General features: G+C 39.6%; 7 protein-coding genes across 31 annotated transcripts in view; 3 read left to right on the top strand and 4 right to left on the bottom strand.

Moving 5' to 3' along the window:
- Positions 1 to 52,820, bottom strand: part of LOC128885783 (ecdysone-induced protein 78C) — a 157,229-nt gene extending 104,409 nt beyond the window's left edge. For 2 of the 6 annotated variants that reach the window (XM_054140068.1, XM_054140071.1), the window contains exons 1-3: positions 52,455 to 52,497; positions 44,449 to 44,531; positions 23,460 to 26,372 (exon numbers count right to left, since the gene is read on the bottom strand). In XM_054140068.1, coding sequence (XP_053996043.1) covers positions 23,460 to 23,742 — 283 coding nt within the window. In that variant the 5' untranslated portion in view covers positions 23,743 to 26,372; positions 44,449 to 44,531; positions 52,455 to 52,497. Of the gene's footprint in view, positions 1 to 23,459; positions 26,373 to 35,596; positions 35,634 to 36,661; positions 36,807 to 44,448; positions 44,532 to 52,454; positions 52,781 to 52,801 lie in introns of those variants that run through there. The other 4 variants (XM_054140073.1, XM_054140072.1, XM_054140069.1 and 1 more) reach the window with 4 other exon arrangements.
- A 531-nt stretch (positions 52,821 to 53,351) lies between these two features.
- Positions 53,352 to 55,165, bottom strand: LOC128885786 (probable deoxyhypusine synthase). Its single transcript, XM_054140083.1, has 7 exons — positions 54,908 to 55,165; positions 54,521 to 54,795; positions 54,237 to 54,455; positions 53,973 to 54,165; positions 53,777 to 53,880; positions 53,591 to 53,716; positions 53,352 to 53,515 (listed from the first exon to the last, which is right to left on the bottom strand). Exons 1-7 carry the CDS (start codon positions 55,011 to 55,013, stop codon positions 53,417 to 53,419), a joined length of 1,122 nt encoding a protein of 373 aa, XP_053996058.1. The 5' UTR covers positions 55,014 to 55,165; the 3' UTR covers positions 53,352 to 53,416.
- Positions 55,166 to 55,287: 122 nt separating this feature from the next.
- On the top strand, positions 55,288 to 66,133 carry LOC128885780 (JNK-interacting protein 3). Of its 8 annotated transcripts, none has more exons than XM_054140063.1 (19): positions 55,288 to 55,599; positions 56,299 to 56,616; positions 56,689 to 56,809; positions 57,177 to 57,584; positions 57,663 to 57,860; positions 57,935 to 57,970; positions 58,868 to 58,885; positions 59,038 to 59,095; positions 59,171 to 59,227; positions 59,304 to 59,639; positions 59,715 to 59,894; positions 61,259 to 61,460; positions 61,536 to 62,416; positions 62,501 to 62,720; positions 62,812 to 63,097; positions 63,180 to 63,377; positions 63,460 to 63,549; positions 63,820 to 63,877; positions 64,444 to 64,583. In XM_054140063.1, exons 2-19 carry the CDS (start codon positions 56,308 to 56,310, stop codon positions 64,445 to 64,447), a joined length of 3,660 nt encoding a protein of 1,219 aa, XP_053996038.1. In that variant the 5' UTR covers positions 55,288 to 55,599; positions 56,299 to 56,307; the 3' UTR covers positions 64,448 to 64,583. The 8 variants fall into 8 exon arrangements, with proteins under 8 accessions (XP_053996038.1, XP_053996037.1, XP_053996031.1 ...); XM_054140062.1 differs by having other exon boundaries at positions 55,289 to 55,599; positions 63,817 to 63,877; XM_054140056.1 differs by lacking the exon at positions 63,820 to 63,877 and having other exon boundaries at positions 55,289 to 55,599; positions 64,444 to 66,133.
- A 1,909-nt stretch (positions 66,134 to 68,042) lies between these two features.
- Positions 68,043 to 72,442, top strand: LOC128885792 (tropomyosin-2-like). Of its 2 annotated transcripts, none has more exons than XM_054140092.1 (7): positions 68,043 to 68,243; positions 69,614 to 69,911; positions 69,988 to 70,121; positions 70,640 to 70,828; positions 70,907 to 70,982; positions 71,633 to 71,765; positions 71,822 to 72,442. In XM_054140092.1, the coding sequence occupies exons 2-7, from the start codon at positions 69,672 to 69,674 to the stop codon at positions 71,902 to 71,904; spliced, it is 855 nt and encodes a 284-aa protein (XP_053996067.1). In that variant the 5' UTR covers positions 68,043 to 68,243; positions 69,614 to 69,671; the 3' UTR covers positions 71,905 to 72,442. The 2 variants fall into 2 exon arrangements, with proteins under 2 accessions (XP_053996067.1, XP_053996068.1); XM_054140093.1 differs by lacking the exon at positions 68,043 to 68,243 and adding an exon at positions 68,283 to 68,403.
- A 1,455-nt stretch (positions 72,443 to 73,897) lies between these two features.
- Positions 73,898 to 78,479, top strand: LOC128885791 (tropomyosin-2-like). Of its 2 annotated transcripts, XM_054140091.1 has the most exons (6): positions 73,898 to 74,137; positions 74,609 to 74,742; positions 74,847 to 75,035; positions 75,118 to 75,193; positions 75,268 to 75,400; positions 75,472 to 78,479. In XM_054140091.1, the coding sequence occupies exons 1-6, from the start codon at positions 73,898 to 73,900 to the stop codon at positions 75,552 to 75,554; spliced, it is 855 nt and encodes a 284-aa protein (XP_053996066.1). In that variant the 3' UTR covers positions 75,555 to 78,479. The 2 variants fall into 2 exon arrangements, with proteins under 2 accessions (XP_053996066.1, XP_053996065.1); XM_054140090.1 differs by having other exon boundaries at positions 75,268 to 78,479.
- A 6,169-nt stretch (positions 78,480 to 84,648) lies between these two features.
- On the bottom strand, positions 84,649 to 231,585 carry LOC128885774 (cell adhesion molecule Dscam2-like). Of its 11 annotated transcripts, XM_054140036.1 has the most exons (31): positions 231,137 to 231,585; positions 134,405 to 134,755; positions 129,607 to 129,771; positions 120,424 to 120,570; positions 119,991 to 120,108; positions 114,811 to 114,972; positions 113,594 to 113,877; positions 106,846 to 106,990; positions 103,381 to 103,532; positions 102,029 to 102,301; positions 101,469 to 101,753; positions 100,133 to 100,432; positions 96,116 to 96,235; positions 94,725 to 94,898; positions 94,204 to 94,354; positions 93,770 to 93,918; positions 93,545 to 93,676; positions 92,903 to 93,203; positions 91,993 to 92,171; positions 91,238 to 91,407; positions 91,012 to 91,150; positions 90,674 to 90,791; positions 90,149 to 90,600; positions 89,446 to 89,627; positions 88,845 to 89,238; positions 88,560 to 88,703; positions 87,804 to 87,956; positions 85,930 to 86,159; positions 85,498 to 85,651; positions 85,291 to 85,393; positions 84,649 to 84,989 (listed from the first exon to the last, which is right to left on the bottom strand). In XM_054140036.1, exons 1-31 carry the CDS (start codon positions 231,162 to 231,164, stop codon positions 84,737 to 84,739), a joined length of 6,108 nt encoding a protein of 2,035 aa, XP_053996011.1. In that variant the 5' UTR covers positions 231,165 to 231,585; the 3' UTR covers positions 84,649 to 84,736. The 11 variants fall into 11 exon arrangements, 8 of the variants coding, with proteins under 8 accessions (XP_053996011.1, XP_053996005.1, XP_053996010.1 ...); XM_054140030.1 differs by lacking the exon at positions 100,133 to 100,432 and having other exon boundaries at positions 87,771 to 87,956; XM_054140035.1 differs by lacking the exon at positions 100,133 to 100,432 and having other exon boundaries at positions 85,948 to 86,159; positions 88,560 to 88,688.
- Positions 231,586 to 269,935: 38,350 nt separating this feature from the next.
- Positions 269,936 to 271,934, bottom strand: LOC128885580 (protein FAM98B-like). The gene is made up of 4 exons (XM_054139677.1): positions 271,908 to 271,934; positions 271,755 to 271,800; positions 270,036 to 270,377; positions 269,936 to 269,952 (listed from the first exon to the last, which is right to left on the bottom strand). The coding sequence occupies exons 1-4, from the start codon at positions 271,932 to 271,934 to the stop codon at positions 269,936 to 269,938; spliced, it is 432 nt and encodes a 143-aa protein (XP_053995652.1).
- Between the last annotated feature and the right edge of the window lie 16,424 nt (positions 271,935 to 288,358).

Below are 288,358 nucleotides of genomic sequence, written 5' to 3'. Positions count from 1 at the left end.
ACGACTATAATTCATCCAACATAAATTTTATAAATCAAAATATCAACTCCAACTCCTGGCCTTTCCATTTCGAAAAACAAACGATTCCTCGAGTCGAAAGTGCAAGAAGGAACGATACACGACATAGGAAATACGTATCGCGACGTCTATCGTTCGCAAAGACACCGGCCGATGATACCCAATAGCCAAGACACGAATTCCTCGTCGAAACCGGAAACGGATCCACAATAGAAAGGAAACGGTCTCACGTTCCATGCAGAAAGAGAATCTCCAACGAGGAGAATTCGCGTTTCCCGTCCGTCCGTTGAACCCTTTAATACATCAACGTCCATCAAACGCAAAGCGGAAGAGCCGTCCGCGTGGTTGCCATCCTGCGAAACGGAGGTCCTCGACCGTCAAAGTAAGACGGTGAACGCGGCGCGAAAACCAGTGATTCGCACGTCCCTCGAATGAACGAATCGCAAGAGTCGTCGGCTTCTTATTCCACCGGTGGTCCTCGCACGGAATCTCAGAGTTCAATGCCTCTTTGATGAGCGTTCCCTTCTCCTTCGACGCAACAGAACCAACTTCTCGCGGCCATCGTCGCGGACAGTCCACCTTTCCCCGTCCCGATCCCTCGATCCACCGACGAATCGAACGATCAAAACAGAGATCGGTAAAATAATCTACGCTAGAGTCTCCGGATGACGAATCTATCGAGTTGTTAGCTCTGTAGTCGGTGGATTTCAATTAAAACGGGAATTGTGAATAGTAAGAGCGTTGGTAGCATTGACGCATGGAACAATCTACGCCAAATTGATCGCGAACAATTAAAACAGAGATAGAGTTAACGATCTTTGTGATGATCTCTGCGAAGATCTCCGATAAGGAATAGAAGATGAATCTATCAGGTAATAGATTTTGTAGTCACGTGTTGGCGCATGCCAAATCGATCACGAACTATTAATAGACAGATGGGAAAAATTATCTATACAAAAGTCTGTATGGTAATCATTTCTTTTTCTTTTATACAATCTTTATATGTATCTGAGAAAGTAAGAGATATTTGTATTTATTTATATTCGCATCAGCAACTCTAGTAATAAAAACAGTGACGAAGAATTTATATCATACAAAAATAGACAGGAAGAAGAACGAGAAGAGAACTGGAGACCAAATGAACCTGAAGAAATTTCTTTTTACTTCATTTCATAATTCCTAAGAATGACTTTATCCATTATAAAAAGTCCTGTTACTTTTGCGATAACCCGATTTTTAAAAATAGAAATATCCAAATTTCCTTACAGATGGTTGTTCGAGAAACCTTAAATTTTGTGCTGAATCCGTGAAAAGAGAAATTGAAACAAAATTATTAAAACGGCGACTGAAGTTTTGTTTTTCATTCATTTCATCGAAGAAGGAGTGATTGTTTTATACTTTCTCTTAGGAACTGCAGTTTCCAAAAAATTGTTTACGGATTCGGTTAAAAATCACAGGATTTCTCTGCGACGAAGAATCGCGACTGCTCGTAGGTGAAACTGCGTCGAATAACTTCCCGTTGATAATCATCGTGAGACAGGGTGGGGCAAATTTATGTGCGCCGGCTCGAACCGAGTGCGTGCAGGTGGAAAATCAGCCGGGGTCGACGATAGCATGAATTATATAACGCCCGGCTATTTCGAAGTGTTTGCAATTTCTACGCTGGCTGCTTTTGTCGTTTCGCGTCGGACATTAATTGTGGACAGTTCTGGTGTGATTAGACGTCCTATGGAAGCCAACGGACATCAGATCGTTGAAAAGAGGAGGAAGCTTTCCACCTAATCGATATACTCGATGGCCACATGCACTTTGTTTCGCGGAATTTTTATATCATCGTGTATTTCAAGATAATTGCCTAATTTTTCAACTTTTGTTTGTTAGGCATTTACTTTTATCACAAGTCAATATTCTTGGTCTTTATTTACATTCTAGTTCTAATTATGAAAAGTGCATGGTAGAAAAGTTAGTATAAAGTAAAGATGTTTTGGGAATTTTGATGTAGACGTGAGAAAGTTTGTTTGTAACAATGAGTAATTATGATAAGTACCTGTGCTGAGGTCTGGAAATTATTAGCCGTAGATTCGTCTATGTTAAGTTTTCGGGACTCACCTGAAACAGAAAGGGAAAATCGAGTTAGAGAAAAGGCCTACCTAGAAAGCTTCGTGTCTTACAATTTTTAATTATAGATCTGTGAATCACGGTACAGTACAAAAAATAAAAAATAAATCAAAGACTGAGCTACACATGATTTCAAGGTATGGGATTGTAGTGTAGTCTTTCTTTCTACTTAATATCATCAAAGTGCCTTTAAATTCAGCAAAAATGACCGAAATCAGTTAAGACCAAACCAATTAAAGAGAGGAGTATTTATAACCACAGGAATTTAATTTTGATGAAAAATGTCGAGAGGCTCCGTTAATGGCTACCAATCGAACGAATCGATCGTCAAGGCACCTAATGAAAGCAGCTGGTTACCGTTAAAAGGCCAGGCGGCAAATTAATATTAATCGAGCGTTAAGTGAAAAATAATTGCTTGTACATCTTTCTTAACAGGGACGTCTTAATTCCAGGCGACTTTCTCTTTCGCTCGGGGTACTACACGTTCGGCCTGCACAACTTCGGCCTGTAACATCCTGTAGATAACAATCAGGGAGAGAGTGAATTTATGCGGGGGCAGGTCCAAGGTGCGTTCAGGTGGGTGGAAAATCAGGGCCGGTGGGTGGTACCACCGATAACTCACGACGACTGGCAGAAAACGAGGGACGACTCTTCCCCGACATTTCTTTCGAGAAACCGACCGTGAGACTCGGCTGACAGATATTCATAGACAGGCTTGTATACTAATTAATGAGTGATGAGTTTCCTGTCTCAAACAAACTATTATTTATTTACGTTTCGACACGTTGTTACAGAATGTCTGTTACAGTTGACTAAATTAACATTCAGACGAATTACTGTTCCAAAATTGAATTATTAAATGTCCCTTCGTGTATTAATTTTAGGTAACTTTTGAATAAATTTTTGTAATAATTAGTTTCGTATTGTTATGTTAATTTTACATATTTTTAGTCTGTAAACTTATAAAAGAATCGTAAATGAAATACATAGTATTTATATCATAAAAATGTGTCAGCATTCTCTGTATCTACTTAAAATTTACTTTAATAAAAATGAATAGTCCATAAATGATTTATGTCAAATGTAAAGACTAAAAAGGATTTAGATAAGCTGAATCCTAAATGAAATATAAATAGAAGAAATCCAGGTGAAAGATGCGACATTAAAAAGAAATAACAATATATATTATTAAACTGATTTAACACTCTCTTCCACTCTCTCCCACTTTTACTTTTGAATTCAAAAAATCCCAGATGATTTCTCGCGCAGTACAAGTGCTCAACAAGTACTCGGTAGGTGCAGCGGAATATCGATAGAATATCGACAAGTATTTATTAAGCAACATCGCAGCGAGAAAGCAGCTCTCAGTTCGCATACTCGACAAGTCTTTAACAAGGGAGTGACGTATGACATCTCCGACGCGCTGATGAAGAGCGCCATTCATTTCGAATACCTCCAGCTGAATGCGACCTTCTACCTTTTCACGTTACTCTAAGTACTTTCAACTCCTTCCGTCGTCGTCCTTCTCTGCACTTATTTTCTCATTTTCGCGAATACCTGTAAGCCCAGCGCGAATTGGCGCGCCTCCGCCACGGATCATTAGATTCCATCGAGTAACTCTCCATCCATCATCGTGACAGATGACGAGACACTTTCAGACGTTACAGAATCGCAATAATTATCTCGATATTTCTACGTGTCATCGGCGCCGTAATTTATGCAACAGTTCTGAGATGCTTCGCGTGCTCGGATGTGTCTCGGTAATTGAAACTAATATTTTTTAGAAGATCGAAGATAATTCTTGTGGAATTGCACAACACATTAACGAAGATAAATTGAACAAGAATATCGATGTATATCGTTTATGAATACGTTTCGAGCTTACTTTTAGACTTCGTCGGTTATAAATAAACTACATACGAGAACATGGACAGCGATTACTCGAGAAATTTAAATATTAAAAGTTAATACAGGTAGAGTTCAATACGGAATTTATATTCGGAAGTACCTCAACGAAGTTGAAGTTATTTCTGAAACTGAGTATTCTACAATTTAAATTATTTCTGAAAATGGGTCCATAGAAATTAAAGTTATTTCTGAAAATAGATTCATCACAGTTGGAGTTATTTCTAAAAATAGAAATGTTAGGAGGGTGAAGTAACGATTAATTCCAAATTAAATACAGAAAGAAATATTTAATACAGAAAGTAAAAGATTTTAATTTGTCTATAATATAATTGGTCAGGCTTACGCGAGTAATATAAATAATTAATTACTTTAAAACTGCGTCCCTGAAGAGCTCCCAAACAAGGAACGTCAAGAAATATTATAATTGAACAAATATTTTCTTCGAATGTGATCAATATAATTTTCCATTGCTCTAAGAAGTTAAACTCTGTGGCAAGTTTCTTCCAAACCTGTAAATCTTTCAATCTTTCAATCTTTAATAAATCTTTCAAAGAAGTTTGTTAAATTATTTCCAACGTGGAAGGGGTTAATCCTCGTCTGGATCCACAATCGCGAAAAATCAATGTCTCGACACGTCCGAAGTGGTCCGCGTAAATTTACCATGAAATTGTGACTGGCTTCCTCCAAACGTCCTCCTGCGAACGCGAACCGGAAGGCCACGGAATACGTCCTCCTCAGCGTGTACCCCTCACCCTCTTAAGCGTTTCCATCGTGTTCCATTTCACGAAGGCTCAAAACACCGCCTCGAACAGCTGTTTGAAGCTTAAAGGCAAGGTCGCAGTCTTACGTCTGCGTATACGCAACACCGCGTGTACGCGTACAGAGGGAACGAAGTGCGTCTGCTCGCGCGCACCATACTTGCGCACTCACGTGCGACGAGTGCACTGCACCTCGACACCGTATCCGCCACACTCGCGCGCACGCCTCTCGTTTTCTGTTGCGTGCAACAGAACACGCATCGTTTCGTGTGCACGCAGACCTCGTCTACACACTGTGGCCATAATGTCCTCGAGGAGATCGAGGCGAGCTAATCCCATTCGCAATGGAACTTAGATTAGACGGGATGTAGATTTTTGGTACCGTGCACTGTCCTATAACAGGGGCATCCATCTTCTTTCCTTGATAGTACTGGTAATAGAGTAATGACTCGTTACATTCAGTTGGTTCACTCTATAAATGACACTGTTGGCTATATGCATGGGGACAGGTACGTGGTGCGAATTGGTTGTAATTAAAGTCATTTTATTTAGAAACTTATCGTACATGATTAAAATGAAATTTGAGTGAAGTAATAAAAGAATCATGTAAAAGTTATTCAAGAATTGTCAGCATTGTTAGGAAAGTAAGAGGAGTATTAGATATTAAATTCTGTTTTGAATTCATACAATTAAGTTGTCCCAGAAGTTTCTTCCATTTCGTTAATAAGTAATACATACACAATATTTTATTCATTTTGCTCAATTACTGTTGCAACATTGACATCTAAGAGTCAAGGAAGAAACTTTTTATTGAAACCTAATGTTTCTATCAAATTTCAGATTATACACCGAACAATAATATTGGTAAAATAAGCTACATAAATTGAATAAAAATTTGTACTCTTTCTTCGTCGATAGAAATCGAAATGTTCCGCAAGCGATCTAAAACTTTTGCTCGGTACTGATCGACAGCGCACGTCGATTTGCCTGATAATTTTGCAAAGGCGAGCGAAGTGGTTACGATTTCGTTTGAACAAAATATCGTATCGATCGAGCGCAGTTTCTTAAATTTGTTCGGGGAACTATACGGTCACACTGTGCATGTGCGAAAGAACTCGCCAGCCGATCGACCCACGTGTGCGCGCGAACGCACACGCGAGTGGAATAGGTGTGTGCATGGCACGGCACGTTTTACAAGCGAAGGGGAGTAGGTGTGTGCGTGGCACGGCACGTTTTACAGTCGCAGGGGAGAGCCACCGCCGAGCCACTGCACATAACTATAGTTATGCAATCCACCAACTCGTATTCATGGTCAAGGCCTGCGTCCTTACCGCTAGCTACGTGTACCGTGTACATACGTGCGCACACAGCCACGGCCAGCCGTGGCAAGGAGTTCGCGTACGCGAAAAGGAGGGCGAGGCTGCCGGCGAAAGAATTAGTGCCAGACCCAGAGCTGGGCAAATTCTTATCCAGATGCAAATTTCAAACAACGAGTGAAGGATTCGCTGCTTTTTACTGGAACGAGTTAATTAGATGGACTGGAAACTAATTGTAGATTTTTGAGAAACATGACCACGATCTGTTTTGGGGTGGAAAAGGTAGGGGTAGTTTTGGGGTAGGAATTTAAACAATTATTCGATTTGTTATTAAAATCTTGTTGCTATGGTTTGAATCCCTCTTCAGGTTAAAGAATATATAAATTCATGATGTAGAAATACATATATAAATAATGGTAATGGGGTGGAAAAGGTAGGGGTAGTTTTGGGGTAGGAATTTAAACAATTATTCGATTTGTTATTAAAATCTTGTTGCTATGGTTTGAATCCCTCTTCAGGTTAAAGAAAATATAAATTCATGATGTAGAAATATATAAATGATGATAAAACATTGATGTACACAGAAACAGAAGGTAACGGAGAAAATCGCTAAAAGGAGAAGTCGCTAAATTCGCTACTGATCGTCCCAAATTTAATTCCTGTATGCGCACAAATGAAATTGCATCTCCCGTCGAACAAATGGAAGTTCATACGAATCGATCGAGTAAACGTAGACGAATAAATCACGGTATGGTATATCTGTTCTTCGTCGACTACTCGAATAAAATTCTGCCCACCTCTGGCAGGACGTTATCGAATTCGCACGGGACGAGAAATGAAGTTGAGCGTCGATGGTGGACCGGTATGCGAAACCAGATCGCCCGGAAATGCTAATGGGAATCGAGATGAAAAAGTCTGATTCGGTTTGCTCGTTTTGGGATAGTGGCTAGTATCTCGAAAGCGGCTAACCGACGATCGTGATAGTCGCTTCTGGTTAACTTTACTTGAAAAATTCTGATAAGTGTGCGATGCGTTTGGTGTTGCTTGCGAATGGTAATTGTATAGATACTGAGCGCGAGATAAGTAAAATGTAAACGGGTATCCACTTCGAGTGAAGCTGCAATGTACAGTAAATCTTCCGCTCGGTTAGCTCTTCGCGCTGCGCGAATTTGAATAGTTTTCAATCCATGTGCAAGAATGATAAATTCTAATGGAAGAAGCGAGATGTATTTACTTACGTAGATTCCCGAGCGCAAAATACACGTTGTACTGGGTTAAGTTACGATTCCAGAGGGTTTACATTTTTGGAATTTTTAAGTATCGAGGAGGAAGTATAACCGCTCATAATAAATAAGTTAAGTATGTCTAATTTTTGATTAGATATTTTCATTTCATATTCAACTACAGAAAAGTACCCATTATGTTTCGAAATAGCTTTTCGCCAAGCTTTTAATTTTAGACAATTTTTCATTTAATGTACACACGAACACATACACGAGTAGAAAATACTTATAAGGACACAAGAGCTACACGTATCAACGAATCCACGTGGCTCGTGGACTCGCTGCAACGCGAAACAAGAATTACCGCCCTATTTGGCGCAGGTATTTCCCTATTTTTTTTTTTTTTTTTTATCATGCTTTCACCGAACACGAAAACACGAGCCATTATTTTCACAAATTGCTTCATTATCTGCCGCATTCCCAGCAGTAACTATGTCGAGCGAAACGGCGTGGTAATAAAATTCGTAAAACCCAATCGGCGATAGCTAGTGCAACGAAAAGCAACGGGTAGCGTAGCGAGGAGGAAAAGGACGCGTATAGGAAACGTGGTTTCTTTTACCTTTTCACTCGGCGGCCGGCTGAACGCGAACCTGTGTTGGAACAGCGCGTGCGCTGCCAGCAGAAGGTAAATGGCAATGCGTGGAGGAAAACGGTAATAACGCAGAAAAGCGGGAGAGGTTGCTGTGATTTAATATAACCGAGTTACAGGAAGTGAATATTATTAGCATTTGCTCACAGTGGACACATACACGCGCATTTATCTCTCTCTCGTTTCTCGCATGCTCCCAGTGAGCGTGGTCATGTCCAATGCGAACGTAGGGACGCTGGGAACTGCCTAAAGGTACCCAAACACGATCATTATTGTTGTAACAATAATAGTCAATGAAACATGCATTTAGTTAGAATTGCAGTTACCGTGTTTGCTCGACTGCTCTATCGTTAGAAATTATTGTTAATTTTTTGGGAGAGAAAATTTGTTTAGAAGGTAGTTTATCAACTTGACATATCAGATTTTGCCAATTCGAGAGAGGACCACTCAATCGTTTCGCCCAATCATATCTTTGGCAATGGGACCTTAGTGAAAATCAATGTTGAGAGCAGTTTGATTACTTGAAATGGAGATAAGAAAGGGAATGAACCTTTGGTATAATGTTTTGGCCTTATTTCGAACAAAGATGCACTACCATCAAATCATATTAAAGAAACACGATCGACCTTTCAATCTCCAGTAAAGTAAAATCCACCGTCACCGATTCCAACCTTATTATTTATTTATAACTTTGTAATAAAGCGTTTCTGAGCAAACTTCAAATAACATGGGACACCCTGTATATAACACAAGTATACAACACATTTCCTCCAATAAGAGATTCTTAAATATTTTCTTCATTTGTTAAAAAGTTATCAGAAACAGAACAAACAATTACAAATACAATGTTTACTTTGTCCAAGTGTATTAACCGTGTGTGGATACCTTAACGTGTACGTGCACGCACGTACGAACAAAAACAATTGTACAACAGCCAGGACTACAGCAGGTCAGCAAGAAAGGAAATAATCACTCTTCGTGTGCGTTTAACGCGTCGATGAACGCGTATGCATACGCGTTTGACGGTGGACGACACGTAATATGCATGATGTAACGCACACATGCTGGAATTGCACGCGCAATTACGATGTGCTTATTTCTGAGCCGAACGAGTTTCGTTGATGCAACGAATTTGCTTCGCGGTAATCGCGGTGGAGCCTTCTATCTCGCGAATAACGATCCCATTGCGGGAAGAATGCCCGCGCTCGAGAGGGTACCTTAGATTCTACATAAACAGACGAACCCCTGTTTAAATATTACTGTTTCAACGCCCTGGAATTCGGTGCGAATTTCCTTTATGCGTAGATACCGCATGAATAATATAATTTGTATTTGCGATTAACCCTGTGAACTTATATCTTCGCGTTAAATAATTAAACGAAACGTAATAAGGGAGTGTGTACGATACTTTAATTTCATTGTAAAGTAACGTGATATTACGGAAAGAGGCTATTGTGGTCAGATATTTGGCTTGTTTATGAGACTGTTGAGTTGATTAGATTTAACCCTTAAATGCCCCAAATTTCAATTTTTAGTCCGGACTTTCAAATCGAATTGTACACTCGCAATTTGCTTTAATATTTGGCTGTATGTATGTTATCATTGCATAATGTACTTTTCAACAAAAGTTACATCGATATATTTTTAAATTTAATTTTAGAAAATCAGGTATGAATTTTATAAACATAGTATCCCCAAGATAATTGAACTTCGTTTATTCAATAAATAGAAATACTGACGAGTCCTCCAGTGAGTCTAGCGTGCCATCACTTTCGATGCTCGATGAACCAACAAAACTCGCTTTTACGATACAACCACAGCAGAGCAAATAATTTAGATTAATTTTGCACGAATTAACATAGTATACATTGCGCTTATGTTACGCTATAATTCGACGTGGACGCGGCAGAATTCGCGTTAAACGTATGCTGCTCCTGCATCAGGAAGTTAGAGTGCACAAGTTCGATCAGATACACTTGAAACGACCGATCTTAATCAATTTCCCTTAATTTTACCGTTGCACGACCACTTCGTGCCACATAGTAGGCAGTTCAATGGCGTTACACTACCCGACACCGATCTGATTCTCCCTCCTCCTTTGAGAAATTCTCTGCTGCAATTTAAGCCGCCATTAGTCGTTACTTAAGTCTTAAGGGTGGACGCCATCATGGACACCAGAAAATCATATTCAACAATTTGATTCCGAAAACAAAAGAAACATATGGGACAACCAAATACTACAGTCCCATTCAATAATTTTCTGTCAAGTATCACAGACACAAATTAGCTTTCCAACTATTAAAAAATGTCCTTGCACATCTCTAATAATTGTCGAGACTACATTAAGAGGCAAAAATTTCCGAAATAGTCTCAGAATAAAAACTTGCGTTACTAAAACTAAGAAAAGAGACATATTCTCAATGTTCTCACCACTCTAGACTGCACCTGCAAGACTTCCTCGAATTGAAGAGAGGGTGAAACTTTGAAGGTAATTCTTGCGAGTTCAAGGTATCACTGAACAAAGCAACGAGCGAATCCTGGTTTCCTGGCAAGCGACTTGCGAGCGAAGCCGCTCGCGAGGAAATTGCCACGCGGTGTAATATCGAGGCAACGAATAAAATTCCCTTTTCAATTACGAGCCGCGAAAGCCTCTGCTGCAGCTATTATTACCGCGCGGGGTATCTCGTTAAAATGTACCCGGAAGGTCAATCGTTTCATGACAACAGAACCGAGATGCATCGCGGCGAGCCTCGGGTCGACGTATGCACTCTACACGTGCCTGATTCAACTGCGCGAGCACTGATCTTAGGACCCGTCCCATATCTCGCGATCTCGTTCCATTCGACGTGCACGCAGCCACAGCCAGGCAAAATTTTAAACGAGTACAGGAGATCCACCAGACCCACATTACCCGAATTCTCTATCATTCGAACCCTCTGTTATTCGTGATCTCCATTTCGTAGTCTCCAAACACTGATCATTCTGTTCCTATAAGTCTCAATTCGTAAACCACAATTCAATTGTATAATTCATATTGTAATCTGGTATTAGATGAATAATGGATCAAGAGTTATTTATCTTTTAACAAAATGGATACATAGACCTGGGTTAGGTCCTCTTCAAGAAACACATTAATTACATAAAGAATTATACATTTAAAATAGTGGCAGATTTCTTTATGGTTAACACAATAACAAGCATGAGCTACCACATCTACTATTTGCAGATTATCAATAATTGCGCTTTCGAAAGGTACCCTCATCCGGAATCCTAACATCAAGCATTAAACATTCCCGAAACATATCTTCTACACACGTGGCTCTATATCTTCGTATCAATCACGGATCTAATCCCCAAATTCGTTTATACATATATTTTTACATATTTCGTTTGATTTGGGTACTTACATACATTGATTATCGCACCTGATGGCCCAGTCGTACATAATTCGTACATCTTCCCATTCGTTGCTCGAAATTTAGTTACCCGGATGAGAATTTTGCCCATCCCCGTGCGCAGCGATAAAGAAAGGAAGAGGAAAGGTGCGATGGAATCGAACGGCGTGTGTTGGTACCCAACATGAGCACACGCGCTGGCACGCACGCGCGCGCACTGGTAGCATCACTTCACTGATGATATACCCTACCGAGAGTTCATTGCTCTTGAGGTGCAACGAGGAACGACGAGAATCTGCGTGGACGTTGAAACGAGAAAGTGCAATGGAGAAAGACAAGAGCCAACAGTGCCGCGATGGAGAGAGACACGAATGCGCAAACGAAGATGCAAGCCACGGAAGACGAATGGGAAAGAACGAGGTGGAAGAAACGAAAATGTGGAGGGAAGAAGACACAGCTCGATGGAGGTCTGCGAAGTTAAAGGTGGAGCGAGAAGGACGGATCGAGGAGTATTTACCACACGCCTCGGCGACTCTTAATAATTCGCACGCGATTTCCAACGCGCCAACGCTCCGAGTCGAGTCAACCGCTCTCTCGGTGGCTTCGTTTTCTCTGTTCGCGCGGATGGACGAAATGACAAGGCCGATAGGACCGCGACCAGGGCTAAATCAACGCATGTCCGCAGACGGAGATGGAAACTATTTCATTCGAATGATAGATGACGAATAAAACCTGCGCACAGTGGCTGATTAGTGGACTATTACATTTTTAAGTGATCTTCTTTTATCGTGAGTCATTGTTTACTTTTGTCGTTGGCTTGGATTTTGTTAAACATTGTATTATTATTGTGCAGTTTATGTACCTTTATTACAGCACGCTATGGTGCCCTTCGTACTAATATTTAATGCTTGGAACCGCAAGGTAACTACCATCACGTCAACTACTACACCAGAATCATATTTCTGGTACAGTGATAAATAAAACAATTGTTTATGAGTATCTAACGATGATAATAACTATCTATTATATAGTAAAAATTCCACCCTTTGATTTGCATTTTGTTAGAATAAAATCGGACGATTCTACGCCGAGTTATGACACTTAAGTGTTATATTCATTTTGATAAAAAAAACAATTCTTTATGAGTATCTAACGATGATAATAACTATCTATTATATAGTAAAAATTCCACCCTTTAATTTGCATTTTGTTAGAATCAAATCGGACAATTCTACACCGAGTTATGCGAAATTTGAACTCAAAATCTAGAAATTCAACATGGCGGATCCGATCTAGCGGATCAAAATGCGAATTGTGATTCGATTTGGATGAAACTTGGTATACATAGGTTTCTAGGGTCGCTGATTATGAATCTGATCGTAGAATTTAGAACTTCAAAATGGCGTATTCAATATGGGAGATCGAACAGCGAAAAGTGACTGAATTTGGATGAAACTTGGTATGCAAAAAAGCTTCACTTTAAAAACCTTCGAATATCCCAGCGTCTAGGACAAGGCCTTGCAAGGTAGCCTTATTACGAATGAGTCCACTAGCAGGTCCAGGACGGAAATGCACACCTTTTCCTTTTCTCTCGCTTCCCCCATTGACCTTCTCCACTTTGCCGCGGCGCCAGTCCTGTTACCGTACTGCAGCGTTCATTCCATTCGAAAAATAAACAAAAATAAGTAATTTTAAGATTCCATCGACACCACCGTCAGCAGTGATTGGACCCCGGAGGTGAGAGACGCGATAAATTCTCGGCTAACGCGATTCGTCTGGGGCGAGAACATCGTCAACGCGGAAACGACCATTGGAAACCACAATGCCGCGATGAAAAGTCGGGAAATATTGGACGCGGTTGCTCGTCGAGCGCACCGACTCGTGCTTGTACCGGACACGTACCGGGTGCAATGTACCTGGATGAGTCACACGGTAACAGCGCACACATTCGCGTACGCACATGCGTCTCCACGCGCGATTCGCGCTCGTGTGAGCGTATCGCGCGTCTCCCTCCAGTGCCGTGCGACTCCTCGTCGGTCGCGCCGCGACAGAAAGAAACGACGGATCGTCGGTGCTCCTCGGCGTTGCAGGGACAGAGACAGAGAACGCGGTAGCGAGCGAGATGAGAGATAAAAATCCAATCATTTCGACCGGTTTTGCATCGTGCCGACGAGTATAATGGAATACCACGTCACTTTTTGCCGGTGCACAGAATATTTCCTCGTGTTAATATCCGCGCTCTACCCTGACTCCTCTCTTCGTACCTGCGCCAGGTACGTACCGCGGGTTAGATACCTGCGAAGGGGGCGCCAACGGAACGAATTCTTGTTTACTTAGAGCCGAAGCACTAGTTTCTTTCACGATTTGCACTCACCTGTTTCCTTTGGGAGTGTTTACGTAAATAAAGAATCGTATCCCTTAGAAATTAATATTATCCTTTCTGTTATAATATAATAAACAAATGACCGGCCATGTTACTGGCGTTTCTATCGAATCAGGCTCGCCAAGATGAAACGAGACTGACCCAGTAAGTTCAGTTGCACGGTTCTCGTCGCATCGCTATCTGAATTTAACTTCATTCTGTTAATTAAAGTAATTGCTCGTCTACGGGTGATGCATTATTAAATCTTTTATTTTCGCGAGCTAGTGACTGTTGAAACAAGATTAAACGTTGGCTGCGACATTCGAGTGTTGATGGATTAAATTCTGGTGTCGCGTGATCATCAACTTTTTCATTACATATAGAAACTTTCTTTTTGATTAAAACGTTGATCGCCGTGTGTATCCATTTGAATACACATCTATCTAGAGCCAGAATATCGCGAGTGTCAATTTCAATACACACATTTTCCATTTACTGGCAATTGTAGATGAACCGCGAACACCGAAATGATTTCATATGATATTGCGAACTTTAAAGAGTTCTAGCACCATGGCCAAGCTTTATTTTATTTAAAATACTAAACGACATTTAGAAACATATTTTATGAAATAATGCTGCGAATTGCTGCTGGGTATCGAATAATTAGTTAAAAACAATATTAATCTCTTGTAGTTCCTCTCAGCATTGAAAAATTGTTGATTTAAAGTCCAGTGTGTACAATTCTAGGGAATGTAGGTAATATAAAAATAAAATATGATGTAAATTAGTGTACAAAAATATTGAGCTATGTGAAAGTATCTGCGAAGAAAGAACAGAGAAGATGTAATCGAAATAATTTTGGAAAGAATTAAACTACAATCAATAATCCGTTACCTGATATGCACGAGAATATAAAAAACGATTCGCGTTGTAATTTTTGAGTAATTTCGGAATGAAAGGATTAAGCTACAATCGATCATTTTATATACTCAACAATAGAAACAATTTGTATTCTTCTAAATTGTAAATAATTTGGCAATGAAAGGGTAGAATTCTGCCGCACGAAACTCGGACTGCTCCAAATACATACCGTTTCCACGATGATCTTTAATTATGTCGATAGCGCAACCATTCACGGGCTGTTTCTCTCCTTATACGAAGCAAACACTGTAATTCGTATGATCCTCGCCATTGATCACACGATGGTTAAATAATTACACAACGGCTACCAATTATACAACCAAATGGAAATAACACTCTGCCACCGTTTATGGCACGAATACAAACAGAAGTACACGCCGTGTCAGTGCACGCGGCCAATTTATAGCAGCGCCGTAATTTCGTTAGTTAACCCGCGTGCCGGAATGGGATTATCGAATAATCGCGAATAAATGAAATTCGAGACTTCCAATTGTATTTGACACTCGAATGACAAACAATAAGCGTGCGCCAACTGTATCAGAAATTCAAACAAAGCTTCGGAAGCCCGTAAAATTAGACAATGTGCAACGTGTAACGGAAAGTACAATTCTTTTGCGATAACAGACGATAAATGAAAATTATATTCAATTACAGTGGTAGAACTGAAATAACGTATTAAATTAATTGTTTCTGCTCGCGTTAAATAATTGCGATTACGTTAATTTACCATAGACTGTCTGCGTATATAAATTTGTTCAACGTATCGTTTTCACTCTTGAAACAATCCAATTAAGAAAATAATGTGAAAGGATAGCGAGTTCTTACGATGAATGCATTTCGCTAATTATTATCAATGTTAGTACTTTTGTACTATAAGTGGTGCACACGTAATATTCTTGTAATTCCAAGAATCACCTTTCACTTTCGTTGCATAAGTTGGTAGGTAAAATTATATCATTTGGGTTCACCTGGCAGGGTGTAGAAATGAATTAACTGTTTATTGCAGAGTCTAATGCTAGTATTTTTTGTGGAAAGAAAGAATGGAAATAATCATTTCTGGGGATTATTTTGGCTTAAAATTGATAGTTTATTTCGATCACGAACATCTTCGAATAAAATACAGAAAAATAAAGGAAAATACTTTAAATTAATAACTAAATAAATCTGAAATAGACTACTCCTAAAATTCTTCTTTTATTTCTCTTATTAGTTTGTTCTTAATATTGTACACTTTATAATCAATCCTCCACGAATTATTTCTGTTCGAAAGTAATAAAAGTAAAGCAAAATAATTCTGAAAAAATAAGTATTCCACAGATAGTTTAAGAATCTAAGAACCAACAACCGTCATACTTCTCACATTTAATTGTCCAACGCTCTCGAGATCGACGTTTCCTTTTATTTAAAAAACTACCAAAGGAAATGTTTTTAATAGAACGAGCATGCGTGTTCAGACTTATTTTTAGACACGTCGTTGTGCGTTAACATCGCTTCGATATTTATCGCTGTTTATCTTCTATAATTCAAGCAAAACCAGCTTTTTTAACCGAGATAATTAGCACTAAACCGAAACATTATATCAGGTTCGAACTGTTACGTCGGTGATAAATTTGAAAGCGGTCGTATCGCTTTTTACTTGAGAAACTGGAATATCAAAACAGACGGCGGCTACGCGAGCGCGACACCGGTCGACGCTAAAAATCCGGAAACGATATCGAAAAGGTGAACGCCATACGAAGACAAGAAACGCGTATCTGGTTACATGAATATTAATAAAGCGCGTTAACTCGATACACGACTCCGCGGTGCTTATATTACTCTCGGAAGTACTCGGCGATTATTCAAAACCCACGACACCGCGCTAAACGTCTCCGATCCTTTAAAATAACCAGGCGCTTATCCAAAACTCTCCTATTCCTTTAAACGGACGAGCATTTGTAAGGAATTCTTTGAATATCTTACGCACCGTAATAATCTGTAATTGTAGATTGAAAATTTGCAGTTTTGTAGCATTAATTTATTTTGAGAAGGTATGAGACTAACATGCACCATGATTTAGCTCATACAAAATATCGCTAATCGATCGATTAAGGATTTATGTTAGCGAAGTTCTCTTAAGTAACAGTGGATGTAATAATTTACACGGTCGTTAAAGGAAAAAGATACGATAAGGGCTCGATGTTGCTTGAAAACGAAACGTAAGTAAACAAATTTTAATGTTATTTTTTTAAGTAGATTTTTATAAATGTGGTCTAGAAATAATTTTCCCAGCAAACCATAAAATTTATTGCTGCTTCCAGAAAGATGGAGGAAGGTAATAGGGCAAGATGGAGATCGTGTACAACTCGGTAACGTGACTCAACCCTTTCTTTACTAAATTTCTCAAAAGTTTTTTAAATCTAGGTGTCCATTTTGGTCTTGTATCATCTTATAGAGTTGCATCTAACAAGTTTCCAAAAGGAAAAATCTTGTGCTGGTATTCAATAATTAAAAACGAACTTCATAGTGAACTTCAAAGTCACTTGTAAGTCCAGCCAGTAAAAAAAGGAATAAAACACAAAATGATGTGTTTGTATCACTTACTAATAAAACGAAAGAACCTAATATATGAAGATCGACACCAAGAAAATATAGAAATACTCCATCATCCGAAAATTCTTCTCCAAACGACCATGTCCATCGATTAATTCGGGTAATCTGCTGTATTTCGAAGTAAACGATGTCGAGGTGGGACAAGTCTGAGAAAGAAGAAGGTCAGCGAACGTACATTAAGTGACTTTTAAAACGGGGTTGCGTAATCTCTTGGATTTAGTTTACTTTCGTCGGTGTCGATGCCACGCACGTAGCGTGACCGTGGCACTGAACCAGCGGCACGAACTTTCTCGTGGCCTTCGTTCCAGGAAGACGATTTACGTGACACGAGCTGGACGCCAATGACTGCGAACGGTCATCGCCGGTTCCACGTTCGAGCGACGCCTCTCCTTTCGACAAATTGCTGCGAATACGCACCTATCCTACCGCGGTGTCACTGTCCGAGCCAGACCGAACCGTACACCACCAAACGCGCTTTTCGAACTGAATTGTTTGAAACGTATTGGTGAAAGGATTACGTAACGTCGCAAAAATAGCAGAACTGGTTCCTTGTATAGGCGTGGCTCTTAGTACGAATTACATTACATCCTTATTATTTTTTTTTTTCTTGGAGCCATTCTCCTTGACTGTGGCTCGATCTTCTGTTATGATGTTTATCTTCATTTTTGGTCGAATAATTTGTATTGGAGAACATTTTGGTGGGGGCTACGTGGTTTCCAATACGTGTTACATTATTTTGTACTTTTAACCTTTCCATTTTCGTCGACCATAGTCTTCTTTTGCTAGGATTTATACCTTCATTTTTATGGAAATAATAGGCATTGAAATTTCAATAACGTAAACGTGAATTAAAATTCAAGTACCTGTAGATACATCTGGAAACACAGATGAAACTTTCCTTTAAGAGAAAACGTCGAAAGGAACCGAATGAACGTTAAAGAAAAATTCTTGTTAACAAAATTGACGTATAATCGACAAAACAATATCGCCGGAGTACTCCCAACTCGTAATTGACTTTCTTCGGCCGATCCCGATTACACGGTCTGATTCGACCAATTAAAGCGGATCCTTTCATTAGCCGAGAGGCAAAACGCTCGAGAAAATATCCGACGAAAGAGACGTTCGTTAATATCTTCGTTCCGGTTCCCCGTGGTCGTCGAAAGCACCAATAAAAGCCAGTTTCGCAACAACGTTTGACTTCCAAGGAAATTCGAAATATTCCCGTTGCTCTGGGTATCGCGCCAGGACGGGGGAATTAAAAAGGTTGGTTTCGACCCGCGATTCGCGGGATGATTAAGTGAATTCTCGACTTTCATAGAAGAACGAAAGTTCATCGTTCATGGGGGGCGGAGTTTCTTTCAAAGTTTTGAGGAAGGGCGATTGCGAGGCGTGCTTCAAAAGCCTGACGCAGTGGCTCCTAACTTTCTTTATATTAAGACACGATCAGGAAAGACTAACGTTGAGTTAACATTGTGAAGGAACGTTAGAAGTGATTTGTATTATATTGAAATTATTAGACGCAGAAATTGATTTTTGTGCCTTGATTAAGTGCAGAACTTGATTTCTGTGTCTTGAATTGACTCGCCATTACTCGGCATTTTATTATGTTAAATTATTCATCGACCTTCTAACCATAATTTTTATTCTTCATATTATTTAAACGTCTGTTCATATTCAGGAAACTGTGCAATACATCATTTTACATGTGTAAATGTGTAATAAATTGATTTTCCAAATAAAATCTTCTCGTTAACTTACTTTTTCAACAATTTTGTTTCACGACACGCTGGCAGTGCGTTACTGCACACCTGTTTGAAAGGACTGGTCCAGCGAACGAACGAATTTCACAGGACGAAAGTCCGCGTAAATAAACTGCAGCCTGCAGCCAAGCTTTTTCCGCGAATCCCTTCGGACTACCGACAGCTCGTGGCTTTTAGGGAAAATTCCCAGGCACCAGAAAGTTATTGACAGCTCGTGACACCGGCGAAGTTCTCGAGGAAAGATATTTCTCCTGCTGTCATCCGGGCTGGTGACAGAGGACTGTGCACACAGGGTGTCTCAACAATCGCGGGCAGCCAGGAATGAACTGATTTTCCATATAAAATAAGCTTAGAAATATATAAAATAAAAGTTTATTGTGTCTTCGGGACGAAAATTCTTCTTTTCGGGAGGACACTTTCAAAATATTTAGATGATATGTGAATTAACTGTATTTTATTAGGGTGGTTTGTATTATAAATGAGGATAAGACGATTACAATAACAAAATTATTTTTTTAAAAGGATAGTATAGTATATATAGGATATATTGAACTATCCATAGCACTGTCTAACCTAAAACAATTATGTAAACATATTTACAAATAACGTTCTGAATGAATTTTTCTTTTGAGGAATCAATCTTTCTCCAGAAAGATGGCAAAAGGTAGCAGAAAGCGAGGTAAAATATTTAAATTGAATGTAATGTACAGATCCAGCACAAAAAATACTTATGGATACCCGTAATTTATTTTAGATTCGTTTATGGATGATGAATCTTCTCTTTCTGATTAATCTACGATCGCTGGGACACTTTGTATTAACGCGTTTCCCAAGGAGACATCATAGCCCTTAATAGAATCACGCGCGTCAGACCTTGACCGCTTCGAGATTGAAATTCAAAGTTGGATTTTCGGGAACTGGCATCAGATCGACGTCGTGGAGCTTTTAGACTTAGACGAATGTATAATTTAAACGGCGACCTCCAGAGTGGACCTGGATGCTATTCGACGCTAACCGATGAAAAAGTGATTCTTTACGTGCCAGGGTCACGTACTGTTCCAGAAAGTATGAAACACTTGCCCTGCGACAAGTTCTATGGTATAATTTATAAAAGAACGCCGTAGACTTTCGTAACAGATAGTAATTACACGAGTGAAAAAAAAGTCTCTAACTAACGAAGATCCACCCTTTAATTTTGTCTGAGTGGAAAAGGATTCTCTGTTCAGGTAACATAAGAAGAGACTTTGTTTGTAGTGCTTTCATTTTGTAGTTCCAGTCACGCTGAAAATTATATGTACTTTGAAATAGTGACAGTAACGTGTTCTTTTTATTTTTACTCAATGTTATTCCATCGTTCTCATCAATCCATTTGGAATTACTCGTGGCAACATTTTAAATAATTTATACTATGGAAGGAGATTCGGATATCGCTCGTTTTCTTCAATTCGCCTGTAAATGTACATGATACTATTACTAAATCGGATAGCTAAAATACGTTTCACAAAAGAAAAATAATTTTTATACGAAACTGAGAGAAACAAATATGTTGAAACACATCCAGAAACCAGTAGTAAGCAAAAATTCTATCTCTACTTATAATCAACTTTTACCAGAGCCCCGTACAATCAACTTTCTAAACTACTTTAATCACCTATAATTACCAGAATATTTTCCAAATACACATGGCTAAAATAGTTGAAAAAATCCTGATACTCCGCGAAGAGAAACATTCTCCATTCTCCACGTTACCAATCGGCGTCCTAATCGCGCAATTATCGCATTTTCTCTACATAAATGATGGGCAGATCTGCATTACAGCGATCCGAAGACGAAACATACGTGTCGTACTCGTGCGAGCTCTTCGTTCGAGTAAAATGTCAGCAAACTCTTTGCAAATAGAGAGGTAGAGGCGAGGGGGGGATTTGGAACGAGGCTGGATTCACAATGTGGATGTAAGAAACCAGTTCTCGATCCGATATTTCCTACCAGACAATGGGGCCGGGGAAAGAAAACTCAATCGAAAGAGAAATCGGTGGCCAGCGCTATAGATTTATACCGCGGCGTACCGCCAATAGCATTGTACGTATCGCAGGCCCAATTGCGAACGTTGCGAAACGCTCGACGACCTTTTCCAATTCGTATCGCAACCTTTAGGAAGAGGCTCGACGATGCGATGGTAACGGATAAACACGCTGCGAATTGGAATTGCAAAACCGGGAAACGATATCATTAGAACAACTGAAAAGTTTCAGCGCTGGCGGAACTTTCGCGAGCCGCTGAAATATGACCGAAGAACCGTGCTTAGGAACTTAAGAAGAGCTTTTAGACCAACTTCCAGCGATGTATCCAAAATGGTTATGCATTATACCCTTTCCTCGCTGAATTGAAAGTTCAACTCGCGAGGAGACCGCGTGCAACACTGATTTTAACGAGACTTTGCAGATGCACGGAGGATTGAGGAACGTTTCGGTAATTCCTAATTTTCTGGCTAGATTAATAGCAGCACATAACCACGCTTCTGTACATTAACACGTTCGCGATGTTTGCGACGTGTATTATGTTAAAATTTTCTCTACAGCAGATAAGGTGAGTTATGCAATGGTGTTGAATGCATTTTTCGTGGTTGGAGTCACCGGTGACCACCACGGCGCTGTAGCCAAATCGAGTGCCGGTCACCAGTGACCCCCATAGCAGTCAACGTGTTAATTTATTATAATAATTCTTCGAGATATAGTGGGTATATAATGTAAGAAGTTATGGGTTCGTGTGAAACAATGTAAATGTGATATGGAAAAAAACATGTATGTGCAAGACTGGACCGACAGCTACAACAATCTCAAATTATAAAACTTTGTGACCAATGAACTACATATCAAACCTGAATATTATTATAATTATTTGAGGGATATTGACACATATGTGTACGTTTGATTTTATATCAAAATGACCATTGCTTCCAATTACAATACTTTTAAGTAGTAAAAAATAAATATTTCCGTTAAAAAAACACTCTCAACAATACAAACCCTCCTGAACACATACGAAGTGAGATATCCTACAATTACTATTACCCAACTAAATGTCTCAGAAACTATTAAACTTGTGATAGATATCTCATCTAAAAGTATTTTATCTACATCTTCATACTTCCATATTCAAAATGTATTACTCCATGAAAAGCTAGCGTAACAAATATGTAATTTGTCGAAAACAACGAATTCACGAAAAATGTACATGCCATCAGTTCGTAGATTCTATCGAACCAATACACTCTCAAAAAATAATCTCAATTGGCCCAGTAGCACCGGAAACAATTAAGCTAATCGAGTTATTACATTGTTCAGCCTGTATGGCACAGATTGTTCTTTCGACACCCACGAATCCAGCAATATCTAAACCCGTTTCCAACAATAACACGCAGTGGTCGAGTTTTTTGTGTTCGTAATGGACAAGCATAAAATTGAATGAATCAATTACACCATTCCGTAAGGAAATCCTGAGCACGCGCAGCTTTTTGCCCCGTTCACTTTCATAACGCCCGTCCACACGGTAAATCGAGCATGTTACCAAACCGCGCGAGACGTAACAATGACGCGGAAACGTTGCGACATTCCGCGACAATATTTCTCGCGTAGACACAAGAAACGGTTGTTATAGTAAAATCAAATGTAACAGAAACGAGAACGATAAAAGGAAAATCAGAAAGTGTAGTGCGGTGACTCACAGTCGAAATCGACGCGCAGAGTATCCTAACGTGGGGTAACACGAAAGCAATTAAAAGTTTATTTAGATATTTCATTTGATACTCAATTGCAGAAAAGTAGACTGCGTGGCTTGAAATAGGTCGACAAGGTGCTATCTTCCCCGTAACGAAACAAAAAGAAAACAAATATAGTCAGAAAAACTTTGTCGAAATTAAATGATAGGTTCGATATTTTTAAATAAATGCTTCATTATACCTCATATATAAATACGCTTTGCACGTTTATACTCGTGAAAATTTCTATAGAATTAAAATGTTGTCTCGAGGCTATTGAGGATTAAATAATTCAACGCTTGTCCTAGTATTTAATTTTTGTAACGCCTAATTCACGAATCTTATACAGATTTTATTTTCATTACTGCCTCAGCGTCGAAATTAATTTTTTCAGTGGTATTTTCTTCAGACATGATTTTTTGTTGTTATTATCAAATTCGTATTGGCAGTAATTATAATAATCAAAAACTAAACGTCCACATATGACAATGAACAGTCCTGTCACCCATTTCTGAATGACGTGACTGTACATGTGTTCACCAAAAACAACTGCTTTACAATTCAACTCTAAGGGTTGTAGCGAAAACTTAGAAAAGAATAAGATACAATTTGGACTATGAGTCACCGTGAATGAGTCGACGATAGTCGCGGAAAAGCGAAAGCAAAACAAAATGAAACAAACCTTGCTTAATGACGATACCAGAGGGCACTTGGACTATCGGTAAGGCGGCGTTGGAGGGGTTAACGTTGACGCTGCCAGGTGTTCCTGGGGGCGGCGATGCGCTGGCGCTACCCACCGAACCGGGATCGCTGAAGCCTTGGGTGCTGTTCTCCTCTGGTCCGTCGAAGAAGCTCAGATTGAACTCACTACCTGCGTCGAAGGACACTTCTGGCGTAAGGGTGTCTGGCGCTGGGGCGCTACCCAGACCCGCGCTCAGGGACTGGTCGATTTTGAAAACGTCCATTGTACGAAGAGAAGATGATGTCGGCGATGGTGCACCACGATAACAACGGTCACCATTCGCGAACACGCCGCACTACTGGGATCGATTCACTTCTCGACTTTCGTTCGACCAGCTTCTCATAACCACTGATACCTATACCTAACTCTTCGCGTTAGCGGATCCCTGATCCTTCTAAGAATCTCGATACACACCGTTCCAAGTAGCAAAGATTCTCCCTGTAGGGCGAAATGTTACGTTGACTCACGAGTCCTCCATTAATCCTGGAAAAACCCGAACGTTTCGTCGCACTACCGATGGTCAACGTCTCATAACTCCCGATATCGAGGAAATCGTCAGCTCCTCGCTCGATCCCTCTGACGAGGAACAATTCGGTGCGCACTGCTTATCCCGAACGTTCCTCTACGCACGAGTACTCCGATAATATTACGACAAAGAGTACTTTCGAAGATTCGTCGCACTACTACGTCGCACACTTCCAGTCCTCTTACAGAGACTTCTGATACGGAAACAGAAATCTCCTTCGTACGTTCCCCGACGATTCCGGAATCCCTCTAATGTAGAAGAATTCGTCACACATACTGTCACGAACCGTCGACCCTGTTCCAACGGGAAACGATGCGTAGATTCACGAGCTCTCCATTAATCCCGCGACAGCAGGAGCTCGAGGATCGTCGCGCAACGGGGAAGCGATCGAGACCATAGATCCGCGCGAGCGGCGTGGCGACAGAGTCCGCGGGGGCGTTTCTTCATGAGGAAACGATCCACGAATCGCGTGTCACCTTGGTATTCACCTGGTTACTCGCTTATTTACAGTGGCACATGCAGTCCACGGAAACGATGCACGTCCACGTTCCTATTTGTTACCTTTTACCACGCTCGTGCCAAAGCGTAACACGGTAACAGAGTAGCTACAGGACACTGTCGACGCTTTTCCTAGGATCTCGAAATTGAACCAAAGGCGGACTCGATTAGCTCTTCAGGTTGGTTGCTCGCGATATAACGTTATCAGGAGAGTAACAAAGCAACTACACTGTCGACGCTTTTCCTAGGTTCTCGAAATTGAACAAAAGGCGGACTCGATTTTCTCTTCAAGTTGTTTGCTCGCGATGTAAGTCCTCAAGACAGTCACAGAATACTGTCGGCACTTTTCCTAGGTTCTCCAAACCGAACCGAAACCCAGACTCGATTTCCAAGTTAGTTGTTTGCGATCTGACGTCTCCAGGAGAGTTTCGGCGTCGTCCTAACCGATTCATTAGCCGAACGACGATTTTCGTAGATCCCAGGGCCCCGCGGTGCCACGGTTTCGAGAAGGCATGCCTTTCGAACGGCGCGAGTTTAACCGAGGTCACTGGCCGTTTACTCGTCGAGATTCTCAATGAAACTGTCCGCGGGCAACCGAGAAACGATTTTGGCACGTCTCGCCGGGGCCAGCGCCGTTCTATCTGCGAATCTCTCAACCTTCCGGAGCCTTCGAACCCGTCGCGTTGGCTCGTTGCTCCCGTTGATGCGATTCTCGTTATTCCCAGACACGAGACACCGGAGGCAACGGTTTTCGGCGGCCTTGGGGCGGCGTGTTATTCAATCTGATACGATTACGGTCGCTTTATTACGGCTGGGCGGCGAGACTTCTATCTGGGCTTCTATCACCCTCGATTCCTATCGCGGCAGGAATTAATTTTCGAACGAAGAAGCGTCTCGTCGGAGACTTTCGACACCGTGGAACATCCACCGAACGATATCGCCGTGTTCGCGAGGCGTTCTTCTCTGCAATCGCCGGTACACGATAGGCTATCTCTGCGGGGTTGTACGGTCGATGATCGCGATTGTCCGAACCGAAGGGGAACGAGAAACAGAAAGTAAACGTATGGAGGATAAACGGACCTGTCGCACGACACCGAATTGTCGTCCGCGTGTGTATCGGCTACGTAAGTACGTACGTTTGTTGAATGGAATTAGACGTATCGTTAATGCGTCGCGTCTCTGTCCGAGGTACTACCTCCGACCGATGCACGTCGGTCCTCTTCGGTCGAGTTGGGTAACAGTCGATATCTTCCGTGTTGGAAAAACCGTGGAACAACTTTTAGCACGCGTTGCGCTCACGAACGAGAAAAAATGTTACACTTCACTGGTCACCACGTCACTACTTCGTGCGAAACGAGACCCTCCTCGTTAGCTCTCTATCTTGCGGCTGCGAAAATCCGTGGGATCGCGACAGGTCTCCGAAAGGGTTCGGCATTGTTCGAGAAGACGCTCGCGATATCGTCTTCGTGCACGGGCATGTTCTCGTCGGTGTCTCGTTATCTTCCCTTCCGTGTTTTCCTTGGGTTCGCCGGCTCGGGGGGTTTCAGCTTGGAAAATAGAAAACCACGCGAAGGGATTCAACCCATTATATTTTTCATTCGTGATCGCGATCAGTCGTCGTCTCTCTCTCTCTCTTCTTCGGTTTTCTTTTTCCTCGCTTTCTTTCTCTCTCTCTCTCTCTCCTTCTGAGCTCGCGTTACGTATGGATTTGTCTGTTGTCCGCGGATCGAGGCTCTACGGGGTGAGCTTTTTTCGTGTAACGCAAGCGCGGTCTTTTCCGCCGATTTTCAGTGGATCCGAGGTCCCATGGCTTTTCACGTGATCCATCGCTGAAAGAGAAATCAAAACGAAAGGAAAATCAGAAACAAAAGAGGCAAACGCGCGGATTCGGAAGAGAGAGAAAAAAAAGGAAAACTCGAGCATGCGTGGAGGGTACGCCGATCGTTCTATTGGATTTGATCGTTGATTGGTATTTTTTGGGAACGAATGGCGCGAATAACGCCAAGTTCGATCGATCAGAGACAAATTCCGGGTGTTAGTATTGTTATTCAATGGATAGATCGCGGATGGTTCGCTATTTATATTAATAACGCACCGTTGGAACCTATTTTTTACTTCTTGTTCACAGGAAAATTATACAGTCCATGTTTTTTAATTGAAAAACGCAGATAGTACGCGAATTATTATTTATGATTAAATTGGTAATCTAGTACATCGTGTAAAAATAGAGTGGAAATTATACAATATAGTTGAACTTACATATACAGTCAGTCCTGTAAGTATTCGTACTCTCTATGTCTATCGAAGAAATTTGTCTAATTTAAAAGACAGGCTGCATATTTTCAAATCTAATTTTCCATTCAAATAAACATCACACACAAACATATATATATATATATATTTACAGTTACAAATTTATTTGGAAACATGGAACATTCATTTTAATTAAACAAATTCCTTCAATAAATATAGGAGGTACGAATACGTATGGGACTGACTCGTGTAGAAATCAATTCAGATTACCGATATAACAATTGAATTTCGCGGATTAAATATTAAAATAATTTTTGGTGGTCGTGATGGTCCAGTTTGGTGGTCCAGCTTCAATAAGCTCCATAAAAATGAATTCGATAAAATGAAGTCAGTTTACTTTAGAAAGACACAGAATTAATTCGTTATTCGAAGTAGCTATTATTCCAAATAAATTGGTATTATTTGAATATTCAAATAACTTTATCGGAAATAACGAACCCAAATAAACGAATTCAACTGGTTACTTTCTACTTTCATTTCAATTAAAATTTTCCCAGGTCTGCATCATGTAAAACGAGCACTGACCGATATAAAAGTTTGCCAGGAATCAGATTGACAAGGCAGGAACGAGTTATCCGTCAACTATTCGACGACCGATCGCCGAATATCAACAGGTTTTGTTTCTACCGCGTTTTTCCACGTAGCGAGTGAAACGGGAACGACATGGCCGAACGGCGAACTCGAAAAGAGAGGAAAAGATCGCCGAAGGAAAAAGACACGGCGAGCCTTCGAGAGGAACACGAGGAGGAGAGTGAGAAAAAGCGAATGTCATTGCCGTAATCTTCGGACGTTGACTTCCTCCTGGCTCGTCCCTCCTTCCTCTTGGTCGCAAGCACCCCCCTCCGACAACACATACCCGCTCCCCGACCGCCCCCTCTCTCGCGAGTCGTTCACTTTGTCCTCTCCTTCTTACCTGTGCGTTATCCCTCGCGATTCTCTACCTGCGTCTCACTTCCACGTTTCCTCTCTTCGCCTGTTCTACCCCTTGCCACCACTGTCTCTCTTTGCAATGGCTCGTTACATGGAGACGTAAGTCTCCGAGACCGACAAAATTGTTGTCTAAATATCAATCTTGAACAAACAGTGGCGAGATAGACAAATTTCGATACCATATTTGCTAAAGTACAATCTGAATTATAAAATGCAATCATGGAGATAAATACGGAGAGTTGGTAATTACTGACGGGCGTTCCTTTGAGAAGGGTTTGTAGAGAAATGGAGTGACACGGGGGACACCCTGTATATTACGAAATAGTATAATGCATTGCGTCTGACCGAGGAACCTGACACAATCGTCGCGGAAGTACGCTATGAATTCGAAATGAGCATCCACCGTCTTCCTCGGCTATAGAACTCATTAAAAATTGGAGGACAGGTGGTTAAGAATTATCTTCAAGGTCTGCAATAAAACTAGCCATGTTTTGGAAACTATTCGCACCATTGACGAATAAAGCACTCGATGTCACGATAAAACGTCTAAGTATACCACTTTCGTACCGGACGTCTCGTATTTTAGTCCCTTTCTTCGACAACTATAGTTCACTTTCTTAAGACGCGGTGAAATTGACCCGTGCCACTGTCGTTTTCAGGTGGTCAATAGAACAGCTCGAAGAAGACCGTTTGCAGCAGACGTGTAGTGTAAGAGCTCCTGAGGCTCCATAATACCTACACCCTCCTAAGTCCCGGGACCGCTGAACGAATCATCTACCTACCATTGAAAGCCAGGAGACTAGGAGAACTAGCCTTTATTGTCCGATTCATCGAGATCGTATACTTGTGATCCTATTCAACTTCAGCTTTAACCGTTGATAAAAACGTTCTCTCTTGGGCTTTTCGTACTAATGAAGTTTGAAACAATAACAACAACGTATTTAATCCGTTCTGTTCTGCTACATGCACTAACAAGATGGAGCAGCTATCGTGTTACAGACTGATTATGCTCGAATTATTTACCTGGCATCTCCGGTCTGAGCTTTGTTAGAAACGAAGTTCTGAGGGTTTCACTCACTGGTTAATTCTTTCAAACCTGGTGTCCATGCCGAGAATATCGTTTAGGGCGAATGTCTTTATTTCTGCACACGAAGACAGATCAGTTATCCTCGAAGACTATACTACTAGAATTTTTGTTCATACTAATTTTAGCTCAAGTTAATCCTAAAAAGTAGCCTTGACGTCGTTTGCGATGGCTTCATTAGTAAAAAAAAGAAAATAGGAAAGAAAACACAGGCTTCCAACGGAAGAGATTAGAATTGAACTTGGTGCTTTCAGTACCTGCCTCGATAAATCAAATAAGGAAGAGCTACCAATCACGATCATCGCCCCACTGGTTTGGCTAGCCAAGTAGTATGAGGACAAAGTTCAGCGGTCTTCGGACCTCGAGTGGTATGAGGCGCAGTGCGAGCAACAACACTAATTGATGATGATAGGTTTAAGGATAGCGGACCAAGAAAAATAGGAAGACTGAAACACGAGACTTGTCGAGTAAAATCTCAAGTACAAAAACAAAGTTCCTAATTAAAAGAAGCAAATCTAGATGTAAACGATAAAACTGAATTAGTTTACAATAAAGCGTATATAGGAATTTATGTATTCTATATTTTATATATTATATATTCTTCACTAAAAAGAATTCTATTCCTAGCTGAAATCATATGTAAAACTTAGATATAAGACATGTATGTACAAAATATTAGTGAGACGAGATTGTGAAAGATTGTAATGAGTGCAAAATGAATATTAACCTTTGACCTACAACGACAAGTGGGACTTGTGGTAATGAATTTTGGCCATAAAGAATTTTGCAGTATTATGCACTATTTAGGAGGAATGCACAATGACATTGTATCTTGCTGCATTATGTTACTATACCTTGTATTATGATCTGTTATGATCGAATGTACTGTATTTTACTATTATTTTAGTATTATGACTTATTTGAATGGTATATCACGTATTCTACTATATTTTGCTGTGTCATACTGTGTAGCGATATCAAGAATAATGTTGTATCCTGCTGTATTATGCTATCATACGTTGTACATTGATCTGTGATGCTCGAATCTACTGTATTTTGCAGTATCGTGCTCTATTTAGATGGTTTACTATCCAACCAGTCCCTAGCAGACACCATAACGCGCCATTACGACTAGTTTGCGCCTCGCCGACGTCGTGTTTGAACAATCGGGGTTTCCAACCGAGGGAGGATCAAGGCGCCGGTTGGCAAAGGGACGAAATCACGCGAACACGCGGCGCACACCATCGGCTATGATTCAAAGTCTCGCTCGGCCTCGCTAAGAGAGGCGTAGCGCGCTGCGGGATATATATTACCCCGTGGTATAATCCGCGGCGAATGATTTATAAATCGAGCGAATCGCGATTTGGCACGAGGCAAAAACGGTAATCGCGAATTAACATTTGCATGGGAGGAACGAAGGAAGGGCAACCGCGGAGCCCTTGTCCGACAAATGGCTCGCGCGAACCGCGAGGCTGCGAGGAGAGGCTGGCCCGAACGGCGGTTTCGCGGCCTCGCAGACGGTCATTTGTCTCGTGAAACGCCTGCTCGGTTCCGCGTTCCATCTGCGTCACAAGTCAGTGCGTTCACCTTGCCTCGAGTTATCAAAATCGGATACAATGGCGATACACCGTGTTCTTGGATATTCGCCGCGCCACGTGCTCGAGACGGTGGAAAACTGGGGGATGAACGGTCCGGGTGTGCCTAAGAGGAATATGACGATCGATTGGGGTTCGCACCCTGGTGTTGTCGTCTTATGCAGGATCAGTATTTAGAATTCAAGAGCAACACTTGCAATTGCTAGTTTTACGAAGGCTCCAAGTACTTGCCTCGACGAAATGTAATAAAGGAGAGGGCTCCTTTCTTCGTAATCATTTTTCGTAAGAATAAGAACCCGTATAACTGGTACAAATAATCAGTTATTTTACGCCCATTCATCGTTTTACGAACCCATCACCTTCATGTGGGGTCTGGTGCGACCCTTCAGGCAGAGGTACTGGCCCTTGGAACTACTATCACTGATAATACTAATCGCTGAGGAACTCCGCTATGAATTTGGAATGAGCATCCACGATTTTCCTTAGTTATAGAACTCATTAAAAAAGAGGATGTTGAAAACTAGTTAATTTTGAGGTAGCTCCGGTTCCTAAATTTTCGTCGAGGAATCATTTGTTAGATTTCGAGGAATTGTTAACTTACGATTATTTAGCCCTTGAATCCCCTATGTTTCAAATTTCGAATTGTTTAAAAGTTTCGAATTGTACACTTGCAATTGGTTTGTATTTAATGTTTGGCTGTATTGTTCAAACAATAAATACATTAATTTGGAAAATCAAGCTTCTAAAGGTTAACGTCAATATGATGGGAAAGTTATTGAGAAACTAAGTAAAGTACTAGAAAGTTCATACTGCGAAAAATTGTTGATTTCAAATGATCGTAATTTCCAAACAAATACACAGTAAGCTACTTTACCAGAAACGTCCCAATGGACCCAAGCCACCCCTATACACAAACCCCTCCAAAAAACGATTAAAATTCACTTGCTTTCACGTCATAAAGAAATAGAAATAGCTCCCAGAGTACAATGACAGCAACAAATAAGATGGAATTTCACACTTGGAGTACAAGTTGGATTAGAATCACTCAAACCACGCGAAATCCAATAAAATATACCGTTACAATATTTCCATTTCGCAAACTACACGAAACCGATCTTATCGGAATTGTAAATGCACATTAGTAAATTGCTTTTCTTCGGGAAAATCACGCTCTGCAATTTTAATAGTGAAATCGACTACTTAACATCTCGTGTTGTTTTCTCCAGGAAAACACAGATTTCGAAAGTCCAAATGTTTATTCCTAGCATTGTTCGTAAACAAATTTGGAAACTGTGAGCAGTGTGTCCCTGATCTATCCTATTTCAATCTTCTACACGATCCACATTGATGTAAATTTTATTTACACATTTGGAATAAGAAATTAATGAATTATTCCTGACAAAGACTTCCAACGTGAGCCAGAAGGCCAAACTTAATTGTAAGATAGTAATTCAATTTATTGTTTGGACGAGGAGTTATTAGTAATGATGCGTTTCCAGGCATTTTTTTTATCTTTACTCGCTTCGACTATGAGGTTTTACGATCTTTTTTTAATTTTCCAGAGACTCGCAATAATTAATTTTCTTGCCATAAATCTCTTATTCATAAAAGCACGTGTTCCTGTTTTGTAAGTCAAGAGAATCTGCACATGGCATTAAATGAAGCAACTCTGGCCTACCTAGTCATAACTATGTTTATGTACGATATATATTAAATTTTAACAACTTTTTAAGTATCTGACACATACCTAAAAAGATAATCAGTAATAATTACGTGGACAATGTTCCCTTTCATTTCATGCAAGTATTTCTACATGTTTCTTTTTAAAAATTATACGCTTAATTAATTCTGCTAAAGATTTCATAATATCGTCATAAAATTCCTGACAATATTTCTACCAAAAAGTTCAATCTACCACAAAATTGTTCTTAACAATTCTTATTCAGATTCTTATTAACAAAGTAGACTGTAAAACGTTATGTTCAAACATAAATATGAAAATAATTAAAATGTTTGGAAATCTGCTAATAAATCTATAATGTTTTGCTTGTTTTTCGGCAGAAATCAAGCGGGTTTTTTATGGGTAAATCTACTGATACATCTGATAGTAACTTAATAAGATGACACAAGTCCATAGAACTTCCTCGCTAATAATCTACTGTGCACGGCATACAGTTATTAGAAAAATAGAGAAAAAGAGACGCGAGTCATTATCAACGGTGACTTTACATGCACGAATGAATAAAACAAGTATGATTCAACTATATTAATCGTTCATTGTCCTGTGTTGGATAATCTTCAATAACAATACGTAACATCGTCTGACCTCAAGAATTTCAAAGAAAAAATAGAATAGTTACAATTTTACATACTTTGACGATTTAACGACACTTCATTTGATACTTCATTAAGGAAAATAATTTATACGCAAAGATTCGGATTACTGAATCAGTTACAATTCCGCGATTTTATAATACTCCGATCATCGAACGTTCAAATGCAAAAAGATTCATAAAACAGAAATAATCGGCAAAGTGTGTAAAATTAATGAGAGTAATTGACTAAATTACACGCGTTTCGTTTTACTTTCGATTTACACGGTTTTTCCTACAAAAAGCCAAGGATCCAGCGAATAGATGTACTCCCGATCGTTTCACTTTCCTGATTACGGGTCCGACACTCAAACGTGATCGCTATTTACCTGCACGGGTCGCTGGTGAAAATACGCCGGCATCCGATCACGCTTCCCGATCGCACTTTCCTGACGGGTCAAGCGAGGTTAAGCCTCGTCCTTCCAGGATAACAGGACGATGCCACCGGCCGACTCCGCGGCGACGACGCCAGAAATCGCGAACCGTGACTGGTTCCGGTTTAAAGCCTCGTTCACACCTCGATTTTCACCACGTAGACAGCTCCGTTTATCCGTCGTGTAGTCGCGAAAAAAACTTTTGCCGGCCAGCAACTACGAGACCGGGGGGTACATCCCGTCGACAGGACGCGGGATTCGACGCGATCGTTCGAACCGATCGAACGATCCCCGTCCCGCTTGGATCAACTCAGCGCACTGAACGTCACTCGAGCCCCGTAACGATCGCGTCCACTGGGATCATTGTCCGTGCACGAGGAAACCGCGGAACGTCGACGGCCACGAGAACGCCGCTAGATCCCTGCTTGATCGGCGTCGACGCCGACGCGCTAGATCCCTGTTGTTCGGATCGTGCACCTCTCCGCGTGGCTCGGTTCCCGCATGCGTGCGCGCGTCGATGATCGGCAAGTGTCCTCCAGGATTGTCCCGTACGACGACGGGTCGCGAAACGTTTCGGTTCGAGTGGTTCGCGGAGCGACCGCGATCACGCTGCTGCGCGAATATCTCGAAAACAAACGCGGAGCGAACAACGAACGGGTGGGCGCGCGGGGGGTCGAGGCGGGGGGAGGGAAGAACGGGCGCGAGATCGAAAAAGGGGATGGAACCGGGCAAATAGCCGCGAGCTGCCCTATTACGATCACGTGCGTTTGTCACGAGTCGCGGTGGTGTATACGGAGCCGACTCGCTCGCTCTCGCGCGAGTGCCGAGAGCGAGTTCTCTCTGTGTGTTTCTCGGTGCTCCGTCTTCGTCTCCGCGAACCCGGTCCTCTCTCTCTCTCTCTTTCTCCTCTATTTTCCTTCCACTCTGCCCGCTTTCTCCCTCTCGCTCTCTCCCGTTCTCGCGATCCCCGCGGTGGCGGTGTCCCTCTCCCCCGCGGTTCGCGGATTTCTCTCTCCCTCGAGCGACAGAAGCGCGAGAGAGAAGGAGTGTCTTACCTGCGAGTAGCGATGGGACTGACGAGCAACGTCAACCAATCGACGATCGACGATTTGGATGAAACTAGGCACGCGGGTGTACCACCCGGTGAATGATAATGCGGGGTTCTTTTTTAGGATCTCCATTACATAGTTTATATTTTTCATGTGTAACAAAGAAGGAGAAGCCTCAAGAATTGCATCTTTACGTAATTTGACCATCCGCTGTAGGTACATTACACTCGTCATTACTCAGATCAACCAAGACAGAATTATCTTCTTGTGACTTGCATATTTCGTCTGTATATAAACATAATTTCCTGATTATTGTATTTGTATACTTTATCGAACCGAATGTTTTCCACCCGTATCATTGGGTCCACTCCATAAACGTATATGTTGCTTAAAAAGCACGCAGTAATTTATTAATGAGATTAATTATTGAATTAAAATTAATTGATATCGATTATCTTCGGTAAATTGTAATAACAACAAAGTTATAAAGATTCTTCTATCAGTATGTGTTACGAAGAAACAAATATTTGATTATTTTTTTATCGAAATGAGGTGGCACAGGTTTTCGCGTTTGTTGTGCGATAATGTATCAAACGATTGCGCTGTATACTATAAAAACTATTTATATCTTAAAATTAATATGTGCACAAACGAGTTATTGCGTACAGGTCGTATATATGTACGTATGATTAATTAGAAATGCCATACTAATTATTCAAGCATCTCTATATAGAATATTGCTAACTAATCATCTGAAACCTTGTTTCCACGTTAATTACAACCCATTAAATTATAGAAAATTACTGTGCGTTTCATAGATAATCATACATTCATGAACAGGACTCGATTATACGGATAGAAAATGTTTCTTCGATAATATTAGTATAGAGCAAATTAAATTTTCTAATTAAACGAGTTTGTCAATCTTTTAATTTTTGTTTACTCAGCTACATAATTTTCATCCCCTTACATAAAACTATGTGGTTCTCAGAATTACTCAATACAATAACATTAAATACCGTTCTCCGAAGGCCCAACTTTACGATACATAAATAAGCTCAATGATACTTTCTAAGAAGCATCAAATGTGTATAATTTCGTAGAAGTATCCAGTGGATATCAATTCAGTTTGACATTTTTACAGCGGTCAATCTAGAAGAATTCAAAGAGACGTAGAGTTAAGAAAAATTTGTTGAGAAATGCTAAGTTTCAAAGATTCTAGAATCCTACAAATGATAAAGTAATTAATAATTACAGATTTACTCTCACGACTCTATTAATTTTGTTTAATGGATGAACCAAGCTCCTGTGAACCCTCCCCCTTGCATCCGTTTACCTGCGGATTAGTGAAGGGGAACTATCGATAATTCTCCACCATTACTGCGGATGTGTTGCCGCTCGATACAAGTTTATAATTTACGGGCTGATATCGACGGTATTGATTCGGTATTATTCCCATCACTACCTGTGAGGTAAGTAAAACCGGCGTTCCGTCGTACGTGTTACGGCATTGCGCGACTCGCCCGACTCCGTAGCCCCACGCTCTGCCATTACGCGGGGTCTGCGATGCCAGATTGAGAACGCGAATCACCGAGAATTTCCCTCTCTACATGCACACACTAATGCAACAACCCTTTATACGTGAGTACAGCACTTCGGACAGCTTCGGGGAGCCGAGAAAGAAGACTTCGAGCCTTTCCTTCTCCCTCCCCTGGACAGATGAGTTTTACATCCAATCTGATATATTAGATGCAGAAATTAATTCCGTGCCTTTAAATTCATTCGTTTATACATGTACTTTAAATAAAAGTATTTACTCGTCATTTTGTTTCGTTGAATTACTGGCCTTCTATGTTCTCCATCTGATCTCATATTGAGTGCAATATAATGTAAATTATAGTGAATCTATATGGACCCAGAGTCTCAGTCTGATGGTCATTACGATTTATCTATATATTTTCGGTAGAAAAAGACGCCAAATCGTATCAACTCTGCCATAAAATCATCCCTAGCCTCATATTTTTCTAATCGATGTTTTTAATACTATTACAAGGCCTCAAACTACCCTTAACACGTTGATCGCCACGTCACCCACATACGGTGGCTTTTCACTGAAGCACGAAAAAAATAAGTTGTTGAGCAACAAAGGAAACGAATTTAAATGAAATTCATGAATTTTGATGAAGTTACAAAAATAAATACCAAAATGTTTGATAAATGTTCGATTATGTAGAATATTAGAAGAATATTTGTCTTCCGGTCGACGTGTTAAACATAAACAAGAACATCCACTTCATCCTCGAACGTAAATGTTCTGTTACATAGGTAACAGAATCCCCGTACCAGCGCCTCCCAAAGGTAGATGAGCGTAACGCGCCGAAAGCAAAAGAATTACGAATACCTGGGCGGCTGCATGCCGACACGCGTCCAGAACGTCTGAAACGCTCAGGCGGCTAATCGTCGGGGTATTCCGTCCATAACAAGATCGTATTCCGTTTGCCGGCAATTCGTATTTCAGCTGTGTCGAAGAGGGAGAGAGAAAAAAAGGACTTCCCCGTTCGTCCTCTTTCTTCAATCCCCGAAGCTGACCGAAGCGGCGAAGATCGCGTACGCGCGACTCGTGCATTAGTATGCGTGCGTAGAGGGGGGAATTCCCTGTGACTCCGTCCTCGAACTGGCACCTCTGCGCGGGGTTCCGCGGACTGCCTGCGACGGAACGTGGAACAGGAGGGGAATGGAGGGGAGGTTAGCGCGGTTTAAAATGGGTGGGGGGGGGGCAAGTAAAAGGGTGGAGGAGGTGGTGGAGGTGGTGGCACGAAGAGAAGGAAGAGGTGGTAACGATGGTAATGCAGCAACAGGGGTGAGGAGAGCCGCAGAGCGTTACACGGGAGAGGAGAGCCCGGGGGGGGGGTCGAGGAAGGGGGAGGGAGAGAGAATTAAGCGACTGGGTCGGAGGTGAGTCCTGGAGATGGTAGGGGATGTAGTATCAAGGGGGACCGGGGGATGGGGAGGGGAGGTTAAGCCTCGTCGCGGAAGGGGGAGAGGAGCTTGAAGTTGGAGGTGAGCCGTGTCGTTTGTATCATCCCGGTGGGGGTAGAGCGTGGACCGTGGCACGCTGGCAGCGGGGCGCTGCGATGTGGAGAGGGGTCGGAGGGGAGGACACACCGTGGACTCCACGGAGTGGGGGATACGAGTGGACCAACTGGGTTCGCCAGCAACCCGCGGTTCATTGACCGAGAAGTGCCGGGAGAGCCGAACGGTCGGCCGTGTTCGACCCGCTGCTAAAACAGAATTTGTACCGGCACTTTATGCGTCTCATCTACACGGCCGGCTCGAGAAATGAACGGAGACGGACGAACGTACGGCACAGGGAGGGACGAGAGGGGAAGTACAGGGAGAGCGAAGAAGATGAGATAAAGAGAGGGAAACAGGAAAGATTTCGCGATGCACAGGAAGAGTTGACGCGACCGAACAGAGCCGCGGAGGGGGTTCGGAGAGGGGGGTGGAGCGCTTGATTGGCCCGCGCGACGCTCAAAAGTGCATCTCGCCGGACGGGAAACGGGGTTGCAAGAATTTCGGTGGCGGAGGATGGGCGAACGGTGATGAACAGCGACGAGCGGCGGTTGCGTTTCGTACGCAAAGCATGCTCTCAAATTCTGACGATTCAATTAGGCGCAAACGCGACGACAAGAACCGCTGACTGCCGTTTCCTGGTGCCTCGATTCGATTTTAATCGTCGCGCAACGAAGACGCACTGGGGAAGGTCTCCGTACTCGTTAGAGGACGAACCGCGTCGTCGAATGTAATTACGTATACCCGGCGCAACGATTGAGCGACTCGACGCCGAAGTTCGCCGAGTTACGTTCGTTTAGTCGTTAACGCTTACGCTACGTCTACGGTACATGACATAACGCGTTATGTAGCCACGGTGGTCGTGCGGCTCTTCGTGACACTTGTCGTGGCTATAGCATGCTTGTACAATCACATTTTACAAACTTGATACATACCAGGGTGTTTCGTTTAAAGCGGAACGGTTATGTGTCTCGCAAGGGGATGAAGCTACCAAACAAATGTTTTTTACAAAAATTATTTGGTTCAAAGGAGAACATTATGCAGATTATGTAAATCATGTTTTTGTGAGTGAAGTAGTGAGGATATTTAAAAATTAATTACAAAAATTCGCAACGTGCAGTACAAAGTCGAGAAATTCCACGGAACCGGCAACCAGAATAAATGGAAGTATGAAAGGGACGAAAGATACCACGGGAGACGCGCCCTCGACGCTGCGAACTCTATTATCATCGGTGAAATCATAAAACTATCGGGGATACGTTCGCTCGCGGTAAGCTACACGTTCTTGTCGCCGGTTGTACCTTCGCGGAACAGATTGCTGGAAGAAACCGATCGATCGTCGATAGACCATTAGATCGATGTTATCGGTACCAGCAAACATGGAAAGCCCTGGCGTATCGACGCGAACGATCGAGTTAGGCTGATCGGTTCGATGACTTATCGCATTCGTGCAATGCAACACGACTGTGTGTTTCCTGATCGAAGCAACGAGCTGGATCGAGGAAGATGGCCGGCAGAGGAACGACGAACGAACGACCGTTTACGAGAAAGGGATGAAGTCCACCGTGTAAGTAAGTCTGTCGACTGCCCGGTGACCACACGGCCACACACTTGTCGGGAAAGGAGATGCGCAACTCGGTGTAATGAACCTGGGAAACCGGTTACATCCGCGCGTGTATATATACAGTTCGGTTCGGCCTGTACTTACGTTACATTACGCGGACTGCTACTAGCCGCGATCGAGCTATCGAGCGCGGCAGAGGATCGTCAACGAGGAGCCGAAGAGGTTTGTCGTTGATTCGCGACAGAGGAATTTCGATTGGTGCCATTGGCTTGGGTGGCGCACGGGACGCTACCTGTGCGACCATCTGTGATTGTCGAGCAATTAAAGGGGTGTTTTTGTTCAACTAAATCAAATTTGTTAAAATTTGTCTTTTTAGAATCTTTGGAATAGTTGAAAATATCCTGCGAAAGGAGTTGAGACCGTTTTTGTTAAACAGTATGCATATTTCGAGTTGTATGTCGTCAATTATAGAGGATAAACATTACCCCTTTGATACTCGAAAGGTGATTCCTGGTCATCGCTAGGTTTGGTGCAGCAAATCATCTAGTAATAATGTCTGTTTAGGTTTATTTTCTTTGGGACTCGAATTGTCAATAAAATGATTGTCAGTGAGAGGTGACCTGATTCTCAAATCTCAAATTAGAGATTCCATTTTCAAAGTCAATTTAAGCTTAGGATTCGTGGCAATAGATTGCTAAGAAAGCATCTCGAGTTGCTATTAGGTACTAGACAAAAATTTCACGAATGCAAAGGCTTAAAAGTTCTTCACGATTTGGATCGACGTAGATTTTGTCCAGAAATCAATGAAAGAGTATCGACACGTTTCGAGTACTCGAATAGTTTTAATAGCAGGAGGATGCTACGAGATAGCGACGTTCCAAATTTCCGTTCGGGAAATGACCATTTCCTTCGCTTCGGAGAATTTTCACATTTGGAGGACGAAAGTGAACCGTCGCTCCCGGAATGCTACACAATTTCAAACATCAACATTTATATTCTCCCGCGAGCACATGCGCGTGGCTTTTATCCGCGGTATACGGTTCCTGCATATCCGACGTAACCATTGAAAAAGTAATAATGCAATGGCACATCTGGCACGGTCACTAAATTTACTTTATTCATATTCAATTACCCGAGTTTCTCACGTACGTGTAGGCACTAAAAATAAATCCGCCACGAGTTTCTCGCAACTCGGAAGGGGAAGTACCTGTCACGGAATTGTGGCAACATGCGAAGAAATAAAGTCAAAGATACGGTAAGCATGATATAAAAAAAGAAACGAGTATTACCAATTGCTTCGTAACAGGATCGTTGATGGGACGTTAAATACGTAAGGAAAAAACAAATAAATTCTAAATGATCGATCAAACTTTCCTATAATAAGCGTCCATCGCATCCCCATCCCTCTAATCCAGCTACTTAAAGATGCACATATTTGGACCAGCATTCAACAAGAAGGATAACCACATAAAAGACAGTCGCTAATAACCAAAGGCAATTATGTGAGGTAACGTAAGGGAAAAAAAGAATAAATTCGATCAACCTTTCCCGTAAAGAGCGTCCATCGCATCCCCATCTCTCTTCTCTGTCCCAGAAGAACGAACTTCTCCGTCGGATGAAAACTCGCGTAATAGTAATCGTGAATTTTCCGAACGCCCGTCCCCCTCGCCCCGCATACCAAGTGAAATTTCCGTGAATGAACGTTGTTTCATTGTCGAGCAGAAAGGGTTGGATACTCGTCGTCGGCGGCGGCGGCGTTAAAGGCCGTCTTAGGGGAGGAAAAAATGCTGGGGATTCAATTACCGCGGGGTGAAACGGCGAGAGCGGAACTTCCGGTCGCCGGGATCTTCCGGCTCGGCGTAAACCGTTCCGGTATAAAAGGAAGAGTAAAGAAAAGGTGGTGGTGTGGGGGATGGCATGGGGGGGGGGAAGAAAGCTCAAGGGGAATGGTACGTGTCGTGGTGAAGGGAGTAGCGGAGGAAAGGAGGTGGAAATGGAAACTGGAAGGCGGCAGCAGGGTGGTTTAGCGCGAGAAGTAGCAGGGCTAGGATAGCAGGAGGGGAAAAGGTGAGAGGGGGGATGGGGAGGTTGAAGAAAACACATAATAGGGTGGGGCGCTTTGCTGCCGCTTTTGAATCGATCCAACGCCGGCTACAGCTGGAGTCTCATCCCACTAGGGGTTGGTCAGCGGTTCTCATTCGGCTCTGCTAGGTTTACAAACCACCCCCTACCCCTTATCGTGGAGTTAATTCGTATCGATACAGATAACGAATGCTCTAACTACGAAATGATATTTACAGTCAACCCCATATATATTTGTACCCTCTATCTCCATTAAAGAAGTTTAACTAAATTAAATAACAGGTTTGATATTACTAAATGAATTTTTCGTTATAAATATGCACATGAATAAGCTTACACATGAATATATTTATATATACATGAATGTATTTACACAAACATACACTTGGAAGCATCAAACTTACTTTTTAATTTGAACAAATTATTTACAAATTTTATTTCTTCAACAGACATAGAGAGTACGAATATTTATGAGACTGACTATATATTATATGTTGCAGAATTTATGTATTTATGACGAAAAACGAAATAACGATATTATTATACTACTTGTAGAATACTTCAACATGCATTATGTATGTTTTGTATGTACTGTACGTCATAAGTGCAAAAACAACATGAACAAAAACTGTATAAAATACTATATATACAATACATCTTGTTTATGTTACCTATTCAATAAAAATTTAGGAATCAATGTATCCAATTTGTTGTCCCTGAAGAACAAGGTGAAATCTTTTGGCCCTCCACTTTTCTATACAGTCGTCATACAAAGGACAGGTAACATCGATAATTGACTATACTATGCCATGCAAACGCATATTACCCCCGTGAAAATAATATACGTAATTCGTATATACCCCCTACCCCTTATCGTTGCGCGAAAGATTATCGCGGAGGGACAGGGTCTGCGATTGGATTTAGATTAACGCCAGCTTTAACACTGTCGAGAGACCAAACTCCCCGTGGGTAAACTGGGTCGTGGGTAGGCATGCACGTGTCAAGTACGGATGAACGAGCTTTGAGGACACTTGTTAGCCCCGAACGGCTCAAACGCCCGCGGTTGATTATTAATTCGTCAACGGCCTATCGCACGCCGATTCGACGCAACCCTGTACGATATAAATCAAAATTGCGCTTTATAATCCGCCTGTTATTAGCCCCTCGCCCAGAGGGGGAATCGGGTTTCGTCGTGCGGTCGACGATTAACTCGAAAGTGATCGATCGATTCCTAGAGGCAGATCCTCCCGGGGATCGAGAGAGGCTTGGACACTTGATTTTTAGAGCGGTCGACAAATATTCTTCGGAGAGTACGGAATGGTAAATATTTTAACCTTCGAAGGTTGAAATAATGTCGAGGAAATTATCTACGTATTTTTGTAGACTTCAGCAATCTTATATTGAAGTATACAGCGAGTAAGCAAAGTATTTGCGCACTCCTTTAAATATTTGTATGTATTAAAGTATTGTAGCATCGTTAATTTTTTGTATGTTTTTTTTTTAATCATAGATATATGAAATAAACTTAATCAACAAAATAAAAGATAGTAAGTATGCGACATTCGACGTTTTTCCATCCATCCATTCAATTATCAATATGCGAAGCACGGGTAGGGAATTTCTGGGAACAGTGGAACTCGGACGAGGAAGAAAGGTATAATGAATAGAATATATGTATACAATAGATTGAAGATCAGCCAGCCAAGGTTTGTTTTCACTATTATCGGTTGCTCGAGTTGACAGTTTTCGAGCTGAAGGAACATAAACTTATTATCAGGACTAGACCGTGGTATTTTAACACCCAGTTATCGGACCCTTGTCAATGAATACGTACGGTGTATCAATTAAGCTATCACCCGATGTAAATGTTTTTGAAATAACAATTCAATACAACAAAAATACAACTGCAGAAGTGGAAGATATCAAACACTTGATTTATAATGCGATAACTTGAAAAGTGTTAAGGGTGAGGGGTACTTGCAAGGTCGATGAAAAACACAAGAATTTTTATCTAGGAATATAAACAAATTTGACTTCAAGGATGATCAAGATTTTTTTGGCGATAGTCCATATAAGTATTTTGAACTGTGATCGTAACAGAACTTCGATTTCGAATTTTTGGAGAAGAAACAGATTGAATAAAGCCATTTATCCATGATGTATGGCCCGGCCATCGATCTCAGCGAGTTGGATTCAGCCATTCCCGTTTGTGACTGTTCGTGAGATCTCCTAACGTGAAAATAGTCGATTCCGAGAGATCAGGAAACCGTGAAACAAGCACGGAACCTTTCTTCGGGAATAATAATAGAACTTGTCGGTTGAGAATCGTGTCAACGTCGCGAGGAAGCCCGACGATGGAATCAAAAGTTTCTTACAAAGAAAAGTCGATAAATGTTCGTCCCTGAGGTTCTGGTACCTCTCGACGGAAATACAATTGCCAATTTTATATATGTCTTCGACATTCTACAGAGACAAAGTGTATTCGATCGAAGCAAAGTCGAAGAGAGAAATACTTTTGATCTGAATATCGGCGTACGTGTTATAGATTGCTATAAAGGGATTGAGGATTTATTGCAGTGATTCTTAACTGTTATATCGCAACACACCCCCGTTAAAAATGTTTGACGATTGAATTTGGATGATAATTATTATATTAAACACCTTTTCAATTTAAACATTTTTTAAATATGTCGCATCAAAAATGCATATTGCTTTTATTACTAACACAGTTTATTTTTAGGGTGCTCGACAAATACATCACATTGGCAATATGATAGAGTCATTATAGGCGTAGATCAGTAATGCTTGTAATGCTTCAATATCTAATTTTATAAATAAAATGTAACGTGTCAAGGTCTAATTCTATAGCAAAATTCAACATTGAATAATATAAATACATGGACCTTGTAAAGGTACGTTTTATCCTTGTTAATATCATCGTGAACAATTATTTCCAGAAAAATGTACACGAGAAAGATTTTTTATTTTACAACGTTCCCAAAATTCAAGTAAGCTAATACAATTCGGGCAATAATTACATAAGTATATTTTAATAATCAGTATGATTGCTTTTGGACGACCCAATGTCAAGTTATTGTGTGAAAACGAGCAGAGATTTAAAATAAATCAAAGTTATCTATTAGCCTAATGTGTCTATCACTACGTACATGTATAAACATTGACATTCCACAGCTTGTTACGTGAAATGAAAATTCTTAAAAGAAATATTTCTTTATCTCCTGCGTACTATGATAGCCCCTGAACTTGTTATATTTAGTTTATAGCGACGAGCAGCAAATTAATTAATTTAATGTTAGGGAAGACTAATCCTCCCCTTTTGAAGGAATATCGTAGAAGGGGGTAACAATAAGTCCGCCAGAAGTCCACCCGTTCATTTCGCAAGGCCAGCCGGCTCGGGGGGCTTAAATTGGACCGGAGAGCCGACGAGATCATTTATAATAAAGACTCACCGTTGTTGTTGCGCAGGATGGAACCAGGACTCGTTGCCTCGAGAGGGCTGCTGGGTTCTTCCGTGCTCGGCTTCCTCTTCACGCTGAAATGGAAACATCTATTATGTATTCAATCGAAGGGGGGTGGGTGGGAAGTGGAAATCAGCCGAAAGTAGTCCAAGATCGGCGCGAGAGAGTCCTCGAGCCAGGGTCGTTTGGTCCTCCGAATCATTTTGTTCGCGGATCCCTGCTTATCGTGTGGAAGCTCTGTTTGCGCGCGGAAGAGGTCCTTTGACTACGGCCCTGACTCGATCCGAGCAATCAGGGTTGACCCAGTTTTGAGTTCAATTTGCACCGCGAAGGCGCATTTGGCTTAAGCCATTCGAAACGGGAAATGAATGGATGGGAAAAAATCGAAGATTAATTGTTTGAGGTCTAAATTGTACGCTTGCCGCGACGACCTCGACGAGAAGATGCGTCCTTGCTCCCCGTGGCGCCTGCGTGAATTCTAACTTCAACCCTTTGTTTTTTACCCAGGCCGACGGTTCGCGCGAAATAAAAATTTGCAAAACAGAAAAATCTTCGATATCGTTCCAATTGTATAGATAGAAAGGGCAGGATTTCTTCAAAGCGGTTTTAAGATTTTGATTTTTAATTAAACACGAATGGTATGGGATATATCCAATTATTCTTTTTTTTTTTTAACGTAGGTCCATTAATTGCAACACGTCACAATATTTGTGATAAATTCATATTTATCGAAATGCAGTGAAATGCAGTTTTCTTAAAATTCTTAAAACTTAAAAAGGAATACTTTCGAATTAAACCTATATTCAAATTAATGATACGAAAATTCAAACACGAACAATACAGTACAGGAACTTTTATTCCTTATTTATAAAAACATTACACGTTCATATTATATCAGATGCAACAATATATGTACCATATTGTACATTATCTAATACAAATACGAATTCGAGTGTAAATGACTCTATTTTGATCTGTTCTTTTCTTAACCATTATTTTCATCTTTCAACAACAATTATACAAAGATATGGCATTCGAGTAACCAAGGTCTGTAATCTTTCTGAAGATAAATTGCTCCATAATCCAGAAGCAGCTGTTACAAATGATCCTTTGAATTTGGAGCTTGTTTTCGTATATCAGCGTTGAACTCGTCCAACAAGAGCTTAATCGGGTTAAGGTCGAGTGCTTGCGGTGGCCAAGCCATATTTCGTAACAGTCTTTTTCGTTTTTTTTTTCTTCTGCTAACCAATATTTTGAAAGTTTGGCAGTATGTTTTGAGTCACTGTCTTGTAAATTAAATAATGTGCAAGTATATACAGTGAAAATAGTATATAAGAAGATGTAACCCTAAACTTTTGGACGACAATGTGCATTATGTACGACCTTTGTCAGTATTTACTCTAGGTAGCAAAGTGAATTATTTAAATAAACAGAGTAAATCTATTTGATGTTGCCTTGTTTTGAACAGTATTTTTTATGTTATTAACATTTTAGTGATCATTTAAGAAGATTTTTCTACTGACATAAAATGGTACATGGTGCTTTGCAAGCACCGAGTATTTGATATCAACTGATATCAAGACTAAGTATTGAGTATTTATCTCTTCGTAATAAATACCATCGAATCATCGAACTCTGATACAACTAAGTACGAAGTAACGAATGCTTGTAGAAGTATCGTCACTTTTCCCTCCGCTACATTAAAATATTTCCGAAACTATCAAAAATGCAGAGAACTCGTTACGTAAAGACTTTAGTTTCAAGGAAACAAGTTTGAAGTGAACGAAAATCCACATATAAGGGATTTCGAGAAAAGGTTCCAGTTTCTTTGACTGAAAAATCTTCCAGAAGCTTAAGATCTTGGAATTACGTCCTTAAAGCTTTATGGCTATATTCGGAGATTTAAAAAAGTTATAACCTTTTTAACAAGAGAACTCTATCTGGGTCAAAAAATACAATTTAAAACTTTAAAGCAGTTCTGCTCGAAACGACTTTTCTGAACCGAATGTTGACAAAATGTCGAGAGTAGTTTAACGATTGGCTTGAAATTTGACATGGATGGTCGAATAACATTATTCAACCGTACATTTCAGAATTATTGCTCGCGATATTACTGATTTATGATAAAAAATATTATACATAGTATTAACATGTATTTAGCGAAATATATTAAATTGAACATGCAAGATTTAGAACACGTAAGCTACAAAAGGATAATTTTGAATACAGCGACAATTCCTACTCTTGCCTCAAAATACGAAAGAAAAATACACGGAATAGCCTGGAACGCAGTTATTTGCACATGTCGCAGGCGTATACTTCTTCGTCTTCTCCTTCGTCTTCTACTCTGGCGCAACATGCACGGTAAACCCAACCTTGACATGCAAAGCACCTAACCCACCCTCCTGTTGATTCAAAGAACAAGTGGCCACAAAATATACACTTCCCTTCGTTGTCTGGTTGTAAATAATTTTTATTTCATTTTTGAAGCGTGGTAGCTTCTTCTCGAGATTCAGATTATGAACAAAGGCGTACATCTTCGTTTCAGTTATCACATTCAATTGACCTTATCTCGAACCAAATATTGATTAATGATACCTTTGTTTCTTTACAAATGTAGCTTTTAAGTATATAAGTAAAGGTCCTAAAAAATTGCACAACGACAACGTTTAAAATTTATACTGTATTCGTGATAATCCTCATAAATTTGCAATTGAAAAAAAATATATATGCATGTAGAATTGAGTAACCTTCTCCTTTTCGAAGTCGGTTAAAAATATCCCCTACTGACTTTTTCAACCATCGTGATATGGACTATTAATGTCGTGTCATGCAGTATTGTGCTGTACTATGCTGGAATATTCTGTATTATGGTAGAAGATTCTGTATTAGACTGTATTGTGCTGTATCATGTAGCATTATATCTGTGGTCCTATACCACCCCCGGCTCCATCCATAATATCTCTATGGTTCAAAACGTTTCTCTAACGATTCCCAGCGTTAACGATCGAGTTCGTGCTAATAAAACCTAACCGCGTATCGCGATACAGTGACCCATCGAGTTTCGAAAGCCATCCACGTTGGCGACCTACGATCCCCGAGTCGACAGATCGGAAAATTCTTGGCGCAAATATTTCCCTAGGCGTCTTTGAGGCTCCTTCAAAGAAGATCGAGGCTCCATCAATAACCGATAGATCCAAGAGGAGCGAAGGGGGTGGGAGAGACTGATCGACACCCTCGGCATCTGGAGGGGAACCCCTGAGTCTCTCTATGAATAGATATCCTATTTCGGATGCCGAAGTACGTATTATCGAGCGGCAAACCGATGCCTTTCCACAAGTTTGACCCGCGACGACGACAGAAACCATCGGTACGAGCCATCCGAGTCTCACTATTCCGAGTGTCGTCGATAATTATTACCCTCGATTAAGTGGAACGAAGCGGGGTCGGGCCGAAAATATCCCGTACCTAAAGGTGGTCAATCACGCGTGCCGCGTTACCCGGGGTTTGTAAATGTAATCGATGAATTCACGTTCTCGGAATTGTGGAGAGAGAGACGGCGAATTGAGATGAATTGGAACGCGAGAGTGAACGTGAGCTGCATCTCTGCGATCGAATGTAATTAATTCCACTGTGACGTAATATTGAAATATACGATTCGGTTTAGCCGCTTAAGGGATTACATACGGTGGAGTTGGGCACGGAAAATAAAGGCGCGATTTTATCAATTTCCTTTTTTTTTTTTTCAATTGGACGATTCATTTTCTTTTCAATCTTTCCACATTTGTGGGAGGAACAGCTCGCGCGGAAGTTGGAGGATTGGTATCGAAAGGATGTAGAAAAATGTTTGAGCTACAGCCATCGACGAGTGCAAGTAGTTTTCGATGTTGAATTGAATTTATGGAAGCGTAGAAATTCAATTTTATCATTGTCAGTTATCGTTTTGTTATTACGTTACGATATGTTAAGGAAGAAAGTGGAAGGGAGAGAAAGGGTTGCGTTTCGTCCTGTACCTGTTAGTGGCCTCTATGGTAATTAAAACAGTGTTTACTTATTCGTACCAAGTGCAACATAGGTTCATTTATAATTTAAATAAATATTTAAAAAAGAAATAATGCATGAGTATCGTTGTTTTCATCTCTTAGGTAATATAGAAACTTGTTGACCACCTAAATGTTTGACTTATAAATTACTTTATATATTAGGTGCTGAAATTAATTCCGTGCTTTCCTAAAGTAAACTTACTATTCAAATATAAAAAAAAAAACCGTACTTTTCATTTTCCCTCAGTCCTACATTCTAAAAGAGCAGATATACAATCAGTCCGTAAATATTCGTACCCTCTATGTTTACTAAAGAAATTTATCGAAATGAACGAATGATTAATGGTTCTAAATAAATTTTTAATTTTTAATTTCGTTTCCAAATAACGTCTGATATTATCGAACAAAAATAGTTACGAATTCCTTTACTGTACAATATGCATGTCATTCACAATTATCGAACACGTTCCAAATATAAGAAACGATAACATGGTCGTCGTATTTTAGTATCGTATAATTGCTGTGCGGAGTTCAATACAATTTACCGTCTTGCTCGGTTACATCAATTTGAGTTACAACAGAAATAACTAATATTCTTCAAGCGAACCAGGTCAACTGTATTTTTATAACACTCGAGTGCCTTCAATCGAAGTGAAAAGCAAACAGTATTATTGACTGAAGATGGCACAGAAATATCACAAGTGGTTCGAATCAAATTGAGATTTGTTAAGTGTCTAATCGACTTTCTAGTCGACTTTCACGACGAGTGCATACTGGCATCTTGGAACTGATACAAAATTAATACAATCCTATACCTAAAAAAAAAAATGTAGCACTCCTATTTAAAAATAACTCCAAATAAATGTTACTTCATACTAAAATATTAGTCTTTTTATACCTTGCAATTGAAGGGAAAATAAAATTTCTGAGAAAATAACTTGTAAAACTTTATACTGGACAACGTGACTACGTTAGAAAAATGAAAATTTAATTCTATGACACTACCCACTAAAAATTTTCTTTCCACTAAAAGATTAGCTACCTCGTACTATTTAAGAGGGGAGGCACCTTGAACGCAATACCATTATTTTTTGGATCTTCTGAAGCAAGATTCTTCTTCAATTGTACTTATTAGAGAGGCCCGCCGAAAAGCTTCCTTCGTCGACAGGATCCGTGGGAAGGCAAAGTTTGAGAAACGCTGGTCTAGATTAATAAATCAGAATAGAAGATCACAATGAACGGTTGCTACACACTTAGCAGAAGGAAGTACGGGAATAAAGAATCTCGCGCGTATTCCCCGCCTAGATACATAGTTAACAGTAATTACGCGGGCCGAAAGTACGCGCGTAAAAGGGAAAAGACGTTAGCAACATAGTAAACATACATCGCGCTGCCGCGAGAGAATACTTTCATTTTGAAATAAGGATTGTATGATGAGCGGGTGGAGATGGCACGGAAAGATATGGAAATGGATTTTCGTGTAGCGAAAAAAACGAGGAAGGGGAGACCAGAAATAGGTTGATAAATCACGGAAGATCCCGCGAAAAAGAACACCGCTGCAGAGAGAAATCTACGTTCTTGTAATAGGCTGCTATACAGAGTGTCCATATTGTTACGACCCAGAGATTTTTAAATAAAAGATACACGAAATAAAGAAGAAATAATGTATATATTTGCCTTCAATTAGGAATGACGATTAGATTCTCTCTGCATATTGAATTTCTTTTTAAAATCACCCAATTGTTAATAATACTTTCTGTGGGATTTGGAAGTAAGGAAAAATTGATCTTTATGATGTCGAGTTTGCTAAATTCTCAACGTGGAATTTGAGAATGATGACGATGCAGTTAAAGCTATTACGGACTTCGAGGAATAAGTGGAGTTCCCTTGGAAAATGATTGCGACGTTTTGTCAGCATTGCAGTTCTCATCGGTGACCCAAAGACGAAGAAGTACAGAATAATTTTAATTCGTATCGATACAGATACTAAATACTCTAACTACAAAATAATATTTATATTGTAAGTTATATATTGCAGACTCATATCGCAGAATATATGTATTTATGATACAAGCTAATAATACATGCTGAACATAACCAAAAGGTATGTGCATGTATGCAAAACGAAATAACAATATTATTATATTAATTGTAGAATCCCTCAATGTGTATCATGTATGTTTTGTATGTACGCCATAAATACACAAACAACATGAACGAAAACAGTATAAAATACTACAAATACATAAATTTTATTTATGTTACCTATTAAATAAAAATTTAAACATTAGTAAAGCTTCCTATTTCTTGGGTCCTGACTGTTAGACATAGTGAAATCGTTTGGTCCTCCACTTTTCTATACAGTTGTCATACAAAGCACAGCTGATATCGATAATTGACTATACTATGCCCTACAAATGCATATCACGTAAAAATAATATACGTAATTTGCGAGTCTTTGATTCATAGAACTTTAATGGATTCGTAACGATGTCCCAACTTTCGTTTTGATAGCTACTGTATCAAACGATGTAGGAAACGAGCTTGTAATTTTTATGATGAAACCCACTTACTCAATCTCGCTTTCATTCTACGTACAATGTATTGAATTAAGTTTCGTTATTCACGCACTGTAAACCGTGAATGAAGTTTATAACTTGCGCAAAATTCGCCCGCGACATTCGCGTTCAGAAACAATTACCGAACTCCCGAAATCAGCTTACCAGCTTCACAAAAATTCTATTTGAACTTAAAGTGTGCGTCAATTTTCGCGGTGCTCTTTTTTTTTGCTTTAACTGACGTGTTCGTCGACGTTATCCATTTACCACGGGTAATTATTCACTTTGCGATAAAACGAAACAGTAATTCGTTTTCCAAGCGAAGAAAAGCTCACGAAGAAAGGAAAATATGTTGCAAAAAATGTGTAACGTAATTCAAGAAATGTGATTTTTATGCGTAACGAAACGGTAGTAAAATATTAGTAGAGTATTATTAGTAAAATATTAATACGATTGATATTAATACACGTGTTAATACACATTTGTTCCTCTTTAAAGAGGATCTCTAAAAGAGTCAGGTCTGAAGGGGTTAATATGATATAAGAGGATAACAGAAAATTTCATTTGACTTTTCTTAAGTATTATCGTAATGTATGGGACGAGATGTGATACTCTTAGAATATTTTATTAAATTATCCATTCACTAGGAGTGCTTTGAAAAGTCATTCGGAACTTCAAAAAATTTCAAGTTCCCTGACGACTCAAATGTCCGTATATCATGAAAAAATACAACTTCATTTCGAAAGTAAAATTTTTCTGCAGCGTGGAAATTCCTTCACTTAACCCTTTCCGTACTTGACGACGATATATAGTTGTTCGATACTCTTGCCAAAAGTAACAACGATGTATCGTCGAGTATACTATATGGTGACTTGTATTCAAGTGGAAATTGCGTGTAATTTTATACACAGAATAACATTCAAGGAGGAATTACCTAGAATTGCATTAAATGAAATGTGTAAAGTTTCTTCGTGTAGATTTATATATTTGGAAACATCAAACCTATTATTTACATTAGACAAATTTCTTCACTAGACAAAGAGGGTGCAAATACTAAGATAGACTGTATATCCTCCTTAAGAATATATAACTAAGGGAACATCAAAAGTTACATGGTTTTTCTTCATAAATACATATCAAGTCCTTTATAAAAGGTACAGAATGAATGTCTACACCTAATACAATAAATATGTTTTCATCCTTCGAAACCCCACAAATGTTAGAAAACAAACTCTTTATATAACGCGTGCAAACAACACATTCCCCATCGAGAAGAATACTTTAACGAATACTTGAAGCAACAACTGTTGAGCAAGTTGGTAATCGTTCCTGGTCTCGTTTACCCTTGTTCGATTTGCGCGCAACCCTCTAGTGAGACGAAATTTCTGATCCTTACCTGATGAAAGTCGAATCTGCCGCAGGACTGGAGGGTCTTGGTGAGGAACTCGCGGTGGAGGCGGTATTGGTCTCCTCCACGTCCATCATTATTCATACCGACGATGACAAGTCAGTGTGAACGTTGGAAATAACGGAGAATTATTTGAACGACAGCAACGAGAATGAGAATGGGAGGGATGGCGAACGGAGGATGGCTGATTTGTGAGGCCCGCCGGCCCTCTCGACGTCCGATCCCGTGGGGACAGAAACCATAAAGTCGGGGAGCTAGACAAGGGGTTGGGGGTTAGTTTCGAGCGCCCGTCCACGAGCGCGGACTTACGGAAAACAACTGACAATCCACCTTACCCCTACCGTCAGCAACCATCGTGCGACGCCTGCAAACCTGCGCCGCCGCCACCTGCCTCGCAGCAATGTAAACAAAGCGCAGGCGTAGCATCGCTAATGCGCTTTCAATGCGCCCCTAAAGGGGGTGTTCTAGTTTGAACTAGTGAAAATTAACAGATTTTCTAGTATTTCTTTTGTCGAAATGTTAAAGAATATTGAAACAAAACTTACCCATAACATTAAGTATTGCTAGAACTACTTGTACGTATTTTTTTTCATTGACAATTGTTTTACGATACATATGAAACATGGGCTCAACGATGCGTAGCTCTCGTAACAGGTTCGCGCTGCGTGCGCGTTTTCGTTCCAGATTAGGCATTTGAAACAAATCAGACTTATAAATCTTAAATATGTGCTATATGATAAAATTGGCATATTTGACGACATACAACTTGAAACATGCTTCGCGTATCAACGAATATACTCAATTTTTACGGGATACATTGTAATGGCCATCAGGTAGAGACGTAGATTGTGTACATTTATTGTAATGGATCATTAGACAGGGTATCGTTAATTAAGGTCTTAATATATTGCGTTTATTATAAATTAAATATTTTTATTTATTTTTTTTTTTTAAACATCCGATACAGTTTTTTCTTTTGAGGAATGATAATGTCGAGCAAATGTTTCGCCTACAAGTAGTGGAAACACCAGAGTTGCTTCTGCATAAATCTAGAATATTAATAAATAATACTAAAATGTATTATTCAATTTAAATACTTGATTCAAATTTAAAGGAGTATTTACTTTCACTGGTTTCGCATCTACGCGAATTTTGCCCCACGAAACGGCTTCATCCGGACGTGCACCGCTATCGCTTCCATCAAATTCCGAAGACGTATTTATAAATACGGCATAGTCAGCACCATTCCTCTGAAACAAAATTTATTTTTGATCAATCAATTATCAATTTTCTTTTAATTTTCTTGTTACCATTAAATTTGCATTACAAATATGATGTTTTATAACACCACCTCCTACAATAATCATTCCACTTTTTACTGCTTTCATTGCCATTGTATTCAAACGTCTGAGATCTGCAATGTAATAATAGAAAAGTAACCTTATTATAACTGTTCAGCATACCAGATGCTAAAAAAGAAAATTTTAATATGTAATAGATTGAGACCTGATAGTATGTCTATGACAAGTCCTGGGTTTTTAAATGAATGGAAATACATCATGTCACCAAGACTGCCATCAGTTAGAGCTGGACTAAAAACTGGAATTTTATTTTTTGCAGCCCAGTAATAAATTGAATTCTCATTATTAATTTCTTCACCTAACCTAGCTATTACTTTTGATGGTGTCCATAGGGTACCCTAAAAACCATACTCTACCATAATCCTTTATGAAAATGTGAGTAGCTAATTCTACTCTTTTATATACATACCTTTTCTTTTTGCTCTGCCAACATTGCATCTAATTTAGGTATTACCCAATCTTCAAACAAGCAGTAATTATTGTTAGGTACTAATAAGTTTCCTATTCTATTCATTCCAAGCCCTCGTAGACGTTTTCCATCTAAATGAAAATCTCCAATGTATGTTGGTGCTAAACATTTTATCAAATCTTCCTCTACACCACCTGCTGTAGTAACAATACAATCCACCTAAAATGTAAATATTACTCTAGGTTAAATCAAAACTAAAAATATTTTTAAATGTTTACACTAACCATTTTATGTTGTACAAGAAACCTTATAGTCTCTCGAACTCCACAAGAGGCCATATTAGATGTGTATCCCAAAAATATTGTACATGAAGACTTTCTTCTAATGAATTCATCATTTTCTAGTATGTCAATTTGATCATCATCGAGAGGAATATTTCGAGCATTTATCATTTTTTGAATTTCATCTACTGCTAAACCAAAATTCCTTGCTTGGAATCCAGAATATTTATATGTTTGCAAGAGAGCATGATAATCTATTCCCTTGTTCCAGTCATATCCTAAAATATATTTTCATTTTGCTGATTGGTTGTGTATACTTTTTGTTTTTGCATTGAAGAATTAGAATTCATAATTTTTTTAGTTTCTCTGTATTATAAAATAGTTGAAAACCTTTCACTGTAGGTGTTCCAGCTGGCAGTTGAGAACTATGTACCAATACAGCATCCTTGACATGTTTTAGGACATCATTATCAGAATCTTCTTTAAGATCATTCATTTTTTAATTAATTGTATACTTTCTTTTATAACCATAAAATCTTTCCCATTAACATCTGATATGTCAACTGTTGTTGCGTGACACGTGACAGCATTACCATAAAATATCACAGTGCGTTTTCAACTTTGTAGATGGACGATAAACACTGCGAACACTGACGCAACGAAGACACGGCCATCTAACGGGAATATTGCAGTCACAAAAATAAGTTTCGCATCTCGTAATTTCTGTAGACTTATTTGCGAACACGTCAGAATTTAACGATACGTCTGCATACGTCCGTAACATTGGTCAGTGGAGGAACGTGAATAAAAATGGCGAATTTCTGCGTGTGAAAACGATCGTCAACAGAGTTGACAGAAAGTGATGAAATTGGCTAATGTCAAACGTGACAACGTAATGCACGAGAAATGTTCTCTCTAGTCCGCGCCGTTTCGGTGCGTTTTGTGTGATCGGTCAGAGCGCTTCGTAACAAGTATTTAATAAAGTGAAAAATCAACGGGAAGGAAAAAAAAGAGGGGAACTAGGAGGCCCAGGTGGTTGCGAAACGTCACACAGATCACAACACGGAACGGACCACTTCAAGGCAAGACGTTCCACTTCGTTCTCAGTGCGAGCTTCGATACGTAAAAATAGTGATAATGCAAACGACCCGTGTATCACAGAGTTCAGCAGTTCTACGCCGCGGAGTCGTGATGACCTGATTCACTTTTGTCGCTCTAAAAGTGTATTTTGATCTTGAAATCGTGTCTTGTGCAAGGTTATGTGCAGTTATGAGTCTGACATTTGGATCCCTTACGAACGTTCATCAAGTCGGATCATTTAACCGTATTCGGGAATCAGTGCGACGTGCAGTCACTATTAATTTTGAACCGCGTAAAAAAAGTGCGGTTTGCGTATTTTAATGATGCCAATTCGTTCGAATAATTTATTGAAGCGTTCCCCCTCCCTTGAATACTGCTCGAAGTAAAATCGGAATAGAAACTGTTGAGAGTTGAGTTTCATGATTTCGTTTCTGTACAATATTTACGCAATTGTAGGAATACGGGCCGTATGAGTCCGCAATAATTAATATTTCCTTTCATTCTATTGTTGTGCAACAACATTTTCCGACGTGTCATTCTTACTTGGTAATATTAGCTCTTTACTTGGCAAAATGCCTAAAAATAGTCGAGATATGTGTTGTATTGTGAAAAATGTAGAATACAATTTCAAGAAAACGCTTGAACTATAACGATAGAGTTTAACAAGTAAATGATAATTATTTTGAACTTTTGCATTGTAGGTATACAAAATGAGTCAAATAGAAATGGATCAAGAAACAGTATACGGGACTCATGAAGACAGCCATGTGGTTATGTCTGAGAAAGTTCAGAGCTTGGCTGGTAGTATTTATCAGGAATTTGAGAAGATGATAGCTCGTTATGATCATGATGTGGTCAAGGACCTAATGCCTCTTCTAGTCAATGTTCTAGAATGTCTAGACATATCTTATACAGAAAATCAAGAACGCGAAGTTGAATTAGAATTATTAAGGGAAGACAACGAACAATTGGTTACACAATATGAAAGGGAAAAACAATTACGAAAAACATCTGATCAGGTATTATGATTTTGATGGATACAATATGTAATCATCCTTAAAGAAAAATGATGCTCATGTTTTTCCAACTAGAAACTGCTTGAGCTAGAAGATGCTGCAGAAGATGAAAGAAAAGAACTTTTAGCAAAAATTGATAGTTTGGAATCAATAGCAAGGATGTTGGAATTGAAGACAAAGAATTCACATGATCACGGTACAAATGTCAATGGCACTACCAGTCCATTCCTTCACAGAACATCCCTCTACAGTAGAGTAGATTGATTTTTTTTTATTGTTTTCTCGTCATTTAATTGTTCAGTGGGTTAAGTTTGATTGGACATACTGGGATATAGAGAGTTTGCATGCATCTTTATACAATTTTGGTTTATTATTAAGTGCTTTATTTATTTGTATATTTAACACGGTGGATGATTTACTTTTATATGTGTATTCTATTAAAATTTAAGTATATTTATATAGTTGTACATGTAGGTTTAGAGTGTGTTCTGTCATAATTAATCCAATTAACGCAATTAAATGGATATAATGTGTATAGTATATCATTTCTTGTATTTGTTTAGTCGTTCGTCTTGAAGAAAAAGAGGCGGAACTAAAACGAGAATATACCCGGCTGCATGAGAGATACACGGAATTATTTAAAACGCATGTAGATTATATGGAAAGAACAAAAATGTTAGTTGGAAGCACGGAAAGATTAGAAAATGCAACCAGTGGTCGTGGTCCATCTCGTTTACCATCTCTTGGGCTGGCTCATATGTCTAGAAGTTCAGGGCCATTAAGTTATGGTTTTCAGAGTTTGGAAGCTAGTATTAATGCAGAAGAGATTCAAGAAGATAGTCCACCAAATGCTGCCAATTTAAGAACTGAAATGTTGGATAGCAGTAGTGAAGCTGCTATAGAAACTTCTGATAAGAGTCAGTTAACGGATAAACCAGCACAAGCAAACAAAACAACAGCCATTTCTAGACGTATGTTATTAATTATATAATGTTTATTTAATAATCATAACTCAATATTCATATAGCATTTTACTGTTTAACTTACAGATGAGAGTCCAGAAACTGAAATACATCCGCTATTGGTTACACCTACGTCACCAACGATAGTAGAAAAATTAGCTACCACTCCAAGTGGAAGATCTAGAACAGAACGAGAGCAACGAAGTGCCAATACATTGTACCAGGAACTCAGTTTTCAGGATGCTGATGCGTTAGGTGAAATGGACGAAGGAGCAGACATCACTGGTAATTATTTATAACAATTTACGAATTGCGTTAAAATGTCTTTTTAAATTAATACCGCGTCCTTAAAATCTTAGGTAGTTGGGTTCATCCCGGAGAGTACGCATCGTCGGGTATGTCTCATAAAATAACCAAAAATTCACGAAAATACATCATTACTTCATTAATTCTTCGAGTTCTAAAATTTGTACTATTATGTGTGTAATCATTGACGAATCGAATAGTACAATTCTCGTTTTGTGTTAAAACAAGCATGATCCACGTCCCTGCACTAACAGTGATGAGATTAATTTTCAAAACAGCACGTAATCGCTTAAACATTGGAACTCTGAGGGTTAATATCATAATTACAATTGTGCAGTATTAACTCTTTGGATGACAGCGAGCCGATTTGTCGGCCCTCGGTTCGTAAGCGAAGAATACCACGGGTCGATGCAGAGGCTCCAGGTATCAGCTAATCGTATCGGCCTGTGGAACTCTTCGAAGATACCACACAGATCGACCTGGCATCTAAAGGGTTGACAAAGTACAATGATAATCTACAAGATGTCCTGCAATGAATAATGCAACCAAGAAGAAACTGACTTTACATGACAGAATAAGTTAAAAATGCAGAATAAAATATTTATGCGTACAAATTTCAGAATTAAAACGAATGCTTGTATTTTAAAGAAATTAGTGTCATCCGAAATGATCGCAACTGCGCTAACCATGTTAGGGTCAGTGCTGATAAATTTGAGGTTATGAACCGATTTCGCCATTATTTTTATTGTACAGTTACAACTTATTTCAGCATCTAGGATTATTTGCTTTTCGTTAGTATCACTCCTTACAGGACACTGTATAGATAAGTGTAAAAATATATTCGTGCTTAAGTTACTGTTAAGTTGTATCACACAGGAAATAATATTAATATATTTTTGTTTTTTCATTGTTTGCCTTCTCACATCTGCTGGGTATTGACATACTTTGACTAAATAATTGCATGATATAAATAATTCTTCATGCAGTCAATGACAACTTTTTTGGTAAGATATCGCTGATATTGTATTATATATTATAACTTACTATGTTAATGAAACCATGTTACTGATAAAGTTACTTCAATTTATCATAAATAACGAATAAAATAAAATAATCATGCTTTCCTAAATAAACTTAAAGAAGTATGTTTAATTAGGAATGGGCAAAGAAGTGGAGAACCTTATTATGGAAAATAATGAACTTTTGGCCACAAAGTTAGTATTGCATTACATTAATATGTAATGAATACTATTTTCATATACTTACCTTTACATTGTCTCGTATTTCAGAAATGCGCTCAACATTGTTAAAGATGACTTAATCATCAAAGTGGATGAGTTAACAAGGTAGAATAAAAAATTAATTTTGACATATTTTTGTCAATAATTAGTGTCGTCATGTGTAGGATAATATATCTTTCAGCGAGCAAGAAATATTACGGGAAGAAGTTCGGGGTTTGCAACAAGCTAGGGAACGTTCACGGCAAAAAATCGCTACCCTTGAAGAAGAATTAAAAAAAGTTAAAGAAGAAGCAGAAGCAGCAGCAAAAGCAGCCAAGAGCGATGACGAGGAGGATGTGCCATTGGCACAAAGAAAAAGGTTTACAAGAGTAGAAATGGCCAGAGTACTCATGGAAAGAAACCAGTATAAGGAACGATTCATGGAACTTCAAGAAGCCGTTAGATGGACAGAAATGATAAGAGCCAGCAAGACTGATCCTGCCAGTATATCAGAGGGAAAAGGTTCGGTGTGGAAGTTGTTAGTATCACTTATACAAAAAGAAAATCCAACATTAGGTTAGATCATAATTTCAATGTTTTCTTTCGCTTGCAGTTTTAGTAGTCTCTTCACAAGCCCTGGAGATCGGGGAGCCTTGGTTCGAGGACCACACACATTACCACACATTAGATACAGCGCGCCAACAAATCAAGTCGTTCCCGCATCACCTTTGGATACCATGCGTAGACGTATGGTGAAAGGTCGCCATGAGTTTTTCGACCAGGGAGACACCATGTGAGAAATCAATCAAATTCTATACACGCACGTAGATATTATGTCAATGCGACACTAAAGCCTGCCAAATTTTGATCAATTTTCTAAATAGGGACTCGTTTCCTTTTTATCACTATGATCTTTTTTTTTTAAACTGCAGTCTCACAATAATGTGATCGATTTACTACGAAAGATTTTATAAAGATTTTACGTATACGTTAATTTTAATATTTTCTCAAAACTATTGCAACAACAAAATGTGCTTTACGTTTCCTTTATGGGTCCGAATTTTAAATACTTGACATTTTATAATCTTTGAATCGACCTGATATTTGCAGATTTGAGTCCTCTTTGGTCAGTTGGGATCCATAATCTTTTGTCGTGACTCTCAATTACTCTTGATCGTTCTTAAGAGATGTGAGTCATTTCTAAATAATTTGTTGCCTGAGCGATTTCCGAATGTGATGGTCTTTAACAAATTGTCGGTCCTATTCCTCTGTTACTTGCCAATTCTTAAAAGAGATTATGGGTGTATATTTTACGCGCAATATTGTAATGAGAGATTAAAATAGAATTACGGTTCATTGCACACGGACAAAAACTTTCTCCTTTTGACAATCATGCTTTTATTAGTACATCTATTTTTAGTCTTATTTTCCATACATAGAGAAAATTGTACATTATTATCTGTATATTGGAACGGAACGTTGTTTTATATATTATAATATACAATGAGTCTACTAATGGTAGACTACCACTTACAGTAGTGGTTATACATTTGATTACAGTAATTACTTACTAGTTTAATGAAGTAAATTATCTGTTATCTTTGCAAAGTCATGCTTGAGAAGCAATAGTTTTGTATATAAAAGTTTGTACATTTTTGGAAGAAGAATAATATATGATCATTATTGATCAACCAATAAACGAAATTTTGACTATGTTATAAACTTGGCTTTTATTTCACTCTTGCTCTGCGCTTTGATTTTTCGTTCGGGTTTCATCTTTGCCTCTCCTTCGTGGCGTTGTCAAGAGATACCTGGTTTTTCTGGTTTTCGGTGGGGTGCTTATTGGCCAACAGGTAAATCTGTTCTGCACTATGTCTAACATTCTGCTTCTAAACCTGGATAAAAATTTCGTTGCGCAAGTAATAATGAAGCTGAACATTAAATATGGTGGAATTAACAGTCAGATTAAGACTTCATTAAATCGAAGAGTGTGTCCAGTGATCAAGAAAGAAAAAAAGTCTTCGTAGGAACAAATGGTTGAACAAACAACAGAGTGTCCCAGTAAATTTACTAACTTCTACAATTAAAAATTTTATTTCGATCGCGCATATATTCGAAATATTCGATAGCTAATTTACGTTTTATACATCTTTACAGATCGTCCGAAAAACTTGTAGCTAGACGTGCAAACGAACGAAAAGAGCAATATCGGAAAGTTCGCGCTCATGTTAGAAAGGAAGATGGACGATTGCAAGCTTATGGCTGGAGTTTACCAGGCAAACCAAGTGCTCCAGTTAGGCAACCCGTACCTGTGCCGGTTTATTGCAGACCTTTGCAGGAATCAGAACCTGGGATGAAGGTACATCTGATATGTTGCTAAATATAAACAGAAACTTGTTATATATTACAATCGCCTTCACATTTTACTGTTTAGATATGGTGCGGCGCTGGCGTGAATCTAAGCGGTGGTAAAACACGCGACGGTGGTTGCATGGTTGGAGGGAGCGTGTTTTATGCCGCAGAAGCTCGAGAAGTAAGTACTAATTCAAAAACTGATGCTGAAGATGCTATTGAACATTTGGATAAGGAGCTGCAAGAAAGTGAAAATCAGAGAGTAGAGGCAGAACATTTACAACAACAACTAAGTTCGTTGGTTTGGATCTGCACATCGACACAAAAGATGTCGAAAGTTACTGTGATAGATGCTAACAATCCAGCCGAAATTTTGGATGTTTTTAATGTATGCCAAGGACATTTACTTTGCATTGCGAGTGTACTTGGAGCCGAGGAGAGTGATTATGCTCAAACCGTTAGCGAAGACGTAGTTCGAACTGCGAATGGGGTAACCGATAACGATGGTCACGAAGTAAATGCGAGTTCAAGTGCTGGACAAAATAACCAGAAAAGTAAACAGGAAACTCAAACCTCGTCTGAGAAGAAAACAGAACCGGATAGTGTCTCTGAAGACCAGAACAACGAAAATCTTGAGAAGTCGGATGACACTAATCAGAATACAACTACCGAGCCACAAAGTTTAGAAAGTGTAGACAGTGAAACGTCAAATCTCGGCAAAGTGCATTTTGTTAAAGTTAACCCAGAAACACCCTCCTCCCGGATGAAGGAAGACGAGAGTACAAATGAAGAAAGGCAAAGTGACGAAGTTGAAGAAGGTACTCCTATAGAAAAAATGTCTTCGATACAGCCGACAATGTGGCTTGGCGCTCAAAATGGTGCAGTGTTCGTTCATTCGGGTGTGGCTAACTGGTCGGTCTGTTTGCATTCTGTTGTATTGAAGGATGCCGCGCTGGCTATTGTGTACGTAGTTTTGTTACGTATTAGTGTAATTGCTATTTCAGATTAACATTTAACACCAAATTTTGTTTCACATTGTTCCTGTAGACATATACAAGGTCGAGTTCTTGTCGCTCTTGCCGATGGAACTGTTGCATTATTTAAAAGAGGTGCGGACGGACAATGGGATCTATCTCAATATCATGTGATTACCTTGGGTAGCCCACAACATTCAATCAGGTGCATGACTGCTGTTAGTGGCAAAACTGTATGGTGCGGTTATAGAAATAAGATTCACGTAATAGATCCAGTTTCCATGACTGTCGAGGTATTCATACTTCTGTGCATATATGTATCTCTCTTAATATTTTCTTCAAAATTAAACGCTATTGTAAATCACGTATAAAATAAATTTTCAGTGCACTGTAGATGCTCACCCCCGTCGAGAATCGCAAGTGAGACAGTTAGCTTGGTTGGGTGAAGGAGTCTGGGTCAGCATTAGATTAGACTCGACGCTAAGACTCTATCACGCTCATACTTATCAACATCTTCAAGATGTCGATATCGAGCCTTACGTTAGCAAAATGCTTGGGACTGGGAAGCTTGGCTTTTCTTTTGTAAGAATTACCGCGTTACTCATTTCGTCGAATAGGCTGTGGATTGGCACTGGAAACGGTGTGATAATTTCTGTTCCTTTATCTGAAAGTAAGTAAAGAGTCAGCGCAACGAATACATAACCTCAAAAAAAAAACAAAATTACTATACATAAAATACGTTCGTAAAATAGGTGCTGGTGGTTCAATGGCGGTGTCCCGAATTCAAGCAGGAAGTGGTAAAAGTGATGCACCAGGGATGGGTGTCAGAATTTTTGCGTCAGACCGTGGTGTTACGCCTGGAAGTTTTATACCTTATTGCAGTATGGCTCATGCACAACTTAGTTTTCATGGACATAGAGATGCAGTTAAAATGTTCGTTGCTGTACCTGGTACGTCTACTAATAAATTTGGATATCTTGTGAAAGAATATAACGGTAAAAATAACCAATCAACTGTTTTTAATGATTACAGGTCACGGTGGACAGAGTGCCGTGTCTGATGGTTCTCAACCAGCCATGCTTGTCCTTTCAGGAGGTGAAGGATACATCGACTTCAGAGTTGGTAAGTGAATGTATTAATAAATAATTTATCAATGTAGATATATTTCATTAATCATCTGTTTGAAATCTTTAACAGCAGGAAAAATCAAACTCAATATTTATTTTTAGTTTCGTAATAATTGTACTAAATGATAAACTATGTATTACACACATTATTATTGCTGCTATGAATAGAATACCGTCAACTTGAATGCTTTGCATATCATTTTGTTAACGTTACAAAAAGAGTCTATTCAAATATTGTTTTATACGATTATGGTACTTCCAGTAGATGAGGAGGAAGACGAGAGTGACGTGGCGACTCATCTGATTGTATGGCAGTTGGTCAGGTATGCCCCCAGAGAGAAGTGAAAAGCGGTTAATGGGTCTTTACTTCGGTTTATATCAGTGTTTGTGCGATTGAATGGATAATTCTTTACGTTACTGTTCAATGAATCGTATATACTAACTACTGAATGTTTTGTGCACGGTGTAATGAAATTCAACTAACATGTCTACAAGTAGTTAGATACATCTCTAACCTGACATTAAAAATAATTTATATGTTGCTCTCGTCTATCTATAAATCAATCGGTATACAAAATGTACACGCGCATATGTACAGAATTTCTAATTACATTCGTTATCCCAGGTTGGAAGATCAAAAATCAATCTAAAATTGTTCGCTTTTGTACAGCATAAACCTTCATAATCTTCATTAATACAAAGAACTATGTCTGCACTTTCGTTTCTCGAAGCAGCTACACACGGTACCATTATCTGCTTTCTTCATTCTCTGGGGGTTGGGAATTTCCAGCTGACATGCATCGTACTGTACAAAGGGCAACTTCTTTCCTTATTGTGAATCAATCGTGATCATTATGTTTATCGTATCGATAAACATTTGTTTCGCTAGGTGATGGTGAAGAAACGGAAGACAGCATGGAGCGATCCAACAGCGCTGTTGCTGTGAACGCTGAGGAACACGGAGAACAGAGCCATTTGATAGTGTGGCAAGTTCAGTGTCCTGTACAAGTGTCTATGAATGGCTAGCCTACGTACTTTGAAAGTATGCCGATCCCGCTGTTTGGTTCAGCTTGAAGTTCTACACGCGGATCAAGAATTCGAGTGATTCCCGTTGTGGTCCGACAAGGCATTAATAAATCGGACTTATCTTCTGGCCGGGTGAGTTTCGCCCCGCTGAACTAATGTTCTATTTAATTATATCTATGTAATGATTGTAGCGAATTACGCGAAAGACTCCACGAATAATTGGAATATTCTGTAACGGCGAAATCAGTACGATTTCTCGGACGTACTAGGGATCATTTTCAACATTTGCGCGATATTAAGCTTTCTCGGAGTTTCTTGCTAAGTAACATCAATGAGAAACTAATTTCTTAGATACTCGGTATATATCGAAGAAATATTTTTTTTTCCTATTTAAATTAAAAAGATATAATTAGAATCTCTGATCTCAACGCTTATAACCTTTAGCTTCTACTTAAAATGCGCCCTGTAAAGTAATTATCGGTATACTAATTCGCTCTTGCGCAACGGTAACGTAATTTATAAAGAAATGATTTTAATGATCCTGCATGATTTCATGCATTGCCAGATGTATAGTTCTGGCGTTTTAATCGGAAAACAGCGTTCATCCTGATGTACGTACTGCACACCGTACGCAGACATTTTTGAATCGTTTCGGAGTGAGTCCTGATAAAAGAGTGCTGGGAAAATAGCGTTACATTTCCGCCAATCAATGTGATAACCGATAAAGATACGGAAGAATGAGTTCTACAGCTCCCGTGACGTTTGCTACCTAGCTGCATTAATATCTCGATTACCATCAAAGGTAGAGTAACCTTTACACATGTGCAGGTATGAAAGGTGCAACCGACTCGGGCAGTATTTAAGCATAATATATATTGTACATTGTTTCGGTTAGAGAGTATTTTATTTTCCAGACCTAAGTGGTTTAATTTGCGTCCAATATATACATATACGGAGTGTAATATATTTTTTATGTTCTGCTATCGATGATCTATCGTTTACTAATCATGTTCGATCGCGTGCGTCCGCTTTCTTCAGGCTCATCGACAGTCCCAAAGAGCCCCGGAATGAATTTCTGTACATATTAATAGTGAGATGTTTATAGCGCATCATGTAGATTTGTAATTTATGTTTTCGTCGACGAACGAAATAGAAGCGATTCTTACGTCTATTTCTTTGTCGTCGTTCGCTGCAACTTTGTTTTTCCGTCAGCACACTCCCCTAACTACCAAAGACGAGGAACGACTTTTAATTGTATTCTTTGTACGATTTATAGCGAGATGGTTTTAAGTTGCGCGTCTAGACCGATGTAACGATTTTGACTAGAAACAAACTTCTTGCATTCGAGATTTCGAGAGAGTTGCCGACACTCGGGCTTGCGAAACTTTTGTAAATTCTTATGTTAAGCGACAAAACTGGTGAAATTCAAGATGTGCATGTTGTGTCAGGGCTGCGCATTATTATGCGAGCTCGCTTTCGGTGTCGAGCTCGGAATTGTACCTGGCTCATGATGAAGCTGTAATGGCGTTAATAAAGAAAGTTGCGAAACAGAATGACCCGAATTCTATTTTTCTACCGCAAGCAATTCTTATCACAAGGGGATCGTATTTATAGTTTAATATTATATTATTTGAGCATTCGTTCCATTTCATGGACCAAGAAATGGTATCAGGTGGCGGACAGTGGAGCAGTGCCTAGTGTAGACGACTATCACGCGGGAATTTTTCAAGGTATGGCTAAGAAAAAATGTATCGAAAGCTTGTGGCTTATATAATGTAAAAAAACATATCTAACGGAAAAGAGGAGTGCAATATGTGCATACCTGCACATGCACTTGAAAAATAAACAACGAACGACGGAATGATATTGCTCCTATGCCAAATAATAAAGAGTTCCTATTTATTACATAAATTATAAGTATGGGATCGTATTTTCAGTTTGATATTATATTCTTAGGGGATGCATTCCATTTCATGGACCACAAATTGGTATCGCCATCTCGCGGTAGGAACAGAACTAATTTTAGGTAAGATAGCTTGGAACAGAACCCTCGGAAGTTTTGCTCTAGTGACGCCATCAGTGGGAAAACGCCCAAGTTTGTAGTGAAAATAGTTCCCGCCGTTTTTATAAGATGGCGCCACCGACACCTTTCAATTAATTATCCTTTTTTTCTGTTTTAAATACATAATTAATACGAATCTTTGCTTTATAACACTTTAATATATTATTTCAATATATGGATTAAACATATATCTACTTTTACGTAAATATCTAGGTCTGTAAATTTAGACTGCGAACATATAATAACTATTTGTAATAAATGTAACGTAAACACATTTTCCCTAAAAATAGCTTCAATTTAAATAAAATAATGAATGTATAAAGTAAAGACATGATAAGAGCTAGTGTTAATATGCAAAATTTATCATTTTTATGAACGGTTATCTAATACAGCAACCCTTAAATCGCGGGGCGCCATCTAGCAGCAATACCGAGAACTATTTTCACTACAAACTTGGGCGTTTTCCCACCGATGGCGCCACTAGAGCAAAACTTCCGAGGGTTCTGTTCCAAGCTATCTTACCTAAAATTAGTTCTGTTCCTACCGCGAGATGGCGATACCAATTTGTGGTCCATGAAATGGAATGCATCCCCTAAGAATATAATATCAAACTAAACGTACGATCCCATAATTATAATTTATGTAATAAATAGGAACCCCTCTAACTATAAATTATACGATAAATACGACACCCTAATTATAAGACTCAAAAGATATTATTAGGATAAGAAGACATTGTATATAACTGAACATGCAACGAATATAAACAACTTCACATGTACAATCTATAATATTAAATGTACCAATGTATCCGCAAGGATCTAAGGCATATCAATAAAAAAAAGAAAGCCTCTCCACAAGAAAGCCGTGCAGAACGTGGCTGCTGAAAATACAGCATTCGGTGGGCACTTGATGCGCAACTCATCCTTCGCTAAAAGTAAACCGCATGCGCGATAGATCCATGTACTGTCATAATCAAAAGTTACTTTACTGTCGTACTATTTGCACTGTGCTTGGAAGGGCGGTATTTCGACATTTTCGTGGCTTAATTTTTAGAAAGAACTGAACCACAAGAACAGGACTGGCTAGAAATTTATCCTCTTCCTCAGGCTCAGAGGCCGTTTCAGTATTAATATAGTTCAGTGGCGTAACCATCGTCCATTCGATACATCGATATATCGAAGGCGGGAAAAATTCAAACGCTCGAAGGAGCGCGCGCAACGAGGACGGATAATAAAAAATTGTCGAGATAGAACGAAACAAGGGGACGATAGTGTTCCCATTGTAGTATGGTGTTTACCAGCGGAGTGTCGGTTACGTGGTCGACAGGAAACAGGAACGGAATTCTTTCGAGCCGAGAATAGCATTAAGGGAGGCGGAGATCGCGTTTCGTTAGTAGTCAGTACGGTGAGGAGCGATCGACCAGTGAAGAGCCGGGATAAAATCGGGACGACAGCCAACAAGGCGACAAGCAATTATAGAATTGGATTGGATCGAGGAGTTCGAGGAGGCCCGCGACGCCGGTTTCGTTTTATTTTAGCTTAGCTTTCGAAGGCATCCGGTTGTGCATTCTCATAGCGGATCATCGCTACGATCACTAAGTGAGTGTTGTCCCCCTTTTTAAAACTACGATTGGTTATTTCCCTTGCCCGTTGCTCGCTATTAAATAAAACGTTGTTCGTCGACGAGCAACGAATGCGTCGCGAGGCGCTCGTTACGCGCGTCGGATTCATTTAATATCGCCGAACGACAGAGGGTGAAGTAAGTACTCACTATAACACAGTGATACCTCGATTCGGTGGATTCCTCGTTTATTGGATTCGAGATCTAACGGATCTAGCAGGATTCCGTGGTGTCGTCTCTCAGTTCCATTTTCTCTACGATGTTACTTTAGAGGTGGAGAATTTTTTGAAAACTGTGTCACACGAAACTGTACCGAGAGTTGGAGGTAATGTCCCTCGATGGAATTCAGATTTAGTGACCAAAATTTCTGGAAATGATTATTTTAAATAGTTGATTAATCAGTAGTGTTACTATCGTGAAAATGCGATTAATGGACGAACGAACAAATTTCTCTTGTATCGGCTCAGATACGTTCTTCTCAAGTGGTGTCATTTTGCTGATTTTAATGCTTCAACTGTTGCGAGTTGCTTCCAGACGCGCCGTGAATGATCCTTTTGCGCCGTGTGTTGCAACATGACATACAACCTATGTTTACAGCTCTGTGTGTGCGTGAACCATGTACAATTCTCGTATATTTCTTCGTGGCCCCTAATCACCTCGATTCTGCAATAGGACATTAGAAAATATCACGAAGGAAATTTTCTTTTTGTTCAAAAGTGTCTTGATTTTTCATTATGTAATGAGGGAATTGAACACTACGCCGATTAGCAAATCTAATTTTGCTGCGACTTAAATTCTGCATCTTTAAACGTGTTCTTCGAACGTGTCTCGACAGATTTTTCGAAAATTTTGGAAATTACTAGCTACTTGAAAAATAACTCAATCTTTTTCTCATGAAACAAAACCAAATGAAAATGATTGTATTCTTTGCAATTGTTTTGAATAAACGTAGGTTCTTAATGGCAGGGTCGAATTGGAAAATTTAAAGAAATGGGAGTATGAGCTTGTCTGAGATTGCCTGTCCTCTTTACGAGCTATTTTAAAAAATTGGTGACGTTTTAAAATTAGACGTATTAGACCTAATGCATTAGGCTGTTCCAAGTTTCTTTCTCGACTTAGACTCAGCTGTTTTGTTTGGTAGTGTTTATATAAACAATCTCATCTTTTAGATGTTGCTGTTATCCTTTCTAGTCATTGTTTAACTTTCGTTAAGGACATTTAATTCGCATTGAAAAATTGCTCGCGCCATTTCGTGCGCTTTTCAATAAAACATACGTTTACGTTGCTTTCTTTGTGCACCTAAACTCTATTCTAATATCGTTGTTAATGAATCATCGAAATCCGACAGATTCAAAAAGCCGACGAGGATCAACCGATAAAAGGGGAGAGAAACACCGATCGTCATCATGGAGGCGATTAAGAAGAAAATTGCGGCGCTGAAGATGGAGATGGACGCCGCGAACGAGAAGGTGGAGGCGAACGAGACCAAGGCGAGATCGGAGGACTTTCGAGCGGATAAGTTATTCGACGAGGTGAGGGATCTACAGAAGAAACTGGCCCAACTCGAGCGGGACTACGTGGTTGCCAAGGCCAATTTGGAGCAGTCCACCGCCGATCTGGAGCAATGCGAGAAATCTTACTCCAGGGTGCGCAGAGATTCTTAACAAACCTATCGAACGTTTCCCCTTAAACGTTTGTGCGATTAATTAATTGCGTTCGTAGGCAGAGCAAGACCGGACCACGTTGACGAAGAGAGTGCAAGAAATCGAAGCGTCGCTCACGAAGAAGGAAGAGCTGCGTCTTTCTGCTCAGCTGAAGCTTGGACGTGCGTCAGAACTCAACGATGATGCGCGGAGGTTCGTATCGAGATTGAAATTTTTTAATTAGGATTATGTTTTTATATATACTTTTTATTATGTGTCGTGGACTGTATCCGCATATGAAAATCACGTTTCTTTCGCTTCTTTCTCTATACTTTTTAATAATTGTAATCGTTAACAAAATCAGTTATTGTTTATTAGGCATAGACTCGAGTTTACAAAGTAAATATGTCTTCACCGAGCTTTCTGTCGTAAGAGAAAGAATGGTTTCATGAAACTAAAGTAATTGCAAATATAAAATATTCGAGAACATCGCAATTTGAGAAAATTCATAGATTATAGAAAATGTATGTAAGAGAAACATTCGAACTAAACAATTCTGACTTAAATGAAACTTTGTGCGAATGGAAAACATATTGAAGTATACGAAGAACAACTTCTTCTTCTTCTTCTTCTTATAATCTTATAATATGTACTTGCTTCGTTACTGGACTTGTGTTCTGCACGTAAAACTGCGACTGTAAATGCAAACGAAAAATTGTCCTCGTTCGCAGAATGTGCAAAGTGTTGGAGGACAGAAGTCGGCTGGACGAGGAGCGCATGGAGAAGCTGATGCAGGAGCTGAAGGACGCCAGACTGATCGCTGAAGACGCGGACGCCAAGTCCGACGAAATATCCAAGAAACTGCAATTCGTTGAAGAGGAATTGGAAGGGGCCGAGGAAAGAGTGAAAACCAGCGAGGCGTTTGTATAATTTCGTTACACTAATCTTTCCAGTAGCACCCGGTGATACTTTGCTTATGCGTATGAACGTTTCCACAGGAAAATCATCGAACGAGAGGACGAGCTGTTCATCGTGCAGAATATTGTCAAGTCCTTAGAAGTGTCCGAGGAAAAGGTAATTGACAAGGATAAGAATGCTTTCGGTCTCTATATGAAATGCAACGTTCTCCAATTTATCCTCTAGAACACAAATAAACAGGACTCTGTTGTTATTCAAACTCGTGGAGCATGAAAGACAAGAACGCGTCGATATTTCGTAAAACATCGAGTCTACAGAAAATTTGTGTAGAACATAAAAGTTTCTAAATTAAATTTCCGATAACTTTTCTTCTAAACATTTTTGCTATAAATGCCGTGGTTCTAACTCATGGAGCATGAAAGACAGGAACGCGTCGATATTTCGTAAAACATCGAGTCTACAGAAAATTTGTGTAGAACATAAAAGTTTCTAAATTAAATTTCCTATAACTTTTCTTCTAAACATTTTTGCTATAAACTCTGCGGTAAGCGAGATATTATTTCCTATATTCCTATATTCATTTTCTATAAAATCGATGTTATCCGAAGTATCGACGCGTTTCTGTCTTTCATGCTCCACGAGTTTGAATTCTTTTTATGCTGAATATAAACCTCTAAGCGAGAATTTTCCAATGTTTACATTTTCTCGGGTTTAGATAACAAACAGAGCTACACATCACTTGTATAGAAGGTTATTATTTAACAAACTCTGTTTTATATTACTACACATAAAATTTCTCGATGCAGGCTAACCGACGAGTAGAGGACTTCAAGCTGCAACTGAAGGAACTGAAGAAGCAACTAAAGGCGGCCGACAAGCGTGCCATTTTGGCCGAGAGAACGGTGAAGAAGATGCTGAAGGAAGTGGACATGAAGGAAGGTAAGTTCGCGAGTCGAACGTGACGTTTCGGTCTACATAGTTGCGATGTGTTTCAGACGAGCTCAGAGAAGAAAAGGAGAAATACAAGGCGGTCTGCGACGACATGGACGCCACGTTCGCCGAAATGACCGGATATTAAAGTCGCGGAAACGGACGGAGTTTCATTTATTTTATTATTCTGTGCTTCTTTCGCTTGTTCGCTACACTTAACACGGACGCCATACGTCAGACTTTGTCCATCTGCGTCCAGCCAAGCTGACTTTTGATTCGATATAGCGTATCGTGACACGTTTCGTAGCGCTTCCTACGAATATGCTTCCTAAAAATAATTTGCTAAATAATTGCTAATCGCACGTAACGAGCGAACAAACGACGTACACCTGCTTATTTCTTAATACAGAGAACGAAATGTAAGCTTTGCTAAACCGCTTCGCTTCGCATAACACCTCGCCAAGGCTTCAAGATCGACGCTGTAGATCGAAAGTGGTCTCGAGAAGCGACAGTCCTTGTTTTCGATAGAATTGACGATAGATCACCTATTTTTCTTTCAGAGGTTCCGAAGAGGAGATCGTGATACATGAAAGCAAGCACGATACTGCGCCCCCTTTTTATCGTTGTATATCAAATCTTAATTTTCAATAAATTGGTACTTAACAAACAAACAAAAAAATATACAATCGTCTTCATTTCTTCTAAGTCCCTTAAACGAAAGAGTCTCGAGTAAAGGATCAAACATTCTGGGTATTTTTTTCGTAGCGAGCTTAAATGGAATCATTAAATTTTGTGAAAAAATTATATTTATAACCATCGAAATGAAATTAATTCTTTTATATTACGAATGCGTTATTTTTAATCTTAGTAACTTTATATAGATTTGTTTTATTTACTTTTATCGTTTGTGGTGATATAGTTCGATACAAAAATTTGCCAAGAATGTAAAATATTTGCGATTTAACGCGACGAAATTGGAATGAATGTTTTCAGCAGCGCCTCGTCGAAATTCGCGCATCCGTTGGTCATTTAGTAGCAGCTTCGCGCGGATCGAGCGATCGCGAGAGCAGAAACGTCCGGAGAAGTCGTGGAATCCGTTTGTGTCTAACTAAAGAAACGGACGGTTCGTTTCTTTTGCATTTTTACGAGTCTATAAAGCATTGTCCTCGCCGGTCACCGAGTGCAGTAACCCGCGAGCTTCGCTTTGAAAGACCGTAGGGCTCAGTAGCCCGCACGAATTTGATTTCTCAAACGCCAGTACGTAGAATTCCATAATTCTCACGAACAGGACGAAGCGTCACGTAGAAGTGTTGGAAGTGCCTTGAAATCATTGATATATCCGAAAGTGCATATCACTGAGGCAGTGACGAGGTGTCCACGAAACTGAAACGAGAAAACAAATTCGGACCCTCCTAATTTTTAACTAATTTTTCATTAAGCATCTCTTTATTCCGTCACGTACGTCTATACTAATCGATTTTTCAACGTTTCTTTCATTGATGATTTAACTTTGCTTTCGTTACACCATTGATGTATTATTTACACGATTAATACATTATATGATATATTGTTGAACGTGCTATCGAATACATTGTTAAATCTATTATAAAACTATATAGTTTATATATTGGAAAATATACTATGAAATATATTATTTATATATTAATTGTGTAATGAATTAAAATGTTGACAGTAATATATTTTCTCACGAAAAGCATTGTGCGATATTAATTATCCCGGAGTTCCAATAAGAAAACGCGATTCATTAAATTGATAATATTCATTAAATTGTATTAAATAATAAAAACTGGACAAATGTTGCAGTTGTTCCGTAGCATCACAGATAATGTGTCAAGGAAAATATTTGAAAATTTCAGAACCTCCGAGAAAACAGTTCTATAACAACTCTTTAATCTTTTTATCTTTGATTATCGTCGAGCAACTAAAAAAATAATTCAATTATACAAAAATATATTGTTTGTTAACAAAGTAGAGTTTCTGTAATGCAACCGACGAACAAAGAAACCTATTAGTAATTTCAGTTTACGTTTTGTTTACTCTGGTAATTTCGTTAATACGATTGAATTTTCTCTGTCTCGATTTAGCATCGCGTCGAGACTCGGTGATCGATCGTTGCAGTTATGAACGCCATCAAGAAACGCCTGCAGACGCTGAAGATCGAGAAAGATCTGGCGATGGACAAGGCCGATATGTGCGATCAACAGGCAAAGGAGGCGAATCGACGAGAGGAAAAGCTGAGGGACGAGGTCCGAGAGTTGGCAAAGAAACTGGCACAGATGGAGCGCGACTTGCAGCTGAGCAAGGCCCAGTTGGAGAAGTCGATCAGAGACCTCGAGCAAAAAGAGAGCGTCTATATCGTGGTCGGTAATTTGTAACATGGTTCAAAATTAAAACCCGAATACTATACATTCATTTTTTAGTAAGCTTGAAAATTGTAAGCTTGTAAAGTTATGAGCTTGTAAAGTTGTTAGTATTCGGATAGGTATTTTTATTGGGATAATTAATCAATTATCAGTTGCTGTTTTTGATCATTATATAGTCAAATTCGATTTTATTTAATTCTGAATATTCATGTCTCCAATATCATTGATGTGCAATAGATTTAATTGTAAAGAATGTTGGGTTTCAAACTTCATCAATAAAATTCAATGAAGTAGAAGCAATAATAATTAAAATTAAAATAGGAATAATTGTACAAATAATTTCAATATTACGATTTTTTAAAAGCTCCACCCTTTTCTTTCAACCATGTTTCACATTATTTCACGTTAGATGATGTTTGAAGAACTCACGAATGATTAATAAAGATTGTTATTGATTTTTAACGATAGACTCAGTCGGAGCTGGCGATTTTGAACAGAAAGATGCAGCAGTGCGTTCAGAACCTGGAAAAATCCGAAGAACGTCGTTTGACGGCGCAGACGAAGTTGGCGCAGGCGATGGAAACCGCGGAGGATGCGAAACGGTTTGTATGCGCATGTTTGCATGTGTTTCGATAGAAAATGTCAGAACAATAAACGATTATTTTACATATCGAACGTATTACGTACTAGTAATAATGCGTTTCAGTATTTGTAAAGTGTTGGAGAACAGAAGCAAGCAAGATGAAGAGAGGATGGACCAATTGATGGCACAATTGAAAGAGGCGAGGCTCATCGCTGAAGACGCCGATTCAAAATCGGACGAGATCTCTCGAAAATTGGCCTTCGTTGAAGACGAATTGGAAGCCGCCGAGGAAAGAGTAAAATCGAGCGAGGCGTAAGTTCGCCGAGTCAACAATCAAAGAATTATTTTCAGATAAAAGATGACAGTTCTACATATAACAGTACTGAATTTTCAGAAAGATTATGGAACGAGAGGACGAGTTGTTCATCGTTGGTAACATATTGAAGTCGTTAGAAGTATCAGAAGAAAAGGTAATCTGTTTTTCGCAAATATATTTAATATAATTAGTTGATTAACACTTTGCGATATTTTGGGACTTTCGTAGGCCAATCAAAGGGTGGAGGAATTCAAATCGCAGTTAAAAGAGTTGAAAGCAAGACTGAAAACCGCCGAGAAGAGAGCCATCATCGCAGAAAAGATGGTCAAAGTATTCTCAAAAGAGCTGGATGCAAGAGAAGGTATATTTAAAGATTTTCCATTTTCTTTATACCTTTTATGGATGCATACACTTCATTTTCTCGCTCTTCAGACTTCCTCTTCAGAGAAAAAGAGAAGTACAAGTACATCTGCGACGACATGGACTCCACGTTTGCGGAACTTACCGGATATTAGTCGAATTTTTCTGATACCGATGTGTACATGAATTTTTTTTTTTTATTAAAACTTATATTTAAACTATCGTTTGGTCTTACGTCTCTGTTAATTTGATCTTTGTAGCCATTTTTATACGGTTTTTAAAAAGGTACCTTTTTTAAAATTTTAAAAAAAGGTAACAGAGGATTTGTTATTAGAGTACACAGATTTCTCTAAAATGAACAGAAAATTCTTATAACTAAGCTTTTAACTCTTTACGAAGTTTACACTTGAAGAAGATGCTTCCAAAAGATAATTTCGTCGCAAGTTCTAGAATACTCCTTAAATTAAACCAGGGGAGGGTTTGAAATAAATAGTGGTCGAAGTCGGAGTTGTTTTATAGTACTTTACAGGATATCAATTTATTTGATCGATTCTACGATCGACACAATGCTTCGAAACGCCACACCACCGACTTAATACAGTTTTCAGCTGTGGCAAGATGGCCGTGTCGCCTCGTTTGCTACGCGATCGCGCGAAACACGGAGGAAATTTACGATTCTCGACGTTTAATAGCGGACACGGCCACGCCACAGTGTAGAATCTCGATACGCAGGCACACCCTCGACATTCGCGCCATGATTTCTCTTTCTTCATTTTTTACAACGATGCTAGTAGCAGTTACAATAATAATTGTTCGTTTGATTTGCTCACTCCCCACGCCTTCGTCCCCTCGCGAACGCGAACAAACCGGTGACGTAACTTCGAGTCCGTCGATTAGAAACGTGCACCATTTTTACGTTGTTTCAGTTTGTGCAATTTGTTAAAGTCATTAAAATTACTTTATATGCAAATGTTATATATTATTTTTTAGCTTTTGAAAAGCTCCTATCATATTTAATTAGTAGCTACATTAATTTATTTATCGTTTAATTTTTTTCCGTTTTAGTAAAATCATGGAAAGTTTTGAAATTCGAGTACTTGTACGTCATTACTGGAACCAAGAGCTTAAAGCTACTCAGTATAATATTTCTTTTTTCCTGCTTCAGTAGCTTTAATCTCTTGCTTCCAGTAGTGACACAAACGCACTCGAATCTCAAAATCTTCCATAATTTTACTAACACGAAAAAAAAAATTAAACGATACGTAAAGTAATGTATCTAATATTTAAAGATGAAAGAGCTTTTCAAATGCTGCAAAATGATACGTAACACTTGCATATAAAGTAATTTTGTCTTAAAAAAATTGCACGAACTTTTGGTTCACCCTAATAATTCACCAAAGATTTTCTTGCAAGCAGATATTAATTAAATTGTATAAATATTCATAAAGGATCCAAGTGACAAGTAACACAGAGCACGACGATCGACTTTCAGACCTCGTTTGTTCGTTTATTTAGTATGCATGCACCCTCATTTCGCATCACTATGTATTACACCAGTGTACTTTGAGACTTTTAAACCTTTCTCTATTTTTTTCTGGATTTCGAATGGTTCGAATCGTTAATTCACCTCTAACTCGTATCATTTGGCTTCTGATATCTTTCCGTTGCGCATGATTACGTGCACGCGGGTGTAGTACAACGCTTTAAGTGTATTTCGAGGTGGTCCAAGTTACGTCACTGCTTTAATTAAAACGTAACGCTGTTCGCAGCATCGCGAGGAGATCGTTTGATCCAACGATGAACGCAGAGAAAATTATTGGCAGTAGGGTCACATGTGTCCGAGGAATCCCTGGCTCCTGTTCGGCACCGAGCAACGTATGTCGATGACATAACTGTAAACGAAAATTAACGACAAACTCGACGAACGCTTAACGTCGCAGTTAGAACTCTCCCATTGTTCTGCTTACTTAAAATTATTCAATTTACAAATATCCTTCATGTCTTCCATATACAAAACAATCTTCCCCTCATATAACGTCTTTCTTCAAGTGGAACACAGTGTCTTCAAGCTTGAACTGTTTCATGTCTTCACAATTACACGTGTGTAATTATACACGATGAAATGTAGTCACGACAACACTTTACAAGTATCGCCATGTATATTTATAAAAGATTTACCACGATCTTCAGAGGTGAATCCACACTTCCAGATCAGTGATCCCTAGACTGCGAATTTATATGCATTTATAAAAAATTTGAATGCGCAAGAAATTGCAAATTGCACACAGTATACAATAATATAAAGAAATAGTGAAAGAAAATTCATATTGTCATACGTGCGGAGTAAAATAAATTCCTATTTAGGTTCAATTTTTGTAAGTACGTTTGCAATGATTTTATTTCTGCACAACAAATTCGGCATAAAATTCATTTTAACCTTGATTTTTTCAAAGACACACATTCTTCATTAAATTTTATTGCTGTTATGTTGCTCGTCAAAAGGATGAAAAGTAGCCTTAACGAGAAAAGAAAAGGAAGAAAATGAGAGAATAGAGTAAACGATGTACAGTAAAAACTCTAAGCTTCTATAATGCCAACTTAGATCCACTTCAAGTTACCAAACAATTTTGCAAACTAGTTACAAACTGATGATAAATATATGGAGCTGAACGCGCACGCCCTGCACAAGCTTGTAAATACGCAAAATTTGCAAATAAATCGACGCAAGCGTTCGTCGTCTGGGTGAAATTTCTTTCTAACGATACAACTATCCGCGCGGATATCTCGTCAGGGAACCAGGGATTCCCAGAATCGGAAAACAATCGGATATCGAAAGAACCTGGTTAAATGTACGCAGTCCTTGTTCAGCGGACGTCAGTCGGTCGGTGACCTAAGAAAAAATGTACAAAAATGTTGTCGTCCGATAAACGATACCCGCTTCCCGCACAGGATCTAACGAATCATAATCGAACTCTACGAGTTTGATTGACGTGCTTTCTCGTATATACACTCATGTATGTATCGTATGTATGCGCTTACACGCGCTTTAAGTACATATATATATATATATATATATATTTATATAATATATATTTATATTATATATATTTATATAATATATATATTTATATAATATATATATATTTATATTATATATATATATATTTATATAAATTTATATATACGTATATCTATGCCATAGTCTTCGCAGTGTCGCGCACACTTCCGGGAACTTAGCTGTTCGAATCACTGAAAACAACGCGAAAATAAAGTCGTCGAAAATCGTTCTCGAATTGCCTCGATTCGTCGTCGAGCACGGATTTCGTAAAATACATCGAAAAAACGCTTCTAAGCCTACGGTCGATAGGAAATTTCGTAAAATTATTGTTACCGGAAACAGGAAGTTGGCCGCGGATATTTTTTGGCACTTTCGAGTAATCTGCGGAATGGCAGTGTCGTGGAAGTCTTGGGTACCAGAGATGGGCAAAATTTTGTTCGTTTTATTTTTCTCAAACGGAATCTTTGCACTTTCACGTAAAATTATTCAAACGTACATCTAACCATGTGTGTTTTATTAAAAAAAAAAAAAGAAACAAAAATTCTTTATTCTCTTTCGGGAAACCCTTCAGTTCGTAATTTTTGCACGTTGTTTTTATCTAGTTAAGGAATTTGCCCATCTTTGGCGGGAACGTGATACAGATACGCGCTTAGAGGCTAACCGATGTTTATTTTTACTTTCATCTCAGTCTGAGGGAACGTTCGAATTCGTTGCGGGTCGCTCGGACTGTTCGTTTGTTCTTTTCGATTTCTCGAGTCCAACGAGATCGATTACGTGCTTCGATTGCGAGCTGGAATCCCATGGATTCGAAATCGCGCGAGATGGGCCACCAGAAACCAAAGGTTTGGGTTCGAAGACAGTGTAGTTATATCGAAACACGATTTACATAGTTATTATTAACATCATTTTTCTCAAGAGTAAGTTGTTTCGTAGTTATTACGGTTCTTTTAGTACACGCTTCTTTCTCATAGATATTCTTAAAAAAATGTACGATCGTGTACCGTGATCTTGAACTTCAAAGAGTTAGAATTAAGTGTAATTGAATGTACGCTTTATTTTCTTCTTTCATTAAGGATTTCATGATCTTAAACTTCAGTTAGAATCAAGGGACGAAGTCTTAAAAGTGTACATTTCATTTCCCTCAGTCATTCTATATTGTTTTTAATACTAAAGTTGAAATTTTTAATAAAATCGGAGTATATGGAAGAATATCCGTAGGAACATATTATTTTGTTATCAGTTTTAGTAGCAAGCGCAGTCATAGCACATCGATATTTTTCAATATACTAAACACTACAAATCTACCAATATTACACGAAAAATCCATCGAGTAACCTTATTGTATATCCTAAAAAATTCAGCCCCAAAAGGTAACGAACTTTTGTTCAGTAATTTTCTAACACTCTCAATGCTACACGATACAAACTTTTCAAACTTTTATTTCGCTCTGACACGATACGAAGCTAAGTACATGTAAAGTCCTCTAAAAAGCTTCAGGAATACGTTAATCAAAAATTCATCTCAAAAAGTTGAACTAATTACATCGGAAAATATGTATAAAGCTAAGCACAGCTGTCATAATTATAATATAACGTCACGGATAGAAAAATGAAAAAATGTCCCAAAAGGAGCGCAGAGATGGGAACCGTTCATCCAGCTTCTGTCACTCACTATTTTCGTAGCATCTTCGAATCCAAGAGGTATCTGGAGTGGTCCGTTTGGCTCCTGGTGACTCATTCCGCACGTGAGAATAAACTTTCAATGATTGCAGTCTTAATCTGCGAGATACGATTTCAACGATTTAATTGGAAACAACTATCACGGCGATTAACGCGCGCCTCGTGAAGCGTTCGGCGCGATCGTCTTCACAGCGCTGAACGACGCCGAAGCGGAGGTACGTGCGCTCAGATTTAGAAATAGTTGGCGAGCCTTAAGTTAAAAGTGCGCGACATTCGAAGAGGGACGCGGTTTAAACGGTAAACCTGTCGTCGAAAGAGACGCCTTCGACGTTAGACTAGCGTTTCGTCGGCACGGAAGAAATGTACAGAGTGGGAATTAGTCCAGCCGCTCCAGACTAAAATACACAGGACCCGGGAAACATTTTTATCGAGCCGACTCTCGCATATACTTTCGTTAAGTCGTTGTAAGTCGCGTGTCAAAAATTCCACGATTATAGTTGTGCAGATATTCCTTACAGGCTCGACAGGTGTAACGAGTCCGTGTTACGTGGATATTTTTCAAAATTAATGGGCTTCTCGTAAAAATTGTTATAACTAAATGTAAAGTTTCCTTTCATACGCCTTTTTTTTTTATAAAAAATCTCTTTATTTTTATTTGCGTAAGAACTATTCTTGCAGCGAATGCAATAATTTTTTCGACAAAATAATAATTCTTAGACCTCTCGAGAATTATAAAAAATTCAGTGGAATTGTTTCTTTATCATTCGTAACGTTTAAATTGAAGTAGGTACAAAGATTCGGCTCGATAAAAATATTTTCGTAATCAAACCTAAAGAGACTGGACTAAGAGGAGCGCGCGACGGCCGATCGTACTTCGCGTCGCTCCGCACAGAAATAATCTCTTGTTGGTAAGAAAAGAACTGACCCTGACATCCTCCCTCTCCCCTCTGGATTTTTATCCACTTCTTCAAGATGACAGTTTACTCTTACGTCCGAGTTATCAACAGTTCAAATTTCAACAATAATGGAGGACGTGTTCAACAATTATTTCAGTGCGATTCAAAAACAATGGAAAATACAAAGAATTAGTTCTATTATAAAATTTTCAACGATTTTTACATGACTTTCCAATTCACTTATACTTCAAAAATATGTGCTTCAAGAATATGTACTTAAATTCGCAAAATGTCTAAAGTTGAAGTTTAAGTAGTATCGCCACATAAAAATGAAAAGAAATTACTCTCAACATTTTACGCGTAACAAGGACCCCAATTTACCATCCTGAATGAAAAGTTTAAGGAAGAAGAGGAGCAGGTTCGGGACTTCCCTTGCCAGAGACGCCTTAGGATTAATAACGGACTTAAAATAATCAACGGTGTTAGACGTACGTATAAACTTTACAATGCAACAGAGCCCAACCCTCGCGACGATTCGTCTCTGTGACGAACGTCGCGTTCTGATAATCGTGTTCTAATATTCCACGAATACTCCAAACAGCTGTGTATACTGCCAAATCAGCTCACGGTCTCGCACACTCATCCCGATTCTAATACCATGCACGCACTGGACACAGGTGAGCACGGTTATGCGAGTAGCAGAACGACGTCGTCGATTCGCTTGGCGAAATCATTGGCTCTTGAAGACGTGATCAAACGGAGAGCAAGAAAAATCAGTCTTTGAGAATCGAAAGGACGATTCTCTCGTTCGCTAAAAGCGTCTTCTGAGTCTGCTGTGATTCTTCGACGTGAGAAAAAATATATACGTTCATTCGATAGTTGCAGGTTTTATATTAGGGGGAGCGAAAAGTAATAAAGATGTCTTCGGCTTGGAAATGTTTTTCAATGAAAAATCGAAGGACTTTTTTAAAAAGGGAATCGAACTAAATATGTAAATATTATTTAAGATTTCTTTAAATGTTTCTCGCCAGTAGAAGACAAATTTTCGTAACTTTTCGGTTCTCCTAATATTGAGTGAATATTTCGGTCACAAACTTCGTCAAAAATGATATAAGCTCTAGAATTTTAAAGTTACTGAATAGAAAAGTGTTGAATTCAATTATTCTTGCATTTAAATAGAAAAATAGATGAATCTCCAATATTTTAAAAATTCGATGGCAGAGATTCAAGTTCTTATACATAATTGAATTATTTTAAATAGAAAAGAAGAAATGAATATTCGGTACAGGTATTTGGCGCGTACTCTAAATAATTCGTGAGACGTATAAACGTCGCGATACTATCTATACATGTAAATAAATTTTATTTCTCGAATCGTGTACCGTGTTCTTCAACCGTGACTCTTGCAAAATGAAATATTGCTTAAGAACAGTAGCTCCGAAGTTACATCATGTCGCAACGAGAGATTAGTCGATAACGCGAACTGATTGAAAGCGAGCAACGGAACGCTGTTGCAAAAAATAACGATTGACTTGTCTAGAATCGATGAACGAATCGTGTAGGCCAGCGTGACCAAAATAAACGGCTGCCAGTCAGTACGCGCCTAGCAGTGTTAAATTGCTCGACCCGCGGCAATTAATTACGCAATGATAAACCTCATCAACTTCGAACGAACGATTTCCCGATCGAGTTTTATATTCTCCTATTGTTTCGCTGTTAGCATAGATTTCTCTATAATTAACGATTACAATACCTCCATTCATCAAAGTTTCAACCCTTTTGAGGGTTGAAGCCATCTTGAACGCGCGAAGAGCTATATTCAATCATTTTTTGTTCGAAAACAATTGACTCGATAGAAGATCCGTTTACTAGGGTTCGTTACACATATATCGAATAATGAAAATAATGAAAATAGAATTTAAAATTTAAAATAAAGTTTAGAAGCGTTCAAGCGGTGGCTTGTCCCCTCAAGAGATTTGTCCCTTGTGTGAAAGGTATATTTACATATTTTCATGTACCAAATTCGAATGAAATCTTTTAACGAGTTGATTTAAAAATTTAATTGTAACTTTTATAAGTCAGGAAGATGATTTCAAAACAAAAAGTCAAATTTATAAGCAGCTTGAGATTATTAAGTAGCAAAGGTGTCATCCTATAATTTGCCACATACTACACGGTTTGTTCCCAAGTTTTTTGAAGTATAAAAAGCGTTCATTAGACGACGCTCGAAGGGAATTCCGAACATTCCTTTCAATTTGAACGTGATATACCACGAAATTCGAGACGGCGTCGTTCTCCACGATCTCCTGGTGCTCGAAGGACTTTCCCGTGCTCTGTACGTACGATTAAGTCTTTGGTCTCGAATGGGTCGCCCGCCGGCAAACGAGTCGCAGCGGTCTGAGCAAATTGTCGTTTGGCACGCACTCCTACACGCGATCAAACTCATTCAACCTCGGACTCATTCACTCGTCATGTCCACGCACGCACGGTTGTAATATCTCGTTACGTCAAGGATAAAGAAGAGGAGTCGGGACCATCGCTTGTGTAAAAGGGAGAACGAAAGATCAGCCTTGGGAGAAAGTTTGTAATCCTCTTGGATCGGATGCCTTTGCAGTTATAGGCTTACCGGGTGTCGTGAGTTTTTATAAAATACATGGTACAATTATTGTTCATACAGGGTGTTTCGTACCTCTTCGGCAAGATTAAAGAAGCATGATCTACAAGTGAAAATAAGAATAAAATGTTATACGAAGTTTGTTTATAAACGATTTGTTACGATATTATAAGCAAATACTTAGTGTAATTTCTCGTTATGGGGAACGCTAGAACAGAAGGTGTACAGCAGTAAATACACGTGAGGTATTAATTCAACGAATTATTAATTCAGTTGCTGAGATGCAGCAAAATCCTCAAGAAATTCAGAAAGTAATTCCATATTACATCGGTGTCAAGTTTGTATCAATGCAACAGGTGGTCAGTTTGAAAAATTCTTGACGATCCTCGTACGTTAAGAAATATCTCGTACGGGCAAAGTAAACACAATATACAGGCTACATTCAATATTTGCCCATAATATCGTAACAAAGTGTTTATAAATAAACTTCATTTTTTTCATGTCTCAACACCCTGTATAATAGTTTAATCAAGACCAGGGTCAGTTTTGTTCCACATTGTCTTCTATCAGAATCGAAATAAATAGTTTTACGTCATCGATGCAACAGTGATTTATGTTTGTCCAACAATTTCTTCTTTTACTGCAACTCAATATTATTCAAATTCTATTTAACCCAGGACTGATTCTTCCTTCTCCGTGCTACACAAACGATACGATACTCTCGACGACTCCCCCTCGTTATCCGCGAACGATTCACCGATTTCCCAGCAACGAATATAATTTAATTTTCACCTATAATCGACAGAGAAAAAAAGGGTGAACGGACGAGCGCGTGCTCGTTGCCCGTCCCGTTCTTCTTTCATCGTTATTATTATTTATTATTATTTCCTTTTCTTCCAATTTAACCTAACCACGTCGAAAACCGTCGACGGGACACCAGATAGAAGGATTTATTTACCTAATTGTTTTGGACCACGGGGCGGGAAGGAGGGGAGGGGGTCGTTTTCATTTTCTTTTCTTTTCTTTTTTGGCCCACCATGGAGACGCGCGGGAAGTGCAAGGTGAGGCACAGGGGAAAGAGGAAGGCGAATTAAACGGCGATTGAGTAGTCGGAGGAAGGATTATTTTGGGTGCTCGGCCTTGACCAGAGAGAGCTCCTCAGACCGAGTTTCAGCTTCTTCAAGGAGTCGATGTCGCACTCGGCCTCGCTGAGCTCCGGCCGATCGGAACGGTCGCCGTTCCCCGCCACGACGTTCCCCTGATTGCCACCTATGAACGTGGTCTCCGCGACCGATATCGGTGGTAACAGTGTGCGTAGCGAGCTTCTGCTGGGAACATGCCATCTTACGGGACGGCCAAACGTACGGACTTTACTACAGAGAGAATATACCACCTACGGGATCTTAAACTTTAGAATTTTAATTATGAATAGAGGTGCTTCTTCTTGAATTTTTGTTTCCCTTGAACTCTGGCGATAATAGCCTTTGCAAGCTTTGCATGCTTGTTTATGGATACCTCGAGAAGGCAGGTATTTTTTATTCGCGAAGGAATATTCGTTGAGGAAATTTATGAACCCGAAGAGCTTTGATGATATGAAATAGGTGACGAGTTTAAGCATAATTATTTTTTTTTTAATATTGTTACCTAGATCGTCCTCTTCGAGGAAGCGACTTCTGTTCCGACATGGGTGAGATGTCCGATGAAGTGCTCGACGTACCGTGATAAATGAAGTCGGAAACGGCTCGAACTGAAAGAAATTTTTCAAATATCAAGGTAGATGTTTTTGTTCTAAGATATGGGCTGCAGTTTACTTTGGCGGGCCATAAATTGTTCAGTTTCAGAGAAACGCACTGTGTTTGAGTTTGCCAGGATCCAGTTGATTGGAAGACTCCGTGCGAGAGCTCGTTAGTTGATCCGGGTCAGACTCGCTCTCGTCGCTCTCGACGTCGCCCGGAGTTTGTTGCTTTCTCTGCTGCCGTCTCCTCGACGAAACGCTCTTCATGCTCTATCGACACACACATGTTCAATGTTTTTATCATTTGACAATTCTTACACAATTCCTACGAATGTATGAATCGTAGAACTCGATCGAGAAGTCTTGGATGTCTAACAGGGGTGCATTTACGACTGAACCATCGCCTTTATCCCTTTCTACAGGCAAATCGGATTGAATTATTATTGCAAAATGTGAACGCGACGTTCAATTCTCTGATACTGTTCATTCAGGATGGAGATATCGGATAGAGTTAGAAGTTAATTGGCAGTCTTCACAGCGTGTTCAACCTTTGCATGGTGACGTACCGCCGCGGCAGGTGGAGGGCTCGCACACCCTTCGGTCATGGCGTGCTCGTGATACATGAAGCTGTGCAGAAGCGTGTTGTTCGGATGGAGACCTGCCGCTGAAGCTTCCGCCGCGCCTCCCAGTCCTCCCAGCCCTCCCAACCCTGCCAGGCTTCCCCCGCCACCCTCCGAAAGCTGGAACGTAGCGTACGGCGAGATGTCCTCCGCTGTCTCTGTAACCCATCAGCGGCATTGCCTACCTTTCAAATCGCGTCGGTATTACTTGGTTAGGTGTGAATGGATTTCGAGCTCTGGATCGGAATTTAACATTTCTCTTTTCTCTTTCATTGGTTTTGAGGCGATCCGGGTAATGTTAGGTGTACAAATTAATTCTCAGCCCCCAGCTTCCATTGATCAGTAGAATCAGTTAGTAAATGAATTCTTCTACATTGTTTATTTATTTTAAAGTGCGATCTATTACCTTTTCAACCCCTTTCCACCGAGATAATATTTAATATTCGCCTGAATATTAATAAGAATCAGGATTCAGAAGAAATATTCATTGAAGACGTTAATCGTGAAGGTATTTGTTCGAGTGGTTGGTTCACCAAGAACTTATAAAAGATAGTTAAATAACTCGTGTATCATTTGTGAATTTGAAAAAAAATTTTTTAAGTCATTACTCACGAGTTTTTCGTCGCGAGTAATAGCGAGCTAATGGCGATGAGTAAATTTCTACACCTAATACTTTTATTCCTCAACGTTTCAGTTCTGGATCTCTTCTTGAGACAAGAGTTTACAAAAGAATAGTAAATGAGAACCGAATTTTTGTTGTAAGCCCTCGTCTTTTGAAGAGGGCTGGTATTACCGTGTCGAAACGTTGAATTGCTCCAAAACTAAGAAATGTTACGTCTAGTTTGTTATTCAAGACCTTGAGCAAAGAAAGAGAGCATTGTAAGTCCTGTTTTCTTGAGAATAATGCAAACAAATTACTGACGATACGAGGAGTCCTTTTGCTCGAAGAAGTTATCACGAGGGCCAGTGGCGCAACTACAAATCCAAACTTCGTAATAAATAAAACACAAACTAAATATTGGTTAATTTCTGATTATATTTTTAAACTAGACACATATAAGATAAATTATATAGAGAATGTCCATTGCTTTACTAGAATTATTTAACAGGGACATTTTGTTTAGTTTGTTAAATATTTGTCTACATGGTTACATAGGCTCATGGTTACTTTTACTCGAAAAAATATTGTGTTAATCCTATTGAATTTAACACAAGGCCTTAAAATTACTGGTTAAAATAATCATATCTGAAGGGATTAAATTACGAGAGTTTGATACACCTTAATAAAAAGAGAAGTATTTCATACATCCATAATCACAAAATCTCTGACACTCGTGATACTTTCTCCGAGCGAAACGATTCATCCGCGTACACCGTACCGCATGCTTTGAAACTTGCATCTGGTCTCTAATGCTTCGTCTCTAATCGTTCGTTCGAACATTGACACGCTGCTGTAAGGGATCGCTATGTCTAAAAAAATGAGAGAAGACAGCCAATGGAGATAGAAGCGATGCATAAAAAAACGTTCAACAAAACACATCCGTGATAACGTGTGACTGTATGATCGGCGCATTCAACGATGATACGATGTGACCGCGTAAAAGGCGCAAAGAAAACGTACGATATCCCGAGAGTATCTAGGGTCGCTCGATGGAATGAAGACGTGATAAAATAAACCATCCTCGCTGGTGAACTGCAATCGATCGCTAGCGGTGAACCCGCCGGAACTGCGCTACGCGTGCGACTGAACAACAATTATAGTACCAAACCTGGCTGCCGTCCGTATCGTAACAAAGGTTCACCTGGAATCTTGTCGGGCCCTCCGCCCGTATTCGCAGCCTGCTGTAAAGCCACCTTATGAATGGTGGCGTAGTAACGCTCCCTTTGGGTCTCCGCGTTTTGTTGATTCTCCTGGGTCTCCTTCATGGGGCGCTGGACTCTGTCCCCGAGGTACCCTAATATGTTGCAGAGGAAACGAATTGTCACGCACTGTGTTCAATGTAATCATGGTTGATTTTAGGGGACGGAGCGCTGTAACATTTGTTACAAATCGATTTTTGTTGAATTTCTCAAATGATGTATGTTTCAAGAATGTGGTGTCGAAATTTAAAAAAGATGTATCTGGTTAAAGTTACAGCTTTGGGTTTGGGACAGTGTTAACTCGATCGAAGGCTATTGAAACTTCAAAGAGGCACAACATTGTCAAATTCAAGATAAAATTGGTTTGGTTTCCATCTCTCAAAAGATATATGTTTCAAGAATTTTGTGTCCAAATTTGATAAAGAAATCTCTAGAATTGCTAGAGTTCTAACTCTGGATGTACAGCAGTGTTAAGCATACGACCGAAGGCTATTGAATCTTTAAATGCATTTACATCAAAGCGAGACTTTATTTTTATATACGTATTAATGTCTTCCTTCATTACAAGCAGTTATCTTAAAAAAAAAAAACCAACCATGCAAACACTATTTTGACGTATTGCATTTAAAAATACGTTCTCCGAGTTTTTATTCGAAAATTGAACAAAGGCAGCCCATTTTAATAACAATTCAACTTACTGTTTCGCCAGCGGAAGGCAACGATGGACACAGCGACGAGCAACGCGAATGTGGCCACGATCAGAGGCAGAATCACCTTCACGTCCGCGTAAAACGGAGTGGCCGACGCAATTCCACGTTTCGATAGTTCTGCGGGTGGCGGTTCTGCAAAGTTTCAGGAACACAGTGCTTTTGGATATAATTGTTTCAACGTAAAAACGAATCACCAGCGGAAACGTTCTCGTCTACTTTCTTCCTATCGGCGCACGCTCTCTGTAGAAGCTGTAATTACACATCCAAGCTTACCGCCTTCCTTCGTCAACGTGACGAACGTGAACTCCGCTTGATTGGTTCCAGCGACGTTATGCGCCTCCACCTTCAGCTGGTAAACGGAACTCGGCTGCAGATTCGTCACGACGAAACGTCGCTGCATTTTAACGCTGTTGGACACCAGTGTCCAGTGGAACTCGTTTATGGGCCTGTATTGGATCACGAAGTAGCGGATGGGGCAGCCATTGTCTGGCCACACGTGAAGCCGAAGAACCAACGTCGTCGAGTTGGGACTGAGGAATGCTGCTGCGGGTGGTATGCCTGGCGCCTGGCCTTGAGTTCTAACCGAAAGGACCGGCGAGGATGGGCTGCTTCCAATTTTGTTGTGGGATGTCAGGTAGAGTTGGTAGGTATTTCCGCAGAGGAGTCCCTGAAAGTCGAGCAAGTGCTGAGTTATATTTCTCTGTGGTACAAGGTGAAGAGTTTGGTTGGCGATTTGGAAGCTCTCCTGCTTTTTAAAATCAACGTCATTATGTATTGAAGGGAGTGACTAAAGTGGGATGAAATCGATCTCTGGAATGTTGTCTTCATGAAATTGTTGATTCGAACAGTGAATTTAAAGCGAAGTGTCTCTTACCTTCAGTTCATGGCTAGTGGCGTGTCGAGACAGTTGCAGTTCCTCCAGGTTACCATGAGTCGTTCGATAATGTAACGTGTACCCCGTGAGCGGGGCACCACCGCTATGCCCAGGCTTCCAATGCAACAAAATGCTGCTCGACGTGGAACTTGTTACGTAAAGAACGGGCGCACTTGGCGGTACTACGAGCAGACGAAACAAAGTTATGATATCAAGATTGAAAATCTTTTTATTTTCGAACGGCCGAAATTCATGTCCTGCTATATGGTGAAAAATGCTGTGAGGCGATGAAATGGGTGGGTAGTAACAGAATAAATATGACCTGTTACACAGCTTGAAAAGTGCGAAATGCTATGAAGATAGAGAAGGACAGCGAATAAAGAAGAGAACGCACAGTGTGATATTTCAGCGATCTATCGAGACAAAACTTATATCGAGTCACACTCCATATAGGAATGCAAAGGGTTAAGGAAGGGAATCAGGAAACTTAAAGTCAAAAGAACGAAAAGCCTACTTTATTGAAATGTTTAAAAATGAATCCCTTTGGACAGAATTGTCTTAAATGTATAGAATGAAAGTATTAATATTTGATTAGTGATACAAGTAGAAGCTAAATCCAATTATTGAATTTTATATTCAACCGTATTTAAAATGTTTTACTCTTCTAAGTAATGAATATTTCAGAAAGATCTTCTCAACTCACCCTGTACGGTTAACGTGTAATGCAGTTTGTCGCTGCCCTGAGCGTTCTCCACTTGGCAAGTGTAATTTCCGCCATCTTGGGACTGTAGATTCGACAGGACGAGCTCTCCCGATGGCAGTATCTGTATGTTTCTGGTTGTATCCGTACGAATTTGTTCTGTGGATCCCTTGTACCACTCTCTGGTGGGATCACCAACCGCGTTGCAGGACAGGGTGGCGGATCCCCGCCAAGGTCTCACTACGTGGCCCCCGAAAGAAGTGATTCTCGCTGGCACGCGATTCGTCGGGACTTGCGCAGCCACTCTGGAACTTTGACCTTCGCCTACGCGGGTGCTACCGGTCACCCAAAATTGATACTCTACGTGTTGCTGTAAATCAGTCGCCTCGAAATAGGTGCTCGTGGCTGGCAGTGTTCTTTTACCGTGATTCAGTTCCTCCCTACCGTCTACGACCCTGAGGAATAATACATTCTCGTAGACATCGAACTATGGACATACGATCCGAATCTCGTACTGGTTATCGGTACCTGGTGTATAGATTGTATTTCGTGATGACTCCGTTGGGTTCAAGAGGAGGGAGCCAAGAGATGAAGAGCGCCTGTGGCGAACTAACCACTACTTTTATGTCTGCTGGACTGCCTGGCACTGTGGATAAGAATACGAATATTGTTATATCCTCTGTACAATATTATCAATAATATATTTATCTTGATATACAGTGGGTTCGTTTGATGGATGTCTTAGGATCTTCATCTTTTGTCTGAAAGGTTTTTTCGTATCGATGATAGTTTAGGTGTTAACTGCTCTACCCTGTATAGTAGATTCTCAATGTTAGATTCGAAATTGGCATAATGAGAAACTTTACCATCTTCTTCGGTTTGGCAGTAAGTTACTGTTGTGGGAACTCCGTCCCCAACTCTCGTGAAAGCCAGCACCTGAATGGTGTAGTTCGTGAACTTTCTCAGGCCCGTGAGAACGGTGGTCAGAGCGCTGGTCTTGCGAACCTACCAAAATATTCAGGTTAAAGAGGTCAATATACCGCGTTGTATGTTGACGATCTTGTTTCTCTATTTATATGCTTGTCACGGTACCTCCATTTCATCGACGCTGCGCCAAACGTCTACCAAAATCGGCTCGTAATGTAGTTTGTATCCTTGTATGATACCGTTGCTGTGCGTGTTAGGAGGTGGCTGCCACGATACTTGAAGAGATTGCGAGGTGAGCGCAGCGCATCTCACGTCTTCCGGCGGCGCGCTGGGAACTGCCAAATAAATTCTAGTTGCATGAATAGATTCGTAAAATACAGAGTTGTCGAAAGGGGTCTTCAGCATTTTGTTTTTCAATCAAATGTATTCTCTATATTATTTTAAATGTAAGTAACAAGTGAAGGAAAATGTTGTTGACTTTAACTGCATCGGAGTGTTCAATATTTTTTTAACTCTGTCTAAAATATTTTTCATTAAGCGTGATAATATTGACGTAAATCGAAATGATAGCATCTATTGAACCACCCTGTATTCATATCACACACTAATATCTAGATTGTGGATTTTCATGCATTTATAGGAAATTTGAATATGCAAGAAACTATAAAATACACACAGTATGCAATAATATAAAAAAAAAACATCGAAGGTAAAGTTTATAATATTTGCAGAATAAAATAAATTCCTTTTTAGATTCAATTACCGTAGGTGGGTCAACATCACCAAGCTGACAAGCTTGACAAAACAAAATCTCAAAGTCCCCTTTGGAGAACTCTCTGTACTTTTTTTGTCTTCGTGCTTTTGATGTTTCTCTGTCAGTTTGTTTTTTTTTTTTTGTTGAGTAGGAGAACGTTTCTCACCGTCTTCCAGCGTCTGCGTGAGCAAAGGTTCCGAAAGTGGCCCAGACCCAACCTGGTTGTACGCTTGAACTACCAAAGTGTACTTTGTGTAGGGTCGAAGGCCTACCAGACGAAGTTCCGCACCCCCTTCGTCCCCGTCGCCAGATACGGAGCTGAAGTTGTACGAGGGATTCGCAGAGCTGAAAGAGGATTCCTAGCGTAATGAAGTGCCGAACCGTTTGGTGTATTTCGAACTATCTACGTAATTAAATTCCGTGGCATTATAAAATATTCACAACAGAAGCACGCCTTAGCCTACTTTAAGCTACTTTGGACATTTTTAATAAACGAATACGCTTAGGCAGACAATTTCGGGACGGAGGATGTCTGAAACTTGGCACAGGAAAGGGGTCGCGACTCTGATTTAACTCGTTTTCTTAGCTGGAACTTCCGAAAGTGTGTTCGAATTATTTCTGCCCATGAAACTCAACTATGTTACTTGTGTACGTTTTATTATAACTCCGGGGAAATTATCTCTGAAGAGTTTCTGGCCGACGAAGTAATCCTCATTGTCTGTAAGGACTTTCAAATATTTAAAATTGTCTAAGTGAGACTGTATAAGAGAGTATATTATCTTGGTAACTAAATTCAATACGGTTGTTGAAGTTGGATGAAAAAATGTTTACTCTTGTCCTCCTTAAGGATAACAAATTTCTACGCGAAGTAAATTGAAAAAATTACCAAGTATACTTTAAAGCACACGTAAAATATTTTCCAGGTTGGAAGAAAATTAAGTAAATTTTTCTGTTTAAACAAAAATCATTGAGAACATTTTTTACAAGAACGGGGTACAATTATTCAGTGAATTTGTAGGGTTCACTCGAAGTAGGATCAGCGTGGGAGATTTACTAGCCGGGTTCAATGCGATTACCTAGTTTCTCTGTATCCAACGTTGAATCCCTGGATGTCTCCGTGTCTCAGTTCAAGCGCGGGTGGCGACCAAGTGATTAAGATTTCAGACGAAGACAGAGCCCTCGCTGTAAGATTAATCGGTGGCCCGGCGGGTCTTTGTGGCTCGGTTCTGACGACTAGCTCTGCAGAGGGCACCGATCTGCCAGCTGGACCTTCAGCAATTACACGAATAGTGTATCTAGTAGCTGGTTTCAGCTCGTCTATGAGGGCAGCGTACGGGAGAGGCGGTCCGGTGAATTCTTGCTGTTGCCACATTCCACCTTTCACGATTCAATTAATTTTAAATTAATTTTCAGTGGTTGAAAACTTATACTATAAATATTGCATGATCTGGGTTATACTTGAGTTAGATCTAAGCTATGTTTGGAGCTATAACAACAAGTAACTGAATTTGTAATGCTCCTAGAACTAAATGACTTTAATAACTTATAAATGACACGAAGCAGACTTTTCTCATTTAAATTCGTAAATGTTGTTTTCTCTATGTTCCCAAATTGGATACGGTATTTAATAAAGGCTTAATCCTACAAGTCTTCAGCAGCTTTTAATTTCAAGAACACAGGATCATCAAAGCCTCAACGAACTATAAAATAATGCTCACCATCGCCTTCTTTGTATTGCAGAATATATTTGGTTACTTCGCTGGTGTCCTGGGATTTATGCTGCCATTTCACGTTGATGCTTCGACTGGCAACCATTGCGGTTTCCAAATTATTTGGCGGCAGTGGTGGCTCTGCAATGGAACAAAATTTCTTCGTTCTTAGCGAACGATTCTTGTAGATATCATTTTCTCCTCGCTACGATACGGTTTTGTTAGTTATCGTACCTTGCACGAGGAGTTGCACCAGCTGCTGATCACGACCATAAAGATTGCTCGCCTGGCAAAAGTATGCACCGCTGTCGGACGCTTCAGCGGAGGAAATTTGTAACTGCGCTATCACGCCGTCTGGTGTTACCTCCCGTTTCACTGTAACCCTTCATTAAGATATTCATGAGAAATTCAATTACGCAATAAGTATTTACCAAGGTGAATTTAATTTTGAATTCTGAGAGTTAAGGTATGAGAATGTTTCACTTTAAGTACGCGTTTAAAAGAATATTGACTGAAAATTTGGAACGAAAGTCATCTAAGTTTCCTTGTTTGGAGAATGTATGAAACGAGTATTATGTATTTTCATTGTATATTTTAGGTATATTATCCTCTAGCTTCTCAATAATGTCACAGTCTCGTTCAAGAAGATTTACGCTTATTAGCTTTACCGATAGTTCGTTGAGGGGTTTAACTCGATTTTTCCGCCCTTCAGCCACGTGACAGTGACAGGCGTGTCACCGTGTACCTCGCAGTGCAACGTCGCAGTGTCGCCCTTTTTCACAGTGACGAGTCTCGAAGGAGCCGCAAAATATGGCGATGCTGTCGAAGTAATAAAATATTATAATTCACAAAATCCTCCACCGCATCTGCTTCTATTATTTTATTGCATTAACTCTTTAAACTATAATAACATGTGAGCCTCGTGGTATAGAATTTGCGTCTAACACGAAAAGCACGAGTCAAACACGTCTTATGAAAGGTTAAATCGCAAAGGGTTAGATAACCAATTTACACGAATTTCTGAAGAACGTACGTACCCGTATGAAAAAAAAAGGGTAATTAAATAATTTGATAATTTTTCGGTAAAAGGATACCGGTCACCTTCGAAAAATGCACCAAAATCGCTTGAATTTTAATTATTCTAGGTGTACGTGATGCCTAAAGGCTTGATCAGAATTTGCATACTCACAATTAACCTTCAACTGGACCACCTTTCCAATGCCGCTCCCAATGCCGTTGCTGGCTTGACAAAGGTAAAATCCTTCTCTGTCTTCTTTCACGTGTTGCAACAGCAGCGTACCGTTACTCAGAATTTTCGTGTACGCTCTTTCCCGCAACTCCTCGTATTCACCGGATTTGCTTCCTGCGTGGCAATGATGACAAATCGTTAAGAACCGCGCTAACACGGTGCAAATAGGGGTATCACCGTGGCTTAAGTAATAGGATTCTGAGTAAGAACTTAATAGAATTGACTATTAATGGTCTCGAGATCTAATCTAGAGCAGACTTGATGGGGTGGTTTGTCCCCAATGCATGGTCAAACTGTCATTACATCGTGGGGATAGAGCTTGGGGCTTGGGGCAATCAATTCACTTCCTCGTTATTTTGGGGTGGTGCTTCAGACCTTCGCAGACAAACCACATCGTGCCCTATTCAAGATTGCAATGATCAGCAATCTGCTCTAAACTTCGAACAGTTTATTTTACTTCAATTAGAAAAGCGTTAAAATAGTCGTTAAAGACTGCGTCATGGACTTTTTTCAAATTTTATTCACTTTTAATATTATATTAACACGTCGACTGCCATGGAGGTCACCGGTGGCCGACGACAACGTGGCGGCAATTCTTGTTAGCGCCATGGGCAAACCACGTAAAATGCGCGCGGCAGTCAACGTGTTAATTATTCTTTCACTTCACTTTTTAATTTTTAGTTTACCTAGGATTTTTATCAATATATCCTTCGCACTTCATATCATATTAATTACATTTTTACTTAATTTTTCTCCCTGTATCTCGCACCTGGCTAAATATTTTGTTTGCTCTGCATATTACATTAATGATGTCCGAACGAATTAAACATTTGTTGATTATACATGTAAATTAATCCTCCTTCTCAGAATCAACGTATAATTGTTTATTCATGTACAAATCCGATATCACGGCGTATGAAACCCTATGTTAAATAAATACAGGGTGCAACGTGTACACCTTTATAACTTCCAAAATATGCGTTGCACGGAAAAATGTTATATACAAAAGTTACATGGTTTAAAAGGATACGCTACATAGTGCATTCATTTTTGTCACAGGTGGAGGCGTTTCGGAGATTTAAAGAACAACTTCGTTTTTTTTAAATAGAATACTATATTTTTCATACAAAAATATGGTAGAGTATCGAATTCTGAATAAAAAGGTATCGGTCATTGTTAGCCCTAAATGTAATAGGTAACAAGTTGATTACTTGACTACATGAAAATTTTCATCGCGTAATATGAAGTGGGAGATTCAACCTTATCACAGATTCCCATGGCTTAAACGCTCTGTCTCGTTATCCACCCTGAATATTAAATATTTTTCTCACCCGTAGCTTTCTTCCAAACGATGGTGGGTGTGGGCACACCCTGGGCTTGGCAATGCATAGCCACGTGCTTGTTCCTTTCCACGCTAACATCCACGGGTTCCACGATCCATCGCGGCGGCACTGGAAACCACCACGCTAAGCTTTAAACGAATCCGTCGTTGGTCTCCAGTCTAATATTTTTTTTTTTTTCACTGGTCGTTAGCGATTCAAAGACAGGTACGTCGTGAATAGAGTCGTGAAAAGCGCGGTCACAGAAGGACAAGCTCGTCGACGATGCGCCGCGATCGGTATAAACAGACACCGGAATCGCTATGTACAACGAGAAATACACTGTACAAAAGTAAGGAAAAATAAATAAAAAAAAAAGGAGAGAGAGAGAGAGAGAGAGAATAGAAACGGTCGCCATACGTCGACGAGTGTCTTATCGTTCCTTCGAATGCAATCGTGGCTCGAGACGAATGTCTACAAACGCGATCAAAAACATCGACATAACCGCGCTGTACAAATTTTGACGATCTCAAGTTTCCGTTGCTTATAGGGTGGATGGCAATTCACGTTCATGAGAATAGTGACAGAGACATTAAGACAAAGTGAATGAAGGTACGTGGGTTTCGGGGTACAGTATGGAGGTGGGTTCACGTGGTCGATGCGAGGCGTCCTTTTCGTCTAGATTCAATGAAGGCGTTCCTGCGACGCTGCATTCTCGATTGATCTTTCATCGCGGATCAAACGACCGGACTTTTGCTTCTACGGTGGGATCGCCAGTAAGCGGTTCGATTCGGTAACACCATGAACGTACAATGATAACCCATTCGATCAAAAAACGAACGACCAAAAAAGAAAAAAAAAAATAGAAGAAAAAGGAAACAACCAGAGAACGAAACAGTCAAGTGGTGCACAATAACGAAGCTGTATCTATCGAGACTCTGTAACGTGACTAGCCTATGCTTGTAAAGAAAAGAGAAAGAAAACGAAATCGCCACTAATTGTGCAATCGTCTAATGCGTAACTGCCCGGACGTGTCGATTCTCGCTGTGATCTTTGTACGTCGGTACGCCGCGCATCGACCTGTCGAGAGTTATTTTTTTTTTTTTTTTTCAAGGCATTTTGTCTTTTATTCGGGTGTACTGTTTGGCGGGTTCTACTTTTTACGGTGGTGAAAAACGCTGCACAAGCGAGATACTGTGAGTGGGAGATCCAACGTTTTACAAGACGGCAAATACCGGCCACGCATTTAACGCGTGCGACAATATAATATATATATAGATATATATATGTACGTGTAATATATCTGTATGTAGTGTGTGTGTTCGGCAGAGAGTACGTGTGTGCTATACTCGTGAAACAAGTAGAACTCTCGGAAGAAAAGACGCATAATATCGGATCGGGACGTGTAGGGGTTACGGAATGAGAGCATGTCGGCGGAAGTCCGAAAGATATATCGTGGAGAGGCGAATAATAATATATATATGTATATATAGATATATATAAGTACCCGCTTCTAACGACTAGTTCGACGAATACGAATTTAATTAATAATAAATACGTACTACTAGCCTACATTACCGTGTCGCGTGGAAACATCGGGGCACGCGTTTATTCGTTTGAAAAATCGTAATTCTAATGTCGCTACGATTTGTGGACACTCTCAGAAGATCGTTGAATTTTCTTCGCGATTGGTTTCAAAGAACGAAACGCAATGGAGGGTACACGGTTCGGTAGACGAACGTCTCGTCGCGTTCTCGGTGCCCCGCGGTTCCCTTCGCGGCAAAGGAAGATAAAAAAGAGCGTGACAGATAGTAAAGACAGTGAGAGATCATGCAGAAGTGTAATTAAAAAAGGTTGCCTTCCAACGAGCCCAAAGGAGAGCCAGCGCATAGGTTGGTGAAGATTATTTTTTTTTTTTTGTTGTTGTTGGTCGTGAGCAGAGTGGCGCGTGCTCGTTCTCGGGTGATCAAATAACACTTAAGTATAATAGGTAAGTTTAAATATGTACAGAGAGAGAGAGAGAGAGAGAGAGAGAGAGAGTGAGACAGACAGATAGAGCGAAACACGTAAGGTTTATGCAGACAGAAAACTTCATCGCTACATACTTAATAGAAGAAAAACATGCAGATAATGTGTGTAATGCTCACATACACGCACGCACGCAGGCCAGAGTTTTCATATCTTTTTTTTTTTGTTTTGTAATACAGATCGTTTCATTCTTTGTTAATTTTTGCTGGTTGGTTGGTTGGTTGCTCCGGTTAAAAAATGAGTAAAATAAGGATAGGTGCAAACTGTTACCTTTATTATTCGGTCAAGTCAAGCAAACCTCGGGGGGTCCACGAGATACCGACGCATTCCCAGAGAGCCAAAGCAACGTAAATGTAATACACACTGTGTCTGAGGGAGGGAACCACGGGATAAGGGGATCGTGGAGAATTCTGATGGCTAAGGGAGTATTCGCGATGAACCGCGTGATCTCGCTGGGAAAAACAGACTTAATCTTTTCCTTCTTTTTTTTCTGCAACGGACGATTAAGTGAATTGTTCCAGGTTTTATTGAGATTTTGTTCATTTGATCGTCTTTAATCCGGGCGAGAACGCTTCGATGAATAACGATTGGTGACGCAGGATTCGAGTTAGTAAGCGTTATGGCATGACGATGGTTAACGGACGATGATAACGATAATAATGAGGGAGGATTCGATGGATTCTTCGGGATGTAGCGTTTAATCGGGTTCTTTGGGACGGGCTTCGACCTCGACGACATATTGTTAAGTGAAGTGATTTTTGGATTTTTTATTTGTATTTAATCGTCAGAATTACTTGTTATTCGTCGTGCCAATTTTAATGCACAAAAGGTATTCTTTTCCAAAAAGGCAGTTTGTAGAATATACAGACGTGTGTAGATTCGAAATGATAGATCGAGGGCTTTTAAAATAGGTCAATCGAATAATTGATTGGTAGAGAGAGAAACAAAAAGGGTTTGGTTTCGAAAGGGACATTGTGTGAAGTATAATACTGTACGTCATGATGCGATCACAAGAGAATTTTTTTCCTATAACAAAATATTGAACTTTGAATTTCTCTTTCTCCAAACATTTCTATACTTTCAACAGTACTCAGAAATAATACTGAAAGTATTAAAACTGGCAATTAAAACAAATTATTAATTACATTGAAAAAATGTTAGTTAATGTTAGTGTACTCGTCGTTTTCACTATGAAACAACAAAATTAAACCACGCGATGTCCTCCTCGAGGCCAAACAACTTCCGCACGAAACATACTTTTGAAATAAAATTACAATTATTGCTTGCGAGTTGAAAAACCTAATTAAAAACTCTGGTAAACGGTACAAGCATTATAATTTAGAATGAAATTCGACCTCTGGCTTGAATCCGCGTCGTATACTGAAGAAACACCAGTCTATTGAAGAAATTTGTTTGAATAAAATAATAGGTTCGATGTTTCCCAAACAAATTACACATTACAAATACATACAAGTATAAGGCATATTCATGTACACATTTCTAACAAAACATTTATTTGTAAACATTAAATCTGTCGCTTAATTTCGAATTTTCTTCAACAGACCTACAGGGTACAAATATTTATAGAACTGACCGTCTGCAGTATTCCCAATAATAGTCCCTGTATCGATTACCTGTACTTCAAACTAAATTCAAAATAAACCCTCATTTAACCTCCGAGAACAGACAACGTACTCTCGGTGTCTCGCTTCTAAATAATTCGATAATGGCCAAATAAAAATCAGACCGAACCCGCGCCCCGAGGAAACGCGAGAATCGGGTAACGCGAAATTTAGCTTAGTAAAAAGAAACACCCTAACGCGAACGTGCCCGATGAACATAAATACGGTTCAAAGGGAAAGTAATGGTTGGGACGATTTCGCGGTTGACGAGACACGGGATGGATCGAGAACACGTCTTCGTCGAGATCGATGAGCACAGCGGTCAGGGTTAAAGGGCGCCGGGACCATGATGGATAAGGGTCGCCGATCATCTAGTTACCTTTTACCTGTAGCTTGGCCGTGTACCTGACCTCGGCGGCGGGGTTCGCGGCGACGCAGGTATAGTCGCCGGAGTGCTCGGCCGCGAGGTTCGTTATACTGAGGAGGCTTGAGTAAGGATCCAGTTGGGAGATGTTTGCGACGGATGCCAGTGTCGGTGGCAACGGGAAAGGGGTTTGGCCGTCTTTTAGCCAGGATATGGTCAGGGGTGGATCACCCGCCGCGACCCCGCACACCGTCCGCGTCCGCATCCCCTCGGATAGTCCCTCTTGGAACGTAAATGGCTCAATAATAGGGGGTACTGGAAAAGGTCAAGAGAGAAGAGAGAACCATACGTGAGAGCGAGAAAAAGATGGCACCAAAAAAAACGCAAGAACCATTTTTTTGTACCAGGTACATGTGTTCTTATATATATATGTAAATATATATATATATATACGGTTCATAATAGCGGTATGTATATATATATTATATAGACAGTAGTACGTCCATGTATATGTATAGATATATATAGAATATAATATGTATATATATATACGTAGAATATGTACAATAGAGGCAGTATAGTAACGTAGCAATGTAGAGGAGAGAGAGGGTGGCCCCGCCGCGGACCTGCCCCTGCCGCCCTTAAAACACCTTGTACACATAATTATGGCATCGCACACTCACGCAGCATACGATCGTTCTCAACGCAAGAGCTAGCAAGTCCGTCCACCCTTCGAAAATCACCGTCAATTTCGTAGAAAAAACTCTAATTTCTTTTATCTCGATGGAATTATCGATTTGTCGAAACAGACAACAGCTTTCAGCCAAGCAGAACATCGTTTCGAAAGGTGGACGCAAGGACGAAGGACGTTGTATAGGACGTGGCAGGTCTCGTGCAGGAGGATGGAGCCACGCTAAGCGTGAGCTGTCATCGAGAACGCGTCACCAGGTCTCTACGTTCCTGTGTGACGTCTTTAGGCGTCGTAGTAAAATCCTTCTCGAATGAACGCGTAAGAACCGAACGGGCTGTGCGATCCACAGTTTCTCATCGATTTCTCAACGTCGAAAGCTATTTACAGCGGCAAACAGCGCAAACGTCAGACACCGGTGGTCTAGGAGGTCGAGTAAGCAAACTTGTGAACGTGTGGACACGTCGCTCTGGATGCGCCACGAATATGTATATATATATACATATGTAGTCATGTGTGAGATCAACGATTCGAGATCCTCACGCGATTCATTCTCGAGTGTGGGCAAACCGTGTACGCACGCATACCGATCGTCACTCGTACAGATTTCGGGCGGTCAGGCGGTCGTCGGGCAAAAGTGAAGGGGGCCTAGAGGAGGATTACCATGAACCACAAGCCGCTGCGTGTGCGATACCTCTGCGGCCAGATTACGGGCCACGCACGAGTAGTTGCCGTTGTGATCTGGAGATAAACTTTCAATCATCAGTATGCTATTGTACTGGTCCATATTGGTCACACTGACACGCTCCGAGGGGCCCATCGATCGTCCGTCCTTGAGCCAGGAGATCGAGAGTGGCAGATCGCCCCTTGTCACCGAGCAAGTCAACGTGGTTCGTTCGCCGAGGTGAAGATCACGATCTGCCGTGAATGGGCTAATTTTGGGAGGAACTGGAATAATAACAACAACGACAGCTCGTGAACACGAGAAGCATAGACGAGGATAAACGCGACATCCACGGGAAGCCGTCGTCCGCTCGTCATGGAAGCCTAAAAATTCATCCCCCTTTTTCTTATCGGTTGCTTTTCCAGCAAATGGACCTTACGACGCGCGACGGAGTTCGAGTCCTCTTGGTCCAGTTCGCTTCCCGTCGCTTCGTATCGCTCGCAACTCTCGGGTCACCTGTAACAGCTCGTAGAATAGGGAATCGAACGTGAGGCCTTACCGATCACTGCCACGTCGCCTGATCTTCTCGCGCTGTGGCCCTGCTTGTTCCTCGCCGAGCACGTGTACACCCCCGCGTCGCCCTTCTTCTGCACGCTCGAGATCACCAGAGTACCGTCCGAGAGGACCTTTTGACGAAGATCGTCCGGCAGCTCGCGATTAGCTCGTTCCCACTTGATCTCCTCGATGGGGTAACCTGCGACTGGACACTTCAGGCGAAGAGTCTCGCCAGCCACCGCGGTCACCTTTGGGATTAGTCGGATGTATGGAAGTCCTAAAATGGGAGAATACTGTGACATTGGTGGCTAAAATTAGAAGACACTCTATTTAACCATTGCCAACATGTATGCTTGATTTTTTGGTCGACATACCAGCAAAATGAATATTTCTTAACAAAGAAAACGAATGACTGTGAGGAGGTCGTTTTTGGAATTCCACATATACGGTCAGTGTTATAAGCAGTCTTCGGATTTTTATGCATTTATAGGAAATTTGAATTTGTAAGAAACTTCAAATACACACGATATGCGATAATATAAAAAAAAAATATTGAAAGTAAAGTTCATATTATAATATATATTCAGAGTGAAATAAATTCCTATTTAGGTTCAATTTTTGTAAGTATGTTTGCAAAGATTTTATTTTGCATAAAGATCCGCCGTCTAGTAATAAGTATTCGTAGAGAAACTAATTTATATCAAGTTACATTCCCGTGAAATTATCATAGACAGCTTTAAAAATCTCTTTCTATTATTCATTACTTTTCAAGTATGTGATAGTTTTCTTATTTTCTCTACTGTATAAATTTTGAACGCAGAAAAACTAGTATTGAATATCCTCGACCGAACGAAGGCAAGGAATCAACCTCGGTGACGTTGTCTGACCACATACGGGGTAATACTACTTCTTTCTTCGCTTTCCTTTAGAATTTCGCGTTACGCAATGCTTAGTATAGAGTAGACGTTCACTTGTTCAGCTTTTGATGTTTAAATCAGCATTTTGTTCTTAAATAACTTAAACTAAAAAAGCAGAAAATAATATACAAACGGATATTTATGCATGAATAGCGAATGCAAACATGCCGAAAATTTACGAAGATATGTAAAAATGCAAAAATATATAACACATCAGCAATAAACTGGATATTATACTACACAAACGATAAAACATACTTTCATTTAAATCTGAATTCTACATCTGAAACCGCAACAATATAAATCTGCGTAAATGTCTACGGTTTAATAATAAAGTGACGTAGAAACGTCAAAGAGAAATTGTTCAGGAGGAAGTGTTCTATATCTAAGCAAGTATTTCATTATCGAGCTTCAATAATCAATTGAATGTTAATTTTACCATAAACGTTGAGGCGAGCAGCGTGAGTGACTTTTCCGGCACGATTTTCGGCCGTACAAGAGTATTCCCCTCCATCCTCCACCATCACGTGGCTGATATTGACGTGCGATATAACGTCACCGTGGACTGTGACGTATTGACCTATGACGAACCTTTGAACACGAAACGGGAATTTTTTTCAATGAAACGTGTCGCACAATGTTCACTCTAAACAGCAAGAAGTACGCGTGTACTCAGCGTACCGCTGTATGTGTGACCTTTGTGTGAAATTAATCAGAATTATAATTGCAACGAAAATGACTTCTGCGCATTGAAAAAGAAAATAATATTCGCTACGTCGTGGTTCGAATACGGAGGGTTTGGGAAATATTTGTTAACATCCAATTTAGTTTGCTATTACGTTCAACAAAAATAGAATGAAAAATAGTGGATGTGTCATGAATATTAAATAGCGTTGATGGAACCAGGAACAAAATTCTAGCTGTTTCAAACTTTTAACGGTCTATTTTCCAGTTTATAATGGTTTTATTCGTATTGAAACACGAGGAACAGTTACTTTTATTTCGGCATTTAATATTCTTCTTTATAATTTCAATTTTCATTCGACTTAATTCGTAATTTGAATTAATTAACAAATGGCGATAAGTTTAAAGTCCACTAATGCATATTTTGACATTTTAGGGGTGCCATTTGTGGGTTCATTTCCTGTAAAATGACATCGACAAAGAGGCAGTTATGGAATGGGTTAATATGCAAATGGGGTTACGTTTGTTTTTCAAGTGAGCCGCGGTCAGTAATGTTTGAGAAACACTGCTCTAAATCCTCCCATACTCCGCAACTCTCCAGAGTCCTCCGTAACCACGAAGCTCCCCCTGGATTCTCCTGGACACCTAAAATCCCACCAAGTTCCCGTATAGGACGCCACGAATCTGACCTGGGTGGGTTCGAGTTTCATGCCTTGGGATCATTAGTGTTTAGTTTCACGAACTCGTAACAGACTAAATCCTGTCTTATGGCTCTGGGTGTTGGGTATAGCTTTCACTGTGTGGTCGGGATCAGGTCTGGCAGTATTCGAGTTATCGACAGTGACGAAACCAATCCAATTACCTTTTAATACAGATACATATCAACGTTCAAATATTACGTTGATGCATTAAACAATCGTTGAAATTAAATTCTACGAGGTTCCGATTCCCAGACTTGAATTTAAAGACTCTTGCATTACAAGCCTTCTTAATTACTCTTAAAAAAATTCTTCTCAAAGCACAATATATCCCAAAATTTCATCATTCTTCTAAATATTATTAAAGACTCTGGTGTAACAGCTGCGGAGTCCCCTTGTTAGCATTGACACAGACGTTCCATCGGAAAAGTAGGCCAACGGAAGCCATATTTAACAGTTATCAATTGACACGGGTACTGCGAACTAAATTTCAATCAAAGTTAATAATTAACCAAAGTTTGCAAATTAACGGTTAACTCTGCTTCCACCGGACAGGTAATTTTCGACGTCCAATTCGCTGCACGTTGCAGTAAGTAGTTTTTAATTACAGCGTTGCGATGCGTGAATGGAACGAGGCATTTCAATAAAACCATTAATTCCGTTTACAGAGAGCTCTCGAGTCAACGCGAATTCGAAGATACGCAATTTTTTACTACGTACCGTTTACATGCTTATCTATTATCTATTAGTTTAATAAAATGGACTATTTTTTGTTCTGTAGTCTCTGTTCATTACTTTCTATTTTCCGTTTTTTAGTCACCACATCAGACTGCGAATGTTTATGCAAATTCATATTTTTACAGATACGAAAAATGGATTGAAACTTGAATGAAAGTATGCTTCATTGTTTTGAATGGTACACATGTACATTGTCGTTGATACTTTATGTACGGTCAGTCCGATAAGTATTCGTACCCTCTACGTTTATTAAAGAACTCTGTCTAATTTGAATAATAGGTTAACAAATTTCGTTAAAGGACATGTTACAAACATTTATGGGGCCGACTGTTTTCATTGTGTTCCATTTTTGCATTTCTCAAAGATGTCCCTAAATGTTCACTTTCCATACACGCATAAACATTCGGAGTTAACTCATTACTCCCCAATGTCCACTTTTCAGCTTCTATTCCCTACTGTTAACCCTCAATTCAACAATTCTTTCCCTTCTACCCTCCACCTTCTCTACCTCCCCGACTCTGAAACATCTCTGCCTCTCAAAACCGAGAGAACAGCTTGAAAATTAATGTATCGAGAAGCAAGAAGCCTATTTCCGCAAACAATTGTCAACGAACTCGTACCATTTCGGGATTCATCGCGGCGATCATCCTCGGGCCTCGAGATTAGTCCGTATCCGCCTCCGACTGTACGCGAATAAAATGGCAAACATTTTCCACGAGCGAATCGGTCGCGTTTCGCCCGGGGCTGCGGATAGATGCACGAGAGGAGAGGGGCCGTTTCCCGTAGTTGGGGAAGGAAATGGTTGAGAGCGATAAAACGGCACCAGCCGAAGAATCACAGGACGTCTTTTATGTCTATCAGTCGTTAAACCGCGCGAGAACCTCGCGTCGTCGTATCATCCTGTCCGTCCCCCGCGCCTCGCAGTTTCCATTCTCCAGGCCTTTGGCAATAAATATCCCCGGCTCCTTGGCTGGATATTGCACTCGAAATTGAAATTGGCCCCGCTGCAGATGCGGCCGCGGCCATCGACGACGGGAGATTGCGTTTTAATTACGAGGCATCGAGGACGCGTTAGAACGATCCTTTGTGAATTATGACACCGTGCGTTCGCGCGCGACGTTCCGAACAAGGGACGGAGCTTTCGGCTTCTGCCTCAGCGTTCCATCGACGCGTCGGATATAAAGATGTTCGTCGACGGACTTTCATTACGGGGATTAGGTTTTACGGCGGCAATTTGTGCTGAATATAGCGCGTTACGTTATTGCGCGCTGTTCTATTTTTATAGACGTGTAAGTATCTCTTGTATTGGCAGTTTCGGCGTAATAAAGTCGATATTGTTATTACCGCGACCGGCATCGTAAATCGATGATATTATTACCGTGGCTGGTATTAGATTCAATGAGTTCCCGCGTCTTTTCTTTTGATCTGGTTATCTCGCAAGATTTTGTTTGATTTGTGGCTTACCATTTAAAGGTTTCCATTTTGATCTTCGAGTAGGTTCTATCATCATTTGGATTATTTAATTTTAGGTCATTTTCGGGGATCAGAAGTGAAATTCATAATTCATTTCGTCGCGGTTAAGAAGCTATTAGGGTTGTTTGGGTTAGGTCTGGGGTTTTAAGATAAAATAATACAATCCGACAAGATTCAATTATGAATATTTATCATGCTGTGCTGTAGATAGCGAATCTCATCAGCCTCAACGCTCGGTACGTATTTTAATTTCTTATTCGTTTGAATACGATGATACGTATTCGATTAAATGTAATTAAATGGTGCCCTACCTTCCGTTGGTTGGCAAGGGAAAGCCATCCAAGGCCCAAGAGACTTGCGGCGTAGGGTTTCCTGCTGCAGAGCATTTCAAGGATACGGCAGGTCCAGGCTGCAGCGTTTGCTCGATGAAGGAGTACAGCAGCATTGGTGGCGCGTCTAAAACCAAAATTAAGGAGTTATGTAAGACAAAGTAACGTCAAGAAAAATAGTAATTGTATTGTCTGCAATCGTATTGTATACAATAATCGTATTCTATGAAAAATAGTAAGAATTGTACGTATCGGTGCAATAACTGAAGCGACAGTTACGCACTTAAAATAACCAAGCAAGCAACCAGTGGTGCCACCGAACGACACAGTGTTAAAAGTGGTCTCATAATGGTCCACCTCCTTAAACCCTACATCGTTAAGAAAACAGAAGCTCCTTCCGTTAAATCAATTCGCCTGTCAAAAATTCCGACGTATCACCGATACTTTCGACGTTTACATTAATCCATCACGCGAGCCAACACATCCACCACATACGTATCCTGCTAACCCTCATTTTCCGTCAGGCACACTTTTATCCAGTCATCGCGGCATCAAACACTCATTCGAATTAACAGGGGACCTCGAAGCTCACCCGAAAGAAACGTCGAGAGAAATACAACAGGTGAGACAAATCATTTTCAATGGCCGTACGTCCGCGCACGTTCGTGGTTTCGATCAGCCGAGTTCCATTCGGGTCGCGTATGAAAAGGGACCGTGGGACGTGGGCAAAAGAAAAGAGAGAGAAGAAAGAAAGAAGAAAAGATAAAAGTCAGCGGAGTCAGTGATCAATCCCAGCCATTCGCGCGGTACAATGACCGCGACGCAATCGAATCCATCTCGTTAAGAACGATACGCTCCTGCGTCGCGGACCTGGATATCAACGAAAGTAGAATTCCCGTTTGCCGGAGAGAAGAAAGAACAAGAGGCAAGAGCGTGAAAGACCACGGGAGAGATTCTTGATTCTGAAAGCCGCCACGCCTGCCGCGCATCGCGATAGAAAACGAAAGACAATGGGCTCGCTGCGACGGAAGCGCGGTGAATATTTTTTTTTCTCTCGATGTTTCTATCTCGACGACACGACGAAGGGAACGGGAGATGGCCGTGGGTGTGCGTCGTCGACGAAAGAAAGAGGGAAAGTACCGTGGATGGCAAAGGTACGAAAGTCCAAGATCGAAGTCGGGTTTCTCGTGCGACGCGGGACGGAACAGGGGGGGGGGGGACGGGGGAGGAGGGACTTTTCATAATTAAAAGTGTCGATTTCGTCGTCATTAAAAATGCTCGGGCGTCGCGTTACAAAGGACAGTTCCGTCGTTTATAAGTCGGCTGAGGTAGACGGAGAGGAAGAGATAGCTGGAGTGCTTTCGTCTAGGTGGTATATATAGAGATATGCTCCGCAGACGGTGCCCGCCGATCCGTGAGGAAATTGATGAACCTCGTCTCGATGCCTCCGAGCGATCGCCGATACGTATTCGCGAGACCGCGAGAAACTCATTTCTCGGACTTTGGTGAAACGGAGGATACCCGGGTGGTATTTATTCTGTCTGCTTGCCGCGGAAAATTGCGCGATAAAAAAGACGCGGGCTGGGCGTGTCGAACAGCGCGCGAAGCAAGTCACGAGAGCCTCTGGATCATTGATTCTCGACAATTCGGAAATTGAAATATCAATTCGTATTTTTCGCGATATTTATGCGCGTGAACAAAGTAACGTTTCTGCAGGCTTGAAAATAAGATTCCTACTCTCTCGTTTAAAAAATGTCACGTTGTAATCGGAATTAAAATATAGGGTGAACCAAGTTGGGGAAAGGATCGATGGCTCAAAGGGTACTATATTTTCGTTGTAATTGTATCTCTCGAGATTAGAACGAAATATTTGTAACCCTTTATTCGCTGAATTTCTCAAATGTCTTTAAAATCTATGCGTCCATTTTGTAAAGTCGTCTCTAACAAGCTTCCAAAAAAAAGCTTGTGCTGCCATCCAACAATTAAGAACGATCTTCACAGAAATGGATTTGAGAGTCATAATAGGTTTTAAAGCGTTTAATTAATACAATACCGTGAGAAAATTGAGTAAATAAAGGGTTAAACTTTAGGATTGTCGATCTCAACGATCTCATTAAAACTTTGAATTTCGTGTAACTGATTATTTGTACGTTAAGTTAAATTTATAAGTGATAAATATTATTTCACCTTCGTTCCCTTCGAGTTTCTTTAATGATGTCTTTAACTACAGATAACAATTTGAACTAACGCTAAATGAAATAAAAGAGATCGGTATTTAGATGTACGTTGATTAGGGACAGCTATATTAGATGTCAGATGGCTGAGAGTAGTGAACCAATGTTTACAAAACATAACAATTGACAATTATAGAAAAGAAACAAAAATCATAGAGTTTCTAGAATAAGGGAGAAAAATGACAAAGACATCAAAGTGGCGCAAGACAAAAGTAGAAGAAGCAAAGGGGTTGTTTTATTTGGAATGCATGATGATAAGAAATAGCAAGGGGACGACCACACGAGAAAAAGAATCAAAAGGACGAGGAGGGGGGCTGACTTTTGATTCTCATCGAGCCTCACGTGTCCACTTTTCAAGCTTCTTGGCTATACCAATTTCTCTCGGGTGTCTGGAAACTATCACAGCGTTCACGCCAACCTGTTCTGCGAGTTTCCTGACAGTTTGACGTGTATCTGACTCGACTACAATTCCCTTTAGAGTATTAGGGAGGCTACCATCGAATGGACATTTCACATATCACAAGCCAATAGAAAACAGAACAATGGGTCCATCCAGAAGTCGTCCCCTACCCTATATCCTTAGAGACTTCCTGTAGATAAATATCCTATCACACGTGGAATTCTGCTCGGAACTATACTTTCTATTCGAGCCATGTTACTGTTTGATAAAAACCAAATATGATTCATATTTATCATTTTCCTGAATCCCCGTCGGTGTACGAGAGATTTAATTACGTAGATATTTCATTCGCAAATGCAAGGGTAGATTTTCACATCTAATATTATTTAATACTCTACCTCTGTACCAAGTTTCCTAAAAATTGACGTGATATTAGGCGAGACTCTTTATTAGTAATATAGCGTCAGGCATTTCGTAATTGTTATTTTTAACGCGTTATACGTAACGTGAACAAGAACCCTGAAAGGCTCGGCAAACCAGGGGTGTCTTTGTTCTTGTTAGGGGAACATCAAGGGCCGAGTGTATGATACGGACTTTCGTAACGTGCTATTTTTGAGTGACATCTGCCAGGAATACTCGTGCATCTGACGATTAGTTTGACAGGGAATGAAGACTAGAAGATTAAAAGTCCAGCATAGATGAACTCTTAAACATCGTCTTTCACGTTTAATTGTCGAAAAATCGGTGTAAAAATTTATCTTAAACTCAAATACTCCCACCAAATTTGGTATTAAACCAAAATTCAAAACTCTAAAGCCTCATTTATAAAAATATTTAGATACAAGCAACGGTAACGTTAAAAGCTCTCGAGTTCTACTTCTCTGAGTGAAGAACTCCGAAATTTGACACAGAAAAATTTCAAAACTTCCGCTGCTACCCCAGCTCTAATGTACATCTTCGAAAACGTTAATCTTCATTCGTCGAGAAAATACGAGGCACATGCAGCCGCATCGGGGGGTAGGGAGAAATTTCATAATGCATCGTGCCCCATAATTTCAACAGGAACGTAATATTCAGCGCTCGGCTTCTCGCGTTTTTAATATACGCAAATTCGTTCCTGGTTTTTTCTCTCCCTTTTTTTTTTTGGAGGGTGGGGGGAGGCCACGTGAAACCGTGAAAATGGAAACCCGCGTCCTGGCGAAAGGTAAAAATCTCGTTTCAAGAATATCGACTGACGATCGAGACTCGATTCGTTTTGCGCCGATTTGGCTCAAAGCACTCGTCAGCGACGACTTTTTTTTTCCAGTTTTCACCGTTAGCCCCTTGGTTCGCGGCATTAGAGGCTAGCTTGTCCCTCCTGCAATCCCCTCGGCTCTTTGCTGGTAACGAAATTGCAACGAGCTCGGTGAGTCGTTCTCCGTTTCCGTCTCCCGTTTCAGTCCACGGTACGGTAACTTCTTGAAATATAATACATGGAAGGGGACTGCAATAAGAAATCAATTTTTCCTTGCTCGTGTTGGTATCTTAAATCGAATCCTCGGAGGCAAGTGTAACTGTTGAACTTTCCACAGTATCCGAAAACTAAACTCGTATTCGATACGATATATTTATTATATTATAAGCGTCGAAAATGAAATGCAACTTCTTCCTCGAGAGAGGAATCGCTTGATCAGAAATGAACGAAAATTCAAGTTAATATTTACCTATGAGACCTATTAATAACTATCTACATCCTTCTTTATTACTTTCTATGGATTTTAAGGATTGTAAGACAACTTAAATGAACAAAAAGAATAGATTCTATATTGAAAAAGTAGAAAAAGACTCGAATGTACAAATTATGTACGAGATAAGATTGTATAATATTGTAAAGGAAAAGAGGATTGCAATATGGATCTAAATGCCCTTTATACATGTGGACTTTAATAAAAAACAAACAGTCGTATTGGATCAGACGTGTCATTCAGACCACGCCAGGTTCTGGAAAAGTCATTCGACACTGTCCACATTGGGGGCGCCGGGGTGTAGCTTGTTCCTCCCTCTCTTAGCTCTGTGCTGGTAGCGAAATTGCAACGAGCTGGTCGTTCTCCGTCTCCGTCCCTCTTTCCAAGCCGCGGTGTACGTCCTTACCGCGGCACCGCTTGCTCGAATTCCCTTTGACGTAAATTCCGTGCATTACCGACGCTGACGAGCGAGAGACGCTAACTTCATTGTTGTTTCAAAGGCCCTCTCCTCTGGCTGGCTTCGGCCCCTGCATCCCTCGCCCAGCGGGACGTTCCTCTTTCATACGACGTTCCTCATCCATAGGTGGGCGGTCCAGATATAGGGCAAACGGGCGAGAGAGACGGCGTGCAGCGGTTACCAAAGAGTGGCACATGGACCAACGGGGAAGAAGGGATGGCCAGGGGTAGCAGGAGGGGTTGGAGAGGAGCTAAAGCGCCGTAAAAGAAGCCTTCTCCACTTCAAAGCGGAGCCCTCGCACTCGACGTAACGGGCCACGTGGTCGACTTGCTCTTTCCACGATAATCGAGTTCCCTGTAATGCGATCGGTAACGCTGACTACCGATTCCGATGCCCCACCTATCGCTTTCACGCCCTGCATTGTGTCAATCCTGACACGTCACCTCTGCGTCCTCTTGGCCGTATCGATTAGGTGAAAGTATCTCGAGGACCAATCAAGGGTTTCTCGTGAATCGATAAAGCAAGGGAATTCAACCTTTGTCACCCTTTCGAGCGAGAAATCGACGTTTCCAAAATGACGGTCCCGCGTATTCTTAAGAAGCATTTCTGTTTTTTGTTTAAGATTATTCGCGATACATAGTCCAGTAATATTTGAAACGCCGACTATTTTATTCATCAACGCATTACCAAAACGTCACAATATTTCCCAATTGTGTAGCAACGAACTGGCACAGAGATTATTTCTCAGAAGAATAAACAATTCGTCATTGGCTGTTTAACAGATATATGTATAGTGCTTTTTGTATGAACGAGTAAAAACGCGTAAAATGAATGTATCAAGTTTGAAAAGATATGAAAAATGTAGGTGTTCGAGAAAAAAGAATTCAAAGTTTTGATGGTGAATTACTCCCTTATTTTCACTCGAATCGCCTCGAAATTTCCTAGGAATATTCCTGAAATATCCTACTCCAAAATATCAAGATCCAGAAATGACATTTTCTGAAATTTCTAATTACCCCTCGCTCCTTGTTGCGGTCTATAATTTTGTTCATCAACTATCGATGACACTTCTTCTCGTTCCGAGTGTATTCGCATCGCGGCCGTGCCGAGTAAATTCGGACGGAAAGGATGAAGTCGCCGGCAGCGGAAAATGAATCTTCGGGAATGACCTAATTCGCTTTGTGCCACGGTAAAGGTGGATAGCGCCCGGGAAAAGTGAATTTATACGTGTGCATGGACCTATTGGAAGCCCTCCTCATCTGCAATTCCGATCGAAACTCCGCGGCAACTTTCCATGTAATTTTCCTTTGTGCAGTCGTAGTCGAAATGAAGCTGAGTACGTGGAATTCAGTAATTGAGATCGAATGAATTGGATCGAACGGGAACGCGCGTTTGTGCATTCGCGTACTTCCGTGTTTCGCGAGCCAAGAAATACTAGATTACCGCCCTGAAAATTTCATTCGTTGATTGCCTCTCCAGGAACGTTGCAAAATCGGAATTGCACCCTTTTGAACATAAGACTTTCTCTCGAGTGTACTGTAGTTTGGAATGGCTCGTAATAACCTCGTGCTTGGTAATCTCAAAGGTTTAGTTTGCTTATAAATTCTTACGGGGGTGCTCTTTATTACTTTATGTTTTCAACCCTTAAGTTTGAGTCATAAATGACAGCCTCAAACACATAACCAACGGTGTTCAATTATATCTCATACTACAGTTTTTCAAACACATTAAAATGATTTACTTTATATAATTAATTAATTATCGAACGCATGTTTATATATTTCTATATAGTTTGACATTAAGTTAAGCTTAAGTAATGATATCATCGTGGTAGGTTGAAACCTTAAGAAAATCTAATTAAAAATAAAGGATCATCGGGTGAGTTTAATTTTAGAGTGAAATATCGGTTACTCACCGCCCAGTTGAAGTTCGGCCGAGGCTTGCGCAGTGTCGCCTTCCGCTCGTCTGACTATACACTGGTACATTCCACGATCTTCCCGACCGATGCCGTTGAGCCTCAATAATTCTGATTGTCTGCCGGTTCCTGGCAGCTGCCGTCCGTCCTTGTACCATGTAACAAAGTGCGGTCCTGCCTGTGGATGCGTGCTCACCTCGCATCTAAATTCGGCATTACCGCCCAAATGGACGCTCAGCAACGGCGGGGTTACTTCCACGTGCAACGGGGCTGTCACGATGAGCCTGAAGAACACGTTCCTTTACGTCTACCACTGTTTGAGCCCAGGGAAAGGAAACGCGCAGGGTATTCCGTGGAACGAGGGTTTAATTTCCGGGGTTGAATTCAGCACGCCGAGGGACGAAAGAGGTTCGTGGAAACATTTGTCCCTATCTGCTACTGTTCGACCCGTTACAGCTGGTTTTAGATTTCGACCAATTTAATAATTATTGGGTTGTCTGGAGAGTCCGTGTCGATTTTTGGTAGGTGGGTACAAGTCTGAATATTTCTTAAAAGGGCGTGGAACGATATGATACCTATGTAATTCAATAAATATATTAGAAGTGAAAGTAAGCAGAATTTCTTTTTTTTTTTTTTTGCTGGCGAAAAACATTAATTTATTAAAGCAGGGCTTCTTGAACTATGGGTCGCGATATTTTAATGTAAAATATTCAATATTCTCTTTTATTTATGTTGTTGCAAAAAATACAGTTTTTATGAAAAATAGGGTATGTAATTTTTGTAACTATGTTAAATACAATTTGACAACTTTTTGTGCAATTTTTAATTTCATATTTTTGTATGTTTTTAAACGAATTCTAAAACTATATTTCTTCATATGTATATATATATATTGTTACCTAATGAATAAATCATTACAAAATATTAACATATCTTTATTTCATATTGTTGGGGTTGCGAAAAAAATCACAATCATAAATGGGGTTGTGAATGAAAAAAGTTTAAGAAGCCCTGTATTAAAAAAATCTTAAATACCAATCAAGAGAATAGTGTCCTTTGATTTTTCACTGAAAAACTTGGCAAAAATTCGAAAGTGTCTTTGAATTTTTCTTAAAAATTGACACGAACTTTCTGGACAACCCAATATCTTGCACCAAGAAACCATCGAGTTTACGTTATGAAGTTTTACGAAGAGAATGCATGCAATAAATTGCTACCTAATTTCAGCACTGGCTTCGCCGCCAGGATTAGCCGCTGAGCAACGATAGATTCCACTATCTTCTAATGTCACAGCTTCTAACGCCAGGACGGAACCAAGCAGTCTAGTTCTTGGTCCAGAGAGTACCAGCATTGGCTCGGAACCGGTTTGCGCGTACCATCTGGAAATTAAATAACGTTTAGCCATTTCTTTCTCGAACACTCTCTGAAGAAATACTCCTCCGCCAACGATTCGCCCTATTCGATGCAAAAACAATTTCGTACGATAACAATGTTCCAATATTACAGCCTTAAGAATTCTATAATAATACGTTCGCATAGTTGGGCAGTTGGACGATTGGAATACATCGCATGGAAATTGTCTGCGCGTGAAAGAAAACGCTCGAATAGTAAAAAAATTCTTGAATATCTTGAGTCTTTCTGGTTTCTGGTGCGACGGAAATTGAACGTACTTTAGGAATAGTTTTTCGAAGTCTTAAAATAAAGAACGATTTAATATTCGGGGAAAAAGACGACTCTCCCCTAAAATAGAGATAATTTTCGTGCGTTTCCGTTCGTTCGGCCGGCGAGCTATCCCAATTTTCCGGAGAGCACTATCGCCGTGGCCCCGGCGAGGAATAATTTTTCATCGAAAGGCAAAGCGGCTCGTGGAGATGGCGAGGCAGGCCGCGACGCAGAGGGAGAGCTTCAATTTCACTGGCTTTCGGGTACGTCGACCTAGAAACGACATCGAGTCGCATCCACCGCGAGCATTTATCCCCGAGATTCCCCGCTTTCTTTTGCCTTTTCCCAACTTCTTGACAGCCTTCGGTTCGGAGCACGTTCGGTCCTCGAACCGTTCCGACGGATCCCGATTTCTTCCGCCTCCCTCTCCCATCCCCTTTTTATCATCTCTGGGGCTCCTCTTCAGGCTGCCTCGTCGTTTCTCACTTCGTCAATCCTTTCCTCGTTCTCGATTTATTCTCAGTCCGCTCGATGCGCGATGGACACGGATCCAGCGGCGTCGCCAGGGTCGATGTCAGCCTCTACCAATATCCTTCCGCATCAGATCCTGCAGAATCCTTTGGAAGGATTTCGATGATATTCATATATCTTGTACTCGATATGAAATCAGGAGGAGTTCAAGTCATCGTTTTTCAGGTTCTGTAATTGTTTAAATGTTACAAGCCCTCGACGTTTGCAGTTTGTTTTAGTTTTTAAAAAGGAATCTATCTTTATAAATAATTTTTTTAACCCTGTGGTTATCGATAGTACGGACCTTGTCTTTTTTTGGCTTAATTAGAAAGCTTGAATCTGTTTGGATTCGGTTTGCTTGGATCGCTAAAATGATTCTCATAACGCGAAAAGTATTCAGTGAATTTATTTTTGTATATTCTTCGCAATGCAGAATGCTTCTTTTGTATTATTAGAGTAGCCGTATGTAGGTCTGTTAACGAAATTTGTCTAGATTGAACGATAGGTTTCATGTTACCAAATAAATTTTTCATTATAAGTATATACATACGTAGAGTTTATTAATGTACATATTATTTGGATATATGGAACCAATCATTTAATGTAGACTGTCTTTAACAGATATAGAGGGTACGAATACTTATGGGACTGACTGTATGTAGGTCTGTTTATATATATTTGACAAAAACGATAAATCATCATCATGCTTCCTTCTTAAAAAGAAATCCTTCTGAAAAATACTGCAACCTTTCTATCATTAAACAATCTTGATCAATTTATTAAGCTACAAAGGCCTGTAAACATAACCAGTCAGAAACATCCACAAGCCATTAAATTTAAAAATAATAATCGTCTGTTGAAATACCACAGAGAAGATTTCACAGACTCCCATTTAATATCCCCCCTTTGGTGGTGTCACTTCCCACCCTAAAAGTGACGCCTCTGGATCCATCAAGGAACTTCAGTACGGAAGTTTTACGAATGCAAGAAGTTATCGCGACCCGAGCCGCATTAGGATTTCTCGATCAGGAAGGGAAAAATAATATTCAAGTTACGGAACTACTTTTCGAACTGGTTCCCGAATGAACCGACGACGCGAGCCGCGGACCGAACCGGAAGTCCATTTGTAATCCGCGTAAGTGGCTCGAACTTTTCGCATTCGGCGAGAATTTAACGATCTATCCGTTCCGTTACGACGGTTCAAGGGTTTTCCTATCGAGCGAAACTTGTCGTTATGCCATCAATTTCGCGCCAATCACGTACGATGGCTTCTATTTGTACACGGTCTAAATTACCGTCGAACGAGACCGAGTTTGCTCCCTGAATCGGTGTACGGTTTCCCTTATGCCGATTGCTCCAACCAGCGTCATAGTTGATACTTACGAGTGTACAGAAACTACGACGCAAAGCGGACTACGTGACATTGCTACCTCTAATGGTCCTGTCATACTTCAATGCATCGAAACAAAATTCTTAGAAATAGGGCGCGTTGGTATTAGATTGAAAGTGTTTCGTAATCCAAGGACCGACGGCTAGGAAAATATTTAATCTCTTCAGACCTAGTTTAGATTGAACCAAAAAATAATTAAGAAGTTTAGTACATCTGATTTAAGCATTGAAAATAAAAACAAGTATGTTATTTGAAAAGGGTATTCTAACTACCTTCACAGCTCTAGATTTAATTTTTCCACAGATGTTTTTACACTAAACAGTAAGTAAAATTGTAAGTTTATATATAAAACAAGTAAGCGTATGAAATTTAAAAAAATGTTAATACAAATAAAGTGAGCATAGAAAGCTGTCTAAGATAAGTATTCATTTTTATTAGCTAGAATCGCTGCTTGGCTCACTATGTAACATAGCGACCAACGTGTTAATAGCGTAACGTCGAACTACTCGTCTTTGGAGATGTTCACGAGGTATTTCACAATTCGTCCCCTCGATAGTGCGCCTTGGTCACAAATATTGCCAATAAATTTTCATCCATCTCAGATATATTTCGTGTCCAGCGCATATAGATATATCTACGCGACCAACGGGAAAAGGAGATCCGGAAATCCCAAGAGAGAAAAAGGGGTCCCGGAATAGAAGGCTCCTCGTAGACCCGAAGCGACATGGAGAGTTTCCGATTGTGCTCCATTCGCGAGGTTTCACGTTCGAGTGCTCCCACTTTTCCTCGATCAAAGTCGCGCACAGTCCTTATTCCTTCGCTTACCATTCACCTCGAATATTCCCGTCTTCAATCTTCCTTTGGCTCTCTCCTTTCTTCCTCTTTTCTGTCCCATCCGCTCCCCTCCTCCGAGTCCGAGAAATCCACGTAATATTTTTTTATCTTTTCCTCTTCCCTTCCAATTTTTTTTCTTTTTTTCTTTTTTGAAGAAGACGAATCGACAGATTAGAGAGAAACGCGCTTTCTTCGCCCGTTTTGCTTCCTTTTTTTGCATTTTCTCGGGTTCCCCTTTTATCGCCTTCCGAGTGTCCCAAAAGCGCCGAGAACAGACGGATGCTGGTCTTCGCGCGCGAGACGATGGATGGAAACGAGTTTGGAACGCTCGTCTCAAAGGTACAAAGACGCAGTCGTATGATTTTTTCGCGCGCACAATGCACAGCCTCGAGACAATATTATTGAAGCCTCGCTGGAAAATGGGTAAGTTCTCGGGAAGCAAACGAAATTTTTACTAACTCGTACCCGAGGTAGACAACATTTTTATTCGGATAAAAGAATTGTTAATGTTTCATGATTTGTTTGCAGTTAAAGTACTTGGCATAAACTATTGAAATTTGGTACATTTATACGTGCATGATTGCGTTGAATTTGCAATTGGTTCATGTGATTTCAAGGAGAACTTCAAAAAACACTAAAAATGGTTATTAAAAACACTCAAACACGCTTTCGAACTAACGAATCATATCTGTGCTTGAATTATCGACCAAATTAAATTATATTTGAACTACATCTCAACAATTCTCCGTGTCTGAATTTCTAATTAAAATGTTCAGTAAACATGTTTTTATTTACATGTGGATAATGCTGTTTGTAATCGGCAATAATTTACGAAATGAATCGCTCCCCCCATCCACACTCTAGATTAAATAATTATTAATTCCTCGTTTCGTAATATCATTCGCAATTGGCAAATAATATGCAACGTTTTGATCAATTTTTTAGAGTTATTACCAATTGCCTAAGTAAACAAATCTTTGGGTATTAAATTTGTATGAATACGAGAAATGAAATTTACTACTCCTCACATTTGATATCGTTCTTTGTTAGGTAAATTAAATACAAACCAAAAACGCACACTGAATAACTCGCGCCTAATTATTTCCAAGATTTACTACCCTAAATGCACGAAATAATTTCTCCAAAATATATGATAGAAGTTTAACGCGAATATCTTCGCAAGTTTCTGATATAGAAAATTATGCAAATTAGTTTAAATAGCGTAGCAAGACATAGTAAACTCTAAAGTTCTCGCAACCACAGCAAGCGCCGATGGATCATACGCACACTCGACTGTAACATAGTTAACAACATTGTAATGTACCTAACCATCGATCTACGTGATACATTTATGCATGGTTTTCAAAATAATGAATTCTTAGAATCGATACCATAGGGCCTTGTACATTCGTTAATTGATGAACTAATATTGTTTTATTCTTCATTTGTACTTTACCATATTTTTCACCGAAATAAGTGACTTTGATTGGATAACTGTTTTGAGTGAATGTTTCGGAATGTCATCAAAAACACAAATTACAACAACAATGAGCATTTAGTACCAAGCAAATAACCTAATTAATTGTCGTCAACAATGACGTCTGTGCCAGTAAAACCGTGTCATAGAGAAACCGTGTTTTCCGAGTAGCGCGTCATAAGAGGGATCACTGTGTTTCCTTCGTCAACGAGGATCGTCGTGCCTCTGTTAGACGAACAATTGATTTCGATCGTTGCTTTGGTTTTGCAGTTTACCTCGCGCAAACACTGCATTAAATTCGTTTATACGGCTCGGAATGATGCCGATATTAAATTCGCGGACAAACGTTGAATCGGTTATCGATTGCCTAAATAATTATCGCTCCGTAATTGTAATCGCGTTAATTTATGTTTGCCAGTCGGTTAACCAACCCCCTCGCGAATAAAAGTGTATCTATCTCGGCCGACCCAGCCCCTGGACGTCCGACGAGATTGCCTTAATTAATCTTCGCGATAGAAACTCACCGATATTCGGGAGTGGGGCAGGCCTGCGCCACGCAAACTAATGACGTTGATTCATCTTGAGCGACGTGAACTACGCCAGAGTTTTCAAGAATCACCGGAGGCATCACCCCTCTGTGATCTGCAAGAAAAGTGGAGACTGTGGAGGAGGTCGATTAATGCAGCGAGTAATTGCAAAAAATCCGCGACCCTCTGTCGACGAACCAATTACAGTAGCGAACAAAATGATAGAACACGTAATTAAAACAAGAGTACGCACGAGGGGTCTATTTTTCGAGATTTCAAGGTCATTGGCGTTCTTTGAAAATGGAATAGGGTATTTTTATTACTGCAATATCGTAACTGATACAAAAACAGATTCGAATACTTATGAGATTGATTGAATGTTATGTCCCACCATTTTGTTCGGGTTTTCGTAGCGAAAGTGAGAACCTACCCGCTATCCTGACGTTGGCCACGGAGCTGACGACGACCTGTCTAGTGAGTCGATGCATTGTTCGACACCTGTAACCGTGTATCTGATCGCTGAATTCCAGACTGTGGACCAGGAGTTCGCCCGTGGGCAGCAGATGAAACTTTCCATCTGAAATCAATCGAAAATAATAGTTCAATAATAGTTCAACCTCAATTTAATTAAACGATCAATGATCAAGTTGTTAATCCTTCGCACTCGGAGCTATTATTAGGCGATATCCTTTCACGAGACTTCTAGGTCATCCATATCGTGTTCAATGAATTCAGACTGTAGATATAGGCTTTCCATGTAAACACAATAGGGGTGTGCAAAGTTCAGCTCTACCAGGGTTACGTGTAGTTGATACCTTTTAAAGATCGATTCTCTTTGAAACAGAACTCTGTTCTTAATTCTAATTTTTTTTTTTGGGATCTTTCAAATTCTATACTTTTATATAATAATCAAGCAAACCAGATATTTCTAGAAAATAATTCAAGACAACGAATTCCTTCTACACCCGCAAATTCTACTCCGGATCATTCCAGAGAAATATGTCTATCAAAATGATTTCAAAAATGTTAACGTCGGCATCATCAACCACTCGGTTATTTAAGCGGCACTCACGCTTACTGTAATGGATCACTCTGCATAACATTTCCTAAGTCTCTATATTATTCATACACGCAGTACAGCGCGTTAATTGGTCTCGACGTTCTCCGATAAACTGAAACGCGGTTCCGAATTATCTTTAATAATTCGTAACCACCCGTGGACCATTGATGTCGCTCGCTGTACGATATTTCGCTCCGTACCGAACGGTTTTACCGTTACGATAATTATGCTAATTCCAGGATTTCCAGCGGCGTGTTCTGGATGACGCTAGATACAATCTCTTCGTTCTTAGCCAGTTTAAGCCCTGCTCGTTCCTTAGATAAGCCGGAGCAACGTTAATGACGGTAGTTATCCTAAACATTCGCAGTCGCTTCGCGAAACCTCCTTTACTGCTGGGAACCTTTAACGTAGTTCACGAATACGAGATCAGCTTGCATAGCAGAGGTCGTCTTGCCGTTCGCTTCTGCCTTTCTTCTCGCATTTCCTTCTATCCGTGATTTTTATCTCGTTACCCTTCCTCATTTGGCTCGTCCACTTCTCTGGTTCGCCCATTTTGTAGACTTAATTTCTTATTCATTACTCTCCCGACGTTCTTTCCTCTTTATCCAATGTCTTCCGCCGTCGCCAACCAATCTTACCATCTCTTGTACAGAATTTCTCCAAATGTATTCCTTATTCCCGGCTCCTATTGTCCTCGTTGCATAGCTTAATTGTGATTGCTCTTCGCTAAATGTAATTATTAATACAAGATATGTACGTATTTTGTCCGTGTTTTGTCCTGGACCTGCCGGAGAACTCATTAGCACCGAAGTTTATATTACCACCGTTATCATGCTTCTCTCAGCTGGAAACCGTCTCTCACGAGACGAATTTATAATTATCAGGAACAAAGAAGATCACGTAATTTTAGTATGTTAGTTAACTACAATATATTTCGATTTAAACCATTAGAACGTTAATTAAAACTTCCTCGATATTTTCGCTACGAAAGACGAGTGGATGTTTAAGAAGAAACGGGGTATCTCGGCATGACTTCGTGCGAAAAGAAATCAAAAAGTTCTTTATCACTTTGTAAACTGAGAGTTCAGATTGCAAAATGGAAAAAGATTTTTTCACTCGCATTGGTATGAGGTATTGATCTTGGAAAAAGGTTCTACAATTTTTATAAAACACGTTATGTATATGGTGTGTAAATTATACAATTAAATAATTTACGATGAACGTCTAAAATTTATTTTTCAGACCAAAAACTTGGAATAACAAATAAAAGAAGAACCCTCTATTTGGAACTTCTCAGTCTATTACGCTCTACAGCCGCGAATAAATTGCTACACGTTCGTTTTATTCGTAATCCATTATCCAAGTTGAATACCGCGTACCACGACTCAGAGGTATATGAAGTCTGGATCTTTTTCTTCCTCCGAGTCATGCACCGCCATTTTCAATGTTTTCCATCCAGTCGTTTCCATTTTGCCACCCTTAATACTCGTTCATTTTTCTTTCTAAACTTCCTTCGCGGTCCGCTTTCCTTCGTTCCTCGTTCCAGATTCTGCCCGCAATCTCCCTTATCTTTCTCCGCACCGCTTGTTTTTCACGCTTTGTCTTCATCTCTATTTTCAGCTCCCCTCGCTTTAATTCCCTTTCTTCGCCGCGGCCTGTCTTGTTACCGAGAACCACTATCTAGACCCTGTATACGTTATTGCATCTACGTGCGGGAGTAGAATCGGCCACGAGACATTAGCACAGCTAAGACCGGCTGAGATAAGCGGCCCTCCTAAATAGCGATTGTCGGCCAAGTCAGCCGGCTTGGATGGGTTATGTAGTTTCGGTATTACACTCGATGCTACTACCTACGGCCTGCGCCCCCTCGATTCTATTCAAGGTAGATAGGCCGCGTATGTACGTCATGTATAACCGTACATACATGTACAGGTGCATGTACGAGACGGGAGGATCCGACGGGGCCTACCTCGAATTACGTGTAGTCTGACCATGGCGCTATTAGTAAGATGGATACGTTACGCTTACAGAAATATAGCGCCTCCGACTGGCTATAGGTATGCAAATATGCAGGATAATCTAACGACAATTACGTAGAATTTAATAGGATGCGAGGATTCTACGAAAGTATATTTGAAAATGTTAGGAAACGCCGTATTTGGCGGTTTGGGTGTACAAGATAGGTGGATGAAGATGCGAGATGAACTAAGAGATGGACAGTAGAGTGCAGAGTATATGATTCTTTCGTTATATAAATTTCCTAAATAAAATGGGACAGTAGAAACTATTTATAGTGCTTTGGATACGCAGAGTAGGAAAGTGTATGTAAAGGTAGATCTATGCACAAGGGTATATTAATTATGGGAACATAATTGTCATCAAAATAAAATTTTGTGAAGTTACATTATATATTATGCAGGATAAATGTTTAAATGTAAAGAGCATCCTAGCCAAAGGAGTTGTATAAATCAGGGACTTCAGATTGTGATAAAATTGAAATTCCTTAAAAATAAAAGTATAATTTAACGTCGTGTCATTATTAAAAGAATGCAATTTTAAGGTGCACAATAGTTTAAAGCGGTCACATTGATTGAGATTTGCAAGGATCGATTTAAAAGAAGAATTGAACTCATTTAAAGATGATTAAAATTGTTCAATGATTTGTTCGAATTGTTCGTACGATTAAAACATGTCGCCCTCAAAGTTCACTCTCTCAGACAGTACCCTTCAGAACGTACGAGAGATTCCCTGTCATAAAAATTGTGAAAATATTCACGAGATAAAGGAACGCAGACACTTGAATTTTTCAATACACAGATCGATCTTGCGCGCCGCTGTTTCGAAAACGGAACCTCTCTGATGAAAACATGCCGATATTGGAAACGAATGTTTGCTTTTGTAGATACGAGAATTCTTTTGAAGCGTGCAGAGAAAGGCAAACGCAGCATAAGAACAGTCGAAAGGAAATAAAAAAACGTCTCTGTTTATTTCGTTGCGAATCGCATTGAATTTAGCTCTTTTGTTCCCTCTGTCGATACAGAGCGACAACATTTTTGCATCATTCGCCATTCGAACTCACCCAATTAATGCGTATAATCTCCGTAAGAAGATTTTTACATTTTCATATTTAATTAGCACACATTCATAAAATTCCATGCAATATTAATCCCATAAATATTATTGTACATAATCGTTATGTGTCTATATTATGACAGAGGACATTAAATTGATTTTCATCGCTAAGAAACCGATTACAGTTTAAGATTTAACCAAACGCGAAACAATATTATTACTCCAATCGACGAATTCAAGATACACGACGTATTAGCGTGGTTTTGTGCGTGCACGTTCGCAGAGGATAAATTGGCTGCACGGGGAATTAACTGCAACCCGATCCTGATAGATGTGCAAGGATGGATGTAACAGATATACGGGAGTATTGTTTCGATTTGTATCGATCGTATTATGATTCCGGTCAGAAAATGGAGTTTCCATCTAGTGAGCTTAGAAGATCGCCGGAAAGGAAAGAGACAAGAGAAACTGGCAAAATTTAATTTCACGTAGACGTCTGGCACGCCGAGCACGTCGTCGTCTCGATTGGAATCGCATTGTGAGACTCGTACTGGATTTGTTACATTTTTTTTTTTTTTTTTATACGTCGACTGTTCAGACTTGGCGTCGTTTGCTAAATTCGTAACAAGATATGGTACGAAACAGAGACAAACAAAATTTTATTCGAATAATATACGAAACGATCGATGTACAGAGATATCTCTCTGACATTTACTTAACTAAACGATTATATTTTTACTTGTAAATATATAGTCAGTGTAATAAATATTCGTACAGGGACCAATTCAAAATAAAACTTCGTATATTTATTTTATTAATCAATTTTAGGGAAAGAAATGATTAACCAGCATTCCTACATATTTTTAGAGTAGAATTTGGGTAAATTAAAGTTTATTATTTTTAATGTTAACCTCTTATTTCTTTTCTTATTAATTGTATTTTGAGTTGGTTGCTGTACGAGTTTATCTTGCTTCTAGTGTGAACAGAATAAAAATTGTGAAGTATACACGATGGTCAATAGAACGTGTCATAAATTTGCGGTTACTAGTGCAACACACTTGATAGTGAATGAATCATTAGAGGCAGGCGAATTAGGTTCAGCACGAATACGGATTACGGATATTGGCAAGATTGACAGTGTCCTGTGAGTTGGGAACTGAGACTCTGGAGAGGAATTAGTACGGCTGTTTTGGATTCACTAATATACTGAGATCGCAGTAGTATTAGGCTTAATTTATCTATATACATATATATCAGAATTTCTCAAACTGAGAACAACGAGCTTTTGTATATCGAATAGAGCGAGTCTCAACAGTCAGAGAAGGTAATTAGCATACGAAAATCCAGCTTCCCAAACAGAATGGCGATGCTTTGATTTTATTGATCTTCATCGCTGCATAGAAACTAGTTTCGCTAACTTTATAAGCCTTATTTGCTCCACTGGTGCTAATGCTTCGAATAGTCCTACTAGTACTACTACATTAAACTAGACTTATGGACTATTATACAAGCTCCAATAAACTCAATAATTCTAGAAACTCTCAATAAAAATGATCAATAGATTTAACGTTGTCAATAGTTACAATACTTACAATGACCGTAGCATTTTTAACAATTTTGACAGTCCCAACTGTTATACAGGGTGGCCGGTCGGGTGGCACAACTGAGCAGAGGCTTAAAAGGAATAACATTTTTTCGTTTAACGTCTTCGTTTTCGAGAAAATCGAGTTTGCCTCAAGGTTTAGATATGTATTACAAATAAGAAATGTTAATATATGGGTAATACATTTATTAATTTTATTGTACATGACATTATTGAATAAACTGTTCAAAGTACTGTCCTTGTTGACGCGTACATATCATTATTTCAAATATCAGAATTTTCAAACTCGACTTTCTCGAGAACGAAACGTCAAACGAAAAAATGTTATTCCCTTTTTTTTCGACTTACTTTTAAATGTAGCATCACCCTCTGCTCGATTATACTACTCGGCCGATCACACTTTGTACATTAGTCACCACAGCTGTATCATTATGAATAGTGTTCATAATTTAGCTATATCACACGCCAACTATAGAACACGTCGTTGCGTTAGTATAGTATTATGAATTTTACTAGCGGGTCGCCTGGGATACAAAGTCTAGGAAGTAGGTTTTGAAGCGTCTCATCCTTGCACAGTCCTGTCCATACTTGCTTTCGGTAGCTAAACAGCTTCCCGCACACTGACTCTGTTATCATGGTACACGAACGGCAGATGACGCCGCATTATATACACACGCCAGATAGGAACACAATACAAGCGCAATACGGCGTATAGAGAGAGATAATACCGTGTAAGGAGCCTTAGCCACTGGCAGGATTGCACTTGGAGAAATAAGTCGAATTTAGAGTCTGGTCAAACCTATGTACCCGACCTTAGTCAGATTATGGATATGTAGGAGGGAAAGGTTTACCCGATGGGATTACCGAACCGAGATTTGAATAAGAATCACTCGTTTACCAAAAATATTGAAAGTAAAGATCAACTTGCAGAGATGTACTTGCGGAGTAAAATTTTTATTTAGGTTAAATTTTTGTGGGTAGTTTCAAAGATTTTATTTTGCATAAAGATCCACAGTCTAGTAATAACGATCGATAGGTGACACTTACAAGATCGGTAGTCGAAATTCAGTCCAGGTGTATACCAGACCGTCTCCGTCGACTCAAAAATCGAGTAGGAAGACACGGAACCAAGGGGGCACGATACGCAGCAAATTTCACGGTACCGAGCGATAACAGCGGCAGTTCACTGGGTGCGCCAATATCTTCGTGTCGCGAGAGCCGCGCGTTTTTACGGCGTCCTTTTTCGCAGCGTCGCATAAAAGTTACGCCGGTTCGTCGACTCCGCGCTCGAGAACCGTACGACAATGGCTTGCTGGAAACGAGCCAGCTCTTGTATCTTTCTTTTTTCCTTCGGTCCGTTATCGACAATGAATATGTTCGTCATCGGTCGGGTACAATTATAAAATGTTATCGAATCGACGAACGAGAGTGACACAGGGAGACGGAAGAGGAGAAAGAGAGATCGTTAGAACAGAGAGACTAATTACTGCCACCTGTCGAGGAGAACGAAGATCGCGGATAGATCGAGCAAGGATCATCTTCAAACGGCATTAACAACGCGGCATCGCGTCCAATTAAAAGGATCACTAATTAAGCTTACTAATTAATAGTTCGACCGGCGTGATATTACGTTTTAATTACAGAGCGTCATAATTTTCGAACCGACACCGACGCGTTCCAGCACGGACGAAACAAACCTGGCGACGTTCTTAAATCTAATTAATTTTCTACGACTATTAATGAGTCGACGCGTTGTACGGGCGAAGGTCGATGTCCCCGAGAATAACTCGACCTACGCCGCCAGGTCGGAAGGCTATGGAAGATTATTGTGGATATTAAATTTCAGTGTAGCGGCAGGTTATGGCACCCACCCTCACCCCTTCCACTGGATATTAAATTTTAGTCCTGGTAAGCAACGCTCGCGACGGCATAATGCTCCCTCTGTCCTCTACCTGTGTGAAAATCGTACGATTGCATCCATTCCACCCTCAACCTACACCCCCCACCAAACATCCAGGTGGCATAGCGTGGATGCAAGGGATGCACGGCAGGCAAAATGTAATTTCATTAACGATTGACGATTATAATTAATCTAATTATGAATTTCAGTTAATAACGAGTATTCTCCAATTTAATGTTATAATTGCAATCGTTGTTACGTATTGTAGAGATACCATTTCTCTGCAGACTTTGTTGTATCAACTCGTTAGGTTGTACATTTATTTACGTAGTTTCGTTTCACATAGTTTCGCTTTACGTATCTTTGCTTTGCGTATCTTCGCTTTACGTACACTCACTTTACAAGTTTTCGCTTTGCGTAGCTGTGCTTTATTTCACGGTCTCTTCATACACAGCACTGTTCGCGTACATTCTGCGGTCGTTATTACTTTATCGTTCATATACGTGCAATTGTTGCCGACGTTGCACAGGCTTTAACGTTAAAAAGGCTCGTATGTTATCAAGTGTACACGCTCGAACGCGCATATACAAGCGCCATTTGTGATTGCATCGTCCTTTCTGTGGTTCGCGATGCAAACCGTTGCCGTTGTTGCTGTAAACTAGGTTTCGAACTGTCATCGCGAATTTGTAGAAGCTGCGATTTTATATTTGTAAATGGCTGCATGTACTTGAAAAGTGCGAAACAATTAAAACACATTTCGTTCCTAATATTCAAACTGCGGATTTTACGCATTAATGACGTACAATAATACGTATAAACATACTAATGTGAGTGTAGTATAATATACAGTCGGTCTCATAAATATTCGTACCCATCGCGCCAATTAAAGAAGATTGTCTAAATTAAATAATAGGTTCGATGTTTTCAAATAAATTTTTCATTATAAATATGCACATGAATAACTTTACACTTGCATATATATATACGAACATTTTATTTAAAAACACCAAACCTAGCATTTAATTTAGAGAAATTTCTTCAATAAGCACAGAGGCTACGAATATTTATCGGGCTGACTGGTAATAATAAACATATTACTACTAACATACAACATGCATGCTAGTAAATCTCTACAAAAACAAATAAAATTGCCCGAAAGCGTGATCAGCGATAGATTGTGGCAAATTTGAATATAACACCTGGGTGGCAGGTGTCCTAGGAGCGCCCCTGGTCCAACCCCATCCCCTAACGCGTATAATTCTTCGCGCAATGCACCTATCGGCTGTGTCACTGCATCTGCGTACCTGGAATGTCCCTTGGGCTTTTATTGCCGTCTCCTGCCGCGGAATATTACATTTTGTTAGATAGGCGAAATTATCGATTACGCGATAGCGCTCGTCGCTTTTCACATAGAATAATAGCGTTTGCAGACTATTAGCCTCGCGCTATCTTTTTGCACGTATTTCGGGCAACGTCGCGACGGAAACGGGTTTTTTTTTTTCCTTCTTTCTTTTTGCTCCCTCTCGCGTTGCTCGTGATTAATCCGCGAAATTAATGTCACGAGAAATATATAGAGCGGTCGTGTTATTGTAATCTAGAGTTTCGCCCGGTAAGTGACAGATTTATGAACGGAAAACGGCGGAGGAAAAAGTTTCGGTATTCTCTGCGGGCTTGGATAAATTCTTGTAAGTTGTAATAGGCGTGTAAGGGTGACGTTAACTGTCTGCATTTCTTTTTTCTTACGAGGGAAACCAACAGCTGCTCCACTTGGAGACTCTGATGGTATTTGAAGGGATGAATCTTGAAGGCGAATGATTATAGTTGGTAGGGAGTTTCTTCCGTGGGTTTTTCTTAATGACAAATTTTAATGTAACATAGACGTCTGCCAATGTTTTATTTATTGAGGAGTTAATCAGGACACGAAAGAGGTTGTGTAGGAAGCTGGTATCGTTCGACTGACATAAAAATGGAATCTTACCTCCTTGTAGAGATGGGTAGATGTAAAACGAGGGTTCTTGTAACCAGGACACGACGCGTACCAAATCTTTCACGAAGCTGGGAACGACGCATCGCAATACCGCTGTGCATCCCCTGGATGCACCTCCGATCACTTCCACGTCGACTTTGTATGCCTGAGCCACCACTGCGAACAAATAAGCGCGGAGTTATTTTTATTCGTGCAAGCCGCGAAGCGAACTTATCTATCTAAAACTTTTGTCAAAGGAATGTAGAATGCGCTCTAAATAGCAAAACTGGAATTCGAACAAAAATTTATAGAAATGAATACGTCATAAAGCTTCCCAAACGCACTTTATCACTATCCTAAGGGGATACATTCTTTTCTGAGTCAAATAATAGAATTTTTGGTAATCGTTCTTGTTGTCTTTAAAATATTTCCACGGAAATTATGTTTAAACAATTTAATTCAACAATTTACGACTGAATATGATTGAGATAGCGTATTTCAGCTGTTATAATAGCGTGGCTGACCATTATCCGTTATTTCTACTGCGTTTTAATAGCGTGTCTGACCACTCTCCGTTATTTCTACTGCGTTCGTGTTTGGGAGTATTGATGAGAGCATTATCTGCATTTCGTCGATTTCACTATATTTTAAGTAATCAGATTAAATAAATAAAATGTACCATGTCCCATTTTCAATAACCGACATTAATTTTATGTTATCACGATATTTCTAAAAAGACTTGACAAGTATGTCTACGTGAAATGATAGGTTCAATGTTTACAAATACGTTATGCAATATAAATATATATAGAGTCAGTGTAATGAGTATTCGTACAGGAACCATTTATTTTAAATTGGTTGCTGTACGAATACTTCTCACACAGATTTGATGTTTCCAAATAAGCATCACGTTATAAATTTGTGCATAAATAATCTTGACAGATACGGTCAGTGTAATAAGTATTCGTACAAGAACCATTTATTTTAAATTAGTTGCTGTACGAATACTTCTTACACTGGCTGTAAGTGTCAAGATTATTTATGCACAAATTTATAATGTGATGCTTATTTGGAAACATCAAATATTCAATAAACGACAAGGGTACTTATTAGTAAACTGTTCATGCATATATATGTCGAGTGAAAATGTGCAACGTCCACGAATCTAAAAAACACATAAAATATCAACGATAAAATTCTCAAATCTCCATCCGAATCTGTAAAAATACGAATTTGCATAAACGAGGATTCGCATGAACGATCCAACCATTGCGTCGCAACGTTATCAATTTGCTACAACTAAATTCCTAAACCAACAGGCAGCCAGCAGCGCTGCGATCGTCGTTCAAGAAAGGCCTCTAACGAGCTCGCGAGCTCCGTACCGTCGTCGCAGTTCCATTAATTTGCAGTTTCGACCTAGTGCCGCGAAACACGGCCATTCGAATAATCCCACGCGGAAGGATGCCCTCGCGCTCGCGTTAATTGAAACGTGTTACGCGATTCCCGGCAGAGCGCGCCAGCGTCGCGCGTGCGGGCACATGTGCACACGCCCGGGACACACGCGGAGCGTACACGAACGCGCACACGTGGACGCGCGTAAGACACATGTGCGCGCACGTACAGAGGAGGGGGGAGGACTTATGTGCAAGGGTGTCACGTCGTTACTCGTCGTCGACAACCGGGTGAATCTCGTCGTCGGCGTCTGGGAAGCGGTGAGGCGTGAGGCGACGCGAGCGTAACGAACGCCTCGTCCTCGACGTCTGCTGGTCGTTTTTCTCCTCTCCTTTTTTGTTTCTACCGTCGCCCAGCCGCTCGAGAGGCACTGTACTCTTCCGGAGGATTTTATTTACGCGGAAATTCCAAGGGCGACGGCCAGCTGCCAGCGACGCTGCAATCTGACACACCGGCGCCGCGACGCCCGACGAAGACTTCCCTCCGTGTTCTCATCCCGTGACGTCGAATTTCTTGTCGTCTGTTTCGCGACCTTCGGCCGCGGGGTTCCTCTACTTTTTCGTTGTTCGTCTTCCGTTTCGTTCGAGTTCGGATAACCTTGTTTAAAACCTCACTGGTCACCGCAATCTACGTTTCCAAAAAGTCACTTTTACTTCCTCGTTTATACATTTTTTTAATTATTTCTTTTTAATAGCGAGCAATGTCTGTTTATTAGATATAAGCCAATTTTATTAAAAAATTTAAATGCATTGTTCAGAAAAGAAATGTCAAACTTTCATAAAAATTCAGCTTTTTAACCGAGCATGCCCTCTTTAAATATCAACAAGAAGCAAAAGGTTTCTTTCAACGATTGCATCAAACACGTCTCTTCGTTCTCGACGGAATAGCGCTCGCTAAAATATTTTTCCCGGTCGTGGTTCCTCAAAAATGTTCCTTTTCCGCTCGAAAACGTTCACGGGGAACTGGTTTGGACGAAATGGAGCGAAACAGGGTCTCGTCCCGGCTTTCCATTGCTGGATTTCCCGCGTCTCGCGACGGGATCGACTTGCAATGGTCCGCGAGAACTTCCGTTCGGTCAGCCACACCGGGATAGAAATTTCTTTCGTTAAACCGAAAGCAGGAAGTAAAGTTTTAATTAACGGCCACGCGTCCGGGCCAGAACTTTATAGCCGCGAGGGAGTGGTTGGGAATCCTGAAAGCGTCGGATCGACCTCGCAGCTGCCACGGATTTGCATTCAGATTGCATTTTTTCCTATTTTTTCTTCTCCTTTTTTTAAACAGGTAATTACACCGAGCCCCGCACCCGCCACTCGCGGCGTTTCACCCGCATCCGGTCAGAAACGGAACATCCTCGGTCAGGACTCGGCCGGACTTCGCTTTTTCCTTTCTTCCCGCGACCGCGGCACCTCCTAATGGTTTTTTAATTATTTCTCCTATTATTCCGAACGCTCGAAGCGCAATCAACGTTCTGCCCGCTTCGTTTAGCAACGATTTGCAACGACGGGACCAAAACAACTTCGCGTTGGAGGAAAATAGATTTATTTCCCGTCGTTTAATGCGACGCGAGTCGTTCTTTAAGAAACATTTTCATATTTCCAATACAAATTTCTGCGAACTATATTTGAAAAATCCCCAATTACACTCTGTTGTTATTTAAAATTGTTTTTTAATCATAGTATTCAAAGTATTACCGGCCATATCATGTTTAATCTATAGTTTTAGTAACTGCCTTTTATGCGATTGATCGTTCCTATTTCTTTTAGAAAAGTAAATATGATTTTGCACGATGAAAGTCCCAAGTTCAACAATTTACGACGGAATATGATTAAGATAGCGTATTTCAGCTGTTATAATAGCGTGACCATCCTCCGTCTGACCACTATCCGTTATTTCTACTGCGTTATAATAGCGTGTCTGACCATTATCGGTTATTTCTACTGGATTTCGTCGATTTCACTATATTTTAAGTAAGCAGATTAAATAAATAAAATGTACCATGTCCCGTTTTCAATAACTGACACGTGAATATGATTGGAATAACGTGTCTGGCCGTTATTTTTATTTGCTTTGGTGTTTGTAATTATTAATCACGGTATTATCTGCTTTTCATCGATTTTACTATTCGTTTATTAGTTAAATTAAAACAGATAATGCCATACCATGGACATTGTTTGCAAACGCCAATACAAATAGAATTAGTAAGTAATGGGCGGATAAATTTCATAAATATTTAAATATATCGAGATGAATTTTCCGTGGAGTAGAGTAATAAGGATAAGCTTCAATCAAAGCGTACTCAACCGTAGGATTACCTATTGAATTATCAAAAACAATATTTTGGAAAACAAAACCTCCTATCAAAAAATCCCGTACCATTCGGGTGTGTTTAAAAATCAAAATTCTGAAATCGATTTTTGTGCGACCAATAATGATACTAGGATGCCCAAGGGGTTAAGATAAGGGGTCAGATGAAGCATTCGATCTACAAAAATTGATAACGGAACTCGTGTATTTCGATCTGGTACCTTCAAATTTACGATCCGATAGAAACTTATTTCCAATTCATAGATGCAAGCAATTTAAACAACAATAACCATAAATACATGTTTAATTGTACCACATTGTAGTATTAATTCGAACGAGTTCCATGAATATGTAAATGTGGCAGGTGAAATTCTCTAGGGTGTAAAACAATAATAATAATTCGATGTTGAACGTACAAAGTACAAATTATGCTGTACAAAGGAAAAATGAAAATATGAAAGAACTGAGAAAAAATTGTTTTTAAAAAATTCAAATTGAAATCTAAATTGAAAGCACATATTCTGCATGGGAACTATTGTGATTTCGATTATGTAGTTTGCAAAGCAAGTATACAGGGTGTCATTTAACTGTTGCATCTCGTATACCTCGCATGTTTTTTATGATTAAAATTTTTTAATAGTTTCTAAGAGATTTTATACTTTTTCAACACAAGCAAAGAAACTCCAAGCATGGAAATTCTAAGCAAGGAAATTCTAAGCAGGAAAACTCCAAGTATGGAAATTTCAAGCAAGGAAATTCAAAGCAAGGAAACACCAAGCAAGAAAATCAAAAATCAAGGAAATTCCAAGCATGGAAATTCTAAGCATGATAACTCCAAGCATGGAAATTCTAAGCAGGAAAACTCCAAGCAAGGAAATTCCAAGCAAGAATACTCAAAGCAAGAAAATTCCAAGCAAAAGAACTCCAAGCAAGAATATTTATCCTAAAAATTTATATAACCATCTATCTGATAAACCTACTAAAGGTTTGACAAAATGAGCGTTTAGACCGAAAATGTTAAGAAACGGTCCAATGATCGCTGATATTTTCTTACCTGCCCTGACCTGGACGTCGCGGCTAAGGACTCTTCCAACGGAATTGCTCGCGACGCATCTGTAAGCAGCGCTGTGAACATCCTGACGGAACGCAGCGGCCGGAAACGGCAAAAGGACCAACGTGCCATTCCTCAGCACTCTTCGAACGCCCGGTACGTCGTTCACCGGATGTCCATCCGCGGTCGACCAATCGATGTTGGGCGGAGGGCTTCCCGTCGCGGTGCAGTCCAGCCAGGCGCCGCTCGAATTTGAAAATTCCACCCTCGACGGCGGTTCGATGACGAAGCTTGGCCCGCGTAAATGCGCGTCGAACCCGTGACCGCTCGCGGACGTCACTGCTGCGGCTGCACCTGCCAACAAAAACGAATGCCTGTTGTAAAATTCGCATAAATCCACGGTATGATTGACGAAAAACTGGTCGCGCATAGTGGAGCTGGAAAAACCTGTTCGAGAGTAAAGAAACGTAAATGGCGGTAATTAATCACTTTCGGGTGTCATACAGTTTCCAGTCAACGCTCAAGAATATGTTATTGCTATTAGGCAAGTGTAAAGTTACTTTAATATTGAGAGATTTAGTTTGCAAGTAGAGAGTGTTTTATTGAAGTTGAGATTAGGTGGATTTTTATTGGAAATTCGTAATAATTGTAGGTGATACTAATGGCTGATCGTTACAGCACACTGGTCATTGTTTGATCCATTGATTCAACATTTTTTATTTCTATTTATAGTGAATTTAATTCGCCAAGGATATTATAAGGGAAGAAAGATTTATATTCTCGTTAACTTTAACAAAAGAAAGTTACAAATTCGACTCTGTCAAATTAAAAATCTGCAGTATTAAAAATCTTTATACGCGAACTTTGTTGCAAATCTAACAACTTTCTAGCATTCAAGTTTGCCACATCGAGTTGGCTATTGTAAATTTTCCAATTCCGCTAACCAGATTCTTAATACATGCAAAAATACATGGAGTATCGTGAAAATCTGAAAAGCTCTTTCCAGTTTTGGCCAGTTTTGTGGAATCCCAGCCCGCCGTGCGACGCACGAATTGCCAGTCAGCGGACCGCGAGAGTTTAATTGCGACGCAGAATCGTGTCCCGCGATTTTTCCACATTTTCCATCGTCGGTAATTTTGATTAAACCTTTATCGCCGTTGAAAATATTTCCCGCTACCCAGACGCTGATTTCGAATGAATGCGAAATCGGGAATATTTCGCTCGTGACGGAACGCCTCGGTGCTGGATTATGGTTTGCAATATTTTGTATGAAATTGCATCAGCCGCGTATAATATTTTGTATTAAATTACATACCGCGATGAATTGTATTTTACGCGATGCTCGGTATGGCCGATCCGTGTAATATGCCATCATAAGCTTCTGCGGCGATGTGTAGATTTGAAAAAAAGAGCTCCGAAACGAACGAAATTGGTCGTAATTTTGTTCGTTTACGATTTTAATCGAAAGTAATATTACGTGATATTAAGTCAGCGATGATGTGAATGTTTTATAGATAATACTGACCTGTAACGTATCAAACAATTTCGTGTGTTTATTAAATCTTTCTGGTGTGACACTTTAAATATTACAATTTTTTTTGTAATTACGTGTACGATTGACTCTACATAAAAATTACTACTATCTAAGATAACAATACCTTTTAGGATCACAAACATAAACATATTATAAATCATACTTGTTATTAAAAAAACAATTGTTGTTGTAAGGGACTAAAGATTTATAATTGGTCCCTCGAGAGGTTAATGACGTGTACACGTCACGCGATGCACACACGGTGCACAGTTTGCTCGTTCGATTCCGCCGCGGTGAAATAGTTCGTCGAGTTTCAAAATTGATTAAGCGCTTCGGTTATCGCGATTGTCGGTAGCGAGGATAGCACGTCGGCCAAGTTATCCTACTCGAAGTGTATCAGACATGCTGTGCATCGACATAATGCTTTGATCAGGGGCGCGAAAACACGAGTCAGCAAGTACTCGGGGCTCTTGCGTCGTTAGAACCAGTGGCTTCAAGCCACTTCGGGCTAATAACTTCGGCCAGGCCACTCTCGTCGAGAGTGCAGTTTAATTGTCACGATATTCATACGGTGGCAAGGGAAACACAACGCGCGGGGAGAGTTCGATTTTAGGAAGGACAGCGCGTCCAATGGAGACCAACCAACAATTGAGGGATGTGGTGAAATAAGGAGACAGCTCCACTTTTTTGTATGGTGTTGAGATTGGAACATAATCACGGATTTAAAACGGATTTGATGGAGACAGAGCAGGAAGAAGAATGAATTTTGCACTAATTTTACGACCTTTTGTATTCCGCATTTTTTGTTTGTATCGCCAAATGTTTTGAGAAATTAAAATAAATATGTGTTTGAAAGAAAATTTATTATTAGAATTATATAATTACATTAACACGACACACGCGCTTTCTTTCGCTTTGCGTTACAACGACTTTACGATAATAATAATAATCAGAGTATTATGTTTATATATTTGTCGATACTCTTTCTAAATCGTGTACATATTCACCATTTTCGCAGTCGAACTGGAGTTTTCAATTTTGCAAAATCGAGTTTATCCTATTTTCACAGCGATCGAGATTTCACCGCGGCCGTGCGGAACGTACGTTCTAAAACGTATCGATCGGGACTTCGCGCGGTAGTGTGTTAATTAAAAATTCATTTATCTTTAATTCAATTCTCCGACGGCGCGATGGACGGTGTTCGTGCGCACACGCGCGAATTCGGAGTCTGGTCTAAAAGGATAACGTTTGGACCTTTTTTTAATACTATTGTGGTAGGGCCATTATATAATAGCATTTGTTTAAACCAATTCGTCAACCAGTAATTCAAGATCATCTATTGCAATATAAATCCCTTACTATTTCTTTCCTACTTTATTGTTGTTTACATCATTGATGTTAATTTGAGTAATGCTACACACACCACCAATCGCAATTCAAGATTACTTACTGTAATTTAAATCCCTTAATATTACTTTTCTATTTTACCGTTCCATTCATTACAATTATAATGGATATCGTTGTTTGGTTAGTCTAGGAAATAGGTACTTCTTGAGTCTTGCTCAAATTAACATCAATGATGTGTACAACAATAAAATAGAAAAGGAATATTAAGGGATTTATATTACAATAAATGATCCGGAATTATGATTGGTGGTGTATCTAGCACAAAGAAAAATTATCTAGCATAATGAAAAGTAAACATATGAAATAATGATTAGATACTTTCACTTGTAACGTCTTAACCTATTGATCGATATATCGCTTATTACGTCAAAATAAAATTAATGAAATGTACGACTGACTCCTAATGTATCCCTAAAATATAAAAATTTGAATGATTATCTATGACATCCCTACGTAATGACAGTGAACGTGTTAAAAAGGTGGGACATCGCTAGCAATTAACAAACGAACCGAGACAGAGAGGGGGGAACGGAAGGGGGAAAGGTTATTGCATATCTCTGCCGTCGTTCATAAGTGAAGAGCGGTTCAGTGAAACGTGGAACTCATAACGACGTCCAAGGGACAGGACTCGTAACTCGTTTATAACGACGTTCGCGGGAGAGAAATTCGCGTCGCGACCGAATTTCGTAATACCCTTGGCTAGTATGCGCGCCGCATACAAAACACAAAGTATGCAAATCCCCGCCGCGGCCGAATTGAAATCCCCGTAGTGTCCGGCAATTACAGAACGTCACGCTGACTCGCTTCCGGAATTGTCTCGAGCACTTAATTACTAATTCCAGCCAAGTGTTTTGGTAGCTAGCTTCACGTTGAATTTCACGCATGGTCCCTTATCCGACCCCTCGCACACGCACGCACACACACACACACACACACACACATACAACGCACACGAGCGCGTGCGTGAGAGCTCTGCAATTAAGGGGGTATTCTGCTCTGGAATCCCAAAGAAGAGGTTTCTTTCTGAATTTTTTTACTCGAACGTTACTGAGGATGTTTATGTAGTTTCATATTTTTGTAAATACGAATGACGAATGAGAATGTAGAGGAAAGTATGTCTTATCTTCTATGCAGTTCCTTTATCATTCATATTTTATATATTTTTGCATTTTTCATTTTTCCACGTTTCCATTTGCCATAAATGCATAAACGAACACGGTCTACTGGTGACAGTCTTTTCAAATTCAATATGTTTAATCATTCAAATTTCAAGGAGGTGCTTATTTTTATTTTTTAATGCGTTTATTTAAAGTTGCGTCAACGTTATTTAGCAAATGCTCCATATTGTAAATTACAAATCACGGTATACTCTATAATAATATAAACCTCTATAATAGTACACAAAGTTTCCAGACGGTGCAAAGAAATAAGAATCGATTTCTTAAATTGTTTAAAACAGTAAATCTCGTTGATTCGAATATCTCAGCGCTTTTCCCTCGCAATACGACAAATTGTTTTCTCGAAATGGCTCTATTATTCGATTTCATCGGCTGAACTTTACGATGCATGTTAATTGTTCGGCAATATTCTGCCTCGATATTGCGCGAAAGTGAATATTTTTCATTTAACGCGCTAATAAGCGAGTTACAATTTCAATTGTTCGCGACACGTGAAATTGAATCGCGCCGTGACGCGATTACGGTACGTGAGTCAATGCGCGATGTTAATGGAGTAATTACAGGAAAAAATTCGTACTTAATTGGATAGAAATACTGCGAAACGGACATGCCAGCCGTGTAAGCGACGAAGCCAAGGGCGTTTTTCAACAGAGAGAAACGGATGGTGTTCGTCAAGTCGGTGGAAAGGTTCTGAGAACGAACTAGAAACACTTGGCAAACTTGCGACAAGAGCACGAAGCTTTCTCCCTATTTGGCTACACGGAACGAGAAGGATGTTATCGAGCGAAAAGGATTACATTGCAGCAAGAGAATGTGTTGTAAACCTAATAAAACCGCAAGGATTATTATAGTAACTTTCGAAGTGGACTCTAGCAGAATATTTCTTACAGAGCTGTAGCACTTTTAGTACAAATATATGAATTTAAAAAATTCATCGTTTATTTATTTTACTCTAAATGTGCAAACAAATAGTAATAAAGCATCCCCAAGTAATTTTTTAAGCAATGCTTCTTGAGGATTATGCCAAAGTTTACTTTATATTTTAAATTGCTTGCAATGTATTATCGTTGATTCTTTCTTAGATTAAGACCCGACTAATGAAAGGTATAATACACGTTATTCTCTATAATCATTTTTGTCTCCCTTTTTACTGGTCTGTTTCATTCATATCGATACGAGATTCCGATTGTTTTCCGAGTTAGTACTAGTTTGGATTCCCCTCGAGGAAGTCTAAAAACGTTTTCTGCTTCAGGGATCGCATCCAACCAGCGATCCGTCTCCGCGGGTTGCAGTCTCAGGCATTTGTTCAACGACGTGGAAAATCGAACGAGAGTTGGACAGATGACAGGAATTCCCCCACAACATAGGGAATCGTGGGTGTGTTGGTAGCCTGAGACGATCGACAACGACGTGACTTGAAAATGAGATAGTGGCAAATAGTGAAAACAAGAACAGGGTGATAGAAAACGGGTCAATTAACGTTATTGTTAAATGCGGTTACTTGCAACACTTTTTCCCGGAGAATCGAATAAGCAACGAAATGTTGCAATTTACCCCGCGGTTGAAAGTAACTCCATTTGACAAAACAGTTTCTTCATAAATAATAGTTGATGTCTGTAAATAGCTACAAAATTATTTAAATAATACGTTTAGCCGTAGTATCTATTATTGTTCCTCCTGAATCAATTGTTCATGAATAATTCACTTCGGTTGAAGTAGCTGAAATTTGAAATGATTTATTAAGTGGAATAATTAATCGTTTATCGACATCCAATAACCGAAACAAATTTAACAGATTAAAATCTTCAATAATATAATATTCAAAATTAGCATTATTAAGTTCTGGTATTCATAATTTCAATGTTATTGGCGCTGAGTCGATTTAATCGTTGGAAAGAAAGGATTCATTATTTCGTTAATAATACGAAGAGTTTTTAATGAAGAAGGAGGATGAGTTAACCATTGATTTAACCATTGAAAATGTATCCAGTTACGATGAACAATATTTTCAAGAAGATAGATTATCTTTAGAAACGGAGCTGATAGCTCTTACGAGTGACCTGCTGTTCAGAAGTATTGTTACAAGAACTATACCTTCTTAAAGGAACACTTATCCTCTTTTCCCTGAGGATATACTTATACTCGATGTTATTTCGCGTTATACTACGTGCGAAAGCATTTTTCTGCTCCATCTGTGCGAGTTATCATTTTAAACCATGAACACGGTGGAAACAAATATATAATTAGAAATAATGGATGACAGGTGTATTTTATCTTTTGTGTTAAATTATTTGTACTCAGGTGCTACGTAGGTATCCCCTGACTTCCATTCCACCGAATTACGTAGTTTCATTCATTCGTCATTTTTGTTGACGGTGTGATAAATATTTATACAAATACTCAAATTCTACGTGCTTTAGTTTCCTTCGAATTTTGAAGTCGTATACTACACTTATTTGTACAAATAGCGTCAAACATATTTTGTTGCAACTACAAATAAAGATACTTAAATAGATACAGGAGTCCATGGTAACGTTTCATTTTCGTGAACTACGCGACCAATCACAGTTCATTGCTGTTTTCTGTGCACGGTGAATGGCTATTGTTCAAACAGCGGAGCGAGCCTCCATTACGCGTATTAATGAAGAAACAAAATTGTGTTCGGCTACTGGAATTTTCGAATAACAGAGCACTCGGTTATCTGGAAATTGACGATGCCATATTTCTGATAAAACAACCTAAACCGATACAGGATGTAAACAACGTTTAGTGGTTTTATTTGAATCGTTACGTGATTCTTCACAAATAATCCCACGAAAAATGGAATCGAAAGTTTGGTAAAAAATTGTCCGTCTTCTTCTATCCAGCAAAGTCTTCTATCTCAGGAAAGTTGACTCTTTCTTTGGTCTGATTGTGTATAGATGAGACGGATGAGAGAGGAGAGAGAGCGGAGAGGGAGTGGACAAGCAGTGACAGGGAGAGAGAAGTGAGATAGCGCGAGGGGAGAGAGGGGACGAGTACTCGACGGGTAATAGCTCCCAATTACCATAACGCTTGGCTAAGCCGACTAATCGGTTCCGCTTATGCCGACCGGCAAATTATTATTAATCACATTGCACGTGGATTACCGTTTATGCGCATCCATAGCTGTGGCATTTGCACTCTGCTCTACGACGCGAAACCATGACTCCAGTACCATGAATTCCCGAATTGGCCTTTGATCTCACGGTTGCTCGCGCATCGGTGGAACCAGATCCTCGTGATGTGCTAAAATCATCTTCCGCGGGCTACTTCAAATCTTCAAGATGTAGACATTGTCTTCAAGATGCACGCACAATGGATAACCATCTCGCCATACGTCAGCGCTAAATCACTATTGTTTCACGTTACTACAGATTAGGGGCGTGGCCATTGCACAGTGACCTGGAAAGCGGCATTTCCTCTTCGCCAAAATATACAATTTTTCAACTGGAATATGATTGACGGAATTGTTACGGAATTAGCAATTTAACAGGTCGTTAGCATGCAACTTGTCGTAACGGTACTCTAGGAACATATTTATGCATAAATCAAAATTTTGTATTACTGTATACTATATCATATGTATGTAATTGTGTATAGAGTATTATTAGAGCATCTCAGGAGTGAAATATTTTTAATTTGAAGCAATTAAAAATTCGAGCATTTTAGGATTGAAGTACTGTAGCATTAAAACGGTGGTTTTTGAGTTTTATGGAAAGCGCCCCGAAAAATAATTTCGTTGTTGAAGGGAAGTGGTAGTGGTTTAATCCTTGCAGTGCCACAATATTTTTTAGGAGTTCTTTTTCGTTGGAAAGGTTTCGAAAATTGTGATTTAATATGAAAGCACTGTAAGAGGGATAAATTTTTAAAAGTAAGTTATAAAAAAGTAGTCTTTACTTTTTAATCGAAATTATTAGGTCTTTTGATACATTATTGCACATGATGACTATTTCACGACTTCATGCGATCCCAATCTCCATTTTACTTTTAATTACAATAGTACTTAATTCATTTCTGAAGATGACCCGAAATAAGGTCAAAACTTGGAATAAACAATTAATTTTGTTCTCAGGAAAACAATGTTCGATAACCAAAAACTGCTGTTACAACCAGAAAAAGTAAAACATAACGATCAGACCTATTCCGTCCACGTATTTCCGTTCGCGTAATGGAAAGCGGATATTAATATCCTCGGAACGTTTGCATTATTCGCGGCACTGGCACGTTAAACGCGTGGCATAGCTACGAAAGATTAAAAGATTTATATTCATCGATTCCTCGCGTAACTGACACAATTCGGAGATTAATTCTTCGTCGTGAATCATGCTCGAATTCCGGTGCGAGCGACGGGGCCAGCGAGCGCGGAGAAAAATTGACAAAAAGGCAGGATTATATTCAGAACAAGTTTCCTTCCGTGAAAAATTGGGTTGCTTCCAGGACCCGACCTTTTGTGGGGGCTCGCAACGTCGGCGGAGTCAGTTTTCACGAACCACGCTAGGAGGGTCCAGCGAAGGTGAGCTGGAATACGAACTCGGAATCAATAGGCGGAACAAACTGTGTAGGTGGGCAGAGGTCGCTGTGATAAGATTGAATCTGCAGGCTCTGTCGCCCATCCAGCGAAAATGGGCCTGGTTAAAAAGGGGGCAGAGGACAAATTCGCGAAAATCTATTAAGGGGGAAATAAGCTTCGGACTACTACGTTTATTTAGTGATTTGCATGAATTTTTTTAACAAGACAGAAATGTATGTAATTACATGCGACTTTGAGAACATTTTATGAATGTATTCAAGTAAACATTGTAATTTTGTGGAAGCATTTCCTCGGCAAATATGGAAGATAGGGGCGGAGTCATTTAAACATTTTAACAAATAACACTTTTCAATTTTGGTATTTTCTGTTACTAAATTTTTAAAATATTCCCAGAACGACTGAAAAATAGACGATATTCTAGAATTTGTTTTTGTTAAAATGCCAAGAAATATTGAAACAAAACATTCTTAGAACATTAGGTAATGCTTATTCGCACTCTGTGCACGTTTTCTCACGTTTTCGAAACAAATCCGACTTACGAAATCTGAAATAAATCAATATTCTGCGGAAAATGACGTGGAATTGTTTTCACAGTATTGAATCCTGACGAAACGGTAAAATAAATAAATAAAACTCAATAAGAGGAGAATGATACAATTTGGATGGTCCTATTTGAAGTTTACAGATCAAACAACGTCGATTGAGATTTATTATCTCTAACGTCCCAGCCCCATCATTTACCGAACACGTTTCGTTAAAGAACTTATCAGTCGACTCCTTTCTGTTACAATGGAGGAAACTGTGTAGGTGGTCAGAGGTCGCCAGCGTGATTGAATTTGCTGGCTCTGTCGTTCTTCTCGGTGAGAAAGGACCGTGTTGAGAAAAAAAAAAAAAGGATGGAGGACAAATCCAGAACGGATAAGAGTCTGCGGTCCCACGGAGGTGGTTCGCGAGCTCGTCTGTGTCGTCTCTTTTCTCTTCCACCCTGCGAAGGCGACCGTGTTTGCTCTTCCGATCAAGGCAGCAATTATTTGATCCGGCTGGTGGAACCCCTTCGCGAATCGTACTTCATACCAGCCCGTCCTGTTCCTTTCTCCTTCCACCCCCGAGGTTTTCTTTCGCGATAACTTAATATTCCTACACTCGAGAGAATCTTAAATATCAAACAAAATTACCGCAAATTTGCTTTCCCTTACTGGGATCTTCCTCAGATCCGAGGGTGGCTTCGAACAGGGGTGCGCAACCTTTTACCCTGGTGAGCCTGAGATAATAAAGTGTCTTCCTTGAAGACAAACTGGATAAGCATACATATATATATCCCAAAATGAAATAAATTATACGTCACATTAAATTGAAATAAATATATTAATTTGTAGAATGATATATTTATTTCAGGTAATGTGCATTTCACTTGGTAAAGTAGCATTTTTACTCCAATTTAACGCAAGATGTAATGTATAAATTGTACAACGTATTTACTCGTACAACAATAAATTTGTTTGGTACTTTTAGGGTTTTGTAGTAACTAAACAGAAGATCACTCACTTTGTCACTTTATCGTTCTGAATTTATTGCAGGAAATTAATATAGCAGGGTCAAAGATCGATGAAATTTTAAATTAAATTCTAAAGAAAAAAATTATTATATGAACGTACTGAATGTAGAATCGTATTTGACACGGTTTTCCATTACTGTAGATATGCAAAACAGGACAAGAGTTCAACGCGACGGTATTCTGTATACGTAGTTCCGATGTAAGTAGCACTTCCTGGGAAATACCACGTACATCGTGGAACAGGTGCATCGAAGTTATTGGTATAGTCTGCCAGATAAGGTGTTCTCAATTTTCTGTTAAACCGTCTCCCTTAAAGCCCCGAGCTACGGGCCGTGAGAAGATATGTAGAACAGGTTTATCCTGCATCGGTACGATCTCCGAGTGCTTACCCTCCTTTAAGTAATTTATTCTAACAGCGATCGCCGATAGAACACTTTGCGCTTGCCAATCTAAAGCAGGGACACGTGTAACGCGCTTTCGTTAGCCACGCGAGTAGGTCGACGTTAATGCATGTCCTATCAGCTTCTTCCAGCGCTGCAGCTAGATAAGCTGCGCGATAAATTCGGGGTATATCTTGTCGCGCACACCCACCGACGGATTCATCGGCGTATTTTATAGGACACTCGAGTCACCTGAAATATTCACCTCATCCAGGTGGATGGGTCTGGAGTCGAGCTCTTCTCTCTCCCATCCCTCTATCTCTCGAGGGCTCTGAGTTTAAAGTTTAAGGAGACCTGCTCGACGTTGTGCAACGTCGCCGGTGTTCCTACTCGTAAGGAAAAGACAGAGAGGTCGTTCTAGGTCGATACAGGTTCTTCGTCTTCCGGTTGGATAGTTTCCCTGCGGCTACGTAGTCGCACCGCTCCGTTGCAACTTTCCGTCGGACAGGTGAATCCAATTTACCCTCACGCATTCGGGTGTCATATCTCCTGCCACAAAGTGCATTGAAATACAGGCTGCCCTGCGAAACGTAGCATCGCGGGCCGGCAAATGATTATTCGTGAGTTATACGATTGATGAAATTCTAGGGAAGAAATTGATCTAAATTAAATGATAGGTTTTATGTTTCCAAATCAATTTTTCGTTATAAATATGTACACGAATATACTTTAAACATGTGTATATTTATAATGAAAAATTTATTTGAAATGTCACATCTATCGTTTCATTCAGATAAACTTCTTCAATTAACGTGGAAGGTACGACTTATGGGACTGACTGATTGTTTATTAATAGAAAAATGGCATGCTGCATTGCGAAGACATCAACAGACATTTCATACCATTGAATTCGCTAAATACTTTTCGTGTAATGAAAATCATTTTCGCGATTCAAGCAAAATAAATCCAAACAGGTTCGACCTTTCTAATTAAGACAAAAAAAGACAAGGTCCGTATCATCGATAACCACAGAGTTAAACATTTTTTTATAAAGATAGATTCTTTTTTAAAATGTAGAACGAACTGCACACGTCGAGGGCTTGTATCATTTAAACAATTATAAAACCTCAAAAACGAAGACTTAAACGCCCTTCATCGAACAAATGTTTTACAATCCCCAGGTTGTCTTCTTTCCAATCATTAACTTTACATATCCCCGCGCAAACGTTTCGTTACAGTAGTTTTTGAAACCACTCGCCAGTCTCGAATCCCTAAAACCAAAGATCGAAGAATTTGCAAATTTCCAGATCTGAATAAACAAACAATTTCTGTAAATACGATCGCTATCTTGTCTACGAGCAGCTCGAGTATGGTGAAACGACGGGAATAGAACACGAACGACCGATTTCAGGAGCCAATGTCATGCCACCCTGAACGGGAGTAAGTCAGGGGCAACGAGTTGCGAAAGTTGTTTAGCCCCATCGGAACCGGGGAGAGGAACGCTTCAGAAAAAGTACGATCGTGCAGGGACACGAGCAATTTTGCAGCATGCAGCTCGGTCGGAAAAGTTTCCGTGGACGGGCAACAAGTTGGAAAAGTTTCGTTATGACCGTGGCACCGCTGTCGAGGACGTTCCGCGGGACGTTTTCGAAAACTGCCGAACGACTGATCGTACGGTTTCTGGAAGGTCGACATGAAATTACAGGGAAGCGTCGAAAGTTTTCCCAAAGTCCCGGGAACACCGTTAAGAATCCATCGGATAAGAGAAACCGAATTGGCTCGACGCTTCGCCAATCTATGATCTCCAGATTACCCAGCGTGACTTCTTAATGCGCGAGATTATGCTGCGGACTGATAAGGGAAAGTTATACGGACGCTCCGATTTAATCTCGTGCTTTTCACAGAAGATTCCAGAGGGAGAGGAATAAGATTTGTTGCGTGCATACGGTGCTTTAATCATTTTAATCAGGCCTTGGTAAATTCGGTGCTCCGTTTTTAATAAGGTACGAGGATTAATATTACGGATAATCGTTTAATTATACAGATGATTATTAACAGAATTATTCGCAATCGAGGTTAACGATTAATATTACCTCAGAAGAAACGATTACATTCATCTGATTCGTGCAAAATTTAATCTGTTCTATAATACATTTATTAATAAATATAAATACTTTATTTGTTCTTTTTTTTGTAAATATCAAATATAAAAATATAATATAAAAATGAATTTTATGAAGTATGCTAATTTAATTTTATAGATTCAAGGATAAATTTGAATAGAAATTTTTTTAGAATGAAATTTCTAACTATGCTTTTTGAATGAAATTAGATTTTTCAATCGAAAGGTGTAATGTAAGAATATCAATTCCTAATTAAAAAATGTTGAATCTGTATTGTTTCGTCTCTCTATGAATAGAATTACCCATGTAAATATATTTGAAATTTGGTCTATCTAACCCTTTCCAAAAAAAGTTTGTTGGGTCCTAATTTAAATGGCGGGAGAAATCTGAGATAGCTTTGTATAGCTTTGTATGCTGTGAAAGTAGATAAAAAAAATAGTATAAAACCAACTTTTCTTCATTCGAAGAGCGAAGCTTTATAGCGCACTCAAAGACGTCAAACTTTGTAAACACTCCAGCCAACCGTCGATCCATTCAAGCACGGTCTCGAGAGAAATCTTCGCTGTTGCTAACATAATGGACAGTCTGAACGCTCTAAATTTTGTTGACAGTTTTTACCGTCCTCCAACCCTTCGTCAAGATCTTTCCTCAAAAATTGTTCGATGGCGAATCCTGGACCTTCTTGCGAGACTCGATACTAAAGGCGTGGCTGGAAAACAAACTTCCTGGCTAGAACACGAAGCTTCTTACTGGTTGCTTGGAAGTTCCTGTCGTAGCTGTTTGGCTACGAACCGTGGGTTTCGGAAGAGAAGAGACACAGAAAGCGTTATCCAAATTTCGAGCCAATAAAAGGGTTCATCGCGTTACCAGAGGCGAAAACTTTTTTTCAAAGCTATGTGTGAATCAATTGACGGCTAGGCAGGTCGTTCACGCCTTTCAGTGCGTAACAAAGGTTCGCACTTCAAACGATAAAACTATGGTTTTGTAGCATTTTATTTCTACTTTAATAACAAATGAAATTTAACTGTCGACATCATTGGATATTGCGTTTACAGAAAATTGAAACATATGTAAGAGATTTTGAATTATTTTATTTTGCGCGATCAAGGAGGTTTAATAAATCAATCTAATAATACGTACGGCATTAACTAAAAATAACGTAAGCCCTGAATGAACACTTCAGGACCTTCGAAGTAATACAACATATGAAAAACACAAATACAACATATGAAAAGAAACTCGTGCACCAGCTTAGAAAAATTGATTTATATATCGATTTATTAACTTTGTTTAAAAGTACAACTTTCTAACGATATACAAAAGAAAATCAATAAAATATAAATGTTGTATATACCATGTTGAATCCCCAATATAACCTCAATTCGCTAACTTATCTCGGATAGGGTTTGCACTCGAGTCCTACAAAATACGAGGGAAAATAGTAATAGCGCAATCGAGGCAGGCCGCATTGTGCTAAGGTATATTCTCGGTTGCGCATTTTTCCAGAGTAGAACGAACTCGGAAGAAAATGTGAAAGCACCGTTCCGTGGCGAGGTGTACGCATCTCCTCGATGGTGTCGAGTTCTCGGAGGTGTTAGTCGTTTCAATTTCCCGAACAGAGAGGTGAATAGGACGCGGAAGGAGTGGAAGAAGGACGGACGAGTGATTGTTAGAAATATGAGAAAAACTTTCCACCCCGACGTTCCACCCCCAACGGTATCTCCGCTGTTAAGACGAACCCCAACCTTTTCTATCCTCTTTGTCTCCCTCTTTCTCTCTCCCTCCCCCTAACTCTTTCCCGCTTTTCCCGGGGCGTACGCTCTTTCAGTTACTTTTTCTCTCCCTTTCAGCCTTCTTTCCTGTCTTCTAGTACGCGCAGATTTCGCAGCGTACCACGAGTGCTCCGTAGCGTAACCTTTTCGTCATTTTAAAGCGCTCTGAAAGCCCGTGCAGAGTTTTCGGGACAAAAAGCTGCTTTTCTTCCGGCTACGTTAGTTTTATCGTGCTCTGTTCACCTGCCGACTTCCTTTCCCTCTTTCTCCCACCCACCCCCACCCACCAAGCACCCCTTTCCCCTCGACGTAGCCGCGACCGTAGCAATTTATTCGGCTCTCTCGGTGTAGCCGAGCCTTTCATACAGCATCGCTGGCTCCTAGTTAATACTTCCGATAAAAGAATCTTCTCGAGTGAAAAACTTCCTACGGAGATCTTGATGCTCTTGCTAACGGACAAAGTTCCCTTCCAATTTGCCGTGATCAAGGAACGCGTATCGCTTTGGATCGAACGTTCGAAAGTTTCTAATGCGAATTAACCCTGCCGTTGTTACGATACCAGCGGTCGTCGGAGAAGTCAAGTCTGAACATCTTCCCTTTCAGATGTCTTCTAGTTTGTCTCGTATTTTATTCCTAGCGGTAACCGTGTGGTTATCTTGTATTCTGCAATTTTGTTTATAGGAATGATTTTTTGAATAACGTAAGCGAATAGTTACTTCGAAATGTTTTTGTAAACTTCTTGGTTGGAACGTGAAAAAATAAAATTGTAAACGTTAAGAAGAAGGTATTCGTTAAATTTTCCAGAGCGTACTTTTTATGATTATATTTCCGGTTCAATTTAAATTTCACTCTTGTGTAAGGTATATGTTAAGAATAATCTTGAAATGATTTACAACATTGGATATCTACCTAGTTTATAATAAAAACGAGCAACATCGAAATATACAAAGTAACAAAACGTAGCAGAAAATTCTCGCGGTTTCAGAGAAATGTCGGCGTCGGATGATCCAATATTTGTTTGACAATAAGAACCGAAAGCAGCGATAAGCTGAGTCGCAATTCTCCTGTTCAAACGTCCCAATTACATTTCGATAGACGTTGAAAGCTGAACAGCGACGAATTTCCCCGAAGGATGTTCCAGACATCGGAACCCTTTGGAACCCGGTGATCCTTTGATCGCAGGAGCCAACAGCGAAACGTGTCGGGATTCCTTTCACGATCCACCCGACCGAGACCTCCCGAGAATGCGGAACCATGGCGCGGGATGGGGGTGGTTGTGGGGGGTGGGGGGTGGGGGTAGTAAAGAGGATTTCCCGATCGCCGGAGCAGAACGTAACAATTTCATTTTCTTTGTCGTCAAAGATCGCCGTCGGGCGCGGCCGTCGGCCCGCAGGTGCAAGGATATATAGACGCGGCTGGAACAATGAGCGCAATCAATGCGGTGTGGCAGCCGTTCGACGTCAATCAAACGGCCGGTGTGCACGCCACTAGCCCATTGGCCCCGATTGCCTTTTGTCGCCCTGTAGTGTCCGTCGTGCCCGACAAAGAGGAACCGGACGGACGAGGGATGATGCCTGTCGATCGACGCAGATAGGAAGAGCCGCGCAGAGTGGTAAAGATGGGGCGCGGGAGCGACCGACGGATGGGAATGGGGATGAAAGAGAGGGAAACGCGTGAACAAGGACACGAAGCAGTCCAGAGAGAGGGAGGATGAGCGAGAGGGTAGGTGGAGGGCAGAGAAATTGGAAGAAAAACAGATCAGAGCAAAACGGATTCGTGAATGATACATTGGGGATGGGAGAACTAAATGGGCCGATTTACCGTTCGCGGTAAATGGGCCGAATTCTAATTATATTGGGTCCGGAAAGTTCATGCCTATTTTTAAGAAAAATTCAAAGGCATATTTGAATTTTGATGTATATTTATTGAATTATATATGTACCATTTTGTTCCACAACTTTTCCACCTGTTAAGGGATGTATACATGTTATTTGTTTTCAACCACTTTGATATATTCAGACCTGTACCGCCTACTAAAAATCGGTATGGACTTTCCAGACAGCCCAATGGAAAGTTGTCCAGTGCGAGGGAGAATGTTTAGGGTGCTGCGTGTGAAATGTCCGATTTTGTACAGATGTTTGATTTAAACATCTGTATTTGAGTTACAAATTAACTTTATTCGTCGAAATAAGCATCGACTGATTCCGTGCATTTTTCTCAACGATACAGTAGTGCTTTTATTCCAATTTTGTTAAAATGTTCATTTCTAACCACGACGATGCTGAGGAAGGTGTTTTCGATGAATGCTGTAGCCATAAACAGGCTAAGCTTTGCGGACACCGAAAATTATCGACTCTTTTTTTAATACCATTTAGTAGCTTTTGATGCCTAGATCTGAAAACTGGAAGTTTTAATGTGGAGAATCCAATGGTTAAAAAGTTATGCGTATGGAAAGTTAAACACTCTTGGCGTATTTGACTGGTTAATTCGACGCCATTTTGGCTTTTATCCATGCTCCGTTGATCGATCAGGTAGAGAACGACATTAAAATGGTGAAACATGTTACGAAAATACTGTATGAATAGGTTTGGAGTCAAAGCCAATATGGCGTCGTTTTAATATGCGAAATACGCCGAAATACGTCAACTTCAAAACGAATAACTTTTAAACCGTTGGATTTCTAACATTGAAACTTAGATTTACGAATTCCAGGGGTCAAAAACTACTAAACGGCATAAAAGGTCAATAAATTTGGGTGGCCAAAAGTAAAGTTCAACCCAGAATAAAAAGGAATAGAAAGAGATGGCTTGTGTGAATGTTAAATAAAAGAGGACCAAGAACAGATCCTCGAGGCACATTGCGAGCAATCGACCTTGTATCAAAAGGAGAATATTTGGCACAACGGTGTACAACCCATTGAACATCGAGAAAAGTATGATTGCGGAAAAGTTATAGAGCTCGGAGAGTCGCCAAAATTGCGCAATTTAGCGATCAACAGGTTGCGATCAATGGTGTCAGATCATGCATTTGTAAAATCCATGGTAATGCGTGCAACATGGGATATTCTTGTAATAGACGTAGAAATTAATTCCGTTTCGTTCTTTCTGTTCCAATTGTCATCTTTCCAGACTACTACTGACAATGATTCTAAACTTTTGTTGGTATAAACGCGAATTCGTCACTTTTCCGTGCGAGGTAGATGAGAAACGCTGTTTTAATGGGATCACAATTCTTTCCAGTTTCATATTTGTACAATTAGCGTGGGCTACGTTTACTCGCGATAACGACGAGCTTTTGGCCGTTTAATAAATAAATAAATAAGAACGGAGGGCAGGGGGAACGGGAGAGAGACAAATCGGGGCAGAACAGGCAGATAAATGGAATGACACGAAGGGATAGCGTAAGCCGAGCAATGGCGTGAGAGGTGTGCTGGGAACGAAAGGGGAGAGAGAACGGATAGAGAGATTGCAGCGCACGGTAAATGGGGCGAATTCCACCCGAATACTGCCGGTTGCGACACGCGTGTTGCAGAACTGACCAGTCCACGACCCAATTTCAAGGGGTCGTTCTCCCTTCTGTATCTCTGTGCCACCCTCTCTGTTCATCTTCTTGCGTGGAGTGTGTACAATGCGGCCGCGGTATACGTTCGAGGGGTAATATATAGGCGGGCACGTTGATTCGAACCTATCCTATGGGGGATATGAGTCGATCGATTATCGCAACACGTGAGCCAAGTGAAAGCAGTAATCCCCGTTTAAACCGCGGTTGCTTTGCGTGGATACGTCCAGCGGATGTTAAACGCCCTCGGGGCACGGGGGGGATGTTTTGGTAATCCTTAAAACGTGGCCAAAATATCTAATTACCAGCTGCGATCCCACGATTTCGCGTGGAATATCATTTTTATTCTATGTCAAAAATTAAATAACTTTTTGAAGAGTCTAAACGATAAATTAGCACACCGTAAATATATCTTACAGTCAATTATTTCATATTTATTATATTTATTTAAGTAGCAAAACGGATTTTATTAGGACAGTTAAAGAACGATGCTTTTATGAGTTTAGATGGATTTGTTTCTAATTGTATTGTTTTATGATTATTACTTTGTTACAATTTTTTCTATACAAATTCCTTCTTATGCTACAAAAAATGTACCACCTAAATTAATTAAAAAATCAGAACCAACTAGTCTAACTATGGAATAATATTATTTAGTTAATACAAAAATATCTCAAACAAAAGGCTGAACTTTGTCGCCAAAAATCGATAGGTCGATTCTTCTACTATAATTATTACGAACTATGTTCAGTATTTAATGTCTAAGTCACACGATGAAAGCATTCTCCACGATACAAGTGACTTCTGCAAGTTTCGTAGACGTGGGCACGTAATTTCCTCACTTCATATGCTGAAGATACCTAGAAATTTCTTCTTAGCAGTTTATTAGATTCCTCGCTGCAAATATTCAACGTTTCACGTCCTTTGAAAGAGCCAGAAACTGGATGTAGAGTCTCGAACGTAGATTTTGTAAATGAAGTACACGAGTTTCCATTTCCTCTCGAGTGTCGGCCATGCTTTTGATTATCCATACTTCAGGAAGCTGAAGTAGAACTTTAAAAAGTCTAATATTCTTGCTACGTTTCAATACTTTATGATTCGGTATATATTTTCTAGAATCATATTTAAACTTTTAATTTCTGACACGTAGGATGTTAGAGAAATGATAAGAACAAAATAATTAATGACGAACTCTTACGAATGACTCGGTTTCAAAATTATTTTCTATCCATTGATACATTATTTTGTGACAATTGCGGTTTAGCCAGAATGCTATAGTCCTTATTTGACCCGATTACAGAGATCGATACAAGCAATCATATCGTAATTATAATAATCACAGAACAATGTTTCGGTTTCAATCCCTGATTAGAATATCACAATGTAATCGGTGCTGAAATGTTGGATAAATTTGAATTCGGAATGATTAGTGTTCATTTAATTGCTTCTATCGATCCATATAGCTGGTACGATTAGGAGTGTTAACACTTAGGGGAGAGTATTGTACCAGGGAACATTTTTTGAAAACAAGCTTGGATTTTTAAAATAAATGAACTTTATTGTGAATGTAAAGTGCTTCTAGGAAATAACAACATTAATTGGTAGAAAACCACTATAGGTCCTATTACGAAAAATAATATTAGAAAACAATATTAGAAAACAATATTAGAAAACCACTGTTAGATAGCAGTATTAATTAGAAAATTAAAAGCGTTCCTAGGTACATTATGCTCTATGTACAACATCCTCACCTACATATTTAGACTGAACTATTAGACACTCCTATTCATTCTGATCAACTATTCTTTTTCATTTCTAACATTCCAATGTAATTTGTTGCAATTTTGATCAAGAGACAGGAATCAAAAGTTATCATAATGTGATATAATATAATTTATGCAGAAGTATCACTTGTTACGCTATCATCGATCTTCGAGCATCGTTCTTGATTTCCTCGTTCGAGAAACAATGTCGGATTTCATTCAGAATTTCGCTGGAACGTAAATTGAAATTTAGAGCGACCATTTGGGTTCGCTGCGAGAGACAGGATGAGAGGAATTCCTCGATGCGAATGAAATTTCGGATTATGTTCGATGTTCAAGTAGCGCAACCTGCCATTGGCCAGCGATTTTAATAACGTGGTATGATGATCACACGCAATTATCCACTGCTCTATCCGTATCGATCGTTAGGGCTCGATACGTGAAAGTGTTGGCTTACTTTTTCCCGAAGTATCCGGTTACAGATTTATAGAGACTCGGATTTAGGAAAGAGAAATATCCTTCGGCGATACTGGTATCGAATTTAAATAGAAGTTTTCGACGCTGAGCGTGATCGAATTCTCGTTATTAATATCAGCAAGTCTGATAGACTTCCTAGAACGGATCCTGTACTTATTGTTATATAAACATTGTGCTTCTCCTCCTTGTTTTAGGCCCTCCTCAAAGGGAGGCCAAGAATCCCTATTTTTAAACAATTTTATACATAAATAATTCATTCTGTTTCAAAATATTTGTACAAACTGAAGAATACAAAATCGATAAGGAACTGTTTCTATAATTATTGGCTTTGTTAATTATTTGAAATCGTTTTATATAGCCCTAGTAATTTAATTTTATGCAAACATACGAAGAGGAACCAAAATGTTGGATAGAAATTAAATGTGCATTGTACATTAATATACATTGTAATATAGAGAAATTTCATATACATTTAAAATACAATTTAATGTACGTTCTCCTCTAGATAGTTCAACAAACTTGCTTCATCGCCTGTTAGAATTAAACGTAGTACAGCAAAGAGGATTTCCTTTATTTTCCAGAAAATTTCCGTTATTAATAAGTGAACAAGGAGCAAATATTTTTTCTTATTGATAAATCTCAACAACGCGGAATAATTGAACGCGCCGTATCCTTGTTGGATGTCGAACGAGTCGAGCGGTCAATAACCTCAAGGTTCATCGATAAATGCAACTGTCGCGGTGTAAAATTATAAATAATGCTTCGTGGAAACGTGGAGCTTCCTTTGTTTTCAAATTTTCAGCGTCTCCGACTCGAACCGGGAGGAACGATCCGACGCGAATCTCATGCATCGTCGACGTTTCGTGAAAGGGACGAATTATTTAAATTCGAAACCACTGAAACACTTGTAATGTTTGAATAAAACATTTCGGTTAACCATCCCATGCGTACGAAAATGTACCATGAGCGTTGTAAATGCGAAACGGATATCATTTCAGCCTGCACTTTTTTGTTTTGTACGCGAGAACAGTTTTTGAAAATTGACATTCTGTTTTTAATGCTCTTTTGTGGGATAAATATTGAAACAATAGTTACAAAAAAACGTGACTTTTTTGTTTGACTTCCTCGATGATTTCAATCGTTTGTGCAGTTACAGAAATTTACGATTAGGATTATTTTTTAAAGCAAACTGTTTTCGAGGAATATTATTATATATATTTTTAATATTTTCGATTAAAATTACGATATAGTTGAATCTAAATTACTTACAACGCTCATTCTCTCTATTTTTGGTGTTATCTTAAGTTTCAAAAATAGTTAGCCTGTTAATATATTAAACAAAGCTCCGATATCGAGAATCCAAAACGTTACACCCCAAGGAATTAATAAAATCCTCGAAACACTAAACAATCCTTGAATTTTCTTTAACGCAGCCATCGACCAACACCGTTTTAATATACTTTTCATTTCGTACACAATATCTAGCGTCTCCATTGCACAATGCCCGCAACATCAGACTCTAAACTTCAACGTCCATAAAAGAAAATGGAGTTTCCAGCGAGCTAGCGCTAAAAGCAGATGTTCCTCGGACCTAGCCTGGCTTCTAGCACCGAGAAAATGTTTGGAGAAGTCTTGCGTTCACTTTTGTGCATCAAGGGACAAACCATGAAGGCTGTACAGGTTTTGTTCGACAAGTTAACGACGGTGCATTCAACGTTTCGAAGTTTATCGCTTTCGACGGGTTCAAGAAGCCGCCGGAGATGCTTGTCGCGCGGCATTATGGCAACGTTTCTTTCCACGAGGGAGAAAGCCCTGGGCAAGGAACGAGGTAAGGTGGACCATGAAGGAAGGAAGGATGGGTAAGGACATCGATGATTTCCCAGGAGGAAGCGTCTACTGCTTCTCGTCCTCCCACGCTTGCCTCTTTATACTATTTCCTCGGCGTCGTTCTGCCCTACTAGCGAGGTCCACATCTCCTTGCTGCCAACGTCGTTATTTTGTCTGTTCCGTTGCTAGCAATTTGTCTTTGGACGATAACACCAGGGAGAAAGCACAGCGACTGTGCAAATTTTAATGTTTTACGTTTGGAACTTTTGTTTCTCGATAGGTTCAGGGTTTCGACGTCTCCTAACTTTCTTGTCGAGATTAAAGGACATTTAATTGTTAGGTTTTAACCCTAAACCTACTACAACCCGGTCGAAAAACTGCTTTAAAATTTTTGTATACAGTTCTTATATCCTATACAATTAATTACGTACAATTATTACATGCATCGTTCAATTTAGTTCCACGTAGAATATTTTTGCATTCAATTGAACAAAATTTCTTTAAGATCTGTCATTTCTCTCATCACGATAGAAATAGAAATGAACGGCGGTAGGTTTAGTGTTACGTAATTTTGAATCGAGTGTAATAGATACTACATTATGAGTATGATATTATAAGAAAAGTGAACACTTTTGTTACTTTTTAATTGATTGAGAAATCGTGTATTGCGCTGTCCACAAACTACCACCCAATGTTGTAAATATACTTTTCCTCGAGCAGCGATGGGGTAAATTCAGACAACAGACCCATAACTTGATCCTTTCTCCTTTCTTCAGCTCTGGTATACCGTTTTCCTCCCTTCATTTTCTCGTAGCGTCTCGTTCATCTGCGAGACGTCTTATCTTGCTGCACCAGCCGCACTTCCGTTACCCACCCTTGCATCCCTTTGCCTTGGAGAGTCGTACGCACACACAATGCAATCGCGCGTTTCGAGAAAAACTAGACGAGCACTTCGTCCCATTTTACGCCTACATCGGGTCGCTTTTATCACGCTTCCTCTACTTGTAAGCGCGTACGCGCGAATCGATTTCATTTCTCGTTCAATTGCTCCGACATTGCGATCCCAATGGGGCACCGTTTCCGGTGGACAAACATAACGAATCGTGGCCCATTAAGTGGTGGCAATTTTCGTTTACACTTCTAGAAAATGTACTATTAGAGCGAATATTTGAAATTGAATTTCTGAATGTTATAATAGCGATGGATTTCTTGGGTAGATACTAGCACGACCTTTTGTTAATTTGAAGCAAAATAAATATTCAAATTAGGTTATCTATGAAGGAAATCTTTGATCAGGTACTGGTTACATTCAGAGATAAAGAAAAATTTGTGTTTCATCCATAATTGAATAAAAATGTGAATATATTTTATTATGTGTTGAATCGGCTACTTAAAATGAAATATGTGTAACGTAATTGTGTAGGTATATAGCGATCAACTCCAAATGTAAAGAAGTATTTATAATTGGTCTATAATGAGATCAGACCAATGAAATTAACTTTTGCATACTGTTTGCATCTTTACTGAAATTAAGCATTGTAAATAGACAACCAACGATGCTGTTAATAATATACTGGAATTTAAAAGGTTCTAAAGATAAAGTGTTAAATAGTATAATCGTTTCAAAATTTCATCTGAAAAGGTCCCCAATGAAATTATTCAACCCTTACTATTCGAGTTACCACCCTTTTAAAAATAACAAGACGCATCTATCCATGATTGAAAACTACATCATCTACCTTTTCCACAGTGCCCTGTGTTCACAAAGAACCCTTCATCCAATCTGTGGTATGAGTAAAGATTGCAAAGAAAGGAATTTAAACTAAAACCACGAACGCGTCCCGAAAGCCTTTGTAAAGCAAACCCTCGGCGAACAGAATGCGCCAGGGAGCAACGCGAAATCTCGTTACTTTCCGATCAAGATGCATCCCTGGTCTAGCGATCAGCGTCGTTAGATTGCTGAAGGGCCCCGGTATCGGAACAGTTTCGGAGTGCTTCTTACCTGGCACGCGTGTTTGTATTCAATTATACGCGAAGCCGGTTGAGCACGTTCCCGTAACGCGATAACCGAAATGCTCGTTTGGTATCAGCCAGCGATCTCGAGTCTATCAAAAGAGCAACACGGTTAACGACCCACCCACCACCTTGGCCACGTAACATCGCGTGTTCGATAGCGCCGTCGGGATTCGAGTATCAGGGGCTCCCAGAGTGGCGCTCGCAATCAAGACGACGACGCGTCCCGACGCGCCACACCTGCGAGCCGTTACACCGTGAATTATGGACCCATGCACCGGTTAAGGACGCGTTCTCGCGTTTCCGTAACAGGAGGCACAGCCGATTGGCTCGCGAGCTCGCAATCCTCTTGGGGAGGAAGAAGAGCTCGGGTCTGGGGAAGGGGAGGGATGGGAGCACGTTAGGTGCGCCTGGAGTCTCGAGATAAGCGCCTATGCAGGTGCTAGGGGATGCTGGGAGAAAGGAAAGGGGTGGGCTTCTGAAGACGGTCGGATGGCGGTGTCCGGTACTTCGAGCGTGCTCGCGAAAAGAAACCGAACCTGACCATCGGGAGCTTCCTGCTTTGCTCGGTAGGAATATTCCAGGGCTGGAACGTCCCGATAAACGATTCTTCGCGGGAATACGGAAATTGGACTGGGAATACGCGGTAATGCATTTCTATTTTTGTGTATCGTTCTGGGTATCGTATTCTTGCAAACTTCGCGAGGTTGTAAATTTTACTACGATTTCAAGAAAAAATTTACGGCAAAAGGTTCACTGTTAGTTTAAAGTATCTACACACTGGAACGATAACATTTTTTATACGTACAGCCAGTGGATAATTTTTCACTCGCCCGTAACAGAAAGTAAATGTTTTTGTCAATGAATCGTTCGGAACAACTCGAAAATTACTACGTATAATAATATATAATAGAAACACGTTTGCATATTGTATAACGTCGTTATAGTTTTCTTTTCTTAAACTTGAATTTCCTTGGTATACTCCTTCCGGGTATCCGACATTTTGTGAGTAGCTCAATTGGTGGAGTAGTCCTTAGGGAAATAAAATATTTAAATTGAATTCATTTCCTCCCTACGCTTTCATCCCCCTGCATATAAAGAATGACGAGTGTGTCAACGAGAGACAATTCATGGGGCAGGGCACTTTTCAAATGCAATCTTCGATTAACTCTTCAGCGTGGAGTGCCGAGCACTGCTCACATCGTGCGGGGCTTTGTTGTTTCCATCTCTCGTAAAAGAACAGTGCAAATATATGCTTCCTTTGCATTGCAGATTAAAAGAACAACTCTCAGAAGAAGTGTTACATGTCTCAAGATGATATATAGTGCACGCTATGTTATTTGTGGTTATAGCAATAATTCAATTCATTTAGCAAGAATTTCTTCTCTTAAACATTAAATACCGTTCATTGTTCATTCTAACCGTCGACTTTATCTTAAATCCGCTTCAAGAGAATTATATCATTCTCCAATTGTACTTCAAACTAAATATCTTGCACATCCGCTCAAACAAAAGAAAATTAAAGTTTTATTTATCCTTCATCTTGCTAATTAAAACATCCCCGACACGATTTTCCATCCTTTCGCGAAACTTTCACAATCGGTAAGCCAATTATCGGCGTTAGAGCTCCACTCAAATGTGCAAGAGATTAATCACGCTAGACACCCTCAGCGGTAATCCGAAATTCCTTATCGGCCGTGATCAGCTTAAGGTCGTGGCTGGGTCAGCTTCGATGGTTCGGCCGTGAATGCAGCGTTATCTGTCGCGGTGCAGTAAAATTGGCGACGCCTTTTGCTAGTAGCGAGGCGTATAAACACGTATAAAGGTTCCTCGTGTTGATGGTCCATTGCGATAGCGTCGGTTTAACGACGGCGACCCTTGGTAATAAGAGGCGCCTCCGAGTAACTGCGAGCAGCGTCGCGAACACCTCGAACGGGCAGCTGCGTCGCTTATCAGTGGCGTTTATCTGCCTCGCCCGTGAACCTGTACACACGACGGCCATTCCTTAGCTCCATTTAGCGCTAGTTCCTGCCGAAACGAGAACCCAAATAGGGTTTTCGAGGAGCTGAGCACGCCTTGAGGGACAGCGGGGAACTTCGCCGGCTTCTCTCCACTTGTTTTCGATAGCAGTTCCATTGCACCTGGAACGACAGTTCCACCATTGGAGTTTGTCGTTCATGAGAAAACTATCGTGAAAAGAATTGGCGAAGTTGAGGTTAAACGGTCCTACGAGTCGATTTCAGGGTGGTTTACTAAAGAGACGACTTTGTAAAAGTCGTTTTAGGTCTTCACTGTTAGCGTCTAACAGGCTGTGCAATCTGTGCAAATATAAATACGAATATAATAAAATAAGTTTTTTGGAGAAAAATGTAACCGATTTGGAAAAGATATGAAAACTACGCTAAAAAGTATGAAATAATTTCTATTTCCTTTATACTAAATTATAATGGATAATATATTAAATTTCTGTTTGCTTTATATTAAATTATGTTAAATAACCTTTTTGTAATATTGACAACTTTCATTTCTTCGTTGTTTAATAAAGTCATAAAAGTAGACAAAGTGTATGGATAATATATATATTTAGCATTATAAACCCTTGAAAGTTTAATGTTTTGAATTCCCTTTGACTGCAAATGAATACGTTATTATGTAAGAACAAACGCATTCCAAACAATTTGATATATAGAATAAAAACTTTACTCCATTATCTTGTATGTATACATACAGTTTAGTCCTTTTCGCTTTGCCTTTACATCACTTATATTAGCTTACATCAACTGGTAATTAAGCACTATATTTGCCAAAGTATAACTCCTTACAATTTAACTTTAATAGAGTTACCGTCAGCTTTCTGTAATATCATTCATTAGACCGAATCGTCTCATTAGGAATCGGAACGCAGAACGAGGCGGATTCGTGATGATAAAACGTCCCCTGTCACATGTAATTTCGCGTAAACGATGTTTGTTAAATACAAACTTAGGGCGACGCGGAGACCGTTAATTAAATAGAAACTGTTTAACTGGAAATACGACGGCGATAGTAATTCTGTTTCGTATCCAACTTGTCTGCAAACATGATTCCGGTGAACAGAGGAATAGTCACGCGCGAGTTGAACATTCGGTGTTGAATGTTTCTTGTACTTATTGCAACGATTTCCGACGACGAAATACGTGACATCGACCGTACCTCTCGTTACAAATCCAAAGTATTCACAGTTTTGAAATGACTTGGATTTCCTTTAGTACTTGAACACATTTTCGACAAGAAATATTAATTAAAGCCGTAAATTTGTGTAAATTTATTTCTTCCTTCATAAGAAGTCCATAGATATTTCTTCAAGTGGTAGGCTCATCAAGAACTTATGAAAGATAGTTAAATAATTTATGCATTTATAAATCAGTAATGAATGTATGAATAGTATCGTTTGTGAATCTAAAAAAAATTTTAAATGTCATAGTTATAAGAAATTGTGCATAAATATAAGAATGTAATGTATTTTTATTTGTTCAATTTCGTATGCATTAATCGTCTATTGTAATAACTAAAAATTAAGTTCTGGTAATGGTTAAATTAATTATTAATAATGCTTGTTGAAGCGATTGTGGGGAATATAATTTTGCTATAAATGTTCCGCGAATTATTTTCTCAACCCAATGAAAAGTGTTAGACTCGTGGTAAGGAATTTGAGTCATAAACAATAAGCACGAGTCTGACTCGTGGCACTTCGTTCGAACAACCTGCCTTCCCGTTTATTATGCGTTCATGGTCACAATTCGATGTCCAAGGGATGAAATACAAAATCACTCCACCGTGCACATACCTGCAGCCAAGTATGTACGAAATGCTCGAAGAAATCGATCGTTCGCATTCTGTTTAAAGCGGAAAAGTTCGACAATCGTGACCCGGGATCCGACAGGCAAAGGGAGAGAGAAGAAAAACCGAATTAAATTCGGATTTGCGGTTCCCGGTTGAAGCGGAGGATAGCAGGCATGGCGCCGGCGTTCGGTGTGTCGGAATTTCGTCTCGCTGAAAACAAGCAGGAATTTCGGCGAACGATTGCGAATAGCCGGCAAATAGGATGTGCGTGTAGTTCAGTTGCGTTTCATTCGCGTTCCATCGTGAATTCCATTCTCGGTTAAAAGTCTCGCCGTAGCCAGGAATCTGATGCGCTAGCAAAGGACAGAGCTCGCCGGGGGAGAAGAGAAGACAATGGCGGATAAAAAGGTGAAACGGGAAAGGGTTTGGGACGGAAATATTACGGAGCTGAATCGCGCGCCGCAGGACTGGGCGATGAAAGCTCCAAGTTCATCTGCGTAACGATAATGGGGCAACGACGCCACTGGAAAACAATATGTAAATCGTTCGTTCGCTTCCCAATCAAAGTCAGAATCCGCGACGGGCTTCCGCGATCTTCCTAACGACGCAATCTAAATTCCGAAGTTGGCCTCCAAGTGCGCCACGGCACGTATACAGGGTGTCTCGCTGGGAACAGGTCAGTTTACAACCCCTCAGGAACATTCAGAATTTATTTAGAAGCTCCGAGACTGTTGGTTTCTTTGACGAAGAACATTCTTCGTGGGCAATTCAATCTGTACATTTCTTAAGAGTTTCTTACGATTACCAATTTATAAACTTTGAATGTTTCGAGATTCTCGAGTTTTTCTGTGAAAAGTGTGAACAACGTATCGATATTGGACTTCAGCTAATATAAAATCAATATTTAGTCATCCGTTTGATGTAAGCAAAATATGACTGACTTGAAGAATACATTGAATAACTTTTGCTTATCTGAGCGATATTTTTACCAACACAACGCGAAGGGCGTGCTGCAGCTCCAAACATTAATTCTAAAAAGAAAAAGGAAGAAACTTTCGAAAATCTGAATTTTAAAACGTTTTCTTGATGCACACCCCTCAATTTATCAAACTCATTCGCCCTTTACTAAATTGCAGTCCTATTTCCATCTAAAGTAACAAAGTTCGATACGCACCCTTACACACCCTGTACATTCCCATCGGATGTAGCAAATCCACCGCGTTACGACATTCAAGAGGCGACGGAGGAGGTGGGGCCAGAGAAACATTTCTCGAAGAGGAACAGTACCCAGAGAGTTGCGTCGGAAAGAACTCTCGTCGAAGTGACTTCCGTAACTTCCAGTGATCTTGCTTGTCTGTTGCTCCCCGGTCTACGCCAGAGTTAGATCTTCCAACTCTTTTCGCCCGCTCTTCCCCACTCCCCGTCTCCTATTCTTTCTCTCCCTCAATTCGAATAAGAATTGAATTTCATAGAAACGCAAGAACATCTCGCGGACGTGCGTTGTTCCATAAAGGGCGGAATGCAGTTTCCGCGACGAAACGTTTTAACAGGATCCATCCGCATACCTCGCGAAGCACCGTCAATGAATACGATCCTAATATACGAGCCAAAAGCCGATCCTCCGGTCTATCGTGCATTTTTATCCTGGCGCGGAAGCGGTGCACTCGATTCCCCGTCAGCGGAAAGACGACGGGGGTTGCCGGGTAATTCTATTGTGTCGAAGAAGAGCGACGAAAATTTCATCCCCCGTGCATTTCCATCCGTTTGTTTGCGAGCATTTCCCTGGAAATTTCGCGTTTTGCTGGCTTTCGAAAATATGGACGGTTTCACGCCAGCCCGTTCCTCCCTCCGACAAGCACAATTTTCTGTGTTTTACTCTTGCTTTTTCGACGAGCTTCTGCGCGGCGATACCGCTTCAGGGGGTTGGCCAGTTAAATTGTGTTAGAATGAAAGTTTACTTAGGGAATTAATTTCGAGGAAACGAATGCGAGTCTTGACTTTCCGTTTTATGAAAGGTTTGTGCGTTTCTTGACGTTTAACAATAATTTTTTCTTATATAGTTATCCTGCTGGCAGTAAATATTTGGATGTATAATGTATTGGGTGTAGAAATTAATTCTGTGCCTTTACATTAAATCATTTCTAACTGCGGTTTAAGGAAAAATATTGACTCGTCGACTTCTGTTGAACTCCATTACAGTGGATGTAAATTCGTAACCTAAGTCTCAACCTGACGAAGGCCATTAGGTGATGGTTACTCTTCTAACAAATTATAGATGTATTTGTCAATAATCAGGTGTCAGAAATCAGAAATTAATTATGTTCCTTTTTCTAATTGATCACCTTTCACCGATTCGCCTTTCAACTTCAACCACATTTTTCTGGACTTTCCCATCACATTTTATTGTGAACAATATAAAGTGCAGAATATATAGAATAATGTTTCATTAATATATTTTAGATGTCGGGTGGAGTACAAATTTGGCACATTTTTAACATCCTCCTCTGTCTGCTCCAAAGCACCCCAAAATTGATGAAATAAACATCCTCAAAACTCGGACATTTTGCTGCAGTATTTCCAGAGCTATAACAGCGAGAAAGGGTCGTTAAACGGTGAGAGTTACACACGGGGAGTTCTCTGTCTAAATAATGTATTCGGCCCGTTTGATCCTCGCGCAACGCCGAACGCAGTTAGCCGGGGATTTCAATTTGAAATCTCAATTTTGGGATTCCGGGAGATAGAGAGAAACGTTCTTGCCGAAAATGGAAAAAAATTGGCGCGTCGGTTTGTGTACGCGATTCCTATGAATAATTCAACGGTGGTTGGCCTGTATTCTAAGGACGCGCGTTTGCATACGTAACGGACAAGAAACGGGAGGCCGATTCGCGGATCGCACGACTGCGAATCGCGTGTATTGTACAATTTCGGACCACCGGGGAAAATACCTGAGACGCGAACGGAGCCCGGTTAATGCTCGTACCGTTCGCGTCTATCGTTTCCATTTACCTGAAACGATGGTATTTTTAACCAAATGGGCATCGAAGCGAATTGGACGAGAAAACGCGCCGAGTGAAATAGCGAAGGGTGCGCTTTAACGGTATCGATTTAATACTTAAGTAATATACCTTCGCCGCGATAGGAAGGTTCATTGTTAGAACAATGAGAATGATTTAACAAAGGACGGAGTAAGTTCGCGTTAATTCCGTATTGTAATATCATTTTATCGTCGCGTCTGCTCGCGGCAGTCGTTTACTGGAATGGCGACGACGATGCTTTTACCTCTGCTTACTTCTCGAGTGGAGAGCAAGAAACTTCATTTCCTACATATTATATTCTTCTGCTATCGATATATCGTCTAGTTTTCTTAAACCTATTTGTTCTTTTTATTTATTTATTTAGGGGTAAGGGAAGGAACCCTTTATGTAAAATGCAACGATAGTAGTAGTTGCCCATCATTATTAAAAAACAATATAAGGCGACATCTGAAGGTGATATGCGAACAAAGAAAGTGAATCTGCCCATTGAATTTATTTACATTAATAATAACTCAATTAGCACAATTGAATCGATCAAAAACTAATCCTGAAGACTCACGCACCCTTAAATCTTAATTTTCATATTTAATATAATCTTCATATTTATAATCATACATTCAATAGAGTACGATTTTTCCACAAAACAAACAAGAGAATTTTGGGGCATAAAATGTTATCGCAAAAATATTTTTTTTTTCAATTGGAACAAGTCCGTTCCTAATAATTAACTCAGATTTACTTCCTTCATCCTCTAAAATAGCTTTTCTTCACTCTCTCCCCGTATACCATAAGCGCACCACCATACTTTCACGTTTTACGTCCCTTGCGACGAAACGCGTATCCCTTCCTCTTGATCGCTCAAGAAATCTTCAAAGTTTCATCGGAATTGAAAGGTAGGAAACGAGGCCTCGTTATTATCCACAGATCGTTTCTCGAAGGCTCGCAGCCTCTCTCGTTATATCCACGGATCGTTTTACAGGCTTCGACCATAGACGGTCTTAATAGCGAAAGGGTTAAATCGGGGCATAAAGCCTCGGCGCGGAAGTCAACGCACGGAGTCGCATTCTTCGAGGATCAAACGGGGCGCCGCGTAAAACGGATTCGTCGCAGTCGCGCTTTTGAGACGCAGTCCGCGTAATCCGCTCAAAAGAAAGATAGGGAAACACGGGTGGGACGAAACGTCGTAAGGGGGGCTCGAAAATCGTGCCGGAGCGCGTCAATGTAAACGTGCACCCTCGGCCCAACGAGACTTCTTCTCATCTTCTTCATCTTTTCTTCGACCGGCGGTCTGAATGTCCGAGAGAAGGGCTAATACAGGTGGCCGTCGACACCGACGTTGAAGTATCGGCATATAAAGGCCCGTAACGTTCATAAGGATGCCAGAGAAATTACCAGGGCAGCAATGGCGCGGAGACACGAGGGTGGTCTGACAAACGACGAAAAATTTAGCGGTAATCCCGCGGCCGTCCTGGACGAGGCAATTCCCTTCGCTGCCTCTGCGCCGTGAGCCAGTGTCTCTCAAAACGAGGTCCGCGGACCTCTTCAGGCTTTCTAGGTCTCGAGAAGAGAGCTGCAGAATAAGTGGTTGCTCTAAAACCTTGTGAAACTTATAATTGTTAATTATATGCCACACGAACGAATAGTCCTTGTGCGAGATATAATTCGCAATGATTGTCAGATAGTTTCACGACTATGGTTAAGATACGCGTGCTGGATTATCAGACGCCGGCTTATGGGAGTTTTACTGTATATCAAGAAAATATTATAATAACCTAATTCAGGGGTGGGAACCACAAAAATTCACGGTGTGCCGAGGGGATTCGCGAGAAGACGACGTTAGAGAAACACTGCCGTAGACGTTGCTCGCTTTATGTGCGCCTCTTTGACTCGCGCACCAACAACCTTCTACCCTCTCGCGTACCTCCTTCTCGCCAACCCCTCGGTCGTCCCTGTCGTCGGTGGTACCCCGTTTCCAGCTACCCATCCAGCGTCGAGCATCAGGCCTCCCTTCAGCCTCTTCGTCCTTTCATCTCGTGCCTCATCTTTCTCGTTCGGCTTTCTTCCGCGCTGGACCGGAGAGTCTGCACCGTACAATCGCCACGGAAAGTTTTCGTCTGGAAATTTCGACGAGGATGCCTTTCCAGCCACGCTGGGCCGCCTCCCGTTCGCCCCCTCACCCCTGCCGCCGTGCTCTTCTTCATCCCCCATTCGGCCCTCGAAGAGATAGAGAAAAGGAAGACTTTCGCGGGGAATAAATTTTTCGACGATCCTCGCCGTCCTGCCGTCTTCGTCTCTCTCGATCCCCGGACGGGATCCACCGTCTCCCTCCATCTTGATCTCACTGGATCTCTCTTGTTCCGAGCCAACGACCAGAGAATATTTTACGCCGCCCAGGGGAAGGGTATGATGAAAATATTAGCGGCGGCGCACGAAAGCGAAACACCGCTTGCTTCTTGCTGCTCGGGAAGCAAGAACAAAGATGACCGAGAATAATGAGGCGGCAGAACGGCTCGGAAATACGAGATACTCTCCCCCACCCCCAACCCCACCTCCACCCCTCTCCGACCCCTGTCCACCTCTTGATTTCGGCTAGGAGCACGACAGGACGTTTCGAAGCGCATTTAACTGTGGCAAGACCGAACCAACTTTTTCCACCGGCGTCCGACTGATAATTTAGACGGGGGCCTTGGGGAGAACAACCCCTTTCGGTTTTGCCCGCCATGCGGAGAACGATTCCTCGCGCTTCGATTATTCCGAGGTTCTTGGGCGATTTGGGAGGAGTTCCTTTGCCTCTACGAGGAGAAAGCTTCTTCTTTGGAAGAACTACCTAGTGATTTCAAGTTAAAGAAAAATTGTTTTTCATTAGCGCTGTAGCCACGATTTTTTGTTAAAACCCTTTGCAAACATATATCCAAGTTCATTTTTGTTTAGGCCACCTAATTAACTTCAGTGAATTGACTTCATTTATCGAAGCATAGCATAAGTTTTACAAGAAAGACTTTTAGGATTTTACAGCAACCATTTATTCTGATTTTTAGTTCGTGTTAGAAGACGAGTGTATGTAGAAACTCATTTTTGTTTAGACCACCTAATTAATTTTAGTAGATTGACCTCACTTATTAAAGCATGACATAAGTTTAACTTTCAGAATTTTGAATTTTTGTACCAAATTTTAGCCTCACAGGCGCATTTTTCTTATTGTTAAACACTCCTTGAAAATTATTTCAGTCTTGATTAGCTAATTTTCCAAAATTTAATAAGAATATCAAAGAAGAACAATATTATTTTAAACAGAATCGTTAGTACAGCGTTCTAATAAAAACTAATCGGTAAGATTTAACAACACCCTCTGAAAGTGCTGACTAAAGTTTATTAATATGCACTTTCCTTTTTATCTTTGACTCTCAGTCTACACCAAGGTTGCCAAACTTAAAAAGCTTTCCTTTTCCTTTTTAGGTTGCTCATGAAGTAAACTTTCTCATATAGTTTCTTTCAGTTCTTTCACTGACAAGGGAACACTGTAGACTCTTAGACGTCGAATTTTATGAAACTTGCTACGAATGTTCACTGTACCAGTGTAAGAACTAGGGCGCATTTCTTTGCTTCTACTTTAACTTTCAAGGAGATACCCTTCCTTGTATCAGGACTATCCTCTTTATTTAAGTCTATGTAACCATAAATTATATTGAAAAATATTTCATAATATACTTCAACTGTTTCGCAAGCCTGCAAATTACAACGAACGTTACGAAAAAGGAACCATTTAAATTTGTTTAAAATATTTGTCATATTTTATTTGAAACATTGAATCAATAATTTGTACTGTACTCGAGATGAATAACTTAAACGAGACGTCCAAGAAACAGTACCTTTATACCGCGTAACTTTGTTTGAAATATTTGCTGTATTTTGTTCAAAGTATCGAATCAACGGCACCGGATATATTTAAAACAAATTACTTAATTGAGACATTCTACACAATGTTCGACTTACCAATAACGAAAATAAATTGGACAAAATCGCAGATAAAGTTTCCCCTTTCATTTCGCGAAAGCAATTCCGCCTTGAAATATGAAGACTCAGTTCGGAAGCCCTTATATTTGTATTTCACGGTGGGTGAGCTCACGCGAGAAAGGACCGCTGGTATTCTTATGAGACTCAGGCAAGGAACAGCTCCGAGAGGCTTATCCGTGAAGAGCACGCGAAGTCTGAGAGCCGTGTATGGTGTTTGTAGCTGGGAAAGCAAACACGTATACGTATGCGAGGCGGATAAACGGCAAAACGAGAATATCCTTTATATTTGATCGTGGTATACGTTTAGAATCTATTTCGAAGGAAATTGGAAGAAAGAGGCAACGAGGGTAAAAGGATGGCTGGGATGTCGGATGTGTTCAAATATTTGTATTTTCCAACGGATAATTCTTGGAAGCTTGTCGTAGATGTTTGCTGCGCTTAGTTCCAAATGCATGTGGCTGAGTAAGAATATGATACCGTGGATGGTACTGGAGAAGTCATTTATGGTAGTTTGTGGACGATTACATCTGGCAAAGCAATATCCTCTTTAATTAAATCCCGATGAAATGATCAGAACTCTGAGAGATTATATAATAAATCATGTGTAACAAAATTAAATCAGATTTAAAGGTATAACTATACCAAATGCTTGGTCGATTAAATACGTTATGGTTTCAGGTCATGATAGGTATAAGAAGAATTTCCTTACAAAGGTCTAAATCTATGATTTCGCGTACATCATTAAGTGCCATTTAAATTTGAGAATTTAATAAAATAATGAAGACTTTGTTTCGAGAGAAGAAAGAGCAATTACTGCGTAACGATTCACTGTTAATAAAGCAAAATGTTTAGTTCAGATTCCTGTAACACTTTTTCGAAAATCACTACAATTCTTTCGACACAAAGTTCACAAAACTTTGCACATCAAGAGAACGTATAAAGAAACAAATCGCTGTCTTTTTTATCTCGAAACTTAACAGGTCCCCCGAGATTTGCCATTGTATCGCGAGCAGTCATCCATCTTCCGTTTCGTTGAATGAAATATTACATTTACATAATGGCCCGCGCGCTCAGGATTTCGATAAAAGAGAAACTCTGACGGAGGTACGTCTTCGCGGTTGTCATGAAATATTAAACAGAATGAATGCGCGCATAAACTCTATTCCAAGGAGCACGAGAAGATCAAAGTCGGAAGGAAAAGAAGTCAGGACTCTGCAGACGATCGAAATAATACAAAAGGCGTGCATAATTCCCGGTTCTGCGTAGCAAGTCACTCCGTCCGCTCCAGGACGGGCACACTCGCGAAATTTGCATATACTGGGAACTCCTGTAGCGCACGTTCGCGAAAAGGTTTCTGGAATTGCAGAGAAACGCGAGACCTTGCAACTCGATATGTGGACAAATTGTGCAGTCACGTAATGGGAGTTTTCTATACCGAAATGAGAAAAGAAGAAGTCTAGGGATAAAAGGATATCGGCTGGTTCTACATTGGTTCTACTAACAATAAGTTATACAATCTCTATTATTAAGAAAAATTATGAAAATTCATATTTTTACAAATTCAGACAAGAAGGTGAGAATTAAATAAATATTGAGTCTTTCAAATTCGACGGTTTTCTTAATTCTCTTATAAAACACAGACGGCGTTGTGAATTCGCCTAGGTCTCGACATATTTTAAAAATGTCATTTATCACGTTTTGTTTTACAAAAACCTGTCCATATCGTTGAATTATTTTACGAAAATCCGCCAAAAATTATCTTCTAAAAAGTGGAACATGTATTTTATATAATTTTGCATTTGCGCATATCCTTACACGTTTCCCCGGTATTTTCATTCGTCATAATTGCATAAACATTCGCAGTCTAATAATTACTATTCGCAAAGGGGCGCTCGAAATTCCGTGAAACGCTGAACTTGCTAATCGAGTTGTGGACAAACGTGCAATTACGCGCCGGGAGTTTCTAGTACCGTTGCAAAAAGGAGGGTGGGGAGAAAAGCCAGGACGAGGATAAAGGTATCGTTAAAAGCGAACACGGACCAGCTGGAAGATACTAGCAAAACGGTCGGATGCGTGTAAGCATCGGCACACGGATCCTAGGTGGGCTGTTGGCTCGAACGCGAAAAAAGGGCCGTGGTTCGGGACTCGCGAGGGAAATGTTTTGCAGCGTTGAGCCGATGCACCAACGATTCCATAGTAAATGCGATACGATGGCTGTGGTGGTAGTCGGGAAAAACCAGTAGTAACGATGGTTTGGTGATGGTCGTATAGGGTTCGCTGCGTTTTCACGGATCCTCCCTCTACCAACGAAACACAGAACTGGCCGTATTGTTCTTGCAATTTATTTTGATGCGTTTTCACAACTAATGGAGCATTTCCACGGATAAAAAAAATTGACCGAGACTGTAACGCGTTACATAACGGATACTGACACGATTACAATGTAGAGTAAGATTGCTCGAAGTAGGATCATTTTTAGTGGTAGTAAGTTAAAATAAACGTGACGACATTTATTAATGTTTGTATTCGATTGGTGCATATGAAATATCGTATATAGAAACGAAACTTTAACCATAATAAATATTTTTAAAACATTGTATATGTTATCAAAATAGATTCCACGTAATTCTGTTTTCTTTTTATTCATTTTTAATGCATGCTTTTATTTCGGTGCAATAATATTCTGATTTAGTTGTACACTCAAAGGGTAGAAAATGATGATAAGAAAATTAATTTACTAATCACCAGTAAGAAAAATCACCAGTTTTCAATTTTGCAAACATTCACCTAATCTTCTCCAAATGCAAAGGGTTAAACGTATTTTAATAGAAAAGTTTCAAAGAAGCGAATATCCTCTTACAATAAGAATATTAACAAAGAAAAATCTATTCTTTAACCCAAAAAGAAAGGAGTACCCTCTTAAGTGTAACTCTAAATCGTATAAATCTCAATTAACAGGAGATGAAGCTCCAATTCAGTATTCCAAAAGGTGAATAAAAATGTTAAGGTCGCGACACGAGTATAGGAAAGCGTTCGAAACCGAGCAGAGTCTTCGAAGACGATAGTCTCTTTATTTCTGCACGAACGAGCTCCTCGGATCTCGACATACCGGGGCCGAGTCTAAAACGGGAGCGTTCCAGCGTTGTGTCCCGGATAACGAAATATTACTGTACCAACTAGTCTAGCTATATACAGCGAAGATGTTTGTCTTTTGAACTGGAAGCTCCCCGGTAAGGGAGTCGTCGAGTCGTTGGCGTGTTTGCACCTGTTGACTTCTCTCCACGCTCTAGCGAGTAAACTTTTACTTTCTTCTCTGTTGCTCGCGGGACGCCACCCATTCAAAGTCTTAAACGATGATAAAACGCTTGATCCCAAACGGGGGAAACTCGTTTCAACTCGATCGCTTTCCGAACTTTGCAAACGTTTGCAATGCAAATGTCTGGTACATCGATCGGACCGTACCCTGTACGCGGCCAATGAAAAGTCGACGCGTGCCACGCGTTATTACTGTGCTCCCATATCGGATTATATGATTAAGAAATATAAGATTCGTGCTTTTGAAATCATATTTTAACTCGTAGGCCTCGAAAAGGATCGCTGGACTTTTTAAGATTCCTGATTAAGCGTGGAAATCATCTTGGATATGTAAATTTCATAGCTATATTCTTAAATTTTTTTTTTTTTTTTGTGGAAAATAATTGACTCAAGTGAAGATCTGTTTGCTGTAGGTTATTACGCATGAATTGAATGATACAAAAATAATTTTTATTTAGATGTTTCAAGTAATATAGCGATGCTGGATCCAGTATACGACGATAAAGAACGACGTATATTTATAAAGGATTTTCGGAAAGGTTTTTTGAGATTTTGTTTCTTAATAACGACATGACCATGTCGTGGTAGTATGGTGGACATATAAATACAAATATACAGTCAGTCCCAGAAGAAGAAAGTCTAATTTAAATGGATCCTTCATGTCCTCAAATAAATTTGTAATTGTAAATATATACATATATGAAGTTTATTCGTGTACATATTTATGACGAAGCATTGATTTGAAAACGTCACAGCTATCATTTAATTTTGACAAATTTCTTCAATAAATGTAAAGGTTACGAATACTTATACGACCGACTGTATATATAAATACAAAATGTTCTGTATTATAAATATTGAATAACCTCTATACGATCTGTTTTACTGAAAAACAGAATCCTAAAGGCTTTACAGGAAAACCCTACACTCGGAATTTTTATTAATACATATATTCCAATTTTCACGGAGTCTCTGATCTCGGATACGTAAAACGATCGTTATGCTTAAATAAATAAATACTATAGAATCGTTTCGCCGAACTGACAGCAACTACGAGGAACGGTGAGCAGCGGAGACCGATAAAATTCACAAGTGAGCTGCGATGCAAAAGAGGCTGGAGAGGACTGATTGAAACAGCAACCGGAACGCGATCTGTCCCATTCGCCTCGATAAATTCATCAAAACAAACATTATCCCGAAGGGATTCGCAAACAAGTGCGCGCAGCCGGGCGGAAACGGAGCGGTTTATGATGGTAATCAGTAGGACAAGCATGTCGCGAGTGACGGTTATTATACCTCCTGCAGAAATTGCATCTCTTTGAGGCGCGCTTCAAATACTAATCGAGCAATCCCGGCACGAGAAAGCAACCCCGCGCCGTCTAAGACGTCCCGCTGTCCTCCTTCCTTTTTCCTCCTTTTATCCCGGTTATACGCCGTGTTTGTTTGTGCCCGTAGTCTCGTTAGAGGCACGCTTGAATACTTCTAACGAGGAACGAACGAGAACGAGGGGATAGACCAGCCAAGGTAATCCAAAATATATTACTGGGGCTTTGTACCTTTGTACCTTCCGCGAGCTACCCCCGGGACTGGTGTACGCTCCTCCGCCAATCTCCTCTCTCCGTTTCGCTCTTTTCCCATTCCCCGGCTTTCCCTCTTTTTTTATTCCCCTTTTCTCCCTCTCTCTCTCTCTCTCTTTCTGTATGTATCTCTCGCTCCGGCTCTCCTGTCCCCGTGCACCCAACCCCTTTTCTACCCTGGAGTTATTACCACGCCAGGACCGGGAACCGCAAGCCCCGCACGCATAGATAACGGCTTGGCCGCGCTCGAAATGAATTCGAATCGCGCAGAATTTAAAAGCCCGTAGGTGGAACGTACAAGCTCCGCGTGTCGCACGCAGGCGTGTGTGGTACGTGGAAACGCTCGCAGAGGAATACCCGGCGTTCTCCGGGGCAAGAAATTCCGTCGTGCTCGATTTTTTATCACCACGCCCACCGCCGGCCCGCGTGCACCGGCGGACAATCGATAAAGCCCGAGATTTATTTTCGCGGCCGATCCTTGGCCAACGTGCGCTTCTTAACGAGCACCCCCACGGTGCCGTCGTGCTCCGCGAAAATTATCGGCACCGTCGCACGCTCCGAGATCGAAAATCTGGTGAATTATCTTTAAGCGAGGTCCGGGGAGAGAATTCGATTTCGTGACTGGCTCAGGCTGGATGGGATTAACACACCCGCGATCGCTGACGCGAATTCACGTGACGTAAAATTCTGTTCCTGGTTAGGAAAAAATTATGAAGATTTCTTTTATTTTATACACTGGATAATTACAACATTGGTATTACAAATTCTATTATTTTGTGATTACTCCTTTTCGTCCTCCACTTTTTCGTGGGGATATTTCATACACAAAAGTCGAAATTTCGAAACAATGATAATCTATAAATATAAATACTTATCCCAAATATAAATTCAACTCCAATTTATTCAATAAAAACATTATATCGAAACAACATGTAGGTATTCAAATGAATAATTAAATTTCTTTTCATAATTCTTATATTATCATATATAATTATACTAAAATATATTATTAATACATACATATCATTATAATATTTGCTTATATTATCATTTTAAACGCAATACATTTAAATTTTGATTTCCGTGAATATACACTATACAAATTGTTAAAGGTAACCCAATTACTCTTTCGCTAACCAACATAAAAATGTTTATCTTTGCCCTGGCGATACAAATTTGCGACGTCCAGCGATCGAATTTAATAAAATTGAGAATCATTGATAATTTCGTCGTGCGAAAAGTGCGACGCAGACTACGTTGAGGTTTAATCCGCGCGAATAGTTTCGCGAAATGGTGGGTGCTAATTTTATGACAATCTGAGAGGAAGAAATTGCGACAGTATGAGAGTGTATATTGAACCAATGACCCCTGCCGAATGAGAGGTGACGACGCTGTAGCGACACGTGATTTGAGAAAATAAAACTTTTTATACCCTCCAGCTATCCGCGCGATCGGGGAGGAAATGAAAAATGTCGGTGCCAGTCGTAAAGTTAAATTAAGTCTCGTCCCGAATGTTCCACCAGGAGAGTTTTTGTCGAACGTCTGGGGCTCGGATCTATTTCCCTTATCGTTTAACCTCGGGGCTGCAAAACGAATCGGGACACCGTATTAACAGCAGTATCGCAAGCTGCCGCGATTCTGGCAATAGTATCGATTAACAATTAAACGCGTAGAGTTATACAGAATGCATGCAATTTGGACACGTAAACAACTAAAACTGTGTGCTTTATTTATCCTTGTTCCCAAGTAGCTGGAGGCGTTTTGACGCGAAGCTAATAGGTAGGAGTTATTTAAAAAATAATAGGTGAAAACTATAATTGAACAATTTTTCCTTGGATCACGGATGACCCAGCTCTCGCTCTATTTTCAAAGATTCGTTTGTCCGATAGTTAATTACGAATTGAACCAGTCGAACTGATTCCACTCTGATCTAGACGAATTTTAATTAAAATGAAAATAAGACACAACCGTTTCATACAATTTATTTCGTTATTTTCGATGCAGTTATTTAAAAATAAAAATAATAGCAATTCATTTGAAATAATAATAGCTATTTCAGTGAGTGTACGCACTTGACAATGATAATTTGCGGCAGTATATGCTTCAGTAGATGTTTATCGCCGATTAATGTTACCAAACCTGTTTTCATTGATAGGTGTTTAACAGGTCAATCATATGTCAATTTCATGAATAATCGATTGCATGAGTGTTGGAACAAGTTCCACTAGATACTGATGTAGAATAGTTAGTGATCTTTAAGCGTGGAGTTCTTTCACAGCTGACGTTTATATTTTTAACTTTTGTTCAAAAGAACATTACGCAATTGCAAGTGCAACAAACCAATTACAATTCGATTTAAAAGTCCGGTATCAAATTTGAAACTCAGGGCATTTATGGATTAATAACATCCTTTCCTCAAATATATAATACAACCACGATTCATTGCGAGTATGTTGCATCAATTGAAGTTTCCCAGATGTTTACAAACACATTATTCTACGAAATCTCCGAAATTCACGCATAAAGCAGAATAGTGAGAGGAACTGTTGCGGCGTAGACCACGCGCCGAAGTTATATAAACTTTAGCACGCAGCATTTCACCCTTGCGTGCAAGACTACGCGTTGTCGACGCTGTTTCGATTCGTATAACGGATCCGGATCGCGCCCAGCAACGAAAATTTACTGCTAATTACTTTTCCCCGCGGTTGCCGGCGGTACCGCTGTAAATAGGCTGTGCAAGATTTGCTCGCGGGCAAAACTCCACTGTGCGATGATATCGAAATTAATTAAATCGGGGCTCTGAATGAAATCACCGCGCTCCCACGAAAGTGGGGATTGTCTTTGAAGCGTAAACGGACGGTGGTTCGTGATATTAAGGGTACGTCCTTTGGTGTTGTTTGTGCATGGCTTCATCGGTAAGAAGATATTGGATCATTGGACAGGAATACAGGAAACGAAGGAAATTACGCTATTTAACCCTTTGCACTCGGAACCATTTCGTTGCAGAATGTGCAAACAGAAATCACGCCGTATTAAGTAATGTTATTTCAAATGCATGTAATTTATTCTAACGGTACTTGAGCTTATATGAATCTTTAGATATCGACGAAAATATTTATGGTAAAAATCCAAATTTTATATTACTCTATAGTATTTATTTATTGGGCACAATGTACTCTTAGTAATATCTCAATTTTTTAATTTTTGTATTGTAATGGTACTTGAGATTTCATGAATCTTTAAATATCGAGAAATGTATTCACAGCATATATCAACATTTCATATTACTCTATACTATTTACTTATTGGACACATTGTAATAGTTAGTAATGTCTCAATTTTTTAATTCATAGGAAAGGTGAGATCTCAATGAATATAATGATACAGAAAGGGCTAATTATTATTACAATCGTCGCTCTTCCTGGTGTGACTGCCAGTACATCAACAAAGTTGAGTGATATTTACAACTTTGACGTAATAAGCATTTAGTCGGTTTCGGGCGTCTTGGCGCTATACGCGGTACCATGACCATACTCGTTGTACGATGATATTTGATTTCGCCGTTGACCCACTTTCTCGCCAGATTTCTACGACCTTTGATCTCCAGCGAGCGTTGTAGTTTACAGAAGACTGACCATGCCACCGGGTAGAATTGCACGTTTTTTACCACTTTTTCGCCGACGCGACGAAGCAATGTCCTCGTGCTCTAATTGCCCCGCTGACGTATTCTCGCCCCGTTTTGTTCTAGGGAATGAATTAACACGACAGACCGGCTGGAAAATCGTGCGCATACTGGAGTATTAATATTTCGCCGCTTCTGTGTCTAAAGGAATTCAACCGTTTCGGGATTGGTCATCCTTCTTGGCTCAGAAGCCAGGATAAATTAATTCGACGATCCTAAGATAGTTGGGACAGAGTATCCTCTGATTGTTTCGAGGAAGAGGATTGAGAGTTGGAGTATAATTTTATAACAAAAAAGAAAAAAATATACATGTTGAATTGAGTAACCTCCTCCTTTTCGAAATAGGTTAATAACTTCTCAATAGTTACAGGATTACAGTAATGAAAATATCTCATTTCATTTGAAAGAAAAGGAACGTCGATGATTATGAAATCTTGGAAAATATAACCTTGAAATAATTCTTACATCTATCAAAATATGTTCTCCTTCATATCAAACAATGTTTTCGTCTGACATTTTGTTCCTATCGTAAAATACCTGCGAGATATTTAATACGCAAGAGTTAACTGGAATACCCTGCGTAATTTTCTACGCATCCTAACGATTAAATGCGTATTAACTCGTCTTTCATCCCCCTTGCTACAAAGATCTTCCGAGGCACTCCGAATTACTCGAAATGTAGGTCATTGCACGTTTATCAGCTTGCACACGCTTCGCTATTTGGCTCGTTACCCAAAACACGAGACCGTGAAACTTAAAACCCATCGCTCGCTTAGCCTAAAGTGGGTAAGGACTTTGATATTTAGTAGCTCGAGCACACCGCGAAACACTTACGACGGTATCAAGGCATGAGAACGCGAACGCGTTGGATTCAATTACTTTTAAACGAAAAGGGAACACGGAGTAGGCCGTTGCCATCTCCTCCAGTATCGAATAACAAAGCGTTTCTCAAACTTCGCCTTCCACCAGATCCTTCATTAAAAAAACATTTTCAGCGGGCCGGCTCGCGCAGAATTTAATTATCCTTCCTCTTCGATATATTTTCGAACTGAATTTTCAGGACGGTTACTCGTATATCTAAAATTAAAATTTAGTTGAAGTGGTTTCATATTTTATTAATTGAAACTTTTGGGTATGTCGTTCAGTGAAGTAAACATTATCATATTTCCGCCTTACAGAGACATTTTAATACTGTCTGTTAATTAATTGATATTCTGTATTGAATGGTATATTAAAATCACTAGTTGACTATATCATTTAAAACCGTCTCCTTACAGAAATTCGTAGTAAATTTGTTTCGTAGTTTTCATCATGAAAGAAAAACAATTTTAGTGAATTCAGTGATACCATTTTTAACAAATAAACCTTGAAATTTCAATTGTCGAAATATATAATGATAATACCGTTTAGAATGAAGTTGGGTTGTTCAAATACAATTAATCATTCTGGTGAACAAAATACGAAATTACCTCCCGAACAACCCGATATTTTTTATTAGAATTAAGGGAAACTATATTAAAAGTAACGAATAAGACATTTCAGACTTTTCAAACTTTCCAAACAATTTTCCAATTATTATTTTTAGGTAACCTAAATCCGAAAATGGGGAAACGTTCACGAAAAGTAATATTTCTTGATTAAAACGAGATAAATCATAGAAAGAACCCAAGACTCGCCCCCGGGGAAATTTGTATAAAATCGGTGTAGGAATCTAGAGATAAAGACTTCGAAACGTCACTTCCCGGATAGGACAATCGATTCCAAAGGTCCCCAGGTGGTGCGACATACAAAACGCGTCGAATTTTAGCAACATCCAGGCGCGATACAACATCACGGGCCGTTTTATCGCGAAAAATAATTCTCGGGATGGTTAGAGCTGGCGCCGGTTAACGAAACCGCGAGCCGCGATTTTTATCGGAAATCGGGAACTATTTCGCTGGGGTTCGTTCGAGCGGATATTTCTATGCGTTTCCCTCTTCCTCAATTCCAGTGGTGCACAAACTGTGAATCCTGGGCCATACCATTAAATTCGTCCGTTTAATAGAGTCAAGAACTAATCTAAAAATCTTTATAAAAAGAACGAGGATCTAACTGTAGTTTTCTTTTGTTTAAAAAGCATTTAAACAATCTTCACAGATTTCTGATTAGTGTCTGAGCACCTCTTACATTTTTATTTCTAGTCAACATATTGTACCTGTTAAAATTTTTATTTTTGTCAGCTACAAGATTACAGTAATGAAAATATTCTATTTCATTTTAAAAAATGCCAACGACCTTGAGCTTTCGCAAAATGATCTCGAGATAATTTTCGGAGATATTTTAAGGACAAATCTTAGGTGGCTCACCCTGTCTAACGAACCGTAACTCCTTACTTTCGTCGCATTAAGAAAACAATTACTTTGCGACGTTATATCTAGATTCTCCCACGAATCTAGGCTTACAGGAAATACTGCTCCACCTCATTTGGCCTAGTGACGAAAACGGTTGTGCATCACTGCTGTATCCTATCCAACCTCGCGTAACAACCTCCCCGATCCTCTCCCTTCTCCACGCGTCTCTGCCCTTCGAGTCTCTTTCTTCATGGTTCACGATATATTTCACGAAGTGAATACCCGCGTCCGTGTTGGAATTCTTGTGACGTCGGTAAACGTCGAGTCATCGACATCAAAGAATGTCGTGCTGTCCCTTCGTCCCGACATTGCTACCACTACCGAGCTCACCCCTGTGTCTACCGTGCGCTTCCTAAGCCAACGATCTCCACCCTCCTTCGCGTAACGCTCCCCAAAGAAATCTCCATTCGCCAGGGTTACCATTATCGGGACCGTTCAACGACGTTCCCCATGCATTGACATGTCGAAGGTTATGGCAGGGAACGAGTTCCACGAAATACCTACATCTACATCGATAAGGTGAATTTTTCGATAAACTGACTTTTCAGAAAATGAAAGTTTCCCTTCAAAGAGGGACGTAACACTTTACAATATTTTTTACTAATCGATCTTTTATTATGGTTTCATTTCAGGAGTGTTGGGTCACGGTTTGGGGAAAAAACCTTGAGTGCAAATCGCTTTAAAAAAAAAAAAAAGAAGAAATATATATAAACATGTCTGAAAGATTCACGTAAAATGGTAGTAGTGGAAGGTTTATAGTCTCCCAGTAAAAGAAAAATGACAAAACCAATGAAAATACAATGTGTTAATACCCACCTGGGTTAGACTACCCCCTTGAGTTTCTCTAGCCTCCTTTCGCGCAGCCAAGAGAAATCCCCATTCATCGGCATTGCCATTAGTGTGGTGATTACGATGGCGTTCGCCATGCATCGACATGCGGAGGGGTTAAGGCAGTGGACCAGTTCTCAAAATAATGCATCTATGCATCGCGGGGGTGTATTTTTATCGAGCGATCGGACCGCTCCATCGATTCGTCGCAGCCGAGGCGCAAAAGCAGCGGCGGTTGCGAGACGAAGAACGGAAGGAGCGACGAAGATGAGAGAAGGCAGCGATGAAAAAGGGAGGAATGCGGGGAAGGACAGGAGAGGCTGAGAGAAAGGCTGAAACCAGGAAAGAGAAGGAAAAGAGGAAAAGAGGAAGAGAGAGAGAACCTCGCCCACGCCACCCACGGTAATTATCGAAGGCGGGGTTGTCGACCTCTTTTAGTCCTGCCTGCTTGGACTTTTACCGCTGGTTGCCTCGAGGATAGTGTTCGTCTCAAAGAGAGGTATGCGCCTAGGCAGCAACGTGATGAGTTTAGCGTTTATCAGAGATAGTTTAGCGTGAGCCAAGGATGAGCTTCGAATTCTTCAAATTTAATCAGATCAGATTTCTTACAGTAATGTGCCATTACATCTTGACAAAATTTGTACACGAATCGTGGCATTGCTGGTTTAAAATCAAACTCATGTATAGTACCTTTGTTTGGGTTGCATTAGGTTGGAAAGAATTTAACTAAATTGTTTTTCAAAATTAATATCAGTCGATGGGACTAAAATTAGAAATTAGCTATTTATTTATGAATCAATGTAGGAGACACAACATTAAACCTGGACAGACAAGTAGAATTGGAGTATTTAGCTAGAGAAGTAGTATCAGTATGCAACTTACCAGACAAGGAGAAGATGTGTGTAAATAGTCGGACAGTATGTAATTGCCTCATACGACAGAGTGTTTTGCATCTATTAATTTATTATATGTAATTTTTCTTTAAATTTCCTTTCTGAAGTAAATATTAAATATTGAAGAAAGCATGATGTTTAGTTGGAGTATAGAACCATGTAAACTAACTCATCTGTACTTTATTTCCGATTTAATACCTTTGGTATACGATCGAATATGAAAAATGCGAAATTAGAGAGATGCGAAATGGGAGATTGAAAATGAAAAATGGAAAATGGAGGGTGAAAGGTATAGGTTGGAAAGTGGTAGATGCAAAATGCAAAATGCATTGTACAAAATGAAAAATGAAATATATATATAAATCTATAATAAAGAATAAATGTGCGAAGTCCTAAATTCTTTTTCCACCATCCTGTATCCCATAATACAATTTCCGCACCAATTTTATTTTTCCTAAATTGGCTAGAAAGATGCCCGTCTCGTGCCACTCACAGTAATTATCGAAGCCGGGGTTGTCGACCTCTTTTAGTTCTGCCTGCTTGGACTTTTACCGCTGGTTGCCTCTAGGATGGTGCTCGTCTCAAAGGGAGGTATGCGCATAGGCAGTTTGATATCAGAGATAGCCGAGCGCGTACTCTCGGATGAGGTTTAATAAAACCTGCTAGACAATAGGCGCTGGGGACGCGCGCAATAAACGAAATTGAAAAAAGAGTTGCCCCGTTTATTGCGTCCTGCGCTGGCCAGTCCTGGCGAGTCCTGCGTGCGTTTTCGAGGATAATTAATCGTGTGGATGTACGGACTCGCAGACGGTACCACCCAGTTATCGAATTTCGATTCCAGATGAAATCATGCAATTTGCATCGAACTAGGTACACTGGAGTTGAAAGTATATGGTAATAGTGGTGGTTCAGTTTCATTGGATTTCTACATTCGAATTCTTTTCGAATGGATATCGGTGCATGCTGGTTGGAAATCCTGAAAGCCAGGGCAGAAATGTTACTTTAAATTTCATATTCCCATCTTCCAAATGATGCAATGTCAAATAATTGACGAAGGGTAGGTCGTTTTATCGTAGAGAGCAAAAGCATGAGCCTGAATCTGTTTATGAATTTCAGACACTGGGTAATAATGAGCAAACACAGCGATTGAAAAAGCATTAATTTTAACTTATACTCTTCGATGCTTTGAACAAATGAACTGGGATGTATAATGTAACTACAACAGATTGAAAAGAACAAACAAAAATTCAAGGAAAGGATCGAAGCACGACGAAATCCTTAAAAAACACAATTATTCGAGATACATGCACTGGAATGTGTAAAAAGATACATGCACCATGATCATTTTAAACCAAAATCAACGTAGCCAGTGCGCCAAGGCTTTAAAAATAATATACTCAAAACACAGTTTGTATTTTTATTCAGAAACTACCTAAAGCTCGTCCTAGTTTCCAGAATAACCATCGTATCGCGTTTCCACACAGGGGCTCGAATTTGTGTTGCTTTTTCTTCGTTATGGCGAACGATTTTGTTAAATAAAACGAAAAGGGGCAAAAAATGATAGAGGCTACTGATTTATCATTCAACGCGATGGACGAATGGGCAGCTGAAAATTCGCGAGAGCGCTGATCCGGCTAAAATTGTGACCTATTTAAGCATCGACATAGCGCGCACGGTGGTCTATCCTTTGATCGGGCCTGTTTTGATATAAATTGGCTTCGCGTCAGCGAAAAATTGTTTGAAAGTTATTTAACGATTTTCGATATAATTCCCGTTGAAATAATTTATCCGTAACGTTCCAACTGATCCTGACGACGCGGTCTTAAAAATAATTTTAATCGAGGTCGCGGCACTTGCCTCGACCACACTTGTCCACAGAATTGAAGGGCACGTGTTTAGCGAAACGTTAAGGGCGTCATCTGTCAAATCGAGCGTGAAATAAGCGATGTTTACGATTTTCTTTAGAGTGATATGTGCAATGGGAGTAAATCAATGTTTTTGGGGTGCATTGTACACGGTGCAATATTTTGTTATTTACGGATAGCATTGGTTCAGTCTAACCTTAAATTTATCAATCGTGTCAACAGTACTTTCTTTTTCGTCAAGATCAGTTAGTTACGTTACATTATATTATATTATACATATTGCTTCGAAACCGAAAAAAAAAGAATAGCCCTTTAATTTTATTGTATAGAGTAACAACAAAAATCTAAAACCTCCCTAGATTAATTATTCATGTATATAGGAATCAAAAAGTCCTTTACCATTTTTCAATCCGATCATTCGTTACCGAGGTATAATCATTTAAAGTTTACCATTGGGACTCTCGACGCCCAATATCCCCTTAATTTTAATATATATAATAACAACAAAAATTTAAAACCTCCCTAGATTAATTATTCATGTATATAGGAATCAAAAAGTCCCTTACCATTTTTCAATCCGATCATTCGTTACCGAGGTATAATCATTTAAAGTTTACCATTGGGACTCTCGACGCGGCCCGCTCGGAGCTGGGGTTTGTTTACCTCTGGGTGCGCGCGCGACTCCCGCACGTGATACATGCGCTCGCGCGCACGCGGTCACGCGACTAAGCGCTCGCGAGCACGCAGTCACGAGACTTACAGGGTTCAGCGCTCGCGCCACGCAGTACAGGGTTCAGCGCTCGCGCTCTCCACGTGGTCCATGCGTTCGAGCTCGTAGAAACTTTAACTCCCGTTACCTCCGTAACGAAGAGTCGGATCGAAAAATGGTAAAGGACTTTTCGATTCGTATTGGCACTAGGTATTCACCTGTAAAAGGTATCCTGCATTTTTACTAACAACTGCTGCTTAAATCTTCATAACGAAGCCTCAGATTGAAATATTCCCTTAGTGGCTATAGTTATATGTTAAATTGTTCCAGTATGGGTTTAGGTGAACAAATAAACAAATGCAAGACTGGTACATTAGGTGCTATAGTCACGTTATATAACTTCGCACTCTTGTAAATAAAATACGCTTACTTGGATCTTCATTAAATAAATCAAAACAATTTTACAATTGTAACTCCTTAATTATCTTGCGATATTCTATTTGAAATATTGATATGTATAATTGTGCATGTCACTTATAATCCCATATGGAGTTCCATAGCACAATAAATGAAAATAAAGGAGAAACGCGCGTCGATGAAGTAGGATCGCATGAAAAATCTGACTCCTTCGAGTCTCTCCATCGATTCCTCTAACTACTAACGAGGCCGAAACTTCTCTCTACTGGCTGTCGAGCTGAAACACCCCCTCCTAAGTTCGCCCCTCCTCGACTTTTTTGTCCTCGATTTTCCACGGCTCTCCTATCTCCCTCTCATCCCCGGCGGTATTTTCTAACGAAGAAGAAGAAAGTCCCCGGAAGTTCCGGCAACTCTGCCACGGCTCAACGAGTGGAGTCAATTTTTCATCGCTTTTAGTTGCTCTTTCGATGGATAACAGAGAGAATGGCCGCGGGAAACACGGTGGAGTCTTACTTTCTGTTCACGAAATGCTGAAACTTCTGTCGGGGTTCTATCCTCTTCCTTCTTATAAATTAACGTGTTTCGCGTGTCTATGCACTCGTCCGCCATACTCCCCAACTGATTCGTTAACGTAAGAAAAAGTTTATTCGCGTCACGTTTAATCTTTTGAAAATTTGAATATACTTCATTCGGAGAGAAATTGTAGGTTGAGTGAATTTTTAAAAAAAAATTTAATAATGGTGTTGAGTTTGGTGTTTTGTAAAATCAAAATTCAATTTGTTTACTTGTTTTGTAATTACCACCTCTGTAATTACCGCTAATTGAGAGAGCAGATTATCCTTCATTATTTTTTAACAAGTGATTATTAACTGAAATTGTTTGAGATTCTCCAGAGTTTTCGTGCAAATTGTACAGTCGAAGTTAATTGCAATTGAAGCTTGATGATTGCCCGTAATTGCAATGAATTGTTTAATTGATCGATCAAGTGATTAAAAATATAACTCATTAAGCGAACTTTATTCATTTCAATATGGTTAATAAATTCGTTAAATAAAATCAAATAATGAATAACTAATAGCCAACGCTGATCTCAAAGAAAGGCAAAATTTTATTCGAATAGCGAATAACGATTAAAACAGACACGTAATAATTTATACGCAATATTTATTCCATTTCATAATTCAAATTCTAATCTATATAGTAATCCACCAACGAGTTGTGTATCTACCATGCACTATTCAAAGTTTTTCTATCTAGATAAGAGATTTACTCTGCTTCGAAGCAGCGTCACCACGAGACAAGGCAAACGATCGCCGACGAAAAAAGCCGCCCATAAAAGTGAGCGCGATATAACCGTCAAAAGCGCATAGACGGCTGGGAACTGGGAGAAATAGAGATGAATTGTTGTGCACGTATACCGAAAAACAGTAGGCGGAGGCAAGCAGAATCCCTCCAAAACCTCTATGTCTTCCTGTTTCGTATCGTCGTTCTTTCCACGGCTTTCCGTTCCGGATTTCAGCTAATGGTTTTTCCGACTGTACGGGAGTATCGGGGGATCCCATTACTCGCTCGAGCGGCAAAGTATCTCCTGGCACGTAATTTCTCCAGACATCCACCAGATTCCTATTCGAGAGTCGCGACAGTCGCAGGAAAATAAAGAGTAGTACTAATGTATCAACCGCAATAGGCTATAGCATTCTGTACTGTGCACCCTTAAATAAAAAAATTCAAGAGTGCCACAGTCGGTGCAGCTTTTGAGAACGCCCTCGAAGATATCCAAAACATCCAAACTGTTAAATCTCGATCAGAACTATCCTACTAGAATTTCTACTACATACTAGATTTTTTAATCTGTAATTTAATTAATGTCATAGCGTCGCTTTAAGAAGTTCCTTCTGACATTGCGATAACGTTCGTATTGTAAATGAGTTTAAGTACCATACAAAAAGTTGGGTTAACGTATGCACCCGGTGAATTTATTGCAATTCGTGTTTCGACGGTGCGGTGGCGTGTTCATCTCGTCGAAAATAGTCGCGCCACGCTTCGAATGCGCGATAGAACCGAAGGGAATACTGGCTACGGTGGTGGGGAAGATAGAGATGATTTATGTAGCCTCGTGCAGGCACAATTTGTATCGTGTCAGTTTTTACCGACCGAGACGCAGCTACGCGCGTGGACAGCTGAGTTATTGCTCGAGTCAGGGTTGTCGAGGCAGTTTTAAAACAACCGAAACGATGCCATTGGCGAAAGAAATGTCTCACCTAGGCGTTCTCTGCTCTTTAACGTCGCTTCCTTTTCATAACAATGATCATTTCTACCTTGAAAATATTCTGTCTCGTTTACATTTGTATTTAAAATTAAAATAACACGTGTATCCTATGATCACTGCACTATAAAAATATTGGTTCATGTTCGCTTATGATAAATAGAGTAGAAGAAATCGGCTATTTTATCGAACTGATGTCGTGCAAATAAATTTGGAAGGTTTCTTTGAAAATCCAACTAAAGACAAAAAAAAATTCAAATTATTTTTATGTCACTTTAGTTTGGAATAATAATTACTGCAGTAGATTATTTTCTACAAATTCTAATTTACTAGTTAAGACGTTGTAATATTTTCAATTCTAATAGAATTTTTAGCGTAACTTTAGAATGAAATGCTAATAGTGAATCTATTAATTAAATCTCGAAAAATAATAATGATTTTCGAGACTCCTGAAATCCTCCAGGGATAAAATTTTTCGTACAATAATAATGCTGTAACCCGTTAGATTGACTACGATTATTACGTACCATTTTTCACAGCGTATCATAGTAATGCATCATCCGTGAAAGTACAATATAAGGTAGCGGTATTTTATCGTTAATCGTACGAATACATTCATAAAGTAAAGGGACAGTTTTATGGGTTCGTATTTCTTACTGACATTGGCGACACGTGAGAAACGTGGAGTTCATACAAGATATGGAAGTCGACGGCGGGATGCGAGTAAAAACTGACCCACAAATTCTAACCTATATCACCCATAAAACGCGGGGAATTATGAGATTATTGTTGAAATTTTACGGTCGCATTTGCAATATTACACTATAGCAGGGCTTCTTAAACTATGGATCGCGACCCTAATATTTTCTTTTATTTATCTTATTGCAAAAAATGCAGTTTCGATGAAGAATGGGATATAAAATTTGTATAACTATAATAAATACAATTTTACAACTTTTTGTGCAATGTTTAATTTCATATTTTTGTATGTTTTTTAAACAAATTCTGAAATCATATTTTTTGATATGTGCATATATTGTTACATAATCAATAAATCATCACAAAGTATTTACATATCTTTATTTAAAATTTTTGGGTTGCGAAAAAAATCACAATCATAAATGGGATCGTGAATGAATGAAGTTTAAGAAGCCCTGTACTATAGCAATACGTCTAAGCAATATTTTATTGGAATATATACCAAACGATAACAAAATTAGAAAGTTCACAATTCGATAACTTTTTAGCAGACAAATCAGTTACTATAAAACTTGTGTTTTGTAGAGTACGTCTCTTTTTTTAAATTATTAAGGAAGGATGGAATTCAGAACAACATAGTTTCATAATTGGGGACCTATGATATGAAAAAGAAAAAGAAAGAAAATCTCAAAAATCTGAATTTTAAAACGTTTCTTTTTTAATTTTCCCAAAAATTGAAAAAATGGAGCTGCCTCCATACTGAGCGCATCCCTCGATTTGTGAAAGGTCCCACGCAACTTAACTTAATAACTTTCGTGGGAGCTTCGTCTTCTATACGTTTTTCAAGGAATGTATACTTACGAGTCGGGCGCGAATCCACAGTTGTCACGTTACAACCCCCCTTAAAATGTGGATTACGCGTGAAAGACGTTCGAACGTTCGCCACGGTGAATCGTAAAAATTCATTAGCATTCTCGAACGCGGTATTTCGACGTGCATGAAGTAGCCCACCGCGCTATACCGGCGGAATTCATTTCCTCCGCTGGCTCGTATCTTGGATTTAACAGAGTGCCGTGACGCGAATGCGGAGTTCCTCGGGATTCTCTGAGCACGGATAGGAGTCCGCACGGACAGGATAGGATAGGCAGTTTTGGCGTGGAGCCCGTTGTTTAAAGGAGCCGAAGTGGTTGAAACAGGACCCTACCGCCGGTCGGACAATATTACTTCCCATCGAGTCGAGCACTTGCTGCAGTAACGTCGCGCTAATTCGCAGACTCGCTTCGCTCGCTCAGGAAAAACGGAATACTACTGTCTGCGGGGATGGTTCTGCCAGCGCATTCGAATCTCGCTCCGACGATCGTCTAAGCATTGTATCAGACTGTAATAAAGACGTTTCTGCTCACGTGGAAAACGTACGTGCGGTGCGAAGAAGTTTTTAATTTAACCTCTCAACCATGAAAATTAATACAATGTACACTCGCATACCTACATTCAAATGTGGGATCTTCAACGTATTTTCCAAAAGACCTATTTATCATTGTAACATTTATAGGCAGTGAATTAACACTTGCCACGTTTGATCATACGAAACTTAATTATTCGAAGCCAAAATTTAAAAGAAATTTAACCTGAACTTCGTGCAAATATCTTCGAAACTATGTTCGATATTCAAACATGAAATTTAATTATTTCAAATCTCAATTTCCTATGCTAAATGCCTAAAAGTTTTTCGATCGTGCTTCAAACTTCCACCATATGATTTCTAGATTCATCTCCCTTCTCTAAATATCACCAGTATGCGGGCCAGCTATCTTTTCTTCAGGGAAAATAAAAACCTTCCTTTCCTCTAAAAACAAAAGCTTTTAATTTGTCACACATCGAGCGCAGATTTACGAATCGTTCATAATGAATGAACCACCCGCTACAGAAAATTGTGGACGTGCCAGTTAATCGGTCGCAGCCATACAAGAACATTCGAGTGAATGCATTCATTAAGAACCCATTGGAGATTTCTGTCAATAGTCGAGCACAAGGTACACGTTTGTGTACACGTTCTTACACATGGGCGTAAGCTCGCTCGAACTTTGACTGTGTCCGACAGCGTTTTCTACTTTCGGACGAGCATCTTATCGATCTACCCGGTACGTACGCCCGTGGGATTCGTCGACGTTGTTCAATATTTGATGCGTGAAGCGTTTGTAATATTCCTGGAGCGGGTCCGATCATTAAACGATGGGGAATTGCGTGAAAATTTCGATCGAAATTTCGTCTGGATGCTCGCTGACAGCTGCGCAGAAAATTAAGTACGCGAAACGTGATTTCCAGTTTCGAACGCGGATATGCTTTCTGTGTAAATGCGTTCAAAATGACTTATAGAAGTTTTGCTGCTGTGGTTACCTGCGTATAATATTATTCATAATTTTATTCATGAAATACTATATTCATATATATTAAAGGGGAAATTCCATGCAATTGCATTAAATGAACATATGTATATTAAATGATTTTATGGGAAGAAACATTATAGAGTAGCTTGAGCACTATAAGCATATACGTTTCGTCGTAGAATGCAAAATGATCGCACGAGATTAAATGTATTCATTAATCTCAGCCAGTATTGATTATAAAATCGTGAATAGTAAATAAATTTAATCTCGCGTAACTGTTTCCCTCTCCGCATTCAAACAAAATACACCGCTTCGGTTCAATGTAAATACATTTAGCTCGTCATTCCGAATTGAAACGTTTGCAGAGAGAAGCGGTTTCTTAGTAAAATTGAATAAAATTCATCGTTATCGCAGCGGTTTGAATTTTACGCCAACCGTTGATATAATCGGGACTATTCATCCTGTGTAACAGACCGTATCGGGCATACCAGCAATGAAATCATCTCGTCGAACCTGCCGCGCATTCAATCTTTTCCAACGATAAGAGCCGTGAACACTCGGGATACGAGTGGCGGTTCTATAGCTCACAGGAGTATAATTGTGGAACCGGAAATGAAAGTTACACTCACAGACGCTTTGAATTATCCGAAGTTATTTTTCACAGTGTGGAAATGGGTATTGATCCGCGGGAATGTCGATGCCCGGCTCCGCCCGCTTACATTAATAAATACAAATTCATAATGTTGTCAAGTTGCAACGTTGCATTATTCACGCACGTTCGCGTAGGCTTATTTGCACGATTTTAATCATTTCCATGTTTAAACTGCACGACTATGGCGCAACTCGAATATTCGTCCGTGGTGGATGATTGGGATGCGTGTAAATTGCGGCGCGAAAAAGATACGATAAAATAAAGGAGGACAGGATTATAAAAGTCTTCGAATACGAGAATAAAATTGATCTACGTAATTTTATCGGTATTTTAATAACGATTTTAAAAGATAGAATTCTGTAGAATTAAAGTAGAATTTATATTTTCGAAATGAGGAAAAATGTGAAAGAAATTGAATGAAGAGTATTTGTTTACGTGATGTAACAGACTTACAAAAGTCTTTGTACGGTCGCGAAAATAATAATAAAAAATCACTTGGAGGAATAGAAATAGTAATGAATTCTATTGAAATATCAATAAAATTAAGTTACACGAATTTTGTTATCGTGTACGAACGCTTTCGTGTGCCTCTATACGTGGCTAACAGTTCCAATATTTTTTGAAGGATTAAAGCCAACGGCCAATGTGGTACCTGTTTATCCTTTTTTTGTTAATGTTCGTTCAGACTACATTAGAGGGACCGAAAAGTAATCAAAACGTATTCGGCTTGGAAAAGCTTCTCAATGAAAAATCGAAGGACTATTTTAATTAAAAAGGGGATCGAACAGCTGTCTTTACGCTGGCAAAAAGTGTTAGAAAATGATAGAAATTATTTTATTGATTAGTATTTGAGATTTCATTAGTAAATAAATGTTGATAAAATTTTGATTACTTTTCGGTCCCCCTGATACACGAATTTAAATAGTATTATCATAAATAAACGAACCTTTTTTAAGGAAAAAGACCAGTTAACTTTCGCGATGAGTCCACCAGAACGAAAGCATCCCTTTCCTATCCTCGTGCATCTCGCTCTCCCTTTCGACCTCCTCCGCTTTGCAACGGCCACAATTGCTAACTCGGGATTTATGATCCCGAAGAGGAATTCGATCCACGAGATTCAGTCGCGAGGCAACAACTATCGTTACAGTTCATCTTACGTCCTCGTCGCACAATACATCGCTACGTCTATGGCCCTTGTACCTCGGTTCAGAGAGTAGTCCTGTTGATCAATAGAGGGAGGAAGGAGGGATTAAGTCGCGAAGAACGAGAGGTCGATGACTAGCCAGACCAGCGCCACGGCGGTTCTCTCGCACAGGGCCGAAGCGGAAGAGAGTTTGCCGCGCGAAACGCGCGACAGGGCCCGCGAGCGATCGGACAATGACATCTTCCAGAACAATTCATTGTTCCAAGGAAGCTCGCGAGCGGAGCCGAGTCGAGCCGAGCCGAGTCGAGACGCGTCGTGCTCGCAGCGTCGTCTCTCCTCCAGCTTCTCTGCTCCAGCTTCTCTCCTGCAGCTTCTCTCCCCACCCCCACACCAGGACCATTCATCCCCTCTCGCTGACGGTTAGTTGCCGCGGGCCGTCTCATTGAATACACGCGGGGACAATGTAGTCTGCACAATACCGGTGTCAGCCGGAAATGACGCTACGGAGAGAGGAGTACTCGCGTAGCCGAGCTCCACGAATTGGCGGCGTTAAGGGAGCCGGAGCAACCCCTCTTACAAACGCCCGTATCTGCTGCGTAACGCACAATTGGCCGTGTTGGCGGATGGCAATGCCACGGCTGGCTATACAGGCTTCGTTCTCCTCCCTGGCTCGCGAGTCAGGCACCGATACTGTCGTTACGCGAGCGCCGGTCGCGTATCTGTGCGGGTTTTTCGACTAGTCGCGCCGCGATAAGCGAGCACCCGCTAACGGGATTCATTAGCGAGCGCGCGAACAATCGAGCAGACCGGGCTACGGGGGAGAACCGACCGGGACCTCTAAGAGGAATAATGGTATCGATGAGACGAGTTAGATGGGAACCGTTTTAAGTATCTTTGCGGGACGGGCATTGAGGCGGCCTTCCGTGGCGGATGAAATCACTGATCGGGGAGAATGGCATGGTGATTGTGGCCGATGCTTTGAGCCCCTTGGTTAGCTGGAAAGTTGGATTGGCAAAACGATGAAAGATGCGGATGTATTAGTGGGAATTGGCAGCGGCGAGGGAGTGAATGGACACTTATTTCTGCATCGGGTGGCCTCTGCGCTTCCTAGGCTTTGGCAGCTATCAGAACGCTGCTAGGTTCATTATTGATTGGAAGTAATGTTGGAGGTGATGGAATATTAGGTTGTCTCAAAAGTGTCTTCCGTGCAGCCAGTTATTTTGCTTGGCAGTGGTTACATAAATGGGCAACCTGATTTCTTAGATGTTAATGTTGTAATAGTAGTGAAGCGAAATAAGCAATTCGCTACTGTAATATTACACATACAATATTATGTATGTATTACTTATTAATGAAATGGGAGAAACTTTCGGGACACCATAATATTTACTATAATTCAACGTTTCATTTTACTACAAAGATAAATATACTGAAAATATATGTACAATGCTTAGGATATGGCCTGCTTTCTGAAATGCCTGCGTGGCATACCCTTCCTGTAGTTTACCAGAGACTAAACAGATGTGTTAAAACTGCTGTGATACTGCTAGAAATTCTGTCTAAATTTTTCTTATAACGTCCGTCTGTCAGTCTTGAGCAGCTCCTTGTAGAGAACAGATCTCATATTACTCGTGGCATTTTAGTAAATAAAACTAAAACTTCAAATTAATAAGTTTAGTATTAGGTTGGCTCAAAAGTTTCGTTCACTCCATTAATAAATAACACAAGGACAACCCAATATTTTCTTATTTAGTTGTACCCCATTTCCAATAGAAGTATAGTTATCTGCAGAAATAGGTGTAGAAGCTGCTGATGTCTTCAATCATCGCTTACGAGTATACCTATACGAATAAGCAAATGAAAGTTCAATGTCTAACATGGAAACAGTGACATTCTTGTACATTTTAATTTTAAATAAATGATCAACACGTAAAACATTCCAGCTATTTTAATTTGTGAATCATTTTATAAATATAATATTTTTATTTTCACATTGCTTATTTTATAGTCACAATAATTCTATTTATAGTTAATGATGGACCCACTTCAAATGTTGATTTGTAAAGAGAGATTCTATAATTAATTTTGGTTAATATTAACAGCAGCTATTTATATACTGTTTGTAGCAAGAAGAGTACGATAACGGAAATATCTGAATGTACTGTCTGGTAAGGTTAACGTCCTTCGAGTACTGCAGTCAATGTCCTTGATTCAATAGAAGCGATACCCAGGGTTCTCCTGTCCCTTAACACAGTGCCAACCGATCAGGGAGATCTCCCTCTTTACGCCACGCCGCATTGTGCGCTCGCAAACATACACAATAAGCGTGTTTACACTAACTGCATGCGATCTAACATATTGACAGGTACTAGATAAGAGTTAGCTTTCGAAAGAGATATGTACATAGTCGAGATCGCTTATGCAACCAGTTGTGTATCGACTACTTCAGTCCCTTTCAAGCGTCAATCGAGTACAGTTCGTAAGATTCTCTACTTGAATTGAAGGACGATTATTTAACAATTATTATTCGTCACAAATAAATTTCTAAATAACCGTTTTTCGTAAAGAAATGATCATATTTACTTTATGAATTATATCACGAAGAAAGACAATTTTTTGGGACATTGGTAAAATTACAGCGAAGATAACCTGATTTATTAAATAATATATTAAGTTCGGTTTCGTTTGTTAACTCCTCAATATATGTAAATAACTTGCCGATGTAAAAATTGAAATAAATCGAATAATCTCTGCAAATTTTGACAGTACATTTTTAAATATATTCCCTTTGGAAAATGAAATTGCTGAAAATGGACGATTGTGTTTTCATGGTAGATGCTTCTGAATATTCTCTCAGAACCTCGTCGATAACTTGTCGAGTGAATTTCCAGCAACAATATGAAATTGACGTCCGTACACGTCCAGTCCTGATGTCGAGGTAATGAGATAGGGGAATTAGAAAAGTTTTAATTAGTTCTTGAGCGAGTTAAATCTTGGTGCAGAATTTATTGGCATAATTTGGAATCGATCCTGGCTGGTGCAATAAAGCGGAATACATAATTGAAAGCGCACGACTCGCACAATGCGCATCTATATCTGTAGAGTGGTACCAAATTAAACAATCGAACTGTGTCAGCGTGGCGTACGAATAAAAACGAGACGAAGATGTTCAATAAACATTGGTCCGGAACAAAATACGAAGAAACGAACAGACGGCTTGTAAAATTTTATATAGTATTATTTTAAGGGAACAGTTTCATCTGATTTCTATTTTTAAATTCTTAGATTATCAATATGAAATTCAAACGTGTCTAACATCTTTCAGTTCCATTTTTGTACATACTATTTAAAATTGTTACAAAATTGTATTGCGATTGTAGAGAAACAATTCTTTTCTTTGCCTTAGAGTTCCAAAATTATAGTTTGAAAATATTATACAAATAGATGAACCTCACGCAAAGACTAAAACGAGTTTGAATGATTTTATAAATGTAAGCTAATATCATTCTTAAAGGAAAAGTATTTTGGAAAAGAAAAATACGAGACAAGAAGCGATCGGTTTGTCAATATAAATTTCGAAAAGCAACCACATCCGAGTAGATACATGTATCCTGCAATAAATGAAACCACCCTGAAGTTAATTATCCCCCAGAAACCGTCCCTTTTGTGGATCGTCCTTCCCAGCTGTTTGCACTTGATAATGCTGAGACAGTGGTATCAGCGTAACGAGTTGCGAAACTTCGCAGAAAGTTTTTTAATTAACGCATTACTCGGCCACAATGTACACGGTAAATTCATTTATCGCGAGCGGAAAGTTTGATACAAAAGGTGTAAGGCTGCGTTTTGAAAACTTTATCGGGCCACGTAAAACAACAATCGTTATTCGTTGCGGTCGAGAGCAGAAACACCGTGAAAACGTGGATTTTTCCTGAAAAGAGTCGCGATACTTTTCTATCCCGTGCGTGTTGCACTTCTCTCGGTGTTCAAACTTTACGCGCCCACTTGCAAGCGAACGTTCATCTTCAAAGAGTTCGCGTACCGTCATTTTCAAACGCGCGCCAGCCGCTGTTCTGGGACCCGTTTTAAAAATAATGCGATCGTGTATCATGCCAGTACTCGGTGTTATGGAACTGCGCGATAATGACGTGACTTTTTTCACTGTTTTTGAAGTTAAAAATATTCGCGATTCCCCTCGACAAACATTTTCAGTTCCTATCGCGGGTAAAAGAGGTGTCTTGGAATTTTAATTGGGCCCAAGAAAAGATGGTGGCTTTTGTTGTCTCCTAATATTAGTTAAAGTATGGGTGGTGCTATAATTATGCTCCACAGCGTATAGAAGAGCTTAATGTGGATTGAATAATCAATCGAAAATTTAGATGAAATATACTCTTTCACTTTTACCTGAACCTGTATTAAAGACACCTTTAATTTTGTAAAAAAAACATATAAACAGAAATTTGCTTTATTAATACAGGATCGTACCTGCGATATTTTTAAATAAACGATTGAATTAACCCTTTGGCCTACAACCACGAGTGAGACTCATGGTAAGGAATTTGGGCCATAAACAATAAGCTCGAATCTTACTCGTGGCACTTCGTTCGGACTTCCTACCTTCCTACGTAAATAACTATAAAAATGCGCATGCTCCTAAAACACTTTGTCACTTCCCCTAATCGCTGTATTTCTCAATACCATCGTTTAATCTCGATTGCTAACAATCTCTCCTGTAACTGCAAAGTGTCTCAACCTTCATCCGCGCATCTTCTCCTCGAAAACGTTTAAAGACTCACCGATCGTCCCGAATCGCTCTTCCTCAGTATTTCGTAAACTTTACTTTCACCGGCGAGATCGAGATGAACGTCCCTTGGCAAGGTTCGCGTTTCATTGACCCCGCGCCAAGAAAGACGCGACTGCACCGATCGCGGCACCAAGGGAGAGTGTTGGAGCCACCGCGAGAAAGTGGGCCAACAAAACAAACCGGCCTGTACGATCCACGAGCTGCAAACTGTTGCTACGGTTCTGGCAAGGCGGTCCTACGTGCGCGTTTTATTTACAGCGGTCACATAACCGTGTTGCAGGGGTGGGTAAAGCCGAGGGGATGATGTTACGGCCCGCACAGACGCACCCGTACGAGAAAAGGGGACGAAGCTTTCCCCGAGATCCCGGCTAATTTGCAGTCCAAGGATGCTTTCGTTCAAAAAGAGAAAAATAAACGTCAAAAGGAGGGGAAAGACGACAGCTGGAGAAAGGTAGAGGGATAAACAGAGATCTTCGAGCAACAGAGAAACCGACGGTCCCCTGGAGATGAGCGTCGGCCGCCCGAAGGAGAACGATATTGCTCCTTGCCTGATCCTCCTCCTCCTCTTCCTTCTTCCTCTTCTTCTTCTTCTCTATCCCGCGGACCATGAACACGGGGAAAAGGATAAAAAGATTACGGGAGCAAATACCCCGACCCGAGGCGAATCCGTCGTCGAATGGACCAACGCGGATAGATACGAATCTTTCGCCTCCCATTCGGACGGCAAACAGGAAGCACAATCCCTTATCTCGGTGGATAATCGACCTCCGTAATTTTTTTCCCGAGAAATCACTTTTCGCGGTGAACTGTCGAGGATCGGAGTGGGAAAAGATGTTCGTAAAATCCGTGGAATTTATCAAATGGTTGAATTTCTTCCTTTACATTACCGATTGAATTTCTTCCTTTAACACACTGAACGTCGCGTCACCCACGTATTGGTGACAAGAATTTTCACTGTGGAACTAAATAGATCATAATATTGCAAAATACAGAGTATTTAGATGCAGCGAGATACAACATTATTCTTCATATCGCCATCTGCTGTGAAATACAAAGTATTCCATCTAAATAGAGCCTAATACTGCAAAATACAGAATATTCGTGCATCGCAAACCATAATTCGAATTATAATAACAAAAGTCCAGCAATATACAATATTATTCTTCATATCGCTACATAGTATAGTACAGCAAACTACATAGTATAGTACAATAAACTTAATATTACACCTAAATACAGTATAATACTGTATAATACACAATATTCAAGGATCACGATAATAACATCTGGACAGGACGGATAAATTGTACAGAGATTGTAAAAATAAATACTACCACTAATATTAGATTAGATTCCTAATTCTATAAAAACAATATTTTAGCCTGACAGACACTTTCACGATTATTAGTCTGACAGTCAACGTGTTAAGCTTGATGAATATGTAACCAATCCTTTCTGAGAAACTTGTAATTAATTATGTAACTGATTGGTAATTTGTTGGAAATTGAGTTTTGACTGGTACACAAGTGGAACGTTTGAGTAAAACGGTGGTTGATGGATTATTAAGTGGGACTGAGGTTGAGTTAGTTGAAGCCTGGGGAGAACTATTGGGAATTTCTGAGTCTAGTTGAAGTTCTCTTTTAGTCTTTGTTATTTTTAAGCGTTATTTCGTAGAATATATGCAAGACTAACTGATAGTTTTCACCAGTATTTTTTAAAGATCGTTCTTCCAAGCTTTCATAAATAAATAAAATAAAGTTTATAAGTATTCATTAAGTGTTTCCATTATCTCATATTCCATTAATATATTTATACGATTTTTAAATAGTATCATTAATACAAAAATCATTGGAATTGTTATTTATTACATAGATTTTGGAAAAAATTCCCAAAGTGTACTTCATTTTTCGGTCGTCAAACCAGAGAGACCCCTTGAGCAGTGTCAATATAAACTATCTACCTGTTTTCATATACACTTCTAAAATAAAACACTTTTTCTGGTATCTAGCACAAAAGTCGTATCGATCGACGTTTATGAGGTTGAAATTGAAATCCAATCTCCAGGGGCGTCCCTGGTCTTAAAGGAGTGCGCATCGCCAGGCTGTTAGCCGTATATCCTGACCGGTTCAAAGGACAGTAATCTTTACTGGATCTCCTGGAAAATCCTTAGGATTTATAAAACATCTCTCTGATAGTACATCTCTCGATCCAGCTTCCGAGAACCTCGATGTTAAAACGTCTGGCTGGAATTCTCATTAAAAAAGCATTCTGCTCGTGGTATTTGTTTCCATCGCTTTTCTGTTAGCTCTCTGTTTGAAGTAGAATGATAGATAAGAGCGTATTTGGGAGAACTTTGAGTTTAAAACGTTTTCCATCTTTTACTGCCATTACGAGAAGTAATCGCGAACGATGTGGTCCCTATTTTACTGGACGAGATTGCAGCATACGTGTAGAGACTAATTTTTCATTCTAAAATGGGCGAATTTTTAACTTGGAAAGTTAATTAACTTGTGATCAATTGCTTTCGTCAGTTTTTTTGAAATTATGAATGCATATAATATGAGGAATGATTTGTAATAAATTGGCACGAATAAATAATAACAGTAGAACCATAGCAAACATTTACAATTTTATTTATTAAGAACTGACGATTGTATGGTGTCGGAGCGGTGCAATTATTGAAGTTAAAAAGTCTATATTAAATATTTGTCGAATATCGAAATATGACTATATCGAGTTTCTTATGAAATTTTAAAAAAATTAGGAACAGCCACGGAATATTCCAAAATCGATTTCATGCTTTGCGCAGAGGAATTATCCAAATTCCTGCAGTTTTTAATTTTCAATCTATCAATGCGTGCAAAAAATGCCCAATACAGTGGAACTTTCACTATTTATACAGAGTATGTGAAACATTTTATACGACATTTTTCTCTTGAATGAATATTCTGAATTAATCGATTCCACCAAAATTAATATTCATTGTTGCAAATCAATATTGAGTGCAACAAATTATTACTAATAATAGTAATAACTTCGAGGAATGAAACCTAAAATATACTCGGACGAATCCTCATACTAAAAACGTTTCCATGGAAAAATTTTAAAGTCTTAACAGGATCACGTAGTTCAAATAAAAATAATGTACAAGGTTTAGAGATAAGATTTAAAAATTCCTATCAAATTATTTCTGTATCTTTGCCCGTCCAAATAAAATATGATACGAATAAACATATTCTTCGTCATACTTGAAAATACACAAATCACCTTACTCTCAAGCACGCAAAATCGCAAGCTTGTTTGCGCCAGAAACGGGAGAATGAGAACGTCGAGAAAATGAAACGTTCGACGGATTATTAAAAAAAAAAAACGGTTTTCAGCAACCGTCCACTTCAGGCGTCGCAAAAGTGCTCGCACCGATCTTATTGCGTTATTCTCGCGCATTAAAGGACTTGTCCCATTTACCGCTAGATAAAAGCACGGCGAGTTCGCGTTTGTTAGACAAACCGCGATATTTTTTTTTGCATGCGCAAAGGGTGCGCATGCGTGGGGATCTGAGGTCTGGCTACGGTTTTGACAGCGCGTTTACCGCGGCGCTTTCGCATTGTATATTCCCATATGAACGTCTCGTCGAGAAAACGCGTCCTTTTGATCCACCCTAGCTCTTCAGCCCACGGTGAAAAAAAAAAAAAAGAAGAAGCAGATAGGATGAGGAGCGACGTCCTTTGCGCGACGCCTAATACGCGCCCGAGACACGGTGCTTTAGGAAGGACGAGAGAGGCTGGCAGAGGTGGAAATAATATTTTACCGTCGAGTCAACGACCTGGGAAGCGGGCTCTTATCTTTGGAAAGGAATATATCTCTAAAATCGGCAGCGAGGGATTTCGATGAAATTCTGCAAACGCGCCACCCGCGTCCTCTCCTCGAAACAGAAAGGCATCGGTGCGTGAATTCGACGTGCGTTCTGCGAATGGTTGTCCTGCGAGAGCAGCAGACGCTCATCGAGGATTTGATCTCGTTCGAAAGGTTGGAAACCTGGTCGACGAAGGACGGGAACGTCGATGTTTGCGTGTGATTTTTCTGCTCTTTGTCGGGTATCTTGACGAGCCAGCGGATGTATTTTGTATTTCAGTGGATGTGTTCTATTTAACGTCTTTTGTGATCAAAAAATTGATGTTAATCCTTCGATCTACGATTTATTGTAGGATTGTGAATGCTATAGTCAGGTATAAAATTTCTTGCGCTCTTTCATACGACGTGTCTGACTCGTGTTTTTCAAATTTGACTCAAATTCTGTACCACGAGTGTCACACGTTGTTATAGGTTAAAGGATCAATGAAGGTGGCACGGTGATATAAATTAGTCAAGAGTACTTACCTAACATACAAATTATTTATACAGTAATATATGCAACTTTGACATTTCTGAAACGAGGCACCTTTGAAACGTAGATCAGTCAGGATTTTCTACGAGAAAAGGAGTTATTAAGGATGGTGCGGTGCTCGGGATTATAAAGTTTAGTATACCAGCGTAAGCGAGGTTTCTGATTGCGTAGCGTAACATCCCCTTAATCCCTTCTTGGAAGCTGCTTTACACTTTGTGTATCGCAGAGATTATGCGAGGATAATAGCTGAGGATGGAACATCGAGATTTTCGACGAACCGACGATTTCCCTTTACTTCGTATTCTGCAATCACTGTATTAAAGAAATTGAAGTGCTTTTAACTTTTAAGCTAAAGAGGGACAAAGGAAAATTCGAAAAGAGCATACATGGGCAAACGATGGGCAAACATTTGCAAAAAGAAAATTTTGAATTTTTTAATAAGGGGGTGCCAGCTTCACATAGCTAACGTATTAGAGCGTATTAGAGTTACGGTCTTGTAGCAAGAATCTGATCTCATAAATCTATATTTTATTTGCATTTTCTTTTCATACATATATATAAATATCACTGTATTTATTATTTGAACAATTTTGACAACAGACCTTCATTCTCTTACCTTTCGTTCAAAAGAACATTATGCACCGGTGACATGCATACAGCCAAACATTAAAAACAAACCAATCGCAAGCGCAACAAACCAATTACAATTCGATTGAAAAGTCCGGTATCAAATCCGATAAATGTACAGCAAAGGAAATCATAATTGGTGCATCCTGCGCATCTAGTGATTTTCTGGAGCACAAGACAGCTCGATCGCAGAGTACGTTTGCGCGATCATACCGGAAGGCAGCTTCCCCGAGGGCGTTTACGTCGGTGGGCGACATCAGTCAAACCGACGTGTTACTTTGGCCGACGCGTTATCGTGAAAGGCAGGTGGATCTATAGGGACAGGTGGATGGCGAAGGAGGGGGACAAGGGTGTCGCAGAGAAGGGGACTAGCTGGAGACTCGAGGGGGGTAGGAGAAAGCTCGACTATTCCCAGGTGTAGTCGTGTCGTATCTCATACTCGATGTACGCGTCAGGTCGACTGAGACGAGATGCCACGTATCGAATTTGCGTCGTATTTGCTCGAGGAAGGTGACGCGACGACACCGACTTCCGGTTCCTTCGGCGTCGTTTCTGCGACACGTCGCGATGCCGCGATAACTAATACGGCGCCTACGCTTTATCGACTGGGAAACACCGCTCCAAATACGGGCTCGATTCCTTTTTTTCTTGGCAGGTGTTTCGCTTAATCTTTCACGATTAGGGTGAGGGTGAGAACGAAGACACGAAAGGAATTGGGGAGGTAATTTGACGTGAGGTCGAAGATATACAGAGACTTGTAACTGTAACGGTTTGAAAATAGATTTATTGTTTATTATTAGACTGCGGACCTTTACGCAAAATAAAATCTTGACAAACGTACCTACAAGAATTCAACCTAAATAGGAAATTTTATTTTATTTTATTATTGTAATATGAACTTTACTCTCAATATTTTTATGTTCTTGCATACTGTGTGCATTTTGTAATTTCTTGCACATTCAAATTCCTTATAAATGCGTTCAAATCTGCAGTCTACTTATTACGGTTAATATATACGTATTGAACAGTATAAAAAATCAATTTTTAAATTTTGACGATGGATAAACATACGTTTCTGAATATATTCTTTTGTGAGAAAATTTCACTTTCGTCGCGATAAATGAAAACCTATGAATGAAACCATTGAATAATAATTCACATCGAGTAACAAACCAGATTATTATTAATTTTGTTCATCTCCTTTCATTTCACCACACATTTCGCATTCTGTGTCTTTTACACAGAACCTTGAGTATAAAGACTGATTATTATCAAAGGTTGAATATTTCGTCGGTTTTCGCACCCGCTGAGCCTTTCCTCTGTAGATTGTGGCTTTCAAAGGATCGCTAAAACGAAGCTCGTTGTATTCCGTAGTGGTCTAATTGTTCATCGTGTAAATAAAGCGCGGTGTCGACGTTGCACGTCGTGGAAGCAGTTTCCGTCGCTGGTTAGTGAATAACGTCGGATGCTCCTCGTTTTCCCCATGGTAAGCAGCCATTTTAGTGCTTTATTGCCCTCGTTAGGTGCGCATTTACAATTTAATGGCGTTCTCCGCTTGCCGCGTCGTCGCAAACAGCACTTACGTACGCCCTGCGTATTTGCATAAACATTCGCGTCTGACGGGTTCCTGGTATCGACGAATATCCTGCGCGTCGCGACGCTGAAGCACTAAAACCCGCTTACTCCACTCAACCCAGCTTCCGATTCTTACACGTTCACCACTAATCATTAAACACATTTACTGACATACAGTCACACTAACATAAATACTCTATATCTATTGAAGAAATTTGTTCCACCTCTTAAGCCACAACTAATTATCACGAGCCTGGCCCGTGCTGTATCGTTCGGGCTAAGTGTAAACATCACATTTTGATCGCAAGCTGCTGGAGCTTAAATCGTAACTTAAAGGATTAAATTGAATGGTAGATTTAATGTTTCCAAGTGTATGTTTGTATAAATATGTTGACGTATATATAAAGGTATAAATGTATAAGCTTATTTACTAAATTATACGTAATATAGTAATATTGTAATAGCGTAAATTACTAAATTCAGTCAAACTTCTACAATAGACACAGAGGGTACTGATATTTATAGGATTGACTGGATTTACTGACATTGCTGTAACTACATATAATTCAAGTAATTGAGCATGTTGAGTTGAAATAATAATTCAAACTCTTAGCATAAAATAAATTATATATGATTACACGTAACACATCCAATAACTTCGCAAATGAGTTTCTATATAGTGTTCTCAAACCTAACCCGAATAACCTAACCCTAACCCCCACTCTCCCTCTCCTTCGTTACGCGATTCACTTCGTCGGATTTACTCTAACGAGCGATAAAGACTTACACTATAAAAATACGCGCGGCTCGTATCTGGCGTTTCTGCGTCCCTGGAAAATTTCATCGAGATCGAGGACACTTCGCGGATGTTCCACGTCAGTCCCGTCACTGGACGCGACGAAAGTTGTGGAAACTCGTTCGCGCGAATCCGAGGAGCGAGCGGAGTACAGTGGCGGTGCGTCGGGCGCACAAAGGCGGCGGGTGCCTCTCAAGAACAGCCGTCAAAACGTTTTCTCTTCCGGTAACCACCGCTGTCCCACTCGACGCACGACAGGTGAGGGCACCCCCGTGTCAACCTCCGGGGTGGCTGGCCCTGAATTTAAAGTTACGCCACTGTCGGGCGCATAGACGGAACGAGAGTGGACGAGGACGAGGCGGGGGCGGCGGAACGACTGGAAAGAGAGGCAATGAGAGAGAACACCGGGAAAGAGAAAGGGAGAGAGGAGGACGGAGAACGGCAGAGGGAAATGAGAAAGAGTGAGAGAGGGTCAGCGTGCGGGGGTGACAGGGAAGGGGTGGATCGTTCGAGAGGGCAAGGCGAAACCATGAGCCATCGACCCGAGAGTCGGGTTCGAGCTCGTTATACTCTCCTACAGGATGCATCCACGTCTCTGCATCTCCATGCAGTTGCAACCGGGGGACGGGGGAGGCCACATTCACCGCAGCACACCGTGTACCCCCTCTCCGTCCTCCACATCACGGTCCTCGTGCCATTGAATGTGCCCCGCTGGTACCACCCCGGTCACGGCTAGCGTGTATCGTGCAGTTGCAACGAAAACTGTGCATGCGTCGCGCTTATATACGGGGTGCAGCGAAAATAACGTCGTGGATGCCTGTATGCATCCTAAGACAAAGTGAAAGTCATTTAGAAATATTCCTTTTTCATTGGGAGAATCCAAAATGTCAAAAAAAATTGAGTTCTTGGGCAGCGAGTCAAAGAGGGTGGAATATTATTATATTCCTGATGGTAAATAGTAAATGGTATATTTTATATTGAGTCATTGTTTAATGTCAAAGGAGAATGATTCATTTTATCCAGCTATATTTTGTTTGGTGGATACTGAAAACAATGGGGCACTGTTTTACGATTGTTTGTTTATTTTTATTTATACCTTTTTAATTGTAACATTGGTGGTTATTACTTTGTTGAATTCGCTGCAATATTTAGTCATGGATGCCTGTGTGCTTACTAAGATAAAGTGAAAGTCATTTAGAAATATTCTTTTTTCATTGGGAGAATCCAAAATGTCAAAAAAATTGAGTTCTTGGGCAGCGAGCCAAAGAGGGTGGAATATTATTATATTCCTGATGGTAAATAGGAAATGGTATATTTTATATTGAGTCATTGTTTAATGTCAAAGGAGTATGATTCATTTTATCCAGCTATATTTTGTTTGATGGATACTGAAAACAATGGAGCACTGTTTTACGATTGTTTGTTTATTTTTATTTATACCTTATTTAATTCTAACATTGTTGGTTACTATTTAGTCGTTGATGTCTGACGAATTTAAAGTATTATGAAATACAAACATGTAAGATAATTATTTTTTAAATGTAGTTCGCTAATTTAACATTTCTTTCGATTGAAAGACTATTTATTTTCGCAGGATTTATTCTGTTGTCACGAGAGAGTAGCCCAATGAAAAACGTTGTTAATAAATATTTCGAATCATATTGAAGTATAACATTCAAATATTTTATTTTATGCTTTATGATATCAAAATAAATACATTTTATTTTTTAACATTTCACTTCGTATTTAAAACACTATTTTAGTTTATTTATCATTTATCATGTTAGATAATAACACAAATGAGCATTTGTCAATGGAATTAAAATTTTCACCAATTCAAATTATAACTAAATCGAATGTTAGATTGCATTCTTTTAAACGTAAACGATAATATATAATGCCTTAAATTCCAACGGATGCGCGTGCACGTTATCGACTTCTAAAATTGTTCTGTACCGCGACTTCCGTCGCACTCTGTATATTTCTAGTGGAGAAACACAAGAGGTAAAAGAGGGAGACTGCGTTGTGGAAAAAAGCACCGACACTTTTTTTTTATCGACTTCTCCATTTTCTGCGATAGAGGCGTGCAAAGTGGAGATCTAGTTTTTGAATCAATGCTTTTAAATGACATTTATGTTCATTCGAGAACTTTGAAAGCATGGAAAACGAACTTTCGATTCCCCAGAGGAATAATCAACTCTATTGTTCCCCAACAAATTTCATGAATTTATTGATACACTTTTGAAGAACTTTCCTTCCATGTTGACACGGCCTACTTTCTGTCTATGAAATTTTATTGTAAACTTAGCTTGAATTTTCCCTGAACGTTCAATTTGTTTTAATTATATCGCGTTCAACCTGAATTATGTGATTTCATCATAAGTATAGAAAGAATAAACAAGAAAACACTTGTATGTTTATCTAATACGTACGATATTTTAATAGTAAATAATGCTAAAAATATAAAAATATAAAAATATAAAATCATAGAATTGCTGAAAATTTTAATTGCATTGAAAAATATTAATCTGTGTTATTATCTAACATTCGCATCATAATTCGTTCATGTAATGAACCGTTCACCTAACAAAACTTCCATTGTAATTTCAATAACATTCGTCTGAACTGGATAAAATAAAACATCGTTTGCAATATAATTACAACGTAAATGTTCATTCAGCATTCGAGTGAAATCGTTAACCCAAGCTCAGCAGCATAAAAGTGGCTTTACGCGACGTCGACGTCGCTCCAGCAGTATATCACGATTATATCACGCTCCGATTTTACTCCAAAATATTAAGCAATTATCCGGCCTTTGTTCCCGCGGTAAGCCACATTCTTCAAAGGAGCAACGCGCTCATAAACAGCTCTCGGTGCTCTGCAGAGAAATTACATTAAGTGCACACGGCGATAAATGCGCATAATTAACCGACGGGAGTAGCCATCAAACTTCCAAGAGCGGCAGCGACTCTGAAATGCACTTTCTTATTTTGTCCAAGGGGGAAGAGGAACGGCGTCGTCGTTCATTTTTGAAGCTAGTCGAGGACATCGCGGTCGCGAGCGCGGCGGCGTATGAATATTAAATGACCGTGGCGTGGGTGTCCCCGTACAAGGAGGAAAGTAAGACGCGCAAAAAGCTCGGGGAAAAGTAGCCCGATGATGGGAATAAAAACAGCCGGCGTTTCTCTTCGCGTTTGAGTTTCATCATTTAGAGTAGGTTTGGAACGCGAAACGTGTGATGGTAGGGGAGGTAAGGACCTGTCTCGACTGTCTCGAAGTTAAGGCGAATGTGATGAGGTACTACTCGCTTTCGAGTGACAATTTCTATGGTAGAGTTGAGTCACTGACAATTTTCCTACTTTAAGCATGTCTCGGTCTGAAATAGAAATCGATACGACGTTTTCAAGTGAACTGTCAGAATCATCGATATGACTATATTAGAAACTGACTTCTCGAAGAGTGGATTTGGATTTATCTTCTTAAATAAAATCACTTGAAAGTGGTTATTGGACCGTGTGTAAGAAGAATATTGCCAGTGTCGAGTAACGTTTGCTTGCAATTAGTTGCAGACCCTAGGTCGACGTCTAATCGAACACGGCTCGCGATTCCTTTCAAGACTGATCTTTCTTTCGTCCCTCTGTACCATGAATAAGAAGAATGTGAACTAGTGTCGAGTATTTTTTCCACAATCGCAGGCCTTACCAAGGCTGACTGGAACGTTCGACCCTATACGACTCTCGATTTCTTTCACGAGTCATCTTCCTCTCCCCCCATCTATACAATAAATCCCGATAATGCACCCTCGACGATTGCATGGGAAGATCGTTCGTTGCATTGTGCTGACAAGTGGAAGCGATGGTCACTCGGCAACGAGCGAAGCTGGAGATGGAAGAACAAATAGCAATGACCGTAGACACTGCACCGGATCAAGAAAGAGGGTCCCTAAGTGATGTTTACGATGAGAAATAGACCCACCCTTTCGCTTATAAAATGTACTTTTAAAATACTGATACTTTCAATAATTATTTCGTGAAATATGAAGTCCAAATAATTGAGTAAACTTTCTAAAATAGGGAATTGAGTGCGAGAATCAAGTAAGAGTATCCCTAAATGATGTTCACGATGAGAAATAGACCCACCCTTTCGCTCATAAAATGTTATTTTTAAAATGCTGATACTTTCAATAATTATATTTTATGAGGCATGAAGTCCAAATAATTAAACGTAAACTTTCTAAAATACGGAATTGGGCGTGCACGATAATCGCCAAATTCTTTGCAGATTACTGATTACAGAAACATTTATTATCTGAAATGTAAACTTGAAAGCGACGTTCAGCCTTATAGTTTGCAGTTGGAAGATTCCTTAAGTTACCAAAGTTCTACTGTCTCGTTCCCTGTTAATTATTAATCACTCGCGGTTACTTCGGAATGACTTCTTCGGAGTTTGGCCTTGGGGTCTATTGAATTCCGTGAACTCTGGATTTAAATCTGGACTGGATTTAGATTCTAATCTTGTAGATTGGTAGCATTTACAGGGGAAATATTCCGAAGGATATTAATACGTTTACTATGTTCTAAGTACATCTTGAAAGTTACAATTGAGATAGTAACGCATTTTATGTTCTTTGTGTATCCCTCCACATATTTTATTAACGTACAGTAAATCACTTTATACACTATATCATGTGTGATATATAAACAGTCGGCCATAATTATTACGACACCTGTTACATTTGTATATTTGTCACAGAATAAAATTTTCCATTGCTTTTATTTTCACTTTTCAATTTAAGTTCACTGTCAACATTTACAGTTCACAAGTCAACTGTAAATATTTAATTTACACACGGTTGATTTATTTCCTTATCTATTAAATTCCTCATTTATTAAAATGTCGTGTTACGTCGTTATTAAGCGTTCGTTTACATTGGAACCAAAAACAGACCTATAAAATCATTCACAAAATGTTTGGACATACAGCTGACATAATTCATATAAAGCAGCAAACAAATAATATTCAAACCCCGTCGAGGCTATCATTGAATATAAGTGAAGAATACCTTCGTATTACATTTTCACAAGCTAACCAAAGGTGATAAAAAAAAGACACACATCAAACTAATAAAACAAAGTACCATCCATCAATATTTTCCCAAATTTTCTCATCGCTCAATTATCGCGTCCAGCCCCTAACAGACGTTACTTCCACTCAATAATAATCAAAACCCCCAAAGTGACGCGATCCACGCAACCGAGCATCCCCTACAAGACCTGAATCCATCCCCTCGAGTAATCGCGCTGGAAGAACATCCTAAAAAAGAAACTATTCCTAATCGGTCCCGGCGTCGAAGTTCCAGTTTCCCAGCAGGTTAACGAACGGGGAGACTTCGCCCTCTCGTCGAGGCACAGGCTCGTGTCTTTTCGATGAACGAGGAGGGAATAGCCACCCCTAAACTCCACGGAGACTCGTGATGCTCGGCAACGGAGGGAGGCGGGGGGGTTAATGGATATCGAGCGAGTCGTGGCAGCCCGCTCCAGCTATCTCCACCTCTCCCTCGCTCGTTCAGGAGCTTCTTGAAGACCGTAAGAGGACGATGGAGTTGTCGGATGGTAGTTGCTTTATCGAGATCGCGGTACATCGGCACGGCACGCCTGACGGTCACCGCTCGGGCATGATAAGGAGAGGGTGGAAAAGTAGGTGCTCTCACGGTGTATACGCGCGCGCTTGTACGTGCAGCTTGCCCGAGAATTTCTACTCTTCGTTCCCTGGGCTTTGATCCGTGCCGTAATCCGCGATGCGTGAGGAATCTGGGGAACGTCACGTAGCCGATAAGGAAATTCTCGATGGGGTGAGAGAGCGGCGAATACAGACGCGAGAAGTGGCCAGCGAACGAGTTCCAGGGGCGGTCACGCTCCTTTCGACGCAAAGTGGAGCCGTTACAGAGGAACGATTTCGATATTTCACGGGGATATTTCACGGATAGTTTGTATGCGGGTCTTGGAGGAACTGTTCGATTTAGACATGAGCAGACTTTGGATGATCTTGCAAATGCGCGTTTTTATAGAAATAGGATTGGGAAGTGGGATCTAGATGAAAATACGGTTAGTGATCAGGAGATTTGGAATATATTGTGTATTTTAGGGTATATTTAATCCACGTGCGATTTTATAATTCACGTGGACGATGCATAATGCGTGTAAGTTTTTCGAATATTTCGTTCCATAGCTATGGTATGTACGTTGCACGTTGAAATTAAATTTCTCTGTATTTTATGAATATTACGTGCAAGTGTGAGGAATAAAGTGTTAATAGTGTTGTTGTTGTAGTTTATGAAAGTCTATAAATCGATTTAATTCGTGTTCCCTCTCGTGTGTCTTCAACTGATTCCTTATATTCATGAAGAATCCTAATAAATAACTCACTAAGTATTGGATAAGTGAAGAAAAAAAGAAAAATGAAGCTGAGTGTTGAATACATATCAACATCACGCAAGCTAGTTTTTTCTCGTCTAAACTTCTCTGATTAATATCGATTTAATCTTTATTTATTCAGACCAGTTTTCCTAATGGAATTTCACTTGTTCTCACACTTCTTCAATATATCCCTAGGATCCTCGCCTAAAACGAACATTAGATATTTGCGCGCATGCTCATTTCGTGTCAGGATGCTTCCAGTTGGTCGTACAAAATAATATTCTACGCGGTTCCGCGCCCGGAACGTTTCCAAAAGACATGAAACATTGAGCAGGTTTGCATGTTGCAAATGCACTCGGCGTCGAGGCTGATGCGCGTGTGCACAAAGTGCATTCGTTAATCCCGGGACGAAAATTGGTGAATTATTCAGAAATAATTCGCAGGAATCGCGGGGAATATAGAGCCTTTCGGGAGAAATTACCAACAATGGCGACGGAATCGTTTGTTTTACCACCGAACGGGGCGTAAACTCGCCGACGAAATTATTTGTTCGAACGTAACTGCTGTAGGCAGCGATAACTTCTGCGAAATGACGTGAAAAATAGGGGGGACGGCTCGAGTCACCATTTTTCTGCGGAACCATTAACTTTATGGTAATTACATTACCTTGGACTAATGCACCGGAAAATTTTTAAAGCGCGTCAGAATTTCCAGCGACGCGCCACAGGTTGAATTATGCGGTTTACATCCTCGCGTCGAAGGACTTTAGAGTAAGACGCTTGAATTGGACGTCGAATGATCGAAATTGGCGCAGTAATCGCGTTTGACGGATGAATTATCGTTTATATGTGAAATGTGTGAATTCGTGGTGGGTGTGATTGTTGAAACTGTGTAGTAGATTTAAGTTCTTCTTGTTTACTTTATAATCTAATACTTACTTTATAATTATACTGTATAATTTATTCCTTACTTTTAATTTAATAAATAAGTTAATATATGAGGTCGGATGGTTATTTGAAAATTTTTCAAACAAAATAAGAAGCTTATGAATAATAATTACTAATGACACGTATGCAGAGTGTTTTCACTTGTATGAAATGGAACGATAATATTATTTTAATAATTCATGAAATATATTATGCATGCGTTATATAGAGATCCTGCGCATTAGCATATACTCTAAATGCTATAATTATATAGTATGTTATTTTGCATGAAATTTGTCGATACCAAAATAAATAAGTAGATCATAGATAAAAATATACTTGACTTGTTCGTCGGAAACATTCCGCTTTAAAGAAACAGCAAGCATTTAATCCAATATAGGCAATTTTGTCTTATTGGATTGAACATCGCACCGAGGGACGTTTATCGATAATTCAACGATTATTGTAATTAGATTCACGCCTAACAGTGAAAGACAGCGTTGCGTTGAGAGCGTGATGGCAATCGAAATCGTACGATATAATTTCCCAGACTTGCGATGTCTCTTTATTCCATTCCCTCCGTTCCGTCGTTGGGGCGGAGTCGTAGATATCCTTGCGTTTCTGTAAAATGGATTAAGACGCGCCGCGAACTTCCATTTCCCTAGAGGTAAATTGAACTAATCAATTATGTCGGAATGAGAATCGATCAGTTTTAACGTCCATTTCCGTTCAACGCTCGACCGACATCAGAACTGACGGGGTCCAATTTCGATATCTTCGTTCGCGATCTTATTGCTTCTGCATATATATATATATATATAGCTATTCGATTTTACGTCAGAACTAACGTCATTTGACGTCAGACGTTTAGATCGAAGGATGTTAAATTTGGCGGAAACTGTTTGTACGTGAAGCTATAAAAAAAAGTGCTCCATCACCTAAGAGATAGTCTTTGTTGTACAGTTGGACAACCACTGATGAATATGCGAGTGTTGTTGCAGTTTCGTGGGCATAGAGCACTCTTAGTCAGAGCTGTCCACGCCTCTTACTTGTCAGAACTTCGTGCTAGCTCTAAACACAAGCCCCTGTAATTTGCATACCTACAGATTATTTAATTTTCCTGCTGTAGTTCAGCCTGTCAGAATAGAGATTATTCTAGCAATACATGTTCTCGATCAACGTCGTGTATGGTAGGTAGAAATTTGGTTTCGTGTTATTTATTTCACTGCACATCGATCATGTTTATTTTGGAGCGAAATAAAGTGTTCGTATAGATTCATTGCGATTGTTTTTCGTTGAATGTATGAATCTTCAGTCTTGCTCAAGCACAGTTTATTACATTCGGAATTTTAAATGTCAATAAATGTTGCTACTTTCGTAATAGAATTTATTTTACTTCTGCATGCATAAACGTCCGTAAATCTCTGTTTTAGGAGCAAAAATATTTTTCAAATTCTCAGTTCATCCCTGCGGATTATAAGTCATCATTAGACTGTGGATCTTTATGCATTCATAGGAAATTTGTAAATTTGTACGAAAGTAAAGTTCGTGTTATAATATTTGCTGAATAAAATAAATTCCTATTTAGATTGAATTTTTGTAGGCACTTTCACGAAGATTTTATTTTGCATAAAGATCCGCAGTCTAGTCATCATATTTTCAACGTGTATTCAATCGAACAACCATCCACCCACCACGAAACCCCATTTGATTTATAATTCAAGGAAAAATTCGAATCAAACAAAGTAAAACATCAGATATTATTCATCTTCGTTCGTTATTCGAAACTTCGTATGCAAATGAGAGCTGCGCCCATCTATAGCGGACGCTAATGACGAAACAGACGGCGAAGGAGTACGGAAACGATTTGCGCGTGCACGGTCCGGTATTTCGAGTTTACATTTGAATTTTTAAACGTCGACCGACGTTTAAAAGGGTCTGTTTGGCTCGTTTGAAAATTTCATCGACGTTACATCGCCGATATAACGAACCCGGGAACGAGGAGGGAGAAAAAAAGGGGTAACGATAACGAGGGTGCCAATTCGTTAAGCCTGTTTGGCGTATTATTTATTCGTCGATACGTACGCGACGCGTTCGATTGAATCGGACGGATGACACGTTCATTTGCTGGGCGATTAAAGTAGTCGGCGCGGGCGACGCTCGTCGAGCAACTAAACTGTACGTAAACACGTTTATCGTGGAATAATTTAGTAGCTGGCAACCTAACGCGTACGAGCTGTCATATGTGGTGGATGAACGCCACGTTCTACAGGGATCCGTCGAACAGCATGTGCGCATGCCACCTGATCGTGCATATCCGTCGGCTGACAACACTTCAGCCGCTTAACACCCACTTTTTTGAGGTTGATGTTTGAAATTTGTTTGTATTTTGTTTTCTAGATTCCTGCGACAGGTTGAATAGAAGATTATTCATATATTCGGTTAAAATAAATGTATTTCAAATTTAAAATAAAGGGTTACTCCAGCAAATAGAAGTTTTCTTTAGTTTTAATCAGTCAGTAATTGATAGTAATTGATAACACAAAGTTGGAATTTATATGTTTAGAATAGCAGCAGAGTTCATACAAAGTTAAAATTGAAACGTTTTTCGAAATGAACGATATTCCATATTCATAGTTGTTTCTAATTTTATAGCTTCCTGATATCATTTCTAATTTTAAATTTTTATTTTGTCTACAAATTAAGAGAAACCTTGCATTTTATATTTTGTACGTCCTCTTTATCGATTCCGTTGCTTCGAAGTATATTACACCGTATGTATGTATATCTTACAAAATTATCAGCTCTAAAATATTATATGCACATACGGATGGCTTCGGGTTTTAAATGATTGACGATCATTTGCGAAGGTTCGGGCATACTTGAAAATTTAATCGACGTCCCGCTTTAGCGTTACACGCGACGAGCCTTACCACAGAGAGACGTAACGAGGGGAGATGCGAAGCAATTTGCACAGCTCAAGGGAGTATCCTCATTTAAAGGTTAAAAAAAAATTGTATTTTATGCAATTACACGTAAATAAACGAGCATTACTCGTTACATCTGATAACGATCAGATCATCAAAAATATTTATATACTGAAAATGCAATATCTTTTTGCGCAACATTTGTAAACGACTACATTACTACATTAATTTTATTTGTACGAATTATATCATCACAGGTTTATACAGGTTTGTTTTGTCTATTTATAAGGGGACTTAAACTCTCTTTACAATAGACGCCTGTTTAACAGTCTCTGTTTAGAATTATTTTTTAACATTATTCAAACTTTATCTTTTGCATCACTTTTGTACTTTCTTTACATGCCTAAATTAAAGTTTACTTATCTGCTATTCTTACAAGGTTAAAGTTACACCCATTTCTCTTAACTATTTATTTTATAAATTTAATATTAACCCTTTGGAATCTACAAAGGGTTGCGATTAATTCCTACAGCTTTCTTGAAGCTATTATAAAGGATTTATGTTAAAGGTTAAGAGACAATTTATAAAAATGTAGAAACGGACTGTTTAACAATATAATGCTATCATTTCCAATTTCAGGCTATCACCACAATTATCTAATCAGCTATCACGAAAAGGTTCCTCCGCGATCCACAAGAAGGGGCCAGGGAAAGTAGCGGCATGAAACTTTGGCGTTCCCGCGTAATTTCGTTTCAGCCACGATGCACGTCATCGGGTCCCACGCGGTCGTCTCTCAAAGGTTTGACCCCGGTTGATATCGTTACGAGGCGCTATCTAAATTATCCCTTAATATCCCGGTGCTCGGCAAAGTAGTCAGGATAATGAGCTCATTATCGTGGAAATTAGCTGCGCGATTCGTTCGGCCGCGGTAAGGGCGCGCGAGCTGCGCCGCCTCCGCGATACAAGTCATCAAGAATGTTTCCAAGGAGCTCCATTGAAAATAAGTGCCCTTCCTCCCTCTACCTTAAAAAGCGCCGGGTCGCAGAGGAAAGCACGCGTGCACGCTGTCAAACACGCGTCGAGCGTGAAAGAAGCGTGTACACACGCGCGAGCCGTGAGCTCGTTGCCTTTGTCAGGCTGCGACCGTCGATGAAAAGCAATCCCAGGGGCGAATGAAAATAAACGGCCCGGCGGACCACTCGACGAGCCAACTGGCGTGCGTGTTACGGCTGAGAGTTTAAAAGAGGGTCGATCGGGGGCGGCGAAAGGGGTTGAAGAGGCCAAGGAACACGTTCCAAGGCGGGCGAGAACCGGGAGCTAAGGTTCGACGTTTCCACCCATGGTCGATCAGGAAATTGGCCCTCCTTTCGCCGTTTTATCGCGCGTAAAACTGTGACGCCCTTAACCCGGCGACGACTTAATTTATCGCCACAATGCCGCTCTCTCTCTCTCTTTCTCTCTCGAGCTCGAGCTCGAAGCCAGGGCACCCCAAAGCTGCGCTCTGTTTTTGCATCTTTGTTCCTGACGAGGGACTACGATTTCGCAGATTCGGTGGGTCCGTTGGTGTCTGATTTTATGGAAGGATTTTGCCTTATGTTTGGCTGGGTAGGTATTTGCGGTGAGAGAAGAGAGAATGGGGGAGTTTGTTGAAATTGAGTAGGAAACTATGGAGAACACTTCTGACGTGAATGATGGGTAGCGAGAGAAGTATCTGCACTTTTGTAAAATGTGATATTATTATTGATCGAGGAAACGTGTAAACAGCCCTTGAAAAGTATATTTACATTTTATTACATTTCGTGGGTTGCAATGTTTGAATTTACTCAAAAGTTTGTTTTACTTTGATGGTACACGTCTGTTTATGTTGGAATGGTTGAAAACAAATAACATGTATGCATCCCTTAAAAGGTGGGAAGGTTGTGGAACAAAATGGTACTTATATAATTCAATAAATATGTATATAAAATTTAAATGTGCTTATAAATTTTTCTTAAAAATTGGTTCGAACTTTCTGGACAATCCAACATTATTGATCGAGAAAACTTATAAACAACCCCTGAAAGGTATATTTACATTTTATTACATTTCGTGGGTTGCAATGTTTGAATTTACTCAAAAGTTTGTTTTCCTTTCGTTTTAAATGACACGATGTACATAGAATTATCTGCATCTACTGCTGTACATCTAAATAAATATTTGTATTTTTGCAATTCATAGCTTTTTATTTGGTTAAGGTTCAAAAGTTTGTTTCGATATTAACTGAGAGAGTACTGGAGCAAAAGAAACAAGTAATAACTGGTAAAAGGAAGCATATCCTTATAAGTTTGGTCTGAATACCTCAAACCAAAGTAACTGATCCAAAATAATTTGGTTTTCTCTACTTACATATAAAAGGTAAGTCATTCTTGCATCTTGAACATGAGATTCTCCTTATATAAGACAAATTAAAAAGAAATAGTTCACAGGGCAAAAATAAAAATTGAACCGAATTCAGTAAAATAAATATTGCAAATCGCTACGTTTTGATTGTATTAGCCACCTATTATTTAAATAAAATTTTGCCCAACTCTATCAACCAAGATCCACGTATAAAGACTTTAATTGATTTCAAATAACAAATCATACTAAAATTTACAACGTAAAGATCACGAAGACAAACGTATACCATTTCGAGTGTTCGAGCGTCAGGAAACATAAAAGAACCGGAATCCTCTAAACTTGGGCGCGTCGAACCCCTTTCGAATCTTTGTAGAAGTTTCGCGCTCGAAAATCGGCTCCAACATACCCGTGCTCTTTTTCCTTCGAAATTTCCCGGGCGATTTTCCCACACAACCTCCTCGTAACTACTACGCGAAACAGATAGAAGCATAACGTTGAAAGTTTTATCGAGACGAAGAAACCTTCTTTCTCAACAGTTTCGCCCACGACGACTCGAAACCGCTTTGTGCTTCTTCCTTCTGTCCTCCTCCCGACTATTTGTAATCGTTTTTCGTCGGGATGTCGCCCGACGGAACCATGATCATTTGCGAAAGAACTTACGCTACTTAAGTTTGGAGCCAACGCTTTACACTTCATTTCTTTCACGACTTCTTCCCAAGCATTGTATAATACTTTTGTGGACCATTTCTGGGATATATTCTCAAGGGAACTTAAGGATGTTCGTTCAATATTCGAAATGTGTCGTGATCGTTAGACTGTGGATATTTATGCATTTATGAAAAGTGTAAATATAGAAAAATATTTAAGAATGTGGACAGGTACTTAAATGTATAACATGTACAAAATAAACGGATATGGATATTTGGGAGATTTATGCATTTATGAAAAATGAACATGTACAAAGATATTTAAGAATGTGAACAAATACATAGATATATGTACTATACAAAATAAATGTGTAGATATGGATGCTTGGGATATTTATGAAAAGTGTACATGTACAAAAATGTTCAAGAATGTGAACAGATACTTAAATATATAGCATATACAAAATAAATACACATTTTTAATATAGAAATTAAAATGTACAAAATGAATACACATTTAATTTAAAATTCTCTTCTGCGTATGAAAAGAATGCAATCTCGACATTTACATTTAATATTTTAACACACATCTCTGAATTCTTCAAACACATCAAGATGTTTTCTCCTTGCACGTTACTCCGGAGTATAAAATAATGCACGAGTCCGGATTTAGAGACACCAGCGTTCAGATGTCGGCTTTTTACCATCCGCGAAAGCACAGACAGAAAGAATGAATAAAAAAAGAAGAACAAAGAGATCAAACTCGGTACTTCCTCGGAAAGAAGATGAGAATTTCATGATGACGCGATACGAGGAGGCATGACCCCGGGGCCCTCAGCCTCCTTTCTCCATGAAAGCGTCGTAGTTGAAGAAAAGAACACCGACGATATCCGCGGGTACGGCTTAAAGTAATAATCCAGAGACGACGGGCAAAGTAATTTCAATTGTAAATGCGCGGAACTTAGTTCGGGAAGGAAAATCGCCAGGGCGCGGACTAAATTTCCTTCCTTGGAAGGGAAGGCCATAGTTTCAATCCCGATGTATCTAAATTGCTTTCCGTCTACTTTCTGAGCCGATCTGCGGTTCTTTCGGTCCCTTCAATTTTCTAACGCAATAGCTACTTCCTCCGGGTCGATGTTCGACAAGTTCGAAGTTAGTATCCTGGCTTCCGCGAAATGCTTCGGCGGTGTTATCATAAAACGTACGACAGCGTCCATCGGATGGTTACAATCCTCGATTTATCAAAAAAACGTGTGAACAGCGGTGGAAAATTAAACTGTACGTTCTGTTTAATTTTAAAGCGTGCAATTTTGTTACTTGTGAAATAAATTCGTAAGCTTCCTTTGCTGTTAGAAGGAGTGAGACTTTTGGGAATTAGGTAGGAATGTGTTATTTATTTAAAAAAAGAATTTTATTTAAGTATTTCAGAATCGTTACAGAATGATTTTTATTCTTTTTGAGACATAGTTAATTTTTATCATTGAAAAGCTTTCGAGCAATATTTCCTTGAATTAATTTTAAGACATTTTTTAAAATTAGAATTTTCAAGTAGGTGTCTACAACCTTTTCAACTCAAATATGTTTCGTGCCAATATAAATGAAATAATACCTATGATCAGATTCATGCTCGAAAGACACAATAAGAAACTCAATTCACAACATTTTATAGATCAAGTTTGATTAAAAAGGAAGAAAGCATAAAGGCGAACTAGAAAAACAAAAAGGATGTTAATTAAATTAAGACCTAATCCAATAGTACTACTATTATACTAAATTTGAAGATCGACTGACCTGTTTTAAAATTTTACTAGGACCATAATGTACTCCGATCCGTAACGTAGTAAATATTTGGATAGCAGTCATTGGTCTTGACACTGCCTTCGAGAGACACTATAGTCTCCAAGTAGAGCGACAAGTAATGAATAGGGCATCGAGTGTATTGATTGTCATCCAGCACTTTGTAAGACGCCCTCTTCCATTAAAGTATCTGATGAATGCAGTTTATTATTCATGGATTTGTGATAAATTGCTTTGAACTAGGAAATATTTGCCGAGTAAACGTGTCGTGCAAACGATTCACGTGCAACGAACGATGATCGATGAAAGGGAAGTAGAGTTTAGCTGCTCGGAGTATTATTCTCGGATGGAAGAAGTGGATGGATGAATGACCGTGAACGAAATGTAGGAAGTACCAAATGGAATCAAACTTTTACAAGCAATTCGACGCATTTTTGATACAGTTTGTGAAAGAAGAAATCTCAACTAAGAAAATTATCGTCGTGTTGCAAAGGTGGGTAAAACTTTATTCGAATAATACGTAATGAATAGAAACACCCTATGTATTTCACTCATACACTTATTCATGTAAACTTTTATTTAACCAATGTGAAATTCTATTTCATTTTGTAAAAGCTATTCATCTTACATAAATAAATGTAAAGGAACTTAATTTTGATTCTTCGCTTGAAGTTTTTATCCAGATACAAATTTGTTACCCATATCAGCGAGAAAGTAATGAAGATGCAAGAAGATGCAAACTTGAATTTTTAAAAATCACATTCGCCTCATTCTCGTGCTTTCCTTTTATTACGTAAGAATAGTAGAGGAAAAAAGTTGTATTCAAATTGAATTTGCTGAACGTTAAAAGGAAAGAGCGTGATCCGGCATTAAAAAGAATAGAAGCAGAGTGGAAAGAATGAAATTGCAAGAAAAGGAAAGGGAAAGGTAGGTAGCGTGATCTTTAATCCCAAACGGAAAAGTTTCTCGCTTTCAGCGGTGTCTGATAAAAAGAAAGAAATTCGAAAGGCGATTCTTTAAATGAGCGATAAAAAGTATTTAATGCGATTGAATAAATAGCACTCGCTATCGGAAATACGGCTCCTCCTTCGCTGTTATTACTTCTATTCCTTCCGTTCCAGTTTGTTTAGTGTACGAGGTACGAAAAAGTCAACGCACGAATTTGAATAATGCAAATGTATTGAAAACAGCGGAAAGTTTGTTTTCCAGTAATAAAGCCAAGCAATGGCGGGAACGAAGATAATTAAAGAAAATACAGGAACGATGGGAGAGAGGACACTAGTATCGTATGGAAGAGAATTTATGCCAAGTTTGACGAGGTTTGTTATGTGACAATATACTCGGTGGTAGAATAATAGCAAAAGGTAGTTTTAAGGTATCGAGTAACTTTATAACTCATTGCTTTTTTATTCAATGAACATTTAAAAGTTTCTTCTTTTTAATTTAGTAGGAAATCACTATCGTGGTAAAAGTAACGATTAATAGTAACAACACCATTTACACTCGTTAATTTTATCGTTTCGAGGAAATTACAATTTATATTATCCGGTGTCGCAACTTTTCGGTTCGTCTTTTTCTATTGAATATACAGGTAAGGAAAACTACATTGCGAGAAGACTCTGCATTAACCTTTTTCATGAATCAATGTCGGTATTCAAAAATTTAGTTGTAGCAATTTCGATATGCTGTGCTTGTCTCCGTTTTTCTGATTTCTATTTCATTTTCCTTATTGAATTTGATATCAAGGGCATATTGCCCGTAAATAAAGTATCATTATTACCATTATTATTATTATTATACAAATTCAGCTTTAAGAAGCCTAAAGAAATAAAAATTTATAAAACAAACCTACCCCCCACCCCTGAAGAATAGATTATTTCCTTAAATCAAGATCCTCCTCTCGCCCTCTACGAAGAAATATCGCCTCCTTGACAACGAAACTTTTTCACGATCCAAAGTCGATGAACTCTCCGAGCATTGCTCGTGCAAGCTCCCTTTCCCAAAAAGACAAACTTACACCACCGCTGCAACGCATTAGCCCGTCAGTTTCCATTCGGGAGGTGTCCCTGGGTCCAGTGACGAGGGTAGCATCGCGAGCGGAGAAGTGCGAATCAGTTTCGCGGAGTTTATATTCATAACGAATAAGTTATTCAGCCGGCTAGGGATTCGCCTATCGGGATGTATACGTAGGCTCGTCACGTTGTCTCGCATTATCCACATAATCGGGGAACGTGCCAACGAGAGAACCGAGCCCGGCGAGCCGCGCTTCTCGCGTCCCCCGCCGTTGGCTCCACCATCTACGAGCAACCCTTCAGACTGTCTGGGGATCCGTGTACAAACCCGGGGATACTTGAGCGATAATTTTCACAGTGACTGACAGCTCTCGCGGCCTCCCAGCCGCCAGGAACTGTTTCCCTTTCCCCTGTTTCGCCTTCTTTCTTTTTTTTTTTCTTTTTTAAATTTATGACAGAGTATTAAGTTGCTCAATCGGATCCGGACCCGTTTTTTGTTTTTCGACAGGCCTTCGGCTTGACGTTTCGCGATAAAACTCGATCGATACTGTATCCACCACCTCCGCACGCGTCCTGTCCCGCTCCAGTTTCGCGTACTTTATCGCGGGAGTTATCCGTTTGTACGAAAAATAAACCCAGACGAGGAAGTCGAACGCGTCGAAAACTTTAATTACGCGATTTCGCGTAATTACGTCGCGTCTGGATTCGAACATTTTCACGTCGGTTCGCGAGCTCCCGTTTCCAAAGGGTTACATCGCGCCAGAGGAGGAGAAACTCCGCCGACAGCGTTGCCGATCAAAATTCCAAATTTTCGCGCAACCCCTTTAATCAATCCTCGACGCGGGGCGACTCTTGTGACAGGGTTCGAGCAACGGTTTTGCCCTTTGAGGGGACTCGCTCGTCTGAAGAGCGTCGCGTGGTCCTTTTGGGACCGTTTAGAGCCGATTACGTTGGACGACAGGAATTCCAGAATTTTATTTAATTCTCTTATAGCTCTTTTCGTTATAATTATTTTCTTAGTTTGCTGTTGGGTAACTCTGATTTTATTTATTTCGTTTTGATATTTCGCCATAGTATGTGTTTGCATTTGTTTTATTGAAAGAACTATTGTTCGAGAAAAATACATACAAAATATTTGGTTCATTCTTATTCATATATATTTTCCGAATATAATATTTTTTTAAATAATTTCCAACATGTACAAACGGCTTCCTGTAGCAAGTTTCATTATATTACTCTGCCAAACGTGCATCCCACTGCATTTATTTCGCCAAAACATTTTTTTAATAATTCTGTGTCCCACTAATTTGTTGAAAAATAATTTTGTCAAGTCAGAGATGATCTCATAGTGCAATGATTTAATCTCTATTCTCTTCACGATCTGATTCAGACACAAATAATTTAAAAGCGGAAATAAACAATTATTCCGAGCCTATTATTCCGAGCAAATGCTACAAAATTTATCTTTCTTTAAATGAAATTCGTACATTATGTAACGAAAAGGATTCGTGCGGTTTTACATGTTAAAATGATAAACTTGAAAAAATATACACATGTTTTATTCATCATACTGAGCATATTCGCAATCTACGACCCTTCTCCGACGAGATGCGAGTTCGTTAATTCTGCTTTTATAAAATTCTCTGTCTTCAGCAGTAAAAAATATAGCCACCTCTGCTGCAATCCCTGTTTTATTCCGGAAAACTCCATTGTGCATGCGATCTTCCTGTGCGAAAAAAAGTGAAACAATACAAATTTTTCGAACCATTTCTGTCCAGTACGTAGGTTGTTCTTCTGTTGATTTAGACGAAAGCTTTTTCTATCACTGCTTAATTCAACATTAAAAAGGTTAACATAGACATTAAATAGAGAAAGATTTAGGAAAGAATCAAGAAGAAGATTCATATTTCAAAAGACGTCATAGATTCCAGAAACAAGCTGTCTTCGATTCCAGCAGCATTGAACTTTCATACTAGGATGCAATACGGAATCACAGAAGTAAAATAAGAATTCTTCGATATAATCGTAAGTTACTTTCAATTCCAATACGTCAGTATCTTTCTGTAAATTGGCCTCATTTCCAGTGGCCTCCAACTTTTGTATTGAGATGGAGTACGGAATGGTTTACGGGAATAAAAGTAGAACAGTTCAGCAACCTTCTGCAAATTACCTTCAATTTCCAAGCCCTTCAACTTCTGCATTAAAATGTAACTAAGGAATGATTTACTAGAATAAAATTAGAGTCTTTCAATATCTTTCAGTGAGTTGTCTTCAATTCCAATGGCATTCAAATGATGTATTAACTACAAGGTGAAGCACGAAATGGTTTACAGGAATAAAACTAGAATACTTCAGGATTCTTTTCTAAGTTGTCTTCGATTTAAAAAAACCCTGCAACGTTATTAGGATGGAACAGGGAATTTCTTCCAAGAATAAAATTAGTATCCTTAAGTATCTTTCTAGAAATATGTCTTCATTTACAATGGTCTAAAATTGTTGTATTAAGAACAAATATAGAAAACAAATATGTTAAATATTTTACAGGAATAAAATTAGTATTGAATTGTCCAGAATGTTCGTGTCAAATTTAAGAAAAATTCAAAGACACGTTTGAATTTTGATAAATACGTGTCAAAGTACATAGGTACCATCTTGTTTCATACATGCTATTTGTTTTCAACCATTACGATACATTCAGACCTGCACCACCAACAAAAAATCGCCATGGACGTTCCAGACAACCCAGTATCTTCCACTTTCCCTCTTTCTCCTTCACCAAATTCAAGGCCCTCCGATTCCAGCTCGAGTGTCCCAGGTTTCCCGCGCGAGAGACGGTCGCGAACGTCTTATCTACTTATCCCTAATTTCGCACAATGTACTCCGTGGCTGACAAAGGTTGATTAAAGGTTTGCTTAGCCATTAAAATATTCCATTAACGCGCTCGCCACGGCGCATTGGAGCGCGTAGGTGAGGTCGAACCGACGAAGAAAGACGAGGAAGATAAGCCCGTAGACGGAGACGCGGATGGCCGAGGGGCGTGGATGGAAGAGACGGCGGAGGAACCTTATTAAGGGTGTCTGTTCCGCCCCCTCGAGCGCTTAAATTTCAAACTGTCGCTCTACGAAACACGGCGACGTCGTTAAGGCTCGGCCGTCGAGATTAAAGGCTTTCGAGATTCGAGAGATTTAAAGTCTGGAATTGTCCGCAATTAGTGCGAAATGGCAGGAGAGGACAGTGGCCGTAGGATGGGAAACCGTGGGGGGAGTTGGTCTTCTTCAGGAAACTACAGAGAGCTTCCTGCAAGGAGCGAAAGAACCAGCTGAACGTTAACGAGAGAGGTCTTAAGATGCGTCGCGATCGTTATCGACGTTCCTCATTGTCTGAGCGATGTCGGCCTCTTCCACGGCCAGACAAACGTATTGTTCCACGGGAACGCAAATAAGAAGATGTTCTTCCCCTTTGTGGACGCTGATGCGAAAGCGTTTCCTTCGCGGCCGGTCGCGTCGATTCCTCTCTTCGTCGTTCTTCTTTTTCCTTACACCACCCGCAAGTCAGACGAATTATGGCGGAATCGCGTCAGTCAAGCGGGAATTGCAAGCGAACGAGTTAACCTTTTCGAGCACGATGCAACCTGGAACGCTGTCTGTGTTTAAGTAGACGGGCTTCGGTTTTTACTTTCCAAGCTGTTGTGATTTCAAGTGACTTGAGTTTAAACATTAGTGGGTCGAACGGAAAATTCGTGGGTTTTTGGTGACGTATCACTTTATCCTTCAGCTACGTAATTAGTTGTAGTTGAGCCGTTCACTGCACAAATCGGTTAACTCCACTTTTTGAAAAATCTTAAATTTTAGTGTCAAAGCACTTAGTATAGTCATAACTTTCTATATTCGTAATAAATTTCCGGGATAAGAAAGAATACTTTTCAATATTTATTTGAATTTATATCATAAAAGGAATTTTAAAAAACAATGTAGGTTATTTCACTGCATTTCTTCTTCTTATTATTATTATTTTTTTTTTTTTTTAATGTAAGTAATCGTTTTGTGCAATGAACGGTTTAGTTATTCATTTATAACTTCGGTTTAAAAGAAAATGAATTGGAAAAAGTTCGTAGGCTGCACATGTAATTCTGCACGATTTCACTATTGCGTTAATCCATTAGTCATGATTTCCATGAAATAGTTCAAACAAGTTGAAATAGAGAATATCGTACCTATGGCCAATCTTTCGCAACACCGCATCAAGTAGAAATAACGAGTACTGGTCAGACGCAGTAGTCAAGCTGTACTGTAGCATGTGCTGGCCTCAAGAATGATCAATTGTTTGTAATCGAATTAGAGAGGAAGAAATATATTACAATATACGTAGATTAAACACTGAAGATGTTTAGACTAAAAATATTAGAACGCCATAGATCTTTTAATTTCTGAAAACAAGAAGTCCGCATATCCAGAAAGTTACATGAATATTAAAATTTAAGTTTTGTGATTTTTCATTAAAAAATAAACCGGTTCATCATCATTCTCTACCCTCTAGGTATGTACATAAATAATACAGAACCTTATTGGAATGAAATAGAAGAAATGCATTGAAAAACTAATACAAAAGACACAGAATTACGTAGAAATTATTTTGATTAAATATACGATGTTTCAAAAATATTTTATACAGTTAAAGTTTCATTTCCACGAATAATTGTATGTGGATATGAAAGGTGGAGTGGCACCGAGCATACGTTATTTGGTTTTATATTTCAGGAGCTGTTAATTAGAGTACCGTGAAATTTGGTTTGGCGAGTTTCATATATAGGCCATCGATGCCATTAAATTTTTGAGAAAGTGTAGCGAGGAGTGGAGAGATATTGACAGAGGCTATATTTTTTTAATTTGCAAGGTAGAGTTAGGTTGAAAGGAGTGGGTTACTGAGAATGAGTTCTGTTACGTTCCAAGCTTTTATTTTTTTTTTTTTTTTTTTATGGTTTGTCGGTACGAAGCGAGGTTAACTTTTGATTCGAACGTATCCTTTGTGCGTATTCTACCGACAAAATTTAGAATGAAAACGTACGCTTCGGGTAGTCGCCCGCTCTCTGGAATAAAAATGCAGTTTCCCCTTTCTGCGGCAAATGGTGGGCAGCTTCTCTCTAATTAGTCTTTTTCGCGAGAGAATTTATGAGAAATGTACAGTATGACCTTGCTTAGGGTAGGTTTTCCATTAGGAACGTTAATAAAAGCGATTTTTTAGCTGATTTTTCGAAAGTTTTTATGTGTCCCTGGTAACATGTTTCCTGAATTTTGAAAACACTGGTATAAATTCGAGCACTCGAAACCTTGAGGGATTGAAATATTTAAAACTATTAAATGACTTTGGTCACACATGTCCAACTAATCTTTTACAACAATTTGTTTAAAAATTATAGAAGGAGTTATTATAATATTTGAGAAAATAAAAGTGTTACAGAATATTTTAGCAGTCGGAATGTAACATCAGTCAGAAGCTAATTTTAAATACTTGTGTACGCAATTACATCCATTCAGAATTTGGTTACTCTCGCAATAATATTACAAGCTTCATATGACGTGACATTTCAGAAATTAAGCTTCCCTAGAATATCAAAATGAACATTCCGGTACAATTAAGCAAGTTATCAACCATTCAAACGAAATTCGTAATAGCATTGTATAATAACTGTAGATATGTGTAAAAATTAATTAACTTAGTAATTGTTGTTAAATAATTCTGATAGCGATCATTTCATGACAAATACCCCGCCATAATAAAATTATACATTTGTTCATATAAAATTACTTATTACGTTGAACACGAATAGGAAAATAAATATTACCAATATTACATTAAAAGTGAATATGGAATATTATCATTGAAATTATGTTTGTGATATCCCTTGTCACTTTCTAATTGATATTCGACAGCATCGGGAAATTTTATACGAATAAACTTTGTATTTTATTATAAAGATAATAAAAATAGAATTTCATCTACCTGAACGTGTATCTACATCAAAGATAATTTAAATTCATATAACATTCTCTCGTCTCGAAATCATTTTTACAACAAATTGTTAAACGTTTCCACGCTCGTTACGATATACACGTTTTCCTTCGACGAATATAATTGTCGTCCAAGAGAATTTAACGAGAGGGAGAGAGAAAGTCGTTCTTTTAATTGTCGACGATTCTGAACCCACACCAACGCGAAAAGTATTAAAGGAGAACACAAACCGCCATGAAAATTAAAACGGTGAAAGGAAGACTACTCTTAGTCGTTTGACGTAAACAAATATTTCGAAGTCCAACAGCTACGAGGAGACAATATTACGACCTTGCTATTTATGAAATATTTCACGTCAGATATAAGCTATCGACTTAAATGGTTAAGCACTCCGATGGAGAAAAACATCGTACTGTCGAAGCACGTATTTTTGCTATTATCGCACCGTTCTTATAGAACGATTTCACGCATGAATCACACTATGTGTCTGCAAAGCAATCGCGCAGTTAGCAGAAAAGTTCTATCATGGAGCGGGTCCTTTCGTCCCCCTTCTAAAGGAACCGCAGATTCGTCGTCTGAATTCCAGAAATTATATTTACACGAGTGCGGCGTCCCCACCCGTTATCTCGTTTCCAATACGCGGCTAGGGAAACTTTTCAGGATACGTGCGCGCGTGTATGCAACGCCAACTTTGTAATTGTTTCTATGGAAAGTCCACGTTACGGCGGGTCTTAACCTTTTTAAGCTTAGTGCACCGTTCAGAAGACTCTAAGTATTTTTATGGCACAACTTCGAACTATGGTTTCCAAACTTTTTGCTAATCCCCTTCCAACGAGTGAGTTCATTTCTATACTGGAAATTTATAAACTGGTTTCTGCTATGTTCATTTTTATTTATAGGAAATATTTGGGTAAATTCAACTATTATCGTCACAACTTTCTGCAAGGTCTCTAAATATTTGTATGGAACAACTTGGAACAGTGGTTCCTTAAATTTTTAATCCCCTTCCTTCCCAACTAATGAGTTAATTTTTATGTTGGGGGTTTATAGACTGGTTTTTGCTATGTTTATTTTTAGTAATAGGAAATATTTGGGGAGTTCTGACTTAAAATAAAAATAAAATAAAAGCTCCACAGTCTCAACAACTTGCTAACGCATATCGACTTGTATACATCTCTGATTCCACTGTATTCCATTGTACTTTTAGCGTTAGTTCATAGTATTGCTACAATAGTTAACTAAACAGTTCAATACAATGCTGTACAAGCTTCACTTTATCTTTCAAGAAAGATGCTAAATCTTCATTATTTCCATATTCATGATTTGATTAACGTTTGAGCTAATCAATTCATGACTACATCTCCAGGACTATGTGTTATCTCTATAATATTTCTTGGATAAACTTTGCAGAGATTGTTTTTAATGGGCTCTCGGTCGGGCGCATTATGCAATAGAGGGTTATTACTCAAACAGAACACTAAGTGGCTGAACCTGCGGAGCTATTAGATGTCACCACAAGATATATGCAAATCCTTTGGCGAACTTTGCAGGGATTGTTGTCACTGAGTCTCCGATTGGACACATTATGTAATAGAGTGTTGGAGCGAACGTAGAAACAATGTTCACGAAACGTTCCCTCTAAAAGTTTCGTTGATCATCGGACGCAATGAAACTGTAAGCCGGATGAATGAGAATACTATGGCCATTTAGAAACGCGTCTTTCAGGAGTCCTTCAACTACGAAGAACTTTGGTTTCTCGGTCGTCGTGAGACCCATTCGGAGATTACTCGTCCTAGATTGGACATGTTAAAACATATTTTGGCCAATTTACATTTTTCTATGAATATACAATTATTTAGTGGAGTTAAAAATAGTTTAGAAGATATTTTTCAGTGATACGTACTCTAGTGATTATGACATGATTACGACACAGAAATTAAAAGAAGGGTATAATTGAAAAGACGTAGCATTAACAAATTTTCTTGCGACTCTTTCGTTTCAAATTATTTTATTTTTCTGACCGTGTCACTGTTTTACGAACACAAAATATATTATTTTATACAAATAACCACGTGGCCATTAGCGAGACCTTTGATTTATCCAGTTTGATGACGATTGCAAAAATTCGACATTTTCTGATCGACAAATTGAAATTGGCATATAAATTTAAATTACACTTTTGTATCGCACTTTTTACATTTTCTCTTTGTAACACATTCCGAAGAGCACTATACAGACGAGATATTAAAATATACGATAATTCATGTACTAAATAGATTATATTTTTAGTACATTTTTATTTAAATCTAATTAAATACAACCAAAAATTATTAATGAAACACAAATTTGAATAATACACCACACGGAACGGAAGACACTGAGCACACAGGGTGCTTGTTAAATTACCAAAGAATTAGAAACTCCTTTAATGACTATTTTCTTGTTTATTCTAATTTTCCAGTTCACAAGATGGGTTTGATCGAACTATTCCTCCTAACGTTTGCTCTACGTTATCGCTGCCACTTCTATCTCACCGTATTCAATGCGTTACATGGTAAAGTTAGAGATTGGTAGACACGAATGCTGACGCTTATTTAATTTCCTGAAATCTTCTCGATAATACATTTGTTTCCCTCTATTCGATTAAAAAAATGGCAAATAATTGTAGGTGCAACCCAACGTAAATGTAAGGCGAACCACAGAATTGAACGGCTTTCAGCCGCGTGTTCGACATGCCTGCCCTAAATCCTAGACATAATCACGAGTAGTACACTTGCACGAAAAGGGCAGATACCGTGTATACGAGAATTTATAGTATCGACGAAAATTAGAAACACTTCCACTGAATAATTTCTCGTTTATTTTAATTTACCAATCCTCAAATACCCCTTCACTTCAACTTCGATATATTTCACCTAGCAAATAGTAAAAAAGCTAAGCTTGACGAAAACGAATAACGACGATCATTTAATTTCCTGAATTATTTCTATCGCTTCATTTCTATCGCTTAAATCTAATTAAAAAGTTGTGCCATCGGTTAATGAAAATGTGAATCAGCCTACAGAATTGAATGTTTCGAACCCGTTCGACATATCCATCATATAATAGATCCTAGATGAACGAGAGATGAAAATTTAGAAATTTGAATACTGACTAATTTCTCATTCATTTTCATTTTCCAATTCACAAACATTCCTTTACTCTACCGTTCTAAAACTTTGCCCTTCACTGTTTATCCCACTTCAATTTCAATACATTTAACAAAAGTTAATCATTAAATTTCCTGAATTATTCCAATTCCAAATCCTTTTTGCCTGGCACTGTTTACCCCACTTTAGTTTCGATACATATTTCACCTCGCAAATAGTGAAAAAACTAAGCTCGACGAAAACGAATAACTCCTGAATTATTCCTATCGATTCGTTCCTGTCACTGGAATCAATTAAAAAAGCTGCCGAGAATCGTGTCCATGGCCCAACGAAAAGGTGACCTAGGCCACGGAATAGAATATTCCCAAGCCGCGTGTTCGACATGCCCGCGTCTAAACGCGATCGCGAGGAGCACACACAGCACGTAAAGAAACACACCGAGAGCACAAGACTTACCGACGAAAATTAGGCATCGGGCCAGCATCCTTCGATCCTGTCCTTGGACCTGGGTCAACCTTGCACCCGGCAGCGACGGAGGCGTGCGTCGTCACGATCCACGACGTTCCCCCGGTCGTTTCCCTCTTACGGTCACGCTTTCACGCCGGTCCACGTCCTCCGCTCGAGGCCACCGCGCGCGGCGATGATGTACGCGAAACCACCTGACGAGATGTCACCGATTGCCCTCAAGGAGGTTGTCGCGGTGTCGTCGACGTCGATGGTGGTGCAGTCGACCGCGAAATTCGCACGCGGCGACAGTGCTGGGTCATACGTGCGTGTACCAGACCAGTCGCAGCGATCGTACCCGGTGAACAAAGGTGGGAACGAGTTGGGTTCAGATGGAGCGAAAGAGGTCCGCCAGAAAACGCGGCGCGTCCACCCTCGCGAAAGTCTTTGGCCTCCGGCACCGCCGACCACGACTGATCGTGCCGGAGAACCCCCGCGAGTCTGCGAGCGCATGCGTTCAACCCTCTCCTCTGCTACCCTCGTGCGATCCTTCTCTGGCCACCCTCCGTTCTCGGTCCTCTCGCTCCCGCCTCGTATGTGGCGTGGGGTTGGAAAGGGTAGCTGCAGGTGCCACAAAGAATGAAAGGGAGGACGTACACCCCCGTCCATAAGTATTAGGACACTTGTCAAAAGCGATATAGACGCAAGGGAAATTGTTGCGGGATTCGGAGCAAGATTTTTTTAGATAACATAACATAACACAGTTAAATAAAATTGATCTTAACGCTGAATCTACCACGGTCGGTCAAATGATCGTTTTCAAACTTCTATGTTCTTTCTTGTATACTATGCATACAGTCAGTCTCATATTTATTCGTACTCATCGTGTTTATTGAAAAAATTTGTCTAAATTAAATTATAGGTTTGTTGTGCTCAAATAAATTTTTTACTGTATATATACGAGTGTAAAGTTTATCAATGTACATATTTATAATGAAGCATTTCTTTGGAAACCTCGAGCCTGTTATTTAATTTAGACAAACTTCTTTAGACAAACACGTGACAGGACTTTTCATTAAAGAAATAAGTTTCGTTAAATTAGTTTCGAAGTTCAGGCAGTAGTAAAATTAAATCTGGATGTTATTTGTGAATTTGTCAGGATTAAAAAATTAAACACTAGGACAAGTGTTAGCTTATGTAGTCTTTAATAGTCGCGAGACGAAATTTTAACGCTATACAAATTCTCATGAGTTTTAGTCCGGCAGCCAACGCGTTAATAGACGTAGAGAGCACGAATATTCATGAGAATGCCTGTAAATTATGTACAATTGTTTTATGTATTATTAGATTTAGGAGCAAGTGGAATGTGTTTGCATTTTATTGAAAAAAGTGTCTTTAGGATTGATCGATCCAGGTAGAAAGATGTTTTATTTTATATTTCACCGTCATTGTCGATCCTCTCACTTCCATGTTGTGTAGGGAGTTGGAAAAGGTGGTTGCAAGTGCTACAAATAAATGAATGCTAGTATTTCTTTCTTGTATGGCACGCATAAAACAATTGTCACCGTAGAAACCCCACAATATTCTCCGACTACAAGCTAAAATGAAACTCAAACGTTGAACTTTTACCCTATCTCTCTGACGTATGCACAGTTCCAGTGTTGATAATCATGAAAAGTTTAGAACACGTACATTTGTTTTAATTCATGAAACATCTGTTGTGAAATTCTAATAGAGGAATTAAACCGCTTACAGTGTTTTATGCAACCAATATTTGGTAACAGACACAAATAAATTTAATTATCATTTATATTTTATTATTAAATATAATTTTAGCAACTTTATTAGGTGTACATTCATCGTCATTAAAAAAGAAATAATAATTTATTCGTCAATTAATCAATCTACATTTATAATTATTACAATATTTATAAATACAAATTTATTTATACTATATTTTATAATTTACTTAATTTCATCATATAGATTATTTATATATATATAAATATTTTAAATCTAAATAATAAAAATATAAATTATAAAATAAATATAAATGTTAAAAATAGTTATTTCTATGTAATTAATTCTTTATTAACTATATTATTTTTATTACATATTTATTTTTAATACATGATACGAAAATCATACACTGTCACCTCGATCTAATTATTATAACAAATTTTCATCATACGTTTTATTTATTATGTTCTTTTATACGATACCTGTCAAGTAATTAGCTGGACAATAATGGAACGCATCGAATATAATTTAATTAAACTGAGTCCTTCGTTACACTTTGCGACCTGCTGAAAATTGATTCCTCGTGCGGAATATTGATAAGCGCGCAAGGATTGTTTGTTTCCGCTGTAATTAGAACGCTCATGCAAATGTCTTGCTATTTCGCGTACGACGAGGATTAAAACTTCGCTATCCTTGTTACGGCATGCGTAATCCTTTGCAAACCACACACGACCTGCGAGCACCACGCTCGTTCATTTTGACCGCTGACGTATGCAGATGCGACGGCTGCAAAGAATTAAACAAAGCTTTAACATCGTGCGAAGATTACGCGTGGACATAATAACGCAATAAATTCGCAACAAAAAAAATAATGCCACCGTTTGTCATAAAACTTCAGACGCAAAATCAACGCCAGGAGTCTGAGAGCTGGGTTAGGTCTGGGTTCTAGGTCTAGAATTAACAATTTATTGACTACTTTATTGAAATTTAATAAATAAGCGTTGAGGGAAGCAGTCATTATTAACGATTGGTCTAGGTGCACAAATTCGCATATTTGTCACTTGTTTTTCAAGAATTTAAATATATAACTATCCGTACATCAATTTTATATAGTTTTTAATTTAGTTAAGTGGCTAAATATACTCATCCCAAATTTCAAAAATCAGATTGCTACCGAATCGGAGTTCCACGGTGAATTTTGACCGCAATTTTCAGAAAATTGATCGTTTTCTGCGGTGCACGCATCGAACCGTCTCCTCTTCGGCAGTTGTCATCTTGAGCTTTCTCGAACGAGCTACTGACAAGGGCTGGAGAAGCTCTGGACGGGGTGCAAGTATCGTCGTGCATAAAAAAGGGCGAGCGTTCTGCAGTCGTTGCATCTTTGAGGAACTTTGTAACTTACGTGCACGCAGCCGAGCACCAAGACAGGTCGGAATGTATAATTTATTCTTTGAAGTTCCTTCTTATTCATCTTCCCCCTCTCTGTCTTCATTTTGCATTTTTTATTCTTACTTTAACAAGTCTCGTCGACCCGTTTTTCCTCCCTGCGCTACTCTCGCGGCGTTCTTTCGTCTCTTAAAACACGAAAGGGAAAAGAAACAAACGAAACAAGGGAAAAGGAAAACGCGAGCCGTGGGGTAGCGCCTCGATTCTTCAATTTTTACGCATTTATACGAAAGAATATTGCACCGTCGGAACTTTAACGACTTTATTAAAATATTCCCCGCTCGTTCTCGATTTCTCGTTCCTCCAGCGTCCTGGGGACGAGTCGCTCTGGAAGTTTCCGAGAAACTGGGGATGACTGCTATTTTCGCGGAAAACGAAAGAAAGGATGCGGTCCGCATTCGTACATTATATTCGCGCACTTTTCAGAAGCTTCCCGAGTCGTTATTCGCATATTCGCTGGGTGTCCATGAAATTCCAATCGAAGCGAGGATGATGGAACGCTCTTAGAAACGAAGAAGGCTCTAGGTGTGTCAAAAATTCCACATCGGATTCAAAAACAGTGCTGAGTCAGCCTTGCCGGCGAGTCCATCAGCGTCAGAGGTGAACCGAGTTTTATTCGAATAATATATGACGTACGCAAACCCCGTATAACGATTTATTTGCAATGCTCGATCGATCCGACAGTTATTCAAATATTACTCAACATGGTTGAATTGAAATTGAAAGCTACGAAGAAATATATATTCCATACATAAGAAGTCATATTTTCGGTTGCCATACTTTTCGATGCTTTTCTTCAGAAATTTGATATCAAGTAAAATACGAACGTATAATTATACAGAGGAAGCGAAATTATTAAACAGGGTTAGGATGGGATTTATCGAAATTTTACCTTGCGATGAGGATGTCGTTATTCGGATAATAATATTAGCTCAACGTGAAGGGTAATTTGATTGTATAATTCAGATTGTGATTCTGATCGAACAAGTAACTGCACAAAAGCTGTTTATCTTTAATTAGGTATTCGAAATTTTGTACCTACATGAGAGCTGTGTTCACGTCTGACCAATGCTATCTCAATCTACTGGAAATTCTTAACCGGCCATTGAGTTGAGAATTAGGTTGTATACTCTGAAAACTTGGAACGTTGGTACTCTAACGTAACAGAACGACAGGTAAATATTTATATTTAAACCAAAGTTACAGATATATAAATTTAAAAGTTCAGAATTAATTTTCACGACCTAGTACATTATGACGAAACAATTGGGAGTTTATATCACGTTGAATAATAAACTACCAGTGCAAGAACAGGATCAATAAGAAATATTGTAAAATAAACAAAAGATGAACAAAACGAAGCAAGTACAGGATCATGCATCACGAGTGCATATACATGGAAAATGCAATAAAAGTAGATGCACTAGGATGCCGAAGGAATCAAGGAAAGGAATAGACTTTGAGATATGTAAATGCGATCCTTGCACCCTAAAATTGTCGGAGGAGGACAGTGGTCGGTTGTTTGGGACGAAGACGTCGTCCCTGGCTATAAAACCGGACACCCGGTACACGGAAGGATGTGCTCATTGGCTGAGAGAACGGGTAGCGACGAGGGACACGAAAGTTTTGACGTTAAGCGACGGGGGAGCTTGCAGGCAAGCTTGAGCCGTATGAAAGGAACGAGGGAGATGCACCTACCAAAGGCAACTGTCGCCTAGTGGAAGAGGGATGGAAGTACCAAGACACTGGACGACGGGAGAGAGCGGTGAGAGGCGACGAGAATGAGCAGAGAGAGAAAGAGAAACAGTTTAGGAAGAGAGAGAATGGAAGAAGCGAGAGAGAGAGAGAGAGAGAGAGAGAGCATCTGACGAGAGAAAAGGAGCAACAAGGACGAAACGTTTCGTTGGTGTGGGTGGCGTGTGCACACAGTAATAAAATACTAAACACGCCACGTACATCACAGAAAAATACTAGGCAAATACCACGCTAACCACCAAAATACACGTAAAAACTACGCACATATATACTACAAAATACGTGACACGAAATGCGATGAATATTCATACTATTGCATGCGGGGCCACGTATAAATCATGTAAAAGATATACGCGTACGCTGAAGGTACGTTTACTGTTTATGAGACAAATGTGTTATAGAACTTTAGGTACTGTGAGCATAAATTAGTCTATTTTCTATAACGAAACAGAAGTGGGAGTACACAATTTTAATTAATATACGAGCACAAATCGATTAACTCCGTTTTTTCTCAGAAATCTTAACTTTAAGTGTCAAAGCACTTGGTGTAGTCAATTTTTTATATGTATAACAATTTTCCTGAGTAATAAAGATTAACACCAATAAGCGACAACATTTTCTGGCCATTGAATAATAAATAATTTATTTCAGAGGCTATTTACTTTAATTCTTTTTAATGCTAATATTACTTTAATGCTCTTATTTCTTTTCTTATTAGTTTTATTCTAAATTGCTTGCTGTACGAATACTACTTACACCGACTGTATTTCTTTTCATTCAGATTTGTTTGACTCTGAACATCCAACGACAACAAACGATTCCCCCTTCTCATTTTCTCCGAACTGCTGATAAATCATCGGACTAAAATTCAAAAGACCGGCGAAGTTTACGCGAATTGCAAGGTAATCGGCGACAGGTAGGGCGGAGGGAGCTCGCGCAAGAACGCAGCGAAAGAGAAAGAGCCCAGGACGATGATATAAAGAGCGACGTGGAGTACTCGAGAAGAGAAAAGGAGCAACAGGGACGCAACGCGTCCTCTCTGTGTGCGTGCTTGCCGAGGCAACGAAGCTAGAGCTTGGGACGCGTCCCGGGGTTGCAGCATGCACGAAAACGACACGAGGGTAGGAGCGTGAGAGACGGATGGAGCTAGGCCAAGAAGAAGCGACGAGGAGCCAACGTGAGCGGGATAGACGAACAGAGACGGATCGGGAGAGAGGGAGAAAGAGGGAGTGCACTCGAAGCAGAGGGATGCAACGACTGTGTCCGAGCACGTCGTTAAAACCCGACCCGGGGCTACGGATTCCGAGTCGTCTACTGGTAGCAGCCCCTCTTCGACATCCTCGACACCCTCGACACCCTACAGCAGCGGCGGTCTATCGCCCGGTACTCGTTCGACTATTGTTTCGTCAAGTGCGACGTAAAAGACTCGAAGATCCGCCCATTGTACTGGCTATTAAGGCTGTTGTCTTGACGCTCTTTTTCTCTGTCCGTCGGACAGCCCAAACGGTGCCTCTCGCTCCTGCGCGCTGCAACGTGACGCCCCACCTCGTAAAGACCCGGCAGAAACCGTTTGCGCGAATTCAAATTTGTCCCCGGGTCACGTTCCCTCGAGAGAAGCGAATTAGGCGACCCGGAAAGAACCGGTGGCGCCGAGCGTTTCTGGGTGAATCGCACCACACACCCACGCAACCCCAACGGCACCGGAAACGCGGACGATACTCTGTTGCTTTCCCCATGATACGTGGTCTCACTGGGGTGTGTATCGGGTGCCTTACCGAGTCTCAGGAGGTGGCCCCAACGCGTTTATTGTCAGACTAACACTGGCAGAAATTTCTACGAGGCTTAAACCTTGTTTCCATACTGCTAGAAACTGTATAATTTAACGTTTGTAATACTACTTATTTTTGGAAGTTACTCGAAATTGATGAACCCTATCCAGATTTATTTTCTTCGTGCCTTATTTCTGCACAATTAGAAACTATGTAATTTAACATTTGTAATAATACTTATTTTTAAAAGTTATTCAAGGTTCATGAATCCTTTCTAAATTTGTGTTTTCCATGCTTTGTTTCTACACCATTAGAGACTGTATAATTTAACATTTGTGATAGTGCTTATTTTTAAATGTTATTCAAAATTGATGAACCCTATCCAGATTTATTTTCTTCGTGCCTTATTTCTGCACGATTAGGGACTGTATAATTTAACATTTGTGATAGTGCTTATTTTTAAATGTTATTCAAGGTTCATGAATCCTTTATAAATTTATGTTTTCCATGCTTTGTTCCTACACCATTAGAGACTGTATAATTTAACATTTGTGATAGTGCTTATTTTTAAATGTTATTCAAAGTTGATGAACCCTATCCAGATTTATTTTCTTCGTGCCTTATTTCTGCACGATTAGGGACTATGTAATTTAACATTTTTCATAGTACTTATTTTTGGAGGTTATTCTAAATTGTTGAACCCTGTCCAGATTTATTTTCTTCAACATCTTGTGTTCATTTAGCCTCTTACGTTCTTGCGAGATACAGTTGTCGAGGAGGATAAACGTTCCAACAATTGACCGCAGTTGTCTTCGACAAAGGGAGAAAACGGTAAGAGTGAGCGAGATACGACGAAATACTATTAATTTGCAGTCAAGTGACCGTCTATCTCCATTCGCAACGCCCGTTCTAGAGACTCTGTCCTTTCTACTACAGAGTACAAGACACAAGGCACGTTCAGACTCCCAATTAGTAGAACGCGCATCGCGACCTCAATCTACCAATCGGAGCCTTTCGTACGTCCTGTATCTGTAGTAATACGGATAGAATTGTTTGAACTGATTGTGTAAACAACGATGTGTAAAGGGTCTACGAGAAAATAGGGGAAATCCCACTATTTCCAGATAAACTTCATTTTAGGTGTCTGACATATAAAGGAGAATAATGAGAAATGCTTTTTAGTGGAATTTCTAACAACCTAATACACCAGGAGAGGTCACGACAAAGGAGAAGTTATAGAAATTGAAAAGAAAAGAATTTCTGTATACTATTTCCCCAAGCAACCGTCAAACATATTAAGGGGCTACTCTTTTTTGAAAATTGTCTCAAAATTGGTAAAAAAAAAGATCCCTTAATTATCCATTACTTCGTTCCATCTAGAAACTTAATAATCTTCACAACCGCCATTAGAACCCTCGCGAACTAAGAACAGCCATAAGAAAAGAATTCCTCCACCTTCCCTTCACCGTTCTGTCGTAAAAGTTTAATGTTGATGCACCTGGATATCAGGTTCCAGTACCTCGCAGCGCTAATCTTGTTGAGTGAATAATTAGCGTGGTTTTAGAAGCATCCCTCTCCCCCTCCGCCCACCTCGAGTCTTTCAAGGTTTTCATAGTCTGGATTCTCGCTGATAAGCTCTGCGCAAGGCTTCCCGGTGCAAGCTGCATCCTTTTGAAAAAAATGTTCCGCCGTTTCGTCGACGTTGCAGTTAGCTTCATCGAGGGTCTGAGGAATCGTCGATTCCAGTGTAGCCAGGCGTCCTCGGTGTCTACCTTCAGACATCTGACGAAACCACCCCGCAATACCGGTGAAACGTCGGGACATTTTTCCAAAAGCACGCGATTTGCATCCGACATCCTTAGAGAGCACTAGCTGCGACTTTCACTACGCTGTTAGGATCTGAAAAGACCAGTTTCAATGGGTATCACGATGCACAGGGGAACGCTTCTCGACTCTGCGCGTAGAATAGGTTCCCGCGACAATGCGAGTAGAAACGAGATAGCGGATCGAGCACTATTAATGGTGTAACCGTTTACGTTTATTGATCACCATCCAATGGGATGACTCTCTTTGTGGGCTTCGAGTGCGTTAGTTGACTTTTCCCCTTCCGAGGAGGAAATATTTTGTAGAAAATTAATCCGACCAAATCATAAGTATCGGAGAATGGTTTCGTGTATTAGTCAAGTTTTTGTGACTCTTTAAACAGGAATTGTGAGAAAATGAATGAGATGAAAAATAATTTTCTAATGGCCTAAATTGATGTAGTTTAGGAAGTGATATTATATTGCATACATATTGTGTATTTTTATGTAATATTTATGGACATTATTCTGACGCTTACAAAATGAGGAATATTTTCATTCATTAATAAACGTATTACAGTACGGATTAAATTTTGTAATAATGCGATAAATGTAATTGTTCTTCGGAGATAATATTCCACAATACTGGAGTCCGAAGCTAATACTAAATGTTATTAAAGTTGCTTGCAAATGATCATCCGTTAATAATAATTGTAATTAATTACTTATTTAAAATACTGATTCGCGAGCCGGATTAAAAACAGACGATGGATCGAATTCGCCCAGTAGTTTGCAGTTTGGAGTCCTGCTCTAATCTATCCAATAACGTACAGTTTCAAAATATTGATACTTTAAATATATATAAAATTGTTTCGTGTATTATTCAATGCACTACCGCGTGAAATATTTTTGCATTCGTTTGAAAAATAGTGTACTTAAGACTAGTCGTTTATTCCATCGCGGTAGAAATTGGTACAAATAAAACGTTGGTAATGTAAACAATATTAATAATCTACAATATAATGGTAACTACTTTTGTATTAACAACGTTTTGCGAAATCATGTTCTGATCTCATATTTACTAGACAAGAGTTTCCCAGGCACCCGATACATACGCTACTCTAAATTTATATCTTCGATATAAAAGTACTTATTGGAAAGTGTATTATTTTTCCCCATCTGTACGATAGATCACCGCTCATAATTTAAGTTTATTTTCATCGCTGATTTATGGATGGGCCGATAATCGAATTCGAAAAGCACACCGGCAGCGGTCGCGACACACGCGAGGTTAGATATATCACAATATATCAATGCAGACACCAGGTAGAGTGGCGGCGTCGTTTGTTTTGTACTAGTTACCTCTTTTCTCCCCATTTTCCGACCATTTTGTCTCTACCATTAGTCCTCTTTCCGTCTGCTCCTCTCCCCGTCCCGCACCGCGTCTCTTTTTCTTCCCTTTTTATAATATCTGGGCGCAAATTGCACTTGGCGACGGTGCAATTGTACCCTTTTATTTCCTTTGTGATGCATCGTAGGCACGAAATTGACATAAACAGTGGCTCCCCCTGCCCCTCCAGCGTTTCTCTCCCCGTTTACATCCCTCGCATCGTCCGCCGTGTACCCGCCATCCCCATTTCGCGAAGCGTTCGAGCTCATAACGACAAATGAACTATTAAGGCGACGACGGTGAAACTGAGTACCTGTTACCACTTCGGGCACAATTTTTTCCACCGTTCTATTCCTAGAAAATGATAAATTCTTTTCACGTGCGACAGTATATTCTAGGTCGGGGTTTCCCAAACTGTTTTTCCTGAAATGATGTTACGAATCCTTAGAAAAAAAATAATTTTACTTCGTGTTTCCTTTGTGCTTGCAACGTTGTATGATTATAATATATCATCTGTGCTTGATTGTTCATTTATTTGTTGGTACAGACTAATAATTGACGTTCGAAGAAGTATTTCAGAAATTTACGAAGTGATAAAGTGAACTATTTTTGAAAAAAAAAAAAAAAATACGTCGAACAGATTAAAATTTTGTACTATTGGGATGAATGTAATCGTTCTTCGGAGATAATATTTCACAATAATCGCTAAACTGCGGATCTTTATGCAAAATAAAATCTTCGCGAACGTGCCTACAAAAATTGAACCTAAATAAGAATTTATTTTATTTTGCAAATATTATAAGATAAGCTTTACTTTCGATCTTTTTTATATTTTTGCATTTTGTGTGCATTTTTTTTGTAGGTTCTTGCACATTCAAATTTCCTATAAATACATAAAGAGCCACGGTCTAATAATCACAATACTGGAGTTCGAAGCTAATACTAAATGTCGTTAAAATTGCTTGCAAATGGTCATCCGTTAATAATATTGTAATTTGAGATCTTTGTTTATTTTTAAAAGAGAAGCTTTCGAACCCGAAAAATCTAATTTAAACGTAACTTTTTGGGAATGTATTTTCTATGACATTCCAACACCTGCGCGTCGCATCGGTGATATATCGATGCAAGTATGAGGGTCTCGTTTTCGAATTAACTTGTACGGCCTTTGACGCGATGCAGGTGCATTCGTGGGATTTCCTCGAGGAAACTTGTGAAAACGGACCCGAAGAACGGAGGCGGAGCTAAGGCGAGTGACGAGGGCGAGGAGAGACGACGGCCCGTCGCAAATTGGCTAGGTAATCGATGCCGGTCTTGGGATTCCATCCCGAGATCAGACCGTTGTACCGTTTAATTAGAATACGGCTGCTTCGCCGTGTCGAATACCAGAGGGGATCGGTTAAACGGCGGGATCGACTTCTACGGATTTTCATAGTACAGCCAGATTGATCCAACAGACTGTGATTTCTCCAGATTGCGTGGCAGCATTTTCGAGTGCGTCCTGTCTTCTCATAAAAGAGAGTCAATTCTATGAAAAGACGAATTTGAAAGAGAAATTCATGGTGGTATAGGATAAAAGTGATGTATAATCCAGGATAGGGGGGTAGAATTGAACATGTCTCGAAGGAATACACACAGTTGTCATAGGGAAATATAAAAATATTATTTAAATATAAAATATAAAAACATTATTGCGCCTCGTTCCGAAAAGCACCTGAAATTTGAAGAATTTTTCGAATGAAGAGAACAAAATTTTCTTTTAAACACATGTTTATTTTATTCTTAAAACATTTGGCAATACGAACAAAAAATGCAGAATACAAAAATTCGTAAAATTGGTGCAAAATTCATTCTTCTTCTTTATCTGTCTCCATTAAATCAATATAGTGACTGGAGCTGTCTCCTTATTGCACCACGAAAAAAATAAACTTTTTAAATCCGTGATTATGTTCAAACCTCAAAACCATAAACAAAATGGCAACACACCCCTCAATTCGAGAACGTCTACCCCCCGATACCAACCAAATTATTCTGTTGTACCAAATCCCTTCGAAAAGTCAGTATAAATGACATCAGTATCATCGAGCGTTATACAAAAACAATTCTTTGTTGCTAATCACCGAAAACACGCCACTTTCGAGCACGATCCTAACTAGCAGGTAATACCCGCACGACTCTAATCATCGACAGTAAAATTATAAAACGTCGAATCGATGCGCGGCGAACCGTCTGACGTATAAACCATCAATTAACGGTTATCGGTTTGTTTAATTGGCATTAGTTTGATTGCCGTTCGCGTCCGATGGATCTCGAGCTGCTTCGATGCCGGAGTAATGAGAAGACGGCCGAATAAATGTAAAAAATAAAATAGAGAAAGAAAGAAACGAGAGGGTAAGAGGCGGAAAATTCATCGAACGAACGAAAGAATCGTCGATCTATATAGATAGCTTTCTAAAGGATAATCGAGACGGGAATAAAACAGCCCCGCGGAAGCACGAACGCAACAGAAAGAGAATTAATGAAGACCGTCTCAGCCCAGACGGTCCCCGTAACCAGTTCTGAATACGTTATTACATCTTTTCATAATACAAACCCATCATTATCCTTCTATAAGAATATTTATTCGATGTCCAATCGATGCAGAACTGTTATTCCGTCCATGTGTTATATTTCTGCCTTGTTTGTCAAGCTGACTCCAAACGTCTGGAGATATAAATTCCATAGTTTTTCATTTCTAGCGCTCTAATTTTAACAGTTAATTATCCATCATCTTTGATCGTTTATTTTTCACATATGTGATTATTCTGTTCAAGAAATGTAAACATTTTATCGTGACTAAACAAAAATAAGAAATTCTTTATTTTATATGTTATACACATCTTTATTGGAGATAATTCACCCCTTGCATAAACTTACACCAATTTATTACTATGCAATTCAAACAAACCCCTTGACATACAACGACGAGTCAGGCTCGTTTCTTATTTCAAGAGCCAATTTGGACTTCGGCAAGTATTTTTCTCCATTCTATTTCAATAGATGAATTTTATAAATCAGTCTTATCGATAAAAATTCAATATTTTTTTTTAAAAAAAAGTAGTCTTTTTCAGCATCCACTTACTAGTTCAATTGAGCGAAATTAAATAGTATTTTTCAATTGCATGAAGTTTCATTTAATTTGTATGCCAATGAGGTTAAGCAACTACCTGCAGAATTATCTGTGGCCTTCTATTGCCATAAATCTGACAACGAAACGTGAAAGATCTGACAATATACTTATATACTCTTTGCACGCAAAAACTCAGCTTGTTTGCGAACGATACAAATAAAACCTATTTGCATGAAGAAGATAATTGGAATTTCTCGAGGAACATTCCTTTCCACGTCTTCTGCGTTATAACAATACAATTCAGCGACGATCGAGACGATTCGCGATCGACCAGGGGATCCACGCCAATTATAGAAACGACGGAGTTATCTTTGCGGGCACTTGCGGGAAACGTCGACAGACAACTTATCGTCCCCTATTCTCCCACGCGGTTTTCGCGTCTCGTCACGTATTCGAGCCCAACGCTGGGTTTACACTGGGAATCGCGGCAGACGCCTCCTCGTGGAGCACAGAACCCGTTTAGCGCTTCATTTCACCAATCTCGGTCGAAGATTTGAGATGACGGCCGGATTGGTAAATTGGGAATAGGGTGGATTGAAAACTTCTCGACATAACAGGGTGGGGATGTACCGAGAACTTGTGCTTTTACATTATTTGTTAACGTAGTCCTTTGTTGAATTTGTTCACTTGTACGGACGGTTTGCAAATGTTTCAGAGCTTGATTTTTACGTTATTTATCAATATGAATCTCTTTCGAATTTGTACGCTTGGTTTCAATGCCTATGGTCATGGTCTGGATTAATATAAAATAGATGTAATACTTAAAATGATACAGATAATAAAGAAATAATTAACAATAATTAATTAGCGATCGACGATAAGAGTAACTGTTTTATTAGATAGTAGTTCTTTAATTTGAATTTTATTAGAATCGAATTGGATGATTCTACGTCGAGATATGGCACTTCAAAGTCTGTTCTATTTTTATTAAAAAATAATTGTTTAAGAGCATTTAGCAATGATAATAAGTATCTTTTATATAGTAGAAATTCCGCCCTTCAATTTGAGTTTTGTTAGAATCAAATCGGACCATTCTACGCTGAGTTACGACACCTCAAAGTTTCCTATTTTATTGTCACTTATAAATGACTGACAGACGCAGTCACTCACATATAGCGTCCTTGCCAGGCCGATCTCATTCAGAGAAATAGTAAACATTGTAGTATTTCCCGGAAGGAACACCCCTCTAAATTCCGAGAAATAATAGTAAACATTGTAGTATTTCCTGGTTGGGAAACCCTTTAAAGTTCTTTAGGAGAAATACGAACGTATCTATTTTTCCTTTCGAACGATTTTGATGAAATTTGGTATACAGGGGGTTTTGGGGTCGGCGAATCCAAATTCGAATTCAGAATTTAGAAATTCAAAATGGCGGATCTAATACGGCGAACCAAAATGCGAAAAGTGATTCGGTTTGGATGAAACTTGGTATGAGGGGGTTTTTGAGGTCGCTGATTCCAAATCTGAACTCGAAATATACAAATTTAAAATGGCGGCTCCAATATAGCACATCGAATTGCAAAAAGTGATTCGATTTGGGTGCAACTTGGTATGAGTTTTTGAGGTCGCTGATTCCAAATGAATTCACAATTTATAAATTCAAAATGGCGGATGCAATATTGCGGACCAAATTGCGAAAAGTGATTCAATTTGGAGGAAACTTGGTATAATGGGGTTTCTGAGGTCGCTGATTTCAAATTTGAACTCACAGTTTATACAGTCAAAATGGTGGATGCGGAGCAAAATACGAAAAGCGATTCGATTTGGATGAAATTCGGTATACAGGGGGTTTCTGAGGTCACTGATTCTAAATCTGAACTCCAAATTTAGAAATCTCAAATGCCGGATCCAATATCGACTAAAATATTAATTGTGTATATAAAAAACACTTTGAACTGTATCTGCCCAATATCCGATGAATCTCGATTTACCCGAGCTGTCTCGTTCCCACCGAACCCAGTCTTTACAACTGAGTGACGAGTCAAACTTCGTTAACATTGATCTCCTAATCGAATAAATCACATAACTGCCAACTTACTGCTTGAAATTCTCCTTGGATTTAATCATTTAATCATTTAATCAACTGAAAACGTAACGCAGCACCCAACAACAAGTCACCCAACCCAATCAAAAAAATGATCGCGTTTCTAGCCCTGCCTCTCCACAGATATCGGCTCGCCGAGTCTTCAATCCGCCCCCATTGTAGGGTTAAACGCCCTTTAAAATTTAAGGCGCTTCCCCAACGTCACTCCCTCGTCTACGATCGCCTAGCTCTCGGATAGGAAACACCGAAAGCCAAGGAAGAGCGACGAAGAGCGCGCGAAGAAAGACTCAACTTGGCGTTCAGAAAACGGCTGATGGTAGAGCGAGATAGGCCACGAATAGCGACGCCAGGGGCGGAGGAGTAAAACGGCTACGTGAAGGGTCATAATTAAATTCAGATTTCGCAGAGGGGTGGGTGGTGGGAAAAAAAGAGAAAGCAGGAAGATCCGGTGGAAAAAGGTGGCGGGGGAAAAAGAAGATAGGGGACACACGAGCGTCGTCGTCGTTCACCCACCATCTTCGTCGCCGACGGGGGCGTTGTCGTAGTAATTGAATTAAAATTTGAATTGTCGAAGAGACGAGTACCTTAAATGGCGAAGAGTGGGACGAAGGACGAAGACGAAAGGCTGCCATTGAAGGATACGTCTCATCGCGGTAGACCCGCGTCGATTTCTTCGTCTCGACGAAATGTAAAAATGCAAAGTGAATTCTTCCCGCGCGGCAGAAGCCGCGAGGGGTAGGCGAGGGGTGTATTTTGCTCGCTACGACCGCGAATAAAATGGCTTTCGGTTGTGTATATGGCGCGAGACGTTTTAAACGGCCGCGCTCCGTGTTGGAAGTTGTGACATGCATTCAATATTGAAATTGGTTCCAATTCATGCCGCGCAACAAACTTTCCGTGCTCCTGTACGACGGCATGGAATTTGTTTACATCTTACGGGCGTTTGACTTGGCGTGTGAGAGTCAACGTTGGAGGACGGGATTTCCGCTTTCATTCGGGACCCCGTTCGATGGAACCCGTTCATAGAGGTAAGTGACCCGTCCATGAAAATATTTTAATTGAACGAGTAGAGGGACAAGCTGCTTGGAGGAAGGAATTGTTGGGAACGCATATTTTTTAATATTAAACGTACGGAAAGGTAAGCTTTGAATATTAAGCTTGGAATTTTTTCATAAATTACGATCGTTTAGCATGCGCGAGGGTGTGCGAATTGTTTACACGTTGTTTGCACTTGCATTATCTATTTCAATTTGCGAAACCCAGGGCGATATAAAAAAAAAATGTTATAGTTACGTAAGAAACATGTAAAATATTTCATTTCAATCTATTATTTTGGTAATATATAAATAAAGTTTATTGGAGTTTATTTAAATTGTTTTCATTTCACATTCAATTACGAAATAATTGGTAACATGAAGTCGCTTCTATGTAAAACTGTTGGCCAACGATGTGTTAACATTGCAGTGATTTTAAATAAAGTAATTTAAGATCTGTTTTTGAAGCAGATGACCTATATTGGAAGATATACTTCCCTATATTGAAAATTAAACAATAATCATAATTCACGTCGTTCCCTAAGGTTAATGGAGGTCAATGTCTGACCAACGTCGGCAGATTCCACTGCCAACTCAACCTTCTCCGCTCCCAACTCCGTGATCCACCCACTCGCGGAGAATCGAATGAACGTTGCACAATGGCCGCGTTCGATCTTGAAACATCATGCACACCGAATACGCGCATGTGAAACCAGTCGAGCTGGCGTTTTCCTTCGAGTACGAGAACAGTTGTACGTATTCGAGAAACGGGTGGTTGAACGGGAGTCTTTCTGCCTCGCGTTTAAAGAGCGATGGCCGTTGAAGGACGGAAACTCTAGCCTTTCAAGTCGAACTTGGGACCGAGTTAAGAGTTTCCCCTTGCAACCTCTCGCCACCCTCTGTCGCGCCCTCTCTCTCTCTCTCTCTCTCACGCTCGTTACTTTTTTTCACGGCTCTTTCCCACGGCTGGCTTTCCCTCTTCGTTCAGCTTTCCCGGGTGAGCGACACGAATGCCATTCCTCTCTACCCACTCTGACACGTTTCGGCCATTCTCCGGAGTACCCGTGAGACCAGCGAGTCGATCGCTTACCTACCGTTTCTTGTTTAAATAGCACACACGGTATCGATAACCGCGGAGAATCTCAGTCGAAACAATATATCGAGCTTATCGTCGAAAGAAATGGAGATCTGGTGCTGAAGGGATCGCTATGTCGAGGGGGAGGTTTCAGGGAAAATTTACTCGATAGTTCCAACGCTGTTCGCAGTCTTTGTTTTCTTCTCCTTTCACAGGACAACCACATTGTTGCGTCGCAATTCATTTGTTTTCAGTCAGACCGCAGACCACGTTTTTCGTACAGTTTCACTCGACGCGAAAAACAATAACGGGACGGCCAGCGATAGTTTATGGCATACTCGCGACGCTTGTTTTTCAGTGTAGCTCTGGTATTGCGGTCGATATTAGTTGGGAATTGACCCTCAATGAGGTCTTTACAATTTTTGATTAGTTTGTGATGGCGAGAACAAGAAGATAAAGCAGGACTGAACGGCATGAGTGGACCGTGGATTTAAATGAAAGTATATCTCATCCTCGAAACAGTGCAATCAATATTTTACTGTTACTTTTCTTCATATTTTTGGATTTATGCGCATCTACACTTTGTGTCAACCTGTAGCGCCACTAGTTCGCGAGTTCGCCACGCGCTCGAAGGATCACGATACTCAGCTTCGTTATAAAGACCATTTCAACTTCCGGTTGATGCGAGCTAACTGACTATGGCATCAGCGTATTCGTGACAATATAGAGAAACTTTTTGTGCCAGGTATACAACCAGCGACAGGGATTTATATCACTTGAGGAATATACGAGTCGGATTATGTTGCATATGCTACCTCTTCTCTTTCACGGCGCGCTTCTAGTTGTATCGAGGCTGAAACCCTAGATGGCATTATTACGACGGCATAGCGTAAGTATCCAGAATCATTATTCAAAGTCGTCTAACCTTGGTGGGACTAATCTACAGAACCTATGACAAATACACAGCCTGCTTCGGAACATCTGACCTGTAGAATTAATAATCTTCTCTCGACAGCTTCGAAGTATTCGAAGTCTATCATACATTATGAATCCAATAGATAAATTATTGCTTTGTGTAGCCAGAGGACAGAACTTCTTAGGCATTGTTTTTTTGTTCACTTTTTTTCAAATAGGTGTAGAAACTTAAAAATACAAAATTCCCATCCTTAGTGTTAACAATGAGTACCAGTTACCAATAAAGGGTTAATCGTTCGACCCCAACAATCGAGACCTTGCACCAGCGTTAACGCGTCAGGACTGAAAAATGATCAAGAAGATCGTCGTTCGAGGAGAGTTCAGATTTCTAATAAAAATCGCTAATTACGGGAAAGAACGCGGTAGCAAAAGTACAATAGAAGTGTGGTAACAGGACGAAGATAAAACGAGAGGAGAGCCTCGGTGCTTTCGCGTCTCGCGCGTAAACGCGACCTATTTAATTGATTGTCGCTGCCGGGTGAACGTCGACGGCGGTGATTATTTTTAATTATCCTTCGCCAGCCGTCGGGGCAATTACTCAGGCGTATCGTCCAAGTTTTCGCAAGTCGTCCCCGTTCATTCATTTATACGGCGCGCAATCATCCTTCCTGTCATCGGGGAGTGGCACGACGGTTATGTTCCCGCGACTGAAGATTAATTTCTGGAAAGCCGTTCGTTACCAAATTGGCCTTCGTCAAAGGCTATTTAATCGACGGGAGAATCGGCCCACGCTTTGATCACGTGTATCGAAACAGTCCTCGTCGGGCTCTATATTAGGCCGGTGTTTAAAATGAATCAGCTCCATTATTGCGGGTTAGAACCCGTGCGAGGGAGCACACGAATCACCGTTTCGCTGCTGACGTGTGATCACAAACGCTCGAATGGCGGTTGGTTTAATTAACATAACTTTGAATCATCCTATCCATACCATAGGTCAGATCCCTCCCTGTTATCTCTCTGCTGACGTACCTGTCGATCGAACGAGACCACCGTTTTCGCAATTCTGTTACGGTTGATAGCTTACGGTTGCCGCTCCATTGTTACCAATACTGCGAGCGTCGACGAAATTAAAGTACAGTAGAGACTTCCGTATCCGAACTAATACGGAGGCAAAAGTGGCCGGATAGTGGAATTTTCGGATAACGGAACAATTACTCTTTTTCGCATTAAATATCGTCTATTCAAATAGAAATGAACAACATTGAGTTTCTTCTAACATCTAAGGATCTCGTTACATTTCAGCCGCTAAGACACATAAACTTTTTATTGCTAGCAACTGCGTAGAATTCCCCTGGTGTATTTTAATATCTGTAATCGTAAATTTCCCGATACCATATATTCTTACTAATTTCGTTCAACTTTCGCCACTGTCAAAATCTTTAATTATTTTATATTCCTCTTTCGAAGCGATATGTTAGTAAGCACAACGCACATCGAGAGTAAATAAATGTCTGGAGATGCTCTTACAATCAACGAAAATGCACTTGTCCCCGAAACGAAATTGCACTTCTCGGCGCGAAGTATTTGCACCGGAATGCCATTTCGAGTTCGTGCAGTGGGAGACATTAGAGGGATATTGAAAAAATACGAACGTCGCGGTGGCGTTGTCTCGTCCTCGGTTTTTTCAGTTATTAGTTGCGCCGTAAAGGGTTACTTTATTATTGTAAAAGCTGTAGCGTACACTCCGATGTTGATGAGTTTTGTTGAAAAGAGTCGCTTAGGAAAATCCAGAACGGCGTGACGCGAGTGTTTTCTTTAGAACCATTTCATCTCGGGATTTTAATGAGTTACAGCTCCATTACTGCCTGAAAAAGCGTCTGCGTATCGACGAATATTCTGTTTTTATCTTTCCTTCGCGAAAGATAGCGACGCCGGGCGTCGCTGTTAGAATAACACGCGCTTCGAGTCTGCCACGAGAATACTTCCATCGAGATACGCGTGAAGTCGAGCCACGTTCGTTCAAACTCATCTCGCGCTATCGAGACTGAATCTGTACTCGTTATTTTTTCTCAAAGGATCTGTCTGCTTCCGTACATATCGTAACGAAAATTTTTATTTAGAATTTACGGTGCGTTATTACGTTTATATTTCATCGTTGCGAAACACGATTTATTTACATTTTCAATTGATGGTGTCGACATTATTTAAGGAATTGTGTTGTCATTAATTTGGTATTATCATTTTCTACATTCCAATAATGAAAACAACTATTATGATTGAGGAATGTTTATAGATGTGTCCATTGTACAATTTAAAGTTGTTAAAAACATCATAAATTTTATTTTCAAGAATTCTCTAGTTTTTAACGAGTCATAAGGAACGGAGTTATTTTGAATCTGATTAAATGATTTATTGACTAATACTTTTAAAACAAATTAATCGCTCAAAGATGTTCAAAAAATGAATCGATCCAACTGCAATGATCAACGAAACAATTAAATTAAATTCCTAAGAAATCTTACAAACAAGCAGATATAAAAAATAATAGGTTTCATTCGAATCTCCATAAAGATACTCAATTTTTATTGTACTGAACAATTTCCCACAGTTCCTCTCCGATCATTTTGGTACAATTCTACACGTATTGAGGAGGATCATTCAACGTCTAGGGGGGGGGTCGAAGGGTCTTCAATTCGTCCCTGCACGATCTCTCGTCGGATGTAGACTCTAATCCGCAATTTCAATCTCTCTTTCTGCGAGTCCCGAAAGAAGTGCAGTCCGCCCGCGACGAGGAGAGCGCCGGGAAGTCGTGCGAGATGGGAAAGGAGAGGTCGGCACAAAAAACGGGGGATGCAAGCAGTGAATCAACGGGACGATTCACAGCGGGACTCATTCCGCCTTCCTTTTATTCCTGAGACTTGTGGATTGATGGTATCGCTATCCCAGATGGAAATGCGTGTAATTTTTATAACGCCCACGCCTCGCGATCGTCTGCGAGGCGAGATTCTAAAGAGCTTCCGGCATCCAACGGCGACGCCCTCACGAATTAGTTATGCCCCGTCGATTGTCGCGTGTCGTTTAGCGTGGCCGTCGTTTTGTCGCTATCGTACCGACTGTTTTCTCGCTTTTGTGCCACCCTAATGATGATTTCAGGTTTCTTGGATGCCCAGGGGACCTTCTGAATCTATTAGGTTGAACGCGTGGTTCTTGTATTTTTTAGGGAGAAAAATAGATATTAATAGTGAGAAGCAATTCGGGTTGGAGATAATTGCTTTTACTCGAGTAATGATTCCAGGAGAAAATCAGTCCTAGACAGGAAAAGTAATAGTTCTCTGTATCGTGAACAAGCTTACTGAACTCATTTTCTTTATGGTGGATTCCGACCGATAAAAAAATTTTTAGCACCACGTTACGTGCCCCTCAAAATCAAACAACTCTTGTTCGTCACTTCGTCTTCTATTTCTATAAATAAACGAATTATTCAGGTGGCCTGTTTTAAATGTCTCACCCTGTAAACATATAAACCTACGCAGAGAAACAATGGGCCAGCAGAAGCCTTGCTAAAATCTCAATTACGATTCCGAGCGTGCTACAATCCCTTTTCTCCTGGAATCCTCAATTGAAGCGTTCCGTGAGGAAAAAAAAACACGTCGCTTAACGAAGTTCCAGTATCGTTCATGTCCTGGTAGCAGAGAGGCGAGCGTGTCCACGCGTTCCAAAATTGTCCCGCGATTGCTATCTAACTCGAAATCATTTATACAACGCCAGAATCAGCCGATTTTATCGACCGCCGGCAGCCGAGTGTCACTTTTGCCATTCCTGTTGGATCTTCCAACCCCCTGTTCCGCCTTTCAACCCCGGGTGTCCCCCTTCCACCGTCGGTCAATACGACAAATCCGCCGGCAATAAAACACCGACTCGCGCGCGCGTGTGTTCCCGTTCCTCTTTTTTTGGCATTTTTCCCCCGGTCCTTTGTCTCTGTTCCTCTTCTTCAACCTCGCCAACCCCTTTACCCCCACCCGCGCCTGCCAGCGACCACTGCTCCGTCGTTCTGACCCCCTTTCGCCCCCTCAAACCACGTGTTTCCGTCTCTTTCCCTTTTCGAAACGGCTGCTAGCGTGCGCGTATCCCGATGCCACCCTGTATGGATCGAGTCGGTGGCCCAACAGCGAATAATAAATTACCGTCGCCCGTGGCTCGCGTGCATCCGAATTTTCTCTCTCTCTCTCTCTCTCTCTCTCTCTCTCTCTCTCTCTCTCTCTCTGCGGGGGAGGGCATTGCGTAAAAAATACCGCGGAAGGTAATTCGAGCAGAATTAAAAACAGAAAAAAAAAACATTGAAAGCCGGTTGACTGAGGGCGGTGGGGCGGCGAAGAGGGGAGTGGGGGAGTAGGGCATGTCGATTGAATCGAGGCCGACGCAAAATGTTCGCGAGGTCTTATTTTCCCGTGAACCCGTGCGTTCGTTTCATACAGTTTTATTTTTCTTTCGTTCCTCTGCTTTTTTTTTTTGGCTTCAATCATGTTTCTCTGCGATGCACGATAAGGATTGCACGCAATGTGCACCCTTCCACCCCCCCCCCCCCTCCCCCTACGGACTTCCTTTCACGTGGATGCAGCAAGACTTTACGGAATCTCGAATATCCGTATTTCTGCCATTTACCTACGTACAAGTGTCCGCATTTCACGGTCCTTGCTACGCGGGGGTATTTTCTTTACAATGAACGGTCACTCGATTGGGAGATTCGCCGTTTGATGATGGTGATGATTTAGTTACGGAAGTGTGGTTTTATATGCAATTGCAAATAATTTACCTGGACCAAAAAAATTCGCTTCGAGATTTCAACACGAGATAATTCAAGTCGCTACTTATCCTTTGCTTGGGGGTTGTCCTAAAAGTTTCTTTCGCGACTTACGCTCTGTCATTTCGATGTTATAACAGTAATGGTGCAAAATGGATTGTACACAGATCAGTAATGTAAGATGAAGCATAAAGTATTCAGTATGTATTACTTTTTAACAAAAGGAAAGAGACTTTTGGGACAACCTAATGCTTAACAATTTTCCTTACAAAATCAGCACGGGCAACTCGAAATACATAACACAAAACATAAAATATTGAGTACGTATAACTTGTTACAAAAACGAAATACCTAACCCAGACCTAATGCTCGATAATTTCTTCGGAAATTAGCACGCGCTATTTAAAACATTAAACCTCCCTTAAGTGGCTCCGGACTGGAAAAGTTTGAGAAGCACTGCAGCGAAGTGCCCTCCCGCGAAATAAATGATATTTCCAGCGATTTCGGCCGATAATTGCAGCAATTAACTGCTGGCTGGGCTGGACTGCCGGAACGGAAAGTCGGTTAATCTGGATTTCGAGGTCGACAGGTCGATCCCGCGCGTTTAATATTTCCCAGGGACAACGCGAGCGTCGTTAAGCCGCGGGATTCGATCCTCGAGGAGGCAGGATCGGGCGCCAGCTCTGGCGCCTTCGGAGCGCCCGCCAATTCGGATCCAGCGGGGCGCAGTGTGCGCCTAATTGGTCAGATTTGTAATCGGCCACGGTGAGCGTCAGGTCGATTCGGGTCTGGCGCTACGACCAACCCCGGTGGCAGGGGGATGAAACACGGCCGCGAAGGGTGGACGAGGAGAGAGAGGCACGCTCGCAACGCGATTGAGCGCGAACGCGAGACAGCCACAGAGCTTCGGTGGATGCTGGACCAGCTGGAGCGACGGAGACGACGGCAGGGCGTGACGAACGAGGGGCGAGTCGACCGAGGCGCGAAAGAGGGATGGAAAACACGCGCGACGGGAATGGGAAATAGGTGAGGAGAGAGACGTGTATCGTTCTCGATGGCGAAACAGAAACAGAGGCGCAGGGTTGGGCCTTGGTACATTTGCCCCCCGGGAACAACGACAAACTACTCATTAGCAAACAATAATTAGTAGTTATGTAGTTGTTTAGAAGTAGTCGCGTTCAAAAGAAGACTGCAAATGACACTAGCAAGATCGAGAATCGGCCACACGGTTCTATTGGATTTTCTGGAAAGTCCATGGCGATTTTTGGTAGGTAAGTCTGAATATACCGGAATGGTTGAAAATAAATGACATGTATACATGCCTTAAAAGGAGGAAAGGTTGTGGAACAAAATGGTATAACATTCAAATGTGTCCTTGAATTTTTCTTAAAAATTGGCACGAACTTTCTGGACAACCCAATACATAATAACCAAGTCGCAGTTATCATTGTGCAACTTTTGTGATGTGATTCTTACAGTGAAACGTATAAGTAAGGAATGTCAGGGGGTCGAAGAAAGTTGGAACTTCCAAGTACTATACCTTCAATTAGCAACAGAAACTAATTCCTCGAGTTAGTAAAAATATTAATGAAACGTAACATGTTGGATACATTGTAATAAAATTGTAATCAATGAGGTGATTATTAATAACCTTGTTGTTGTGAAGTTATGATGGGAAACGCGCAGGTCGAGCATTAGGTCCTGTAATGATTCTTATAGTCACTGTAAGAAATATTTGTACAGCAACCAATTAAAAATAAAATTAATAAGAAAAGAAATAAGAGGATAACATTAAGAGTAATTATTTAAAAAAAAAACATTTATTTATAAAAGAAATATATGCAGTTTTACTAAACACTGACTGTATATAGATACTGGGCTACGATATGGCGGTGCAACATCCTGAATAAACCACACGCGACACGCAATATCACGTGGAACTTCCTCCAATAGTTCATTCGACTGTTTACGAGGGTATCAATAACCTATCGGACATTTTATGCAAATAGTTTAGTAGAATAGTTTAGTAGAATCATTTACACCAGCTCACGATCAGTTTATGATCGATACACTGCGGACGTTTATGCATTTATGGCGAATGGAAATATAGGGAAGTCTATGGGAATATTCAAAAATGTATGTATATATAAAATGTCAAGAATAGTATACATGTTACATCGTTTAGAAGATGAGACATGCTTCTATTTAAGTTTCAATTCTATTTCTCTATGAAAATATGAATTTGGATAAACATTCGCGGTCTATAAGGAATTTTCAAATCACAAAAATGACTATAACTCAGAAAGTACGTCACACGGAGCACATATTTATCCGAGTCTCGTTTTGCACTGTTTTTTCTCCATCGAACGATGAATGATGATAGCTGTTACATGTTATGAAACGTTTCGTTTAATTGTCCCCAGTGAGGCATTGAAGAATGTTGTTGCAAGCATGTGTTCACCATATCATCCTGAATAAAAACTGTATATACTATACAGGGTGAGGTACTTCACCCTTTGCACTCGAGGACTTTCTTTCCGATATCTGCCAGCAACTCTAGATGCTTCCTTAGCATTCTATTGCCATGAATCCTAAGCATATCATTAGATTCACTTCGAGTTCCAACAAAAAATTAAAGCTAAACAAACATCATTGCTGCGTCAAACCAAGTGATGGCCGAGACTCACCTGAATAAATCACTTGTTTTTCATAGAAAAATGATAGAAAAGAAAAGGATAGACTAACTAAGAGTCGCTTAATTTCGAATTTGGTTTCTTTTAAGGGCGTCTTTCTACGTTCTTGCGCCATGGCGCCCAGGTGTAACGCACCCCATCTGCCCTCGGCTCGCCACGGTTCTGCAGTGACGTAGCAACGGAGACAGGTAGCGTTGAATGGAACCATGGAAGAGGGAGAGGCGCGTACGGCACAGATGTGTTTGAAACATGGTACCACTACCCAGGCCTACCCCAAATTTATACCCGTGCTCACCCTACGCCGGCCGATCGCCCGCACGACCGCCCCTATTTCACACACACTGACGCGCATTTCGTAATCCGCGCTAATTTAATTGCTCCTCGTCATCGATGGCCATTAACCGGAATAGAATTGTCGGCAATATCGCTCGCGGTACAAGGCGTGCAATTTCGGCGAACGCGGGACCAGTTTCTCGGAAGAAGAGATTGGCGAAGAAGAATATTGGTACCTGAGACGTTCAGCTTCGATGTGGACGGTCCAATGGGCCAATGTCATGCAATATTGCACAAATGGTCGAGGCTGCCAAGTTCGAAGAACTTGCTTCCATTTCACGTATTTAAAATATTTAAAGGGTTACATCGTTTCGCTTTACGTAGCTTTGCTTTTGGTAGTTTCAGTTAATGCATCTTCGCGTTACATACTTTCGTTTCATATACTTTCGCTTTAAATACGTGATGTGAACGTATAGTTCTGCTTTACGTAGCTTTCCTTTACGCAGCATTTCATATACGTTCTTTCTACGTAGGTTCGCTTTCCGCAATCACGTTCTTCATAGTTGCTTTATCCTTTTTCATTCCTTTATCCGTTATCTTGGGATACAAGCGTAAAGGGTTAAGGTTCGAAGACCACCGAACAAGGAATCCTCCCCTTCCTGAAGCAACCAATCAGGGGCGCGAGGATTGTAACAGCCCTCTCCTCGTTATACAATTCATCGAGGACTGGTACTCGATACCCCGTTTACCTTTAGTCTCCGGTAGCGTAAAGGACGTTTTATCTTAGGTAATTTCTTATCGATGGAATACTTTTCCTTGAAACGAGATACTCTTGCAAACCCATTATTAATTACACACCGAAATGAATATTCTTACGCGATAGTAAATACAATGAAAATATAACACAGTACGATAATAACAATAATTAAACTTTTTCAAAACTAGGATATATACACGACCCAGCAAAACAAATTGTGCTTTCATCGCGTCCAGCAGCTACTCCGAAATATTCTACGAACCACTATAGCACCGAAGGGAGAACAACGGATCTAGAAAACCGGATGTAGATAACGATTGTGTCACCATGAATCGAATATAAAAATTGTTTCGAGCCACGGGTGTTCGGTCGAGCGCGATTTGCATCCGGCTCGATACGCGTTGAATATGAAAATAGGGATAAGTGGAAGCGTTAGGGTGTTACGCGGGTGAAACGATAGCCTGGCCAGCTTTACCAGTCAGTCAGCCAGCCAACGGCGGTCCGGTAAATTGGTGTCAGTCGATTGCATGGCCGCGGAGCCATCAGCGTCCAATAAATTTATGCGACAATTGATGCTGCTCGGTCGGCTACGCTGAAGACCCTTCACTCGAAATCTAATTGGTCGCGCGGCTGAACACGCGTCGAATATGCTATTAATCGACCAAGTAACGTGAACGTTGTAACGTGCGTGTCTTTTCATTAGTACGGCGAACTCTGAGCTTTCGTTTCAGTCAGTTTCCATTGGGTTTCTTGTAGGACTGAAAAGTCAACCATTCGATGCTCAAACATTTTCTAGCCATACGAAAATTACGAACAAAATTCAAATACGATGGTTTGAATATTAATATTTGAATATCGTTGCGAGAATATTACTACGTGGATATTATCATTCTTATTAGATCATCATTATTCAAACATTGCCACGCAAAGAAAATTACTCGAATTATTAGTATTTGAATTTCATTATTCGAGTCTCACTATTTTAATACAATTAAAGAAATTTTATCGAAATCTTACTACTAATTCTCTATTTGTAATCCTAATATAGTTATGTTAATACGTTGGTGACCTGTGAATTCATACGTTGTAAATTCGTGTAAAAATAGACTCGTTCGTTCATCGATTCAACGGACGTAGAGTGGACGGAATTTGGCCAGATTTTCCGTCGTAATGCAACGTCATGCATAGTAACAGTAATTAACGAGGCTGAAGTGTGTATTCCGCGAAGAACTCCATAGGGAAACTCTCGACGGTAGATCCAGCGTAACTTTGCTTCGCTGAAAATCATTGAAAGTTAACTCGAGCGCGCAAATTAACTTTGCGAAAATTGTATATCATGCTCGCTTATAGCATCGGCATCGCCAGGAGCGTTTAAAAATTTAAGGGGTGACGTCGCTGCGGGGGAGGGGGAGAAGGAAGACAAAGTTTGGAATTATTTTGGGGAAAAACTGTACGGCGTTATTAAATTATTAATTAACGTGTGATTACGTGTGCGTAACAACAAGATTTGTCTGTTTAATCTATTGATTTTTTTAATCTCTAAGTATACAGTCCCTGGTCATCGAATCAGGACTAGGAATAGGATTAGAAAAATTTCACTTTTATGCCTATTTAGGTGGTGTAATAGTATGTCATATATGGAAAATTGTCTTAGGTCATTCAAATTGTTACTAAATACGTTGATAATAATGTATATATAACAATTGACTTGTTACTATTGTAGTAATAATCAAATTGTATTGTATCTTCTTAAAAGAAAAGTTTACGAATCTCCAACTACCACATGTCACAATTAAAAGCAAATATTATAATATTTGGGAAAATGATGGAGATATAAAGCATACGATCAAACAATGTATAGGGAGCATGCCGGAAAGAATACAAGCTGTTATTAAAGCAAAAGGTGGAAATACAAGATATTAACAATATTATGTATAGTAGAAGTCTATTATGTTAGTAGTTAATAAATGATACAATTTCAACAAGCTTTTTAATTTTACGGAAAACAACTTAAAATTTGTAGTGGTCCTAACTCGGTGGCCATGCTAAGTTTAGTTGAAAGTTCTCTAACGATAAGAATTTTCCAAATTTTTGTAAAATCCATTCAGCATAAAGTTCCGTAACCTTATAAAAATGAATTTTCTCTGTCATCAAACCGAAAGAGCGCTCGATTCAAAGTCCCATGACATTTCCAATTCTCCAAACCTCGCGATAAGCCTCCTACCGCGATATTCTCGAGACTCGCAACTTTTAGAAAACGTGAGGATAAAGAATAATTTATTTTTCATCTCCAGGCTAGAGATCCCTTAACTCTGGAATTGAAACGTCGGGATTGAAAGCCGCCATTTAGAAATGAACCGCGAAAGAATGGAATATCATCGTCGAGGTAAATGAAAAAGAAGCATCGGGAGGCGGCATTCGCGCGAATAATTCGAAGACGGACGCTTCATAATTATTCAAAGCAGATATCTGAAGGGTCCAATTAGCGTCGGTTGCTTTTCGAGGATTCCTCGAGGGTTACTGGCGAGTTCTGTAAATTGGCTGCGTTAAAAACAACGTTGAACGCGAAACACGCCTCGAAACCACGCCCAGGATTCGCGTTCGTTTCATTGATCTCAATTAATTATATTTGTATGTAACGACTCTGATTAAGTAACATCACTCTATGCCAACGAAATATGTTACATTAATCTCGGAAGTGCTCAGTATATCTTTGAGAATTTCTATTTGGAAAGAAACGAGAATTTTATTCTCACCGTTGATTCTATTTGTTTCGTTGATATCGATTTACTCTTTTCATTTTTATAACAAATGCGATTTGTAACGTTTTCTTGTAGCAAAGTTATTAGGCTCTGTGGATCGATCAATGTATTTTGAAAAATTCCTCTTCGAATAGGGACAGATATTTCGAGGTCTAGTTTGCTAACGCTTTCTACTTTTGCGCGAAGCGATAATGAATGAAATGTTTCACCTCCGAAATATTTCGCGTAAACGAACGTGGAGCTATACGTGGTTGCTATAACTTGCTACAGTTTTTTCACCGCGCGCACATTGTTCTCCGTTTGCCATTGAATGCGAGAGCTTATGATTGAATCGATGAGTCGGAGAACAGCACAAGTACCTCAACCATATTTCCAGATATTTAACTCTTAAATGCCCCAAATTTCAAATTTGATACCGGACTTTTAAATCTTTTCTTTTGAACAAAAGTTACAAACATAAACGTCAGTTGTCAAAATTGTTCAAATAATAAATATACATCGATATTTTTTTAAATTTAGAAAGAGACAAATTCCCCACAATTGCTTCAACAATTATTGTTAATAATTAATTTAATTATTATCAGAATTTAATTTTTAGTTATTAACCCAATAGATATCAAGATATAGAAAAATATTCCACAATTAATTTTTTCAATAAATACGTAGTTTGAGTCGTGATTGTTGTTAACATTTAATCGAGTACTAAATATTACTGTATACATTTATGTAATTTTTATTACTTGTACTATTCTCGAGAAACAATTAAATAGTATCACAGTCAAAGGATTAATGCAACACCTTGAAGTTCTTCGGCTACAGTTTAAGCGATCGCAGAAGAAGTATTCGTGAAATATTTTCGGTTCGATTTCGGTAAATCTTCGGTTTAAAGGGACGCATGATCTGCCAGGAAGCGCCGTAAAGAGGAATTAATTGCGAATTACCTACCGAAAGGCGAATTCCTTTTGTGCGATCAAGATTTCCGTCTGAAAAGAAATTCTCGACCGGCGAGGAGCACACGGCTTCCAGGCGTTCTAGCAGTTTTATTTACGAGATGAAATTTTATACCCCACGAGGAGAATTCTCAGGGCGCGCGACCGCGTAAGTGGCTTAATTGCCGCGTAACTCGATTACGTAAATTAATTAATTAATGCGATATTGGCCCAGGCTGCGCAACTTTCGTTGCCTTTCGCGAAACGGCAACGAATTATACAAAACTCTATGACCACTTATAAATGGTAACTCTAGAAAATGACCACTCCTTATTTTCGATAAAATCCACCCTTACTTTTTTACCGTCCAAGTGGAAGCAACGACTCGAACTAAACAATTTTTATTTTCCATGGTTTCTCCGAGTTGTACTCGGTTATCCAATGCGTTAAAAATTAAGAAACACGAGATCCCGTTGCTTTCTTGAAGAAAGCGCGAGGGTAGGAGGACGGGAAGTTTATGAAAGAATCACGTGCAATTAACGAAATAGCGCTTCTAGTTTCTTCTTCTGCGAAATTTTCCCCAGCTCGCGTTACATTTTTAATACCGTGCTTCGAATACCGTTTGCTCTTTCGCGAAGAAACGCGCCAAATTCTACGAACGTATCGCGCGCTATCCTCTAGTATATTTCCCTATTACTTGGCGAAATAGCTCTTTAAAAATGTAGAAACGTTCATGCCGCTTGGATGTTCGGAATAACCAACGGTTTCCTATTTTTTTATTTCCGTCGGAGTGCATGGAATTCCCGCTATCGGCGAAAATATGCGATTGGATAGCAGGACTATAAACACCGTGTATACAATTCACGGTATTTCGTTTAAATTGGATTGATTAAATATCTCACGAGGAGATGAAACTATAAAAAAAAAAGGTTTCTTATTCGATATTTTGATGTAAATAATTTTGTTTTAAGTACAGCAGTGAAATACTTCAACAAAATTTAACAAAATGTTAAACAAACATGAAGGGAGGTTCTGTTTCGATCGGTAGACGCATCGGTCGAATGATCGATATGTTCGACATTTTTCGAGCGGCTTCGCGAAGTGTCGTTATCGTTTGTTTCCTTTATCCTTTTCGATGTAATTTTTGCATCACTCTTCTTATACCTTTCAATTTTATATTCTCGAATACATCCTATTTACTATTTCTGACGCGCCTAATTTATTCGCCATTCTCGATCATCCCAAATCCTACATACCTGCATAAATAAACGTGCCACATTTCTAAAGTGTAATTCAATTACTTCGACTGCAAAGGAATTCATGAAAATTGCCTTGAGACTGGTCAGAAAAAGATTACTACCTTGAATCTCAACCAGCCGTGGTATTCGTGCGATTCGCTTCGTATAAATCTTTCCGTCCGTTCCAGATTCCCTTATCGGTAGGTTTCGCCTCCGTTTGTTCGTACAGGTAGCACAACACGTGCTTCGAGACGCGCATATCGCGTTACAAGGTGTCTCCGTGATTAAGTGAGGATCGAGGCGTTTGGTAATTTGAAACTGAACCAGTTGCTCGCACGGCTGTTTCTGTCATAAACTTCGCGACACGTCCCAGCCACCGTATCGATTCTGACGTAGCTGACGCGTGAAGTTCCTCCGCGCCATGTAAATTCCAAGGGGAACGTAACGTCAACCGGTTCCGCAAATGAAATAATTAAACAAGTCATTCGCTCTGTCGCGTCGGAGAACGTCCTGGCCGAAATACTGGCACTTTCCACTCGACCTTTGATTTGTTTGTGTGTAATCATGAATTTCGAAACTCTCAACTGACCACAGTCTTTAAACAGGCTATTTCATTCTAATATTGATCCTAATAATTCTGGCTTACGTCTGTGTCAAGACTAGTTTTTAAGAATTTTAACGAAACATTTTTTAGTATTCTGCTGTTGGAGATTTTTTTAAAGACTGTTGAAACATTGACATAAAATCCCCACAACGCAACTGTAATTTCTAATTGTAAAAGGATTTATTTTCTACTGGAATTTATTGCAAATTAATTCAATTTCAACGAACGAATAAATCGGCCGATCTCGATCACAGCTGCGGCCCCAATTCGGAATGATACATATCTTTAACGCCATCCTATAGTTCGCTGCGATATATTTCCAGTAAAAACTCGTGGCATGCAAACATATCATACGTTCCACTGAATTTTTATTTACGACCGTAGGCTTTAACAATAAATGAAATATCGGGATGGTTCTATGAAATTGCGCCAACGATTTTCAAACCTAAACAAGTTTTATAAGTTTATAACGTTTTCGAGTGATATTTCGTCTATTCAAAATAAATACAAATCTACACGATTCATACAGCTATAAAAGTTAATAAAAGGAGCAAGAAACGTGAATTTTGTCATGTATTAAAAAGTTGATATGACAAATATTCACATGCTGTTATCGTAAAAAAAAAATAAAAAATTTTCTGTTCGATCAACAGTATTGGAACTGTTTAACTATTCCAGTAAATTTATATTTCTTGATGGAATATGAGAAATATTAGAAAAAAAATATCATCGAAAGATTCCAATTGGAACAGAGATTTCAATTTACATCCCAAAACAGTACAAAATAATAAAGCTTACCTAAGACTGGAATGAGTTGACATAACATTAGATTATAAATTAATTAAATTTATCAGTTTAAATGACGTAAATATAATATCTAGTTTTCAATTTGAAACATTTTGCGTTGAGTAAGCCAACCTTTGACGTTGAGTACGAATAGTACCGGCTTGAACAAAATTATGGTAAAGAACATGAATGGCAATTAAAACGATCACTGTGAAGACAAGCTTGTGGCAAATATCAAAGTTGCACTAGTGTAACGTTCACAGTCCAATGATCAAAACAGTAATGACTTCGGATGTATTGGACTTGATCCACGCCGGATAGGAAGTTGACCGATTGATAACAGCTGATAGCCTAGTAGAGTGCCCGATACACGTGACGGCAGATCCACGGAATTCAACAGGAACGATGCTGTATACCTAAAACCGGATACAGACGAGCACAGACTCGCGGAAGCTGATTCCAGTCACGTTGCTTTCGAGTGACTCTATACGAACCGTGTCGCACTCACGCTACTCGCGAAAGGCGACTTTGAACACGCGTCACGCAATACACTTATGGCAGAATTTAAGAAACTCGATACAGACAAGATCGTACAGAGCAGACTCGATACAGACAACGACGAGTTCAGTTCATCTTTTATCAGAAAACGAAGCACGTCAGTCCTAATCCAGTTGCGACTGACTTTCTTCCAAAAGGATTTAGAATTTGTCTCGAATACTTTTTTTAAGTTTATTATCGTCCTTTGTTGATGTTAGGTACGTTAAACTTATGTTTTTCTAAATGTAAGGGTTACTTTAGAGGTCCTACTGATGTGTTTGTATATATTTTATATTTATGGATGTGCATATAAAATTTCATGATTTTTTAATAAACAACTCCTTGGTACGAAGTTAAAGAACGGTCAGCATAGTTAAATACCTACATGCATACGCAAATTCGTCAATTCAGGATTATTCACAAAATTGAAGAGCAACAATACCCCATATGTAAAAATCAGAAAAGTTTCTTATCCCGACAATGTACATCTTACTTCGCTTAAAAATCCCTTTTCTTCCAACAATATTTTTACACTCTTTCTAAAAAACAAATGAAACATTACATCCAACACCTCCACACAGATTCACTCATCCAATGTCCATCCAAGATGTCATCGTCATTATCGTCACATATTACTTCAATCCACTCTGTAAATACTAAAAATGGCCTGCAATCGAACTGTCGCGCATCGTGATTCGTGGCAACGATAGCGAGGTCGCAAAATTGCGAAAAACGCGTACAACGAGGATCCAGAGGGGAACCGTCGCGTTCCCTATCCGCGCTTGAAAAACTTTCAGAGTCGATCATTCCGTACCGTGTCGTGTCCATGATATTTACGCCGTTGCAATATCGTAACCGGTGGAATGTTATTGCCAAGCTCCGGGCGATAGTAAATCCATTCGTTCGGCAATATCGCGACCCGACCACGCCCGTTCGCGATTTTAATTTTCCCAGGCCGCGCAAGATGACCGTGGATTCATAAATCGATAGGAGATCGCCAAATCGGGAATTTACGGCCGTTTAATTCACGGTGTGATGCATATTCACGCGACCGGGATATTCTTAATGGATGGAGCATGGCTGGATCGGGGCAAAACAAATAAAACATTACCACCGTTCGATTTCTGTCAATGAGATTTAATTGTTGCACGTCGTTTCGTCGTAAATGTTAGGTAAAAAACAAAGCGCAAGATATGTATATATATATATATAAAATATATATCCTGCGCGCTGCCTCTCGTTCTTCTCCCACTTTTTTGATCGTGCGTGTGCGAAACAATTTGCGCCAGACAAAAAAAGAAAGTAATAGAAGAGGTTAAAAACCGTGTTTCAATTTATACAAAATCTACAAAGTATTATTCGCTAAATGTTTCATCGAAGAGTGACCCCGTACCCTCCTAACGGGGGCGTATCGGACGAATGTACACGCGTTTCGAGAAGGTGGCGCGGAATTTCGAATCCAAGCGAAACCACGCGAGGGAGGATTTCTTGTCCTGACATCTGAGGGGGTGTGTGTAGGGGTAGAGTCGCGTCGATCCAGACCACTGTTTCCGTGGAACGTTCTCGAGGACGACGCTTAGATTGCTGGAAGAATGGAAGCCTCTCGAAAACGTCGTTGCGTCGTTCGTTTGTGGCCGTTGATCTCCGTTGTTCTTCCCGGGTCTCCTCTGTGTTTGTTCAGCGAAACGCACGGGGAAACTGTGGCGGTTGACGCGATGGCAGGGTTGTTATTTTTTTGTTCTTTTCCGTTCTTCGAACGTGAGGAGGGAGAGACGGTCTTCCTGAAGTACAGCGGACGGGTCAAGGGTCTCTTCGTGAACCAACAATCGGTGATTACAGCCAAGATGTGCGTTGGTGATCGGTGAGCAAATTTCCTTCTAATTATCCGCGGATCCCTGGTGTCTTCTACCACCAGCCTGAAAAGAATTTTTCGTGCGTTAATCGCGATGGTTGGGGAGGGGGTATGTCTCTCCACCGGACGATGTCCCCGGGTGCTTTTGTTTACGGCTCTTTGTCCCCCAGAATCCAGCGCGGAGGTGGGCGGATTGTCGTTTTTAATTATTTTTTAACCCGCGTCCCCTTTAATCAAACGCACGGAAACAGTATTCGCGACGGCGGAGAGGGGACGGCGGGCGAAGGATTTGCTTGTTGCCCGGCGTCGTCCCAATTGTTTGTTCTCCAAAAAAAAAAAAAAAGTTGTTTTTCCGCGTTGCTCGCCGAGACGATCCCGTTAATTAATCGCCATCGACTACGATGACTCCTAATTCCTCTGTGTACATCCTCCTGTTTTTCCAGGCACTCGTTTCGGATAATTTATACTGCTCAAACGATGCGATGTTTTTGTATATGATATGTAATACATGGTTTGAGAGGACTAAAAGGCATTGTATTATTGTAGGAACGTCGATTTCGAGTTTGAAATCATTTTTGGAAGTTAGAAAGATTGTAAAGTGGAGCGACAAAAAGTGTAAATACTTTATATATGTCAAATATAAACGCAAAATTATTTACATTTTTATTATTAGGGGTTTTTCGAACTCTGAGTAGATTCATACAGGATGCTCCAGAATTAGTGTAAGAATCTGGGACACTCTGTATATTATTCTGAATAATGTGATTTGGATATACAAACCTTATAATTACCTCTTGCCACCAGTGTGTACATGTACCTTATATTTTCATATTATGAATGATACGTTATTGATTCGAGTATAAATAATTGTATTATACCACTATCCAAAGTGTTCCTACAATTATATTAAAAATCTTTAAAAGTAAATCTCTTATGCCATATACCTCTGTACAATTGGCACTACCAGAAACCAAGAATGTTATTCAATAACTTTAGACTTTTCCACCATGCACGTATCTTTAATTTTTAAGTTCTTAGCAATTTCATTATTTTATCCGCGAAACAGACTGATGCAAATACTAACAAAAAGAGAAATAGTGCATCTATATGAGAGCACGAAGACTTTAATAAGCGAGCGAATCGAAGGATCGATCTAATTTTTATTTCCGTCTCTGTGCCCGTCCAATCAGAGGTTTCGACGCTCCATCGAAGCTGCGTGAACTGTTTAATTGGTATTTAAACTGCAGGCGGTAAATTTAGATGCTCGACGGTTATTTATTCCTCGTGAAGGGGGCATTGCATTTAACGATTCCGCGGAACTAATTTTCCGGTATTCCAACGTTCGAGTGATCCTCGGCAGAAAGTTATTAGCTTACATTAACTGGTCATCAATATTAACGCGGACGTCCAGTGAATCCATATCCTCCGGATGGAATATTTTATTTAGACCTTTCATCGAACACTTTCGCCGATTGCAAAGTATTTTTAAAATGATATTGCGTAACCGTAGGGACTTTATATGTTTCTTATTATTATGTAAGGATTTATTGTTTAATGGTAGCTCTCACTATAAGTGCTCCTTTGAGATAATTTATGTCTCGAATTTAATATTGTAAATTACCATAATAAACTTAATGATATTCATCTTTTTCACATATATTCCTATGAGTAAAAAGAAAAATTAAAAGTTTCGAAAATAATTTTAGAAATGTTCTAAATATAATTGAGATACATTTATGAAAAAAAATTAGAGGAGATATCTGGTAATGAAAATATATTTTTCAAAAGAATAAAATATTTTTCTGTAATTTTTTAAATATTTATATACTTCTAGTACTAAATCATCGACTTGATGTAAATGTTCGCCAGTAAAGAAGATCTTAAGAAAGTGTTTAACGAAAAGGCCTTTCTAGTGTAACTCGCTTTGTGAATTTACGACATGTATGTCAGTGGTAGCATTTCAAAATTCAGTTATTTCCGCAGGCATTACGCACTGATCGTAAATCTAGATTTAAATATTATGTAACGTGGCTTGGAAATGTACCACGTTTATAGAAAGTGACCCGAGTTAATACTTTTTTACGCCATTGTAATATAGATTGATGAGACACAAATGAGCGGTGAACCTAATTTTGTCATATTTTTTACTTAGGCAACTCTTGTAATTACTAGACCGGGTATTTTATCGTTCGTAGTAGGATAATGTCAATATTTTAACTCTCATAATATTTTGTATATCTTTAATATACATATACAACATATTTTTAATATCTGTTAATTGTGAAATGCAGGATGGCCCTAAAAATTGGGTCAAGCAATAGTTACTTTCTAAGTACACGCGAGAATTATTCTTTCGTGATATAATTTTTTCTTCTTTATATGTAATGTACACATGAATTTGATTTTTTTATTTGAACTTTACGTACTTTTTTATTTCTTCTCAACATACTGCGTATAAAAATACAGATAAAAATACATTTTACGATATTACTTTACCACAGCATGTGTTCAAACATTTCACCATGAACATTTAAATATTTTATTACCCGTTCCTTACATTCTTCATGAAACTTTTACGTTATGCGTTATTACGTATACTTTTGTTACAATGTATGCCATCGATAAATACAAAGACTGGCGAAACTTAAGAAATGTTATTTCTTTAGTTGAATTGTATTTTACAGTTCTTCTAACCTATAGAAATAAATACTATAGAAATTTCGATATTACACGATTTAATATTGTTAAATATTACTAAATAAGCAACTGAAATAGGATTTGGTAGCAAAGTATTTTCTAATAATAATCTACTGTGTACATCAGTTATTCATTGAAGGTGTGTCCACATACATTTATGAACGATGATGACACTGGCACAGTTGTATACAAAATTCAACTTCAATTTCTTGCATTACGGGAAAGCATTTCTTGTACTTGGGAAAGAGCTACAGCTTGTCCCACTTTCCATGATCACCCTGTACACTTTATCTAAATAAGTGATTGTCAACCTTTTTGGCTCAAACGAAAATATGAAGACAAAATTGAAGTAAGACCATTTTATATTATTTTGGCAAGTAGATCTTTATAAACGTGGTCTACCAATAGAATATTTTATGAATATTCACCAAAATTGTATCGAACTTCTGCTCGTAACTGCGTTGGATCTCCTGGCATTCTTCGATTGTATTATATACATTTTTATTTTACATTTACAATTTTTACGCGATGGCTGCCCAGACTAAAACTCGTGAAAATGTCTATCAAGTTAAAATTTGGTTTTGAGATTGCTGAAGGTTAGATAATTTAACGTTTATCGTGGTGTTTAATTTTTTAACCTATTTCATTCAGAAATCCTATCCAAATTTATTTCCATTATCATCTTACTATTGCAATTAATTCTTTTTAATTCCCTAATGAAATGTGTTAATATTTGTTCAACTTCACTATTCCATGTTTTGTTCTATGAATGTTTAAATGTATGTCATTCAGTAAGGTGTGAATCGTCCACGTTGAGAGACAATGGTCTAAATAGAAGTAACTTACCACCGCCGCCACCACCGCTCCATCCACCGCCGCCACCGCCGCTCCATCCACCGCCTCCACCGCCGCTTTTCCATCCACCTCCACCACCGCTGGGCCATCCACCGCCACCGCCTCCAGACCATCCGCCGCCGCCGCCACTAGGCCATCCACCGCCTCCGCCGCTCACGGTGATCACCTTGATGATTTTTCCGCCGCCACCACCGCCGCCGCCGCTCCATCCACCGCCGCCGCCACTAGGCCATCCACCGCCTCCACCACCGCCGCTCCAGCCACCACCACCTCCGCCGAGCTTCCAGCCACCTCCACCACCGCCGCTACTCCAACCACTGCTTATGTAACCGGCTGCAAAACAAAGGAGAAGTTCTCGTTGAGTCTTCTATCTTAATAATTCTGTTGCGAACGTTCGACCGCGAATGAAGTTAGTACTAAACATATTTTAACCCATTTACGTTTATTTAAATTGTTCGTAGCCATGTCGAGTATGGAGACAATATTTATTATTCATTATTTAAATTAAATTATTTTCCTCTACGGCAATACATCAGCTTAATTATCAGTAATGTAGTATTGTGTCAGGTTTCATTCTTTGAACTGTGTCGTGAGCACGGAAAAGTTAAGAATTTACTTGTGACATGTCCCACGGGATCTGTTCTTAACGGGATCAAAATCGTTAAGAACCACCGTCTCGGTATGTCCCCGCAGAACCGGTGCGCAATGACCACTTTCGACGCATTTCCCCTGACTAAGTAATCCGCGCACGAACCATCGCATAATCAATTTGACGTGACCGATCCGACCAGCAATCGAGACAGCGCCGGAATCGATTAACGCGCGACTACTATTGCATCCGCGGAAAATCCTATTAGGCCACGCACTGGGTGGAACGATCGACAATAGAAAGAAAGACTTATTACTAATAGAGTAGGGGAAGCAGACCTCCTGTCGTACTGCGGCTAACAAGAGAAAGAAAGCCGCGGTACCCTACCTATCTCTGTCTACTATAACATTTTTAGATAATTTTTATGTGCCCACAAAAATTGAACCTAAATAGGAATTTATTTTATTCTGCAAATATTATAACACGAACTTTACTTTCAATTCTTTTTATATTCTTGCGTATCGTTTGCATCCTGTTGGTTCTAGCACGTACCCTCTGTGTTCACTGAAGAAATTTGTCTAAATTAAATGATGGGTGTGATGTTTCCAAATCAATTTTTCCTTATATACAAATATATAAGCGTAAAGTTTATCCATCCACATATTTATAACGAAGCGTATATTTGAAAACATCGAACCTATTATTTAATTTAGACAAACTTCTCTAATTGACATAGAGGATATTTACGAGACTACCTGTATATATTTTACATTCACCTAAACAAAAGCACACCGATAGGATATCGCTATTTTTTTTCTCTTTCTAACGTTATAATTTCCACTTATAAAATAACATTTCCACTTACAGACCCGTGTCTGACCTGCTCTATTTATAATATATCTATGGTCCCCCTCGAAGGAAACTCGAAGTTAACGAAACCCAGCAGTAGACCTCTGTCAAAGTCCTTTACGACCGATCCACCTGGTAGAAATCAAAGTCTACCCTCCGGGAGGGTTTCACCGCGACGCGCACTTCACGAAGGGACGCGTTTCCCCGAGTACACCGGTTACGTGTTTCACAGCCGATCGAAGATCGCGGTGCACGCGTGACATGGTACTCACCGTAGGTGGTGGCTACGAGCGCCAGGAAGACGGTAATCGCGAACACCTGTAACCGAAAAGATCGCGTGTATAGTCCGTGTTGCAAGTTGAGAGGCGAGTAGAGAACTCCGTTGCGAATATACACCGGGCTCGCGCACGGCTGTTGCCACGTACCTTCATGTTGAGGTGTTTGATGCCCATCGTCCGGACCGTTGCCTCTTTTATAGCACTTGCCTTTCTTCGCCGATCCCCGCCCTTCCGCCCCTCTTAACTACCCGGTTCGTCTTCTGCCGTTCATAACACCCAACTTTCGAGCCCACCACCATTGCAACAAAAATCCCACCTTCTCGATGCATGTGCACCTCGATGCCCTACCCCTCGGGGAGGGAGGGGATTTTCTTTCTCCTTGTAACGATGTAACAATCCGAGCTCCGGGCTCAACATGTTGCCTTAAGATCTCCCTATTTGCGACACTACCCATTGTCCGTTTGTAAACGTACGCGGTGCTGTCCTCCTTGGGTATAAAGGTCTTATCTAGTCATCTCTAATTTTTCAAAACGTTTTCAGCGCGTGTCCTTTAGGGCACGAAGAACGTTTGGTCTGCGGTCATTTTTCGGCGTGTTGATCTAGGGACATTTAGTTGAACTGATTGTTTTATCAACACGTTGATCGTCGCGGTGCTTTTCACTGCTAAAAAATTAATTCCGATAGTTAAGCATCGAAGGAAGTGGATTTAAATGAAATTTATAAATTTCGAGGAAGTTACAAGAATTAATACTACGACAGACGTTTGATTATGTAGTCTTTGATAGTCTGAATAATATTGAATCTTAGAAGACATTTTCAAGAATATTCGTCAAGTAGTCAATGTGTTAACGTTTCAGTGGGTTGGTGTCCAGTGGTGCAGGAGATTACACTTCTTGACGTATACTTTCGAAGTTACAAGAATTAATACTACGATAGATGTTTGATTATGTAGTCTTTGATAGTCTAGATAATATTGACTCCTAGAAGACATTTTCAAGAATATTCGTCAAGTAGTCAATGTGTTAATGTTTCAGTGGGTTGGTGTCCAGTGGTGCAGGAGGTTACACTTCTTGACATATACTTTGAAAACTTTACCCTGAGGTTGCAGGAGTAGTTTTTTCATTAGATGTTTATTATTTGAACTGCGTCAGGTTCTGGATGATATGTAACAAACGTGAGCAGCTAAAGGATTTAGTAAGTACCTTTTAGTATTCTAGATTATGATTCAAGACGGATACAAATGTACATAATAGCGAGGTGTACTAGCCATTTAAGTTACCAAACAGAAACGGCGTCTGAAAGTTGCCCTCTCGAGTGCAAAGGGTAAATCAGTCCAGTTGAAATAAACGTCACGTTATTGCACCAAGTCCACGAAAAGTGAGAGGCTGGTTAGCGGTAATCTCGGCTGGCGATCGTGAATCCTCGCGGTGATCGTCTGGGTTACAGGGTCGTGCGAGCGTTGACGATTGTTTTGTCAAAATCTGGGGCCGACGGTGAGGAAATTCGCCGACCTCGTTGCCTGGAGGAAGCGCTGATGATTCATTGGAATGATAATCTCCCGATGCTTAGAGAATGTTTAGCTCGGAGATGGCCGACAGGGAGATTCCGTTCGAACGAGGTCGACAGAGTTGACGCGTTAGACGCGCGCTAGAGATTATTTCTGCGCGGGAAACCGTGCGTGGGCGGAGATGTCTCGAAGGTTTCAGACACATGTATTTTGTGCAACTTCGTGGAACAGCGTCAAAGCCATGGGAACCGACTTCAAAACGATTCCTGAGGAATGATTCTCGGCGTATGCAAAAATTATTCCAAAAATTAATATCTTTCGTGGGATTCTGCTGGATATGATGCAAAGTACCAGGAGTGCGTACAATAACAATGGTGATGGTAGATATTGCATTGCCTGAAGTGCATCGAATTTTTGAATGCAAAGGTTACTCATTCTTTTAATCAGTTTCCAAGCAATCTTCATAATTTTTTTGCAGACGAAATGCTTAACATAAACTTTTAAAACTTAGTACTTTTATTTATGGATATATACAGAAGGTTGTCTAAAATTTTCGAGTGTCCTGGTCAATTTGTTTGTTGTTAAAATAAAAAGGGATCTCATGTGAACATATCCAATAAAATAATATCTATTGTCATTATTAAGTTTCTAATGATTCAATCGTTGCTATTAATTAAAAACAGAACAGCACACCTCTCCACTTCAATATTATGCAGACGCGAACTCTTTCTTGATTTTATTGTAATCTTTCAGTTCCTGAGAACCTTTCACATAATACCTCTCTATTTTGAATCTTTGGGATGATATCATGCAAATAACACGTTCTACGGGCACTGAACTCATGTTTATTATGACGTTCATTCGTTATGGGAGAATGGTGGAGAAGAAAAAATTCTTCGTACCTTCATTTTGCAGACTACAGTGAGTTACACAGTGATCGCACTAAACGGGCTTTCTCTTCACTTTCGATGCAGGCATCGACGGTTTCCGCTAGTAATTAATTAAACGGGTCATTTGCGTTACGGATGGGAAACGATGTAATTAGGACAAACCAGGACTGACCTTCGCTATGTTTTGTAAGTCCCTTGAACTACGAGCATTTTATGCTAATTAAAATTCCGATGAGATATCTCCATTTCAGTTTTATGGTAATTTCATATTTTAAAAACCCCCAATTTTCTGCACTTCCTTTAATGGAGTATCCCTCGTAATTAAACTGTAATTAATTATACTTATTCGTTTCTTTCAAAAATAACAAATAATAAAACGGAAATACAGAGAACTTACATTTACTTATTTCTGAGAAAAGAAACGTTGTAATAATTTATAAAAATTTAATAAAGAAACATTACAAGTCGAATACATCAACACGCGTTGAATTTAATAATGAGACAGAAGAAGGGAAAACAATGAAAACACGCAATGGTAGAAGTTTAATTAAACAAATTCTCCTGTGACGGACATTTTATATTCCTGACGATAACAATGGACATGTCAGTCTCGAATTCCAGACGAGATCTATTTCGTCCATGTCCATGAAAACACGTAATACATTAATAAACATGGCACAGCTGCCTCGAAATTCCGAAACATGAATCTTCCGGGAATGCTCAATTTCATCCTCCTCATTTTCTTCTCGTTTTGTTTTTTTTCTGTTTTTTTCTTTTTCGTTACATATCGTCCACGCACATTGTAATTATTACGCAACCACGATTCGTACATCTGATTACGTCACGAGTCGTTGCTCGGATACATAAAAGCGGTCAGAGAAGCGCAAGAGCAAACGTAATTGTTATGGCAGAGAAATTTTTCTTCGTGTATCTGCGGGCTGCGAGATGAGGATTTCGTTGGCCCATTTTGTGTCTCGTCCGTTTTTTCTCGAATTTCATTATACTACCATTCTTACTATTATATCGTAATAGTTTATATTATATTAACATTAGGTGTAGAAATTAATTCTGTGGATTAATATTTATTCATTTATAACTTTAAGTTGAGTAGAAATATTTACTTGTCATTTTGTTAGATTTAAATACCAACCATTCACGTCATCGCCCTAATCTCCATGAATCCATCTCTACAATGAATATTTCTAGAATGTATCTATATGTATGGAGTTCGGTAGCCAGCAAATTTCACTTATTGTTGTTCTCCTAAGAGATAGGCGCATTTGATAATTATGATAATTATAGGAACATAGTATTAAGGAAAATTTAATATTTGAGTATTCGAAATTAGAAAGGGTTACGAAAAGAAAGTCTCGTCAATGATCCACGAACAATTCGAGCACTTGAAGACGATAATAGCGGTGTCTTTCTCGGAATGCAGGTATGAGAAACTCTAAGGTGGCCATTTGCCAGTTATTGTGTCTCACATGATAACAGAGTTTTATTAATTGAGACTTTCATTAATTGTGAATATCGACCGCTCGTCACACGTTTACTTGCAAGTTTTCAAGTGTCAGATTTTAAACTACAATAAACCCAATATAGTTTTTCACTTTTTTATAGGTTTAACGTGAATAGTGTGTAAGACTCTTGGCTTATAAGAGTCCACTTGGAATAGAACGCCGTGCATCGGTGCTGTCCGTGAAGCACACTCGAAGCGTCAACGGTTAAAATAAAGATGCATGTTTTCATAATCATTTAAAATCAAACCTCTCAGTGGAGAACCGTTCCAACAAAATATATAATATACAGGGTGTCCCAAAACTCGCGTAGGAGCCGGAAATAGGGGTACCTCGAGCTTATACTCTCGCGACTGATCGCGCGCTAATCGGGCGCTGTGATTGGCCACTGTTTTTCGTTAAGAATACAAAAATGAATGTTCGGAATCGTCTACCCCCATTCCCGGCTCCTACGTGAGTTTTGGGACATCCTGTATAAAGGATACCAGCAACAGCAGAACCTGGTAGCAACGAACATCGTCCACCCGATTCAGCACCAAAGCTGCAACCATAACTCTCGTCGATGCCACGAGTCTTGCGTTCATCAACTTTCGTCCTGCGACGATGATCAATCGGCGCGAGCGTTTAATGGGGAGCGTTTACCGACCGATGAAACGTCGTGATTCGACGACACGTCGTCTGGATGGTAGCTCGACTTCGCGTCGATGATCCTTGGAAAACCCCAGACGTTCGTCTGGCGGTAACTCGCGCTTAATCGCCGGCCTCGGGGAACAATGGATCGGCGATAATGGATTCGGGATGGTCCGCGATCATTCATTTCCTGCTAATGCGCCTCCGCGCGATACAACCGCCACCCGGCAAAACTATCGTCTCGCGTGACGTTCGCGAAAGCCTCTTTCTCCTCCTTTCTCTTCGTGTGCGTGTGGACGTTTCTCGTTCTCTTCTGGATCCATCGACGAGGAATAAAAGGTAACGACGCCTCAGTCGACGCTCCGTGAGACGGACCAGGCCTTTCCTGGCCTTTCACCGGTCGCAGGTTCGACCAGATTGGACCGACCGACTTCTCCATACACCTGGCTGTCCGTCGAAATTACGTTATCGAGGATACACGATCGCCTGGCGTTCTTTCTTTCTTTGCGTCGCCCGGTATAAATGGAGACACTACCACTGTAATGGTCACTACCACTTCCCTCTTTAAGAGGGAACGCCAACCTAGGATGGATCGAAAAATGGAGCATGTTTATGAATTTTTTGAGGACAAACGGAAAATGTTATGGTGATAAGCTTGAGGAAAAGAATATTTCTTAATGCGTGTGTCGAAATTTTTGTATTAAAAAGTATCTTAAACTAACAAAGTCATCCGTTAAATTAACGTTGTCATTGTTCACGCGAGTACTTCACTCTACCTCAAAGCTGAGTAAAAAAAATTTTGCACCAAATGACAACGATTCAAAGAAATTTTAGCTCTGGGGGTCGTTCATTTATTTCGTCTAAAAAAATTAGGCTAAACCAAATAAATCTCTCTATAACACTTGCATAGTTTTAATTCAACCGGTTACTTTTTTCATTATAACTCCAGGAAAAATTAATGAAATGATTTGAAATTTGTCAGAGTTATTACTTATAGCGATAGAAACAGGCCCCAAAAATTACAAATTTTTATCTAAATTATTTCCTTGTATATCAGCCCATGAAGCCAATCCAAAAATTTTGTATGTCAAAATTCTTCTTTTAAAAAATAATATTTAAGGAATTCTATTTTCTGTAAGGGGTTTCTAGAAGGTTTGAGAACCACTGATTCCAGTGTTTTCGGAAACGTCACTAACGAGCCGTGTTGGATGCTCTTTGTTCTTCCTCCTCGCGGCAATGACGACGATGACCCTTTTCGCTGGCCAACAGAGGCTCGGGTTCGAATTTGTGTGTTGGTCGATTTGAATAATGCTCGTGGAATCGCAAGTGAATCGCAGTGAATCGACCTATCGAGTCTGATCGTGGATGCACTTCACCAGTGAAAGTCGCACTGTTACCCGATGAACAAAGACATACGGAAAAACAAATTGGGAAGAGAGTGGTCTGTTTCGGGGAGGACTTGCGTCTGAAATTTAATAATTATATTTATTTTGCTTTTCACAGGCCTTCAAATGAAAGAAAACCTTGATCTTAAGAGCAACAAATAGTTAAACAATTTACAAAACGAACGTTTCAAATAAGGAATTAAAATATTTAAAAAAATTATTTGAAGAAGAGAGAATATTATATTTATATATTAATATATTAACAGTTAAATAATTTACAGAATGAATGTTGCAAATAAGAAACTAAAATATTCAACAAAATTATTTGAAGAAGAGAGAATATTATATTTATACATTAAATAGCGAAATTTCTGGTTTTAAACGTACATTGCGATATAAAAGTTAGAAACATTCTTTTAGAGATTATGCGACTTAAAGCTCGTAGACATTTTTACTTTCACAATAAATTTTATTCCTTCATCATACATGTAACCAGTAGAAATTTAACCGTTTCGGCCACATTTCGCTAAAAAAGTCACTAAATCGTTTCGTAACGGCGCGGACTACCAAACGTCCGAAATATTCATTCCTGAATGTCTGCATTCAACGTCGAAAAATTGTATTCGCTCGCAACGAGCGAACCGGCTTCCATTTAGAGCTACCACAATGCCTTTCGATATCGCTTAATGCAAATAACAGATATCATACATCTATTATTAATTTTCCAATACTAATTCAACGTCAGGAAATTTTACCGTTTCATTGGAACTGAACTCTGTTGAAATGGAATTTTCTCCTTTCATTGTGTCTCGAATAAATGTCTCTGTACTTTCCAATAAAATATAAAAGAAAGAAAAAAACAATTTAAAATTACGTTATCATTATTCGTAATTTAAAATAGGTCTTCCCTTTTCGATCATACATTAACCAAGATTTTCAGCATTTTTTTTTTTAATGAAATTCACAAATTTATAACCGATGATCAGTCTATGTTATATTCTGCCGTAGATATTATAAGAAGAGTACAAGTACAACAAAATGCAATTCTTTCATTCCGTTGGTGACACGTTGCAAAGATGTCTCGCAGTTCGTCAATGAAATTAACAGATGCCAAGTGCTCGTTGTTCGTTCTTGAACGTCGAAGGAACGTCGCGAACAGAAGTTCGTCGGTCGTGAAACGAGCTCGATTCAAGTTGAATCCTCGCAGCCGTCCGCAATCTCCGCAATATTATTCGAGAAGGTGGTGAAAGTTCTCCACTGTTGCAGCAGATACCAAGATGCAGGGAAATGGGTAAGTGTAGACGCAACGATGGGCGCGGGACACACCAGGGCGGCTGGTTTTGTCTTTGACAGAGGCGTAGCTACCCTAAAGCAGAAATAGGTGAAGATTTGGAGTTCTATAGAATTAGGAATTCATCTTGTCAGGACCGACAAATGAATGCAAGAAGGGCAGACTAATAATAATGCTTTAATTTTAATTAAATATAAATTATAACGATTAACAGAATTGAAAACTGAAATATAACTTAATAAGAACGTAATGTATAAACTACTTTAATAGATATCTACTTAAAATATTATACTTTCATTATAGTTAAATGAAAATTATATTGATGTAAACGTTCATCTTAAAAATAATAATAAGGTTACTATTATTAAAATCTTTCTTGGAATTTCCATCTGACGTCCATTGCATACTTCACAACAAATGAAAACACGGAAATAAAGGAATAAATTACGATTAATAAGCTATTACGAATGATACGCAATCAATCAATGTTGACAGTGTAATCTTGCAACATTTACTACTGAACATAAATATGCCAATGAAACGGATGTAACAGGTATTATTAACGATTTTCTGAGTAGAATAACATGAAAACATTTCAAATTTTCCTCAATCTTAATATTTTAATTTTAATTGTGACGTTCTTAAAACTAGAAAGAAACTGTAAATAAAACACGTAATAATATTAGAATGAATTAAGTTTCATGTGTATTTCATGTATTTCAAATTCATTGTTGATTTTCAAAATGATTTCTCATCTATGCGCAGAAATGGCTACGCTACTGGTCGTTGAGAGCAATTTTGCAGCTAGTATGGCTTGGAGTTCCACACTCGCTCGCCATTGCAATCGAATTTGATGAACTGATACGTTTCGTCATCGGGTGTTTCGTTATCCGCGTTGTTAATAGAATTCGCGTGCGTCGCAAAGACGATAATCCATCGTTGCATTATATTTGCCCGTGCAAGCACTTCACTAGTACGCTTCCAGTTTACACAAAGTAAACTATTGGACAGGTTTGCATGATTAGCCAGCAACAACTCTTCCGTGACTGTTTAAATAAGCATTTTATTATACTTTGGTCACTAATTATTTATATGCACTAATCGTGTTGCTACTTCTAACTGTTTACTTGTTATATTCATCAACAAAATAAATTTGAATAAACTTCAAACAAGGAAATTCTGACAGATTCAATTATTTTGTTGGCACACATTGCTATACTACCATCTGTTCGTTCACCATGTTCCGCGTTATTTAGTTTAACGTTCATTATTGAAATAATTTTATTAGCATTAGAATTCATCCGAATAAATATTCTGACCAGGTTCATGAATAATAATTTAATTCTCTTGTTTGCTTGCATTGGCCCATTACTCTGTTTAATATTGGTTCACATATGAACACACGCCACTAATTAAATATAACTACTAACGTATATTTACTTGTCCAATACATTTCACCGCAATTGATTTAATACGCTGCACGAGCAGGTTGTTACACTTGCTGCAAGTGGTCGTACATTTATTATTTGACGTTCCATTTGTGTGTACTACGTAAACTGAATAAATTCCATCGAAAGTGAAAGTTGAAGGGCTTCGAACGAAGAGGAAACAATTTTGTCTGATTAATTTCGGATTATTACTGGAGAAATGGCTTTCGCTTCGTTGTTGCTCCCATTACATTGGCAATGAAACTGAAAATAAGGATCGTAAGGTGGTAATATTCAATCTAAAAAATGCTCTAAATAAAATATATGTTGGTTTCTATGGAAGTAAAGGTCTATCATTGTCTATAGAGACTGTTAAAAAGAAAGGCTATTAAAAGAATCAGAGGATTGAATATATTTATTTAAATTACTATGAATATCACATCAATATTATAACAAATTTCTACGAATTACATTCTTGTTCGCATGTTATAAATATCCTTTGCGAGATGAACGATTCATTCATTTTGATGCAAACACGGCCTAATAGCAACAAAACTCACACGAAAATGTAATAAAAATATAAAAGGTAAATTCGTCGCATTTTCTACGATCACTCCCGTACTTTTACCGGACTTTAACACTTTTCCTTGACCGTACGCCGACTTTTGTGGCTAAATGCAGCTTTTGCGAAACGCAATTTACGGGTTGGCCGTTAATCGTAAATGCGCGATAAACATAAAATATCATCGGCGTACGTAATCACGTGCGCGGCTATATCGATAGCGAATTGCGAAATACGCGGGCATTCACGACGTCGAAAGAGCAACGGAATCTCTCCTCGCGGCAAGAGATGCTTCCCCAGACGCGTGACGTAATATTACGTGCCTCACGGTCAAGAGGTGAAAACTGGTCGGACCTGCTGCCGTCGAGAGATTTTCTCGCTGAAAAACCCACGTATCGTCGTGTTTTTTTTTTTTTCTCGATCCGTGCTTCTTCCTTGGCCCGAGGTCCTGGATGTTCGAAAGTATGCGCGTAGCTATTTGTAAGCGTACGCTTTCGTGCCTCGAGTGAGCAAAACGGGCGACAAAGGAAGCCACCGGATGAATGGGGCCGCGAAAGGTGGGACAATATTTTACTTTCCGTTGCGGTTGCAGCTAGTACGCACGCATCGGCACGGTGATTCATAAGAATTAGAGATGGGGTAGGAAGGATTGATTACGTCGAGAGAGTTAGACTGCGGGTGCTTGAGCATTTGGGATGTGGAAACAGCGTGTGCATATTTTACGCGCAAAATACGATATAAAATAATGACGTGAGAATGATAATAATATTATATATTATTTCGTTATGTATGATAATATATGAGAATAATATTACATATTATTTCATTATGCGTAACGTAACATACACGATATGTTTTACGATTGGAAGATTGATGATGGATGATGATTGATACGGTGGATAAACAATGAATGGTGGAGAATATACGGTGTATGGTGGATGATGATAGATGGCGATGGATGAGAATGAATGTCGATGAATGATGATGGTCGATGGATGATGATGGTCGATGGATGATGACTGATGACAGTTGATGATGGTGGACGATGAAATGTGATAAATAATTATGAATGACAATGAATATCGTTGGTTGATCATGGTCGAAGGATGATGACGGATGTTAGTTGATGACGGTGGACGATGAATAATGATAAATAATTATGGATGGCAATGAATGTCGTTGGATGATGATGGTCGAAGGTTGACGACGGATGATGATGGCTGATTGTTGATGACGGTGGACACCGATGGATGGTGGACAATGTACGATGCACGACAGACAATAAACGATGAACCGTAGAGGATAAAAGATGACAAATGATGATGGATGACAATAACAAATTAATATTGATGGATGATAATAGTTGAAAATACATTTTGTACATCTATACTCCACACCATATAAATACTCCCACATATTCTGCACACAAATTCACGTATTTTGCATAAATACACTAAAAATACACACTTGGACACACAACATACCTATAAGCATCACCGAAATCTACGACTAAAGGTTTCAAGAGTTATTCTAGGTAAAAAATACTGTTATTTTCAATTAAACCTTTAATTTTCAATTATCTCGAGGATTTCGCTAAACATTCGCGCTGGTGAAGCACTCGGCGGCGCACAAAACGGCGCGGAAAATATTCCAGTCAATCGCGTGCACGGTCTGTTTTTGTTCTCCCAACGGGGCGGTCGGCAACCAACAAGGGAAAAGCGTTAATTTAACACAAACGACACCGGTTAAATTGAGTTTTAGAGCCCAAGCGTAACGAGTTGCTCCCTGTATTGATGAAAAGCCAGGCGAAGAATTCTTTAGTTTAATGAATAGTTCGCTTCGTGTAATATCGTGGACAGAGGCGGTGGTCGAGACGAGCGGGGGAAAAGCGGAGTTCCGTAGCGGGTCCATTGGAGAAACTTCCCGCGTAAGACACCCAAAGGAAGGGTGCCGCGCGACCCAATTGATTTATCGATTCGATCGATCGATCGCCGGGGATGGCCGTGCTAGAAGTTGTTCGAGTACGTAACAGGCGGCTGCAGTCTTTCGCTGGGACACGGGGAAGAAAAATAACAGTCGATGTCCTGAAAACACAGGAAATCCGATGTTCCTGCGGTCGTTAAGGTTAATGGGTATCGAAGGAGTATTTGGCGGAAATAAGAAATACTTGAAACCGAACGGCGGTCAACCGCGACGATAAGAAAACACCGACGCGTGGTGACGCTGAAGAATTTCTGACGCAAGGTACGCTAGTGAAGATTTTTCGTAACTTATATTTTTATTAGTGTCTAACGAATTCTTTTCGTTATTGAACAAATGGAGATTCACGACCTGCTTGACTTCATCAAAGAAACGAAGATAATAAATCTAAATTAAAAAAAAACAAACTGTGAATTATATCGAGATTATTGAGATTTTCCAATGTATTTATATAATCAAAAATAGATTGATGATGTATTTCGAATCACTCATAATTCATAATCATAATTAATAATCGCTCGTTATTTAATCATTATCGATACTGAAACAGTATACAGCTTTACAGTGCAACCGACATTATAAATTTAAATTTAATTGTAATATTCATGAATTCAGAAGATGACTATAATGTTTACAAAATGACTAATATTTTCGTAAATTTATTATATCAAGTGAAACAATGTTGCGATAAATGTAAACTATTTCTATCGCAATATTTCTACAATAATAACTCTTTCTCATCACTTTTTACCCGTCTCTCTCTCACCAACTCACGCGAAAACGTCGCTCGATTTGTTGTCATAATTAAACATACGAATTGGTAATTTCTAACCACCTCATAATTTGCTTTTAATTTTAATTGCACATACGCGTTGCGCATCGTGAGTTTAAAATTCATGGAAACGTCCATTTAATTCACGCTGCCGTATAACAATTAATTTCGCATTAAAGGCGCATTATTTGCTGTTTGGCGCGTCCCAAAAGTTTCATCAGATTCCGTCCGTTCACTTCTGCGACTAGAATGATTAATGCGGACGCGAATTTTCGCACGGAAGTTGCAGACTACGGGAAACATTGCATTAATACATCTGTAAATTATACGCTTCTATCTAATTTAGCTGGCGCCGTATAACTTATCGTTTGTAACGAAAAATTTAATGGATCTGTTTAAGGAGTTTGACTTCCCTTATTCAGGATACCAGGTACATTTACATATTTATTTTATTACTACAGAATTAAATAATAGTTATTTAATAATACAAAATAATAAGGTATGAAATAATACAGAAAGCTGTCGCTATACTATACATTGTATTTAACTGTTTTATAAAGCACCTGCAAAATAACAAATGCATAAACGTGATGAATAAAGCTCAATATGTACTTAAATTTTCTCTAGATAAAGAGGGACAGCTAAAATGCTATTATTATTGTAACTTACCTTCAGTACAGCTTATTTAATTTAGTTCCGTTAAAGCACCGAGTATAATATAATTTACTAACTCATGTTCTATAGAATATTCGTGGGTATTAAAAGTAATTAACAGTATATGATGTGAATATTATGGTAAAATAGTAACAAAATTACAGTTTGATTTACACTGTTCGTTATCCTGACCATATATCCGGATACTCTTCCAAGCATCGCCACTACGCTCACCAGTGTATTACAAGTTTATTTAATTGCAGCTGCACAACCTCATAATTAGACGTTTGTTTTCTTTTCTTTCGCGTTGGATAGCACGACTCGTTGGCTCACACTCACTCCATAATTTTGCGACTGCTACTCTTTCACGTGTTTGCAATTTTAGTGGGTGAGTAATGTTAATGGTAATTTAACGATGCAATTACGAGGCCATTGTTCCTTTTGCAAAGCGTTTTGAAAATGTTTTTCTTATGTAGGTGTCATTCCCAATTATACACAAATCGCTTCTAAGACGATAAGTTGCTTTATCAACCTTACAAGGAAAACACCTATTTATATTCTCCTTAAACTAATGCACCTGTAATTCACCTAATGCACCTAATGCACTCTTTTAACTTTAATACGACCATTTCAACTTTCTCAAATTAACTAAAAATGTAATCAATTAGATTAGTTAGTCAAATTGTCTTAAATTTCTACGCGTATTTCTGAGTATAATTCAAGTACTTAGATTGAATTTCTAACAAATTCCTGATGAACAAAACGTCAATTTCTCCAAACACTGTGAACTCTTCTTTTCTCAACTCTTAGTGGTTTCCTTGTTTGATTATTGTAACGTGGTTTGCAATCCTCTACCTTTCTTCTGGGCAATCCGCTCATGAGTAAGTACTGTACTTAAAAATTCAACGACATTACTCTTCTGTATCAACATTTTGGGCTGGTTGAATATTCACCAGGGACGCATTCTTCATGTCTGCTACCTTGTTTGCACAGTCTTTGCCACAAAATCTCCTATTTGACTGTTTCATTTGTTCCTCTTCAATCTGTCTTCAAATACCGATAATGGCCCCATCAGCTCTCAATCTGTTTGTATCCTTTCACTGCACTGAAAAATTTAAAGCTTCTTTTTTCTACGTGTCTGTCTACTCATTTACTCCTATTCCTTATTTTATTCGCTCCTTTTCAGATGATCGAAAAAATTATCCAAAGGAACAATTGTAATAATAAAAATTTATTCATTATTCTGGAATAACTTCATTTCTTCGTGGACACTTGCTACCTTCGATTACAAACTGTCAATTTTTGTTGCTGAATTCTATATTGGATGTGTATTTAACAACATTCTTTAAGAATATTAAATGGTTTGGCTGGCATATTCAATTTTATAGCGTGACTATGAGATCGTTTAGATAGAAAAGTTCAGAAAGAATGTTCAATACACGATACACATTTATGGCGAAATGTTACAAAATAAATGAGATAATATTACTTCGGATACAATGAAGACATTAATAGTATCCGAGTTTGGTAAAAGAAATTTTAACATTATCTACTTATATCTATAGTTCTTTTTGTCATTACTAATGTGATATTACAAAAGACGATATTAGAAATATATAAGATATATATATATTTATACATGACTGACATCAATAGATTCCCAATTTTCATTAGATATTTATTTCCATCAAAGAAGTGTCATACTTCTGAGTGGAGGTGTATATGTAAAATGTAATTCGAGTAACAGCAAACTCCAGTGGTCACTATATTTCAACTAATTTTTCTACCGTACTATTTGTGAATGAAAAATACAAAATTGGTTGTCTATATATTCGTATTATGAATACTTCCCGACGAGTATATATTCGAGTAATCGTATAGCTCCAGCACTAATTTTACTTGAAGCTAATGGTAAACTATCAACGACGTGTACGTTTCGGTTTCTTGAATTACACGCTCAAAATTCCATCTTGATGCATGTCATTACCGTAGCAGACCCGATCGGAACGTAATTAGCAATGGATACCGTATTCAGGATGGATCCGCTCGACGGGTCACCTCCCCCCCCCCCCGCCCCCCCCCCGCGATGATTATTAGGTTATCGCGGTGGAAATCACGATTGCCGCTACTTGCGTCTCGTTACGAGGACTCGAACGCTCCGATACGGATGGTAATGAGCAGCATTGTTTGTCGGCCAATGCTTCGCCGTAGGTTTTTTCATTTCTCCTCTTCCACGGATACGCCGTTAATTATTAAGCAGCGTGCCTCGTTGCTATTATGCGTCTCGCGGTTCTTAATATCATCGAACAACGATGGATAATCGACGGTGGTCGTCATGAATAAAAATCACCAGGATCTTCGACTCGTTCGTCCTCGAGTACGGATCGCGTCAATGGATCTGTCGGGCGTCTGCTCGATGCCGGAGGTCGAAGAGAAGTCGCTCGTACGTCAGGTTGTTTCCTGCAGCAAAATAGCGACACAAGTTGTATTTTTATTTGACACGGAAGAGAAAAGAGGAGCGTCGCCGGGGTTGCTAGTACGAGCTGGAACTCCCATTTCCTGAACCACTGCTGTTCGAATGTTCCGCGATTCCGAAGGTTTTCGAGCGATTTCGTGAAGAATAGCTAATGTGTACTAGGGTGGTTTATATTATTTTTGATATTTATGTCACGCCTTCCCCAAATATTTTGCAAAAAAGTATTCCAACAATTAGACCAGTAACTACGAAGCTATTTTCTCTACTTAAAATATCGATGAAATATTACTTTAAATGTTTTGAATATAAATTGTTATTGAAGGAAGAATTTTGATATCCAAATTCGATCTTAATTCTTCAAGGCGATTCCACCTCGTTGAAAATCTGATTTCAGCTTCGAGATTTTAATCGAACCTATTAATAATTTCTCTCCAGAATCATTTCGTTGTCGAGGCAATTTATCTAACAATTAGTGTTACATATCCTCTAATTATTAGAATAATCACTGATTTCGGTTATCGATTGATAGTATCCGTCCAGAGAATGTTCTTGTACAGCTACTTTCTTCCTATTAAAACATTCTTTTATAATTGTCAAACTTAATTATAATCGTTTCACGGGAATAATAATAACGATAAAATGATAAATGGAGCATTGAATACTAAAACTCATATAGTAGAAATAATTGTTTAAAAAGTTTACCGTTTCATACATGGATATTCCATAGGTGATTGCTTGAAATCAAAATGGACTCGGTTACTAATATTTGTTCAATTTTCTATATTAAACACTCCGACCTCGCTTTTGGGTTTCTGCCACTGAGTGGTTGCAGTAAATGTAATATTAATTCTATAAAAAGTTAGGAAAGTTAAGAAAAATTAAGGAGACGAGAAGGAAAAATAAAAATTATTTTCTTGGTCATTGGATATAGTACTTACTGTGTCAAAGCAATCAAAAATTTGGCACAGTTTACATAAATATTATGATAACTATTGAAAGAATAACAAATGATAATAAACGATCCAATAAATCACATCCAAAAGAAATTTTCATTTCTAAGAATCGTTCTTTCGATTTCTTTTAGAAATCGACGCGCTTAGGTTCTCTTTGAAGTAGGGTGGAACATTTTTAAGCAATTCCGATCGATATCGTAAAGAGCTTGTCGATCGCTAAGCAAAAATGTGAAATCACACAAAAGTAATTCGTTATTTAGCGGATATGATCGCGATAACGGGACGAACAACCGCCAAGTGTCTCAATAGAATAAAATTACGGTCGGGGTGCTTGCCATGGTTTACATCGCTCGTGTAGCGTCGCGGCGCAAAAGTGCAACGGCCCACAAACAGCGGTACAATTAAACGAAAGTCTAATTAAATCTGGATTACCCTATCGCGAAACGAGGAAGTTTCGTTAGCGGAACTCGGTATGAAAAGTTTTGCAACGTACGTGCAATTGCTTGTCATCGGTGTTGCGATCACGATGCAACGAAATCGCGAGGATTCTGGTA

The sequence above is a fragment of the Hylaeus anthracinus genome, unplaced genomic scaffold (assembly GCF_026225885.1).
Source record: "Hylaeus anthracinus isolate JK02 unplaced genomic scaffold, UHH_iyHylAnth1.0_haploid 11981, whole genome shotgun sequence".
NCBI lineage: Eukaryota > Metazoa > Arthropoda > Insecta > Hymenoptera > Colletidae > Hylaeus > Hylaeus anthracinus.
Note: the sequence above shows the minus strand (reverse complement) of the source record. Positions and strands in the feature narration are given on the sequence as shown.

What these genes read in the sequence shown, in the direction of transcription:
- LOC128885780 (XM_054140056.1), top strand. Translation starts at nt 56,308, where the DNA reads ATGAGTCAAATAGAAATGGATCAAGAAACAGTATACGGGACTCATGAA. An exon ending in AACAACAGCCATTTCTAGAC is followed by an intron (nt 57,585 to 57,662) that starts GTATGTTATTAA and finishes TTTAACTTACAG; the next exon opens with ATGAGAGTCCAGAAACTGAA. An exon ending in TTCGACCAGGGAGACACCAT is followed by an intron (nt 59,895 to 61,258) that starts GTGAGAAATCAA and finishes ACATCTTTACAG; the next exon opens with ATCGTCCGAAAAACTTGTAG.
- LOC128885792 (XM_054140092.1), top strand. Translation starts at nt 69,672, where the DNA reads ATGGAGGCGATTAAGAAGAAAATTGCGGCGCTGAAGATGGAGATGGAC. An exon ending in GCGAGAAATCTTACTCCAGG is followed by an intron (nt 69,912 to 69,987) that starts GTGCGCAGAGAT and finishes TTGCGTTCGTAG; the next exon opens with GCAGAGCAAGACCGGACCAC. An exon ending in CTCAACGATGATGCGCGGAG is followed by an intron (nt 70,122 to 70,639) that starts GTTCGTATCGAG and finishes CCTCGTTCGCAG; the next exon opens with AATGTGCAAAGTGTTGGAGG.
- LOC128885774 (XM_054140036.1), bottom strand. Translation starts at nt 231,164, where the DNA reads ATGCTGGCCCGATGCCTAATTTTCGTCG. An exon ending in CTACCCATCTCTACAAGGAG is followed by an intron (nt 120,571 to 129,606) that starts GTAAGATTCCAT and finishes GATTGATTTCAG; the next exon opens with ATGGAAAGTTTCATCTGCTG. An exon ending in GGCCAACGTCAGGATAGCGG is followed by an intron (nt 120,109 to 120,423) that starts GTAGGTTCTCAC and finishes CTTTTCTTGCAG; the next exon opens with ATCACAGAGGGGTGATGCCT.
- LOC128885580 (XM_054139677.1), bottom strand. Translation starts at nt 271,934, where the DNA reads ATGGGCATCAAACACCTCAACATGAAG. An exon ending in TCAAACACCTCAACATGAAG is followed by an intron (nt 271,801 to 271,907) that starts GTACGTGGCAAC and finishes TTTCGGTTACAG; the next exon opens with GTGTTCGCGATTACCGTCTT. An exon ending in GCTCGTAGCCACCACCTACG is followed by an intron (nt 270,378 to 271,754) that starts GTGAGTACCATG and finishes TTTGTTTTGCAG; the next exon opens with CCGGTTACATAAGCAGTGGT.
- LOC128885786 (XM_054140083.1), bottom strand. Translation starts at nt 55,013, where the DNA reads ATGAATGATCTTAAAGAAGATTCTGATAATGATGTCCTAAAACATGTC. An exon ending in TTTGTAATGCAAATTTAATG is followed by an intron (nt 53,717 to 53,776) that starts GTAACAAGAAAA and finishes ATTTTGTTTCAG; the next exon opens with AGGAATGGTGCTGACTATGC. An exon ending in TAGATGCGAAACCAGTGAAA is followed by an intron (nt 53,516 to 53,590) that starts GTAAATACTCCT and finishes TTAATATTCTAG; the next exon opens with ATTTATGCAGAAGCAACTCT.
- LOC128885791 (XM_054140090.1), top strand. Translation starts at nt 73,898, where the DNA reads ATGAACGCCATCAAGAAACGCCTGCAGACGCTGAAGATCGAGAAAGAT. An exon ending in AAGAGAGCGTCTATATCGTG is followed by an intron (nt 74,138 to 74,608) that starts GTCGGTAATTTG and finishes TTTTAACGATAG; the next exon opens with ACTCAGTCGGAGCTGGCGAT. An exon ending in ACCGCGGAGGATGCGAAACG is followed by an intron (nt 74,743 to 74,846) that starts GTTTGTATGCGC and finishes AATGCGTTTCAG; the next exon opens with TATTTGTAAAGTGTTGGAGA.